General features: G+C 41.5%; 3 protein-coding genes across 25 annotated transcripts in view; 2 read left to right on the top strand and 1 right to left on the bottom strand.

Annotated features, from left to right (window-relative positions):
* Positions 1 to 53,853, top strand: part of Fyb1 (FYN binding protein 1) — a 148,526-nt gene extending 94,673 nt beyond the window's left edge. For 3 of the 11 annotated variants that reach the window (XM_006232019.5, XM_039102837.1, XM_039102835.2), the window contains 16 exons: positions 9,593 to 9,639; positions 11,735 to 11,754; positions 12,235 to 12,269; positions 14,546 to 14,666; positions 17,835 to 17,994; positions 19,366 to 19,510; positions 21,826 to 21,848; positions 23,128 to 23,197; positions 24,185 to 24,322; positions 26,228 to 26,253; positions 28,471 to 28,537; positions 31,138 to 31,237; positions 32,358 to 32,520; positions 47,063 to 47,096; positions 49,047 to 49,078; positions 51,284 to 53,853. In XM_006232019.5, the coding sequence (XP_006232081.1) occupies positions 9,593 to 9,639; positions 11,735 to 11,754; positions 12,235 to 12,269; positions 14,546 to 14,666; positions 17,835 to 17,994; positions 19,366 to 19,510; positions 21,826 to 21,848; positions 23,128 to 23,197; positions 24,185 to 24,322; positions 26,228 to 26,253; positions 28,471 to 28,537; positions 31,138 to 31,237; positions 32,358 to 32,520; positions 47,063 to 47,096; positions 49,047 to 49,078; positions 51,284 to 51,306 (1,204 nt within the window). In that variant the 3' untranslated portion in view covers positions 51,307 to 53,853. Of the gene's footprint in view, positions 1 to 9,592; positions 9,640 to 11,734; positions 11,755 to 12,234; positions 12,270 to 14,545; positions 14,667 to 17,834; positions 17,995 to 19,365; positions 19,511 to 21,825; positions 21,849 to 23,127; positions 23,198 to 24,184; positions 24,323 to 26,227; positions 26,254 to 28,470; positions 28,538 to 31,137; positions 31,238 to 32,357; positions 32,521 to 47,062; positions 47,097 to 49,046; positions 49,079 to 51,283 lie in introns of those variants that run through there. The other 8 variants (XR_005500334.2, XR_010063635.1, XR_010063636.1 and 5 more) reach the window with 8 other exon arrangements.
* A 30,669-nt stretch (positions 53,854 to 84,522) lies between these two features.
* Rictor (RPTOR independent companion of MTOR, complex 2) lies at positions 84,523 to 176,535 on the top strand. 4 transcript variants are annotated; one of them, XM_039103527.1, is made up of 39 exons: positions 84,523 to 84,637; positions 84,797 to 84,844; positions 113,962 to 114,059; positions 123,721 to 123,785; positions 124,938 to 125,069; positions 126,242 to 126,305; positions 131,847 to 131,973; positions 135,548 to 135,717; positions 139,759 to 139,826; positions 140,578 to 140,645; positions 143,457 to 143,539; positions 144,844 to 144,931; positions 145,403 to 145,493; positions 145,588 to 145,654; positions 145,781 to 145,861; positions 147,604 to 147,704; positions 149,380 to 149,545; positions 150,125 to 150,226; positions 150,322 to 150,368; positions 151,485 to 151,620; positions 152,179 to 152,378; positions 152,738 to 152,864; positions 153,350 to 153,514; positions 153,654 to 153,730; positions 154,582 to 154,660; positions 156,833 to 156,942; positions 157,332 to 157,419; positions 158,276 to 158,368; positions 158,770 to 158,876; positions 159,203 to 159,432; positions 161,216 to 162,224; positions 162,498 to 162,569; positions 164,325 to 164,502; positions 165,344 to 165,428; positions 166,374 to 166,607; positions 170,196 to 170,354; positions 170,694 to 170,817; positions 171,967 to 172,105; positions 172,248 to 176,535. In XM_039103527.1, exons 1-39 carry the CDS (start codon positions 84,589 to 84,591, stop codon positions 172,320 to 172,322), a joined length of 5,202 nt encoding a protein of 1,733 aa, XP_038959455.1. In that variant the 5' UTR covers positions 84,523 to 84,588; the 3' UTR covers positions 172,323 to 176,535. The 4 variants fall into 4 exon arrangements, with proteins under 4 accessions (XP_038959455.1, XP_063138916.1, XP_008759029.2 ...); XM_063282846.1 differs by having other exon boundaries at positions 159,203 to 159,414; XM_008760807.2 differs by lacking the exon at positions 162,498 to 162,569.
* Positions 176,536 to 179,760: 3,225 nt separating this feature from the next.
* On the bottom strand, positions 179,761 to 234,046 carry Osmr (oncostatin M receptor). Of its 10 annotated transcripts, none has more exons than XM_039102194.2 (19): positions 233,736 to 234,010; positions 233,223 to 233,332; positions 222,260 to 222,347; positions 214,287 to 214,456; positions 208,907 to 209,078; positions 206,039 to 206,317; positions 204,600 to 204,735; positions 203,782 to 203,933; positions 199,675 to 199,814; positions 198,836 to 198,989; positions 195,321 to 195,397; positions 193,825 to 194,047; positions 192,233 to 192,412; positions 191,339 to 191,443; positions 189,453 to 189,626; positions 188,403 to 188,570; positions 183,015 to 183,096; positions 182,707 to 182,779; positions 179,763 to 182,021 (listed from the first exon to the last, which is right to left on the bottom strand). In XM_039102194.2, the coding sequence occupies exons 3-19, from the start codon at positions 222,333 to 222,335 to the stop codon at positions 181,494 to 181,496; spliced, it is 2,889 nt and encodes a 962-aa protein (XP_038958122.1). In that variant the 5' UTR covers positions 222,336 to 222,347; positions 233,223 to 233,332; positions 233,736 to 234,010; the 3' UTR covers positions 179,763 to 181,493. The 10 variants fall into 10 exon arrangements, with proteins under 10 accessions (NP_001005384.2, XP_038958122.1, XP_038958120.1 ...); XM_039102192.2 differs by having other exon boundaries at positions 233,205 to 233,332; XM_039102193.2 differs by having other exon boundaries at positions 233,732 to 234,010.
* Between the last annotated feature and the right edge of the window lie 54,312 nt (positions 234,047 to 288,358).

Consider the following 288,358-nt stretch of genomic DNA (forward strand, 5'->3'; position numbering starts at 1 on the left):
TGGAACCCAGATTCTATGTGCCGACTCCCAGAAAACACTTTCCAGATTTCACCTCAGCCAAGTTTCTTAAGCACGGCTGATTTCTCAGCTCCAGCTGACCAGACACCACAGATTCTTCACCCAAAATGCCCAGAGGACTGTTTGCTTCCCTGTGAAACTTTACGAGCCAGGCCTCCGCTGTCTACAGTGCTTTGGACATTCGTTTCTTCAAAGCTCCTGTCGAATTCAGAGCTCTCAACACTCAATGAATGACCTTTCTAGCCAAAAATTCCAAAGTCCTTCCACAATCCTCCCCGCAAAATGACATGGCCGTGTGAGGCACGGCAATACTCCACTGTCCTGATACCAGCTTTTCTTGGGTAAGGTCGCTGTTGCTATGATGAAAACCATGACCAAAAGCAACTTGGGGAAGAAAGGGTTTCTTTCACCAACAGTGCCACATAACAGTTCATCATCAAAGACAGTGAGGACAGGAACTCGCTCAGGGCAGGAACCTGGATACAGGAGCTGCTGCAGAGGCCATGGAGGGTGCTGCTTACGGGCTTGCTACCCATGGCTTGCTCAGGCTGCTCTCTTGTAGAATCCAATACCAACAGCCCAGGGGTGGCATCATCCACAATGCGCTGGGCCCTCCCCCGCTGATCATTAACTATGAAAATAACCTTACAGCAGGATCTTATAAAGGCATTTCCTCAATTGAGGCTCCTTCTTCTCTGATGATCTCAGCTTGTGTCAAGTTGAAACAGAACTAGCCAATACAGTGACATTCCACTATAATAGTATAATCTGATTGCACCTTATTCCCACTATGATGTGTCAGCCTTTTGCCCATAATCCACATAATAGAATGTATTAATTACAAAATCACATTCACTCCTTCCTTAATTGCTTCACGGTTACGATTTTGAACAGTAGTTGAAAACACATTTACTATGAGTTACCCATGATTATTTTTAACCATAACTTCCATGGGCGTTTCAAATTAGGAAGTAAGTACATATGTGCAGCTTGTTGGTCTTATCTTCTATGTGGCTACTACATATGCGCATATTAACATTACAGCCTCCCAGGCATTTGAACCTAGAGATGTTTGTTTGAAGACTTGAGCACCCTGTGAACACTTTGGGAGATCCTGTTAGCAAATCAAAGTGTGAGCATCTACCTACTACTAGTATTATTAGCCTGATTAATATTAGCTATATATTTACCTAAATATATATTCTAATATATAACATTAACTAATATATATTCTCTTAAACATTTAGTTTCCATCTAATTTTTTTTCTTTTCACATAGAATCATGTTTCTTATTCCTCAGTATTTTTTTTTAAACCTCTGGTCAATTTAACTCATTAAATTTAGATCTCAGAATTTTTTCATAGATTTACTTTTATTTTACACTTTAGTTTTGTTTTTCATTTTGTATGAGACAGACCCTCACTGTATACCCTTGGCTGGCCTAGAATTATGTAGCCCAGCTGACTTTGATCTTAGAAAGATCCTGCTGCCTCTGCCCCTGCCCCTGCCCCTGCCTCTGTCTCTGCCCCTGCCCCTGCCCCTGCCCCTGCCCCTGCCTCTGCCCCTGCCTCTGTCTCTGCCCCTGCCCCTGCCCCTGCCTCTGTTTCTGCCCCTGCCCCTGCCCCTGCCCCTGCCCCGCCCCTGCCCCTGCCCCTGCCCCTGCCTCTGTCTCTGCCCCTGCCCCTGCCCCTGCCCCTGCCCCTGCCCCTGCCCCTGCCTCTGTCTCTGCCCCTGCCCCTGCCCCTGCCCCTGCCCCTGCCTCTGCCCCTGCCCCTGCCCCTGCCCCTGCCTCTCACTCTGTCTCTGCCTCTGCCTCTGCCCCTGCCCCTGCCCCTGCCCCTGCCTCTCACTCTGCCTCTGTCTCTGTCTCTGTCTCTGCCCCTGCCCCTGCCCCTGCCCCTGCCCCTGCCCCTGCCCCTGCCCCTGCCCCTGCCCCTGCCCCTGCCTCTGCCTCTGCCTCTCACTCTGCCTCTCACTCTGCCTCTCACTCTGCCTCCTTTGCCTCTGCCTCTGCCTCTACTTCGATGGCAGGCATATGCCACCACAGTGGGCTCAGGACCCTAGCACTTCTAAAGTATGTTATAAAGCCCTGCCCCCAGACAACAGCTTCAGCAAAGCTTCTGAGTATAGCAAACTTTTAGTATGAAATCTTCACAAATGCTCAAAAAAGAATTCTAAAAGTTGATAAGCTCTGGAGGTCAGTTATCATTTCGTTGAGGACATTATGAAAAGGAAGGCTATTTGACACTAGATCCTCTGCTTCAGGGCTCCTCCAGGCCACCCATAAGTGTAATGACTCATCAAAAGGACTCACGGGTCTCAGGGTTCAGTGACATGAGAGGTAAAGAAGGCAAAGAAGAAAGAACATCCAGCAGGTGGCGCTGTCTAAGCACAGGTTTCCAGGCAATTCCACAAGCATGAGAAGGGTATACAGAAACCATGGTTATGAAAACGCAGTGGATGTCTCAGGCAGCTTCCATCAGAAGCCCACCAGAGGTTGATAGAAACTAAGATTTCCACTGGGGCCAGGGGCACTGTCTCATAGATTCCTTGGGCCTGACAGCTGTCAGAAGACCTAAAACCTAGAAGGAAAGCGAACATTCATATATGTCACATGGTTGATAAGGTCTCACACAGCAAAATACTATTATCAACTAGGCCACTTTTACAGCAGCATATAGTTATAAAGAAAACGCGTTCATCTGTAGGTCATAGGCCAGCCTTGATAGCACATTCTTCTAAAGCATAGCACAGTTAGGTCTGCTGTGTTGACTCCCTGAAACCTCAGCCCTAGAATCCGTCGTGGGGAAGGCTCCTAAGAAGGCTATAGAAGGAAGAACAGATTTCAAAAGCAGTGATAGAGCACGGGATGCTAGTCAATGGGCCAGCTTTGCAAGGAATCACGAAGAAGTCAGCAGGCTTGGATCCTTGTAGGCAGCACTGTTCCACACGTTATTTACAAAGTTCGCTGGTGGTGATAAACCTTGAGTCGTTTATTACTCCAATCATATTAAGGCGTCCTCTTGTGAAGTGACTTATCTAGGATCAGCCAACTCCATAAAAATATATCCAACGTAGAAGGAACGTGGGAAGAACAGAAGAGGCTTGGGTGTTTTCCATTGCCTAGAAGATCTATACTTAGAGTACTGTAAAGTTCGTTACTATGTGAAGAAAAGGGGGAAATGTTAAGGGCATGCAGACGCTTATCCAACTCTTCAAAGCAGAAAGCTTCAACTGTTTTAGAGTTCCCAGCAGTAGATTCCACAATGAGGAAATACCTAGATGAGAAATTTCCCCCGTTGAAGGGGAAGTTAGATAAACACATAGAGGAAACGAAAGCAAAATGGGCCATAATAGTCATGCTCAAGAGCATGGAGGAAACTGATGGGTCAGGTTTGAGGCAGAAAAGTAGAAGATGAAGGTGTTTCTGCACCTCTTGCCCCGCCCTTGTGGGTCCTGTTCCCTCCTGCTACTCAAAATCCATTCTCAAGTCATAACCTATTGAGCTTTTAAAATCTGGGGCTAGAGATGGCTCAGTGGTTAAAAACACTGACTGCTCTTAAAGAGGTTGTGAGTTCAAATCCCAGCAACCGCACAGTGGCTCACAAACAAATGTAATGGAATCCGATGCCCTCTTCTAGTGTGTCTGAAGACAGCTACAGTGTATGCATACAGATTTTTTTTAAAGCTGTATAAAATATTCACTCTACAAATCTTCGAGTCACTTCTCTGCATCCTTTCAATTGAACTTCAGGGACGGTCATGCACAAAACAGAGATCTCTGCTTCTGTATAAAGCAAGGGCAGGAGAAATGGCAACAGATGGACAGATGGAAGACACTGCAGTGGGCAGTAAGGGTCAAGTGCTGAGAGGGAAAACAGGAAAGGAAAATGTGAGGGGTGTTACAGGCAGCTTGTAGTTACAGCTAAACAGAGATGGGAGGGAGCAAAGAAGCGAGGGGATGTGGGCGTGGACTTAAAGCTGCGGGGGAGGGAACTGCTCAAGGCAGAGAACAGAGAAAACAGAAGTTGAAAGAGGCCAAAGTCTAAGAAGGTGCAGGACTGCACTAAAGGCAGCAAGAGAAGCAATGGGAAGAGGGCACGCTCACTAGGGGCTCCATGTGCTGTGACAGTCTGTTACTGTCACCCTAAGTGAGATGCAAGCACAGCACCAAGGTTTTTTGACTTGCCTTTCATTAAGGTCACTTTAAGTAGATGAGTAAATATGGAGGCAGCACCAGAACCAGTTAGATGTTGCAGAAACGCAGCCAATCTACTGAAGCGTTCTGGCCAAGATGGGCTGTCCTTGTCGGGGACAGCAAGAAATGACTGTGCTATGGATACATTTTGAAGGGAACAACAGCAGAATTTGGATTTATTTATGAAACTCACAGTGAGGATCATGCGTGGCTCCAAACCCAAGGCCTTAGCAACTGGAAAGTTCCTGCCACACAAGCGTGAGTTTTGTGCCCATCACACACTAAAAAGTATGTATCTATAACCTCCAGTTCTGAAGAAGTGAGGGGGTACAGATATGGTGGAGACAGGTAGGGTCCCGAGGCTCACAGATCAGTCAGAGTAGCTACATCGAAGGCTCTAGATTCAGTGAGAAAGACCCTGTCTCAAAATATAAAGTGTAATGTGATAATTGGAGATACCCAAGTCCAACTGCTGTTCAGGCCTGCACATGCATGCACACAGGTAGAAAGATATTGGAAAAAGTCAATTTAGACTCTGTTTAAGGAGCAACAACTGGGGTGGGAAGAATGTTTGTTTGTTTCTGTTTCTGTGTTGCAAGACAAGATCTCATGTTACTATAACCTAGGCTGACCTCAAGTATACTAGGTAGCAAGGGGAAGGTGGAGCTTATACGAAAATGACCACATGTTTATATATGGTGATAAGAAATAACCAGCAAAGGTAAAAACAATACCCTAGACAGGGAAGAATTCCTGGAAGAGTCTGACTCAGCTTCAGCCTGGTGAGGGCTGGGCTAAATGGCTGACAATGTTAGAGCTCCCCTGGATGCACAGCAGAATCTCCAACTGGGAACAAGGGAGGAATTTGGGGAGCTAAGGACTTCGACCATGCAGGGCCTGCCCCGCCTGCTTCTAAAGCTATTCTGGGGAGTAATTTGTATTCATGTCCTTCGGGTCAATCTACGTTGCAACGTCTGAAGGGTTAAAGTTAAATAGGAACCAGAAATCATAAATAATTTCAAAAATCTAAGTTGTGGGAGGCAAAGTGACAAGTATTTTAAATTGCATTCTTTCCCCACCTAGTGGCCAGAATGCAGACAGCTCGTTACAGTTTCCTGTGTGTGACTCTGACCAGTGAAATGAAGTCAGAAGACGGAGCGTTTGGTTGTTGACGGTCCAGTCGACGTCGTTTGCTATAGCACATTTCTTAGAGCTGTTTTAAAAGGAATCAGAACTATATCAGTATAGCCTACTTCAGATGGAACCGAAGGTTGAGGTTGTATATACAAAACAAATTTTGTGGTTATTAATAGCAGTAAGACAGGAAAAGTGAGGTAATAAGGAATAATAATGAATGGGAAGTGACTAAGGTTAGAAGAGGAAAGAGCCAAGTGTTCTTCCTGAAGTCCCTTGTTTTAAAGAAGAATGTACCAGTGTGATCTCGTAATTAACTACAAGTGCTTCGAATTTTCCACAACCTGAGACTGGGCACATCAGATAGCCTTACCTAATTCCATTTGGCAATTTTTAGCTTTGGCCAGTTCAGAGTTTCAAATTTTCTCATAGGTTAAGTATAGAAAGACATGTTCCCGAGGGAGGGGTCCATTTCTGATAAGGACGGGTATAAAATAACTTTATGTGTCACTTAGATCTTTCTTCAAAAAGGTTTCAGCAATAAAAGGTTAAAAGCTAAACTTACAAAGAGTAAATACAGCATTAAAAAGGCAACAGTTTCACATCTTTAAATGTCAAGATCTAGGACTCCAGTAGATTTTGTTTGCTTGTTTGGTTTGGTTTTACTTTCCTGGGATTTGAACCAGGACCTCATACACACTAGGCAAGCACTCTGTCACTGAGCTGCAGCCCTCACCCCACCCTAAGAGTCCTCAGAAATGACAGGCATAATATTAAATGAACTTCATTTGGTTCTTAAGGCTGCATTGAAAACAAAGAACTATACCGAGAGCCTGCTTGAATGGACTTATCTCTGCTGATAAGCTCCCCCAGTCTCTCCTCCCTGCCCACTCCCTCCTCTCAGCCCTCTGTAGTTGGTTGTGACTGGTTCCGTTCTTCTCTCTGCAAAGCTCCTCTTTATGCCTGAGCACTGGGTGGCAATTGCACTTGGGTCTTTTCAGGACATCTGCACCTGTTTCTTATCCTCATCTTGGTCCATTTTATTCTCCACTGTCCCTGCCATTGTGGTCACTGTTTCAAGCTGACTACTTTGATACTGTATACAGCATGAACTCAGACCTATATAAAATGGCATTACATTTCATATGGCATAATATTGTGTCTATGTGTACAAATAAAAGTTTGCTTGGGTAAGAAACTCTTTGAATGAATGTGCTAATGCCATTTGCTTTATTCTTACTTACTTACTATTTATCCGGGTGTTTTAGAAAGTATACTGTTAGTCCAGTTGGAATTTATTATTATTATTATTATTATTATTATTATTTAATATCATTTTAAACAACTGGCAAAAATTCATCTTGGAGATAAAAGTTACCCTAGTCTCTGAATCACGGAGACATCACCAGTTCAATAAGAAGCACACGCAGGAGTTACTCTATAAGTATTTTCAAAATGATAAACGATCTCTTTCCTCAAGGGTTTTGTGGTCTGGTCATAAGTAGAGACTTTGTAGCACTCTAGAAGTGGACCAATGACACCCAGAAGCAGTAGAGGAGGCTTGGGAACTGGAGAATAAACTCCCAGAAGATAAAATACTTGGGTCAGCAATCTACAGCACGGGGATGACAAGAGAAAAGAATATAGAGTGAGCACCCGATTCCAATCTCCAGAATTTACAGAAAGGTGGAAGGAAGGACCCAATCCTAGAGCATGGTTCTTCTGACCTCTATTCATGTGTCCTGGCGCGCGCGCACTCACACACACACACACACACACACACACACACACACACACACACACACAATTTTTTTTATTTTTATTTTAGAGCTGGCATTAACCCAATAAAACTCCTCCAGCTAAGCATGGAGAAGGAGATTGTTAGACAGGGTGAGGATTCTGTATCTGCAGGAAATGAGAGACTGTGAGAGGCAGAGTTAGCCCAGGTGCGGTGGTACATGCCTATAATCACAGTGTTTGTGAGGACTGAGAGTTCTGAGCCACAAAGTGAGACCCCATCTCAAAGATTAGGATCAGAGGGTTCAATTGGAGGAAGGAGGGAAGAGGAAGGAGGAAGGAGGAGGAGGCAAAGGGAAGAGGAATAGAGTTCTAGAAGTAAAGCAGTGGAAGAACAGAATTCATTACTCAGCCCTGTGACCTGCTCACCATGAAAAGGACTATTCATTGGTTGAATGTCTGTGTATTTTATATCCAAAGTATTTATGTTTTCAGTAAAATGCTATTCCTTAAAGCTAAGGTGAAGGACTTACTTATGTTAAGAGGTAAGTTATTTCTCTGCCAATGAAATGAGCCAATTCAAGCCAGATTAGAATATATTAAAAGCAGGTTTATTGGGAAATTGCTCTTGGATGGGTTCACGGGCCCCAAGGATGAAGCCAGGGGAGTCACTATGGGTGGGCAGGGGTCAGGGGTGGGGGGAGAAAGAGAGAAACAGAGAGAAAGGAAAGAGGGAGATCAAAATGTCTGGATTATATAGGGAGGAGCGATTCGGGGGAAGGGCAGCCCAACCCCTAGACTAGAAAGTTCAAGGATGAGGGCAGAGTATGTGAGGTAGGGACTGAGGGATGCTGGGGAGACCTTAAGTCTAGTTCTGCTTTGATATGTAAAATATGCACTTCAGTCCCTTGTCCTTACCCCCCACCCCCACACTCAGAAACCAAACATTACTTATATTTATAAAACGTGTTCTTCAATACCCACCTAGTAATTTTATTTAAATAATTATTTCCAAAAGGATCTTTTTCTTTGCTTTGTTTTGTCATTGAAATGGAAACTTATTTATAGCCCAGGCTGGGTACTGCGATTATAAGTATGTAAGCACAAAGCTACAGTAATTGTTCATCACTGATTAGACCACTCAACTTCAGGTGGTTTCAACATGTTGTCTTGAAGGTTAAAGTGACTTAACCGTCCTTGGATGTTTCACGCTGCATATACAATGTAATATACTGGCTTTCCTTTTAAAGCATTTCAAACACCTTAAATCAATGGCTCTCAACCTTCCTAACACTACCACCCTTTGATATAGGTCCTCGTGTTGTGGTAAGCCTCGATCATAAAAGGACTTTGTTGCTACTTCATAACTGTAATTTTGCTACTTTTTCGAATCATCTGATCATGCAGGACATCTGATATGTTCTCCCAAAGGGGTCATGACCCACAGTTTAAACACCACTGCCTTAAATGGACTTCCCAATGACTTCATTACAGAACCCCTCCCATGAAAACACTGTAAAAGCTTTGGAATTAAATCAGTTCCTTTAAAGAGCCCAAGAGCTTTTGTGATTAAATTATTTCTTTTTTAGAATATAAGAATGGTAAAATATAGTTAACCATGTGGAAGGCAGAGACAGTAATATGGTGGGCCCAGTGTCCTCTACCCACTGCGGGAGCTATAAATAGATCTGGTACATCTGTCTCTTCATTACTTCCCTTTCTTGTGTTATCCTGAAAGTAATAACAAACATTGTCTTATTTCATCCATAGACTATTCAGTAGCTATGTCCCCAGATTAAACCCTGTTAGCCTAAAATGTCAAATCAGTCATGAGCAGGACACAAGCCTCTAATCCCAGCACTCAAGATTATGAAGCATAGAGGTTACTAGGTCAAGACCAACTTGACCTACTTTTAGTAAAACTCTGTCCAAAAAAAAAAAAGGCAGTTTTCAGTCATTGTATGCATGTGTGCTTTAACTAAGAGTCTTTGATGATTCATGTTCATATTTTATATGTTCATATATAAATTTATATATTCAATTTATCTCTTTAAGCATTGAAGTTTGCCTACCACCTCAGTTTTTCTTTTTTCCTTGCAATTTATTTGTTGAGGAAATCAGACTGTTTGTGGAGATTATGGTTAGCCTTGTCTGGGTTCTGCTCATTGTGTCTCTGTTAGTGCGTTATCGTATTCTCTCCCCTCCTAAAGATTGCTAGTTGAATGCAAAGCTGGCTTGATTGCATTTGTTTTTCCTTTCTTAGTGTTTTATTTTTGACTTGGGGTAAAACTTGCCTCTGGAGGACAGTGTGTTTTTTATTTTATTTATCATTATTTTATGTGTGTGAGTGTTTTGCCTGTATGTATATGTACTATATGCACGCCGGGTGTCCACTGAGGGCAAAAAGAGGTTGCAGTTTATGGGCATAAGTTTATGTATATTTTCATTTTAAGGCATGCTTCTACTTTATTCTCATGGGTTCTTTTCTTTCTTTCTTGTTTTCAGACATCCTATAAATGAAGAAAATCAAGATGGTGTCATGCATTCTGATGGTAAGGGGTAACTTTTTTTTATCTGAAGTACACGTTTCAATTAGTCAAATGTCATGGCCTCCTTAATGGCCTATACAGGACCCCTTGCTTTACTTATTTCTTAGCATTCTCATGCTTCCTTCCCTTCTCTTTCTCACTATAGAGAGACATCCTAAAATACTCAATGTGTGTTTGTACATATTCTTATTATATGATTATATGAAGTATATATGTAATTGATATAAAAAGTAGATTATTGAGTTTTCTTTCTGAGAACACTCAGCATAAGGTTTTCTCCAGCTTCCACCCCGCTACTGTGCACACATTTAGTCTGTCGTTACTAAGTACACTGTGGCATGCACCCACATTTTACTGAACTCCTGGGATTATAAGAGACACTGCAGAACTCCTCTACAGGCTCATCCCATGTGGACTTCAGAGAGGTCATTTCTTCACAGAGAAATGGCTGTGGAAAGGCTGGCTATGTGCTCCAAGATATTTACTTTGCCTAATAGGACTAGGATGCTCTTCAGAATTGATGCCCTGTCTACAGTCTCAGCAAGACACGGATGTGGCCATGCCCCACCTTTCACCAGCAGATGGGTGCTTTATTAAGCTTTCTCATCTTTCCTCAGTCTTAGGATACAAAAAGGATCTCATTTTAATTTGCACACATTTTATTTTTATTAAACTTATTCTATGGCCCCTCCATATATTTATGTAATACATTCTAATCACACTCAGCCTCCCAACCTCCCTTATCCCACTCCAACCCACTCAACACCATGTCCCCAGTATGAGTCCCCTTTCTATTTCCTGCTTTTGTTTTGTTTTGTAACTAAAATGTAACCAACATTTGTTTTGTAATTGGACTTAGCGAGCACTAGCTATGTGAGAATGAGTGTGAACCTCTCTAATGGACTGTTGGGGACCCACTACTGGCTTTATCACCGAAATCAGTGCCTCTCCTCAGCTAATTCAGATTGGTTTTCATTTCATAATTCTCTTTTCTGCTCTTGAGTTTGTATATAGTGCCAGTGTTCTTCCAACCAAACTCAAAATAATTCATGCTCTTTTTATAATTTATGGTGCACTTCTATAGTATATCAACTATAGATGAATGTGGGTATATGTATGCATGTATTATATGACCATATAGAAGTTTTCTTAGTCCCTGTCTTAGGGTTACTATTGCTGTGATCAAACACCATGACCAAAACAACTTGGGGAGGAAAGGGTTTCTTTGGCTTGCACTCTCCATTACAGTTCATCACCAAAGGAAGTCAGGACAAGAACTCAAAGAGGGCAGGAACCTGGAGGGAGGAACTGATGCAGAGGCCAAGGGGGAGTGCTGCTTAACTGGATTGCTCACCACAGCTAGCCCACTTTCTTATAGAGCCCAGAACCACCAGTCCAGGGATGACATCACCCACAATGGGCTGCGCCCTCCCCCCATCAATCACTAATTAATCTATAAGCTTGCCTACAACCTGATCTTATGGAGGCAGTTTTAAAATCGGATCTTCCCTCCTCTCTGATAACTTTAGCTTGTGACATATTGACATAAAAAAGTATCCAGTACAGTCCCTGAGCACTCTTTTCAATTCCTTTGGCCCATGTGTTTTAAAGCAATACTACATTGTTGTTTTATTATGAGCTTAGTGTTATCATCTTAGTAACATAATATCAGATTATGGCTTGAAATCTGGTAGAGCATTTTTACACTGTAGTCATTTTTAGTTTAATCACCTCAGCTTATTTGATACATGGAAGCAAATCCCCAAGAAAGAATGTGCCAAAGAGTATGAACTATTTGTGGTTTTCCCTATTTTATATCATTTCACACAAGTACACCCATCAAATGTACTATGCCTTACATAAAGCAAATAAAAGGTACCATAATTATTATTTACTTTTGCATTATCTTATGAAAATTAACAAAAGGACTTTGTAATTAAATTATGAGTGTTAAAAAATACCAAAGCACATATTTTATTTTGTGATTTAAGAGGTTAAGTTTGATTATACTTTAAATTGATATAAGTATTATTGTATCCCTTTTGAAGTGTTTCTTAGTTACAGTGTGTTGTCTTGTTTTGTTTCTCCAATCCTTTAGGTACTGGAAATCTAGAAGAGGTCAGATATTTTTATATCTCTTTTTCTATTACTAACATGGGAATGTTTAACAATTATAATTCATGTCCTATTGTTATAAACAGACAAATAAAAAGTTTTACAATTTTCAATGGTATTTTTTCTTTTTCTAACCTTACTTAACTTAAATGCTTGAAATATTGTATGCCAGTCAGTATGTTAACCCATGGTAGAGTAATGTAGTACTGAACTTATGTCTGGCCGCACAGCTAAATGACTGGGAAAAACAGAAAATGCAATTTCCTTTACATGTTCCTAATGTCTCTCACAATTAGAAAAAAGAGTGAGAGAAAAGAAAATTTCAAATAAGCCAATTTAGGCTCAAATTATATAAACTCAAACATTTTAAGGAATAATTTTTAATGAAATGTGTTAAACACTGATTTTAAGGAATAATTTGTCAATGAAGTATGTGTGTGGCCTTTTGGAATAATCACGGTAATTATCTTATTTTCTTGGCAGGAACAAGAGAGTGATGGAGAAATGTATGAAGACATGTATGCATTGCTTTTGTTACCATAACAATGTTCTTCTGGGGGTTGGGGATTTAGCTCAGTGGTAGAGCGCTTGCCCAAGGCCCTGGGTTCAGTCCCCAGCTCTGAAAAAAGAAAAAAAAACAAAAACAAAAACAAAAAAAAAAGAACAATGTTCTTCTAAAATGAATACAATGTTTTGTAAGAGAGCAGATGGGTGCTCAAAAGCACTAGGAAGGAAAAACTTTGTTTACATGGTTGGTTGACCTGTAATGGCTTCCCTTATTTCACTACAAAGGACTATAATTGGTTCACTTCTCCAACGACCCTACATGGGACTCTAATGACTGCCATGTGAAACCTGAAGCTACTTGAAAGACAGTCAGGGAATAAATCTCCCTCCCTCTCCCTCTCCCTCTCCCTCTCCCTCTCCCTCTCCCTCTCCCTCTCCCTCTCCCTCTCCCTCTCCCTCTCCCTCTCCCTCTCCCTCTCCCTCTCCCTCTCCCTCTCCCTCTCCCTCTCCCTCCCCCTTTCCCTCCCCACCCCTTCCCCCTCCCGTGTGTGTTTGAGTGTGTGTGTGTGTGTGTGAGTGTGTGTGTGTGAGTGTGAGTGTGTGTGTGTGTGTGTGTGTGTGTGTGTGTGTGTTGTATCTTCTTCACCCAGACACAGAGGCATTATGGGCTGTGGCTCAGCGCAGTACCAGATGCCTATGTTCTAGTCTACTGGGTAGATATGAAAAGTGACTCCACAGTAGAGTTTAAAATAGACTAAGATATTTCGTGGAAACTGCCTTAGTTTGGATTTCTATTGCTGTGAAGAGATGCTATGACCATGTCAACTCTTATAAAGGACAACATTTCATTGAGACCGGGTCACAGTTTCAGAAGTTCAGTCCATTATTGTAAGAATGGTAAGAAGCATGGAAGCATTCACACAGACAATGATGCTGGAGAAGGAGGTGAGAGTTCTACTGCATCAGCAGCTGCCCACCAGGCCAAGTATGAGACCGCAAAGCCAGCCCCACAATGGTACACTTCCTCTACACCTCAATGGACCACTCCCTATGGGCCAAGCATTCACACCCTTCAGTCTATGGGGTCATTCTTATTCAAACCACCACAGAAAGCGTGTGGAAATAGTAGTGATCTTTTTCTTTTTCAAAAAAAATGTATTTATTTATTCATTCACTTTGCAGTCTAATATCAGTCCTTCCTCTCCTCCCAGTACCCCCCTCATGCAAGTCCTCTCCCCATTCTACCTTCCCCTTCTATTTTGAAAAGGGGAAGCCCCCTGGCTATTATCCCCTCAACTAACACGAGTGCGTGCACGCACACACACACACACACACACACACACACACACACACACACACACACACACACACACCACACACCACACACATACAACTGCACATCACATCACTGTGGGACTAGGCACATCCTCTCCTGGGCCAGACAAGGTGGTCCATTTAGGGATACAGGATCCACAGGCAGGCAGGTAGGCAACAGGCTCGGGGACAGCCCCGATCTAGTTATTTGGGGGACCCACAGGAGGACCAAGCTGCTCATCTGCTACATACATGCAGGGGGCCTAGGTCCAGCCCATGCTCGCTCTTTGGTTGGTGATTCAGTCTCTTGGTAGCCCCCAAAGGTCCAGGTTACTTGACCTTGTTGGTTTTCCCGTGGAGCTTCTGCCCTCTTCAAGTTCCTCAATCCTTCTCCCAACTCTTCCATAAGACTCCTTGAACTCCACCTTAGGTTTGGATGTGGGTCTCTGCATCTCTTTCCATTGGCTTCTGGGTAGACCCTGTCAGAAGACAGTTATGCTGGTTTCCTGCCTGCAAGCGGAGCAGAGTATCCTTAATAGTGTTCAGGACTGGTTTGATTGAATGCTGAGCTCAGCTATCTTAATTTCCTCTGCCCAACTCTTCAACCTATTCCATGAAGTCTCTAGATTAAAATGTGTATGAGTGCCCGTGAGCGTATGTATGCTCACACATGCCCACGAAAGTGCAAGGCTAACCAAGGACAGGGGCTTTCTGAACAGTGCCTTCCTCCTCATGGTTCACGATACGGCGGGGAGGAGCTGCGCTGTCAGAGAAGGTATTTGTAGCTATGGAATCCTTCTGGCTCTACACACAGATTTTCACACAGCCAGAATTCTTACATCGTTAGCTTCTTGGCTTCATCTCTCGTCTTTGGAGACCTTCTTCTGTAGTAGGTAGACATCTCTCTGCATAGTGGTTCCTGACCTACAAACACCTGCGCACGTAGCCACAACTTAACCATTTCTATTCACAGAGAGTCATCCAAGGAACGAGACAAGAAACGGGAAAAAGAAGAAAAGAAGAGATTAGAGCTAGAACGAAAGGAGCAGAAGGAGAGAGAGAAGAAAGAGCAAGAACTGAGGAAGAAATTCAAGGTAAGAGCTTGCTTGCTGGTGAATAAAGCCATAGCATCATTTCTGTCCAAAACCCCACCTTATTCTACCATCAAAAATGAAATGGGATTAAAAAAAACAAAGTATAATTAGCTTATAATCCATGAGTACCCAGGGATTTTATGTTGACAGAGGAAATGAATGCACCATTACTGTGTGCCATGAGTCTGGAACCAACACATAAAGATGTCCCAGTGGCACATCACATGATGTGGACACAGTGTTCCTGGATGAACCACATTTCTTTGAGTTACTAGAGACCCTGGTATCTGGATCTGAACCATTTGCCTTTAAGCCCTGTACTTACTGCTATCTAAGACCCGCTGCCTCTTCTCCCTCTTTAAATGCCTCAACTTCTGACCTTTACCTTCTCTGAACTCTGGTAACTATGTCACCTTTACTGCGATCCCTACTGCACTACATGCACGAGCTGGACTCTCTGGGCTATGCCATCCATCTTTGATGACGTAAGCCATCTGGTATGTTTCTGGGACCTCAGAAGTATTTAGAATGGCGATGTGAATTACAAAACTATTCTTCACTTTTAAGGGAATTCACATGGTTTTCTTTAAATATTTATTTCTCTTTAGAGAATTTGATACATGGAATTACAAAATGTGAGTCATGTATAACTTCTCAGTACATTTGTTATGTTAAAACAAAAGTTCCACAGCGTGCTGTAAGGAAAACAACCAGCTTGGAGTTGTTTGGACAGTCTAGATTCCAGCTCCAGCTGCACATACACAATCTGTGTTCTCAGACTTATTACTCACTCCTTGAGATTCAGAGACTCAGTCTTTAAAGTGAAAATAAATGATTTTTCTATAGTCTGTTATGAGATCAAATGAAATGTTATATAAAAGCCACTCCATCTACTATGAGTTTTCATGAAATCTTGGAAAAAGTCTTCTGTGTACAAGTAACATTACGATTGCAATGGGAAAACTAAAACATCTTACTCGCACAGGATCCATGACTACCGAGACGTATGTTCTTGAAGTAAAAGTTTAATACAATGAAAATGCATTGGGCTGGAGAGATGGCTCAGTGGTTAAGATCATTGACTGCTCTTCTAGAGGTCCACAGTTCAAATTCCAGCAACCACATGATGGCTCACAACCGTCTGTAATGAGATCTGATGCCCTCTTTTGGTGGGTCTGAAGACAGCTACAGTATACTTAAAATATAATAAATAAATAAATAAATCTTTAACAAAAAGAAAATGTATGTAATATACTTTTCACAAGAGAGCATTTGTAGTTTTTAAGGATTTGAAATTAGTTTGGGGGAAAAGGTAATTCATTGTTTCACACATTCATTCAAATAATTTTGTTCATAAGAAAAACAGAGTATAGAAGTTATACCAGTCAAAAAGAAGTCAAGAGGTTGTCAAATCTGAGAACTTACAAGCTATATTTCACTCAGGTTTTAATAGACACTGGGGTTTATAAATATGAGAATCTATCAGCGTCATGACATATCATAATTAAACTTTTATTTTTCTCTTTTGCTGACATATCAATTTATTAATACTAAAATAAATTCGACTTTATTGAGAAATCGTCCTCAAAGACTCACATGACACTATGTATTTCACTGAAGTAGTAAGAAAGTGTTAACAAGTAACCAGTTATACTCTGAACACTGCATGCATTGAAATCCAATACAGCTGCAGATCTGTAATTCAAATATTCAGATTACAGAGTGTTTACAAACAGAGGCCAACTATAATAAAGCCAGCTCAGCCCAAAACCTTTCTACTTGAGTCTGCTTTTATAATAAACCCCATAATTGATACGGTAGTTAGCTACCAACCTATGTTTTTGTTTAATTAATATGTCACATAATTCACAACAACATAGGCTCAATGAAACAGTTTCTTTCCCCTCCCAAAAAATCACAATCCATACTTATTTGTCAAAAGATGAGAGATACCCTAGTGAAGACATTCATTTAGGAAGAGAAAATTAGGATCTAGGGACTCATGCCTCAAGATATATTATTCTCCTATTAATGAATCATCATGTTATTCAGAATATTAGTTATGAAAACTTTGCCTAGTATTTGTTTATTATTTTTTGAAGCTATTTATAAAATGATATCTTATTTGTAGCAGGTAGTATTTACTACAAGTTTATACTCCAACAGGCAAAAGAAAGGAAAGCAGGAACAAAGGAAGGAAGGAAGGAAGGAAGGAAAGAAGGGAGGGAGGGAGGGAGGAAGGAAGGAAGGGAGGGAGGGAGGAAGGAAGGATGAACAGAAGAAAGAAAGGGCTAGTGTACATCAGTACATATGCAGTCCCATTCATTCCATATATTTTCTGAATTCTTATGTTCATCAGACCACCACCACTCTCTGATGAATCACACACACATGTTCACCTGGTCTCTGTTGGTCTTGCTACACCTCTGTGGTTTTCTCCTCAACTCTTTCTCTTTTGTATCTTTTCTTCATTCTTCTCTCATAAATTGCATTCCGATTGTAGCTTCTCTTCCCCTCCTCCCAGCCCTCCCCTTCCCCATTCACTCCTCCTCCTCCTCCTCCTCCTCCTCCTCCTCCTCCTCCTCCTCCATTTCTCTTCAGAAATGTTCAGGCCTCCCATGAATGTCAACAAAATATGGCACATTAAGTTATAGTAAGAATAGGCACTATTCTTCGTATTAAGGCTGGATGAGGCAACCCAGGAAGGAAAAAAAAAGTCACCAGCCCCACTCCTAGGAGTCCCACAAGAAGACCACGCTACACAACTGTAATATACAAGAGGAGGGCTGAGGTCAGACCCACTAGGCTCCCTGATTGTCAGTTCAGTCTCTGTGAGTCCCTGTGAGTCCTGGGTCATTGGTTCTGTGGGGTTTCTTTGGTTCCTACAATCCTTCCTCCATTCTTCTGCAGGATTCTCCGAGCAAGCCTAATGTTTGGCTGTGGGACACTGCATCTGCCTTAATTCTTTAATAAGAGCATTCACCAGGGGGTTGGGGATTTAGCTCAGTGGTAGAGTGCTTGCCTAGCAAGCGCAAGGCCCTGGGTTCGGTCCCCAGCTCCGAAAAAAAAGAAAAAAAAAAGAGCATTCACCAGGAATGACAGTTGTAGGATTATTATATTTCAAGATTATATTTTCAGTGGTTTTCTATTATGTTTTCCACCTTGAAGCTTACTGGCCCCATTCAAGTCATCCATCATGCAAAAGCCTGCTGTGATGTCAAAGGAGGAAAGAACGAACTGAGCTTCAAGCAAGGAGAGGACATTGAAATAATCCGCATCACAGACAATCCAGAAGGGAAATGGCTGGGCAGAACTGCAAGGGGATCATGTGAGTGCACCTTTTCCAGGGGTTTCAAGGCTTCCAGGGCTAGTCGGTTTCTCTCCCTCCCTCCCTCTCTCCCTCCCTCTTTCCTTCCCTACTTTCCTCCGTCCCTCCCTCCTTCCCTCCCTCCCTCCTTCCCTCCCTCCCTATGTCTCCCTTCCTTCTTAGTTGAGAATTTCATACAACATGCTTTGATTACATTTGCCTTCCCTCCCCCAACTCTTCCCAAATCAACCCCTCTTTCCTTTTCAATCAACTGTGTATCTCTCCCCCCTCCCCGCATTTATAGCAATTTATATTACTCAAATATTTTTAGATTTTTCACTGGAGTGTGGTCTACACCAAGGGCAATACTCTGGAAACTGACTTGTCCTTTTCCAATAACAACAATTACCAGTCGCTTCTCGGTTAGGGGTGGAACTCATGCCCGATTCCCCGGTCATGCTGGGAGCTGATCTGTCTAGGTTTTGACAACAGGTCTTGTGAATAGTCACACGGCTATAAGTTTGTATGTACAGTTGCTCTGCTATGTCTGGAGGGCAGTTTCCTTCTAACTGTCCACCTTTTCCTGGTCCTTATTCTGCAATATCCCTGAGCCCTTGGAGGAAGGGATGTCATACATACCTTCCGTTTAAGGTTGGGCATTCGGGAGTCTCTTATCAGCTGCACTTTTGCTACTTGTGGACCTATGGTTGGTTAACTATGTGTATCTATGTGTAAACAGAAGCTTGTTGGATAAGAGTGGTAAGTTGCCTTAATCTATGTCATGTATGTGTAATGGTAAGTCATCAGTGGCTAGTGTAATACTGTATCTGTGAATAAGGATAATAGCAGTAGGTTCTCTGCCTAGCCATAAGTCCCTTTTGAGTGAGCATTGGATCCTTCCAGACCTCCATGGCTCATGTTAGGACTCTGCTATTGGGTAAACAAAGAGGAAAAAGTTAAAATGGAGAGTATGGTTCTTTTAGTGAAGTGCGATGTTAGCTTTTACAAAAGTCATTAAGTTCCTCATTTCTGTTGGGGGAAAAAAAGAAATGTCACGCAAACCACTTTAAATCTTCACATTGAATCTTGACTCACTTTTAAGTGCCACAGATTAAGTGTCTGACAGAGTATATAAAACCATGGAAGGTCCTTAAGTCAAGATGGCAAGCAGAGAAACCTCTTTAATGTTTAATGAAGGGTCTTTGGCTGTATCCATGTGTGCATGCATAGGTGTGCACATACTCATACATAGCCAGGAAACCAAATCCAGAGCTTTGGGCCTGCTAGGCTTCGTTCCCAGACCTAGCAATATTAAGATAGCAATCGGTACTTCAAAACAAACTCTCGGGTGTTTAAGCTCCAGTTGCCTGGACCCCTTTCACCTCTTGGTAGATGGTTATATTAAAACGACTGCCGTCAAGATTGACTATGATTCCCTGAAACGGAAGAAGAATACCATCAATGCTGTTCCACCGAGACCTGTTGAAGAGGACCAAGATGTCTATGATGATGTGGCTGAGCAGGATGCTCCTAACAGGTGTGTGACACAGAGAGACAGTAAGCAGACTATTATTCCCTTGCCAGACATCATGTATTTCAGGATACCGCAATTTTACCTAATGCCCTCCATCACCAAACTAAATCACCGTGTACAACAACCCCAGTGTGAGTGAGTGCAAGACCAAGTGAAACTCCCAACCCCAGTGTGAGTGAGTGCAAGACCAAGTGAAACTCCATTATCTTATTTTACTTGTTGGCCACCCACATCAAGTACTATTTGAAATACAGTGGGTCATATAATTGTGTTAAATTTGTTGTCTGCTACACAATACTCTTGTAATATTCATTATGAGTTGATCTTAGGGACATGCCTAAACTAGTATGATTTTGGAAACTATGAAGTAGAAGATGTAAACTACACACATACACACACACACACACACACACACACACACACACACACACACACTTTTTCATCCTTAAATCTCTGAGTCTAAATACATTTCTTGTTGTTGATTAAAAATAGAACACGAAAGAAAAGGGCTTCCACTACAACTCCAGTATACTCTGAAAAAAATCAGATCTCAAACCCCTATGATCCCTAGATATTCAGTAAAGGTCCAACTTTCCAGTGTCTAGTTACTCCACTACTCTAAAATGGCATTTTTCCTAGAAAAATAAACACCCTATTGTGCAGCAGAGGGGCAAAAACAAAGGATCCTGTTTGGAGAAGCAACCAAAGGCATCTTCTCCCACCTGCCTGGGTATTAGTTTCTCATGGCTACACTGAAACACTTGAGACCTTTGACTTATAAAGAGGAAAGGTTTATGTAACTAGTGTTTTGGAAGTTCCAATGTGAGATGAAGGAAGTGTATGTACTACATACAAATATGAATAAATTCGCCCTATAGATGAAATGAGCCTCTTGTATCTCTGGTCCTAGCATGTGACATCCCCAAGGCATTAGATGTGAGGATCTCCAAGAGGAAACATATTCACCAGGAGCACCAGCCATCTGGATGCAATTAATTCTGAGGATTGCCTCTTTTGGGGGAGTGGCAGAGAAAAGAGATGTGAAGATGACTACTAGTGACAGTGTGACGATTACTTTACAAATCAGTTTCTAGAGTATGATGTACCGTGCCTCTCTACAAAGTTCCATTGACAGCAGTGTGCCTTTGTTAATTATCCATTAATTATTAATTTATTATTAATGATCTGTATCAGGCTAGTTCCTTCCACCATAAAAGGAATGTGACTGTTGAGCACCAGGATACAGTTGTCCTGCATGGTGACACCTTCACATTTATTCCTGCTGCTGGTTCCTTACACAAAGACCAAAATGGGGTTTACATTTAGCTAGCTCCATGCAAAAGGCGTTAAACCCTTGGAATCCTGCATTCCTTCCTGCAAAATGACAAAATTGAACAAACAGACATCTTACGTCTTTCCAGAGTCCACACTTGGCTCTCATGCTTCACACAGGGAGACACAGCCCAGAGTATATACTATAAAAGGTAAAATAGGAATTTCTGACTGTTAGGAAAAAACAAAACAAAACAAAACCTTGGTTTTGAGAGGTAAAAGTCCCATCAAGAGATCAGTTTACTTTTTTTTCTCTTAAAACAGAGTGTAATGATATTATATTAAGAGTTAGATACTGGGCTGGAGAGATGGCTTAGTGGTTAAGAGCACTGTCTGCTCTTCCAGAGGTCCTGAGTTCAAATCCCAGCAACCATATGGTGGCTCACAACCATCTGTAATGAGACCTGATGTCCTCTTCTGGTGTGTCTGAAGACAGCTACAGTGTACTTATATAATATAATAAATAAATAAATCTTTTAAAAAAAAAGAGTTAGATACTGTTGATCTAAGACACTGAAAAGGGGGTTTGGTGATTTAGCTTAGTGGTAGAGCGCTTGTCTAGCAAGCGCAAGGCCCTGAGTTTGGTTCTCAGCTCTGAAAAAACAAACAAACAAACAAGACACTGAAAAAGGAGTCGAATGGTACAGTGATAATTGTCCTAATTGACTCCTAAAATAACACAAGGTAGTTTTAAAAGTAATTTTAAATATAATGTGTGATTACTGAAAAATGTCCAATGGGAAGTTTAGCGAAAGCAAGCAGCTCTTAGCTGTGGACTGTGTTGCTGGAGCTCACTGTTTCCTCCCGGGTGGTTACATTGTTGCCCTGTCACTTCCGACCTACTACATTTAACGTTCTTCCTGCTCTTCCTATATTTCATCCTAGTTTTAAGTAAAATGTTAATATTTACAGTCTGCACAGTGTTTGGATTTCTATCCCTGAAAGCCAAATAATTCGGACATTTCTTCTTTCTGTTTTGTTCCCAGCCACAGTCAGAGTGGAAGTGGAGGTGAGGCACCAGCTTTCTGTTTTCGGTCTTGAACTGTTTGAATATGTTAACGAGAAAATGCTTTAGTTTGCTAACTGCAAGAGGAGTTTTTGATATTTCTGTACATTAAATTAAGGTTATTAAATATAATTTTGTTGGTACAGCCATTGTACCACAAGAAGATTTCTGTGTAAGTATAGAATGGACTTTATCATGTTCTCCCCAACCCCGTTCTTCCTTCCTCTTGCCCCGCCCCTTACTTACATGCTCCCCTAGACATTTTCTCTTCTGCTTTCTCATATACGCATACATCATTTTATATATCTGTATAGGAACCAGAAATTAACGACTCAATGGGATCTTAAGGAGGAAAAAGTACCAGGAGTCTGTCACCCAGATTCTAGTCCTGGTCACCAAGTGACTGTGGGTCACTCACTTCTGTCTTCCAAGTTTGCTGTGGATCCTAGCGTGACTCCACTCCCAGAGTGCCTGGGATGGCCTTGCCTTCTGCAAACTGTCTGAGAACAGTTAAGAATAAGCCTCCCGTTTCACTTCCAGAACTATCTCTAGATGGCAAACTATGTGTCTACATTGACAGTGCCTCCTCAAGACCCCCTGATTTTCCAGGTAGCAAAACCGAGAGCTCAGATTCTCATGCCGAAAGTTATATTTCAAGGCCACTTTCCTGCCTGTGGAAGTTAGTCAATAAATAATTTGTTAAGCAAATACTTGCCTAGTAGCCGAGTTTCTAAGGGCACAGCATAGCAAATGAAATGGAAAGGGGGTTCAGTTTAATATGTATGCATTAAAATGTGGCTTTTCCCTTTGTGGTTTCTTTCAGTTACTATTGGTATCTAGAGTCACCGTTCATTCCGTATAACCTTCATAAATCAGCATCTTAGGCTTTTCCTAAGTGTCTACTCACTGTCAACTGAATTTGTCTCACTAGTTCATTTCTCCTTTTTCGTGATACATGTCTAATTCTAGCTCCTCTTCTGTTTTACATTTTCTCATATGTATTCTCACCCATGCGTTTTACATCAGATCCAGGGTTCCATCATCACTCATTTCTTTATAATGACTTTGTCCCTAAAATGCTTTAAAATAATCAATAAAGCAACTGATTTACAAACTATCTATGTGACAGTGAGAAATATAAAGTTTCCCACTTTAATGGCTAATATGAAAAGGGGATGCTTTCTGTGGTCAAACGGGAGAGAATTAGTATCAAAATCAGAGTAGGTTGCATGTCATCAAATTGTACAATTGACAAAAGGTTTCCTCCTTAATCCAAATGAAGGGATGTTCCCACCACCGCCAGCAGACGACGACATCTATGATGGGATAGAAGAGGAAGATGCTGATGACGGGTAATAATCATTGAATTGCTTTTTCCCCAAGATATTACATATGTGGTAATTTAGTTTACATCTCCAGATAGTATAGACAGTAGAAAATATTAGTCTATTCAGCCCTAAAATTATGGGAGGGTTTAATTGACATTAAGAGTAAGTCATGAAGGATAATTGTATCTCACTGTAAATAAAATGGTAGATAGGAAAAATCTCATTTTTGAGGAAAAAAATGAAAGGAAAAGAGGACAAATTACAAGTGATGTGAATGTTTTTATTTTTAAAAATAATCTCCCAATCATTTATCTATTAATCAATAATACTTTTACAACTATCTCTAGAGTTTGTTACATGACTGTGGTGTCTTCTGCATAACATAATTACATCAGGGTGTCGGGCTCACACCTGTAATTCTGGGACTCCAGAGGTTTAACAGAAGCATCCCTTGAACCCAGGAGTTCAAGGCCAGTCTTAGCTGCTTAATAAATCCCGGGATAACCTGAGCTACAATATGAGATCCTGCTTCAAGTAAATTGAGACCATTTGTTATCTGTGGTAATTTTATAGCAGAACTGGTATTGAATATTTATTCCTTTGCTTAATGATAAATGTCTTTATTTTTATAATAATAATTTATAAAAATCTTTTGAGTTAATAAATCTTTCCATTTTAAAATAACATATTTAAGATCTAGTGTATATTTTACATTAGTCATAAATAATACCAAGTAGACATTTTAAACTTAATTCTAGCTGACTTGACCTAGCTTTATGTTTTAGAAACTTAGATAAATCTAACTGAATAAATAAGAAATGACCAGCCTGGTGAAAGAAATACCCAACTCACCAGAAATTATGAACCTAGCAACACCACACTATTAGCTACTATGATCTATTTACTATTATTTATGGTCAGCATAGTATAATTACTTAAACTCTGAATGTGCACACAATGTCTTCATGGTTTGCTGATTATTACATTCTGTCAATGCCTGATGCTCCCAAGATCCGTGCCGCAGGTTGATGAGAAGACTAACGCGTGGTCCTGGGGGATTTTGAAGATGTTAAAGGGAAAAGATGAAAGAAAGAAAAGCATTCGAGAGAAACCTAAAGTCTCTGAGTCAGACAGTAATGAAGGTTCATCGTAAGAGTCAACTGACCGCCTTCAGTGCACAATAATACACTAATATTGGTTTAATTGAGTGCTACTAATATTCTATAACCAATAAGCAAATCCTGATGAACTCACACCACTTTTCTGTCATTTTCCATTAATCATCTTACACTCATCTCACAGTGTAATTAATTATATTGGAAAACCCCACTTATCCCGAAATTACTACACAGTAATTACACAATTCTAAGATACACTTTACTCTCCTGCAAACTTGCATGAATACCATACACACACGCACATGCACACATGCACACACTTATACGCACTCAAGCACGCACAGTCATTCATGAACATACACACCACTAGGGTCTCTCTCACCGGTACAATCATCTAAAACTTTCCTATTCTGATTGCAAGCCTAAATGTTACTGTGTGGTATTTCATGCTGACTACTTTTAAAACTCCATATTCTCTATTGAAAGTTAATTTGTTAAAATCCAGAAAATAGCTCTCTGGCCCCCTGCTTCCTCTTGCTTTCTCTTACCCCTTTGTGCCTTCTCTCCCCATCCCCTTTCCCCTTCCCTCCCCATGTGCTCATGGCCACCCTCTACTCTAGTCCTCTCCCCTCTCCTTCCCTACTCTTCTCTCTCTCTCCTTCTCTGCCTTACTACCCTCTCAACTCCCCTCCCCATACCCTGAATAAACTCTATTCTATACTAAAAAAAAAAAGCAAACTAGGACATAATTTAGAATTTTTCCTAAATATAAAATTGAAAAATTTACAATAGCAATTTATTATCTTAATTACACACAAATGCAGATTTTTCCCAGTATTTCAAATTTATCTAAATAACTAATGCATAAATAATTTTTAGTCTCAAAACAGCCCCTTAGTGTAAATTCCATGTATATAAATTTGAAGGATCTTAACCATGTGCAGATGAGCCTTTCTGTTTTTCATTTTTTAATGTGTTCGTCACATTTAACTGAAACCCTTACACGTTTTCACACAGCCTTCCTAATCTTATCCTTTTTTGTGAAACACCGAAGAGCAGTCAATAAACAGCACCCTTACTATGATGAACACGCAGAACAAGAAGTCTCCTCTTGAGCAACATTGCTCAATAGAACTTTCATGTGGTGTTAAAGAGACTTTTTGCCTTCTTTGTACACTACCAAATTCTGATTTGGAGTTATTTGAGCGAATGTCTTCATATCATACTGTGCTGTATTGACTCTTTCAGAAGCACGTCTGTGCCTGTCTGCTTGCATGTATGCATGTGTGTGTGTGTGTGTGTGTGTGTGTGTGTGTGTGTGTGTGTGTCATAGTTCAGAAAATAATAAAAGCGAACTTCCTTTTCTGCTACAACTAAACCCACCTGATCTTGGTCCCTCCCACTCCTGACCACCAGTTCTCACTGTCTGGTTAAAGAGTACATTCCTTTCTTATTCATCACTCTCCAGTTTGGGGTAAACATGGACACACTGGAGAAATGTGGTCATGTCCCAATGACTGCCGTTGATTTTGACTCTGTAATTTCAGTCCTCAATTCAAATAAACAATTTGGGCCAGACCTATGGATAGCATGAGGCTCCAAAATACTAAGTCCATTTAACTTACTCTGGTGTGTTAACATGCCCACAATTTAGAGCAAAGCTAAGATATTGGTCCAGTGACTGTGGGCAACATAAAATGACTGTCTTCACTCGTGACATTTTTTGAACAACAAAACTAGTTCAAAACCAGTCTAAAAAGATTCCAAATCGATGGCTAGAAACTAGTGGCAAATGGAGGATAAGAAAGGTATGACAATCAGGACGTTAACCCACGTCACACCTTTAGAGTATGTTCACACCTCCCTCATATAAAGCAATTGAGTCCACGGCTCATATTCCTCTGATTTTAACTATGTTCTCTCTTTTCTTTTTCAGTTTCCCTTCTCCTCATAAACAACTGGGTATGTAGTAAAAACTAATTATGTATTTTACAAATCATTTTTTACACATGTAGTAGAGGGAAGCACTGAACGTCATCCCTGTACCTGCTTAAGTCCTGAGTCCAAAGCAATTTTACCCTAGATGAGCTCAACTACCCAACCATAGAATAGTAGAACCATAAAAATAAAATTCATGCATTAGATACTTCTCTTTTGTGATAAAACACCATTAACATTCCTCCCCAAAGCAGCAGGCTCAGGCCTGTCCCAGGACTACCTACTCCTTGGTACCCTCCCCTGTATTAGTTGCTTTTCTACTGTTATAATACACTTTGATGAAGGCTTCATGGATGCGCAGGAAGCTGAGGGCTCGCACCTTGAACCTCAAACAACAGAGGGTGAACTGGTAATGGTTCATGTCTTCAACTCTCAAAGCCACCTTCAGTGACAAACATCAACAAGGCCATACCTGCAAAGGCTGCCCAAACAGCCTCACCAGCAGGGGACCAGGCTGGCCTTGAACTCAAATGCCTGAGACCATAGGGGATGTCTCATTCAAACCAGCACAAATGGCTTCAAAATTATTAATCTGAAAGCCATTGTGGCATAGAGATAGGTAGAAAGCAATGGATATCAATGTGATCTAAGACCCCACCCTAGTTCAGTTCATGTTTAACATACATGACTCATGCATAAAAAATGTGTAAAAGTATTCAGAAGGCACACGACCAGATACTCCCAGATACTGGGGGGGTTGGTATAATGCTTTTACCTTGATACAATTCCGATCGTTGTTGTAAAGCCCTGCTAGAACAGATCTTTTAACAATTTTTAAAATTTTGCTCTGACTAAAATAAAATATTGTCTCTAAAATATTGGAGGGCTTTTAAAGAGTTTATCTACTTAAATTTGTAAATATGTTTTTAAGAGTATGTCAGGCTGGAGATGTGGCTCAGTTTGTAGCATTGAGTTTGATCCCCAGAACTACATAAGCCAGGTATGGGGTTATTCTCAGTCTACCACACCAGTCATGGCCACTTTTCTCCTTTCTTTTTTTCTTTCTGCCCTTCCTTCCTTCCTTCCTTCCTTCCTTCCTTCCTTCCATCCTTCTTTCCTTCCCTCCTTCCTTCCTTCCTGCTTGATTGCCTGCTTTCATTTTTGCTTTTGGAGACAGGGTTGCTTTCTGTAGCCCCGGCTGTCCTGGATCTCACTCTATAGACCAGGAGTCCTTGAACTCATAGAGATCCACCTACCTCTGCCTCTAGAGCACTGGGATTAAAGACGGGAGCCACCACTGCCCAGTCTAGCTCACAGCTACTTTTCTATCAATGTTGTTTTGCTGTTTCTCATCATTTGGTGTATACTATTTGTAGACATGAGATTTGCTTTTGAAGGCAGTACAATTATACTATCGCTGTAGGGTATAAACTAATACCTAACAAATCAATAAAAGGAGATGGTGGATGACAGATGATACAGATACCAAGACGAATGGATGGATGGGTAGAGAGATAAATAGATAGATAGATAGATAGATAGATAGATAGATAGATAGATAGATAGATAGATAGATAGATAGATGGATGCTGGATGGGTAGATATATGATTGATAGATAAGTTAGATGATGAATACATAGATGATACATAAATACATATATACATATGGATAAATACAATAGCACCCTGTAACATGTAAGAATCTGCTTCCTACTGCCAGTACCCAAGAGTGCTGACCTCTTTGTCCACTGTTCTGAAGTCCCACTATTCATCCACTGATTACATGTGTGGAATTTTAGGCTATTCAGGTTTTTTCCCCCAAATATTGATAGTTCAAATCATATTCACTGGTTTCCACTGTTGCTTTATTCGTGTGTTGTAATTTGAAGTTGAATACTCACATTCAGAATGGTAAGAACTTTCTTTCTTCCTTCCTTCCTTCCTTCCTTTCTTCCTTCCTTCCTTCCTTCCTTTCTTCCTTCCTTCCTTCCTTCCTTTCTTCCTTCCTTCTTCCTTCCTTTCTTCCTTCCTTCCTTCCTTCCTTTCTTCCTTCCTTCCTTCCTTTCTTCCTTCCTTCCTTCCTTTGAAAAGTAGGTAATACCTTTAGTAGAAATGTATCCAGACCCTGAGAAATCTCTTACTAGCTATTAGTAGTCTTCAGTTTACAATAATATCACTGAATGTTTATATCAAAGTGTAAATGGACAATGTTTCAATACTTGATGTTCTGTCTTTTATTAGATGTGGGAGAAGAAGTTTACGATGATGTGGATGCCTCAGACTTCCCCCCTCCACCTGCAGAAATGAGGTCATTAAAATGTTTTCCTTACACTGAAATGTTGACAAGGAGATTGCTCAACATTGATCAGGAGTAAAAACCCAGTGTGGCGTATGTGTGCTGTGTGAAGTCATGTGGGCTCTGCTGTCCTTTTCTAAAGCTGTGTCTATTTCTGATCACAGCTCTCACCTCACAGCTATGTTTGTGACAAAATTGTCCTAACCTTCTCTCCTCTGCCCTTCTTCATTCCTTCCTCTGACCCCAGACACTGGTTCTGCCCCTAGTTCGCTGACTAAGGTCTGCTGGCTGCTGGTGACTCATTGCTGTCTGTATCCACTCATTTACTAGGAACAGATAACTTGAGATCTGCTCAGAAGTCACTTCAATGATTTAATCTTCTCTTGTATTTTTACCTTTATCCTTGACTTCTTTCCCCTTGAATACGCTTCTTTTCTATCTCATCCCTCAACCATCTTCTTCACTCCCCTCCACCAATGGTTTTCTTGGTGAAAAAAAAATGTATCGATTAAGAGGGCTTTAATGTATGTCCATTTTTGTTCACAAAAGTGTTAGATTCTCAAAAAAGCTTCACACAAATTTCTTTTTTAAGTTAAGAGTGTATAATTTCAGTTTATCCAAGGTTTGCATTTAACTGTCAGGTAAGGTATAGGAAAAGTAGTTAAGGTCTGTTAGGATAAAAAGAACACTTTTGAGAAGTCTTCTGAGGTAGAACGTAATGTGCTAGAATACTTGCTCATTTTTGAGTAACTCTATGAGGTGACATGCATGTATACAAAAGCTAGAGAACTCTGGCAGTGTACCCAAGAAGGATGAGTGAAAGTTGAGTTGAGAAAGTGAGAGTAGAGTTGATTAGTTAGCGAATGAAAATAGGCTAAAGATTTGAGTCGTGCCCCCTGAGCTGTACTGAAGAATGCAGGAGAAAATGTCAATTATTTACTTCTACTGCATTAAGCCAATTTGAGTGAACTACAGACAGTATCAAGATCAAAGGAGCTGAAGGCAAAATATGCCAATGTTCACAAAGGAAGATCAAGTTCTACAGGCAAAACAAGAAAGAAAAATGAAAGAAAACTCCCTCTCCGTGGTCTATGAACAGAAAGTCTACCCTTAGTAACTTATTTGTTCTAACATTACTCATTACAAGAACATTGTGCCTGGCTCTGATGGGCTTTAATACAGTTTTCTGTTTTATATTACTCTAGAAACATCCACACATCCCATTAGCTTGGCTCTCCGGGAACCCAGAGTCACATCCTGGCCTTTTCCTTGGAGCAAAACAAACACCAGCTGATTAAACTTGACCAGATAGGACCAGTTTTTTTTCCCCCTTACCCATTGTTTATTTTCAGAAATTAAAACAATTCTATGTTTTTAAACACGGTATCCTATTTTGGAATAACTTATTTTCAAACGTGGCTTGTGGTGCATATTCAGCATTCATTCACGCTCTGATCATCCCAGAGAACTAATCTGGGCCAGCAGTTCCACCAATGCCCAGATCATGAAAGGCAGGAGGTCCCGGGGATAGATACAGGACAGGAAGTGGGTAATGGTCCTCATTCTTTTCACAGTGAACAAGATAAATATTAAAAAATAAAATATAAATATAAAGAATCAAACTTTTCAAAAAGTCAAAAGCAATTTTTTCTAGATAATCAAAATGAAATTTAATACCAATATCAAATGTTCACTCTTCCCACCCATTCTAGTGCTTTCTTTAAAAACTCCCTTCTGCAGGAATTCACACTTCTTTCTAGTCATATGTATTGAGCTTTTAAATTCTAATGAGCAACTTAATGAGATGGCTAGGGTGACTTTAGAATTAACTATTAGTTGTCTGTAAGATGTTCCCTCACGATATCAAAACAGTGATTTTATGTCCGTGCTTCTCATTGACCAACACTTCCTTTCTTCCATGCCTCCTCCATTATTTATGTTCTGTTTTCCTCTCCTGGGGATCAAGTCTGTGGTGTGGTGTGTAAGTGCTCTCCTACTCAATTCTGTCTTCTCCCTCATTCCTCCATTTTAATTAGGTGTGAAAATAATAAGATAGAGACATTTTATAACTCATAAAACTAAGTTCTTTTAAAAAGCACTTTGGAGCCTTTTGTTAACATTATCTCTGTCACTCAATTGTTTAGAAGGAGCTAGAAAATGTACAGGGTTCAAATGTAGGTCTAATCACATGAAATCATGCAATGCCAGCATATTTCATCTCATTAAGTTTTATTACTGATCCACTATAACAATAGATCTTTTGGTTACAGTTTAACTCGTTTGTATTATTTTCATGAACCCCTTCTATATGTAAGAAAGCCATTATTGGTTATAAGTACTGGGTTAAAACCAACATTGGTCAAAAATGTATTATCACATTCTGGGCATGGTAGCTCATGCCTTTAAGCCCAGCACTAGGAAGGCAGAGGCTAATGGATTTTTGTGAGTGTTGAGGCCAGCCTTGTCTACATAATGAGTTCCAGTGTGTATAGTGAGACCCTGTCACAAAAAACAAACCATTTAAAATTTAATGTTAAGAATTAAGTCTCTGTTATGATCTATCTCTTTTCTATCTCTCAAAGTGTTGGCTTATGTGTGTTCTGTCACCCTAGTCAAGGTATGAGTGTTGGAAAGACAAAAGCTGAAGAGAAAGATCCTAAGAAGCTAAAAAAGCAGGAAAAGGAAGAAAAAGACCTCAGGAAAAAATTCAAGGTGTGTAATATTTAATACAATTCAGAGTTCAAGGATGAAAAAAATTCCCAAAAACTTCAAAGTGATAAAATATATACTTTTAAAGCATGTGTTTTGGGGTTTTGTTTGTTTGTTTGTTTGTTTGTTTTTTGTTTTTGTATCTCTTTTTTTTCTCTATCTTTATTAAATTGGGTATTTCTTATTTACATTTCAATTGTTATTCCCCTTCCCAGTTTCCAGGCAAACATCCCCTAGCCCCTCCCTCTCCCCTTCTATATGGGCTTCCCCTCCCCACCCTCCCCCCATTACCACCCTCCCCCCAACAATCCCGTTCACTGGGGGTTCAGTTAAATCATGGTTAACAATATCATAGTTATCTTTCATAACTTTTCTTTGTTACAAATATGTTTTAAATTGAAATGTATTCCTTAATAAATTAAGCAGGCAATAATACATGTTTATATCTTCCATCCTACGATAACCATTTAATAATCGATGTCTATAGTAAGTGATAATCTGTAAGTGCCTGTTATGAGAAGTTGGTGAGGTTTGAGTTGGCTTAGTCACTGTCATGGGCAATAAGTAGCCTAGGAGCGCGTTGAAGAGCAGGGCATGTTTCTTTTGGCTCACAGTCCTAAGCTGTTGCCCACCATGGAGAAACCACAAAGGCAGGAGCTTCATGGGGCTGGTCACATTGCATCTGCTGTCTGTCACAAAGCAGACAGAAACAAATGAATGCCTATTGATGCTTAACTTGTTTCACCATTTTATACAGCCCAGGATTCCCTGTCCAAGTAATAGTCCCAACCATAATTAACATAGTTCTTCCTGTATTGATTAACAAATTTGAGATAAACCCCCCATGCATGCATAGAACAAAACCTTTCTTAATAAAGTTGTCAATAAATTCCTATAATGGGCTGGAGAGATGACTCAGTGGTTAAAAGCACTGACTGTTCTTCCAGAGGTTCTGAGTTCAAATCCAAGCAATCACATGTTGGCTCACAACCATCTGTAATGAGATCTTCTGGTGCGTCTAAAGACAGCTACAGTGTACTTACATATAATAAATAAATAAATCTTTTTAAAAATTACTATAATAACTCATATCAGTAATGTGACTATATTTATTTTTTTTCAGTACGACGGTGAAATTCGAGTTCTATATTCAACTAAAGTTGCATCCTCCTTAACTTCTAAAAAGTGGGGAACGAGAGATCTGCAGATAAAACCTGGGGAGTCTCTTGAAGTTATACAAAGCACAGACGACACCAAAGTTCTCTGCAGGAATGAAGAGGGCAAATGTAAGTCACTGCAGACACCACCCTGTGCCTTTAACAGCCACACCGGGTACATCCACGCCGGGTACATCCACGCCGGGTACATCCACGCCGGGTACATCCACGCCGGGTACATCCACGCCGGGTACATGCACACTGGGTACAGCTATGCTGGTTACAGCCATGCCAGTTACAGCGGACCCTCCTCTCTCCTAACTCATTTTGCTCTGTGGTTTGTGAGTTGTCGGACATGTTAGGAAACTGGAGATTTCTGCTATGCTTAAATTGATGAATTCTACTTTAATGTCTTTGGGGGTCTTTTGAAGTTATAACATGATTACATCATCTCCCCTCCTATCTTTCCTGTCTCCAACTTCTCTCCCCTGTAACTCCCTTGCTCTCATTCATGGCCTCTTTTTCTCTAATTGTTGGTGTGTGTGTGTGTGTGTGTGTGTGTGTGTGTGTGTGTGTGTGTGTGTGTAGTCTGTATAATGTTACGTGTATGTAAGTTTTCAGAGATGATAACCCATTGGTGTGCTCTTCCCTGGGGAAGGCTTTCTCCCGCTCTCCATGCTCCTCCATCATTTTTTAAAATCACACTGGAGGCTGCGAGCACCATCAGTGGCAAAAACACAGGCTTGAAAATGACAGTGGAGACATTGCAGACACTTCTGTAAACTTTCTCACCCATGCATATGTGATTTCTAAGCTCACTGGTACCTGCTTCCGTTCCAGGCAGCCTGAAAGTCTTCTCTCCACAGGATGACTGCGTAAATCTCTTACCCCAACACCACCCCACCGGGTGTATTTTGTTTATCATAAAGACATTCTTTAGGTTGTATTTTATTTTAGTCTGACTTCCCGTTTTAAAGGGGATTACTGTGCAGGATAGACAATGGCTCAGCAGTTGAGAGAGCAGTCTTACTGCTCTTCTAGAAGACCCAAGCTCAGCTCCCTGCCGCCACATCTGACAGTTCACAGTAACTGTAACCCCAGCTCCAGGGGATCCAACATCCTCTTCTGGCCTCCGCAGGCATCTGCACTATTGTGCTCATAACTCCACATAGCATGCACATGCACATAGTTAAAAGTCAAATACAATAAACTTTAAGCAAGAAGGTTAGAGAGGGCAGGCAGGAAAGTATTGTTATCAAACGGTCAGCTCCTGAGTAATTAAACATGAATGCTGATGTGAACCCTGTCAGCCACTCTCCCACCAGGTAGTGAGCAAACTGGGTATGGATTCAAAAGACTACACAGAAGGTTAAAGGCCGCTCCTAGGTAGGTGTAAAGGTATTCAGGATGTTAAGCAAGATAGCAGAGTGCTCTGGAAGCCAGAGAAAAACCCTCCGAGAATAGAACAAAATGGTTAAATATTAGCAGAAATTTGGACCAATGAGTACTCAAGTGGTTGTAGAGGGAGGAGCACTAAAGAGCGTTTGAGACTGACTTTCAGAGTATTATTCCAGAATGATTGACTTACTGTGCATATTTGTAAAATAAATGATTTGTGCTGTCTTGGATAAAGTCGCCAATGCTGTGAAGAGACACCATGACAAAGACAACTCTTTATTCTAAAGGCAGACATTTAATTAGGGGCTGGCTTACAGCTTCAGAGGTTTAGTCCATTATCATCATAGCAGGGATTATGGTAGCATGCAGGCAGATATAGTGTTGGAGAAGGAGCTTAATCTGGAGTTCTGCATCTTAGTCTGAAGGCAACCAGGAGAGACTGTCTTCCGGGCAGCTAAAAGGAGGGTCTCTTCTGCAATGGGTGGGGCCTGAGCAGAGAAGGAGACCTCCAAAGCCCACCCCCATAATGACACACTCCCTTCAACAAGGTCACACCTCCAAACAGTACCACTCCCTGTGGGCCAAGCATATTCAAAGCACCACGTATGCTTATCAGTGTCTAGCTTACGAATGAATGAGCTCAGAATATGGTTTATTTATTTGGCTTTGGAAATTACTGGCGGGCTACTGCTAATCTACTTTTCTAATGGCTGGACTGGCTACTTCCCCACCTGTAGACCCCAAATACTTGCCGTTTGAATCTTTCGGGGTTGTTTCTGCTCCAGCAGTGTGGTGTCCTGGGGGTGGGGGACATTTCACTCTGACACGTGTTGGTGACCCATCACATCTAATGGAGTCCTCCTGCTTTCCCTTGGAAATGTCTTAATGATCATCAAAGCTAATGATGCTCAGGCATATAATATGTCCATTAGAATACAATGATTTTGTAGTCATTATGGAATGAAGCTGTTCCAGATGTAGTTTGCAATCCCTCAGGTCAAGCCATTGTGGAGAGATCTAACAAAGAATTAAAGGAGGGCTCTTAGAACAGAAGGGAGATAAGGAATATCCCAGGGATGGATTAAGTAATACTTTGCTGCCTTTGAATTTTTTAAAAGCCAATGTAATAGCACAGCTGATAAAAAACCGATGAAAAGATTTTACAAAGGAAGAAGAGAGAGAGTTAGACAAAATATTTTCTATTTTAAAATAAAAAAGGAGATCCAGTGTCACAAGAGATTTGGAGTATGTATATTTTGCTATATTTAGCATAGAAATAATTATCTTTTCAATAATGATTACAATTTTATATCTCCTTTTTCAGAGGATTTTTAAAAAGACAGGCTTAGATAAGGAGAAGAATGAAAAATGGACTGGTAGATTGGAGACCATAAAGCAGAGGTTGGCAGATTATTTGAATCCAAATAGAAACCTTTCAGGGGAATCCAATCTAGACTTACAATAACACCAAAAGATGAAAGAAATCTACAAAGGCTTAAGAAATTAATATGGCAGCCCATAGAGATGCTAAATTAAAAGGCTTCAGCTATAAACCAACATGGTCAGACTAGATACTATATTTAATTGTCAAGGATCAATTACTAAATAGAGTTCTAGACAGAACTAAAACAGAATTAAAACTCCAGGTTTACTTATTGAGGTTGCCTTGAAACAATGTCATACAATATATGTGTTGGTCTTTATAGAGTTTGGAGAGTTGAATGTGTACACATGTGGATACATTGTACTATTAAAACATATTCTGAACTTCAATGGGCCTTTGCCTTGAATTCTGAGAAGGATGATTCTGAAACTACATATTTGTTAGAGATGGTGACTGTCTTGGAGGTGCCATTGTATTGAGGGCCTTTCACACTTCAGCTGAAATCTTATGAACTCCTTTTGTTATTTCTTGTGGCTCAATCTCCTTCTCTTCTCTTCTCTTTCCTCTGTTTATCTGTGTCACTGTCTCTCTCTCTCTCTCTCTCTCTCTCTCTCTCTCTCTCTCTCTCTCTCTCTCTGTTTCTTTCCCCTCTGCCTTATTCACTCATCTGCCCAGCCATTGGGTGATCAGCTTTTATTGACAAGGCAGAGAATAAATGGTAAAATGGTAAGCATTGTTTACACAAACTTCAGAACTTAAGACAGGAGATTCTTCAGCAACCACATGGTGGCTCACAGACAGTCATCTGTAATGAGATCTGACGCCCTCTTCAGGTGTATCTGAAGACAGCTACAGTGTACTTATATATAATAAATAAATAAATCTTTAAAAGACAGGAGATTCTTGACCTAAGCATTACAAAGTGGTATCTAGATTGAAACAAGATGTGATGGCAGAGAAATAAGCATTTAAATAACACAGGGGTAAACTTTACACACTGCACAATAACATTATGCCTACACATGTTTAATTTCACTTTTTGCTTTTTCAAACGTCTTGCTTTTCTTAATTTTTATGAAATTTCTTCCTTGTTAATTCCTTCTTTGGCCTGGATCCTTGATCATTTTTTTTTTTTGGTTCTTTTTTTGGTTCTTTTTTTCGGAGCTGGGGACCGAACCCAGGGCCTTGCGCTTCCTAGGCAAGCGCTCTACCACTGAGCTAAATCCCCAACCCCTCCTTGATCATTCTTAATTTCCTTCATTTCTGGTCTATTCTCTACACTAGGACTTAGAATGATTACTGTAGAAATTTAACTCTCTCTCACCTAGGTCACCACAAATGGCGTTGCCAATCACTTCTCTGTTAATCTGTTAACAAAATATTTTCAAGAACACACAGTCTCTAGGCAAGCATGTAATAAATGCCCTTTATGATCCAGTAACAAATGCAGTTTGCTATGTAGAATTGCCATCCAGAAATAGAGTCCATGTCATTACATCAATAAAATATGCCCACTGTGTTACTTTATTTGACTTGGAACCCAATCACTGTGCATTGAGATAAAGCCAGTTATCCTCTTGAATTGGAAGCATCCGTACTCCCAACTCCCAGCCATCACCATCTGATGAATCCCCCCATCTCCACCATGACACTGCTTCCACTTCTGAGTGGCTTGTTTCATCAACCTGCTACTGTCCTTAGGCTCTGAGCTGTCATAGAACTTCCAAGGAAGTGCCTGACGTCAGATTGTCATCACTGGTATAGTGCCTCGCACCTTGAGCAGGGCTTGGTCAAAAGAACACTCTAGATTTCGAGTCTAAGACCAAGATAAAAGTCTGACATAAACAGACACAAAAACTCCTGCTGAATAGTTTAACTGGTTGACAGACAGTTTTCTGGCTCAGCCTGATGAAGCCTGTTAGCTTGTGTATCATTAAGGACCCTGAGTCTGTCCCTTCCTTATTTTACATCATCTCATAGCATTTTGTACTTCATCGCCAGCATGATTAATGTTTTACTCACTCCCAATTATCTTCAACCTATTACAGAAAGGACTGCAACCTAAGGTTCAGACTGAACGATTGATCGGTTAAAGCATAAAAGAGAGCCCCTTTGTCACTTTGTGGAGCAAAAGTCTCTGGTGTAGACATTGCCACATTGAATTGGGTCTCACCCACTGACTTCTGCAAGTGCGATCTGTGTAGGCACTGGCATTTAAATATATATTTCTGGCAGATTCTCAAATGTTTAAAACGCTAGCTAATATCTGCACACATGCTACAGTCTGATGCTCATACGCTCAGAGTTGTCCCACCTGCTGCCACTGGAGAAAAACTCTCTACAAAACGGATCAAAATAAAAAGGAGAGAGGAAAAGAAAAGAGAAGGAGGCATAGGAAGTCCCACACCCGCGGATCCCGGCCCGCAACAGCTCTCTGCTCCCAGACCCCGTGAGAGAAAGACCCAACCGCCTGGTCAGGTGGGCACTCCTGAGGCTGTAGAGCGGAAGAGACCACCAACAATGCCCACCCCTGCCCACATCCCTGGCCCAAGAGGAAACTGTATAAGGCCTCTGGGCTCCCGTGGGGGAGGGCCCAGGAGCGGCAGGACCCCTGCCTGAGACACCGACAGAACCAGAAGGAAACAGACCGGATAAACAGTTCTCTGCACCCAAATCCCGTGGGAGGGAGAGCTAAACCTTCAGAGAGGCAGACAAGCCTGGGAAACCAGAAGAGACTGCTCTCTGCACACACATCTCGGACGCCAGAGGAAAACACCAAAGGCCATCTGGAACGCTGGTGCACTGAAGCTCCCAGAAGGGGCGGCACAGGTCTTCCTGGTTGCTGCCGCTGCAGAGAGCCCGTGGGCAGCACCCCACGAGCGAACTTGAGCCTCGGGACCACAGGTAAGACCAACTTTTCCCCTGCAAGTGACCTGCCTGGTGAACTCAAGACACAGGCCCACAGGAACAGCTGAAGACCTGTAGAGAGGAAAACTACACGCCCGAAAGCAGAACACTCTGTCCCCATAACTGACTGAAAGAGAGGAAAACAGGTCTACAGCACTCCTGACACACAGGCTTATAGGACAGTCTAGCCACTGTCAGAAATAGCAGAACAAAGTAACTAGAGATAATCTGATGGCGAGAGGCAAGCGCAGGAACCCAAGCAACAGAAACCAAGACTACATGGCACCATCGGAGCCCAATTCTCCCATCAAAACAAACATGGAATATCCAAACACACCAGAAAAGCAAGATCTAGTTTCAAAATCATATTTGATCATGATGCTGGAGGACTTCAAGAAAGACGTGAAGAACTCCCTTAGAGAACAAGTAGAAGCCTACAGAGAGGAATCGCAAAAATGCCTGAAAGAATTCCAGGAAAACATAAATAAACAAGTAGAAGCCCATAGAGAGGAGACACAAAAATCCCTGAAAGAATTCCAGGAAAACATAAATAAACAAGTAGAAGCCCATAGAGAGGAGACACAAAAATCGCTGAAAGAATTCCAGGAAAACACAATCAAACAGTTGAAGGAATTAAAAATGGAAATAGAAGCAATCAAGAAAGAACACATGGAAACAACCCTGGATATAGAAAACCAAAAGAAGAGACAAGGAGCTGTAGATACAAGCTTCACCAACAGAATACAAGAGATGGAAGAGAGAATCTCAGGAGCAGAAGATTCCATAGAAATCATTGACTCAACTGTCAAAGATAATGTAAAGCGGAAAAAGCTACTGGTCCAAAACATACAGGAAATCCAGGACTCAATGAGAAGATCAAACCTAAGGATAATAGGTATAGAAGAGAGTGAAGACTCCCAGCTCAAAGGACCAGTAAATATCTTCAACAAAATCATAGAAGAAAACTTCCCTAACCTAAAAAAAGAGATACCCATAGACATACAAGAAGCCTACAGAACTCCAAATAGACTGGACCAGAAAAGAAACACCTCCCGTCACATAATTGTCAAAACACCAAACGCACAAAATAAAGAAAGAATATTAAAAGCAGTAAGGGAAAAAGGTCAAGTAACATATAAAGGGAGACCTATCAGAATCACACCAGACTTCTCGCCAGAAACTATGAAGGCCAGAAGATCCTGGACTGATGTCATACAGACACTAAGAGAACACAAATGCCAGCCCAGGTTACTGTATCCAGCAAAACTCTCAATTAACATAGATGGAGAAACCAAGATATTCCATGACAAAACCAAATTTACACAATATCTTTCTACAAATCCAGCACTACAAAGGATAATAAATGGTAAAGCCCAACATAAGGAGGCAAGCTATACCCTAGAAGAAGCAAGAAACTAATCATCTTGGCAACAAAACAAAGGTAATGAAAGCACACAAACATAACCTCACATCCAAATATGAATATAACAGGAAGCAATAATCACTATTCCTTAATATCTCTCAATATCAATGGCCTCAACTCCCCAATAAAAAGACATAGATTAACAAACTGGATATGCAACGAGGACCCTGCATTCTGCTGCCTACAGGAAACACACCTCAGAGACAAAGACAGACACTACCTCAGAGTGAAAGGCTGGAAAACAACTTTCCAAGCAAATGGTCAGAAGAAGCAAGCTGGAATTGCCATTCTAATATCAAATAAAATCAATTTCCAACTAAAAGTCATCAAAAAAGATAAGGAAGGACACTTCATATTCATCAAAGGAAAAATCCACCAAGATGAACTCTCAATCCTAAATATCTATGCCCCAAATACAAGGGCACCTACATACGTAAAAGAAACCTTACTAAAGCTCAAAACACACATTGCACCTCACACAATAATAGTGGGAGATTTCAACACCCCACTCTCATCAATGGACAGATCATGGAAACAGAAATTAAACAGTGATGTCGACAGACTAAGAGAAGTCATGAGCCAAATGGACTTAACGGATATTTATAGAACATTCTATCCTAAAACAAAAGGATATAACTTCTTCTCAGCTCCTCATGGTACTTTCTCCAAAATTGACCATATAATTGGTCAAAAAACGGGCCTCAACAGGTACAGAAAGATAGAAATAATCCCATGCATGCTATCGGACCACCACGGCCTAAAACTGGTCTTCAATAACAATAAGGGAAGAATGCCCACATATACGTGGAAATTGAACAATGCTCTACTCAATGATAACCTGGTCAAGGAAAAAATAAAGAAAGAAATTAAAAACTTTTTAGAATTTAATGAAAATGAAGGTACAACATACCCAAACTTATGGGACACAATGAAAGCTGTGCTAAGAGGAAAACTCATAGCGCTGAGTGCCTGCAGAAAGAAACAGGAAAGAGCATATGTCAGCAGCTTGACAGCACACCTAAAAGCTCTAGAACAAAAAGAAGCAAATACACCCAGGAGGAGTAGAAGGCAGGAAATAATCAAACTCAGAGCTGAAATCAACCAAGTAGAAACAAAAAGGACCATAGAAAGAATCAACAGAACCAAAAGTTGGTTCTTTGAGAAAATCAACAAGATAGATAAACCCTTAGCCAGACTAACGAGAGGACACAGAGAGTGCGTCCAAATTAACAAAATCAGAAATGAAAAGGGAGACATAACTACAGATTCAGAGGAAATTCAAAAAATCATCAGATCTTACTATAAAAACCTATATTCAACAAAACTTGAAAATCTTCAGGAAATGGACAATTTCCTAGACAGATACCAGGTACCGAAGTTAAATCAGGAACAGATAAACCAGTTAAACAACCCCATAACTCCTAAGGAAATAGAAGCAGTCATTAAAGGTCTCCCAACCAAAAAGAGCCCAGGTCCAGACGGGTTTAGTGCAGAATTCTATCAAACCTTCATAGAAGACCTCATACCAATATTATCCAAACTATTCCACAAAATTGAAACAGATGGAGCCCTACCGAATTCCTTCTACGAAGCCACAATTACTCTTATACCTAAACCACACAAAGACACAACAAAGAAAGAGAACTTCAGACCAATTTCCCTTATGAATATCGACGCAAAAATACTCAATAAAATTCTGGCAAACCGAATTCAAGAGCACATCAAAACAATCATCCACCATGATCAAGTAGGCTTCATCCCAGGCATGCAGGGATGGTTTAATATACGGAAAACCATCAACGTGATCCATTATATAAACAAACTGAAAGAACAGAACCACATGATCATTTCATTAGATGCTGAGAAAGCATTTGACAAAATTCAACACCCCTTCATGATAAAAGTCCTGGAAAGAATAGGAATTCAAGGCCCATACCTAAACATAGTAAAAGCCATATACAGCAAACCAGTTGCTAACATTAAACTAAATGGAGAGAAACTTGAAGCAATCCCACTAAAATCAGGGAGTAGACAAGGCTGCCCACTCTCTCCCTACTTATTCAATATAGTTCTTGAAGTTCTAGCCAGAGCAATCAGACAACAAAAGGAGATCAAGGGGATAGAGATCGGAAAAGAAGAGGTCAAAATATCACTATTTGCAGATGACATGATAGTATATTTAAGTGATCCCAAAAGTTCCACCAGAGAACTACTAAAGCTGATAAACAACTTCAGCAAAGTGACTGGGTACAAAATTAACTCAAATAAATCAGTTGCCTTCCTCTATACAAAAGAGAAACAAGCCGAGAAAGAAATTAGGGAAACGACACCCTTCATAATAGACCCAAATAATATAAAGTACCTCGGTGTGACTTTAACCAAGCAAGTAAAAGATCTGTACAATAAGAACTTCAAGACACTGAGGAAAGAAATTGAAGAAGACCTCAGAAGATGGAAAGATCTCCCATGCTCATGGATTGGCAGGATTAATATAGTTAAAAATGGCCATTTTACCAAAAGCAATCTACAGATTCAATGCAATCCCCATCAAAATACCAATCCAATTCTTCAAAGAGTTAGACAGAACAATTTGCAAATTCATCTGGAATAAAAAACCCAGGATAGCTAAAGCTATCCTCAACAATAAAAGGACTTCAGGGGGAATCACTATCCCTGAACTCAAGCAGTATTACAGAGCAATAGTGATAAAAACTGCATGGTATTGGTACAGAGACAGACAGATAGACCAATGGAATAGAATTGAAGACCCAGAAATGAACCCACACACCTATGGTCACTTGAGTTTTGACAAAGGAGCCAAAACCATCCAATGGAAAAAAGATAGCATTTTCAGCAAATGGTGCTGGTTCAACTGGAGGTCAACATGTAGAAGAATGCAGATCGATCCATGCTTATTACCCTGTACAAAGCTTAAGTCCAAGTGGATCAAGGACCTCCACATCAAAGCAGACACACTCAAACTAATAGAAGAAAAACTAGGGAAGCATCTGGAACACATGGGCACTGGAAAAAATTTCCTGAACAAAACACCAATGGCTTATGCTCTAAGATCAAGAATCGACAAATGGGATCTCATAAAACTGCAAAGCTTCTGTAAGGCAAAGGACACTGTGGTTAGGACAAAACGGCAACCAACAGATTGGGAAAAGATCTTTACCAATCCTACAACAGATAGAGGCCTTATATCCAAAATATACAAAGAACTCAAGAAGTTAGACCGCAGGGAAACAAATAACCCTATTAAAAAATGGGGTTCAGAGCTAAACAAAGAATTCACAGCTGAGGAATGCCGAATAGCTGAGAAACACCTAAAGAAATGTTCAACATCTTTAGTCATAAGGGAAATGCAAATCAAAACAACCCTGAGATTTCACCTCACACCAGTGCGATTGGCTAAGATCAAAAACTCAGGTGACAGCAGATGCTGGCGAGGATGTGGAGAAAGAGGAACACTCCTCCATTGTTGGTGGTATTGCAGACTGGTAAAACCATTCTGGAAATCAGTCTGGAGGTTCCTCAGAAAATTGGACATTGAACTGCCTGATGATCCAGCTATACCTCTCTTGGGCATATACCCAAAAGATGCCTCAACATATAAAAGAGACACGTGCTCCACTATGTTCATCACAGCCTTATTTATAATAGCCAGAAAATGGAAAGAACCCAGATGCCCTTCAACAGAGGAATGGATACAGAAAATGTGGTACATCTACACAATGGAATATTACTCAGCTATCAAAAACAATGAGTTTATGAAATTCGTAGGCAAATGGTTGGAACTGGAAAATATCATCCTGAGTGAGCTAACCCAATCACAGAAAGACATACATGGTATGCACTCATTGATAAGTGGCTATTAGCCCAAATGCTTGAATTACCCTAGATCCCTAGAACAAACGAATCTCAAGGCGGATGATCAAAATGTGAATGCTTCACTCCTTCTTTAAATGAGGAAAAAGAATACCCTTGGCAGGGAAGGGAGAGGCAAAGATTAAAACAGAGACTGAAGGAACACCCATTCAGAGCCTGCCCCACATGTGGCCCATACATATACAGCCACCCAATTAGACAAGATGGATGAAGCAAAGAAGTGCAGACCGACAGGAGCCGGATGTAGATCGCTCCTGAGAGACACAGCCAGAATACAGCAAATATAGAGGCGAATGCCAGCAGCAAACCACTGAACTGAGAATAGGTCCCCTATTGAAGGAATCAGAGAAAGAACTGGAAGAGCTTGAAGGGGCTCGAGACCCCAAAAGTACAACAATGCCAAGCAACCAGAGCTTCCAGGGACTAAGCCACTACCTAAAGACTATACATGGACTAACCCTGGACTCTGACCCCATAGGTAGCAATGAATATCCTAGTAAGAGCACCAGTGGAAGGGGAAGCCCTGGGTCCTGCTAAGACTGAACCCCCAGTGAACTAGACTATGGGGGGAGGGCGGCAATGGGGGGAGGGTTTGGAGGGGAACACCCATAAGGAAGGGGAGGGGGGCGGGGGATGTTTGCCCGGAAACCGGGAAAGGGAATAACACTTGAAATGTATATAAGAAATACTCAAGTTATTAATAAAAAAAAAGAGAGAAGGAGGCATAAATAAGGAGGTATTTATGGCTGCAGTGTTCTGGTTCCCTTGGGCATCAAAGAAAGAAACTTCAAATGTTTGGACATCATCACAAATTAGTCGATCATTTCTTTGTTGTTTGTTTTGTTTTGTTTTGTTTTTAACAATAGATGCTTACTGAAAAGAAATGTATTCAGGAACTTAAAAAGTCAATCTGGACCATCTGTGATAGCCCACACTTAAAAACTCAGTACTTGGAAGGCTGACTGAGGAACATCTCTTGAAATCAGGAGTTCAAGGCAATCTTGGGCAATACAGTGAAAACTTATCTGAAAATAGGATGGATGGATGGATGGATGGATGGATGGATGGATGGATGGATGGATTATACATAGATAGATAGATAGATAGATAGATAGATAGATAGATAGATAGATAGATATAGTTAGATTGATTGATAGATGATAGACAGACAGATTGTTCAAAGTCATTCTAATAGCAAGTCTCAGAAACAATCAGAGGAGAAAGAGAAGAAAAGGAGATAGATTAGGTCTTGTGAAAACCAGAATAATAAATCACATTTAATATTATGTACCATTCATCGTGTTTCATATCCCTTCAAGTTTGACATCAGTTCACTGGCCTGGACAAGGTCACACAATACGATTATATGTTTTTAACTGCAGGAGACCAACAGTAACTTAATTTTATTTTCTGCAAATACAACAGAGAAACAAGTGATAGACATCCATTTGGTTAAGGAAAAACTGAAAATGCAAAATAAAGATTATTTATATTTTCCCATAGCTATTGTCTATTTCATTGGTAACTCCATTCTTCCAATGCCTTCCCAAGGGTGAGTTGTTAGCCCTGAGGCAAGGGTGGCAGGCAAACATTTTAGGGAGAAAGTGACTGGCACATACAAGGGGCGGGTGTTATTTTGCTAACCACTCTACCCCACCATGTATTTCAAGACTTTTGTTCTTCTGTGAGCAGAAGGCTTCCAAATGACTGCTTAATGTGACATGTGAGAATCCCGGGAATATCAATACTCTTAATATTGTAAGGCTTTCTGCACCATGACCATGATTTTGTTTTGTTCATTGAGAGTTTTTCATATTCTCTATTAATATCTCATTCTGGTAAGTGAGCACACACCATGCGGAACACGGAGAACATTCTTCTCCCTGCATTAAAAAAAAAAGAAAGAAAGAACGTCTAGAAAGTATACTGCCAGGATTGCATAACCAATCATGGTAAGTCATTTGTTTTGACACTATCACAAAACCGTCCTGGAATAGAACGAAGTCTTAGCACTTGAAAGCGCCAGACAGCAAAGCCTATGCTACATTAAAAACCTCTCTATAAGAGGTTTTAGAGTTAGCAAGCCCTAAATTACCATCGTGGAACTACCGTAGAGTCGCAGGGCCTCCTCCCACAGGTGACCTCCTTTATCTTGGTGAGTTTTCTTCAGTATTCACAGCCATTGATCTCTCCCTCCCTCGCTTCCCACACACACAGAGAAGAGACAGCACAAGAGGCAGAGAAAAGATCAGATTTGAACAATAGCAGCTACAGAGGAATCCTCACCAGAGCAGAAAGCTGTTACCTAGAACTCTTGAGCAAGGCAAATACAGGAGGAAAGACACTAAGTTTGAGAGCAGAAGAAAATATAGCTTTTATAATTAGTTGGTGAAGTCGAGATATTTAAGCTGTGTATTATGAATTATTAACTTTAGTTATGTAAAGGACTGCTAGTGGTGGCTTAACCAGGCCTGCAACATTTTATCATAAATGAGTTTTAAGTTAAAAGTAATTTAATTGAAAAGAAAATTACCTAAAAGCTTCAGCAAATACTAATCATCTTTAATCTCTAAAACAGTGGTTTACGTTTTCCTTTCATAAACTTTATTTTTTTCATTATCTTCCAGGGATTTTTTTTTAATGGAAACATTTAATGTTAGAAAAATTTCCAGTCTTTATCAACAGTTTATAATTTTGTATATATATATTGATATATATGTATATATGTACATATATGTATAATCACACACACACACACACACACACACACACACACACACACGCATATTCTTTTTCAATCACTAGCAACCCTGTCACTCACATGGTGGCAGGAGAGACCAGATTCCTGCCAGCTGTCCTCTGACTTTGAAATGATTATATTAAACAAAATGGAGCTGATTCAGAGACACAAAGGCTGCATGTTTTCTCTCAAATGTGGAACTTCTATCTAAACTGTATGTGGGAGAGGGCAGAGGAAGGGGGTGAGAGAGGAGAGGGGGCAACCTTAGAGGTGGGGAAGGGGACGATGAAATCATGTTACGTGAAAACAGAAGGGGACCGATGGAAGGAGGGAGGGAACCATCAAGAGAAGGACAGGGGCACAGGGGATGCAGCCAGAGAAGAGAATAATTTAGACAAAAGTGTAAGGACTTATGTATAGAAACACGATCACGAAATTACCTTTCAGGCTGACTTTAATAAAAAGAAAAGAGAAGTAGAATAGAGGAGGGGAAAGAAAGTATGGGTGACAGCAGCAGAAACATGATCGAATTCCTCTGTGGGCACGTTCTATATACATATAATTAGTCCATGCTATCTTTTTAAAGATTTTCTATTTTTATTACCGTGGGTGTGTGTATCTGTGTGGGTGTACCATGTGTGGGTGCCTGCAGAAGCCAGAACATGGTGTTGGAACCCCTGGACCTGGAGCTATGGGCCATGAGTAGCTGTCTGATGTGATGGCCTCACACTGGAGCCTGAGGCTGAGAAGCGTGAGCTCTTACCCACTGAGCCATCTCTTCAGACCCTCAGTCTATTATAATTACTCGCTTGTCTTTCAGCTGATGAAACTAAATATTAAATATTTTCAATGCTGTATCTGTCGTTAATATTAAATATTTTCAAAACTGCATCTGTCATTAAAAATGCATTTCCTTTCTCCTTTATAGATGGTTACGTCCTTCGGAGTTACCTGGTGGACAAGTAAGGCCGTTTTCTTCTACTACTGTGTCTGTTAACAGAATCTCATGGCTTCCTCAAGGAAAAAGTATTAATATTGCTCCCATAATACAATGAATTCGATTTCATAATAAATTGGATACATTACCTTTGTATCAATATAATAGTGCCAATAACAAAAGTGAACGTGCCAGTCTTAATTAGGAAGGAAGCCTGGCTCACTCGTGGTGAATCGTCTTACTTATATAGGCATTGAGCTGTCTGCTGAAGACACACAAAGCAAAGCCACTACCCTTCATTAATTGCTTGCATTCTGCTCACTAATTATTGTAGTATTTGAAGTGGCCTAATTAGAGCCAACCACTGCCTGTGTGTTAGGTACTGATATCACCAGTTATTATGTCATAGTTCCGCCTCTGACTGAAGCTTTTCTACACTCACACCAGGCACGGTACTCTATCATGTTGCCCTTATTGAAAGTATGCCCATGCCCCTAAAAACAAAAAAAGATAGCCATCAATGACTCTTGTATTCTTGTGAATAAGACCTTTTCACTGCCTGTCACAGCCTAGTACTTTAAGCCCCTAGACTCCTCCAAAACACTGTAAGATTCTAACTCCAAGAAACCCAGAGCTTAAGATTAACCCCACTATCAGGCTGAGTCACACAGCAATACACATTTTTGTAAAACTGACATAATGTAAGACCCAAGGATTCACAAGCCATTAACCATGAGCAACAGGACACACACGTCTGAATAGACCACACATGTTATGAGTACTGTCAGCAAGCCAGAAGAGAGCAGACAGAAACCAACTCTAACAGCGTACTGTTCTTCAGCAGCATTCAATGGTGTTACAGTGGTGGGCGCAGGACTGCTGTCCGCCCTGTTCTAAGAAAGATGCAAATGTTATGGGAAGGGTGTGTTACAGACAGCAGCGCATCTTCATCAGTGAGGGCTGCACGGTGGTTGAGAATTCTTTGAATTCACATCAGCTTTCCATTAGGCAAACCCTCCTTCCATCTCAGAGAAAGGATCTAAACAGAAGACATAGGAAGCTCACAGTATCTGCCACACTTGGCAGCCACAAGGGGCCAGATGCTGCTGCCATAATAAAGATAGGGCAGGAACGAAGAACATGTCTACACGAAGTAACACAGCTACCTCACTGCTCTGGTGCTTGGAACTGTATCCAACACAAGACTGTGCTTACATTTATAATATATTATTTTGCAGTTTAAAGATCACTCATTAGACTATACACTTTTCCAATCAAAGCTTACATCTGACTCATATTTTATAAGTCTCCCAGTGCATAACAGCTGCTCAGTGTTTGTTAATAGAATACTTCATGAAGATTCAGGGCTAAGCAAAGCCTGAAAACACAAAAATAGCCAAAATTACTGTGGTGGATGTGACCTTCACAGTAAGTAGTATACAAAATTCCATAATGGCTATATATTCCAGGATTAGTATTTAAATACTTTAAACGATATATATACATTGTAACTAGAAACACGCAGAAATGGTATATCTGTTTTCTAGGCTAAATATTATGTTTCATTTATTTAAAACTTAGAACACCTGAAATTCAAGTAAAGGTATGAGTGTAGTATTAATACCCATTAAAATTCATTGCACTTTTGGATTGAGGCCCCTGGAGGAGGGTGGTTCTTAGGGAGTTCAGATGTCCTATGCCCGTGGCAAAGCTCACAGTAGGGCACGGTCTGTGCTCTCACAGCGTGTGCTTGTCATTCTGTTTATAGAATGAGGTAGGAGTCGACAAAGCCAGGGAAGGAAGCTGCAAAGACGAATGTAAAACCTTTGTCCCCTTCCGCATCCACGCGCACAGCCTCACCTTTCACCTCTAGATGCGTCTGTTACGTGGCAACCGTATCATCGCTGTCTTCTTCTGTATGTTAATGTTGGGAAGATATTTTCTACAAAATAAAAATGGTTTTCTGTGTTTGCAGTGATGGAGAAATCTACGACGACATCGCTGATGGTAAGTCTTCTGCGGCGCCCTCCACAGGAACAGTAAAAACCGCTTGCTGGCTTAATGAGAGTCATCAGAGCTGATCGGAATTTGAGTTTCTCAAAAATTCGAAGGAAGAGAATGATTCTGGTGTCGTGGGGAGAAGGGGATCATCTTCACGCAAGATTAAGAAGTTGAAGAAAAGCAAAGCATTTTTATTATCCAGAATAAGAAACTATAAAATAGCCGTGATGGTTCAGGCTTGTAATCCCAGCACTTGGGCAGTAGAGGCAGGAAGATCAGAAGTTTAAGGGCAGCCTTAAGCACACAATAAAAACTGGGGGCCAAGCCTAGGCTACATGAAACCCTGTGTCAAAAAAGCAACAGAACAGGGGAGAGAAGGAAGAAGGAGGAAGGAATGGAGGGAAGGGAAAAGTATTTGGTAAATTTTGTATCGTAACCTGAGTTAAGATTTTGTTTTTGTTTTTGTTTTTAATCGCTGAGAAATACATTCTCATTCAGTTAATTAGGAACCTTTTAAAACTCGTAATATTCATTCTGTAGCAACTGAAACATTCAAGTAGTTAGCAATAGACTCATTTTTTACAACCTCTAGAATATGAAATTAACAAATCCTAAATGAACAAATACTGAAATAGGACAACCGTAGAGTTGGCAAATGCTGAAATGTGAGAGCAATAAACCTTTGATCAATTAACAGGTACATATTTCATAACTAATAACATGAGTAAAAGCGTCAGGTGTTTCTAAATGATGACTTAGAGCATCAATTTCAACAAAATATGCACATTCCTCATCATGTTGTGTGCCCGCCTGTGCATGCGTGTTCATGTGTGTATGTTTTGCTGAGACCAGGTTTCACTGCGTAGCTCCTGCTGGCCTGGAAGTTACTGCCTAGACCAGTCTGGCCTTGAACTCAGAGATCCGCCTGACTCTGTTTCTCAAGTGCTGGGTTAAAAGTGTGCACTGCAGGACTTGGCGCCATCCAGGTTTTTGTCGTTTTGTTTTTACATCAGTTCTGAGATCAAACCTGTTTCTTCTGCTTGCATCCAAGTACTTCACAGGCTAAGTCACTCCCCAGACCTGATCCTTTAGTCTCTTGAGCTTGTGGTACTTGTTGATGTTTAACTAATCTCATTTCCAAACAGTGATGTAATGCCAGAATAACTAATCTTCCATCTCAACTGATGGGGAATAAATCTGTCTATGAATGTTGTTCAAATTGGATTACCAACGAAGGGGTCTTAGGATTACTGTTGCTGTGATAAAACACCATTACCAAAAGCCAGTATATGTCTACTATACCTCCTCATCGCTGTCCATCATCAAAGGAAGTCAGGACAAGAACAGGGCGGGAATGTGAAGGCAGAGCCCATGAAAGGTGCTGGTTACTGGCTTATTCCCAATGGCTTGTTCAATCTGCTTTCTTATAAAGCCCAGGGATGGCACCACCCACAATGGGCTGGACCCTCCCACATCAATCACTAAGAAAATGCCCTACAGGCTTTCCTGCAATCTTATAGAAGTGGTGATGACTCTAGCTTGTGTCAAATTGGCATAGAACACAGCTAGTACAGAAAATAAATCTATGGCATTTCACTTAGCATTTTTAATGTAAAATAAGCCAGTTTTACTTTTCTTTTCATCTTAATTCTGGATTGTCTTATTCAGACTTGTGACTTGAAACACTTAAGGTGTGTTGTAGACAATCTGTATTTAAAATTTTAAGGCCAGGTGTGGTAACTTAGGATATAAAGACGGGAGACTCGGGAGTTGAAAGTCCTGTTCAATGATTTATAGGGTTTGAGAGCATCTTGGGCTTCGGGAGGACCTGCCTTCAAAACCATAATAGGGGCTTAGAAGAATGGCTCAGGGGGTGAAGCTTATGTTGCAACCATAGGAACTGAGTCTGATCACTAGAACACACATGGAAATGGCAGGCAATGGCAAATGCTTGTAATCCCAGCCCTGGGGAAGTAGAGACGGGAGATCCCAGGGCTCTCTCTAACTGGTAAGATTAAGAGACCCTGTTTCAGAAAAAGTACATGGTTCCTGAGGAGGTCACTAGAGGTTGTCCTCCAGCCTCCACACTCATGTGCATATGCGCCTGCACACACACGAACAGACACACACACACACACACACACACACACACACACACACACACGAAAACCCATACGTGAATCAATTAAAGTTATATTTTCTTTCTTCCAGGTTGCATCTATGACAACGACTAGCACGTAGCTCTGTCCATCCCGCTGTGCCTCTGAGTGGCCAACATGAATTTTAATTGGAATGTTCTTGGGTGTTATAGGAAAAGAAATGAATGTACAAAATGAAATTTCAATCTCTTTATAAAGTTTTGAAGTTTTAAACTTGGAAAATGCCAGGAAATCAGTAATGAGATATAAGAGATATTGAAAATCTTTTCTTTAATCCTTGTTGTTGTTGTTGTTGATGATGTTGTTGTTGTTGTTATCCAGGGTTCCTTATTGTGTAGTTTAGGCCATCTTCCTGCCTCAGCCTCAGCCACTGAGACAACCAACTTGTGCAACCACACTGGCTTAAGGATCTCATTTTGCTTCAACTATGCACTTTGCCTAGACCACCAGTAGGGAATCTTCTCTGCTGCACGCTCTTTAAGGAAAGAAAGAAAAGAAGAACACAAAGAAGGACTTTTGAATCCCACAAGAAGACAGCCTTCACTTGTCATCATCCCCTCAGATTACCTACCCCACCAAAGACAGCGCTAACTCCTCGAGGGCCTGAGAGAGTAGAGCGACGGTGGAACATTTCTATCATTTGGCTCCTCTTTGTTCACTGAGAAATCATACGTTAATTATTTGATAAGCGTGCTTTACGCTCTGCATGCACGTCTAAGATTAACCTGCACACAGGAGTCTAAAGTCTTATTCTTGTGGATCCGCACACACATCGTTGAATTCTGTGTCCTGTTTAAATACCACCCTTAACTAGAGAAATGGAGGAGGCTATCTGACAATTAAGAACACTGCGAGAAAGAACCCTGAAACTCACTCTCCTTTTAGGTGCTGGTGATGCTTTACTGTGAAGTCTCTTGGAAGGGGTTTTGTGTTTTGCTGTCAGTTGCTTCTGCAGAACTTCATGATGTTTATAAACCCTTTACCAGAAAGTTGTTGAGCAGAAGAAACACAAGGCAATAAATCCCAATGGCCTGGGTGCTCCCCACTGAGACCTATTCCTCACCACCTTTTCCAGCCAAATAGCACTGGCTTTTGTCTGCTAAGAACACTACCCACCATGATCCAAAACAGAGCACTCCAGCATCCAAGACGGTAACGGCTGAGGTAATGCTTTTTGAAATTACTGAATCCTGACAACCTTGGTTCTATTACTGACCATGCTAAACCTTGGCAATATTCATTATTCTCCCAGTGTTCTTGTAAGTTTGTCCCAGCACTTTTCCTACTACCAACTTCAAGCTTTTACAGTCCCTCAGTCTCAGATGTACACCTCAGAAGTTCTTTCTTTTTTCTATTTGAAATCATTGATTAAATAACGATGGATACATTATATATGTATCAATTTACATTTTATATGTATCAATTTGCATGTATGTATGCAATTTACATTACATATGTAAATTCCAAAGTTCCATCGGAGTTTCTGGATTAATTTTTTTTAAGTAAAAATTGTATGGGATAGAGAAATAACTGAGTTGGTAAAAGTGTTTGCAGGCAAGCTTGAAAACGGAATTCTGTCCACAAATCCCAGATGAACACGGTATGTGGAGATGTGTGCTTGCAATTTCAATGCTGGAGGGGCAGAGATGGAAGGTTCCTGTGGCTCAGTGGACACCCTGTATAGCCTAATTGGTGAGTCCCACACCAATGACAGACTTGTGTCATTGATGAACAGCAACTGAGGAACAACAGCTATGGTGTCCTTCGGACCCTATACATATCTATATCCTCTCACATAGGAACATGTGCATACAGATTGAAAAATCTGTGAAATAGCACAAAGCCTTCAAATGGTTAGGGTTTTATTAAGTTTTTTGTTTTGTTTTTTATTTTGTTTTGGGTTTGCTTGTTTGTTTTTGTGGGTATTTTTTGTTTTTTGCTTTTTGGAGTTTTTTGTTTTGTTTTATTTTGTTGTTGGTTTTTTGTTTTGTTTTGTTTTGTTTTAACAGGATTTCCCTGGCTGTTCTGGAACTCGATCTGTAGGCCAGGCTGGCCTTGAATTCACAGAGATCTACCTGCCTCTCCCTCCCAAGTGCTAAGACCAAAGGCATGCTGCTACCTAGTCAAGTGTTTTTGAAACAGCAGTGCCTACAGCTAAACATATAGCATGCAGGCTGAGTCTCCAGGGTTGGGAATTACTTATCTCGACTAGCCTCCGATCAGGAAGTAGTCTAGTGGTATTAGCCATCAAGTATCCTTGTGATAAACTCTCTTTATCACTAGATAAAAATTACCTGGCTCAAAGTGGTTGTTCGGTAACTTTGCCGTCAAAGATAAATTATATGCTAACCTGCATTTCCAGTAATTCTCCCTGATTAAGAGTAGCACAATTCAATGCAAATGGAAGCTTTTTAAAATCCCAAATTAGATCAAGAGAATATTTCAGCTTTGATTTATAGTCAAAGAAATGGATAGGCACCTATGAGAGATTTGTGTAGTAATTATTTAATATATATTTGAAGTGTTAATTTTAATATACTAAATGTGATCTTTGTTACAGATTGTGTGTGGAATTTTGTCGTGTGAGAAGAGCTGCCAATAAAATACCTTTTCAGCACGTGACCCTGTCTTGTGTTTCCTCTACCCATCAAGGACATTGGCTTTCCTCTCCCTTAGCTCATGCTGTATCTACAGGAGAGGCCTGCATCACCCTCCCTGTGTCTCATTCAGCTTCCTATTCATAACCAAACTCTCCCCCTGTGCCTCTTGATTCGGTTCTTTCTATTTTGTCTTAGAAATAGCTAAGTACAGCTCTCTTCAACTCCCCGCCACCAAAACTTCACCCACATTCAGACCATTCAGAGTGTAAAACACCGAATTGAAAGCCATAACCGAGGTCCCCTATTTCCCCCAACTTCTCTCCGAGCTTCTTCCCACACAATCCATGCTCTTCATTCTCCTTCTACCTCCTCTATCCCGCCCCTCCCTCTCTCCCTCTTCCTCCTCTTCTGCCAAGGCTCTCTTTTCTCCCTCCTTTCTTCCCTTCCTTCCTTCCTCTCTATCTTTAACTTGCTTTGAGTGGCTTTTCTATGTATGTTGAATGTATACTAAAACATTTCTCAGCTGTGAGAAAACCTAACATTTTAACCCGAACACAAATACCTCTTCACCTACAATCCAATTCCTTTCTCATTCCATTGGCTGAAAATGGCTGAAGTCCATATGCCAGCTGTACAACAGCCTCAGATTCCTCCAGTTGTGTGGAATTGGATGAACGAGAGGCTCCCACTACAGTCAGTACTCTGGGAAGCATCACCAGTCTTGTACGGAGATTAGGAAGGATACCTACAGGTTGTCCTAACCAACAACTGAGGATACCAAGGGTAGAAGGCTATGTACAGACTGTTCCCGGAGCAGGTTCAGTTGAGGCCTCCCCAGGGGACTTACTAACCCCTCGCCAGAGTCCCAACCATTTTATCTCCCAACTTCACTGGGGCAGGCATGCACTTCAGACAGCCACTGGGCTCCTCCACCTTTCCTAGTTGACTCTCTTTCCCGCACCTGTTTCTCCCTGTCCCCCATTTTCAGCTCATCTTGCTGTCATTCTTCCAGGGAAACCAGAGCAAGCACAGTACAGCTTGAACCATTATTAAAGCCTGTATCTGCACCCTGGGATAATCTGAACCAAATGTGGGGAGAGTAATTTTGGAAATCCTTTGTAAGTAACCCTAAATATGAATTTGGAACCGGAGTTTGAGAATTCTTTCTCTTGAGAGTTCATCCTTTCTCAAGTTCTCAAGATACACTCAGTCTCCAGACTGCTCCAACTTGGTTTCAGCTACTGTCACTTTTTTTTTTTTTTATTAACTTGAGTATTTCTTATATACATTTCGAGTGTTATTCCCTTTCCCGGTTTCCGGGGAAACATCCCCCTCCCCCCTCCCCTTCTTTATAGGCGTTCCCCTCCCCATCCTCCCCCCCTTGCCGACCACCCCCAACAGTCTAGTTCACTGGGGGTTCAGTCTTAGCAGGACCCAGGGCTTCCCCTTCCACTGGTGCTCTTACTAGGATATTCATTGCTACCTATGAGGTCAGAGTCCAGGGTCAGTCCATGTATAGTCTTTAGGTAGTGGCTTAGTCCCTGGAAGCTCTGGTTGCTTGGCATTGTTGTACCTATGGGGTCTCGAGCCCCTTCAAGCTCTTCCAGTTCTTTCTCTGATTCCTTCAACGGGGGTCCTATTCTCAGTTCAGTGGTTTGCTGCTGGCATTCGCCTCTGTATTTGCTGTATTCTGGCTGTGTCTCTCAGGAGAGATCTACATCCGACTCCTGTCGGTCTGCACTTCTTTGCTTCATCCATCTTGTCTAATTGGGTGGCTGTATATGTATGGGCCACATGTGGGGCAGGCTCTGAATGGGTGTTCCTTCTGTGTCTGTTTTAATCTTTGCCTCTCTATTCCCTGCCAAGGGTATTCTTGTTCCCCTTTTAAAGAAGGAGTGAAGCATTCACATTTTGATCATCTGTCTTGAGTTTCATTTGTTCTAGGCATCTAGAGTAATTCAAGCATTTGGGCTAGTAGCCACTTATCAATGAGTGCATACCATGTGTGTTTTTCTGTGATTGGGTTACCTCACTCAGGATGATATTTTCCAGTTCCGACCATTTGCCTACGAATTTCATAAAGTCATTGTTTTTGATAGCTGAGTAATATTCCATTGTGTAGATGTACCACATTTTCTGTATCCATTCCTCTGTTGAAGGGCATCTGGGTTCTTTCCAGCTTCTGGCTATTATAAATAAGGCTGCGATGAACATAGTGGAGCAAGTGTCTTTTTTATATGTTGGGGCATTCTTTGGGTATATGCCCAAGAGAGGTATAGCTGGATCCTCAGGCAGTTCAATGTCCAATTTTCTGAGGAACCTCCAGACTGATTTCCAGAATGGTTGTACCAGTCTGCAATCCCACCAACAATGGAGGAGTGTTCCTCTTTCTCCACATCCTCGCCAGCATCTGCTGTCACCTGAGTTTTTGATCTTAGCCATTCTCACTGGTGTGAGGTGAAATCTCAGGGTTGTTTTGATTTGCATTTCCCTTATGACTAAAGATGTTGAACATTTCTTTAGGTGTTTCTCAGCCATTCGGCATTCCTCAGCTGTGAATTCTTTGTTTAGCTCTGAACCCCATTTTTTAATAGGATTATTTGTTTCCCTGCGGTCTAACTTCTTGAGTTCTTTGTATATTTTGGATATAAGGCCTCTATCTGTTGTAGGATTGGTAAAGATCTTTTCCCAATCTGTTGGTTGCCATTTTGTCCTAACCACAGTGTCCTTTGCCTTACAGAAGCTTTGCAGTTTTATGAGATCCCATTTGTCAATTCTTGATCTTAGAGCATAAGCCATGGGTATTTTGTTCAGGAAATTTTTTCCAGTGCCCATGTGTTCCAGATGCTTCCCTAGTTTTTCTTCTATTAGTTTGAGTGTATCTGGTTTGATGTGGAGGTCCTTGATCCACTTGGACTTAAGCTTTGTACAGGGTGATAAGCATGGATCGATCTGCATTCTTCTACATGTTGACCTCCAGTTGAACCAGCACCATTTGCTGAAAATGCTGTCTTTTTTCCATTTGATGGTTTTGTCTCCTTTGTCAAAAATCAAGTGCCCATAGGTGTGTGGGTTCATTTCTGGGTCTTCAATTCTGTTCCATTGGTCTATCTGTCTGTCTCTGTACCAATACCATGCAGTTTTTATCACTATTGCTCTGTAATACTGCTTGAGTTCAGGGATAGTGATTCCCCCTGAAGTCCTTTTATTGCTGAGGATAGTTTTAGCTATCCTGGGTTTTTTGTTATTCCAGATGAATTTGCAAATTGTTCTGTCTAACTCTTTGAAGAATTGGATTGGTATTTTGATGGGGATTGCATTGAATCTGTAGATTGCTTTTGGTAAAATGGCCATTTTTACTATATTAATCCTGCCAATCCATGAGCATGGGAGATCTTTCCATCTTCTGAAGACTTCTTCAATTTCTTTCTTCAGAGTCTTGAAGTTCTTATTGTACAGATCTTTTACTTGCTTGGTTAAAGTCACACCGAGGTACTTTATATTATTTGGGTCTATTATGAAGGGTGTCGTTTCCCTAATTTCTTTCTCGGCTTGTTTCTCTTTTGTGTAGAGGAAGGCTACTGATTTATTTGAGTTAATTTTATACCCAGCCACTTTGCTGAAGTTGTTTATCAGCTTTAGTAGTTCTCTGGTGGAACTTTTGGGATCACTTAAATATACTATCATGTCATCTGCAAATAGTGATATTTTGACTTCTTCTTTTCCGATCTGTATCCCCTTGATCTCCTTTTGTTGTCTGATTGCTCTGGCTAGAACTTCAAGAACTATATTGAATAAGTAGGGAGAGAGTGGGCAGCCTTGTCTAGTCCCTGATTTTAGTGGGATTGCTTCAAGTTTCTCTCCATTTAGTTTAATGTTAGCAACTGGTTTGCTGTATATGGCTTTTACTATGTTTAGGTATGGGCCTTGAATTCCTATTCTTTCCAGGACTTTTATCATGAAGGGGTGTTGAATTTTGTCAAATGCTTTCTCAGCATCTAATGAAATAATCATGTGGTTTTGTTCTTTCAGTTTATTTATATAATGGACCACGTTGATGGTTTTCCATATATTAAACCATCCCTGCATGCCAGGGATGAAGCCTACTTGATCATGGTGGATGATTGTTTTGGTGTGCTCTTGGATTCGGTTTGCCAGAATTTTATTGAGTATTTTTGTGTCGATATTCATAAGGGAAATTGGTCTGCAGTTCTATTTCTTTTTTGGGTTTTTGTGTGGTTTAGGTATAAGAGTAATTGTGGCTTCATAGAAGGGATTTGGTAGGGCTCCATCTGTTTCAATTTTGTGGAATAGAGTGGATAATATTGGTATGAGGTCTTCTATAAAGTTCTGATAGAATTCTGTACTAAACCCGTCTGGACCTGGGCTCTTTTTGGTTGGGAGACCTTTAATGACTGCTTCTACTTCCTTAGGAGTTATGGGGTTGTTTAACTGGTTTATCTGTTCCTGATTTAACTTTGGTACCTGGTATCTGTCTAGGAAATTGTCCATTTCCTGCAGATTTTCAAGTTTTGTTGAATATAGGCTTTTGTAGTAAGATCTGATGATTTTTTTAATTTCCTCTGAATCTGTAGTTATGTCTCCCTTTTCATTTCTGATTTTGTTAATTTGGACACACTCTCTGTGTCCTCTCGTTAGTCTGGCTAAGGGTTTAATCTATCTTGTTGATTTTCTCAAAGAACCAACTTTTGGTTCTGTTGATTCTTTCTATGGTCCTTTTTGTTTCTACTTGGTTGATTTCAGCTCTGAGTTTGATTATTTCCTGCCTTCTACTCCTCCTGGGTGTATTTGCTTCTTTTCGTTCTAGAGATTTTAGGTGTGCTGTCAAGCTGCTGACATATGCTCTTTCCTGTTTCTTTCTGCAGGCACTCAGCGCTATGAGTTTTCCTCTTAGCACAGCTTTCATTGTGTCCCATAAGTTTGGGTATGTTGTACCTTCATTTTCATTAAATTCTAAAAAGTCTTTAATTTCTTTCTTTATTTCTTCCTTGACCAGGTTATCATTGAGTAGAGCATTGTTCAATTTCCACGTATATGTGGGCATTCTTCCCTTATTGTTATTGAAGACCAGTTTTAGGCCGTGGTGGTCCGATAGCACGCATGGGATTATTTCTATCTTTCTGTACTTGTTGAGGCCCATTTTTTGACCGATTATATGGTCAATTTTGGAGAAAGTACCATGAGGAGCTGAGAAGAAGTTATATCCTTTTGCTTTAGGGTAGAATGTTCTATAAATATCTGTTAAGTCCATTTGGCTCATGACTTCTCTTAGTCTGTCTACGTCTCTGTTTAATTTCTGTTTCCCTGATCTGTCCATTGATGACAGTGGGGTATTGAAGTCTCCTACTATTATTGTATGAGGTGCAATGTGTGTTTTGAACTTTAGTAAGGTTTCTTTTACGTATGTAGGTGCCCTTGTATTTGGGGCATAGATATTTAGGATTGAGAGTTCATCTTGGTGGATTTTTCCTTCGATGAATATGAAGTGTCCTTCCTTATCTTTTTTGATGAATTTTAGTTGAAAATTGATTTTATTTGATATTAGAATGGCTACTCCAGCTTGCTTCTTCTGACCATTTGCTTGGAAAGTTGTTTTCCAGCCTTTCACTCTGAGGTAGTGTCTGTCTTTGTCTCTGAGGTGTGTTTCCTGTAGGCAGCAGAATGCAGGGTCCTCGTTGCATATCCAGTTTGTTATTTTATGTCTTTTTATTGGGGAGTTGAGGCCATTGATATTGAGAGATATTAAGGAATAGTGATTATTGCTTCCTGTTATATTCATATTTGGATGTGAGGTTATGTTTGTGTGCTTTTCTTCTCTTTGTTTTGTTGCCAAGACAATTAGTTTCTTGCTTCTTCTAGGGTATAGCTTGCCTCCTTATGTTGGGCTTTACCATTTATTATCCTTTGTAGTGCTGGATTTGTAGAAAGATATTGTGTAAATTTGGTTTTGTCATGGAATATCTTGGTTTCTCCATCAATGTTAATTGAGAGTTTTGCTGGATACAGTAACCTGGGCTGGCATTTGTGTTCTCTTAGGGTCTGTATGACATCTGTCCAGGATCTTCTGGCTTTCATAGTTTCTGGAGAAAAGTCTGGTGTAATTCTGATAGGTCTGCCTTTATATGTTACTTGACCTTTTTCCCTTACTGCTTTTAATATTCTTTCTTTATTTTGTGCGTTTGGTGTTTTGACTATTATGTGACGGGAGGTGTTTCTTTTCTGGTCCAATCTATTTGGAGTTCTGTAGGCTTCTTGTATGCCTATAGCTATCTCTTTCTTTTGTTAGGGAAGTTTTCTTCTATGATTTTGTTGAAGATATTTACTGGTCCTTTGAGCTGGGCGTCTTCACTCTCTTCTATACCTATTATCCTTAGGTTTGATCTTCTCATTGAGTCATGGATTTCCTGTATGTTTTGGACCAGTAGCTTTTTCCGCTTTACATTATCTTTGACAGTTGAGTCAATGATTTCTATGGAATCTTCTGCTCCTGAGATTCTCTCTTTCATCTTGTATTCTGTTGGTGAAGCTTGTATCTACAGCTCCTTGTCTCTTCTTTTGGTTTTCTATATCCAGGGTTGTTTCCATGTGTTCTTTCTTGATTGCTTCTATTTCCATTTTTAATTCCTTCAACTGTTTGATTGTGTTTTCCTGGAATTCTTTCAGGGATTTTTGTGTCTCCTCTCTATGGGCTTCTACTTGTTTATTTATGTTTTCCTGGAATTCTTTCAGGCATTTTTGCGATTCCTCTCTGTAGGCTTCTACTTGTTCTCTAAGGGAGTTCTTCACGTCTTTCTTGAAGTCCTCCAGCATCATGATCAAAAATGATTTTGAAACTAGATCTTGCTTTTCTGGTGTGTTTGGATATTCCATGTTTGCTTTGGTGGGAGAATTGGGCTCCGATGATGCCATGTAGTCTTGGTTTCTGTTGCTTGGGTTCCTGAGCTTGCCTCTCGCCATCAGATTATCTCTAGTGTTACTTTGTTCTGCTATTTCTGATAGTGGCTAGACTGTCCTATAAGCCTGTGTGTCAGGAGTGCTGTAGACCTGTTTTCCTGTTTTCTTTCAGCCAGTTATGGGGACAGAGTGTTCTGCTTTCGGGTGTGTAGTTTTTCCTATCTACAGGCCTTCAGCTGTTCCTGTGGGCCTGTGTCTGGTGTTCACCAAGCAGGTCACTTGCAGGGGAAAAGTTGGTCTTACCTGTGGTCCCGAGGCTCAAGTTTGCTCATGGGGTGCTGCCTATGAGCTCTGTGTGGCGGCAGCAACCAGGAAGATCTGCGCCGCCGTTTCCCGGAGCCTCCGTGCACCAGGGTTCCAGATGGCGTTTGGTGTTTTCCTCTGGCGTCAGAGATGTGTGCAGAGTGCAGTCTCTTCTGGTTTCCCAGGCGTGTCTGCCTCTCTGTAGGTTTAGCTCTCCCTCCCCAGCTACTGTCACTTTAAAGTCGTTTCTACGTGATGTCCCAAAAGAGCCTCAGCCTCATAGAAGTTAGTCTTCATTTTCAGCTTGACGGGGTTTAGAATCACCTAGAATCGGAAATATATATATCTGGATGTTTCTATAAGGGATTTTTGAGAAAAGTTTAACCATGAAGGAAAGACACACCCTGGATGTCAACCAGAGTCTCCCTGAGATCTCACACTGAGTAAAAGGGAGATAGCGAGCTGAGCTTTCATCTATGCTTCCTGACTGTGCACACAATGAGACTAGACACTCCGCTCTTCTGTGCCACGTCTCTCCCACACGATAGATGGTCGATGTCTTAGTCAATGACCTACTGCTGTGAAGCGGCACCATGATGATGGCAACTCTGATAAAGGAAGACATTTACCTGGGGCTGGCTTACAGGTTCAGAGGTCACGCTCATTATCTAGGCAGGGAGCGTGGCAGCACCTAGGCAGATGGTGCTGGAGAAGGAGCTGAGAGTTCGACATCTGGATCCACAGGCAGCAGGGAGAGAGAGGCACTGGGCCTGGCTGCCTTGTGCATTTCAAATCCTAAAGCCCAACTCACTGACACACTTCCTCCAGTAAGGCCATGCCTCCTAATGCTGCCACTCCCTATGAACAAATGGGAGCCATTCTTATTCAAACCACCAGAGTAATGCCTCAGTCTTTGAGGCTAAATAAACCCTTTCTTCCTTCAGTTTCTTTAGTTAGGTGTTTTTACAGCAATGAGAAAAATAAATATCCATATCAACCTCATAAGACTCCAAGTAGAAGTCTTCCTTCAACCTCAAACTCCTCTACCTTCCTCCTCATTGGCATCTCTATTATCCTACCACCCACGTTTGACACCGACATGTTTGTTCCTACTCTTTATCTGCTTTTTGTCTGCTGAGACACAGAGCTCCAACAAAGCAAAGACTCTTGCCTGATTTTCTTTTATATTCTTGCATAAAGTAGTATTTGAAGCTATAACTAATATATTTGATAATAAAAGAATCAGTGGGCTGGGGGCTGGAGAGATGGCTCAGCGGTTAAGAGCACCCGACTGCTCTTCCAGAGGTCATGAGTTCAATTCCCAGCAACCGCATGGTGGCTCACAACCATCTGTAAGGAGATTCGATGTGCTCTTCTGGTGTATCTGAAGACAGCTACAGTGTACTTATATATATATAATAAATAAAGTAAATCTTTAAAAAAAAAAGAATCAGTGGGTGATGGGTCTATAAGGATGTGGTAAGCCTGTACAGTTACCACTGTTCTTTTAATTGCTATTTCAAATGCCCCAAGAGCTTCAAGGATTCGGTCGCTATATCTATTATACTCCCTAAAGCATAGGTTACTGCCAACTTTACATTCACTGAAATGACTGCAGTCAAGATCATATTGATCACAGTAGTTTCCTAAACTGGGCTTTTTGAAGACAGATGATGGGAAAGAGTATAGGTTACCCCTCTGGTTGCCTTAGGGAAAAGCTGGAGGAAGCTAAGGAGGAGGGCAACCCTGTAGGAGAACCAGAACTCTCAATTAACCTAGACCCTGAGATCTCTTAAACACTGGATCAACCAGGCAGCATACACCAGCTGAGATGAGGCCCCCAACACATATATAGCAGAGGGTCTGGCTTCAGTCAGAGAAGATGAACCTAACCCTCAAGAGACTGGAGGTCCCCGGGAGTTTAGAGGTCTGGTGGGGTGGGGATATCCTTGTGGAGATGGCGGGGTGGGGGGAGAGGTAGGGAAGTGGTATGGGATGTGGAACCCTGTCAGGGTGGGAGGAAAGGTGGACGGGGAGAGGAATAAAATCTGGAGTGTAAAAAAAAAAAGAGTATAGATTACAACTTGTCTCTTAGGGATTGGTATCTGCAAAAGGAAGAGAGAGTAAAATTGAGGGGGAAAAAAGGTTGGATGTGATACAGGCATGGCAAAGTTTGGGACAGAGAGGTCTTAGTAAATGTTTCATCGGCTGACTCCCTTTTAAGAAATAGTAGACCTTTCAAAAGGACCCACACTCATCATTGCTGGGTGAGCTTCCTCATCCGATGAGAGGGAGGGCCTTGTGAAAGATGACCGCGGCCATGGCAGACGTGGCAGTGACAGATGGAAAGTTGCCAGCACACCCTGCTCACTTGTGCGAGTGAGTAAGCTAAGTAGCATAGCCTTAAACGAGATTCTCAACCTCACAGGGCCTCAAAAGCTTTTATTTATATAACATGAAAGTACACACTTAGTGGCTAAAATCAAATTGAAACAAAACTCTTGCCTTTTAAATTGTATGTGTGCAGGGTAGAGACATTTGATCCCCCTGGAGCTGGAATTATAGGCAGAATTCTAGGTACGAGCCACTCATTGTAGACATGGGAACCGAACTTGGATCCTCTGAAAGAGCAGCAAGCACTTCTAACCACTGAGCCATCTCTCCAGGCCTAAAATTACATTAAAAACGCAAAATGTTTTTGTTTACACATTAAGCTCAAACTCCTGTTTTTCCTGCATATTCTTCCTTTTTCTCAAATGGTTCCATCCTCTAGCATTCTCTGCTCACTTTTGGTAGATCCATCGATGAATAGATGATTGTGTCTGATGAAAAACATGAACTGGGGTTCATGATGAGATGGCACTTTGAGATTCAGCTTTTGATCCGACCATGGGACAGAGCAGTAAGGACTGTGGCCAACTATAGACTATAAGCTCCTGGCTTAGGAGTAAGTTGCTAATTGTGTAGATGTTTTCCATTTGGCTCTCCAGATGCGCCTTTCCTACCTTGCTACTGTCCTATGCCCTTTGAGCCTAACCTTTATCAGCTCCCTACAAAGGATCACTTGACTTCTAGCTTCCCGGTTCATGTGACCTGTTGGGGAATGGCTGCAGTCCATCAAAGACACAGAGAGAGAGGTTTCTTCAGAATCTTTCTGGAGGAATCATCATTGCCAGTACGACCTTGCTCCCCTGAAGTTGCAGCTCTCTCAGACAGAACCTTCCACAGGAATGAGCTCTCTCATTTTATTGCTTCTTCCTCATCTGGCTCCTTCAGGATGTCAGACACACCCAGTGCCAGTGGCAGGAGATTCCTCTTTATCTGGTAGTCTCCACAGACTGTCTACCCATTTGTAAACAAGCCTTTTAATGTTTCCTCAGGCTTCTCAGTTAACCATTTGTTTTCCACCTAAGCCTTAAAGATACATGACTCAATTCTCACAGCGTCTGAGTCCATGTCAACAAGTGTTTCCAGAATCTAGATGTAAACCCCGTTTCCAAACTTCAGTTCCCCGCACTCAGGGTGGGTGTAGTACAACTGCCTGTAACATCAGCTACAAGGAACCTGGCATCCTGTTCTGCCCTCCTGAGGTATCTGAACTTATTTGTACATATCCTACCTACCTACCTACACACACACACACACACACACACACACACACACACACACACACACACACACACACAATTAAAAATAAGAAAATCTGGGCTGGAGGGATAGCTCAGCGGTTAAGAGCACTGACTGCTCTTCCAGAGGTCCTGAGTTCAATTCCCAGCAACCACATGGTGGCTCACAACCATCTGTAATGGGATCCGATGCCCTCTTCTGGTGTGTCTGAAGACAGCGATGTTGTATTCATATAAATAAAATAAGTTTTTTTTTAAAAAATAAGAAAATCTATTTTTAAAAGTAAATCTAGGGGTTGGGGATTTAGCTCAGTGGTAGAGCGCTTGCCTAGCAAGCGCAATGCCCTGGGTTCGGTCCCCAGCTCCAAAAAAAAGAAAAGAAAAAAAAAAGTAAATCTATTTTCTACAAAAGCATTGCACTTCCATTCCTCAGTTTTCTAAGACACTGCAAATACAATGGCTTGAAACCAAATAGAATTCACACGCCTTTAATCCCAGCACTTAGAGGCAGAGGCAGAATTTTTATGAGTTTAGTGGTTGCCTGGTCTACATAGTGAGTTCCAGGGATACAACAGAGAGACACTGTCTGAAAAACAAGCAAAAAACAAAAAAAAAAAAAAAAAAAAGAAGAAGAAGAATTCTAAAGGGCAACTGTAGCTTAAGACATGTTCCATTGAGCACAGTACTCAGTGGCTAATGGCCAAGTTCTTGCGAGTGAAGTACAAAGGAATACCTTCTATGACACCAGTATCAACTCATTCACCTCAGTTCCTTGAAACAGGTCTTTGAGACCTTGTGATAGTTTCCAAAAACTATCTAATAAGTTACCTAATTTTACTTAGATATGTAAGCCACATCTTCCTTTTTAACTGACGATCTTAATCCATCTGTAATCAAATGCAAAAGCATTATCCTAGCTCTAAGAGCGTGTCCTAAAGCTATTGTTTCTAAAGTTAGGGTAGAGTTGAGTTATAGCACATCAGCTCATACAATGCGCTTACCGAGCCTCACCCTGAGTGGGAGAAGCTATGCTAAGTGAAGCCCTGAAATCCTATTTCCTCCCACATACCTCAGGGGACCAGCGTTTTACCGTTTTTAATATATAAAGATCTCAAAGAGATGTGCTAAACTGCAGTGGTTGCCTCACTTCCATGATATAAATAAATATGCAAGGCTAGAAAACCAGACCACACAGTACTGTAGACACATAAAGATTGTTCATTTAGAAGAGGAACAACAGGGAAATGTTTCATTTGGAGGAGTAGATGTTAGGAAGGAACCTTGGGAGATATTCATTATTTTTTCTTGTTGCTATGAAAAAATACCTAAGAGGTGGGTGGTGGTGTTACATGCCTTTAACCCCAGCACTTGGGACACAGGGGCAAGCAGAACTCTGTGAGTTCAAGGCCAGCCCAGTTTATAGCTTGAATTCCAGGACAGCCAGAGCTACACAGAGAAACCCTGTCTTGAAAAAAACAAAAAGAGAGAATGAGAGAGAGGGGGGGGGGCCTAACAAAAGTAATTTAAAGAAGAAAAGGTTTATTTGGGCTTATTGTGGGGTATTTTCCAGAGAGAACCACTCAGACATGGTTTAACCCAATAGAAAGTCCTCATTAGCAGGTCTGTGACTACATGAACTGTTTAGGATTTCTTGAGAGCGTGCTCTCAGAAACAATTTCTGAGGTTCAGAAAGTTGGGGACTTGGTGGAAGAAGTTGGACAAACACAACTGTCTCCCATCAGCCTCATCCTGGAGCAAGAACAGCACTGACTATACCACCCTGAGCTCAGGGAGCTGGTATTTGCTCCATCTCAAGTCACTGGCTGCTAGAGGTTCTCCTCTCCAGCCTCAGTCCCTAGGGATCACTTGGCTCTGGTGCTCCTTTGGGCCCAAACCACAGCTCCAGAATATCTACAGGTGCAACAGACTTAGCAGCCAAATCATATAGCCGCTGAGGGATACGTTCTCCTGCCAGGGACATCAGGAAGGGGGCAGGGATAATTATCAAGAATAAGTCTGCAAATTTCTTCAGGTAGTGGTTCACTCAGAATAAAACTAGGCATAAATATGTGTATTTTGTGGACCAGACTGGACAGCCAGCCATCCTTCTCCACATCACCTGACTTGGCTGGGTCCTCTCGGCATCCCTAGATACTAGAACATCAACTGAGAAACAAAATCAGGACTGAGTAGGTTTTCGGGCACTCTCAGTTGAACTCTTTACCCTTCCATAGGACTAAAGTCCTGTTTCTCAAATTACTTTTAGAACACGAGTCTCAGCTGTGTGTGGTATTGTAATTTCCGCACTCAGAAGGCTGAGGCAGGAGAATTAAGAGTTTGAGGCCAACGTTGGATACCTAATAAAACCCCGTCTTAAAGAAAAAAATCCTAAAGCAAACCATAAAACAACAACAACAACAACAATAATAATAATAGTAATAATCCACCCATAAACAAAAGCAAGTAAACAACAAGATGCATAAATCTTTAACTAAATGTGCAAGTGCCAGTTACTGACAAGGCAGAGGCGGTCTTCAAGCTCAGAAATTAGAAACCAGTCCTGCAAGGCAACATGGCGAGATCCTATCTCAAACCACAATTACCAAAAAAAAAAAAAAAATCAAGTGAGCAGCAACTAGCCATTCTACTTTCCAGCTTTATCACCTCTTTGACCCCTTAAAATAGCTTAAAAGAACTCTGCATAGTGTGGCGAGTGCAGAGAAAAATGGTGTCTCGCTCATGAATATTCTATCACCTCATAAATATTCATAATACATATTTAAAATCTATACCACAATACACAGTGGGCTGCAAGCTCCCTCTCTCCCCACATCTGAGTGACCCTTCTCTGATCTCCCTCCAGAGTTGAGCATACAATCCTTTGCTTTGTTAAGGGGATTTCAACTGTTTTTTGTTTTGGTTTGGTTTGGGTTTTTTTGTGAGATCAGCTATGCCTTTAAAGAAAAGCTTAGGAACTCTGGGGTGCTTTTAATGACAGTAGCCTCTACAGGCTCATAGGCTTGAATGCTTGGTCCCCAGTTTGTGGAAATGTTTGGAAAGGATTAAGGAGATTTGGTCTTATTAAAGGAGGCATATCCTGGGGGTTGGGCTTGGTGGTTTCAAAAGTCTACACTGGTCCAAGTTAATTCTCTGTCTCTTTCTTCTTCTTCCTCCTCCTCCTCTCCTTCCTCCTCCCCGACCCCCCTCTGATTCTCTGATTCATGCCTTGGGTCAGAAGCTCTCAACTACTGTTCCAGGGCCACGCCTGCTGCCGTGCTTTCTGCCATGTTTGTCATGGACTCTACTCCCCTCGGAATTGTAAGCCTCAATTAAATGCTTTCTTTCCTTTTATAAGTTGCCTTAGTCATTGTGGGCCTTCACAGCAGTAGAAATGTAACTAAGATGGTCTCCTATCTCAAATGACTAGGTTTTGGGCTTTTTGTTTGTTTGTTTGTTTGTTTGTTTCTTATAGCAGAAAGTCGTTTAGGTAACCTTCTCACCAAAGAATACAATGTGGAATCCTGACTGGCTCCTTGTCTTCTAAGAGCTCATCTCATGGGTGTTTAACATGCAACTCTGACAAGATCATGAGCGTCCATCATTTGCTAATACAAAACTCATTATTATCACATTTTAGAATACAAGGCAGGGGCTGGAGAGATGGCTCAGTGGTTAAGAGCACTGACTGCTCTTCCTGAAGTCCTGAGTTCAAATCCCAGCAACCACATGGTGGCTCACAACCATCTGTAATGATATCCGATGTCCTCATCTGGTGTGTCTGAAAAAAGCAACAGTGTACTCACATACATAGAATAAATAAATCTTTAAAAAAAAAAAAAAAAGAATACGAGGCAAGGCTGACCCTTACAGTACTGATGATACTTCTAGATCTGTTTTCATGGAATGAGTTCATTTTTGTGGATCTTTTTAAATATAGCGATGATTCTTCAATAATATTTTTAAAACCGACTTTTATTTTCCAAGGAAATAAAATAGAGGGTAATTTTTAAACAAATCAAGCCTTGTGAGAAGTAAAATTCATAAAGAAAAAATTGCCTATGAAAGACATTTTAAAAAGGCAAGTCTCTAGCACAAGAGCATAGCACATTGCCAGCTGTGAGTTTTATACTCATCAAAGAACCTGGTATTTCTCTACTCCAAGGTGATACACATTTGAAAATTTTTAAATAGCCCTCATTTAAATAAAATGTATTTTAGAGTTTATTCCAGTAGTCTTAGGTGAGATCCGTAGGCAAGGAGCTAGGGACTAAATAACTATAGAAACTGCAGATGGATCCTCCCTCCCCTGCCCCGCATGCTTCCTGATCATCAGAATGTGCTTTTGTAGTTTTAACTCCTTGAAGCAGCTTTTAGGCTCTTATTCTCAAAAAACATTGGCCGCCATTTTAATATATACATCATGGTTGATCCTCTCTACCAGCCCCACACACTTTTCAAGAAGATCGTGGGAATTAAATTACTATGGTGTGGGAAGAAAAAAGGGTCATCTTGGCTCATGAATATTCTACAGAGCTAATAAATATTCATGACATATTTAAAAAATCTATACCACAATGCACAGTGGGCTCCCTCTCTCCTTCTCTCCCCACATCCGTGTGAACCTTTTTCAATCTCCCTCCATAGCAGAGTATACGTACGATGCTTTGTTAAATAACCTTCTGCTTAAAGTGTCTGTGTCTCCTAAACTCTTTCCTTCAAAACGAGTAGAAGCAGTAAGACAAACATAAACAAAACAAGACAGAAAAAGGAACTTACCACCAAGCCTGACAACCTGAATTCAGTCAGACTCTCACTCTCCTTTTCGTCCACCTCTGACCTCCACATGCATGGTAGAGCACTTGTGATCATGTGTGTGAGTGGATACAACAGAAAATAAATAAATAAATGTAAAAAGAAAAAGAGATGAGAACCAAATAGAAACCTTCATGTAGTAAAAGCACCCATGTTGGAAGGTGGAATTGCTGCCTATAATATTTACTAGATCGAGGTTCCGCCAGACTTTTTTTGATGTCTAAGCCCCACTCTCCTATTCGGGCTGGCAGTGTGTGTCTTAGTTTGGGTGTCTATTGCTGCAAAGAGACACTATGACCACAGAAACTCTTGTAAAAGAAAACACACTGGGAGTGGCTTACAGTTCAGAGGTTAAGTCTATTAGCATCGTGGTGGGAATCATGGTAAAGTGCAGGCAGACATGGTGCTGGCGAGGGTCTAAGAGTTCTACATTTCTAGATCTGTAGGCAGCAGGGAGGATAAGTGAGCCGCGGGGCATAGGTTGAGCTTTTGAAACCTCAAAGCCTAGTCCAAGTGACATGCTTCCACCAACAGGACCACGCCTCCTAATTGTGCTATTTGCTACGAGTCTCTGGGGACCATTTTCATTTAAACCTGTAGAGTACACAAAACTCATGATGTGTGGATTACAAACCTGTTACTCGGCCTTGCAAGGGGTTGGTTTTTAGTCACAGTACACTGAGATAGGAAGGACAGCTACAGATTTTGTTGCCTCAGCCTTTCTCCCAATAACTCCAAATTCTGTCTTCAGGCCTTGTAGGCAGACAAAAAGGTACAAGAAAATATGTCTCCTCCCGAACATGACATACACGTTATAACCTTCAGAAGAAATGGTGGCATCTGAGTAGTGGTCGAAACTTAGTGAGTATATGATCACCCCTGTAAAGACTGGCGGATATGTTAGTCATCTAAGCAACCTCGATGGCTGAATCTTAATTGTCCACTTGGTGAGCTCTAGAATCAATGTACAATGGTGCTTCTGTGAAAGGTTGTGTCTACCATCCTGTGACTGTGCCTGAGAAGAAGTTTCTAGATTGGATTCCTTTAAGTGAGAATAGCCATGACAAGTGTGGGCAGTTTCATGAATTGGACCCTGGATGGCACATGACGGAGAGGGGAAACCGGACATGGAAGCAATGGTTGTTGGGTTCCTTAACTGCAGGTGAAATGTCACCCAGCGGCCCCAGCTCCTGCCGCTGTGACCTCCCCAGAATGAAGCACTGCAACTGCAAAATGTGAGGAAACAAATCCTTTCTTCTGAAGTGGCTTTTGTTGGGATCTTTTCGTCACAGCAGTTACTACAGCATTCAGTTGCCTTTTCTTAGCACCATGTCTGCTCAAAGTTTGGCAATAGATGACCAGTTAAGGCTGCGTATAGAAAAGGGTGTTACAAACAAGGCCTGATAGCATGAAGGACTCATGGGAAGGCTGGCTTGGGACTGGGGTTGGGACTTTGATTTAGAGAGACTTCTAGAACCTTTTCCAGAACGGATAGGCATCATTTACTATTCCCAAGTTCATCGTACAGACAATATGACTTATGAGCTTTTATTACCCTCTGGAAGTCTGGTACACACTAGGTACAGATAGAAACAGCCCTTAATAAAAGGCTTGGACTCCTGAGTCTCTAACAAGCTATCCTAGTGACTTCCTTTGCACATGTGTCTCTACAAATCGCTGCTCGGGGCATGGCACGTAACTCTAATTCCAAATGTACTTTATGGTACAGATTCCATCCAAAAGGTATAAACTCAGCTAGAAGGGAAATATCTATTATTGAAAGACAGAAATTGGAGTTGGAGAGAGAGCTCAGTGGTTAACAGCACCGACTGCTCTTCCAGAGGTCCTGAGTTCAATTCTCAGCAACCACATGGTGGCTCACAACCATCTGTAATGGAGATCTTATACCCTCTTCTGGTGTGTCTGAAGACAGGACAGGGTACTCACATACATGAAATAAATAAATAAATAAATCTTTTAAAAAAATGAAAGACAGAAATTGGTTACTGGGGTTTATTTGCATCTGTGATAAGAAGCTACTGTAGATTCCATTAAGATGATATAATTTGAGGACTGGGTCTGATATCTTCAAGTACAATTCATTAAGATGAGTCTTTGGACATCAGGAGACTAACAAGAAAGCCTGATTGTTGCTTCACTGGAAACAACACACCAAAGCCAGAGATGATAGTATTTATAATCTTAGCACTGGGAAGTGGAGGGGACAGGAAGCCTCAGTAGTTCAAGGCCATCCTTAGCTATGTAAGGAATTTGTGTGTAACAAACAAGGTTACAAGCAAGCCAGCTTGAGCTATGAGATCTTATCTCAAAACAATAGCAGGCCATGACTCAAGAAAGAGGACCCTGAGTGGGGAAGGAGAGATCTTAAGTGGGAGGAAGAGAGGGAAAGATAGGGGAATAGGAGTAACATGTTCCTATTGGGGTTCCTCTTCTGTTTCATGTGGAGCTTTCTGTTCAAGAGTTTTCTTTCCCTGCTCTTCGGTCTCTTTTCATGTTTTTCTGGAGATTGGTTTAGTTTTTCATTGGTGGAATTCATCCTCCCTCCCTTTACTCATAGGCAAACTTACACACTATTGCTTCTCTATTGCTGCTTAGCCTTACAGTTTTTTCTCTCCATATTTCAGGAAATCAGATAGCTAACATTTCCTTCAAAACAATGGAAGAGCTTCAGAAGAATTTAATTAAAATTACCTTTGTCTCCTAGGATTAAAAGTGTATAGCACCATGCCTGGATCTAAATTTAGCTGGGTAGGATCTTACCCCAAGATCACCACTCCCTTAATTCAACTTCATATCTTTGAACACAGGATTCAGCTCCTGGTGTCCTTTTAATATTTGAACCACATATTTTTATATTTTTCCTTTCTCAGCTTGCTATGCTTGTTTAAAATGCTCTTCATGAGACTTAGCCAGAGAACAACATCTATGATGGGTGTTTCTGAGACTTCCTTTGTCAATGCAATTAATCTGAGTCTCTTCACCTTAGCCTCAGGCAGTCTCTTCAGACAAGGGCAAAAGTAGCAACCAAATTCTTCACCAAAATACCACAAAAACAATCTTTATGCCACGTACTGAAATTCTTCTTTCCTGAAACTTCTTGGACCAGGTCAGCACAGTTCAAATGACTCTCAGCAATGAAGTCTTCCATATTTTTAGTAGGATAGTCCATTAAGCCCCATTTAAAGCATTCTACTATTTTCCAAATCTTAAGTCCCCAAATCCACATTCTTCTATACAAAAACGTGGTCAGGCCTATCACAGCAATACCCCAGTTCCTGGTGCCAGCTTCTGTCTTAGTGTTTTACTACTGTGAACAGACACCATGACCAAGGCAACTCTCATAAGGACACTTAATTGGGGCTGGCTTACTGGTTTAGAGATTCAGTCCATTATCACCAAGGTGGGAGGATGGTATCATCCAGGCAGGCATGGCGCAGGAGGAGCTGAGAGTTTCACATCTTCATCTGAAGGCTACGAGGAGAATACAGGCTTCCAGGCAGTTAGCATGAGGATCTTAAAGCCCACACCTCCAGTGACACGCCTACTCCAACCTTCTAATAGTGCCCTTCCTTAGATGGAGCTTATACAAACAGTCACAAGTACCATGGTGGTAACATCCCCACCCCACCCCCCTTTTTCTTCAAATCGTCTAGGTGTTTATTTTTCCCAGAGATGGAGTTTCTAAATGATCATTTAGTTATCATTGTGTGTGTGGGAGGTTTCCTGTGTGGACAATGTGTATGTGGGTACGTGAACCATGTGTGCATGTCGTGGTTAGAGCACATCTCTGTGGGGTTGGCTCTCTCTTCCACCCACAGGTAGGTTCTGGGAATTGAACTCAGGTCTCCTGGTTTGTACAGCAAGTCCTTTGACAATCATCTCACTGGCCTCAAAGTTGGAACCTTTTAGGTGAAGAATTTTTGATCGACAGTTGTTTTGTTTGACATTTAAAGGTATATTCCCCCCTGTGTCTTCTAGCTCTTTTTTTTTTTTATTTCTGAAGAAACTGTAATGATTCTCATTGTACATTTTTGTGGGTTCCTTATCTCTTCTTTCAACTTCTCTACCATCTCTTTGCCTCTGATGGGCTGCAGTTTGATATAAGGTACTAAGTACAGTATTTCATTAGTTATCCCGGTTGGTTTACATCACCCCTCCGATGTTTGTTAAACTGTGTCTAGCACGAGTCTAAGCGAATCCAACACAGTCTCTTAAAATGTCACCTCTGTTTGTTTTTGTCTTTTCACGCTGTAACCCAGCCTGTCTTTGAACTAAAGGCAATCCTCCTGCCTAGCGTCACAAGTCTTAGGATTTCAGGCTGAGCCGTCTCTAGGAGCTTTTTCTTCGCTCTCTCACTGCTTCCCCTGTCAGTATAAGCTCAGTGTTCTCGAGCTTCCTACCATCCCTCTTTCATTCTTTGCATTAATGACTTCTGTTGTTTCTAATTTTAATGTATACAAATTACATTTAGAGGAACCCACCTCTTCTATAAGCTCTGTAAATATAGCACAGTCATATAACCACCAAGGTGAACGAAACCAGAAGCATCTCATCCCTCGGAAAATAGGTGCTATGCTGTGCTATAGACAGTTCCTCTCCCCAGGGGCTTCCCAACCATTCTGGCCCTACCTTCCCCAGAACATAGATTAAATGAAACCATAACTGGAAGCCGATTATTTCACTTAGAAGAATGTATATAAAATTTGTTCATGTTGAGTTACGATTTGCTAATGCAGTCCTCTCTGATAATGAATGGTTTTTGACTGAATACTATCTGTTCCCCAAATAAAGGGTTATTGGCCTGCTTCTAGGTTTTGTTGGTTGGTTTGGCAATTACAAGGAAATCCGCTATAGACATCCACATTGAGAATTTTTGTTTCATGCTAAGCTATGGCTTCACTTGGGTAAACAGCTTGGCACAGTGTTTGTTTGACTTTATGTAAAAAAAACATGTAACTTCACAAGAAACTACCCAGCTGGTTCCCAACGCCACCAAATCACTTTATGTCCCTATATAACCAATAAAGTAAGATAATTCTAGTTGCTACACTCTCTCATCATTGCTTAAATCATTATATTAAGTGCACAGTGGTAACTTAGTGTGGTTTAATGGGCATGTTTCAAATAACTCATCTTATGGTGTAATTACTGGTGTGCTTATTTTCCATAGATTTCTTTCTTCCCTTTGAAGATTTATTTATTTACTTTATGTATGAGTACACTGCAGCTGTCTTCAGACACACCAGAAAGAGGGTATCAGATCCCATTACAGATGGTTGTGAGCCACTATGTGGTTGCTGGGAATTGAACTCAGGACCTCTGGAAGAGCAGTCGGTGCCCTTAACCACTGAGCCATCTCTCCAGTCCCATAGATTTCTTTCTTAAAGAAAAAAAAATAAGCATCAAGAAGTCTCTACTTAGCTTGTACACAAGTACTTTATCAAATGCATAATTAAAACTATTTTCCCAGGCTGGGGCTGCAACCAATCATTTGATATCCCAGGTTTAATCTCCAGTACAACAAAAGAGATGCAACAAACACTAATATTTTCTAGAAGTCTCAGGTTATGATCTTTATTCCAAAAGTGTGTTTCCTGGGGGATAGTCTGCCTTTGATGAAAATCCATCCAGTTCATCCTTTCTTCCTGTATTGATCACGCTTCTGATATTATGTCTGAGAAATGCTTCTCAGAGAATCATGAACATCTTCTACTGTTTTCTTCTAGGCATTTGAAATTTTCGGCTCATGGTCCATTTTGACTCAGCTTCTGTGTAAGCTTTACGGTATAGATCAATATTCATTCATTATGGATGGAAGTCCAGTTGAGCCAGCACCATTCGTTGAAAAGGCTATTCTCTTTACAATGGATTGCTTTGCCATAGTAATCAAAATTTAATTGCATATAACCTTTTTCCGAGCTTTTTATTTCTCTGCTATTAATTTATATGGATTTCCCTCCTCTAAAATGGTCTGGTAGCTTTAAATGAAGTCTTGAAATCAGAAATTGCGAGCTCTCTCTCGCTTCGTTTCTCGCCGGCCATCTTAGGACCTTTCCTTTTTATAAGTCTGAGAGTCGTTTGCTATTATCTATTAAATAACTCTCGAGAGCAAGTTTTGGCATCGTCTATCTCGGTTGACTCATTTCATTTGCGTAGTCAAAAATCACTGGCATGAAATTAATATTTCCTTCCCTGCTTTGAGTGTTAGTTATGCTATAGTAGCCCATGTTTTGATCCTGATGTTTTTAAATTAATACTTCTCCCTTTTTTCTTGGTCAGTCTGACTGGATTTATCAATTTTAGGGCTTTTTTTTTCAAAGACCTTTTTATTTTTAACAAATTATGTGTCTGTGTGGGGGGAAATAAGCATGTGAGTGAGCGTGCCCCTGGAGCCTAGAGGAGTCGGGTCCCAGTAGAGCTGGGCTTACAGTTGGCAACGAGGCACCAAGTGTGGTGTTGGGCCAATCCCTGGCACTGTGTAAGTGTAGTGATCACTCTAACAGCTGAGCCATCTCCCCAGCCTCAAGAAATCAGATTCTTAATTTCTGCATTTACATTTATTATTAACCTTCTTCCCTTTGATTTTGATTCAATTTGCTGTTCTTTCACTGACACAGAAGCAAAAACTTTGGTTTTAGAGAAAAAGTAATCATTAGATTAATTATGCAATGTTTAGAGCCATTCCAACAATTTTGGTTTGGTGTTTTTTTTTATTTATATTTAATTCCAAATATGCTGCAGTTTGCCCATTGGTTTTTACTTTATTTTATGGGTTATTTGGGTGCTGCCTGATGTTTAATTTCTACAATCTGGGAATCTGTCGAGCTTTAAAAATATCACCAATTGCTAATTTAATTTCATTATTGTAGGCATATAAACATGCTTCTTATTGTTTCAATTGGTTAGTTTGCTTTCTAGTCCAAGTTACTCCCTACCTTGGTAAATACGGTACAGTGTTTGAAAGAAAGGTGCAGTTATGATCTGCTAGATTGCTCTCTGAATATCATTTAATAACATGGTTGATAATATTGCTCATGTTTTCTATACCCTGGGTATTAGTTACTTTTCTATTGTTGCTATAGAAAACTATATAACTTATAGTACAAAGGTAACTTATAAAAGAAATCATTTACTTGGCTTTACAGTTCCAGAGGGTTAGAGCCCATAATGTACAGTGAAGGCATGGGAGGCAGTAACAGCTCAGAGCTCACATCTGGAACCTACGAGCAGGAGGAAGAGAATAGTGGTTTTTGGAACTTGATGACTGCCCCAGTGATGCCCCTCGCCCAATAGGGTCACACCTCCTGAACCTTCTCAAACAGTTCCATTAACTGGGGACCAAGTTACAAACGTGAGTCTCTAGGGGCCATTTTTTCATTCACACCACACTTTGACTGATTTGTAAAATATTTTTTGTGGATTACTGACGAAGTGGAGTTGATGATTTCCAGCATCTTGGATATTTGTCCCTACTTCCTTGAAGTTTTATTATTTTGCACTTTGGAAACTTTTATTACTGCATATACACTTAGATTGACGTTGTCTCCCTAGTGAATTGATCATCTTACTAATGAACCACTTCTCTATGTCCCTCACTAGTGTTCTTCTGAATTCTGTCTCATATCAATAGAATCATATTAGCCTCCATTCGATCAGTGTTTCTCAGTGTATCTATCCCATTCTGTTTATGCTTTAATAACATAAATGTATTGTAAATATTAATAATGCCTAGTGTAGTATTTCAACATGCACATACTACATGAATTGATCAGATCCAGCTTCTCTTTATTTACCTTCCCGTCAACCCCTTCCTAGTCTCTAGTAATCACTGTTCAGGATTTAAAACAAAATTACAGGGCTGGACATATGGTATATAGCAGCACTTGCTGCTCAATTTCTAAGTGCATCCACTCACACAGACACAGACACGCGCGTGCACACGCGAGCACGCATACACACACACACACACACACACACACACACACACACACACACACACACCTTGAAAAATTAAAAATGACAGGCAATGGCGGTGCACGCCTTTAGTCCCAGCACCCAGGAGACAGAGGATGAGTTCAAGGACATCCCGCTCTTCAGAGAGCCAGGTCCAGGACAGCCAGGGCTGCACAAAGAAACCCTGTCTTGCTTTAAACAAAAGTGAAAATGAAAAACAAGCTATATCATTTTCCATGGAGATAACAAATCATTGAATGTTGCTTCCTTAGGACAAATTCTTCTTTTTAACATGCAAATTTACCTCCTCTCCCCTTAATAAACCGTGACATTAGATATTAAAAAAAAAAACCCTCAAAAACATCGATAATAGTAAAGCTTCCCAGAGTCCTGCCCAAAGGCTGTTAATGTCAGTAAATAAGCAAGAGTCCCGTGTGCAAACTTTCTGAGTCTCTTACACAGCAGAGACCCTTCATCTCTGATACTTGTGCTCATTACACGCAGCCGAACTTCAGTCATTCAGTTCCCAGCCAGGGGTACGGCTGTTGTGTTAGTTCTCACAGCTTTGTGTTGTGTTTAAAAGGAAAGAATCCCAGGGAGAAAGCCGGAGAGAATGTGGCGCTTGCTTTCTTTTATCTCAAGGTCACCTTATTGATTACGCATCGTCCAGACCTAAAAACAGTTGCTTTGCCTTACTGTCTAGATTGACAGTTATGCACCATGGAAAGGAAAGCTCGATACTCATGTCTCCAACATGGATGGAGTCAAAAAAAATCACCCCACCGCGCAATGGGTACTTTCTATTCTGCTTCCCATGGTCACTACCTAAAGTCCCAGGATCATTCAACTTTAAGTATACATTTTCCCGGAATTGATAGAGTTCCGTCAATTTTGTCTTCTGATTCTTAGTAATGGAGACATTTCCCTGTGATTTTGGTAATATAAAGTATTCTTTATTGAATCATGATATGTCATGGTTCAATGTTCAGTACCCACCAGGTTTTTCTCCTAAAAGAACTTGTAGTTGCTGCTAATGGAGGGCAGGAGGCGCAAACCAACCTGAATTCACTTTGGTCCACCTCCTGATAATGGAAGAGTCTGGCTCTCCAACCTTGTATACTGCCTTAGCCTTCTCTCTGCTGTGCCTGTGGCATTTACTCTGGTTTCGTGTTTTGTTGTGGAAGACTTTTGAGGTAGTTTTTTTTTTTTGTCTGTTTTTTGTTTGTTTGTTTTTAAGGACTTATTTATTTTATGCATGTGAGTATACTGTCGCTGCCTTCAGACACAGCAGAACTGGGAATCCGATCCCGTCCACCATGTGGTTGCTGGGAATTGAACTCAGGACCTCTGGAAGAGCAGTCAGTGCTCTTAACCACTGAGCCATCTCTCCAGCCCTCGAGGAGGTTTGTTTTAAGCCTCCTTCTTCCAGGATCGAAAGACAGTCTATTGATATTCTGCAGATTCACAATTTATCTGGCATTTGGTCCGCAGGCTAAATCAGTAGAAGGTGATAAAGTGTCCTGAGGGAGGGAAGAATTAGGAATCACAGAGGTCCCCAGAGAAGCCTTCTGCTTTAGTGTATGCCTATAAACCAAGCTAAATGAATTTAAGGAGAATGTTATAAACTATACATCAGGAAACGGACACTCGGTCTAAACACTGTCTTACAGAACCAGAATTACAGCCGCGCCTGCAATTCCATTACTAAAGAGGCTGGGACAGAAAGACTGTACAGGCAATGCCAGCATGAGCTATATAAAACCTATCCAGAAAAAAATAATGTTGCAAAGAAACAATGTAGGTATACAACAGAGTAATGAGAGCAGAGCCATTTCCAGAGTCTGACAGAGCTCATGGTTCTGAGTTTAGCATTTTCAGGGTTTTCTTCTAAGGAAACAAAAGCAATAATGGTAAACTAGATGTTGTGTCTAAAGACGGAAATGATTACCATTATGTGACATAGGCGTTTACACACATTACCCGCTATTCCTCAGATCTGAAGTATAAACTGTCCCAGGGAACGTTGGCCATTGATGCTACAAAGTTGGCTGATTAGGAAGATACTTTTTAAAATCAACACAGTATGAGTTTAACATCTATATACTTTTAGTGATGATAAAAGTTAGACAATTTCAATTCGGTACTTTCCAAAAAGAAACATTTCTTTCCAACCATAAACAGACAGTCATATTATCTTCAGGGAATTTAGTGGTATTTCCTGCTACAGTTTAAAAAAAATGGCTGAACCAAGCACACAGACATAAGATCTGTTGATGAAGCTGAAGTTTAGCTCCATTGGTAAACCAGGGCAGAAAATATATAGCAATTATGGGAGGTTTTTTTTTTTTTTCTGTGCAGTTGGCAGGAAGCATAGGTGCTTCCAAACCTGCCATCTTACAGAATCAGCTAAATTCTCTTCAGTACCAAAATATCTAAGTAATTCCTCCTCCCAGTCCCGCGCCACCAAAGTAAAAAAAAAAATAAATAAAATAAAATCCAATAATTTGTATCCTTATCACCAAATAACTTCCTTCATAAGAGCACTGCTCCATGAAAGTCAGTAATGCACTTCCTGCAAATGAAATTTTAAAAGAACAAGATTTAAACAGAAGGATAGAGATGGTTTAACCTCTAATCATTTTCTAGAAACAAAATCTTCACTAGGGTTTAATTCCTTCAGGGTTTAAGACGAGAAGAGAGTGACTCTAAAAATACTTTGCTGTGATGGCTAGTAGCTCCCCAAAGTATGCTACCTATCAGATTCTTAAAGTGAACTCCTCTTTCCCTTCTGGGGAAAATGTAATACCAGTGACTCAGCACATGAGGACTTTCAACAGACTTGGGTTAAGGCAAGAAGGTTTGGGTTTCACAGTGCCGTGATTTTTCTTCTAGAAACAATGAAAATATAAACACGTCACACAAATTTTTATATTTTCACTTTTACCAATGTTGGAAATAGAAGTGTCCTGTCTGTGTTAAAATCTTTCAGATGAATTGTTCTGAAATCGGGTTGCTCCACTGGTAAACCAGGGCAGAAAATATATAGCAATTGTGGAAGTATTTTTCTGTGCAGTTGGAAAATTTAGAGATTTTTTAAAATGTTCTCTCTTCTAGTTTCCTGGGAAAACTGGTTTTAAAAAAGCTGGACATTTATTAGAAACATTAATTTTCCAAATCTTGGTATAGGTTTTTATGGGATTGGAAAAGGGAGGTTAGAGTTTAAAAACTGCAGGCAATAGAATGACTCTTTGCTACTAGCTTTAACTGTTGTGAGATTTTATCCATATTAAATTCCATTTTTAGAACCAGACTTTTTTTTTCTTTTTTTTTTTCAGAGCTGGGGACCGAACCCAGGGCCTTGTGCTTGCTAGGCAAGCGCTCTACCACTGAGCTAAATTCCCAACCCCCAGACTTTTGAATTGCTATATCACAAGATTCAATAAGAAATATAGGAAAGAATTAAACATATTTTGGTTCTATTACTACTATCTTTTCCATTAGCAAAGCAGCAACTTTCAATATTTTATTTCATTTTTATGTTTTATTTTTAACTTAATAAAATGGTAAATGTATGCATTGTGAAAAAAATTTGATTGTTTTTCTTTTTAGTAACTGTGATACAAAACCAATTTTGTGATATGTTCAGTGCTTACCAAATTAGTATTATATACAAGTATTTGTGATTTGACTTTAAAATAGCCAAGAAACTTTCTCTAGTTTTCCTTATAAAAGATTGTCCAAGTAAAAATTGTTTTTAAAATAAAGTGAGAAAAACACTCAGATTTCTAGCAGTCCTAAACCACAATTGAAATCATGGTGCACACGCGTCTAGATGGTGTCATGAATGTACAGGTGTTTCTCTTTCATTGAGTTTATTCTTCATTTAAAACCGCTTACGTAGGGGCCTTTCTACTTTACAGAGTTATTTAAAAGAAATCTTAAATAATTATCTTTGGACAGAATAAACTGTAAAGAAATCCTTAGAGTGCTTAAATCCTCCTTAAATCTAACTTTGTTTTAATGTGATCAAAGATGGGACTTCACAATCCACCCGGAGAAGGGTGGTAGCATTGGTCCCACTGATGGCTTTTATCTAGATAGTAAATGTGTGGCTTGACAATAAAGACAAGTTACCAAGAGACGGCCTCACCAAACTTTGTGGTTTTCAGTCTTTTTTTTTTTTTTTTTTTTTTTTTAATCTCCATGTGGCCTCTGTAGCAAAGCAGATAGGCTAAAGGGAACCAAGGCTTTGGCAAGGAGTCTTTTGTTTCTGTTCAGCATTACAACTGTGCCTTGAACTGATAGAATACAGTTTTAGGATCATAAACTGTGTGCAACAGGATAGGGGATTGAAGCAGCCTGTGGCCAGCAGTGAAGTCATGGCATCTTCAAAACCAAGTGAGCTGTCAGTCAGAGGTGTGGTCTTGGACTCCATCTTCTATAACATTTTTTATCAATGACTAATACTAGAAAAAAAAAGCATTCATTGACACAGTAAATGAAACCTAACTGGGAAATGAGAACTAAGAAGAGGAAGTCATATTCACAGTGGGTAGATTAGAGCCAAAATAAAATTACAGAAGTAGTAAACAAAGCGAGCAAGGCTTTGAGGAGGGTTAAAACAAACCAGGGGAAAACCAGGCTCAAGGGACATTTTTAACAAGCATCACAGAAAATAACCGGGCTTTCTTTCTTTCTTTTTTTCTTAATAAGTAGCTTATGTTCTGGGGCCAATTGTGATCGATAGCATTTAAAACTCAAACATAACATTGTATACTGTATTCTTTATTATAACCCGCCTAAAGCCCTCATTCCTAGATGAGTGTGATTTGTTCTTTTGATCAGAAAGCCTCCCACTTTAAGAGCAAATGTGGAGAACCCAACTCACTAAAATAGGAGCCGTAGGAAACAAATGATATGATTGGTAGGTTGAAAATGAGGGGTGTGTGTGTGTGTGTGTGTGTGTGTGTGTGTGTGTGTGTGTGTCAGAGACGGAATAAGTAAATAGTGGTCTTCAAATAAGGACACACAGTTATGAAGCTAAAAGGCTCAGAAGTCCCTCGATTAGCTTAAAGCCAACCAATTGTGCTCACTTTCGAGAAAGACTGGAACTTAAGGAACTTACAACAGGTGAGGAAACAATTTAAAACAGGCGAGAATAAACGTTAGCACTAGAGGGATCATTTGAAAATCCGCTAGCATTTTCACTGACAGATTTCTACCATTTTATTTTGTTTTTTAGTGATGGTGATGTGTGGAGGGATGAAAGATAAAACTTTTTAGTATCCTGGCCAGACCTCAAACTTTGTGGTCTTCATCTGAGACAGGAAATAGAGTAAATGACTTGAAAGCTGTAAAAAAGGAAGCAAGTATGTCATTTATCAAGGCTTGTACTGATAGTGTCAGGAAATATCTCTTTAAAGCACTGTAATTGTGTTAGATCCTTCAATCTAAGTGCAACAGAGCAGCAGATGCCAGGACGCAGACCTCGTCCTGAGGGACACGGAATGTGTAGATGTGGGGTCCTATCTCAAGAGAGCAGCAACCCAAGTTTATTTTCTTGGTGTTCTTTTAGTTTTCTTTAAAAAACTTTTGCTGCTTCTATAACTGTCATAGACCAACTATTAGTTAAAAGATGCAGGTGACCCAACAAGAACAAAAAAAATGCAGGTGAGACCAACAATTGAAAGGGGAATAGTAGTTTACATTCAGATATACATCTTGTATTTTTTTCCTACATACATGCTTGTAAAAATTATTTTATAATGGACCCTTTGAATTTTATACGTACTTCAAGCATTTATGAATACAGGAAATCTGTAATTGCTTACTTAACTTAATATCATATTGTTAATGAAATGGATCAGCGTAGTCATTTTAAATGACTACTACATTTGCATAATTTCTACCTTTGGACTTTTAAGTTTACAATTGTTCACTATTATTAACAAGGGGAGCCTTTCCAATATTTGTTTCTCTTTGTGGTTTTAGAGGGGGTTTGGTCTGCTTGTTTCTATTGAGAACATTACTATTGTTTACAACACTATTAGGGCAGAAGGAGCAGAAGGTTTACGCCAATAGATCTTTGTTTTTGACGTCTGTACTGAAAAAACGAAGTGGTTAAGGCAAGATCTCCACTTTCCACTTACTTTGAAGTCTGGAATAGAGAGGTGAGGAATTGGAGGAGACAAAATACCCTCTCACTAAAGTAATCTAGTTTAAGAGAGAAGGGCCAAATGAGTACGTAATAAACCGCTTCTAGAAACTCGTAAGCTAATCACTTTTACTTGTATGCATTAAAAACATCTATCCAACGCATCCGCATTAGTCAGTGATGTAGGAGTAACAGAAAGCCAGGACCAGGCGCTCAGCCTCCTCCCTAGGCTCCGGGTGGAGAAGAAACCCTGTCTGGGGCCTCCGGGCGCTGGCGCGCGCTGGGGAAGAGTCCCGCGCGGGCGAGTGCCCTGCACGCCCGCTTCTGCACTCCTTGCACGTCCGATGCCAGGCAGCCCGAAAGCAAACCTCCGCCCAGCCGCCCGCTCCGGCGGCGAGCAGCTTTGCCTAAGATCAAGCGCGAAGCCGCTTAGCTCAATGGTCAGAGCGTGGGTGGAAAACAAACTTTGTTACGTGTTCACTCGGAGCACCGCGGTTCTGGGAAAGGATCAAAGCCACATTCCTAACTGTGCACCGCGCGCCTCACTCCCCACCCCACCCTCTCTTTTAATAATAATAAAAAATAATGATAATTTTAGCCGATGAGTAACGAAGCGGGCTTTAAAGCCACGCGGGGAGTGCAGCGGGGCGGTCCAGCAGGTGGCCCGCCCGCATCCCGGCCTCCGCCGCGCGCGCCGAGGCCCGAGCCACATCAATGGGAATCCCCCGTGGGAACTGCGCCTCCCACCACGCCTGCGCTCCGACACCCTGCCGGTCTCAGCGCGCCGGGGTCGCAGCCCACCCCGGGTCGGCGCCTGGTTGCTCCGCGCCCGCGGGCGAGCCTCCGTGCCGAGGGGCGGGGGCGCTGTCGCGGGGGGCGGAGGTGGGGGGGGGCGGGAACCGCGCGCGGGGAGGGGAAGGGGTTCTCGCGCGATCGGGCGAGGTTTCCGGTGTTGTGACTGAAACCCGTCAATATGGCGGCGATCGGCCGCGGCCGCTCTCTGAAGAACCTCCGAATACGAGGTAAACCCGCTTGCCGCCCTCGCTCTCCGCACCCGGTGTTCGCTGTCCGCCGCGGCGCTCGGCTTTGCCCGGGGTCTGGGGTGGGGGAAGCAAACTGGGCGTCGGGCGCCGCTGGCCTGCGATGGTTCCTAACTGGGGCTGTGTGTCTGTTTCGCACAGGGCGGAATGACAGCGGCGAGGAGAACGTCCCGCTGGATCTGACCCGAGGTAACGCGGGGCACCGGGGCCGCTGTGCACCGGGGCTGGGGCGGGCAGGCACGCGACCCGCGGGGCAGCGAGGGGCCGAGCCCGCGCCCATCCCCCTGCCCCGCGCCGGTTTCCCCCCGGGTGAGCCCCTCCGGGCCTGGGGCGGCTGCCGGAGCGCGGGAGCGCGGGGCGGACCTAGGTGCACCCAAGGACCGGGGCTGCGCGTACGCCCGCGGGAGCGTGTTTGCACCCCCCGTCCGCTCCCGGGCCCCCGAATCCCGGAGGCGGCCTCGGACGAGGGGAGGTAGAGGTTGTTATTTAGGTTACTGGAGGATGTTTGTGGGAAGAGCGACCACATCCTGCCCTCCCCGTCCCCCGGAGCAGATGCTGGATCTGCCGGCTTCTTGCTGACTGCGTGACTGCTCTTCTCTGCCCGCGCGGTCCTCTGGGGGCCCCGCAGCTTTGCGAACTCGGCGGTGAAATCGAGAGCCGGTGATTACTGCTAAGTGTCTGCTTTATGCCGCGTCTCCCTGCTGCTTCCCGTTCCCGGGCCCGCTGGGGCTGTAGTTGGCTAGAGACCGCCCCCTCACTGCCGCAGGTTCATTGTGTACCTTCTGTCTGCAGTGGAGATGCGTTTGTTTACACCTTCTCTGCAGGGCAAGCCCGGCGTGCATTTTTAAGAACCGTCTCCGCCGAGTGATCGGTGTTTCTTGCTTGGGTCACCGGCCACCAGACTGGTGTTTATTCCACAGTATCTCGCCAAAGCATTAGTAGTTCTGTGCAAGGAGTTCTTTTTTCTCTTCTTCCATAAACAGGAGTTGGACTACAGATTTCGACAGTCACTTCCCACAGCGTTGTAGTTGAGTGTAACTAACTAGTTCTGCTGTGCGGAATCACTTTTCGAGTTCCGTAAAACACCTTAGGATGTGAAAAGAAAAGACACTCGTAAACATTCCACATGGCATAAATTTGTTCCCCCCCCACCTTGTATGTAGTGACCATCGTATAAAGTATAAGGATGGTGGATGTCGGTTTTGGGAGACCCATCTCTGTATTGACAGCATAATTCATTCTCAGTTCTGTTTCCGTTTTTGTAAGAGCCCGGTGTAGATTGAAAGACTATAGTTTTGATTTAGTTAGATGAGTACATGTTTGTTATTTGTTTCTGATAGTTCAGGAAGTTTTGAGTAAACTAGTCCTTTCAAAGTGAGAAACTTTTTTAAGATACAGTACAGTGGTGTGTAAGTTCTAGAAATGGCAATTAGTTAAATCGGTGATTTGGAACTTTTTTTTATTAGCTAGGTTTGAGAAACAGTATAGAAAAAGGTCAAGCTTTTGACTTTTTTTAATTTGTAAATTTAATATATATATATATGAAAAATTTCCAGCAAGCATTCTGAGTATCCTAATACAGATCTGAGACTTAGCATTGTGCTTCTCTCTCTCTTTTTAAAGATTTTTATTTATTTTATGTATGTGAGTACAGTGTTGCTATCTTCAGGCACATCAGAAGAGGGCATCAGATCTCATTACAGATGGTTGTGAGCCACCATGTGGTTGCTGGGAATTGAACTCAGGTCCTCTGGAAGAGCAGACAGTGCTCTTAACTACTGAGCCATCTCTCCAGCCCCAGAATTGTGCTTTTCTAACCATGTAGTTGGTCAGTGATTTCAAGAAATTGTGAGAAGAGACTGCAAGGTAAACCTGAGCCTGGCGTACAGTAAAAGCCTGTTCAGATATGGGGTTGGAGATAAACTGTGTAGTGTGTGATTTTGTTAATCTTTATACATTTCTGTGGTGGTGTCAGAATTTGGGATTGTAGAAAAGCTTATTTGAAACTTGCTTTGCTTAAATATTAACTCAGACAAATCTATGGGTATGATTGAAAAGAATCAGTTCTCTGAGACTGTTTACTTAAACATCTATGTAATAAATATAATATAGATAGCTGTTCCTAGGGTTATAGAAAATGCTTAGAAAATGTTTTCATTTGCCCTGATAAAATGTACTAGCGTTCCAAATACGTATTCATAGCCAGTTGACCTGATTGCAAAAGCAATGCACAACAACGAGAAGTTATTTGAGAACTGTAGGCCTCAACCATAAGGAAGTTTAGCAGAAAAAAGTTACGAGTTAGACTCGTATATAGTGAGACAGCTGATTAGAGAAAGTGTTTGTTTAACAGACACTTCATTGTTTAAAAGCTTGTGGATCACACATGAGGAAAGTTCATGAGGAATTGAACTTTAGTAATGATTTCAGACCCATGAGGCATCTGGGTTGCAGCTGCTTGTAGATTAGATTACAATACGGAAACAGATAAAAGTTTGAGCAGCTAAAGTTTTGTTTTGCTTTATGCTAAGGCAAGGTTTGCTGTCATGCAGATTGTTTTGTGACGTCTACTGTGTAGGTGGACAACCGTGGTCATAGTGATCTGTGAAAGAGACATCCAGGCATATCAGACACTGACTGCGAAGTCAGATAGTTCTGCATTGTAAGCTCAGGGACAATAGTAGCTGGGGGATTTGGGACAAGTTATTTGACCTTGCCTACCTCCTGTTTCTCCACTGAAAAAAACTAATTTTAAAATGTTAGTAAGACTGAAAGGTAAAGGAAGGTAGTTCTTAATTACTCAGTATAAATTATGTTTTATCATTTATAAGCAATATTTGGTGTTAGCTGCTCCTACATTGGGAGGTTGGGATTCTTTGTATTTTAAGAAGTATGTCAGGTGATTGTGGGTGCATGTACATGTGCACGTCCACATGTGTACATGTATGTATGGAAGCCAGAGGATAACCTAGGATGGCAGGAGCAGTACCCTATTGGCCAATACCACTCAGTGGCCCGGACCTTATCAGTTAGGTTGAACCAGCTGTCCAGTAAACTGAGGGATCTGCTTGTCCTTGGCTCCTCAAGGTTGTGATCAAAATGTGTGCCACCACACCTAGCTTTTTCCCATGGCTCTGGGTTTTGAACTCAGGGCCTTACACTTTTGGCAAGCTCTGGCAGAGCATTTCTCTGACTGAGCTATTCCCCAAGCCCCAAATTATTGTTTTGACTGTTACACACGTATTCAAGGACTCGGGCTGAAATGGAGTACTTAGTGGTAACATGTTTTTGCTAGTACCAGCACTTAGGAGGTGAGACAGGACTGGGAGTTGGAGGCCAGCCTGGGCTCCCTGAGACCTGTCTCCAAAAAAAAAAAAAAAAAAAAAAAAAAAAAATTACCAATTAAGATTAACTGAAAGCGGAAAGTAGAGTTTGTTGTATGTACTTAGGGTAAGATGTGATACTACATTTTGTGAGCCTTAGAATTGTTTGTCCTAGCACCAGAAAGTTTTTAGTTATGTTGATTTACTTGTATTCTGGTTCTCCTGGGGCCCAGAAGGGTTTGGGGCCTTTGATTTTAGTACTGGTGTTATTACTGTGGCTCATATAGAATGTTTATTGACAGATTAATTTTGACCTAGGAGCCCAATTAGTAAATCTTAGAGTTAATTTATTAGTAATTCTCGCTTTCAGTTTTGTTCAGAAGCCTACTCTACTTAATTTGCGAAGGTCCTAGTTTGCTTCTGACACCATTAAATACTCTCTATATTTCACACCAAGATGTGCTTTTTAAAAAAGTACAAACACCTAATGCTTCCTTTAGCTACTTCCATAGCAAGCATGCACCTTTTCCTTTCTTTCTTTTTTTCTTTTCTTTTTTTTTTTTAGATAGTGTATCCCTTTCTGGTTCTGTTGACTCAGGTTTGAAAGACACAATAATCTCTCAGTAAGCCCCCGTTAGTATAGTTTTCTAAGTGTCTTCCCAGAAAACGGATACTTCTGTGTACTACATATTTATTAGAATGCAGTTTGTTGGATTAGACTGAAATGTTGATGGTTCAACTTGCTGTGCAGTATTTAGAAAGGCAGGACAGTTATCTGAAATAGTGTGAATTGAACATTTTTTTTGTTTTCTAATTTCCCTTAGTTGGGAGGTTACTCATTTGTTTAATTGCTCACATCAGTTAACCAAACATTGACAGAAATCTATTATGTATCAGAAACTGAATTAGATGCTGGAAGAGTAGGAATGAGAAAGATGTTCCTTTTAAAGTTGATTGGAGCTGACAAGAGAAGTGATTGTGGTATGAAACAGTAAGTAATAGGACAGAATTACCGAGGCAGCAGCCAGAGGAGAATGTGATCGTCTGGTGCATTGGTGATCAGAGAAGCCTCTGAAAGGTCTAGCCTTCCTTAAACGCTGTGGCTCTGTGGAAGGGCTCTGCAGAATAAAGCACGGTGGAAAGGGAAAGTCAGTGGATAGAGGACCTGTGTAGAAGTTCTCTCCTATCATCAGAGAAATGATGAAGGATTAGACCAGGGGTTTAGCTACAGGAGTGGAATCAAAGATATTTTAGAAGGAGGACATCAGCTGGCTTGCTTTCTCCCACTGAAAACCAACTTTTAAGTTTTGCTAACTTCTCTGTCTGTCTCTCACTTTGGAGACAGTCTTGATGTGTTCCTAGCTGGCTGGGTAGTGACTGTAGCTCAGGTTGGAATAATCTTGCTTTGGCCTCAGTGCTGAGATTACAAGCAAGTGCTTGCACACCCAGCTTCCTTCTTTGCTTTATGAAGGAGGTGAAGGCTGAGAGATCAGAATTCTGAATTCCTTTTTTTTTTTTTTTGTTCTTTTTTTTTCGGAGCTGGGGACCGAACCCAGGGCCTTGCGCTTCCTAGGTAAGCACTCTACCACTGAGCTAAATCCCCAGCCCCCAGAATTCTGAATTCCTAATTAAGTTTCCTCTTGCTGGAGTCAGGGTGTAAAGCAGCTTCTCTCCAGGAGTGACTGCTCTCGGTGAGACTTCCTTCAAGAGTCTGTACAACTCTTTTCCTTTACTTTAGTTTCTTCCTTCCTGTTGGCTCCGTTTCCACTTGATTAGCAAATATTTGCTCTATCCTTATGGGTTACTAGAGTGGGCACAGGTCAAGACAGAGTAGAAAGAGATAAAGACTAGGAAAAAATACTTCTGAAGACTTTAGGCAGATGAGTTTATTCCACAGCTGCCTTCTCTACCTTGGCTCTCTTCCTGTAGTGAAAATGCTGTCTTAATTGATGTGAACAGCCTCTCATGAAACTCACCGCCATTTGAAGTTTTACATTCTACTTTTGCTATGATTACTATATAGCATTGTACCAGGCACTAAATTACCTCAGTTTCCACCAACTGTTTGCTATACTTATTCCTATTCAAAGAAGAAAAGCTTTGAAATTCTAAAGTGTCTATCCAGATATGTGTTTCAGTGTCATAGGGCCAGGGAATGCCAAGTATCTAATAATCATCTTAAAGTTAGAGTGTAAAACTCCACTTTCTGCTTCCTAGGTACTCTCTAGATCTTCTGTTCAAACTCCATGCCTGCTCTTCATCCTCGTCATCCGTGATAAACTGGTGACCTCTGAAGTGTGTAGTTGGTAGTCTGTTCCATCATTGTTGGTGTTCATTCAGGTTCTCATTTTCCCTGTGCAGTAACAAAAAGACTTTATTTCTGTTTTTACCTTTTTTTTCATTCCTGCTGTACTGCTCCAGGATCATTTTCTTGTAAGTCCAGATTTGATCTTACCATTCACGTGTAAACAAACAGCAGGAAAATAAGGTTTACTTTTGCTTACAGTATTAAGTCCAAATTCCTTAGCTTGGCATCCAAGGCCTTTTAGCATTTATTTATGCATTTTCTTTTGTGCTACTACAGCTGTAGTAGTCAATGCTCTTGCCTGTTTGCATAGCTTCCGTGTAGCACTCTGCTTCATACACAGAGCACTGTTCATAGATTAGGGTTAGTTTACTGGTCGAAAGCACTTACTGTCCCTTCATTTCTGTTTTTTCTCCTTGGCAACTATGTTCCTATTTGAGAGTCCTGTTTGGCTTGAGTGGGAGAAAAATGCTGTTTTGAAGTGTGGCGTGCCATTTTATGTTTCCTTAACATAGGTGTTTCCTTTACCTCGGAGTGCATTCTCAGTACTTTTTGTTAAAGAGAAAGGTGATTATTTAAGGTTGGGGTAGAGCTGAAGGTCTTGCTCATGCCCACCAAGAAGTCTGTTTTTGAGCTTCTTCCCAACCCCTCCAGCAGTGTTTTGAATGAAATAATGGAGAAAGAAGTGAGCAAAAAAGTAGTATAGTATTAAAGAGATAGAATAAAAGAATGCTTTGAAGTTTGCAGTTCTGCGGGACAACCAATGTGATAGTGCTATCAGATAGAGAAGACAGGGCTGCAGTGTAGGCTTTACATTTCGTGTGGTTGATGGCACCAGCTATGTGGGAAAATTACTACCTACCAAACTGAGTGGATGTTTAGTGGTTGTTACTCTGACTCAAGTACTTTTTGGGGAGAGAGAGGTGGGGGGGAATATGAATATGAATGAATGTGTGTGTGTGTATTGGGAGTGAGTCTAGGACTTTACACACGATAAACCTGTTTGATGCTGAACCATGTCCTTAGCTCCTCCATAGACAGTTAAAGATATGAGCATTCCTAGATAGGAGAGTGCACATCGTGGGTAGGATCCTTAAGAAGAAAGGCCAACAGAGGAAAGTCGGGAAGGTTATACTCTGAGAATCTGTCAGTTGGAGGGACTGAGAGCTGGAGCGCTACTCTTAGTGTGAGATGACTTTGGCAGTGCTTACCCTCTGGACTTCAGCTGCCTTACCTCCAGGATGCATAATGCTTTATGAACCCAGCACTTTCACCTTCTGCTTTGTGATTCTCAGATAATCACCACTGGCTGTTGAAAGGTTAAAGAAAGCATTTGGAACCTTGTTAAAATCATGGTGAGAAGTATTCCCATAAATAATAAGCGTATGTGTTGGAGTGGTGGTGTTTCATAGCACTTTAAATGTAAGTTACAGTCAAGTGCTCCAGCTGCTGTGACTGCTACCTTGGTCTCCTGCTTCAGAAAATAGGGCTGTGCAAAGCACAGTGCATGCGGCAAGGCCAAGAGAGTGCTCTGTGTGCCTGTGACTCTGACACTGGCTCATCAGCCTGCTCTCCCCTGCGCTTAGAAAGGAGGGTGATGATGTGGAATCCTAATATTTAGTCTATGTGTCACTTGGGCAGGGCACATGTTCTTCTCTTCTCCTTTAGTAGATTTTTTTTGTTTGTTTTTTGTATTTTGATTTTCTAAGCAAATAATATCAGAATAGTGGAGGGGAGCGAACAGGTTAAAATGTTTAGTAGATAACCGATATCTGAGTGATTGTGAGGTAACTGTTTTGGATCACCCATTGTTTTGATATCACTGAACTTTTTGTTAGTGTGGCCATGTTAAACAGAATTTCACCCCTCCCCTGTATAGTGAATGGCATATAGAATTATGCATATGCCAAAGTAAATGGGAAATAATTACATGTACCAGCTAAAAATAATATTCATATTCAAATAATGGGGTTGACAAAGAATCCAAGAATGAGTGCATTCTTCCTGCCCCTGTTAGAGTCTTCCATCTAGACTCATGCACTGTGCTCTGTACCTAGTAATGAGATGGATATAAAATAACACTGAGAATATGCTAGTGCCTTAAGCATACACTGGTTAAAGAGTCGGGTAAATTTCATAGCAAATATGTTTAAAAAAACCTTTTAAACCCAAATTAACTGGGATTTTAAAGACTTATAGTAAATAAGTTCCATATTTTACTCCCGATACTAAAGAATTTGGATGTATAGGGTTTTTTTTTCTTGATGTCAGCACGAGTCACCATATGAGACTTGAGGCAGTTTTAACAATCAAAACCTAAATTTGAGAACAAGCATCTTACTAATAAGTCACTCAGTGTTTAAGATAGTATTGTAGGAAGTTGGTGGCAAGTGTTTTCCCTCTGAAATGCTGAAGACATTATATTTTAGGTTTGGGTTTGTTTGACCTTTGCTAGGAAGTGATGCTGGACTGAATTGTGAGATTTGAATTATACTGTGAAATAATTGAACACTTGTGTCGAGAATGTAATTGCTCACATTGCAAGCTCAGCCATAAATGATGCTCCTATTACTACTGTGTAGGGCATGTGACCTTCCTCTTCATTAATATGTCATTGACAGAGGGTACTGTGCAAGTTCAAGGGGTTCTGTAAGTTTAATAAACTTAATTCTAAATAGATGAAACCTGGAAGTAAGAGACTAAAGTGGGGAGACTAATACTTTTGCTATTTTCTACTCTGAAACGACTATTTTCTGAGCTCAAAATTTAAGCTCATGACCTCCTGAGGAGATAGATAACTTGAAGTGGATATCCTGAAGGGCTGGTGAGACAGCTGAGTGAATGAAAGGGACATGACTTGCCGACAAGCCTGATGGCACAGGAAGCCAGGAGAGGCTGGCTTCAGCAATCTGTCCTTCAGTATGCATGCTTGCTGTAGCACACATGATGTAACATGTGCATGTGTACACACCCCCAACACACAGAATAAGTAAGTGAGTACATGTAAGAAACCTTTATCTTGAAAACTCAGTGTTTCATCAAATCCAGAGTCGCCGCCCAGCCCTGTGGAGTGGTGGATGGCCACTGTGTCAGGGTGGCAGAGCCAGACTTGGGCTGTCACTTGCAGAGATGTTAGCAATCTCGCTCTGAATTCAGTGCGACTTCATGTGTTTCTCATAATGAATAAAGAATGAAGAGGCACAGGAGCTGTAAACAGAGGGGGTTGCCAAGTCACTTAGTTACTTAAAAGGAGCAGTTTGCCAGAAAAAGGATATTTAACTGCTTTAAATGTGGGCATGTATGTATTTTTTCAGCAGTTACATAGATCTCAAAAATCACATCTTGAAATAGTAGTGCTAATTGTTTCCGCACTTGGTTCATCCCTGGTGTATTAAAACTTTTAATGGCCCTGTTTTTTTTTCCACTCACAGTTCTCTAACGTACTCCCTAACATTGTACAAGCCCCACCACCTGCCTCCTGCTAGTGGTGGTGCTGGGGAGTCAGAGTTGAATGGAGAGAAACTTAAGTTGGGGAAACGTATTTTGGGTGATGTGAGCTTCAACATTGTACTGTGTTTCTGTGTGTGACCAAGGAACAATGGAATAGTGTGGTCCTTAGTATTTCATATATGTGTTGTAAGAGGTGGTTTTGTTTCATTTAATCACAATGTCTCCTGTGTTACTGACTTAATCAGTGGTAATGGAGTGTCTGAATACTGAAACTGTTTGATACTCTGTTTGCTTTAGAATGGCCTGTAGTTTTATTACTAGACTGGTGGTGTTTTTAAATGACACAGGCTGGTACAGAGCAAGTCAGGTGCATACTTAAGAAGTTTCATTTATTGTATGGAGTTCCTATGTATAATTTTAGTTATTGTTGATGAATTAAATTTAACCTCATGTTAGCATTAAAATGGTGGTAACTGTATATACTTTGCTCCCCCTTTCCTCCTTTGCCTTTTTATAGGAGAATTTGGAGTTAGCTGTTAATTAGGTTTCAGCCTTCTTCTTTCCCTAACAAAAAGAGAGAAATTACTTGAAAAAAGGAATAGCTTTTGGATTTTGAGAAGAAAACAAAAGATGTTGAGAGCCTGCGTTTAAAAGTTTATTTTGTTATTGTTTCTCTTCCTAGTTTCATTTTTCAAAATCTATTTTCATACTAGAAAAATGTAACACACAAAAGGTATAATTGCTTTTTATTATTTTGAGATAGGAGCTAACTTCAAACTTGAGTCTTCTACCTTAAGTCTCTGAAGTGCTGGAATACAGGTGTGTGCCACCACCCAGCTTTATATTGTAAGCAAATGCACATGTTACCATGAAATGTGTATTTGCGGTATTGGCATATGCCTGGATTGGAGGAAGGAATGTTTTAATATATGAATTAATGTTCATTTGGTTTTATTGTATTAGAACTTGAACCCAGAGCCTTGAGCTACACGCCCAATCTGTTTTTCTTTTCTTTCTTTCTTTCTTTCTTTCTTTCTTTCTTTCTTTCTTTCTTTCTTTCTTTCTTTCTTTCTTTTTTTTTCTTTTTTTCGGAGCTGGGGACCGAACCCAGGGCCTTGCACTTGCTAGGCAAGCGCTCTACCACTGAGCCAAATCCCCAACCCCTCAATCTGTTTTTCTTAAGCGTGCATTTGTTAATAGTAGACACATGCTCATACATATTAACTTCACCTCACCATTTTCTAAGGTATACATTTCTTATAGAATGTCATCTAGTCATTATATGTAGGTAAAATGCTAGAACCATTATGCACTGATGAGAGGGAACTTACATCAGAAAACTAAAGCACAGAAAAGGAATTGCAAAACAAGGAAGAGAGGGGTTTAGTGGTGAGGAGCACTGGCTGCTCTTGCAAAGGACCCCAGGCTCAGTTCTTCACCCCCACACAATAGCTCACTGCTCTCTATAACCTGAGTTCCAGGGGATGTGACACTCTTTTCTTGCCTGTGCAGGCACCAGGCATCCACACGGTGCATGTACATACATGTAGGCAAAACACTCATATACATAAATAAATCAGCAAATCTTTAAAAAGATGAAACTTTAACCCATGAATTCATGAATAAATATGAAGGTTTTACTATGCTTCCTAGGTATTTCCCTAGGTAGGCATTTCCAGTTGTGGTTTTACACACACACACTCTATTTCTTTCTCTCCCTCTCCCTCTCCCTCTCCCTCTCCCTCTCCCTCTCCCTCTCCCTCTCCCTCCCTCCCTCTCCCTATCTATCTATCTATCTATCTATCTATCTATCTATCTATCTATCTCTGTGTTTGTGTGTGTGTGTGTGTGTGTGTGTGTGTGTGTGTGTCTTTCTATCTCTCTGTCTCTGTCTCTTTCCCTTCAGGCTTTGTGACAGTCAGTATATGAGAGAAACATTTACAGAAAAGCCATGTAACTATAAGAAGCTCTGATGAGACAAGGTCACTGAGTATTTGAATGGCACTAGAAAAACAGAGGTTGTTAAAAGTGTGTAGATTTTCCAGATATTCCCCCTTTTCACAGCAGTGAAAGCTGTCAAATCATGCAGACCTTCACACTTGAAGGAGAGGACTTGTCTACATGATGGAGCCTGGAGATCACTGGAGGAAAGAAGGCTTAGAGTGTGGTAAACAGGCTTTCCTATGGCTGGAGAAGAGAACAAACCAGATTTGTAAACAGTCATGTCCAGAGACAGAGCTGCTTCCTTCTTGACCTTTGCTGTGTCCTCCGCTTCATTCCTGCAGCTTGGATAGAAGGTCATTGTCTTATTTTCTTGTCCCAGGGCATAAGTGGCTGAAAGGTCATATGGGTATTGAGAGAAAATGATATTCAAGCACCTTTATTGTTTCTTATGCCAAATCGAATGAATTTAACTCCTTACTGTCTTTCCAAAATTAATACCAAGTGCAATAGAAGGTGGGTTCTAACACCATAAGAGCATGGATTTGAGGAAGTAAAGTATAGTTCAGCTTTCATCCTTCCCCTTAACTGTTCCATCATTATGAATCTCACTTGATAATAAAGACAGTTCATTCCAGCGCTGTGAAGCACCTGCTGCTCCTCTGACTTCCTGCGTGTCGCTTCATTTCCTTGGTCACTCTACACTACAGCTGTTTTAGGTAGTTAGCTGCTTAAGTTTTTCCAACTCTCAGTCTGAATGGTAAGCTTATAAAACTGGAATTTTGATGTTATATGTAATGTAAGAAAATAATTACAAAGAATAAAGGGGGCCTGATGTTGTGATGATTTGAATGAGAATGGCCCTGATAGGCTCGTATTGAATGCTTAGTCACTAAGAAGTGACCTTGTTTGAAAGGATTAGAAGGATTGGAAGGTGTGGCTTTGTTGGACAAAGTGTGTCACTGGGAATGGGCTCTGAGATTGCAGAAGCTCCATGCCACTTCCAGTGTGTCTGGTGTCACCACCCCCTCCACCCTCCCACCCCTCCACCCCTACCTATGGAGGTAATAATGTGATAATGGATTAAACCTCTGAAATTATAAGCAAGTTACCAATTAAATTAGTTACTTTGGCCACGGTGTCTCTTCACAGCATTAAAACAGAGACTAAGACAGATGTTAAGAACACATGGTCTGGGCTGGAGAGATGGCTCAGCAGTTAAGAGCACTGACTGCTCTTCCAGAGACCCTGAGTTCAATTCCCAGCAACCACATGGTGGCTCACAACCATCTGTCATGGGATCCGATGCCCTCTTCTAGTGTGTCTGAAGACAGTGACAGTGTACCCACATACACAAAATAAATAAATAAATCTTAAAAAAAAAAGAACACATGGTCTGTAGTAAATAAGTATACTTGCTGATGGTATTTATTTTGAGTATGTAGGGACAAAGAACCTTTACCCCCCTTTGAGCTGTTTAATAAATAAATACACAGTCTGAAATTTTTAATCCCAGCACTTGAGAGGCAGAGACGGGCAGATGGATATGTGAGCTCTCAGCTAGCCTAATTCATATAGCAGATTCTAGGTTAGCCTGTAGACCCTGTCTGAAAAGTTCAAAAACAAACTGACAATAGGCAGATTACCAGGGAGAAAAGCATACACATTCTTAACAAGAACAGTATTACTAGAGAGTAGTACCTAGTACGGTATTGTAGTTTATGTACTCTATCCAAGATGGACAGGAGTTGGAGGGTAGTGGTGCCCTTTTAGAATAGAGTCCCTCCTTACAGTGGAGGGAGGCAGTGGTCCTGAAGGACAGAAAGAACTTGATGCCAAGTTTTTCTGGGCTCTGAGTGGGGTGGTATCAGTGTTGGTTTTCTTTCCTGCTTGTAATTTACTCCACCACTCCAGTCCTCCATGAGCTATCTGAGTGTGGCTACATGTGTTCTCTGTCTTAAAGGCAAACAACAGAGAAAATCCTGCACTGATTTGCTGCCTGTCATATATTCTCAACCAAGTCTAAAATGGCATATTTTAGAGTATCATTTCCTGATCCTCCACAGATTTTATTTAAGATTTTTTGAGTTCTTTTACATCCTGATTGCGTTTCACTTATTGCCTCACAGCAGAGTTTGAAATAGGTGAAGTTGCCATGTCTGTGTGACTGTGAAGCATAGGTATATATGTAAACAGTGAGTAAAATAAGAATATGACTCACAGACAGAGTGATATCTCCTGTGCTGATAGCACGATTTGGGGATAGTGTCTTTAGTGGGTACAATTGGAACCAGGCAGGTGAAGGTTTGATTCGACCTCTAATAAAGTTTAACTTTAAGCAAGTTATCTTTTCTAAACATTTTTCTTGGTTAATATTAGAGACAGATTTTTTTTTGAGGAATAAACTGTGTTTGTAAGATACTATAGTTTTTGGCACATAAATATTAATAAGTAGAGTAAATTTTCTTATTGCATAGTCAGCAAAAGAGATGATCACTTCTGAAAAAAATCAAATGGCATCATTTCAATTTTGGATAGGTTGAATTAATTAAATCAAGAGAAACCAGGCTGTGAATAAAGTCATGAAACACAACTGAAAGAGGAACCGAATAGAGAAGTGGCCTCCTGCCCCAGTGGACGTTTAATTTAATAGACTTTTCATAGGCTTAGCCAGTTAACCTGTCTCAGTAGACGAGCCTGTGTATGTGCACATGGGCACACAGACACACACACTTCTTTTTAAATGACCATAAAGAAAAAGAGGATCAGATTGCCTACAGCGTTGAACAGTTAGTTCTTCACATCCTAGTAAAACTGGTGCTGACCACAGAAGTCACTACAGGATTTCCATAGAAGATTAGAAAGAATCTCTCCTAATAAAATTGGTGGCTAACTACAAAAATCACTCCAGTATTTGTACAGAGGAAAAGGAAAATACGAAGCATCATTTGGTCCTCATGTCAGTAGTACACTAATGTGGCACTGGTTGTGGTACATTCCTGTCATGAAACTAGAAGATTTCATACAACGCCAACCTGGGCTACATAGTAGTCCTGTCTCTTTCAAACTGTATATTTCTTTGGAAATACCAATATTGCTAACATGATAGATTTACAACATGTAGTTGCAATTGCTCATTAGAATTGAGAAGTTGTTAAGAGTACAAAAAAGTGGCTGGAGAGATGGCTCAACAGTTAAGAGCACTGGCTGCTTGCTCTCCCACGGGTCCTGAGTTCAATTCCCAGCAACCACATGGTGGCTCACAACCATCTGTAATGAGATCTGATGCCCTCTTCTGGTGTGTTTGAAGACAGCGATGGTGTACTCATATAAATGAAATAAATAAAATAATTTTTAAAAAGTTCAAAAAAGGACGCTTCCCTTAAAAGCTCAGACATGATTAAATGTCTTATCTGATTCTCTGTTTTAAAAACTCAGAGAAGTCCCATGCTCATTCCAAGAAACCATGAAGTAATGTCAAGTGATTTTTCACACATAGCCTTATCCCTGTTTGATTTTTCAAGACCATTTTATCCTGTAGTCTGGGTTGGCTTCAGACTGGGATTACAGGTGAATCAAGTCTGGTGGGGTTTTGTTCTGTTTCCCATGATTTCTGATAGACATGATAGAATTTTACGAAAATGAAAGTCACATTGGTAGCTAACAGATCTCATATTCTATTCATTTATTCTCTTGTTTCTGTCTTCCATTGGTTTCTGTTTCTCTTTTCCTACTTTTCAGTGTTCTGGTGTCTCTAATAGTATATTCTACGGGGATGGATTGCATTTTTCTTAACTATATTTGATAGTATTTGTTGCCACTGATTTACAATAAACTTAAATTGTTAAAGTCCTTTTAAATTTGGTTTATGCAGTTCTTCATTAATTCCTCCCAAGTTGGTGAAAGTTAGTGGTTAAAATTTTGCTGTTTAGCATTTGATACCTGTCTCTCAAATTAGAGCCAATAATTTCATAGATCAATTTGGCAAGGCATGATTAACAGTTTTCTAGACTAAAGAAAAATTCAGTAGCAATTCAAAAGCAATAGATGAAATGTGCAAATGAAGTAAACATAAACTATACTATAGTTACGTTTTTAATTGAGTGCATTTCTGAACGCTGTTAATTCTGCCTGTCTGCCTGCCTGTCTGTCTTTGTCTCTGTGTCTGTCTCTGCCTCTGTCTGTCTCTGTTCTTTCTCTCTCTCTTCTCTTTCCCCTAAACAGAGTCTCTCTATGTAGCCCTGACTGTTCTGGAACTCTTTCTGTAGACCAGGTGGGTCTCAAACTTAGAGATCTGCCTGCCTCTGCCTCCTGTGTTATGAAATTAAAGGCATGCAGCACCATGGGAACTGAGGTATTGCAAATATTGATACTTGCACTTTCCTGATGGTGTGAAGGGGAAGCTTGAAAGGTTCCTGCTGCTCCTCCCTGCCTGCTGTTTGGGAGTCTGTGGTACATGGAACAGTATAAACGCAGAGGGCAGTCGCTTTTAGAAACGAGGTTTAAATGATGCTTGCTTTTAGGAATGATACAGTGCAGTATGTCTGTTTTTAACCGGCGTGGCATGTTTTAAGAGAATGGTACTATTTGTTTTGGGGTGTAGCTGGCACATTTGCACAGCTGTTGTCAGTGACTTCTTAGAGCTTATTGTCCAACGTAATCACAACAGTACAGTGTCACACCTTATCCCAAGTACATACAACAAACTGTATTTTTGGTTAAACTCAGTTGATATGTATACATATATCAACTGTCACCACCTCCTAGGTGCTGGTGCTAGCGACATGGACCACCACGCTCAGCTGGTAATCTCTTTTTATACTGTTGATCCTTTTCTCCTCCCCTTTCCTCCTTCTCTTTCCTTCTCTCTTCTACCTTTTTTCATCTATATTTTTTCCTTCATTTCTTTTTGTCTTGCTGAGATTGAACCTAAGACATCACTTACACTAGGCCAGTGTTCTGTCACTGAACCATAGCACATCTTTTTCATAGCCCTTGCTATTGGTGACATTATATATTGTTTGTCTTCCTGCAATGTAAATGTTGTAAGTAAACATATTTTGCCTTGCTCATTATTGTATTGATGAGTGGAATAGCTCTGGCATGCTCTATATGTCTAATATTTATTGAATAAGTGACTATCAGATTTACATTAAAGTTTGAGAGCTTCAGACCAGTTTTGTATTGCTTACAATATCTTAACTATGCAGGCAAGTACATCTTTTAACGGTTTAAAATTACTAATTCTCTTATTCTAAGAAAGCTTTCCTATCTCTCACCTGGGTAGAGCAGTGCTTTCATTGGGCCAGATCCGATGCCCTAGAGCAAGCCTGACCTTTTTCTTGTCCTCATTCCACAGACCAAGTCTTCAGTGGGGATGGAGGTGCAGTTTGTGCTTCTGACATACATATAAACTCCGCTGTTTCATGTCTGCTGTCGAAGCCTTACTTGGGACCTTGTTCTCATTTCCTGATTGGAATGCTTTATATCCATGCCTTCAGAAGTTCCGCCTTTCCCTAGTCTGTTCTTTCTTCTGGAGCCAGCACATTTTCTGAAAAGTTAGTGGTAATTACCAAACAGGTTGAATTCTTGCTTTGGGATTTCGTAGTATATGTTACCTTATAATTATGTCTATCTTACTCAATCAAAATAAGCATATATTTATTGACATTTTACTATATATTGGATAAGGCCTTGTGCTGTGCTGGATTCAGTGATGACGAATGAGTCCCTGTTCTTGAGGGACACAAACTATCAGTATGTGAACATGGAATTTCAGATAGTGTTAAATACTGTTGGTCATATAGAATTGGGTATGTGAAGGAATGGTGACTCATGGCTGGGGGAAGGGGATTCAGAGAAATGTTCTCTGGGATGTAGTATTTAGGAGATACTGTAAGTGCTAGGATGGAAATGTTCCAAATAGAAGAAATGGCGAATACACATGCCCAGAGATAGGGAAGATCTGGAATGGCTAGTGCATGATAACCAAGAGGGAGAGCAGAGGAATGTGAGATCAGAGGAGAGAGGCAGACAAGTATTAACTTGAATAAAATGATACACTGAGGTAGTCATATGATCTGACTATGTTTGGAGAAATGCATGTGTCCTCGGAACAGACTCTGGATAACACATATCACTAAACCAATACCGATTGAATGAATTAATCCTTTCATTTTAGTCACAAGATAGATAAGATTTTTTGGTTTGAATCACATGTTACATATTGTCTCTTGGTGGAATGATGATTGCATTAGTAAGCTATGGATGTGTAAACCCTGTATTTTAATATTTTTAGTTATCAAAGAAGACCTGAAATATTAATTTCAGTGAATTTTCTGTTGTAGGTAGAACATCTAACTAGGTATATACTACAGGAGATTAACAGTAATAATAAAATTCCAGTCAGGCTCAAAACACATAAATTCAAGCCAGGTGGGTTTATCAGGTTATTATTGACAGGGGAAAAGATAATTTTCAGAAGTCTGGGGTTTCCAAGGTGGTAAAGTGATCGTGAGCCTATATAATTAATATTACACACATTTTAGACCTGGAACTCTACCACAGAATACATAAATAAAAGCTGTAAAACAAAAGACAAGGGTTCCCTCAAACTTTGTGTAGGAACCATTCTGTTAGGGCTCCAAGTAAACAGCTGTATTCTAAGTACACGAGTGTACAGTGGGTACAGGACAAGTCCGAGGTGGGCCAGAACTATGTGACCAAGACTTCCAGGAGCAAGATAAAATTACCCTGGGGTTTTATTCAAAATAAAAAAAAATTATAAGAATAAAAGTACTAATTTCACTGACCTCTATGTGGCCCATTTTACCATATTCCCAAGGCTAATTACAACATCTAAATGAAAGCACCTAGCAGCAGCAGCAGCATAGCAAAGGAATCACGCATTTGTACAGAGCAGAGGGTAAGAGAGAGAGCCAGCCAATGCCCTTCACAGGCCTGCTTTGTCAGGCTAATCTAACTAGCCTCTCAAAATTACTTCTATAGAAAACAATAGACAACTAACTGAATCCTCTAAGACTGTGGTCAGCACCATGTTACAGTCTCCCTCACAAGCTGGCAGTGTACTCTCACCTACTTCACAGTCTCTGCCTGTGTACATGAGTGCATGAGTAAATGAATGCAGCACTGCTGCCTACAACAGGAAATTCACTGGAATTAATAGTTCAGGTCTTCCTTGATAACTAAAAAAAAAAAAAATCCCAGGGTTTACAAATCCATAGCTTCCTAATGCAATCATCATTCTACCAATTCCATTTTGGTTTGTTTCCATGAGAGACAATATGTAACATGGGATTCAAACTGAAAAATCTTGCCTGTCTTGTGACTAAAATGAAAGGATTAATTCATTCAATTGGTATTGGTTTAGTGATATGTGTTATCCAGAGTGTTCCAAGGACAAGTGCATTTCTTCAAACATAGTCAGATCGTATGACTGCCTCAGTGTATCATTTTAGATAAAATGATAAATGGGGACTGGTGAGATGGCCCAGCCTTTTTTTTTTTTTACTCCCCACCCCCTGGCCCAGCCTTTAAGAACACTGACTGACTGTTCTTCCAGAAGCCTTGAGTTCAATTTCTAGCAAACCATGGTGGTTTACAACCATCTAAGGGATCTGATGCCCTCTTCTGGCATGCAGGTGTACATGCAGACAGAGCAATCCTGTGTGTGTGTGTGTGTGTGTGTGTGTGTGTGTGTGTGTGTGTGTGTGTGTGTAAAATACAGAAATTAAAAAACAATGAATTTTTAACCTGTCTAATCACTAAAATTTAGATGGGAGATTATAGTCACCAGTAAGTATGAGAAACGTGGCAAAAGCAGTTAGAATGTATTATGCAGACATGTTAACAGTGCTTCCTAGTTACTTTTCTATGGCTGTGATAAAATACTGAGACCAAAGCAACTTAGAGAAAGAAGGATTTTTTTTTTTTTGAGTTTATGGTTCCAGAGGTGTCAGGGTCTGTCACCACCATGGGCAGGAAGTGTAGCAGCAAGTAGACCCTCAGGGGTGCTGGGGCAGCAGCTGAGAGCTCACATCTTCATTCACACACAGGAAGCATCGAGCCAGATGGGAATTCAGGTGGCCTTTGTGACCTCAATGCCTGCCCTGGTGAGACAAACTTACTCAGCAAGGCCTGTCTCCTATGACTGTTCATGTAATGCCACCAACTGGGGACCAAGTGTTCACGTGCCAAGATTATGGGTTTAACCCGTTTAAACCACCACACAGTATATCATGTTCTGAACCTTTTATTCTTGGGAATTATCTGTAGAAATGGAGTGTAGTGATTTTGTTTGCAATAGCCCAAAGCTTTTGGATTGTTAAAAGTTTAGATTTTTGACTCCTAATGTCATGAGGTTTTTAGGAATGTCCAAGTGAAATGTAGGAAAGAAAAATGGTCATTTTAAAATAAGTGGAACAACTTTTGTTTATACTATACAAATTAATTTTGAATTATATATATGTATATATATATATATATATATATTTTCACCTGACTTAAGACTTCCATGGAAAGGCTTATTAACATGTTTCTCTTAAATGCGTGGGGCTTGAGACTAGCCAGTATGGTTCTTTTGGGTGATAATTTTGAGCATGCTATGTCTTCTTTGATATATATTAATGATTATATCTAACCAAAAATAGGAAAATATTGACAAGGCATTGGTCAAAACTTAGAATATAAAGGCAAGACATAATTATGATAAAGGCTGACTTAACTACATTAAGACATGTAAGGTATGTCAGTGATATTTACAGACTGCATGCATAGATGCAAGTAGGCTCTGGAGTCTTAATTTCCGTTATTCATATTACATAAGGAAAGAAATTTTTGGGAAGCTTTTTTTCATTTTAAGATGAATTATTTTGATCATAGGGTTTTTATTTAAGTTGACTGACCCCGCAACTTAAATACCTGAGATAATTTTTTTTTAATTGAAGATACAGTTTAAAGTTTCAAGGCATTGTTCTCCTCTGTGTTAGAATCAGACTTGCAATTAAAATTGCTGGAGACAATTGAAGAGAACTCTGAAGGCAGAGGGTAGGACCTGAGACTGTGTTAAAGAGAATGGGCTATGAGGAAGGAAGACAGTCTTTTAAGAGAGGAACACTGGGAGCAGAGAAAAAAATCAGTGTGAAGGAAAGATGTGTATCCTAACATGACCAGGATAGTAAAGTCTCGGTCTTTAAGGCTAAAGCAGAAAGCAGTCAGGCAGGCAGCCTCTGAGCTGGGTAGACATTGACCCGAGGATCCTTCAGTAGACGGGCAGAGAGTAGGTTGGTGACATTAGGAGCTGAGAAGAAGCCATTCACTTGTGTCTGAGGGGTGCAGCAAAGAGCAATGTTTCAAAAACAAAAACAAAACATTTTTAAAGGAGATTAACATGTCAAAGAGACTGAAGATAGTTGACAAAATAATAATGAGAAGTGTTAAGAATGAAATTAGGAATTAAGAATATAGGGGCTGGGGATTTAGCTCAGTGGTAGAGCGCTTACCTAGGAAGCGCAAGGCCCTGGGTTCGGTCCCCAGCTCCGAAAAAAAAGAACCAAAAAAAAAAAAAAAAGAATATATGGAAATGACAGATTGTAGCAGGGTAGTATTTTCTCAGGTTTCAGATCATACTCATGAAGTACACTGCATAGCTGAGGTGTATTTGTATCTCTAGCCTATTACTAGTTTCTGAGTATTGTCCACCTCCCTGCATTCCTAGATGACACTTGTTAGACCCATGGTCTGAACTGCAGCCTTATTTATAGAGAAAACCAAACGTGAAAGTAGGTGTGTATATGCAAGGTGTGCATACAGCTCTTCGGCAGTTCTAGAGGACTTGGAATTGATTTCACTAGGTGTAGAGATTATCTCATTATTGGGGTGTTCTCACAGTTAATTGTTTTGCATTTAAACACAGATGTTCTATTCTTTCATGGGGTTCATTTAAATAGTGAGTTATTTCAAAGGCAAACAATTTTTCTCTTATAATAAAGAGCTAATTAGAGGACCGTGGATGCCTAATTGCCTTGCAATTATCATTGTAAGTAAGATATGATAGGTTGACACAGAAATGATAGCAGGACATGTGGTATTGTAATCTTTAAGCAAAATTGCTGTGTTTTTTTTCCTCAAGAAAAAATATCATTAAAATCATTGTGTTACCAACATTTCTTTGAATGACAGAAATTTTTGTATCCTGAAAATTGGCCTTTGTAAATTTTTTAGTACATACTTGTGCACAAAATAAAAGTGCTTTGTGTGTTTGATTCAATCCTCTGTTACAACTGTCAGTGTTTTGTTCTAAAACTGGGTCTTATGTAGCCCAAGATGGTTGGAACTTACTGTGTCCAAGGCTGTTTTTTAACACCTGTACCTTCATCTCCCAAGTACTGGGATTACAGGCATGTGCCACCAAACCTGGGACAAGTAATCCTTTTTCTTGAACATTTCTTTACTACTCAGGTGTACAATAGTCCCCTTAGCTTTTATTATGAAGAAAAAGAGACAAAATTTAAGAAAGGACTTGATTTTTCTTTTTCTTCTTCTTTTTTTCTTTTTTCTTTTCTTTTTTTTATTCAGTAGCTCTTTCTACCTAGTTCTTAGATAATTCTTAGCTTGAGAGGCTGAGGTAAAGAATTTGATGTGTGTGTGTGTGTGTGTGTGTGTGTGTGTGTGTGTGCGCGCGCACACATGCGTGTGACTCACAAGGTAAACATTAGGTGTCTTCTACTCTTAGATTTTTGAAACAAGGTCTTTAATCTATTCTACTAGGTCACTGTGCTCAGGGATTTATCCATCCTTTTCCTGCCCTCAAGCTCTGGGAATACAGACACATGCCATCACACCTGGCTCTTAGGGAGGTGTGCACCAGAGATAGAAAGTAGAGCCTACACGCTTACACGGCAGATACTGGTTCAGCCATCTCTTCAAGCCCAGGAGTGAGGCGTTCTGATGGTAGATAGCAGGCAAGAAGTTTTAGTCTTTTTTGTTCCTTTTGTATTCCTAGGAATTGCTACTATGTTTTTTTTTAAATTACATTTGACAAAGCCCGTTATGTTTTAATTATACTAAATAGGTTTGCTCTTATTTAAAGATGTGGAACTTTTTGAGTTCAATAAAGTGCAGTTAGATATGGGGGAATTTTATTTTATTTTATCTTTTTTTTTTTTTTTGGCTCTACATTTAGAAAATTGATGAACTTTGAAATAGCATTACTTTCATTTGTTCCTTTGTACACACACACACACACACACACACACACACACACACACTACAGCTGTCATAACTAGTCATAAGATGAATTTGAAGTTCTACTATAAATTTATATTTTAACATTTTCAGTGCTGACCTTGAGTCCTTTTTTGTCTTTGTTGTTATTATATAAATGTAGCAAATTCCTGTGTTCTGTAAATGGAGACTAGTAGTCTCTAGCATCTGAATCTGTAACAAAACATTCTTCTATTCTTGTTTTTAAACACTTGCTTATTATCAGCGGTCAGATCTCTGAATCTTCTTATATTGTCCCTCCTACCTCTGAAACCAGTTGCAAATGCAGGAAACAACTTGGTGGGTTTTAATTTGTTTGACTTTATTTATAGTAATATATAGTTATTCATTAAAATTTTGAGTGGCTAGTGATGCTACTCCATTATATTTTTAGATATTTGTTTTTATTTCCTGTTTTGTTGCTTGTTTTGCCCAGGCTGCTTCTTTGTGCATAACTCAAGTGAGCCCTGAATCCACTGTGCAGCTTACACTGGCTTCTTGATGGTGATCAGGCAGTCTTCCTCCCTGACTCCCACGTACTGGGAGGCACTAAAGCTTTCTTAGGTATCTGCCACCTTTGCACTGTTATGTGTTACTGTTCTTTATAAACCGCTTCCCACATCCCTGCACTTTTACTGGCTTGCTTCACAGGGCTCCCGGAGAAGTAAAACATGCAGTACTTACTAAAATTAATATATGAACAGACATAAATACTGGTTAACCTCCCCACCGCCACAAGAACTTTTATCGCAACAACCTGGTTTTATTAAAAAAATAATTTATTCCTATTTCCTCCGCCCTTTCCTCCTTCCATGTGTCCCCCCTTCTGCTATTCCTTCCCTGTCTCTTAGCCATGCTCTTTGGGCAGGGGATCTGCAGCCCAGCATTTTCATTCTTGTGGTAGTCCTGCTTTAGCCTACTGAGGATTGCTGTGAGAGGGACCATCCCTGAGAAGCTCTGCTGCAATACAGAAACTAGTTCTTGAAAACTCATTATGTGGTCGAGACTGTATTTGGCCCTTGTAGTTGTAAGTAAGTTATTATTGACCTTGTGAGGCTTGAAAGGCTTTCTAAACTCTTGTCATGTGTAAATGCTCACCTGATTTTTTTACTCTTATTTTACATTGAAAACATTTCAACAGAATATATACAGATAATGCTCTAGTGCATGTAGAAACTCATCCAAAATAGTGAGATAAAAGATAGTTTAGATAAAAAGAATGTTGAGAAATTAAAGACAAGCTAAACTGTAGGCTAGTAGATTAAAAACTGAGTCTTGCAAGTATTCTTGATACTGCTGAATGTAGTTGAGAGTACATTAGCGACCATTAAGCCCATGTTAGTTTATTATCATTTCCTTTTCTAACACATAGTTTCTTTAAAGGTTTGCTTGAGATTTTATTTTATAATAATTATTTTAGATAGATTTATTACTATAATTAATTCAGGTATTCCTTGTCTGTCTAAATAATGATTTCAAGCCATTCATACTAAATAGAAAAGGAACATAATAATTTTCTAATATTCATATAGCATTGTAACTTTACTGTTTCTGTATGGGCTGTATAATTATAGTTCTGAAAGGTAATTGTTACTACTTTAAATATGATCAAATCTTAGATCATGAAAGTAATGCATCAGAGTACTCTATAATATCTATTAATTTAAACACACATATATGAAACATTTGCTTGGGCTAACCACATAATTTTCACATGATTGGCCCATAAAAACTGTTATTATTGCTAAGCAAATAACTTTTAATTATAGTTAGTATTTATTGAGTAATCATTACTGTTTTCACTGTAGATAGAAAAATGGATCCCTCTGAAGTTAAGTGATTTAACCAGACTACATAGTTTGTGAGTACATAATCTGGGTTTGAGTATAGCTAATTTCTATCTCAAAGTTCACTTTAAATAAGATTATGTTGTTTATTTATTTGCAGATAGAATAGTAGCATGGTTAATTGCAGCAAGTTATAATGGAGTGTAAAACAATTTAAAATTAAATGTTTACTCATCTACAAACATTTACAGGTGTTTGAGACTGTGGAGAATTGAGCAAATACGTGAATGTATAAATGGGAAATGAGTGACTGGTTTTATTACAGTTTTCTCGTAGTGGTTTTGTGAATCTATTCATAGGGTGTGTGTGTGTGTGTGTGTGTGTGTGTGTGTGTGTGTGTGCGTGTGCGCGCGCGCGTGTTTACAGAACTAATAATAACTGAATTATTATTTTTCTTTAGTTATCCTTGTTTTTGTCGTTTTGTTAATTTAATTCAGTTATCCTCTTTTAAGGTTTAGATTGAGCTTTCCTAATCTGAAAATTTGAAATGGAAATTATATCTGACCTCATATGACAGGTTCTAGTTAAGACACAGGGAGTGGTATATGATTATCTTTACATTGTATGAATAAGGTGTGTATGACATAAGTGAATGTCTTGTTTACCTTTAGAGCTCACCTCCCAAAGAGATTTCATTTTATTATGCAAATATGCTAGAACCTGAAAACATCTGAAATGCAGGCCACTTCAGGTCTCAGGTACTTTAAATGAGGATATTCAATCTGGGATATATTTATAGTACAGAAAGAACTTTGTACCACAGTTAACACAGAGCAGATGTACCACACCACGACCAAATGTAACTTGGGGTAGAAAGTGTTTATTTCAGCTTATGTATCCACATCACAGCCATCAAGGAAGTCAGGGCAGAAGTCAGGGCAGTAGCCTGGAGGCAGATACTGATGCAGAGGCCATAGAGAAATGCCGCTTAAGGCTTTCTTTTCATGGCTTGCTCAGCCTGCTCTCTCATATAAACAAGGACCACCTGCCTAGAGGTAGCCCCATCCACAGTGAGCTGGGCTCTCCCATGTTAACCACCAGTCAAGAAAATACTCCCAAGAGGCTTGTCCACAGGCCAGCCTAGTGGAAGGTTCCCTGTTCTCAGATGGCTCTAGATGTTGTCAAACCTAGCCAGCACCGTACTTATTTCATGCATAGCCTTAATTAAATTTGACAGGTTTATGCACCACCACTTTAGGTAAAAAATCTTTATCCTTCCCACCTGTTTTCTGTTGGTTACTTCAATTTCCAACAGCCTCTATCTAATTCCTCCCACCGTTACATTACTTTAATCTGTGTTTTAACTACTTGTAACTGGAACGACACAGTGCATGCTTCGTCTGCTGGCTTCTAGTAAGGTTCTGAGACTGATCTGTAGTATCCTAGGGGTCTTGTTTTGTTATTAATCTGATAGACCACGATTTAGTAGTACAACTTCTGGACCCTAGTTATAGTAATTATACCAGTGGCTTTCTATCAGGGTAAAAGTTTATATTCACACAGCACTGTGTAAGGGCTTTAACGCCCCCTCTCTCCAGCATTTGGTAGTGCCAGACTTTTTTTTATTTTGCCCTTCTTGTAAGTGAATCCTCTGTGATTTTAATTTGATGTTTCCTCAGGTTTTGTTTTAGCTCAGTGTTTGGCCAAATGGATGTGGCTCCTGCCCATACTGAGAGCAGATCTTTCCAGTTAGTCTCCTCAGACTCACATGCCAGTTCATGGATATGTATTGTGTATGGGTGTCACATTTGAACAATCAAGTTTTGCTACTCCTCTGGGTCTTTAATCTAGTCAAATTGGCAACTAAAAATGGTTACCATGGCAACTGTTAGTATGTTTTTGTATCCTCTTTTTTTATTCTCATATTTCATTTTTACCTAAAGTTACTTTTGTATTCAGAAGTACTCTACAAAATAAACATCAACATAAAGAATATAATATATGGTGACAAAAATATGTGATACTTTGGCAGAAGGGGTGGGTGTGTGTGTGTGTGTGTGTGTAGACTGTCATTCCTATATAGCACAGTAAAATATATGATACATATTTATTATATTTAGTTCTTTGAAACTACCCTTTCCCATATTTACTTACAAAAACAATATGGAAAAGCTGGGCATGTCTAGAAAATGCTTGTAGTCCCAGTACCTGGAAGCTGAGATTGGAGGATTGCTAATTTGTGGCCGGCTTGTAGTGATACTCCGAAAAAACAAACAAGACAGAAGTAGGAGGATTACCTTGAGTTCAAGGCCATCCACGGCTGCCTTGTAAGACTGTTTCAAAAAACAAAACAGTTAGTCATGTCATTCTTTTCATTGCCGTGGAACGTGCATTTTTTTTTTTTTAAGTCATTAATATCCTCTGACTTTCTGTCCCAATGTGTCCTGGCAGGCTTTGATTTCCTGATTCTTTTGATATACGCCTGGGATTACAGGTGTAGACCATCAAGATGGCAGACTGAAACCCTGCCTTTACCCCAAGTCTGTCTGTTGAATCCAGTGAATGAAATGTTTGTATCTTTCCCCAGTTTGTATTTTGAAATCCTAGTCCCTGGTATGCTGCTGTTAGGAGGTTGAATTCTGGGAAGATACTTACATTATGAGGATGGCCTCATGAACAGATAGTGAGAGTGTCTTTTGTTTAGTTCCCTTTCTCCACCATGTGAGGAAATTATGAGAAATCAAAGGGAAGAGGACTTCTTTCATAGTCCACCAAACTTACTCTGGCCTTATGCCTGAGGCCATGAGAATAAATTTCTGTTCATATGATACCTAGTCATTGTTCCTGTTTCATAGCAGTCTGCACTAAAACAGAAAGCTGTTTGTGTTTGTACATGCTTTCTTCAGTTTCTTAGTATAACAGCAGTCACGTGTATACAAGAGACTTTATGATCTACAAAGTCTAAGATACTTTTACAGAAAAAGTTTACCAAATCCAGTCTAACAGGGAAAGAAAAAATAAGCAATTTCTCATTTCATTACCAGGGGAACCTTGACCCAATATAAATTAAAAGAGTTCCCTGATTGCAACATTGTAGCATGTGAGTATTAGATCGCATCTCAGTGTCAGAAGAGGGCTTCTTACTGTTTTGAGTTGTCCTGGGAAGTAACATGCAGTTTAGGGGAAATGTGTTTTTCAACAACTGTTTACAAAGAAACTGAACTTCTCATAGTTGGAGGCCCTGGTTCAGTCTCTTATGTGGGCAGTATGTGTTTGAGAGACCTGCCTTCCATACAGGGCCTGGGACAGAACCTGAGGAGAATGAGCGCACACTTGATCCTTGAAGGAATGAACCCAGAGAAGATTGCACTTTTAACAGCAGATTGTACTTTTGAAATGTCAACAGTTCCAGGCTAGAAAGTCTGTGCCGACTCTCTAAGGCAGTTCTGCTAAGTTTTAACTTTGTGAGTTATGCAGATAGGAGTAATGTCACTTAAGGAATTCTTTGGTTCCTGAGGTTTTTAATGGACTTTCCTCTTTGATTCTGGAAAATGCATAGGTTCTACATTACATTGTCCTAAAGTGTTGTAAGGAATTTTGTGAATTTCCCACACATTGTTCAATCATCAATATGTTTTCCTTTCTTATTTTGTATTGTATAGATAAAATAAACAACAACAGTCTTACAAAGTACCAGCAAAGACCATCCTCAGGCCTTCAGAAGTTTTTTCTAAACTGCTCTTTCTTATTGCTAGGCAGATCTTTAAGTCATTAGTGTAGACCTTTGTTACCACACTGAAAACTAAAGTGATTTTGTTTTATACGAAATTTGTAATTTACAAAAGATGAAGGTAGAAATGAAGGGGATGAATGAAGCCAGAAATGAAGTAGCAGGTGTCAGCTTCAAAGCAGAGGGGGGTTAGCAGTTTTTGGTGCTGTGCTTGCTGGGGTATCAGCATTGTCATGGCCGTCACCAAGTATTGTGAAGGGAGGTAGAAGAGATGCTAAATGCAGAACAGGACAGTTTCATCTGTTAGTAAGGAAAACAATTAAAAGTATTGAAGTTACAATGTTTCTTAAACTATTACCTATATTAGTATATAATTTTAATGATTCTGCTTTTGTTTTATTTAAAACAAGATGTTGAAAATAATAGCTTGAGATAGTTTTTGAGGGATTGATAACCTGCTGCAGTGCCCTGTCTGGCTGTTGTCCTGCTCTTACAAAGCAGTGAGCTGTGGTAGGTTTTTCTACTTTTAGACTTTCAGTGGAGTTTATCATTGTGTCTGTACTTGGGTGTGCGTGCTGCAGCTCATGCAGATCAGAAGACAGGTTTGTGAGGTTCGTTTTCTCCCACATTTACATGTGGGTAATTTCACATGTCTACTCACCATGCCTGCATGAGTTACCAGCTGACCCATCTTGCTGGCCTCTTTGAGGGATGCTGAGCGGTTTAATTATAATATGCCTTTGTATAGTTTTCTTCATGTTCCCTTTGCTTGGAATCTTGAATTTATTGACTTACTCTTTTCATTACCTTGATAATGCTCACTTGGCGTCACACTGCTTTTTAACCTGGCTGTAAGGAAGGGAATCCTTCCCTCTAATCACACCCATCTGTTCGCTCCCTATCTCCTCACACTCCCGCACTGACCTTGCTCTGCTGAAGCCGTCACAAGCTGCTTGGCCAGATCTTCAGAGTACTTTTTCTGAGCAGTGTCCAACTTCTCTAGTAACCCGTGGTCTCTTTTGTACTCTTAGCTCGCTGTCTTCACCTTCCCTTTAACAGTGCCTGGAACTGTCTCCAGGCAGTGGATCAGAGCGTGGAGAGGGCGTGCATGCGCACTTCTCATTTCCAGGGATCATGGCCATGGTGGGAAAATATACCCAACAAATGTTCTAAGTTTTGGTTACTTCGATTCCAGCAGTATGTTTGGTCCCTGTTGCCACCCAATAACAAAAAATGAAAGTTGTGATGTTAAGATTTATGGTTTCCTAGTTGATTAATCCTGAGTGATACACAGTGTTGGACGATGGGCATACGTGAGTGCAGTGGCAGTGTATGGGGATAAACTTAAGTCAGCCAGCTGTGCATTTGGGGAGCAGGCTTACACTGTAAACGGAGAACCAACACTGTGGAGGTTTTACACAGCATACTTTGTTTGATTATGGTACTACTCTAAAGCTTATGTTAAATTGTTTTGTATTTTCTACCAGAACCTTCTGATAACTTGAGGGAGATTCTCCAAAATGTGGCCAAATTACAAGGAGTATCAAATATGAGAAAGCTGGGCCATCTGAATAACTTCACAAAGGCAAGTAGCTTAAAACTATACTGACATGTTCTTTTATTTGACTCAGCAAACATTTCCTAATCATTAAGTTTTTTGAATATTTTCTGATTTCCTCATTGATTTCATCCTGTTTTAAGTTTCTGAGGAGTCTTGCTCTGTTGTGTAGGCTGGTCCCAGACCCCCTGAGTACCTGCCATTTCCCTGAAGAATTGGAGCTACAGGTACACATCACCATGCCCAGCTCTCAAATGACTTTAAATAATAGGAATATGTTTGTATTGTAGAAAATGCAGTAGGCTCAGAAAGAAAATAGAAGCAAGCCATCGAAAAGCTTGTAATCCAGTGTCTTACTGGTTTATTTATCTTGTTAACATCTGATTATTTATCTTAGAAACAAACATAATTCCCAGAGACCCGTTGTATTTCTTTTCCCTTATACCAATTGTTTATTCCTGTCATTGACATCGAAATTAGAGCTCAAGTGAGTGCATTTTCTAGTTTTATTTCCTTTTATTAAATATCAATTTTATCTTGTTGATCTTTATGTAACCCAAATAAGCCACTGCCTGACTGTTAAAAACAAGTTCATTAGGCTCAGGAATGCTGTCCAAACTGGCTTTGCATACCTCAGCGAGTGGCCCTCCTTGTGTCGTTTGAAAGCTAGGGGTAGTTATAAGGATGTCTCTGACTGCCATGGTGGATGCTGTGGCGCCAGCCTCAGTCCTAAAGCATTCCAGAGCAGTGTTGTCTAATAGAAACACATGTGAGTGCAGCGAAAGAAGCACATGAGTTTAATTTTTCTAGATTTCACGAAACTATCGTAAAATTGCTATTTGTTATATGAAGCATAAAACATTAAATATCACTTAACTTTCATACTAAATCTTCCCAATTGAGTATTTACACTGAGGATAGATGCCTCAGTTCATGCTAGATATATTTCCATATGAATAACCAGCTGTGGCTGGCACTGCCAGGCATTGGATGGTACCAGGATAGACTTTTGGGTCGGGGTTGGTTTAAACCTTCACTACTAGAACAGCACTGTTCTCCTTTCTCTGTTCTTCTTTGTGTTCTCTGTCTGTGTCCAGGCTGTGGAGTGAGGGGATCAGTTTCTTGATTCTCCAGCCTGTCTTTTCTCTCCCAGCTTTATCTAAATGTTTTTGCTAGCACTTCACTGAGTTTTCTCTACCTGGTCTGCATTCTGGGATGGTGTCCCCTTCTCTTCTCTGCCCCCTCTCCTTCCCCTCTGTGAACTTTGCCTTCCCCCACCTCCCACTCCATAGTCCTCCCTCTCTACCCCATTGTTCCTTTCTCTCTTCCTTGCTTTGTTTTCTCCCCTCTTCCTGTATGAAGACTGTGCAGTAACTTCTGTAGACTCTTTGTATTTTGTAATTTTAAAATTAACTTTTGCCTTCTCTGCTGGTCTTGGTGTTAGCTTCGTGTTCGTTGTCTTCAGGTACTTGTGGCTTGGGAAACCAGATAGTCAGACTTGGTAGAAAATGCCTAAGTAAGAGGGATTAAGTCCAAGTTAGGGTCTAAAGAGCTGCCCCATAAATAAATGCATTAACTTTAGACTTGGTAAAATTTACTTTGGCTAATGATAAAGGAGAAGCCTGAAGCTTCAGTTAAGTTTAACCCCAACTAATAGAAATCAATCTCGAGGGCTGGAGAGATGGCTCAGTGGTTAAGAGCACTGGCTGCTCTTCCAGAGGTCCTGAGTTCAATTCCCAGCAACCACATGGTGGCTCACAGTGGTCTATAATGAGATCTGGTGCCCTCTTCTGGTGTGTCTGAAGACAGCGACAGTGCACTCACATATATTTAAGAAGAAAGAAAGAAAGGAAGAGAAAAGAAGCGAAGCCAATCTTGGGGAAATCTCTCAGTACTCTTCATACCATTAGATGTAGGATGATGCAGGATAGTGCTGGTTTGTAAGGTAACTCCATAGCAGACTGCATGGCAGTTTGGAGCTTGTTTTATTTTGATTTATGCTTTTGACCTGTTTCCTAGTTTTTCACTAACTCTTAAGAAGATAAGCCTGCTTAATTGTTGAGCTGTAGATAGTAGATCAGGTAATTGTTCTAGAAGAAGGCTGAGCCTTGTTTCTGGCTCTACCCATTAGGTAGGGCAGGAACATTTACTTAACACACAACAATTGTGATAAGCAAAAACATCCTCAAGAATAGCCACATGTTCCCTACGAGATAAAATGCCTCTATTTAATAATTGGTGCTGCTGCAAGTAAATGTGTGCAGATTTTGTCCTAAAGTTCACTCATTTACCACACACAAACACATATGACTTTGACTGTAAAGTAAGCCTCTGAAATCCATATCGTTAGAACTGGGTATAAAAAATACTTACTGAGGTGGCATACCTATAAAATCTGCATGCACATGTTCCTACTTAGTACAATGTAGAGATTCTTTTTTTTTTTTTTTTTTTTTTTTTGGTTCTTTTTTTTGGAGCTGGGGACCGAACCCAGGGCCTTGCGCTTCCTAGGCAAGCGCTCTACCACTGAGCTAAATCCCCAACCCCCAATGTTGAGATTCTTAAAAACTCTCAAGAGTAGGTAAGAAAATGGAAAGGTAATAATTACAACGCTAGAAGACAAAGAGCTAGTTGGGAATTCTCTTCTGTTTGCACTAGAACACACACTCTTTCTGAATCTTAGCTACTGGCTGTAAGCTAGAGAGTTCTATCCCTTTAAACTAAGCTTCTCAGACCCATGAGTACTTAGTGGCTTTCTACTCTTCTGCTTCTCTTTATCCCAGATCTATCCTATTCCAGACATTTGATTGTAATAGATTAGATTGATAGTATTTTTTACTTTAAGTATGGGCTTTAGTTGTAACTAGCATTTGCTTTACTGTTAAGTGTAACTGTAGCCATTGCTGTTAATTGTACTATTGTATAGGGTGAACTTCTTTCCTTCAACTTCCTGATAAGCCACAAAGCAAGCAAACTAGTGATGTGATCATTTAATCACTTGACTGCCACATCCCATGCTTGTCCTCTGACATCATCTCACTGGATATGGCAGTGTGTATGGCAGACTGCTGATGAATATAATTTTGCTGTACTATTTTTACAACAGACAACATGTTCACAGTCTGATGACCTGCTTTCTAAAGATAAAGATAGTTTAGGCTCTTTTCATTCTAAAATTTAAAGCTTTGAAAGCTTCTTTATTTGCTATTTTATTTTTTTAAGGGGATATATGTATATGTGAGGTAATTAGGAAATGTGAAAATGGTATAGATGATTTTACAGGAAAAAATGAAATTCTTCTCATTTCCTACCCTGCCCCCTCCAAAGCACCCACTCTACCATAATCCAGAGGATATTGACTAGAAGGTATTTAGTTTTTGTGGTAACAAACATTGGGTAAATATGTTTATATGAGTGTCTTTTGTTTTGTTTACATTATAAGAATTAAATGAACTAAATACAGTGTTTTAGAAAGTGTTGAGTTTTACTTGTAATTTATTATGTATATACAAGGTATTTTTGATGAGTTTATGATATCAATGCATATAAATACAGGTTTGTATGTGCCTATATCCATCTATGTATATATTGATTTGCAGCTTGCATTTTTTCACATTGCAGTATACCATAGAATGCTTTCCTTTTCTAAATATATCATTCAGTTTGTTTTTTTTTAATGTTTACATCAGTGTTTTATATGTATGCGTGAATTACCTTTTAAGAATTAGGCTTTATTGTGTAGTCTCTAACCCCAGCTACTTTAAAGGCTGAGGCAAAAGGATCTTGAGTTCAAGTACTTGGATCTAGTGAGATGACTCAGTGGGAAAAGAGTTGCTGCCAAGCCTAATGGCCTGAGTTTAACTCCAGGGACCCCCGTGATGGAAGGAGAGAACTGACTTCTGTAGTTGTTCTCTGACCTACACACTTACTGGTGGTGCACATGTGTACACACACACATACACACACACAAATAAATAAGACATATGCATGTAGTTCAAATGGGGGGGGGGGGCTTCTGTGCTCTTTAGTCAGACCTGTCTCACAAAGTTAAAGAGTGGGAAGCAGTGACGAAGGACGGCTCATGCCTTGCATGACTAGGCTCTAGGTCCAGTTCTGCAAAACAGTAAGTAAGGTCTGGAAGATGCTCTGAGTTACCACCTATTGCTCTGATAAAACACCGTGACCATGGCAGCTTACAGAAGGAAGGGCTTAGAGTTACAGAGGGATATGAATTCATCCTCTGTAAGGTAGAGTGTGTCTCTGGCCGGGCAGCACAGCAGCATGGCAGCAAACAGCAGACCTGTTGACTGAAGCTCAGAGCCCACAGGCATTTGAAACCTCAAAGTCCACCCACAGTGACACAGTTCCTCTAGCAAGGCTCCTGATCCTCCCAAACAACCACCAATTGGGGACCAAGTATTTAAATGCCCAAGATTTATGGGGGACAGCTCATTCAAACTACCACAGATGGCTCAATGGTTAAAAGCACTGGCTGCTGTTGTTTTCGAGGACTCAAATTTGACTTCCAGCAACCCCGTGTAAACATACAACCTCCTGTAACTCCATTTTCAGTGGATTAAATACCATCTTCTGGCCTCTGCAGGCACTAGACATGCACGTGGGGCGTACATTATATGTAGGCAAACACTCTCCTACAGAAAGCAAACAAATATCTTTTTAGACTATGCTGTAGAAGTCTATGTGTGACTTTTTTAAAATTTTGGGTTTTTCTGTGTTATAAATAAGGCAAATATTTATTTAACCCTAGTTCTAATTTATTATTACACATTTTAAAATTGGCTGTGTTAATAAGAAAATTTAGGCCTGGAGAAATGCCTATGTTAGGAACATGTGCTGCTCTTCCAGGGGACCAGGGTTTAGTTCCCAACAGTGACACAACATGTACCTACACATAATTAGAAGTAATAAAAAATAAAATCTTAAATAAAAACATTTTTAAAGGAAAAATATTTTTTAGAGATGATTTGCAAATTTGTTTTGACTTTTTAAGAAGTAGCTCTTATGTGAGGAAGTCATTTTATCTGACATGGTGGTGTACCAGTGATGAATGTGGAGTTTTGTAAGCAGGTGAACCAGTGATGTGTGACCCTTAGCCTATTTGAAGATTTCTGTCTTCAACATTTACTTTGTTTATACAATTGACATGTTTATGACAGGACTATAACTTTCTAATGATATTGATTGATACTAACTTTCTTATAAGTAGGTAGCAAATTTAACAAACCTAAAGTAACTTGAATAAAATTTTAAAAAGTTAGTTTCTTACATAGTTATAGCAATGAAATATTGGGTCCTAATTTCAAGCAAACAATTCATGTTGACAGTGCATCACTGGGTCTCTCTTTTCCCCTTTTTTGTTTTAGATTTACTTATGTGCATAAGTTGGCATGAATGTATGTCTGTGTACCATGTGTGCACTGTGTGCCTGCAAATAACAGGAAGGGGGCACCAGACCTCCTGAAACTGGAGTTACAGTTATGAGCTGCATGGTGCTGGGATTTGAACCCAGGCCCGCAGCTGTACCAACCTAGTGCTCTAAACTGCGCAGTCACCTCTCCAACCCTAAGTCACCGCCCCATCCAACGTTCAGGAATGGCCGACCATTTGTTACTGGATAAACAGTTGTGCTTTTCCTAGTGCAGACTATTTTTCTACCATTTTTGCATTCCTTAGTTGCACAGTTCTTTGTCTGGGGATGAGGCCTCCTGAGCTTCTGTTTTTTTTCCATAGCATATCTGTGGCTGTCTTCCTTGTTCAGGTCATGTTTAGCCAGCCATTTTCGTGAGACATCCTGGGTATAATTTCTCTGGTGTTGCTAGGAGAGCAGTCTTAACAGCAACTACCTGTTCTTGTAGCTCTTATAACCCTGCAGCCTCTGGGCCTCGGGTGCGTCAGCTGGGCAGGCTCTAGAACTGCATTTGACCCACTGTAGTTTTCCGTATCTGCATTTGTTGCAGAGAGAAGTCCTTGATGAAAGAAGAGCAGTCATTTAGTATTGTAAACTAATAGTGTATGTGCGATGCTTATAAACCTATAAATCAAAGAAGTAGATTTTGTTTCTGATGCTTTTTCCAAATTTTGTGAAGTATTTTTAGTTTATATCCTCTTCAACAATAAATCTTATATGGTACTTCAGTTTTAAGTGGAATTTTTTTAGGTCTATTTTTCAGGTTTTAGGAAACATGGTTTTATGTTGTATTTATTTTTCAATTTTATTTATTTCCTCAGTAAATTTCTTGTATATTTTCTTTGCCTTAGAAGGGGAGGGGGGAGGGGGATGTTTGCCCGGATACCGGGAAAGGGAATAACACTTGAAATGTATATAAGAAATACTCAAGTTAATAAAAAAAAAAAATTTGTTTTTACTTTACAGTTTTTCTTCATTTTATATTATAAGCATCTGCATTAGCTTGCTGGCTGAAGTTAGAGTTCTCAATTTTGTCTTCCCTAAATGTTTGAAGTTCTAGCGCTGAGGAACTTAAAATAGACGTATATTTGGGGATTAGGGCTATTAGAAAAGATATGGGCGGGCCTAATGCAGTATGACTGCTGTCCTTGGAAGAGACGAAGACAGATGTGTGCAGAGGAAAGACCATTTGAAGATACAAGCACAGCCATCTGCAAGCCCAAGGGAAAAAACCCTTTCCAAGGTGGCATTTCTGCCTACATCACCTGAACGTTAGGCCTGCAAATCATGAGAAAGTAAATTTCTGCTGTCTATGTTCTGATACCTTGGCAAACTATAAAGTAGTCTTAGTTTTTCTATCTAATATGCTGTACGGTTTTTTTTCTTTCTTGAAAATAGAGTCTTATATAACCCAAGCCAGCCTCTGGGACTTAACTCTGTAGCGTGTATGTAGAATTCCCGCCTCTGCCTCCCTGTGACTGGGATTGCACATGTCCTACTACACTGTAGTACTTGTGACTGACACGTTACTTTCACTTTTAGGTATATCTCACACAGACTCACTCTCTCTCTCTCTCTCTCTCACACACTCACACACACACACACACACACACACTCATAAAAACATTCATACACATGCATTTCACTTTTTAACATACAGAATATTTTCCTATGATCTTAAAACTTAGAAAAATCTTACTGTTTTAAGTATATATGTATGTACGTGCACATATGTTACAGAAAGGATAGGAAACTTGTGAGTTTGCTCTTGAGAGTCTATTCTTTTCACAGTGACAAATACCAATGTCACCTAGGATTTTACTGTGCTCCTATAATGTGACAGATTAATAAAACTTTGGAGACCTTTTTGAGTTGTTAGTATTAAAGAATTTACTTCCTCCTTAATCTATTTCAGTTAGTCCTAATGTGTGAGAAAGTTTTATTCAACTTTTGAATAGAAACTAGTTTTCAAATTTTATACCTAAATCAGAACCACATGTAGCCACCTGTGTAGTAAACAGTCCTCTCTATAAAAATAACTAGAACCAAAAAACAAAACCTGGGTGGTTGTGCATGTGCTTTTAATCCCACTACTTAGGAGACAGAGTTCCAGGACACCCAGGACTACACAGAGAACAGCCCCCAAAACAGACAAACAAAAAAACCCAGAGTTAGAAACAGCTAGAGAGTGTTATTTGAAGGCAGCAAACTACTTGGCCATCAAGAAATACAGAGGCCAGAGGTGCAGAGAAAGAGTCCTGTAGAAGTAGGCTTTCTTTCCTGTACGCAAGGAATACGCGCTCATTTGACCAAGCATAGAAAGAAACAGGCCATGTGGTGCCCTGAAGAGTAAGTGTTGTAGTTGGAGGATAAAGGACAGGTGCAGATTCCCCTCAAGGGATTTGTTGACTCCTGGGCTAACTAGGATGGGACACTTGATGCCTAAGCTAGGCAGAAAATTTGACATAGAACGTCATAGTATTTTTATAGAACCAACATTAAATTTATTGTCCTGGAGACCAGGGCTCTTAATAACAAGCTTTCATATAGCCTTAGAGGTGAGGACGATGCAGAGGGTGACAGCTCAGGGAGCAGCCCTCTAACCTTTACTGAGTACCATCAGTGGCCAGAGAGAGGGCTGACCTCACTAAGGAGAAATGCCAGTCTGAGAGAGCACAGGAGCCAGCAAAGCACAGGGTCGACTGCACGGTCAGATCAGAGAAACACATGTCCTCCTCACAAGAGCCCTAGAGGTGCTAGCATCCATGTCAGTTTGCACTTTGAATAACCATGTAAGTATCAAACAAAAAGAACTGTGGAGAAAATGGGTGAAAAAGGAAGACTTTTTTTTTTTTACTAGAATATTGGATTAGATTTAAGAAGAGAAAAGTAGTTTATCTAAAATTTAAAAATCCCTAGGCGTATTAGTGCAGTGGTTCTCAGCCTTCCTAGTGCCTCAACCCTTTACTATAGTTCCTCATGTTGTGTTGACCCCTCCCCCAATCATAACATTATTTTTCTTGCTACTTCATTGTAGTTTTGTTGTTTCAAATCCTACTATAAATATCTGATATGCAGGACTTCTGATATGCAACCTGTGAAAGGGGCATTCAGGGCCCAGATTGAGAACCACTGGTGTAGTAGAGAGGGTGCAGACGTTAGAAAATCAATAGACAATAAGCAGCAATTGAAATAAGAGAAAATGGGGAGAAAAGACAAGACGATTTAACGAAAATGCATATACCTTTTTGCCAGCAGAAGAGAAGAGAGATTTGGATAGAGTGGTTTTGAAGAGATAATGTATGGAATGTTAAAAAATTGATAAAATATTCAAAACCAGAGATTTTCAAAGTGTTATTTATTATCATAAGTAAAGTGGATACAAAGGAAAGCACAGCTGAACAATCCAAAGACTGATGAAGACCAATGATGGTTGAAAGAGTCTGAGAAAAAAAGACATGTTTTAAAAGCGCAGATTTATGCTAGCAAGATTTATGCTAGACTTTGAGCAACCAAGTGCCCCAAAAGTTTTGGAAGAAAATAGCAACTAAACTAAAAGTCAGTGTATTCACCAACGTTGCCTCTAAAAATGAAAATAAAATCATTTCCAGACAAAAGCAAACATGGAAAATTGTTAACTACAAACCTAGGCAAAAATAAGATCAGAACATCAGCAAACAATGTCACCACTAACAACAACAGAGCTTTTGAGCAATGGGGGAACTGTGACATTAGGGAAGAACAATAAAGGGAAAATGGATGAGAGTATAAGCTATTATTGATTATGTGTGGAGTGAAAAATAACCAGCTAACAGCAGTGGCATCTTAAGCATCCTGAAAGATAAAAAGGAAAACATAGGGAAGTGAGGTTAAGAGTAAATGGGGTCAAGGTACTGAAAGCCTCCCATCATGGAGGCCATGGGGAAGAAATGTCACCTGTTAGATGAATCAGCAGTGTTGTCAACACAGTAGTGACCACTGGGAATGATGAATAAGACATTAACACCGTAGGAGGGAAATACAGCAAAAGACCAAAGACAGCAATTCAAAAAGTGTGTGTGGGAGAGGTCAGTCTAAAGTTATGGTTAAGTAAAAGTTAAGATGATAGAAACAATGCATTGTATATTTATTACAGAATTACAGACTTTTTTTAGAAATTTATTAAAGAAAAATGTCCTATTTTTTGAGCCTAAAATTGTGCATAGACAAACATATAAATCTAAACTCATATGCAAGGTATTATTGTGTTTCTTCCAACAGCTGCTTTGTGATATTGGCCATAGTGAAGAAAAGCTGGGCTTTAATTATGAAGACATCATAATTTGGTAAGTTTAGTTCAGTCTTTTCTTCCATCCCTTATCGTAGTAATTTCCATTGTAACAATTTAAATTAGAGCTAGGATGACAGCAGCACTCGCTCAGTTCTATAGAGATGGGGATTGGATGAAAGAAAAACTCAGGCACAAGCAGTGACTTTGTTGTTCATGAGCCTTAGTTGAAGTTTTGTACTGCTGGGTACAAAGACATAAACCTAAGTATTCAAAGGTACCGGAACTTTTTCAAAGATTATAGTTAAATAGTAAATTTACAGACTGAATTTCTCATTCTTTACAGGAAAAGTAGGAACCAAAACCACCTAGATTTTACTTAAGAAAGTATATACCTATTCCATCAAGCAGTTCCCCCTCCCCATGTGGAAAGGTTTAATGAAAGAAGAAGGGTAGGAGAGGAGAGGAATAGAGGCAGGCCATGAGCACGCGGAGGGAAGTGGGGGAAGGGAATGGGGAGAGACGGGACAGAGGGGAAGAGCAAGAGAGCAAGGAGCAAAGAGAAGAGCCATCAGCAATTTCATTACCACTTTCTGACGTTCTGGGGAGCTGACATGAATATGGTAGTATGTGTTTGCTGCTGTTAAATATCTTGTTATTGATTTAAAGTAATTATCCTTTGGGACATGTGGAAGCACAGATGCAAATAAAAGATACATTGTAGAAACATCTAAAGACAGAGTTGAAAGAGTCTATGATTTCTTCTTGGATTTATACAATATGCCAGGTGAATAAAACTACCAGGTGGCTGGATTAGCTGACTATTTGGAGGAAGCACAGAATAAAACGTCACCAAGTAAACTTACTTTGTAGTGTTTTTTTGTTTGTTTGGTTGGTTGTGTTTTCTTAAATAGAATTGTTTATAACAAAAAGTTTGGGAAATCTCAGCAAAGCAAGAGCTTGATATGGGAGAATATCCTGAAGTATGAAAAGTCTGAGGCTTTGTTAGAGTCATCTCAACTGTTCAAAAAGTTTGGGGTTCTAGATTTTCAGATAAGAGATACTCAGTTTGAAATAGTCTTGAAAGCAGTCCCAGTCTGAAAATACAAGGAGTCAGGAATACTTTCCTCCCAAGCCTTCAGATGAGGGCTAGGTAATGGAGATGTTGTGTTTTTGAAACTCATGTAACAATGCTTTTGTTTTCCTACAGTTTACGCTTAGCTTTATTAAATGAGGCGAAAGAAGTGAGAGCAGCAGGGTTGCGAGCGCTGCGCTATCTCATCCAAGATTCCAGTATTCTGCAGAAGGTGCTAAAACTGAAGGTGGATTATTTAATAGCTAGGTAATGTTTCAAGACATGCCTGTGTTTCTTATGCCTTTAAAGTTTTGAGTTGAATTTAGTATCCAGCCAAACCTGTTCAGATTTTTGGTGCGAAGCTCGATAGTTTTTGCAAAGGTGCATGGTGGAGTCAGGCTAAGACTAAGGGGGTTTAGCACACCAGGGACTCCCACCACACTTTCAAGCAACTGGAAATAGTTTTCTCCTTAGAGACTAGTTTTCCTGTCCTTGCATTTCACATTATATGCTAATATATATAATAGACATATAAGTATACATTATTTTCTTAGTATCTGTAAGGTTCTCCCACGTTGATCCTATCTCTTTGTTTTTACATTTATTTTTGCTATGAAGTATTTGGTTTTATGATTAGGACAAATTTTAATCTTCATTCAGGATAGTTTTTAGTAGTGTTGAGCTATTTTAAATAAATCTGCCCTGCAATTTTGTGTAAGTCTGTGAGCTACTCATTTCTTCCATGCATGTATACAAGTAGAAATACAAGAACATGTTGCATATGTGGTTAACTCTATGATTGTGGTTTCTTAAGAAATAGCACTGATAACCTTAGATATCTTGGCTGGTCCGTGAGGTTTATTCATCTTTACATATTTGGGGCTTTTGCTCTTGTTTGTCATGGGTTAATTTATTTATTCATGTTGTTGCTGTATTACTTTGACGGGGTCTTACTACAAACTCAGGATGGCTTCAAACTTAATGACTGTCCGCTGCCCCCTCTTTAGTGCTAGGGTTGCAGACACACACCATAGGATCTTACACTGAATAAGACAAGTCATTGTAAAATACAGTTCACCCTGTGATTAAAATCACAAATGAAAAGTGGAAGTGGTTTCTTTAGAGTTTATGTACACTGCTGTGACTCTCAGGTCGGAGAAGTCTTTCCACACATCTGATCCTTAGCTTCATTTGTGTGGTGTGACTCTTTCTTTATAGGTGTGTCGCCGCCTTCCACCTTGAGATTTCAGCTGATATTCCTGGCATTATTTATCACTAGAGACACATAATTAAATATTTGCTGTTAACTGTAAAAGCACACACTATAGTTTTTTGGTTTTAATACACTATACTGGATTATGAAGATAAATCTGATTAATATTCTGTGAGGCATTGCTACAGAGGATTTCCTGATGACTAATGCATTGTTCGTTACGTAGGTGCATTGACATTCAGCAGAGCAATGAGGTGGAGAGGACACAAGCCCTTCGCTTAGTCAGAAAGGTATGCTCTGTGTGTGGGGAGAAGGGCAAGCGTGCTTTCTGTGCCATGCTTCTGTGTTTACATTGCTGTAGATAAAATTTAAAAGAACACATTTTCATTAAACATTAAACAAAAATTTTGTTAGGAAATTTTTTGAAGTAGAGCTGTTAAACATGTGATGCATGAATATTTATTATATATAATATAATTAGTATATGTGATTGGGGAGAGCTAGAACAGTATTCTTAGAAAATGATGGTGTAGAATATTTGTCTGTAGGGGACATATAAATGTAGTTACAGCTTAGTTATTAGCGAATAGATTGTTTGCTCCCAACTGTCTTCATCTGTGTATAATGTGTGACTCTTCCTACCTAATAGTATGAAATGGATGGCATCGCTTTCAAGATGAATTTGGCCACAGCCCATGGGCACCCATGATAAAGAATCCAGCTGACAGCTTTACATTATGAGATGCTACAGTTTAAGCTGAGGAAAGGAGTTGATTAAAGGCAGTTCACAAAGCTTCCGAGATTCTACCCCCACAATCCACTGTCTGTTGTTGTTGTGATAGCCTCATAACCCACCAGGAAAGGCAACAGAAAGTAAAGTTGGTTGGGACACATCTAAGGCAAAATACCCTATCTTTCCTTTGGAGGGAAGCTCATTTATGAAACGAATGCAGTGTACGTTTGTGGATGTGAAAATGTCCACTATTACTACTAATGTTTTAAAGCTGGGTCTTACTGAGTGGCTTAGCTGGGTGAAATACACTATAAAGCCCAGGCTGGCCTCCTTACACTCTTGATCCTCTTGCCCCAGCCTCCCTAATGCTGGAATTGCAGCCATGTATCACTGAATTCAGCTTAAAATTATTTAATGATTGAATTGATTAGCTGTTTCTTCTTTCCTTTTTGCTATCTTTAAATCCATTGCATGTTTCAGATAAGGGACTGCAGGGATCAGTATACTGACTTGTTTTCTTCTTTTCCTGTTAGCCTTAATGGTTTAGTAATGGTCCACAAGTATACCATAGTAAAGAGTAAGGAAAGGATGAGTTTCTTTAGAGAAGATTGAATTTCTACAAAAGCGATATTGAGAATAGGTTTTCAAACTTGTTTTCAGAAAACTGTTAGCTCAGAACTGTGATTTGGCTTCTCATAGTTACATTTTAAAATGACATTTTTGTTTGTTCATAAATTCCTCCTAATGCTACAAGTACTCATGACAAGGAAAAAAAATTTCCTGTAGAACAAGTTTGGAGGTCGGAGCTCTATTTTCAGCATAGTTATCATTAAAAATAATTTATGTGTTAAAAATAATAAACTTAACATCTTTTTTTAAAAGTATATTTTCCAAGAGAGAAAATTAGTGAGAAGAGTGCTCTTCTTTTACATTTGTTTTTTTGTAAATCTCTAAAGGGCAGCTCTTGATAAAAGACAGCTAGGTTGTTATGTTTGCTTCTGCGTCACTCTCATTTACTGTCACATACAGAGGGACCGCTAGACAGCTTGACTGTATACTAAATAAATAAAAGCAAGGGGAGAGAGAATAGGTGTTATAAAAACAATCTATCTTTTTGTTACTATCGAGATAGTTATTGGCTTGCAGAACCTTTAAAAATATTTTAAGGACCCTTCATAATTGTTGACCTATATATTGCTTTCAGAAGAAAAGAATAGTATCTAATAGATTCAAGCAGTTAACTCCCACGTCTTTGGATTATTTAGTAAATATTCTGACCCTCACCCCCTGTCTCGGTCCATCCGTCCATCCATCTGTCTGTGTTGGAGTGTTTGTGTGAATTTGTGTGTGTGTGTGTAGGTGGTGGGGGTTTTTCAGAAGGGTCTCACTCTGTAAGCTAGGCTGGGCTTAAGCTGCTGTGATCCTCTAGCTACCTTCTGCATACTAGGATTATACTTGTGAGCCATCGTGCTTATCTTTGTATATATTCAAATTTAATTTGTTGTATAGTTTCATAAGACTATACTCTTAAAATTAATTTAATAGCAACATGACACAGAGATAGTTTAATTAATTCCATTGTCTCCTGAGCTACAAGTCATTGGTATGTTATTTCTTGAAAAAGCAATAGCCATATAATATACATATATAATGTATAATATATATTACATATTTATTTACTTGGTAGTAACTACAATCTAAGATAAAAATTATAAGAGAAAACTATAAAGTAAGATAAAACTATAGGCTAAAAGAAAATGTATGTATGTATATAAAGTATATATATTTATTCACTAGGGAGTAACTGTAAGTTAAGAAATAGAGCTACAGTGTTTGGTTTCTCTTTCATTTAGCTAAGTGTTAAAAATTTGTTGAGTACATGTTGTCCTTTATAGGCCATAAAAACTATTTCTTTTATAAGTATTTTAGCACTAGAGGTACATGTTTTTTTTTCTCAGCAATACCTGGCCACTGAAACCAATAACATGCAGGTGGGTCTGGAGGCCAGATCTCTGTGTCTGGTGTTTTCTTCAGTTGTATTCAATCTTGTCTTTTCAGGATCTATCCTTAAACCTAGGGTCTATATATCCAGGTAGACTGGCTTGCCAATGAACTCCAGAAAGCTGCCTTTCTCTGAACCCAGAATTGGATTTAAAGATGGTCGATATGATATGATATGATATGATATGATATGATATGATATGAAACAATATACCAGGGCACATTATAACATGGCTGTTGGGGATCCAAACTCAGGGCTTCATACTTGCACAGTAGCCTTTTTACTGATTGAACGATCTCGTCGGTTTACCCCGAAGTTGTGCTGTGTTTTTTTTTAAATTCATTTTGCGCATATGTGCGTCTGTGTGTGTGTGTGTGTGTGTGTGTGTGTGTGTGTGTGTGTGTGTGTGTGTGTGTGTTTGCCAGGCCACACAGGTGGATGTCAGAGTACAGCTTGCAAGAGTGAGTTTTCTGCATTCAGTATCTGGGTCCCAGGGTGGGAATTGGGGTATTCAGGCCTAGCTACAGTCATCTTTACCCACTGATCCATCTTACCACTTCATTAATTCCTTTTATTCAAACATTTGTTTATTAATACTTTGATTCCTAACATAATTGCTCAGGCTTTTTAAATGCATTCAAAAATGTTTGAAAACCTAGCTTCTTTAGTTTAGGATCAATTAAGGAATACTTAAGATACTTTCCCTTCTGTTTTACCTGTCTCACTTATTTGAAGAGATTCTTTTTGGCATTTTTTTTTTCAGTGTCTTTGATCTCCTTCTTTTTTCTTCCTTCCAGTATTCCTTCCTGGTTTTGTCTTACGCGATCTCTACATTTCGATCTCTACATTTCGCTGCTGGTTAACTGCTCTTCCTCTTTTCTTTTTCTCATTTAAATTCTACCAGGGCTCAAGAAATAAAGTACGTGCTGCACAAGCATTAGGACCAGACTTCAGTAAAAAGCTGGATCTGTTGACTTGCGTGCGGAATCCCCGTTGTGGGGAGGGGTAAGGGAGACAGACAGGCAGACCCCTGGAGTTCTTGACTAGCCAGTTTAGCTGTGTCTTGAGCTCCAGGTTCAGGGAGAGACCCAGACTCAAACATAAAGTGGAGAGTATTGAGGAAAACAGCCAACATTGGCCTCTGGTTTCCACACATTGGGACATGTACACACGTACATGCTCCTCCACACACACAATGGAATATATTTTACTTGGTATCATACTAATTTAACATTTTATTCATGTGGAATTTTTTATTCATAAAATAAATGATAGGGCTGTTTTCTTTGTACCTGTAAAAATTTCATTTCGTGGAGTCACATGCTTTTGATATACCACACCACTAGATAGTGGGAAAGCCAGAGTGAGAACCCAGTGTCCAGATTTCCAGAGCCAAATTGGCTAATGGGTGTTAAATACTTGGTTCTGCCAACCAATTCTATCCAAGCTGTCATCTTATCGCGTCGTCCATGTAGGCAGAGAACCACCATTACCTCAGTTATCACCTGCTTCTCATTCATCCCTCTTTCTCTCTGCGATCCCCCTTCAGTCACTGCACAGATTGCATTGCCTGTCTTAGAGCACTGTTGTCTAACCTCTTTGTGCCTGTTGTGCAGACTTACTGCCTAGTCCTGAACTTGACTTTATATGTCTATTCCTGCCATAAAAAATGATTGTAACAGTGGTCACAGAGCATGAAGCACGTCATGGATTTTCCTTAATTGAGTGTTCAGAGGTAAAAGAGGAGAGCGTCCTTTGATCTCATTGACTTTTAACACTTTCTCTGCATGCATCTATCTCCCTGGAAAATAACAATTATGATTTCATTTTTAAAAATTTAATTTTTTCTGTATTTGGGCCATGGCATATATAATCTATTGAATAAAAAAGTATTTGTTTAATATATATACAATTTATAGAATTGAATTTCTTACTGTACTTGAAATTACCGGAAGTCTTAGGGAATGGGTTTGTGTTTTCCGGGAGAGTAGTTACACTCCTAACTGATCCATCTTCCAGCCCTTTGGTGGGAGTTTTCTATGATCACAAGAACTGCGACTAGCATACTAGTGCACTAGTGAAGATTAGCATATGGACCGGGAGAGGCTAGACTCCTGCTCCCCTCCCCAGGAAGGCCATTTTCTTCTCCTCTGCTGTCTTCATCCTCCTTTCTTTGCTTAGTGGAAAGAATTGGAAACCTTTCCTAGTCTTGTGATCGGAAATAAATTTATTTTATGATTATGAAGTTGTATTCTTTAAATTCAGTTGAACCATGTATTATTACTTATTGGTGCTTAAATGACATAAACTGCCTGTGTATATAGCCAGGGTGACCAGCCCAGATTGTTCCTTCGGTCCTCATAGAACTTACCTGACTGCCTTTCTTTAGTCAATTCTATCCTGTGTCTGACTACAAATTTTAGCTCTTCAGTAATATCCAGGAGAGGTTACTTTTCTCCCTATCAAAATAAAACCATTTCCTCTTTTTCTGCTCTAGGGTGCTAGTTTGAAAAAGTTGTCTCTGAAATAGTCTTAAGCAGTCTGCCACTGCGTTATTTTCTTCCTGCTTTCTAAATCACATGTAGACGCTCTTGACCTGTTTCCAGAACTGCAGTTATGTTATTGCCAATTTGACCTTTGACAAGAAGTTCACCCAGTGTTTTATCACACGGTTTCTATATAATCTACCTCACAAATTTTCACTTCAAGAGATTTGGGCTAGTCAGTCTTCCTTCAGCACAGCAACAAGTCCTGATAGCTGAGGAGGAGCAGAGGTAAGCATGAGGGACATGGAGAGGGAACAACTCTGTTGGAGGTCACCATGTTCATGTCACTGAGCAGCACTGTGAACACTGAGGAGCTGTGTAAGGTGCCGTTCCTGTTCTGGAGGGACTTAAATCTTAGAGATAGGAAGTCTTGTTTAGCAATTAGTTTAGTCTTAAATCATTGGGGGGAAAACCTGCTAGTTATAATAAGAGCAGTTCATACAGACCTGAGTGTAAAGACTTATGCCTTTAACTCTCTCCCACTCAATAAAAGGAATGTTGAAATATACTAAACCTAAATTACTTATTTTCTGATTCTTCTTTGTTACAGATGATTACTGTGAATGCTTCCTTGTTTCCGAGTTCTGTGGCCAACTCATTAATTGCAGTTGGCAATGATGGCCTTCAGGAGCGAGACAGAATGGTCCGGGCGTGCATTGCTATTATCTGTGAACTAGGTCAGGATTTTCCTAAGTAATGAAGAGATGTTTTATAAAGTACATGTAACATCCCTAATGTCTTTAAAGGAAAAGTGCTTTATTTAGTGCTACAAAAATATGAAAATGTACATTTGTGATAGAGTATTAGTTGTTATCCATCAGACAATTCAGGAATTATGTTGTCATAAATTTTCAAATTTATTCATTATGAAACTTGATTGTTTATAATCCAATAATAGCAATAATATCTACTAAAGTCTAGCCTTCTTATATTGATGATACTGTATCCTGATAGAGTTTAAAAGTAGTAGTCTGTAGTGCACAAAGTGAATCCTAATGACACTGTTTTATTAGGGTCAGAGATTAGAGTAGAAACAGAGAGCGTGAAGACATAAGTGCATTACTTCTTTGGGCTTTGAGGGGAGAGCAAATTCTCAGTTCTCAAGTAAACCAAGTAGAGATCTCAACAGCCAGAGTCTGTTGTGTGGCACCAAACAAGTGAGTGTCTCAGAGCAGGCAAGCAGATTAACAAGCGTAAGCAAATAGTAGAAGCAAATGACCCCAGTACCCATCATGGCTAGTCACCATATTTCAAAAGTTTAACCTAGTTATTATCAGTGGAATATAATTTTAAGTAAAAAGAAAACAATGGGGTCTGTGTGTTTGTTTTTGGTACTACCAAAAAGTAGAAATTGTGGAGATCATATTTCGTCTTAAGATAATAAATTAATAAAGTGTAAGTTAAAAAAAGAAGAGCCACTCTACTACTACTACTACTAGTTACTGTCCATAATCTGTCCTGGTGTAGAAACAAGATCAGAAATATAGTTATAACCATTATGAACATTATAAAAATTTTACAATATGCCAACATATGGGATGTCTAGAAAGCTATATTGATTGGTACGTATAATAAAGTGAAGCAAAATGTAAATGGGTGAGGAACTGGAATAGGAAAGACAGGAAATGCCTAATCCCATGATAATCAGGGTGAAAACATGGTGAAATTCGTTTATTATTAGGATGAAAGACAGATGACTCATCCTTTATTTATAGTAGGTAGAAGAAAACATCGAAATACACACTTAAACTTTGGAAAACTCTGAGATGAGAAATTTCTTAATAAAGGAGAAAAATCTTATAGGAGTTCTTTAAATTAGAAGATTTTTAAAATTCACTGAAATAAATGGGTTTAAAAATAAATGCTACTGGGCTGGAGAAATGGCTCAGCGGTTAAGAGCACCCGACTGCTCTTCCAGAGGTCCTGAGTTCAATTCCCAGCAACCACATGGTGGCTCACAACCATCTGTAAAGAGATCCAATGCCCTCTTCTGGTGTATCTGAAGACAGCTACAGTGTACTTATATATAATAAATGAATAAATCTTTTAAAAAAATAAAAAATAAATGCTACTATCCAGGTGGACAAAAGTAGAACTACATTATAGACCAGAAGCCGTAGAAGTGATTGCAAAGACTGAGGAGTGACAGCTCTAAAAGGCTCACCAGTGGGGTTGGGGATTTAGCTCAGTGGTAGAGCGCTTGCCTAGCAAGCACAAGGCCCTGGGTTCGGTCCCCAGCTCCGGGGGGGGGGGGGGAGTCTCACCAGTGTACCTTTGTACAGTAATATACAGGTAACTCTATCCAGAAGCATACTTAGATCATTAGAAGGTGCTTCACTGATATTCTAGAAGTAATAAACATTTTACAAAAAAAATTTTGAATATCTATACTTAGAGTAATGTAGTAAAGTAATGTAATAGGGTAGTTATAAAGTGCTACTGAAAATATAGAGGGTAACCATACACAACAAATAAACCATGAGAACACTTACGAGAAAGTAACACAAGAGAAAGAATTTTGTATGGGTATGCCTGGTGTGTGTGGTGTGCACACATGTAAAGGTCAGAGGTTAACATTCTGTATCTTCTTTAGTCCCTTTGCACCTTATGTTTTGGGACAACAGCCTTAATAAGTGTTTTTTACATTTTGACCTTATAAATGAAGTTCAAGAATTAGAAAGCCGTTAGTTGTCACTGTAAAGATCTATAGAGAAACCAGATTGAAGTGAAGAGATGACTCACACGATTACTACTGTGGGACTGTGAAAATTCAATTCTGTTTCAGCACTAATAATCAGAAAATACTTAAGAATATATAAGAAATTGGTAAGAAATACAGATGATGTGGGGTGGGTGTGCACTTTTTAGTGAGTCAAATTGAGTTTTGTGAAGACACAAATAGCCCGCCATACAGAATGAGCACAGTGACTGCAGTGGAGGGAGTGATGGGCGCTCAGACCTGAGCTGACTGACAGAGCGATGGCCTGGATTGTTCAGATCTGTGCTGCCATGCCATGCAGCAGCTCCACCTCAGTCCAGACAACAGGAGAATCCAGTTCCGAAATCATCCAGGAGAGTGAACATGACAGAAGAAACCAGAGAAACAGTTTTGGAAATAAAAATAAATGGAGGAGAAATGAAACTTCCTCCTTGCCAGATGTCATAGGCAGCTTGCAAATACAGCAACCCTGTCTCTAAAAAGGAAAAAAAAAGTAAAGTATAAAAATCAAATTGAGGGGCTGGGGATTTGGCTCAGTGGTAGAGCGCTTACCTAGGAAGCGCAAGGCCCTGGGTTCGGTCCCCAGCTCCGGAAAAAAAAAAAAAAAAAAAAGAACCAAAAAAAAAAAAAAATCAAATTGAGAAACGTGCCGGGATAATAAAATACTCATGAGGGAAAATTGAGATTATTATTTCAATAATGTCATTTATCTCAATAAACCTTAACTTCATGATGGAGTGAAACAAATGGAACTTAAGTCATTAAGACGAATACATGTCAGGCATAGTGATGGACAGCTGTGATCCCAGCCCTCTGGACAGACGGAATCATGCGTGAGAGGCCTGCCTGAGCTCAGTGCTGACTTTCAGGTCCCATTTTCAAAACAGAAATCCCACAGCAAACAAGCACAGACTACATGCAAGGACAGTCTGGGTCTTCAGAGGAAGATAAAGAGAGGAGTTTTTCATCTTAAAATTACAAGTGTGTGTGTGCGTGCGTGCGTGTGTGCGTGCATCTTTTGCTTGCGTGCATGTATGCATTTTTATGAAAGTAAATAATACACACTGTTTAGAGCAAGATTAAAAACAAAAGTTCTATAAAGTGTTTGAAAAAAAACTATGGGACTGATGTCTCCACAGTAAAATGAACTCTGAAATTGAAAAGTATTCAATAAACTATGTCTAGGGGCTGGGGATTTAGCTCAGTGGTAGAGCGCTTACCTAGGAAGCGCAAGGCCCTGGGTTCGGTCCCCAGCTCCGAAAAAAAGAACCAAAAAAAAAAAATAAATAAACTATGTCTAAAGAATATGACAAAATTGTTCAAAGACATTCTTAAAGTCAGGCTTGTGGAAAGATATTAAATGATTTTAAATTACATAAAGCTATTGAATCAGTAAGAACCTGATATCTTTTACTTGTAAATGTAGTTAATTAGAAAGTTTTCAAATCCAAAAGGAAACTTAAGACTTAAGTAAAAGGGTAGGGTTTAAATACTCAGTACTATGAATATAATTAGTCTCTCTTTCATTTTAGCACTTCAGAACCCAGAGGTGGTAGCCCTTCGAGGCGGACTAAACACCATACTGAAAAATGTGATTGATTGCCAATTAAGTCGAATAAATGAGGCTCTCATTACAACAATTTTGCACCTTCTTAATCATCCAAAGACCCGGCAGTATGTGCGAGCTGATGTAGAATTAGAGGTATGCCCTTTTTAGTATGCTTCTAATATAGAATATAATTTAAAATTTCTTACGTTTATTTAATGTTTATGGTGTTTATGTATGTCTGTGCACCATATGTGTACAGTGCCCACAGAGGCTAGGAGAGGGCATTGGAGGACCAAGAACTAGAGTTAAAAGATGATTGTAAGTTCTTGTGTGGGTGCTGGGAATTGAATTTTGGGCCTCTGGAAGAACAGCCAATGCTTTTAACATTTGAACTATCTCTCTAGCCCTAAAATATAAGTTTAAATACATAACTTTGCTTTGAAATTTTGAAATAGTAGACTCAGGTGCTACATTAATTGTCTAACCTATGTTAGTTTAGTTTATTCCCATTCTTTATTATAGTTATTTGACTAGGAATGAGTTAAAAATGTTATTCTCAAGAGTATTTTAGCAACATTTTCCTGAGCCAGCTAAAGGATGAGTAAGATTACATACACTAAGACATGTGCCTCTATAAGAAATGCACTGTGTTGGGCGGGGGAAAAAAAAAAAAAAAAAAAAAAAGAAATGCACTGTGTTAATACTGTTTTCCTTCAGCTAAGTGGGTTCTTTTCATTCATAAACAATACTAAAGTTCTCTCGAGAACCACTTTGAGGGCTGAAGAGATGGTTCAGAAGGTAAAGCCGTTACTGTGTACTTGACTACCTGAGTTTGATTCTGGGACTCTCATAAAAGCTGGGTGTAGTTCAATTCTGTGATCTCAGCATTTCTGGAAAAGCCTAAGAGTTGGCTACAAGCTCTTATAGATACTTCAGGGGCAGAAACCGTGAGAAGAATTCTGCCTCAGATATATGGTGGGAGAGAACAGACTCCCCAGAAGGTGTCCTTCAATTTCTGCACCTATACTCACCAACATCACACACATACATATATTGAAAATTAATAACAAGTAACAGTAACAGTGAAGAAACAATACACTTTGGCACTGTCTGTATTTGAACATGCATGTATCATTTAAAAAGTATGTCACATGTAAAATTATTTTACTACTTCAGGTAGTGTTTTATAGTTAAAGTAGTAAGGTAACTGTATTCTCCTCCTTATAGGTGGTGCTAGCTGAGGATGGCAGCACATGACTGTAATCCTAGCATTCATGAGGCAGAAGAGGGGTAATGGGAGAGGAGGCCAGCCAGGGCTACTAGTGAGACTGCGGCAGGCAGGCAGACCGAGCAGGGTGTTTTGGAGAGTGCACTACATTATTGTCTATTGAAGACAGCATCCAAAATAAGTTTCAATCAAGGATTTAAATATTAGATTTAAATTATCTAGGACTTAAGTGGTTTATTTTCTAATTTCTTTACTATTTTAGGGAAGTAGCTTTAAATGTAGTAGTTCTGATCATATTAGGATCCCTCCCACCCCATGATGAGGTCTTGCTGTGTCCCTGGGCTGGCTCCAGATTGTAGGCTCCTAGGTCAGCTTAATAAATCTGGCTTCCCTGGCTGTTTATCACTGTCCTCTGTCTTCATCCCCAGGTCTTCATGGTGGGATCAATTAGAGAATACATTCTCTATTATTCAAGTCAATTTTGTTTTTATTCTAAAGCAGTACATCTTCTTTTCTATGAAGAGCTATTTGCTGTGCCCTTGACATCACCTTTGCTGTTGTTGTTGTTATTAAAAATAAGTGGGTGATTAACTTAAAATTGTCTCAATTTTTAGTTTACCCTGATAATTCATTTGTAGTGAGTTTATACAGTTAATTATTGTGTAATTGCTTACTTTTGCTGGATAATTTGCTACTAGGGGTGTGTTGTAGGCGATATTCAGTAAGCTCTTTCTGTGATATCAGAAAAATCAAGAACTTATGTATATGTATAGTGCTAAAATAACAAACTGGATACTTTGTAACTAATCTCTTGTTCTTAATATTTACCAAATTCTCAGTTGTTTAAATGGATGAAAGGTCTCAGTTTAAACATACAAAATACATTCTTGAAAATTCTTGGCATGGTGCATGCCTTTAATCCTAGCACTTGGGAAGCAGAGGCAGGCAGATCTCTCTTGAGTTCAAAACCATGCCAATCTACAGAGTGAATCCCACATCAACCAAGGCTACATGGTGAGAATTTGTCTTTTAAAAAACAAAAAGGACTCTAATTGGGACTGGAAAGATGGTTCCGTGGTAAAGACCAGTCTCTGTTCCTCCAGAGGACAGCAGTTAGAGTCCCAGCCTTGTCTGTGTCAAACCGCTCACAGTCGCTGTAACTCCAGCTTCAGGGAGACCTGCCTCTTCTAGCCTCTGTGTCATGTACATGTACTTACATAAACCTTTTAAAAATCTCATGCTGACTGGTAAGGGGGGAAAAGACTCACCCAAGTTGTATTGAAACTACTGGAAGGGCACACTGAGATCACGAGCAGATAGGTGTACTTAGTGTACTAGATCCGGGTGTAACGTCTGTATAACACTGCCACTGGGATTCAGTGAGTAGCTGCTTTCACTTATCTGCATAAGAGAAGATTAACTGCCTCTGGTGGAAGAGGAACATCAAGTCATTTTTTTTTTTAAATAAAATGACTGTGTTGAACGTTCAGTCAGAAATTTCTAGTCATGGCCTTCCTGGTTGGCTCAGTGTAAAGTGCTTGGTTCGAGCACACGGACCAGAGTTGGCATCTCCAACATAGACAAACTGGGTGTGGTGGAGTGTGCAGACACAGAGCTAGAAGAACCCGATGTGTCCGGGGCCTTCTGAGGTAGCCTACAGTGTTCTGTAGGTTCATTGAGACTGTCTTGGGAAGTAAGGGGGACAGTGCTTGTACAGACAAGTGCACATACATAGGATTTCTACTCATACACAAAGATATGATCACATTACTGAAAACTGGAAAGAAAATTTTTTTCTTAGGAGACCGTTATCAGGAGGAGGTGTTGGATTTAGTCAAAGGTCTTTTATTATGTGCTTTTGTTTTTCCTTTTTGCTTATATAGTGTATTATATAAACAGATTTTTTTTAAATTTATTTCATTTATGAGTGCTCTATCTGCATATACATTTGCATACCAGAAGAGGTCATCTGATCCCATTATAGATGGTTGTGAGCCACCATGTGGTTGCTGGGATTTGAACTCAGGACCTCTGGAAGAGCAGTCAGTGCTCTTAACCTCTGAGCCATCTCTCCAGCCCCTAGACAGATTTTCATATGTTGATCTATCCCAGCATTTCTAGATAAAGCCTACTTGATCACGCTGGATGATATCTTTCAATGTTTTGTTGGAATAATTTAGACAAAAAAAACCACTTCAGATAAACCACAGTTAATTTGTTCTGGAAGATAAGTATAAGTGAAAATATGAAGAATTTTATCATATAATTAGACATACAAAATGAATCAAAAGCATAAAAAATATATATCTAGAATTTAGAATTCTATAGAGTTAAAATCTCATTGTGCACAAGGCGGTATCAATAGGAAATCTCAATAGGACACAGGACACAGCCCATGCAAACAGCAGCTCCCGTCCTTGGGAAGGAGAGAGGAGACTGGCAGAAGCAAGGATCCTAAGAAACAGCTAACATTTCGTTTCTAGCTTTAAGTACATTTTGCAGTAGTAAGAACATAAGAGAAAATAAGTTGTCAGGCACGCCATTCTAAGACTACTAAATCCAGACCACAAGCAACTCGAAAAGCAGAAACTGACAGAAAGACACACTGCTTTCAAAAGCAACAACAAAAACAGTCTGCCATCTGCCTTCTCAGCAGAAGAAACCGAATCAAGGTGTGTTGTAGGGATCATAATGAATACTGAAGGATAATGGCTGCCAACCCAATCCAGAAGTATCTTTATGCCCTTGTCTGTTTTGTTTTAGATGCACATTATACCTTAGTTTATGAATTAAAAAATCAGTTTGTACTTAAAATTATGCTACATTTTAAAAAATGAATTTGAAGAACAAATGTCTTAAATGGTTACTCACTTAAAGATACAGAGAAATGGAATTAATTTTGTGTTATAAAACGAAAGTCTTTTTAAATAAAAATTCTTTGTGTTTCTCTTTCCTTTTCTAATTAGCGAATTTTAGCACCCTACACTGATTTCCACTACAGACACAGTCCAGACACAGCTGAAGGACAGCTCAAGTAAGTGCCATAGCATCTGCTGGAGCGTGGGGCGTTGGTGCTTACAGTAAGCACTGATCGGTACAGGGCCAGTAGTGGGAGGAGGTGTCCTTGTTCACGGCTGTGTTGGTCCTCTCTCACAGTCACACAGCACAAATTAAAAAGCATCGAGAAATTTAGAGTTAGTTTGTAGTATTCAGACCAGTACACCATTGGACTCCTCGTGTTATTAGTGCAGGAGTTGACCAAAGCTTCCGGTGTGCTCTTAGTTACGGCCACCACTGCAATGATGCTTATGTAGCTCACTGCTTTGGTGCTCACATGAGGGACATCTAAGAATAAGTTTTCAGAAGGGTCAAGGTTTATAACTTAACTGTAAATCATGCTGTGGATTTTATTTTTAGTCATTGATTTATTTAGTTTTGGCCTTGCCATGTTATCCTTGGCTAGCCAGACACCTAGTGTGTAGTCCAGCCTGACCTGGAACCCACAGCAGCTCTCCTTCCTCTGTCTCCCGAGTGCTGAGATTGTAGGTGTGCACTACCACCACACCTTGTTTATACTGTCTTTTTAAAATTGAAGATCAGTTTATACTAAAAGTTGAGTAATTGGCCTTACAGTAGATCTGGTCTTTTTTAGAACATCTTGTTTTGATTTCAAATATAAATAATTAACATTAATGATAGAGTTTTCTCTGATATATTATCAGCAAAAACTCATTTCGGCTTAAATTTTGTGTCTTTGATACTTTACCACCCACACCCTGCAACAGAGAAGACAGAGAAGCACGGTTTCTAGCCAGCAAAATGGGAATCATTGCGACATTCCGCTCATGGGCAGGTATGTTCGGCGTAATGCTCAGGAACATAAATTAAAAGACAGTAGAAAATTTGTAGTAAGTAGGATGCTGCTTTCTGTATTCTGCGTCTCTCTCTCTCTCACACACACACACACACACACACACACACACACACACACACACACTACTTTTTCAGCTCTGTGCTAAAATGATTAGCTGAACATTTTAAGAAAATCCAGCATTATCTACCCCTCTTCCCCCAAGACTCCCAAACTAAAGGACAGAAGGGGGGGGTGTTTCTGAAGCCTGTTACTTAAAAATGGTGTAGTGATGTCATAATTAAGTAGGTGTAAGGAGTCTCAAACTTCTTTGTTATTTATTTTTACAGTTTATTTGTTCTGAACCCAGGGCTTTATGTATGATGAGCAAGACTTCTACTCTCGAGCTTATTTCCAGGTCCCCAGATTTCTTTAGTGTAAAGATGATACATGCTTCGTTTTTCTATGGAGTAAATACTTAGTTTAGTAGTATTTCTACAGAGAGTTTAGAAAGGAACATGAGCCACAAGCCAAACAAAGAAACTTACATAAACACTGCTGTATACTTACCTTACGACTTTATAGATAACTTTTCCATATAGATACTTACCTCAGCCGGTAGGCTAGTGTGTCTCCCATGCACTTCCTCTGCTCTCTTGGTGTCCCACTGAGAACCCTGCCTACCTATTTCACCTTCACTGATAACTGAGAGGTTATATGTGGACCGAAGAGTAAACATAATGTCTCTCATACTTGTTTTCATTCATTTTCCAGTGTCAAAACAAAGTACCAAAAAATAGGTGATTCATTTTAAAATACAGAATTATGTGGTTCCCACGTCTATAGGCTGAATGAATATTCGGGAACGTGGCATCAGCATGGTATGGCAAGAAAGCTAGTCCACTAGCACCAGTCTTCCCTCTCCTAGGTTTAGCTTGGGGCTTTGTTATGATGCCTCAGCTTTTCTAATATCCCGCTGCCCCAAGACCATCATCTTGCATATGGGACAGTTTCTGCCATGTGATCACCGAGGTCCCCCAAAGCTGAGAGTGGAAAGCAGTGAATCACTAAGCCCATGTCCTCTTTTGGTCACCTTGGCTAGCTTACCTTTGCCCTTACTTCTGTCACTAGGTGTCCTCTGCTGTTCCTCAGCTAACTGCTGCTATAGCAACTCTACTTTACCCACATGCTGCACTGTGCTTTAACCACCAAGGTCACCCAGCTGTTCCTCAGCCTTCCTTCTTCTAGACTCTGCTCCCATCACCGTGTCCCTCATCTTGGTCAGCCTCTTTTAAAGTCCATCTCATACAGTCTTTCTAAATGACTTTCTCCTAGTGCCTTATATAGTGATCTATGACTAGGTAGATGCTTTCTACCCTCCATTGAACTAAGAAAAATAATAGCATTTCAATTACAACCTTGAAAATACTCTTCTAACAGAAGTAGTTTTCTAAATTGTGTTTAGATTCTGTGGCCCTATTTATAAAGTAAATACAGTTTTGCAGTGTTGATTCTATAAGTTTTAAAATTACAAATCCTTCTGGAGGGATAACTTCAGCAGCACAGATTTTCCGTAAGTGTCAAATAGCTTTTTTACTATGTTAGCACAGGGTAAGATTTATGTTTCTTGTCGTAATCTCTGGTGTCTCATACTGCTGTCAGATGCGAAGTTGGGAAAGTGCACTTCAAGGGCTATAGCACTTAATTTTGTTTACTGTGCTTAACTTGGACTTTGATTCTAAGTTCAGAGAGAAATTATAGATATTCATGCACACAATCGTACAGCTTGATCGTCCTTAATGTGAAACCCAAATGCTCCAATAGCTGAGGCTTTTGAGCAGTGACGTCATGGGGCTGGTTGCACTTAGAACACAAGAACATTGGGTTTAGTCTCCAGGGGATGTATATAATGTGTACTTGAAACTTAAATGAATTTATGCTATGCCTACACGTGAATTTTCTCATAGCATAAATGCAGGAATTCTGAAATTTGAAAAAAAAATCAGGATCTGAAGCACTTTTGGTTCTAAGGATGTTTGGTAATGGATTCTCAGCCATTGTAGTGGTGAGAGGGAGATGCAGTCCTATGTGACTTTCAAAACATTTTATTATATGTCCACTGTCTGTGTGTCACTCTGTCTCTGTGTCTTCATCATTCTAAGTCTCTCTAACATAGCATGGAGAAGCTTGCAGATGCGACATTCTTTAGTCCTGAAGAAGTGCACATGCACACCGTTGGCTGTTGCAGGCTTTGCTTCTGTCCACGTGCTGGTCTCACTTAAGTAGTTCACATTTCATGATAGTTAATGACCTGAGTATCTGTGCTTGCTTACCACCTACATATGTATGCTTTGTAACCCGGAAGTGTAGTATCTCAGAAGTTCTGTCACTTAAACTCATTGATCTGCAAATTTTCTATGGAATCTGTTCCCATTCGTGCATTTAAGAGATGTTAGAACTAGATTTGACAAGTGCCATGGAGCTTTTCAGTGAAGTTTCAGGAGTACTAGGGAAAATAACGCTTTTTTTTTTTTCCCTCTCATGTTCTTACTCCCAGAGAAGCATTCTTTTGTAGCCTCCTCTGTGTTCATCAGTTTCTATGTGTGAAATGGAAATTGATGAGGGATTTAGGTGGAGAGAATAATGGCAATATCCAGTTAGTAGGAAAATTCTGAGAATACTTGGTATCCATTACTTTATTTGATATCAAGTATAGTAACCAAATAGTATTTAACTTGGAAAAATCACAGATTTTTATATTTTGACTCGTTGTAGAGTTTCTTAGTTTAATTTTTTAACTTTTATCCTCTTTAGGTATTATTAATTTATGTAAACCTGGAAATTCTGGGATACAATCTCTAATTGGAGTACTTTGCATACCAAATATGGAAATAAGGGTAGGTAACAGTTACTGTCATTCTGACATGCCTGCACCTTTAAAGTTATGTTAGGGGCTGGAGAGAGGGCTCCTCAGTGCGAGATCTGCTGCTCTGGCAGAGGACTCAGGCCGGGTTTCAGCTCACATGTCATAGCACCTGTCACTGCAGTTCCAGGGGAATGCAGTGCCTCGGGTCACCTAGTCATCCGCACACACACACAGAGGTACATTCTTCAGAAGTCATTTTAGATGAAGTTTGTCTCCAAGTTGGTAATTTTTAGAGCATTTTTCAGTATATGGATACTTCAGAGTAATATATAAATAACTTAAAATACTGTTTTGAGTGACAGTTTTATTAAAACTTGAGTTAAAATATAAATTATAGTTTATTAAAACAATGCAAGTAAAACAGGTTATTCTTATTTTATGAGTCAAGCATAGAAATACGTTTACCGAAAGAGTATATTCTATTTATGTAGTCATGCTTTGTAGTTCATATGCTTTTCACACCATGTTACCATGTTTTTATCTTGAAGATGGTGGTTTTTCACTAAAACTACTAGGTGTTGATTTATTACCTATATTTCTGTTATTATAATTAGTAAGTATATATTAAATCGTTAAACCAAATTGAATGTGGAAGAAAACATATATTAGCTCTTAAGCTATCTTTTCCCTTAAATGTTTTTAATTTTGTTTCTCCATTTTGCTGAAGCCTGTTACTTAAAAATGGTGTAGTGATGTCATAATTGAGTAGGTGTTAGGAGTCTCAAACTTGTTTGTTATTTGTTTTTACAGTTTATTTGTTCTGAACCCAGGGCTTTATGTATGACGAGCAAGACTTCTATTCTCGAGCTTTCTTTGAGGGAACCGTACCTGTAGGAGGGAAAACTGTTAGAAAGCACTGGCTGGGAGTGCGTGCTTAAGATGGGAAATAAAACCACCAGGCCTTTGGGAGTGGTAGGGCTTGCTGATAAACTGTCAGATCTCTGGTCAAGGAATAAAGGAGCAGTTTTGTTCACCATTTTTTGATTTGCTGAGAATCAAGCCTTGGAGTGTCTGAGGCAAGTTTGCTAGTGAGCCACCCCTCTCACTGTCAGCTGACTTGTGCACCTGTACATGGAAAGAACAACTGCACTCTGTGTCCAGATGTGTACAGTGGTGATAAGGAAAGATTAAAAAATTAAGTCACATATATGTTAAATATTTAGTAATTACCCCTTAGGTATGTTTTGATTACTTTGTTATTCTGTAAACATGATCTTTTGAAAATCATTAAGGACTTTTTCTGTAGAAATAAGTGGATTGTGTTTGTTGTTCCAGCGAGGACTCCTCGAAGTGCTCTATGATATTTTTCGTCTCCCTCTGCCTGTTGTGACAGACGAGTTCATAGAAGCCCTGCTCAGTGTAGGTAAGCTTTGAAGGGCACTGGGTCTGCTGCTTACATTTCCAGGTAACTGATGCAAAACACTTAATAAATCTGAACGTTTCCTTTTCTTTCTGGTAATTAGAGAATTGTCTAATTCATAAGATGCCTAAGTCTCCAAATGAAAAAAGTTGCAATTGTCTACATTCCCATAAGTAGGTGTGTGTGTGTGTGTGTGTGTGTGTGTGTGTGTGTGCGCGCGCGCGCGTGTGTATGTGTGTGTGTGTATATGTGTGTGTGTGCGTGTGTGTGCGTGCGCACGCGCAGGTTTTTGTACTTCCTTACGCTGCTGTTACAGGCACACACCTCTTGACAAGCCCAGGTAGCCAAACCCTGCCAGCCATGACACAATATCCAAGTGTTAGTTGACGTTTTTGTAGCCTGCGTAGCCAGTAGTCCCGCACTCATTTGTTTCAGCATTGCCTAATCTGCTAATTACCTGATTTTAACTCTTAGATCCAGGAAGATTCCAGGACAGTTGGAGGCTTTCAGATGGCTTTGTGGCAGCTGAGGCAAAAACTATTCTTCCCCATCGTGCTAGATCCAGGTAGACATCAGATATAGAAATGTCGGCCACTGATTGCCTCACTGCTTGCATGTTAAGTGAGACGTGAACACTGTCGCTGTGCTTTTGCTTCCAGGCCAGACCTCATGGACAATTACTTGGCACTGATACTCTCTGCATTTATTCGCAATGGACTCTTAGAGGTAAGTTTTACAAACCTGCGGTTTATATTGTTGTGTAAACATTGTTAGGATTGAACACCAGGTCTTGTGCAGAAATGTGTTGCCCTGCACTGCTGTGTAACACTGGTGCTCCCTTCTGCTCCCTAGGGCTTGGTGGAGGTGATAACGAACAGTGACGACCACATCTCAGTGAGGGCAACCATCCTGTTAGGAGAGCTCTTACATATGGTGAGCACAGGGACTTCTGCCTTGCGGTTGGACTTTTAGGATTTTAAATGATAAAACGGGTTCGTTGAATGGTGTTACTTTCTGATAGCTCATAGAATACATTTTTATTTTGCCAAAGCCTTTGGTTCCTATTCCTGATAGATTTCTTTGTGTCTATGTTAATGGGTTTTGTAAATGTGACAAGTGTAGAAAATACAAAATACTGGATGTTGATTTTTTTTTTTTTGAAAAATTTCTAAATATAATGTTTTACCTGAGTGTCAGTGATTTCCATGAACTAATAGTTTAGGTTCACAGAGTGAGACTTTTTGGGGCGAGTCTCAGGAAGCTCCATGATTTCATGACCTTTCTAACAATAGAAACTAGTGGCTGTGAAAGTACTTTAACCTTTCTGTACTCGATACACTAAGGAGGGGATTGTATACTATAGACATTCTTACTTTCACTACTAAGTTAAAAATCATTTTAAACTTGTTTAGAAGGAAGTGATTTTTTTTTATACATTTTCTTCATACACATCAGTAGCTTACTTTTATTGGCAAGAGTTAACATTACCCCTTAACCCCTGCCCTGCTCTGAAGTGTTTTTGACTGGGCGTGATAGTACCCTTTTGATCTTAGTCTCAGTACTCAGGAAGCAAAGCAAGAGGATCTCTGAGTTCGAATCCAGCCTGGTCTACATAATGAGTGTCAAAACAGCCAGGGCTACATAGATACTCTCTCAAAAATCAAAGCCAAACAAGTGTGTTTCCTCCTTTCTTCCCATCTCTTTTCTCCTTATGTGGCAGTCGAGCTGTGTGTGAAATAAAGGATTCAGCGATATACAAAGTCCGTCCTTTTAATCAGTGACTTAGCCACTTGCTCTGATCTCATTGAGCCTATTGGTAGAAGCACTAAACAGCACTGCTGACTCTCAGGTCAGATGAGCTGGATGTTAGCTCTCAGACACCATTTCCTGTAAAAACCACTGGTATTCATTTCTTTTATAGGAAGGAGTCTTTTGATAGAAATTTAATCTAAAAGCAGGCTGGATTAAAGGATAGCAATATTAATTCAATGCTTTTTATCATATCTTCTCTTCTTTACATTTAATAAATGTACTTATTGGTAGAAAGCTGGTTGAGTAGTGAAATTTTGCCTGACACCAGGAGATCATGTTTCTATTTAAGGATTGCTGCTATCTGGGACCAGTGTGTTCTGAGGTGGATACAGCACAGCCTCTGCACTTTCCTCAGATACAAACCTTTGCTACGTAATTCTCCAGGTCATTTAAGAAATGTGATTGGCAACTTTTAGAAGCCACATTTAATAATAATGGATGTATGGCAATTAGTAGCTTTATTAATTTTTATTTTTATTCTTTAAGTTTTTTTTAGTCTGTGTGTGCCTGTTTGTGTGTGTACACATATGTGTAAGTACAATTGTGCCGTGGTACATTGGGGGTCAGAGGACAACTTTGGAAGAGTTGGTTCTCTCTTTCTGCCATGTAGATCCTGGGATAAAACTCAGGTCCTCATATTTAGTGGCAAATATCTGTCCTGCAGAGCTATCTCATTGGCTCTGACCTGTAGTTCTTATTGAAAATTGATGGGATTAAAAATTATAAGTACGTGTGGGCAGAAATAATTATTTTCATGGAAGCCCTGTGTTTCATTAGTCTTACAATACTATATTATACTATATTATGTCTGTAAATAACTGTATTTGTTTCTGAAATTTCATGAAGCATCATGTTCCCTATAGGCAAACACCATCCTTCCTCACTCGCATAGCCATCATTTACACTGCTTGCCGACCCTTATGAATATGGCTGCGTCCTTCGATATTCCCAAGGAAAAGAGGCTGTAAGTATTAGAGTCTCAGCAAAGTGTGCTCAATAGCCTTAGCGTCTGCCTCAGTAGTCTTTCCTTTAAACAGGGAGAGAGAACAAGTAGTGTTGATAGATGTGCTTGGCAGCTCCCTTTGGAAACCTCAAGAAGGGAAAAGGTACAATTCTCAAAGTAATAGTAATTTGTACTTGAGGCTGTAAAGTGTTAGTCAGTGGCAGATCGACATTTTCCCTCTCATGTTTCTAAACAGGGCTTTACTGAATGACTGAGATAGAGCGTTTCTCTGTTGTGGTTTTAATTTGTTTGTTTAGGAGCTGGGAAAAGTTGTCTATGTCAACTGCATTCTCCTCTCTCACTCCCCTCCTAAGTGAAATGCAGTTCACTACCTCTTTGGAATTGTGAACTTTTTTTAAAATTTACACATTCTTCAAAAGTTTAATTTGCTATAGTAATGCATATATTTACATGTGGGTATACTATCAATAAGAAATAATTACTCATTTTAATTTTTCCAATGAATAGACTAGAGACATATTTTACAACTGAGGCATTAGCAGAACACCATGGTTCTAACTAGAAGCTTATAACAAAATATAGAAGTTTTATCTTAGTAGCTCATGATTGAGGCGAATGCTTTCTCAATACCTGGTGGTAGTTCTAAACTCTGTCAAACTAAGGTCACAAATCTCAGGGATCATTAGAATTAAAAAGTGTTGTTACAATAACTGAAATAGTAGTTGTCTTGAACTTTCTCTTTCTTTAGCTCCCTAAGTTGTCTTTACTGACAAATCACATACTCACCAGCCTAACTGTATCCTAAGGGTTTTAGACTCTACTTACCATATGTTCTAAAGCTGAGACTTGGTTGCTGCCAAATTCTTGGAAACTATACTTTTGCATATAACAAATAAAAACTTGAGTAAGTTTAAAAGATTCTCATTAGGATTATCAGTCAGTGAAGAAAATAGAGAAAAGTCAGGTGATACTAGGATCATGGATTATATTAATGGACAATAAAATGGTTTTGCAGCTTCCTGTAAACAAAAATCAGTTTCAAGTAGAATAAAGACTACATGTGAAAGACAAAGCTTTAGAGCTTCAGTAAGAAAACTGGTTTCTTGACTTAAACACTTGTGTATTCCTGCGAGTATGTGGAGTGGGAAGGGAGACACGCTGGCCATCTATGCAGGAGTCAGAGGTTGAAGTCAGGTGTCTCCTATTCATTTCTACCTCACTTGATGAGACAGAGTCTCTCCCTGAAGCAGGAGCTCACCTCGCCCTCTGACTAGGCTGGCTGATTAGCCAGGGATCCTCAGGACTTAGGATTTGTTAGCCTTCCCCTCCGAGTCCTGAGGCTACAGGTACAGCCTGTAGGGCCTGCCTTTTGTGGGTCCTAGGGTTCCTGCAAATGAACCCCGTAACCTATCTTGCCAGTACTCCGTGAATTTTTAAAACCATATACAAAATGGGCCTACCACCTTTGAAGAAAAAACGAGTACATGAAAGTATGACCCCACAGTAGGTTTCCTTATGTAAATTAGCAATGCTGACCCGTTGTCCTTATGATCCTAGGCTCCACCTAATACTGCTTGGTAATCTATTGAGATTATGTAAGCTTAAGTACCTTAGCAACCATGGCTTGAAAAGTATGCTAGCTCTGCTTCAGTATTGATTTTTCCTTCCTCATTAGGCGAGCCAGTGCAGCCCTGAACTGTTTAAAACGCTTCCATGAAATGAAGAAACGAGGACCTAAGCCTTACAGCCTTCATTTGGATCACATCATTCAGAAAGCAATTGCAACACACCAAAAACGGGATCAATATCTTCGAGTTCAGAAAGATATATTTGTTCTTAAGGTACTGACATGAAAAATGAACATGCAGCAACTGAATTGTCTGGATTTACAACTTTATGCAAGCAGATTGGTTTTCAGCTGACTAGTTTTACCATGAATAGGAATCTTTGAGCTGTGCATATGTGTGTGTGAGGGTGGAATGTGTTGCAGGAGTGTGTGTGGATGTGTACATAGGTGTATGGAGACCACAGAACAGCATCGTGCTGTTCCTCAGAGACCGTGTGCTTTGGGGTTTTCATTTTTGTTTGGTTTTGAGACAGGTCTCTTACTGACAGAAAACTCACTCCCTAGGCTAGGCCCAGCTCCAGCACTCTCCTTCCATTTCTGCCACCATGCTGGGATGGATAGCCTGTGTGTGTCACCAGTCTCAGCATGTGCAGGTTCTGGGGCTTGAACTTAGTCTCTCATGCTTGTAAGGCAAGTCTCACACCCTCGTTGTTTTAGTAACCTTTTGAAAATAATCACTGAGGGTCTAACTATAAATACCACTCCCTTTTTTTTCCTCATTTTTAAAATTAGTGATTAGTTTTCTGATGCTCTAGACTGCCTAATTGTTCTTCTTACTATCTGGTGATTTTAGGATACCGAGGAAGCTCTTTTAATAAACCTTAGGGATAGTCAAGTCCTCCAACATAAAGAGAATCTTGAATGGAATTGGAATCTGATTGGGACCATTCTTAAGGTATGGTAGAGAAACTGTGTGGAGACTTAACGAATCACCTTCATTTCATTACTGTTATTGGTTATAGTTATATGCTTTATGTTGTGTTTTTCTAGTGGCCAAATGTAAATCTAAGAAACTATAAAGATGAGCAGTTGCACAGGTATGTAAAATCTATTGAAGAACTTAAATTTGTATTAACTTTAAAAGTAATCATTGATTTTTTTTTTTTTAAAGATACTTCATTTGCAGTCTTATACTCAGAGTGCATCAGCTAAATTTCTCAATACTTATTCTGCTTCTAACTTTGGTCTTTATGGTCTAAGTCACTTACTTTGGGATAGTGTTATCTTAGGTTGTGGTCCTAACCCCAACACAAAGATGGCATTAAGAAGGTGTGTGTTTAATTAGGCCTCTTGTGCTTATACTCAAATCATCTTCTGAGAGTGGTCTCTTCTTCCTAACTACTTAACTCCACTGTCTGTAAAGCATGCTGACCTCCCAACACACAGCACATGAAGCATCTGCTCTAGACTGTACCTGTGTGCTTTTTTACTTCTGAGTTACTGAACAACCTCTGTCATCAGTCTCCTTGGATAAAAAGGCCTTCCCTGTATCCTAGAGCAGTTCCTATCATTAATATTTCTTATGTTGTAATCATATGTAATGATATGCAACTATGTTAATATCAGCTTTTAAGAAATATACAGAACCAACAAGATACAGTGAAATTAAGAAGCATTGTACTCTTGAGAACCTTTAAGAAGAAAGAATGATATCTTAATAAATTTGGTTTGTAATTCCTGCCACCTTTCTGTAGTGCATGAAATTAAGCTGAACTATATATAGTAAGGGAGCACAGCATTGAGAGTTGTTGAAATACGTACATAAATTCAGTTAAATCAGTGTCTTGAGAGTCTTCCTTTTGTCTCCCTAGCCTTACATTCTATGTCTTCTCTCTGCTTTTTGGAGCTTTATGTTGCTCCTCCGGTGTTTTTGAGGCCAGAGCTTGCTTTGTAGCCCAGGCTAACCTGAAACCCATTATGTGGTTTTAAGCTACTGCTCTTTCTGCCTTTACCTCCTGAGTGCTGAGGGCTTAAAGTGTGTGTCCCATGCCTGATCATATCTGAATGCAACATTTTTACTCAACCAACAAAGGTTTCCACTGATTCCTTTTTAAAATGTATGAAATGTACTAAGGTGTTTAGCAGGTTTACTAACCTGTTCTTTAATAATGGTTTGTTTTCCTACTTTGTTGCTAATTGCACCTTAATTTTAGGTTTGTGCGCAGACTTCTTTACTTTTACAAGCCCAGCAGTAAACTGTATGCCAGTCTAGATCTGGACTTCGCCAAGTCCAAGCAGCTCACAGTTGTTGGTTGTCAGTTTACAGAATTTCTTCTGGAGTCTGAAGAGGTAAGCCTTCCAGACACTCCAGCAGGTATTTTCTGTTGACTCCACCCTCTTCTTCCCCCCTCTGTTACTCTTTCCCCAATTTTTTTTTACCTACCTTCCTTCCTTCCTTCCTTCCTTCCTTCCTTCCTTCCTTCCTTCCTTCCTTCCAGACAGGTCATACGGTGTAGTGCTGGCTGGCACTTTCCTGGAATTTACTATGTAGGCCATGTTTACCTTCTACACAATGATCTGCTTGCTGGATTACTGGAATTAATGTGTATCCCCACCATATCTGCCCTTCTGGTTTACTTTTATTTCCTAGTTTGTATAAACTCCGTTTGAAATATAAGATTAGACATGTATCTTAATCCTGATGTAGTCCCTACCTAGAGTTATAAGACCTTAGGGAATTATCTGCCCTCTAGGTGGATCAATTTACCCGCAGGTAAGATGGAGAGATGGGAAATAAAGACTATCTCCAGATAACATTGTTTTTCATTGAAAGGATTATAATTCACACTCCGTGATCCACCATCACTAAAATTTTTATGGCTATTAAAGATAATTTTCTAATTACAGGACGGACAAGGATACTTAGAAGATCTTGTGAAAGATATTGTTCAGTGGCTCAATGCTTCATCTGGAATGAAACCCGAAAGAAGCCTTCAGAATAATGGCTTACTGACCACCCTTAGTCAACACTACTTCTTATTTATCGGAACACTCTCTTGTCATCCTCATGGAGTCAAAATGCTGGAAAAATGCAGTGTCTTTCAGTGGTGAGCCTTGTCAGATTTGCTGCATTATGAAACCTTAGTTTCAGTGAGTCAGACACACAGTGTGCCTTTTAGTCTTCTGCATGTGTGTTTGGTAAATAATTTTTATCAAAAATATTTATTTCTGTAGGATTTAAAAAAATGTATGTGGAATTGTCTTCACATGCCTTAAAATAGTAATTATCTGTGCTAATGGATTTGTTAATGAATTTATCACCTGATAGGCTAAATTTATATCTAACTAGGTTTTCTGCTTTGAATATACATAATTTTATTTGTCAATCATATTTTAATAAAGCTAGTGAAAAAATTACTAAGTTAACGAATCAATACAGTAATTTATAATAATTCTTCTCTTTTAGTCTCCTTAATCTTTGTTCCTTGAAAAACCAAGATCACCTGCTAAAACTCACCGTTTCCAGCCTGGACTATAGCAGAGATGGGCTAGCTAGAGTCATTCTTTCCAAAGTCCTCACAGCAGCTACGGATGTGAGTATAACACACGAGGGGGGCTGTGCTCTGCTGGCCAGCTAGTGCCAGGACTTAATAACCTAAGACTGGGGAGAGAAACTGAGTCACCTAACCTTTAGTCTCTGTACTTACCTGACAGGACATTCTGTGATCACAAAGATTTTATTTCAGGGTACCTTGTTCTTCACATATGATGACCTCTGTGGCTTCCCCAAAGACAAAAAAATGATATCTAATTTATAATAGCTGGGGATTGCATTTGCATATTCTTTTTAAAAACAAACAAACAAACAAAAACCCAACTAGTTCTGAGGAACTCCCTCCATGTAGAACTTTTTTAGGTTAAAAGGAGATCTGTAAGTTAGAAGGGATGGATATATTCATATCAGATAGTAACTATGCCCTCGCTCCCAGTTCTTTCCAAGCAGAAGAGCTTTTTTGTGGCCTTCAGAATGATAGCAGTAGTCCATGATGACTTTTAATGTGTTCCTTTATCTCTCTAGGCCTGCAGACTGTATGCAACAAAACATTTAAGGGTTTTATTGAGAGCTAATGTTGAATTCTTCAACAATTGGGGAATCGAGTTGCTAGTAACTCAGCTACATGATAAAAACAAAACAATTTCTTCGGAAGCTCTGGATATTCTTGATGAAGCTTGTGAAGACAAGGTAAAGTTGTTTTAGGCAAAATTTTATTAAAATATTCCATTTTAATTGGCAGTGTTACAAAAGCTCAGTATGCATAAGCGTTTTGGAACAGAAAATATGCTACGTTGCGTAATTACTAACTTGGCGATCATCTCTTTAGGCCAATCTTCATGCTCTTATTCAGATGAAGCCAGCCTTATCACACCTTGGAGACAAGGGCTTACTTCTCCTCCTGAGGTAAGTATGATGTACATTGTTGCACCCTCTTGGTCTTGTGTATTAATGTTAGATACAAATTTGACTAGGAAATACTCTGAATTTACTTTGAACATCTGCACCATGCTTACTTTAGAATTGAGCTATTTCTTCTTGTTTGCTTGTATTGTGCTCATGTTTGTCATGACGTTTCCCTTATTCTTATTGCATTCAGTCCTTTTGCATATATTGTGACTTCATCTGCAAATCGGAATGTCAAGGACAACTTTATTAGAGTTTTAAGGATAAAAATTCCAGAGCAGACAAACTATAAAACCTTAGCTACCTGGGGGAAGGCAGTAGAGGAGAGGAGGACAGAAAGCCATGCCCTGAGAAGCATGGAGGTCAGACACAGCAGGCAAGCAGCCACATGGTGGAGAGGGATGCTTCAGAGGAAGAAAGCCCAAGATGCTGGAGAATAGCCCAACGTTTTAAGGAAGGCATGTCTAGAAAACAGGAACAAGAGAGACAAAGTTGGGCTTTTCTGAATCAGGTAGACAGGTAAGGTACATGGTTGGGAGATCAGTAACGTAGTTGGGGGTGGCTGATCTGACTTCTGGCAGTTGCACGGCCAAGTCAGGTGTGGCGGTCAAGGTGTCCTTCCAGTAGATCCATCTAAAAAAGATTGCAAAAGTACATCATGCTTTTATTTGTGTAACTGTCAGATGTAGGGAGAAATGGAAGTCAGTGTGTTTGAATTTTAATAAATTATAGGTGAATTTTATTTTATACAGGACATATTCCAAGGTCTTTGTTTCTGAAGCATATTCTTTGTGCTAGTTTAGATAATTTTTTTGAATTCAGTGTTCAACTATGGTTGTCCTAATTTACAGATTTCTCTCCATTCCGAAAGGATTTTCCTACCTGAATGAAAGGGGTTATGTTGCAAAACAGTTGGAAAAATGGCACAAGGTAATTTCTTACAAAATAATAAGGTACACGTTTTGTCTTTGGAAATTCAGACCACCCTTCACTACATGAGACCCTATCTACAAAACAAAACAAAACAAAAAAATTAAGTAAACATTCATATGTTAATGTTAAATTATATTAGTCTTATATTTATGTCTATTATCTACTTCCATTTTTAATGTTAGATTTATTTATTTTGTGTGTGTTGTATGATCATGCATGTCATGACAGGCACATGAACATAAAAGTACAACTTGTGGAAATTAGCCCTTTCCTTTCGTCATGTAGATTGTCGACTCAAGCTCAGATCATAGGCTTGGTAGCAAGCGTGTTTACTTGAGCCATTTGTTCTCCTGTTTATTTTGGCCACATGTGCCTGGTACCTGTGGAGGTACCTGAAGTAGGCACCAGATCCCATGAAACTGAAGTCATAAAGGCTGTGAGCCACCATGTAGATGCTGACAATGCAGTCTTGGTCCAGACAGTAGCCATTGCTTTTACCCAGCGAGCCATCTCTCCAGCCCTTTCCTCTATTTTTGAATTATAATTCACATACCACTCTAGCTGTGAAGCAGGAAGAAGGAGCAGTCTCTCTTGGTAAACTCACATGGGTTTGCTGGCTCTACACCAGCTGATTTGTGTTGAGTCTTTCTTGGGGGCTACTTTCACGGCCTCCACTTACAGCTCTGGACAAGGGCAGTGTTTCCCATTCTCTAGCTGAATCTTGGAGTAGCTACAGGTCCACACTTGACATCCCTTCCCTCTCCCCTCGGCCTGTTCATATCACCTTCTAGTAGTAGACATCTACTCTTGGGATGGAGGTCTCTGTCTCCTTGATCTTCCAAGTCAATATTTTTGGACCAGAGCTTCAGAAATTTAATCCATTTCATAACTTTCGGCACTGGTACAGAGGTGGTTCTAGTTAAGATCATTGAGTATAGAGACCCCGTGGATGGTAACTAATCATGAAGCAAGTGTAAGTGCTTATCTTAATCGAGGTTTTTGTACTGACGTTTTTATTTTTATTAGAGGCAAGTACAGTGGTAGTATTTCATTAAACCCTTGTTACTATTGTACAGTAAATATAAAACCCAATGACTAGGAAAAGCTTTCAGTGGACCCAGCAGGGTACTAAGTTAAAGTGCCTGATGGCATAGTCTTTGTGGTTTAAAATGCAGACAGGCTTCTCTGTACTGTCTTCTCTGATGCTATTCCTTCACAGTTTGTTTTTTATGCACTTGAATGTTGTGTGCAGCTGTAAGCATACATGTGTGCGCGCACTTGTGCGTGTGCCCATGTATGTGCGTCAGAGAACAGTTTGCAGGAGTCAGTCATTTATCTTCTTCTATGGAATCTCTAGGGATTGAAATGGTTATCAGGCTTGGCAGCAAGTGTCTCACTGGCCACTCCTTTTTTTTTCTTCTTTTTTAAGGACTCTATAATTTTACCAACCCTGGTACTAAAATATATTTAGATTACCTGACACACCTAATTTTTTAAGTAAATGGTATTTGCTTACTATTTTTACATATAGATATATAAAGATATATATTTCATGGTTCTGAAAGTATATAAATTAGATTATGTTTTAAAAATATAACTATTAATACAAATAAATTTGAATTTAATTTCTAATAAATGCTGCTAAGTTGCCTTCCAATTGGGTTTACTGACTTTTACTGACAGTGTGAAATGAAAATCTTTTGTAACAGAGATAGTAGTATGGTACACTCACCCTAAAACATTGAGCTACAATTTTTTCCAATGGTGTGTATGAAATTAATTTTGTTTTTGACCTGACTTAAATTAGTAAGGTAAACAATTTTACTTAAAAGTACTGAAATTATATAATTCAGTTACTTTTCTTTTTAAACTTTCTACTGAATGTCTTTAGAGTTTAATGTTAGAAGACAACTTCATAATGAAAATGAGAATTCGAACGTGACAGAGGCCATTATTTGCTCTCTTATTTGGAAGGAGGAGAAGCTAAACAGAACTCTTAGATGGGATAGAGCATTTGCCTTCATAACTTACTCTTTTCCTTTTCTAAAACCTGTGAACATACTTTTTTATTTTTCTCATATTTATGCTTCTAAGGTTTGCTAAATATCTTGCATGATGTAGTAAAGGTCATTATGAAAACAGAAGAATTAAAACAATATTATCTTCTAGGAATATAATTCAAAGTATGTTGACTTGATTGAGGAGCAGCTTAACGAAGCCCTCACTACATACAGGAAGCCTATTGATGGCGATAACTATGTCCGTCGCAGCAATCAAAGGTTGGTCCAGCCCGTGGCCCGTGTATCACTGTCTCTCAATGCACATGTAAAAGCAGCTTTATAGGTTATTTAAAACGCTCCTGAGGGCTCCTATACACCGACACAGGAGAACTCTGGCTTGTCCAGGGCTCCAAGTTTCTAATGGAATATAGTGCATGCTAAACGTGCTTTGTGTCGCCCACTTAGGCACACTAAATGTCCTCATCTCAGTCTGCTTTTCTAGCTCCAGATTTGTTACTGTTAAACTTTGAGACCTGAAAAACTTACTCTCTTCAGGGAAATTTTTACCATTTCATACCTTTATAGTTTTGTTAGGAATTCTATCAGGTTTATTCACTTAGCATATTTAAGTATAATAGTGACTTTCTCAGTCATCTTTCCTCACACAGACTACAACGACCTCATGTCTATTTGCCCATACACCTTTATGGACAACTGGTACACCACAAAACAGGCTGCCATTTACTGGAAGTACAGGTAAAAATGTAATTTGCATTTTAAATTGTAAAAAGAGTAAAAGGAAAATCTTAATAGTGCAAAAATATTATTTTTGCCAAGATTTCTCAAAAGCTGTTTTGTAACTGACTTAACCAGTATTCAAATTGCTTGGTGTCATAATCATATAATATGATAAAATCTAAATATTAATTTTAAGGAGATGCTATTTTCTAACTAAAAGAAACAGACATATAGGATGGCTCAGTGGGTACAAAGACACCTGTTGTCTAGCTTGATAATCTTGACCTTGCTCCCACGGAGCCATGTAGTAGAAGGAAAGATCCAACTTGTATGGGGTTTCCTCTAATATCAACAAGTGATATTGGTGTGTATGCTGTGGCATACACACACAAACACAGTATTTTTCAGACATTATTATTTATGATTTCTATTACTAGGTACCACGTACTTCAGGAAGTTCTTCATATGTATTATTTATTAGCTTGCAGGACATTGGAAGACAGACTCTGTTATTGCTTACAGATTAGGAATTCAAGCCATAGGAGTGCTCAGTAACTTGAATAACTATTTTCTTGTGTAGCATTAGCCTCAGCTAAGGTCTGTGGTCTTCATGATTTACTGAAGAAATTACAATCACATACACAGAAAGTTAAGTTTCTTCCTTGCATTGGAAGCTGAGCTGAATTTAGCTTGGGTTAGTGAGGAGTGTAGAATAAGAACTCAGAGCCTGAGCCTCCTGCAAAGGCAGTTTGTAACGTTCCTTTTGGAGTCGTAAGTGTGCAGGAATGACGGGAGCATGCCTTTGCTGTCTTGTGCCAGGGTGTAGTACTTTAGATGCATAAGATGCCTACATGCTACTTCTTTCTCTCTCCAGAGTATCATCACAGAGCTCTGTCAAAATGTTCGCACTCCAGACTTGGATAAATGGGAAGAGATTAAAAAGCTGAAAGCTTCTCTTTGGGCCTTGGTTTGTAGTAAACATTTCTGGTATTTGCAGTGTTTCTGGGTTTTATTTTTTAGGTTTCTCTCACTAATGCTAAATAAATTAAAAATTACTTTACCTTGAACTTGTTCTTAGATTAATAATTAAAGACAAGGATTGTTCCTACCAATTTAAAGATTGCCTGTATACTGAAGAAATAGATGTTTAGGGGATTACTCTATTAGTGCTTGTGCTTATGCCTTTTTTCTTCTAAAATATAGATTGTTTGCTTATTCCTAGCACACCTTATTTAATGTTTTCTTTTTTTCTCTCTCTTTTTTTTGCATGGACTTTTTTTCCTCATAGTTAGATTTAAATATATTTCTTAGTAGATTTTAAAGTTTCTTCAAAATATTAGTCTTAGAAATATTTGACATTTCTTTTAGGGAAATATTGGCTCATCGAATTGGGGGCTCAATTTGCTACAGGAAGAAAATGTGATTCCAGATATACTAAAACTTGCAAAACAGTGTGAGGTCCTTTCCATCAGAGGGTATGTTATATTTCTGAAGTCTTTCTAGTGAATATATTCATACTCAGAAATAAATGTGAGGCATTCTTCCATGGTTTATAGTTGTTGATTTAAATGTGCTGTTCTAGGGCCTTGCTACACGGCCTTCTTTTTATTTTAATCATTTTTACCGGGAGACACGGCTTCCTTCATGGTTCACATATTCCTACTAGAGTTAGTCACAGACTGAACAATTTTTAAAGTTTTTAAGGAAACTGTAGATACCCATACAGTAGATTGTTTTATGACTATTTAAGAAATCTCTCCTTGGAGTTATAAACGTATTTGGTGCATATTTTTCCATGTAGGACCTGTGTGTATGTTCTTGGGCTGATAGCTAAAACCAAGCAAGGCTGTGATATTCTAAAGTGTCACAGCTGGGATTCTGTGAGGCACAGTCGCAAGCATCTGTGGCCCGTGGTTCCAGATGATGTGGAACAGCTATGCAATGAGCTCTCATCTGTTCCAAGCACCCTCAGCCTGAACTCTGAGTCGACCAGCTCTAGACATAACAGTGAAAGTGAGTCTGCACCGTCAAGTGAGTACCATGATGGGTTCACATCAAACCAACCCCAGAGTCAGTCTTGGAGTTTTTCTTTCTGATTTCAAAACTTAAATGTATTCATTATATTCTGAGTTTACTTTTCTTTTCTAATTAGTTTTTGGGCTGTTGGGGAGCAAGCATCTTGAATGACCAGGAACTTGCTAAGTAGCAGGGATGGTTTTGAATCCCTGGTCTTCCTGCCTCCGTCTCTTGAGTGCTGGGATACAGGCGTATAGACAGACCCAGATCCAGTGCTTCCCTTCGCAGACATAGCATCTGGCTGCTTAGAGCCTATTGGAGGCTGCTTTCCTTTTCCCAACAGTAACCACTACCTAACCTGTTCACTCCCTTTTTTTTAAGGTAGCTTTTAGGAATTACATAATCAGAAATGATCATAAATCATGTATCAGGAAACCAGCTCCTTTTTCAGAACAGATAGGTCTAGCAGGTTTTTACCTACCTTCATAACTTAATTTTTTCCTACATGTACATAATTGAACTAGAATATATTTGCTGAGAGAGTCACATGTCTTGTTATGCCTTTGTTTCCCTTCTAAAACAAATACATTATTTGGTTACTCCCAGACATCTTATTTAGGTTTTGGTTTTTTTCTTGCATAGACTTTTTATTTCTTTTCTTATAGTTAGGTTTAAATTTGTTTCACCAGTACCAGCGAAAAAAGAAAGGAAAGGAGAGAGTTTAGGTCTGCATGCACACCATACTGATTAATTATACTTATTAATTATTGAAAATATACTAATTAATCTAAAAATTAAAGTAATACTACTCATTAGATGTTAAAATAGTGTGGGAAGCCACTGATGTCACTGAGTTATAAAGCCCCTGACCCTTTCCTGTAAAGTTCTGGGTTTATGTCTCAGAACTAGAGAGAAAAAAAGGAAATAGGCGCATTGCTAAAAGATAGAATGTCAGAGAGAAATGATGTGAGAAGCAGGTGATGGATTCAGTCTGTGTTGGTGCTATGAGTTACAGAAGTGAAGGCATATTTCTTTGCTTTACAATCATAACACAGGTAAGCAAGGTAGCACACACTTTAATCCCAGCAATTGGGGTGGGTGGGGGGCAGAGGCAGGTGTATCTTCATGTTTTACATGCCAGCCTAGTTTACAGAGCAGGTTCCAGGACAGCCAGAGCTGTCACAGAGAAATCCTGTCTCAAACAGCAGCAGCAACAACAAACTAGATAACAAACTAGGCCTGGTCACACAGGCCTCAGGGTGCTCGTGCTAGAGATCACAGAGCCTGTCTAGGCTACAGATATCAAGAAAGGTACAGGTTTATAATAAGCACCTTTCTATGCGTATTTTTGGTCTCTAGTTGAACCCATATGTGCATAACTCAGATGTGGAGGGCTGCAGTATATGTCAAGTTTAGGGAATCCACTTCTTCTAAGGTGGTATCTCCTGCCACTGTAATGTAAAGAAGAAGCCTTGCCACTGGTCTTCCTTCACTTAACAGAATGAGCGGCCATGCTCCAGAGTCCTTTCACTTTATCTTGAATGTTTTGAAAAATCAGTAGAAACTTCATATACTCTGTACCAGCATGAGCCTTGTAGTTTTTCTTCATAGATCCTCACCATGATACAAATACAATCTTCTATTTTTTTTTAAAATTGGTATCCTAACTTTGAGCTTCAGGGAGGCAGTATTATTAATTAATCCCCTTCCCCATGACTGGTTAAAAAGATACGGTAGCACTTAGCATTGTGCCAAATTCTTCGTGTTTGCATTCTTTGAGCTGACGGTTCAATTACAGGCATGTTCATACTGGAGGATGACCGGTTTGGCAGCAGCTCTACCAGTACATTTTTCCTTGACATCAATGAAGACGCCGAGCCAGCATTTTATGACCGACCTGGACCCATAAAGGATAAAAATTCATTCCCCTTTTTTGCCTCTAGCAAACTTGTAAAAAATCGTATCTTAAATTCACTTACTTTGCCTACTAAAAAACACCGAAGTAGCAGTGATCCGAAAGGAGGGAAACTGTCATCTGAAAATAAGACAAGCAACCGGCGAATCAGAACATTTACAGAGCCCAGTGTTGACTTTAATCACAGCGATGACTTCACGAACATCTCCCCAGCACAGAAAACATTGCAGCTAGAAACTTCCTTTGTTGGGAATAAGCACCTTGAAGACACTGGCAGCACTCCAAGTATTGGAGATAATGACTTAAAATTCCCCAAGAGTTTTGGTCCAGAGAATCACAGAGAAAACACAAGCCGAGAAAGGCTGGTTGTAGAAAGCTCAGCAGGCTCACATATGAAGATCCGCAGCCAAAGCTTTAACACAGACACTACAACGAGTGGCATCAGTTCCATGAGTTCGAGTCCCTCCCGAGAGACAGTTGCTGTAGACTCTACAACTATGGACACAGACTGTGGAAGTCTGAGTACTGTGGTAAGTACTAAAACTGTTAAGACGAGCCACTATCTGACACCACAGGCTAACCATCTGTCTCTCTCCAAATCGAACTCAGTGTCCCTGGTGCCACCAGGTTCTTCTCATACCCTTCCTAGAAGAGCACAGTCCCTTAAAGCGCCCTCCATTGCAACAATAAAAAGCCTAGCAGATTGCAACTTTAGCTACACAAGTTCTAGAGATGCCTTTGGCTATGCTACATTGAAAAGATTACAGCAGCAAAGAATGCACCCATCCTTGTCTCACTCTGAAGCTTTGGCATCACCAGCAAAAGATGTGCTCTTTACCGACACCATCACCATGAAGGCCAACAGCTTTGAGTCCAGACTGACGCCAAGCAGGTGAGCAGTAAACACTGAAAGACGAGTCAGAATGGTTTGACTGTAACAGATGGAAATGTAAGACATGAGTCAGCTTGAGCACCACAGAGACTAAGTCTCAGAACTGACCCAGTTGCCAATGTAGGCTGTGAGCTCCTCGTTACCTGATAGGATTTTGAAATGGATTCTTGCAGCCGCGAGGGGGGAAATAAACTCCATTAGGCCCTGAAAATAAGCGTGTTTGCAAGGTTACAGAAGTCACAAGCGTTTTTATTTATTTCTCGCTTCTGCAAGGATCGATTTTAAAAAGAAGCATGTCGGGGGAATCAGGAGCTTAAGACCTACAATAGCAAACAACCTTTTCAGGTAGGTCAATTTAAAGCTCCAAAAGGTGACCTCTTACTATTTTTTTAAAATAACTGAAAGCCTCAGTTAAATTATTTTAATTTGTTTTAAGTACACATAATTAAATAGGAACCTAATAAACACTAAATGAATTCCAGGGCCCTCAAGACTAAGGGAGAGATTCTAATTTTATATTAAATAATCCAAATTTAGGGTGTATCAAGTATAGTTTAGGTTTGTTTTTTTACAATGATACACTTTGAAATTTGATTGTTGTAAAAAGTTCCGAACCTGTGCTTGTTGAATTATATCCACTTATGATTTATACTTTTTTAAGCAGACTGCTAGGTGTCAAGTAGTTACTTCACCGTGGGAAAGAGAAAATAAGCCCTCATTTACAGGATAGTCTCACTATCAGAATTGGGAGTTAACTTATGTAATGGTCACTCATTTCTGAGTGTTAGTAACATTTTTAAAAAAGAAGGTCCTGTTAGCAGATAGGAAATTTTGTCCCCTCTTTAAAAAAAGATTACAATAATGGTTGTTGTAGCTGGAAGTCTGTGGCTCTGCAGTCTTCATGAATGGAGGACACAGACGTGAGACATAGGTAGAGGGCCACAGCTGAGCAGCAGAGCTGGTGCAGTAGTTGTCTGGGCCTCTGTAAGCTTGGCTACTAGAGACGAGGCTAGACCATTGGTTTTAAACTTTTAAGTAAGATGCTGCTTTCTAAGCAGAAACTTTTTTTCTCCCTGAGGGATGTCTATACAAACCCAACAATCAATGCATTTCAAGATGGAGCTATGGTTCCTTAAAATAGAATTGGAAAGTAAAATATTCCCTTAATTCTCCCAATTCCAGTAGTCCCTGAAGAGCTTTGTAGAATCAGAGATCTAACCTTGAAAAACTTTACCTTTCACAAAATTCATAAAGATAAGAAGCGGTTTTTTTGGAAATTAGAAATTGTTTTTGCTTCTATAATCTTAATGGCTACTATTTCAAACACATATTTCTTTTGTGTGTTTTGTGTGAAATAATCCTTTGATTTACATTTGTATTTTTTTTAAGACTTGGTTTTCCAGTTAGTAATGTGAGACATCGAATAGCGTTTCCTGTATTTAACAAGGCACACACAGAGTGCACAGTGTCTTGCATGTAGTAATGAGTATGACAGATTACACTTACAGAGACGTCCATATGCCATGGCTGTAGAATCTTGTGAAGAGTGTCCAGAAAAAGACTAGTGTTCAGTGAGATGTCCTTGTAATATTTACAAATGATAGGATTTTACTCCTGTGTGCACCTTGTGTGTTACAGAAAGCTCATGTGATAATGATAGCATTATAGCACACAAGATTGATAACTAATCCTACTCTTCAGAACTGCATTGCTTGGTGTTAGTGGATATCTCTTTAGCTGTACAGTCTAGCAAGTCTAGCATCTCTGCTGCGTGCAAAGGCAGACTTGGAGCTGCACTTAGCGGTAGGTTAGTTTCCTTTTCTCTGAGTATTAACATTATTCTCTTTGCCTACCTTCTCATCTTTCCCTGGGGACGAAAGAGTTGTTCTTTGGGCGACATTGACAGTACTGCCGACCTGGTCTCTGATACCTAGCAGCTAATGTTAAAGTGCTTCTGTACTCACAGGAGACGGAGGTGCTGCTGCCTGCTGGTTGACTACCTGCTCGGATGGTAGTACAAATTGGGAGTTCTTGCTGTTTTTAACCTACTTACCAGTGCAAATAAAGACGCTAATGCAAGGTGTTTTTGTCATGTTACAGGTTTATGAAAGCTTTAAGTTATGCATCATTAGATAAAGAAGATTTATTAAGTCCTATTAATCAAAATACCCTGCAGCGATCCTCCTCAGTTAGGTCTATGGTATCCAGTGCTACATATGGAGGTTCTGATGACTACATTGGACTTGCTCTTCCAGTAGACATCAATGACATATTCCAGGTATTCAGAGTGCTTCTGTTTTCTATGAGATGGCTTCGTGTTTTGTTTTTAAATGTTCTGTAGCTCCTTATTAGGAATTGTAGTTTATAGAGGGTATACTCTGAGCTGCTCTGTATAGTCTGCTCTTGTGTGCTCCTCTTCAGAGGCTGCAGTCTCTAGCCAGTTTCCTTTGTTTGACTGGCGTTAGCCCCTTGTGGTATCCATATGCAGTAGCCCTGCTCCCATGAGATATACACAGTTCCTAGTTGCATGTGATAGTTCTGAAGAATACATATTTTCTTAGATGACTGTTGTAGCATTTCTTCACTCTGTTTTTCTTTGTGTGTACAGTAGAAGTGTGGGTGCGTGTGTGTGTGTAGGTCCATATGCCTGTAGTAGACAGAGGAAGTTGTAAGTCATCCTGCTTAGTACTTTGCCTTTCTCCCTTGACACGGGATTGCTCCTAGAATCTGAACCCAGGCTGGCAGGCAGCAAGCGTACGTCACTGTCTCCATGCTTCATGGCCATGTCTGACGTGCAGATAGCCATGTGAACACATCCAGCATCTTATGTGCATGGTGGGGATTATCATACATGTACAGCAAGCACCTGAACCCACTGAGACCATCCCCAGCCTTACATAAACAGTACCCACTCAGTTCACCAGGAACATGGTTAAAGAGGAGACTAGTATTTGGGTATATTTTGGTAATTTTAATCTTCTTTAGTAAGCTTTGCCTTCTAGATTTGTATGCTACAGTAATTCTATTTCTGTAACATTTCCTTTAGTTCTTAATTTCTTAATATTCATAAGGTGAATTTCTTTGTATGGTGAAACTGACATGATTTGTGTGCATTGCAGGTAAAGGATATTCCTTATTTTCAGTCAAAGCATGTGCCTCCACCAGATGACCGAGGTGCAAGAACGTTCTCCCATGACGGAGGAGGTAATGTGCTCCCTGTTCTCTGAGACGTTTAACTTTAAAATGAAAGTCTCTTTTTAGTGAGATAACACTAAAAATTAGGTACACTAAACTCAGGGGTTTATTTAAACACTAAGACAAAATAATTTATTCAACTAAAAATTAAAGCATATTTAAAAAATTTTTTTATTTTATTTCTTACTTACCCACTTTACTTATACACTTTATTGGCCCCCTCCCGGTGACCCCCTCCTACAACCATTCCCCATCCCTTCTCTGAAGGAGGAGACCTGGGGGCTTCCCCAGGTATCATCTCCCATCCCCACCCCCTGCGCCTACCTCCTGCTCTGGCGCTTCAGGTGTCTGCCAGGCTAGACCTTCCTCTCACTGAGTCTAGTAGAGCATATCCCGTATACAGATAACAGTAAAGCACATTTGTTAAGAAAATGTTTTTGCAGTGAAGATCCCAGCCTCTTAAGTTGATAAAATCCAGTTCTTTCATTTTTTTTAAAGTGTAAGAGAAATGTTCAAACTGGCTTTTTATAGGTCAGAGACACAGCTGTTGAGAAAGAAAGACGATGAGGATTTGCTTATTAGTCACACATTTATTCTGTGCTATGAATTGTAGGGAATGTGTGCATGTGAAGCATAAACTCAATGCTTTATAATCTCATTTAACTTACACTTCTTAGAAGTACTGATTTTGTTTAAGCAATTATGGGAGTTAATTGAAATACTATGATAATCTGTTTTTCAGTTGTATTTAAAAAACCTTATATTGAAACAATAAAGGAATATGTGCTGTTCTAATTTTCATAATTTAAAATACAGTATTCTCTTTCCTTCCTAATAAAAATTAGATGTTGGGTCACAGAGAGTTCTAACTATTTATCTTTAAACAGTACTATTTTAAGACATGAGAGATACCACAGTGTCTTTATCGGACTGTGTTCTTACTTGAACATGCAGGCCTTCCCTCTGGAACCGGTAGTCTCGTGAAGAACTCTTTCCACTTGCTGCGCCAGCAGATGAGTCTCACAGAGATAATGAACTCTGTCCACTCGGACGCATCTCTGTTCTTAGAGAGCACAGAAGACACTGGACTGCAGGAACACACAGATGACAATTGCCTTTACTGTGTCTGCATTGAAATCCTGGGTTTCCAGCCCAGTAACCAGCTGAGTTCGATCTGTAGTCACTCTGGTGAGTGGTGCCTTTGATTTTCCTCCGCTCTGTTCACAAGCCAGCCAGCAGCCCTGCTACTGCTGTGATGGCCTTTGTACTCCATCTCCCCACCTCAGACATGGCTGCCCTTCAGCGTCTGCCTAGTGTACTGTTAGCCTCTAATTTTGATTCCCTCCATTTTCTTTTAATATATTGTTTAAGATTACTCTATTTATGTAAACGAAGGGTCCAGGGGTACCTGGAAGAGAATGGGGGACAAGAGATGTGAAGAAGGATGCCAAGACCAGAGTCTGATCAAGGTGACAATTTTATTTTTCCCCAGGCTGAATTTATACCATAACATGGGTAACAGAGGGAGGGGGGAAGTGTGAAACATTTACGCAGGCCAAGGACACAGTATTCGTGTGGTCAGGGAATCGGCTGATGTTGACAGGATGTCAGAAAGATCACAGGTTTGTCATATTATTAGTCAGCAGGAGAACTTTATCATATTATTATTTATCTTGACCACAGATTTGTATTAGTCTCCTGCAGCTGATTTTCCATGAACCCAGTCATACTTAATTCTAACCATAATAATAACATCAACAATGGAGGGCTTCAAGGGCATCGCTCCCAACATATTTAATTCTTTACTGAGTCTTTAGCCCCACAGATAATCAGACTGTGTTCTGTGGGTCATTCTCATTTCTTATCATTGGTAGAACATGTCTAAGTTCTCAACAACTGCTGCATGAAGACTGTTTTCCCAGCTACCCTCACACACACACTCACACTCGCATATGCTCTTACATAAACACACGTAGTTTGTCTGGAAAATCTGCTTCATCATTAGTGTCATGTTGAGAGTGTCCAGATTCCTGAGCCAGGTGTAGAAGCTGTTCCTCGTTGCTCTCCCCGCCCCTTGTGGACAGATCCCTTATAACTATGGTTCTTACCACTTACTTCCTAACCTCCTCAGGGTGAGAGCTGTCAGGTCTTCATTTTCATGTGTCTGACTAAGTAGCAGCTGCCTTGACACCAGGCTTTCCGTATACGTTTACTAGAAAAGGAATAAGGTGGATACCATGACTCACCTACATGTGTGTTCACTCACACACACACTTTCAGTCAGTTTTAAAGTTTTCCTGCAGATGGCTTTGCTTGTATCACCTATCTACTCTCAGAAGTCGAGTGGTGCAGAGCTCTCTGGAGGACTGCTGAAGTTGTCCCAGGATTTCATTACCTCCCAGCTTGTGACTGTGTCAGCTGATGGTACTAGGGAGACACGAGTCAGCAATGTGCTCGCTGTAATTTGCCACAAATAGTTTGAGAGTGTGCTTAGAAACCGATCCCTCCTTTCAGTGGTTCCCAGTCCCAGTATAAGGCTGAATTGGAGAGATTCCTAACACTCCAGACCTTCAGGACCTCTGTATACTGTGATGGTTTTTTGTTTTTTACAAACGTGTTTATGATTATCTTTTGATAATTTGTCAAGTGTTAAATGCACTACACACGTTAGGGAAGAAGGCAGTGCCAGCACACGCCCGTGACTGCAGCACTCAGGACAAATAAAGATACACAAGAAAGCACATGGAGAGAGGGAGGGGAAAAAGGAAAGAGAAAGGAAGGCAGGCAGGCATCTCATGTCATTTGGCAGTGTTTCACGGTTCTTCCCTTTTAAGCACTCATCTGTGTGTGGAGCTCACCAGCCACCGAGACTCAGTCAGAGAGCACAACCCGAATGACAAACCCGACTACAAAACCACACAAAGCTCTAGTAACCGAGCATCACGAGATCAGCATTAAACACAGACAGACAGACAGACTGATGGCACAGATAGAGAAACTAGAGGTAAAGCTGTGCATCTGCAGCACTGACATTCAGCAGAGAGGCTAAGGATACCTGTTGGAGGGAGGACAATAATTTCGATAAAAGGAAAACTGGATCTCCTGGAAATAAATGAGACTAGAGGTCTCTAACTCTGAATAAAAGTCAATGTGGACTAAAGCCTTAGCTGTGAGCCTGAAACTGAACGCGCTGACGAGGCGCTCCGTGGTTCTCAGCTAGGTGAGGACTTTTAGAATCCCACTGCATGCACTACCGAAAAATCCTATAGGAAGCAAGAGTGAGAATGTCTAGAGCTATAATAAGATATTTTTATGGAGTAAACTAAGTGTATGAAAGAACCTATAGAAATTAAACAAATACTTGCAAACTCCATGTCTGTTAAGACATTAATATACAAGTTTGGCATAATGGCACACACCTTTAATGCCGGCTAGGGAGGCAGAGGGCAGGTGGATCTCCACATCATTGTTCATCATCAGAGTAAGGCAGGACAGGGACTCGAGCACAGCAGGCACCAGGAGGCAGGAGCCCATGCACAGGACATAGAGGGCTGCTGCTTACTGGCTTGCTTCTGATGGCTTGCTCAGCTTGCTTTCTTAGAGAACCCAGGGCCACCCACAATGGGCTGGCCCTTCTTCCATCAATTACTAGTTTAAAAAATGCTTCCCAGACTTGCCTACAGCCCAATCTTTTAGAAGAATTATTTAGTTGCGATTCTCTTCTCTCAGATGACTTGAGCTTTTATCAAGTTGACATAAAACTAGAGTAGACTTAATGGCATTAGTAACCTCAGACGTTCTTGGAGGCGGAGTAAAATGTAGTGCAGTGTTTATCTTGTAGGAACCAAGATTGAATGCAGTTGAACCTCCTTTTTCCCATTGGTATTATAAAGAAAGACTAACAGGCCAGCTTTGCTAAGGTCTTTACTTCTAGCTCAGTGTCCCTGTCTGGGTCCCTCTTCTCCCTAGTGAAATGCTTAGTTCATTGTGTTGTGTAGTACCAAGCTTGTGTGATTTTTTTTTTTTTTTGTAGGATGTCTAATATGAAGGGATGGTCATCAATTTTGTTTTCCATTGATTTTAGTTCATAGAAATTTTTATTTAATTTATTACATTTTTTATTTGTTCTTGAGTGTGTTTGTGTACCACACTTGCACATGTGTGCCAGTGTACAGGTGCCACAGGGCCCACTTGAAGCCCAGGGCAAGTGAGGGCAGTCAGTTCTCTCCTTTCCCTCTCTGGGTCCTGGAGTCGGACTCAGGTGAGAAGCGAAGCAGCAGTACCCTTTACCCATTGAACCATCCAGCCGCTCCGTGCCCTCAGCATTCGTAAACCGAAAAAGAATTTTAGCTTACAAGTTTGCTTGACCTCAGATGCCAATGGGGACCTTAGCAGTGCTTGGAGAGAAGAACAAAAAAGAAAAATTACACTGGGAAGAGATCTGAAATCACTTTCTACTTGTAATTATGTTTACTGCCAGGCAAAGCGTTCAGATACAGGTAGAAAGGATGGGTCAAGAGAGAACAGTAGGCTTGTTCCCCCACATATAACTGCTTGAGTTTCAATCATGTGCTCAGTCCTGCAGTGTTTGTTACTAAGAAAACCAACTTTCTAGAACAAGCAGGTTCCCTTGTTTGAATGCTCGTCCCTGAGCAATCTAGATTTACTTCGACAATCTTCCTGAAGAGAAATCACCGAGAATGGGAAAGGAGTTATCTCAATGTATGCAGTGCTATTGCAAGAGTAAAGCTTTAATCTAAATGCTTTTTTCTTCAGACCTTCAAGATATTCCGTATTCTGATTGGTGTGAGCAGCCGATCCACAATCCCTTGGAAGTGGTTCCCTCTAAGTTCTCGGGGATTTCTGGGTGCAGCGATGGTGCTTCTCAAGAAGAAGGCTCAGCGAGCAGCACCAAAAGCACTGAACTGTTACTGGGTGAGTCTTGGGGTTCAGTTTCCTGCTCCTTAATAAAACAGTCTTCAATTGGTTTTGCTTATTAGCATATGCACTGTAAATCAGAGTCATCTCAGGCTGTGCAGGTCAGCGCTAGTGAAAGCGTTTAGCAGACTCTTAAAGAGTGCACCTGTGCCGTCCATTCGCAGGTTCCCTGTCCGTGATCTGCTCTGCTAGAGCTTTGCTCTGAGGTCATTAGCAGGGTGTGTGCAGCCCGTGCCAGTTTTAGTTGCTTATGTAGTCTGAAAATAGATCCCGTGGCCTGTAATCATTCTGTATTGTGATGTGCTCAGGGGCCTCACTCTGGCGTCTTCATTTCAGGTGTTAAAACCATCCCAGATGACACACCCATGTGCCGCATCCTGCTCCGTAAAGAAGTGCTGAGATTGGTTGTCAATTTGAGTAGTTCAGTCTCCACCAAGTGTCACGAAACCGGGCTGTTGACGTGAGTAACTGTGTGAAGAGTGTCAGCTTGCTTTGCTTTGCAAGTTGTGACAGAGACACTTGTGCTCCATCGCTGTGGACATCACAGGCTGCCTTCCTGCTGTGGGCTCCCCCCCTGAGTGGGTCTTACAGGGGATGCGCTGGGGGCCTCAGTCTGTAGAGAAGATTGCAGGCCAGAGTGAGTGAGGATCCAGCCAGACTTTTAAACAGATCTGCACAACTGGGAAACTAACTCTAAAAGCAGGGCCATCCTTGCACACCCCCCTCTTTTTGTTTTGCTAAAATTTGGGGGTTTTAATTAAATAACTTACTATTTAACCTATACAATGTTTTTAAAATTTCTAAATTCCAGTTTCTGAAGTTGGTGGCTATAACTCATACCAAAAATAAATAAATAAATAAATAAATAAATAAATAAATAAATAAAGCTTTTTAGATTTTTTCAAGAAAGTTGAGGAAGACCAAAAGACTATATGCTTGAGAAGCAAGTTTAGGTAATAAACTGGTGGGATTTCCTGGCTAAATTGTGTTTCTAAGTCAAAGCCTGATAATGAAAATGTATTTGCATGGCTTGAAGCAGCGATTGTCTGAAGAAGTATACATGCTATTGGTGTTGGCTGTGTGGTCCGGGGCTGCAGAAGCGAGCCTTCAGCCCAGCCTCCCACCCACGCGGCTGGCTCTGAGGTGCTGTTCTCATAATAACTTGAAATGAACTTTACTTAAATGCCTTACAGTGTGAGCATGTTATGTAGTCATGTGAGTCTGATAAGATTCATGATTTTCTTACGTTACTAGAAAATAACTACAAGAAGCATTCAGCTTTTGATAATCATCGAAAAGCAGAAACTTAAACTGTCTAAAGTGTGAAGTAGAGAGGCTTCACGTTAAGTGGATGCGCATGTGATCATGGCAGACAGAGGCAGGAGGGTTGGAGGGAATGAATGAGGCATGGAGGCATTGGTCACGGCTGGAAGAAAAAAAGAGACAGACAAACCGATTGACTTTCTTATACTGTTAAGCCACCATTCCTAACATTTCATCTAATCAGTATCTGGAGAGAGAAAAAAATGAGCAGAAACTGCCATTTTGAGGGGTAAAATGAACAAATCATGTTAGAGTTTTATTACCACGTGGTCTCTCTTCATCTTAGCATTAAAGAGAAGTACCCGCAAACATTTGATGACATCTGCCTTTACTCTGAAGTCTCTCACCTGCTGTCACACTGCACATTCAGACTTCCCTGCCGGAGGTTCATACAGGAGTTGTTCCAGGATGTACAGTTCTTACAGGTAAGTAAGACTGCGTTCTGAAGTTTGTCTCCCTGAATTATTCTGTATTTGAAGTAAGTTGAAAGATTATATCTATATTATGTGCCATTTTTGGTTTTTTTTGTTTTTTTTTTTAAATTAACAATGTATTACTTTTTCCTAGATGCATGAAGAAGCAGAGGCTGTGTTGGCAATTCCACCAAATCAACCTATAGTTGACGAATCTGCCGAATCCTGACCTCATATTTATGATGTTTATAGCTAGAAACTATATATGTATTCAAACTTGTGGATTTCCTAAAAGCCTCACAGAGTACTGACTGGCTGACAGCGAGGCAGGAGAGTCTTCTGACTGTGGCCAGCAGTGATTGGTACAGAACTGCTAGAGCTGCTGGCATCCCCAGCCAGGCCACCTTCTCTCCCGTGTCGGGCCCTTCTTGGGGTTCGTGATTCATTACCACGGTTTTAATTCAGTTATCATCTTATGCAAGAGCTAAGCACTGAATACCTACATAGGTTTTCTATTTTTTTATTTTAAAAGCATAAGGGCAGTGGAACAAAACAGGACATGAAGAAGCATCCTTCACACAGTTGTTTCTGAATGCTTTTTAATCAAGGGTAAATGCAAAAGATGCCTTGTTTGTTAACTAGTGTGTGGAAACCAGGAGTCACTGACTGTAAGGCTGCATCCTGCTACCCACGGCTGTAACTGCTGGTATCAGGAGCACGCTGGCCTCTCCACACTCCCTCATGTCTGTGACACTACTTCAGAGGCTGATAACTCCAGAGCAAAGGGAGCCCAACACTTGCAACGTGGGAGTTATTTGATGATGCTAGACTGCATACGGATGCCTGTTCGTTCTCCTCTGCAGCTTTGTTGCAATGTGTTCTTAAAGGCTGTTCTTACTAATTAAGGGTTTTCACTACAATGTGATCAAAAGAAATAGTAAATTTGAAATACTTCTCATGTCCAGAACACATTATAGCCAGTGGCCTTCCGACCTCATCAACTCTTCTCACCACTGAATACAAATTGGACAAGCATTAGTGGTCTGGACCCAAAGCAAAGGAAAGCATTAAGTGATACTGCAATCTCTCAAGGAAAAGACAAGTTTGCCTGCAATTCACACATTCCATGGAAAAAAGGAAGAGCCATATGTCCTATTAAAAAGTCATTGAGACTCGTTTTTAAGAGGAAAAATTGTGGTGAAAGCCTTAATTACTAAATTTTAAAGAGGGATAATTTAATTGTTGTTAGTGTTCCTGTTTTGCATAAATTGCAGTTATAGGTGAGTTATGAGTACAGTCATTGCCTTTATCACATTTGTGAAGTCGATGAGGGCAAGGCTTGTCTGTCTGTCTAATTTGTATATGTATAAAGACACTTGGAAATCTTCACGGGAATTAAACATATATGCAAATCTGTACATAACATAGCATGAGCATCATGACTAGAATGCTTATCTGTGAGAGGCTGTCTTTTGAAACCATCTATAGAACAGACCATCCAGCTGGACTGACTGGGACCCTCTAATTCCTTTCTGTAGCCCATTTTACAATGCACATCAGCTTTACCACGTCATAGACGTTGCTCCATATTTCCCCACGTTGTACACCCTTCTCATAATGCTCTTGTTTGCAGGGTCGCTGTAAAGTGCCCTGTGAACTAGGAAGCATAACTCACAGAGATTTTTCTTATAATTTGCTGGCACTGAAAGTTCGCACTGGGATGAAGATTTCATCTCCCTCCCTAACTTCTTCGACTGCACTTCAGCGAGTTGTTCTCATGTGCACTGTGTAGCAACCTCCATGGCAACAAAGCAGACAAGGGCTCTAAGCTGCTGCTCGTGGTACAACACCGTTCTCGTTCTCGGAAAATCAGTGAGGAGAAAACTTCGATTTAAATGTCAGCAGTGCTTCTCAGAGCATGCCTGTCACTTTGGTCTTTGGTCTTGGATAATAAAACTGCCTTTCCAGAGAACCAAATGTCAGAGATACTAGACCAAATAGTGGTTACAATTCCAAAGGAAGTAATGTAGTCTTATTCATAAATGGGATTAACATTTTAGACATTCATTTTAAACACTACCTCAGTTAACAGAGTATAAAATCTGTGGTTTCGTCCCTCGAAAGTTAACAATAACTCTTCTTGTTTGTTTCTCTTCACACAAAACTATGCCCAGCCTTGCGCACCTGAGTCAGCCATCCTGAAATTGAGGCTGTGCCCTAGTGTCCTACGCATCTGTTTTGTTTTGACTTTTGACTGTTACTTTGAAAGAGGAGAGAGAGAGAGAGAGAGAGAGAGAGAGAGAGAGTGTGTGTGTGTGTGTGTGTGTGTGTGTGTGTGTGTGTGTGTGTGTGTGTTGTCATGTCTGCCTATAGCACTTACTTTGGGAAGGTATCAGAGCTTTGTGATTATCGGTAAATTGGGGGATATTGTCTATGCTTACATTTATAGTGCAATTTGGTTTAACCATGGTTTCACCAACAGGTGTAATACATTTCCTTTAAGTACGTGTATAAAAGTAGACTTTTATGACAAAAACTACATGCAGTGCCAAGTGATTAGCATAGGTGTTTACGACTATTAAATTATAGCAGGTTATAAATGATGTCAATGATAAAAGAAATCATTGAGAAAATTGTCTATAAATATTAGATATTACCAAAATATCAATACTGTAGTTTTTCAAGAGTTTAGAATTACTCTTAGTCATATAAATTTGTACTATTGATAATTAATAATTTGGAGGAGTTTGAACAGTTAAGCTGGTTGTAAACTGTGAATTTCTAATTGTAAATTGTCATTTCTAATTGAAGTTTTTTTCAAGAACAGATTTCAGCTTCACATACTAAGTAAATACTGACAAATTTAAAAAAATGAGTAATTTAGTATTTATAAGAAAATAGGCTCTAAAATTTCTTTTACTTTTCTGTTTCTGCTTAGAGTACATTGGAGGAAGAAAGTGTTCTCTCTAACTTAAGTGTTTCTGATAAAGAGTAAGAGTAGAGACATCCCATAAGACAGTGGCATTACAAGGCTGTTAGAAGTGCATGCACTGCGGCTGTGGTGATGTGTCCAAGTGACCAGGAGCCAGACTTCAGTAGCGTTTCTCTCTTATCCAGAGCTTGAGACAGTTGAAACTGAAGTCATCCCGTGGCCAAGAGTGTATAGTGGGATGCCAGTTCGTGTGGGTAGACTGTCGAGTGCTGTTTCCATGCACCTTCAGTCTCTTCAGAGGATGCCGCTGATGCCCCACTCAAAGCACACATCATTAAGCAATAAGAAGCAAAATTGTCATTCAGATTATAATTGCGATTATTCTCCTGTGATAAGAGTTAGGTGCTAATTTTGTGTGAGAAGAATGTGTGACGATACATTTTGGAAGTGAAGTTTCTCCCCCTCCTTTTACTTCCATTTGGTCCCAGATTCACAATTCATGAAAGAAAAGTAGAATTGTTTGGGAGACTTCTAAGAAGAGCTGCTTACAGTGAACATTTCAGATTTTCTTGAGTGTGGGCTGGGAAAGTCTCCATTCTCTCCATACTGACAAAGCCTGTTGTTCCCATCCTAACTTCTCTGAACTTGAAGAGTGTCACTACACTGAGTCTCACTCCCAGGCCCGCCAGTGACCCGGAAGGCAGTGCTTAGGAAGACACAGAAGTCTGCGCAAGTCTTTCCAAGAGCCGTTTTCTTTTAATTTCAGGTCCCCAGGAGGGGTTCATTATAGTACATTTATACGACTCACAGAATGTGGGATTCCTCCCCTTTGAGTATTTTTATAGTTAGGTGGATAACTCTGCCACAGATGCATGGATTGCACATTTTGACTCTGTAATACTTAGTATGAAAAATTAATTTATGCCAAAAAGGAAACATATCTTATCATTTTCCCACTTAACTAGGTTGATCTAGCACAAAATGCAGTCTTGGGGCAGAGCGGGAGTGGTAAAAATTTTTAATGTATGATTGTTGAAAAATGTTCCATTGCTGGCCTGTCAGAAACCCTAAGGATGCATTGTGAGACAAATGATGTAAGTTCAGTTAGCTTTGAAGAGTGGTAAGGGATCATAGAGAGGATCTCAGCTAATGCTCTCCGACCACATAACGTGTTTTTATTTAGTAATACGCTGCTACATTTTTGGAGGTTCTGGTATTTGTAGGTCACTGAACAGACATTGAAATCTGATTTATATTGTATAACTGTAACATAGAAAGAAAAAGTATTTATATATTTTCCTTAAGAATATTTCATTGAGTTGTGTATAATTTAAATAAGATTTGTCCCCAAATGGTTTTGCTCACTTTGATTTTTGTTGTTGTTACTGTTATTGTGGTTGTAATGTTTTTGTATAATGTGTACAGTTTATGTTAAGGGCATTAAAGCCTCCTGAAGCATAATCTTATCAAAGGGATTCATTGTTAATAAAATGTACTTAAAATTCTTAAACTTGTGGTGGTGTTGGCGTTATTGGAAGATTTAATGTGTCTCATTGGGCATTATGGGAAGCACATGATGCTGATGTTGACAGGTGTGATTTTTCAGGAAATCCGTCTTTTTGAATCTAAAGATGGGGATGGTCTTGTACCAGGAAAAGAGACCCCAATTGTACTTCCTTGGCATTCTTCCAAATTTAGTGTGACATACTTACTCCTCAGTTTCAAATCATTATCGTGAAGGATTTGGACATAGAGATACCTTGAACTAGAAGAGCTCTGGACTTGCTGAGGTCCTACGACAATGCTGTGTAAATGGTGAGATGCTCAGCAGTCTGCACACGCTGCCTGAGCAGATAGGCCAGCCCCCTGCCGCCCTGGGCAGAGTATCACACCACAGGAAAAGAGCCAGCTGAGACACTCAGCCTGCAAGCCAGGCTCTCCCGACAGTTGCTAAAGTCTGTTCCCCACCTTGAGCCAACTCAAGGCAGGTGTTTGGACTATGGACCCCTGTGTGTTCCTATCATTGCTCTCACCCTGTACTGTGTTTACCAGGAGTGTAGTTAGCACCCAGATGAAGAGGAAATGGTAGGTTTATTTTTAAAACTTCTCCAGATAAAAGCAAGTAGCTGGAGACATTAACTCGGTGGTTTTGAGCACCGGCTCTTCTTTCAGAGGACCTGAGTTCAATTCCCAGCACCCACCTTGTGGTTTCTATCCATCTGTAATGTAGTTTCCTCTTCTGGTCTCCATAGGCATCCAGCACACAGGTACACAGGCACAGGTGGAGTCAAACATACACAAATTGTTAAAAATACTCAAACCACTGTGCTAACATTTTTAATGAACATGAACTATTTCAAAGCTTTGTGGTTTTCTTAGTGCTTATTCGGAGCACTAGGCCAACTTCATACACTTAGAGAACTCACGGTCTTGTTTGATGACTGATTCTGAAGACTTCATCTCTGTTTTACCCTTTGGGGTTTTAGAAATACTTCAGTGTTTTCTAAGCTTTTGAGACAAAGCCAGCTTAGTCAACAGAGTTCATTGGTGTGACCTTTAATCTAATTCAACTTAGTCTCCTTATAAATACATACTTTGTAAATGAGATCAACCATGAGGCTGACACATGCGGTCTGACCATACAGGGACGTCTGTGCACATAGTGTCCAAAGTCAAGTGTGTACATCTTTCTATCTCTCTAAGACTCTTTTGATGAACTTGGATCCTGACTAGGCTATGCCTGTGACTTGCAGGAACCTTATCTTACAGTCCATAGGCTCTTTATTTCGCTGATTGTTTGCTGTGCAGGAGCATTTAATTCATGTAGTCCCACCTATTGGTTGTCAACGTTGTCTCATGTGCTGATAAAAGCCCTTTTCAGAAAGTGCTTGCCTATGCCCATATCTTAAAAGTGTTTTTGTTGATGTTTCTTTCTAGTAGTTTCAGGTCTACACCACAGTCTGATCCATCTGATTTTTGTACAGAAAACTGGGTTGAAAGAAATTGGATGTAATTTCAACCACAAGGATGGGAAATTTCAGTTCTCCTAGCTCTTTTTCATGTGTATTTCTGCACCTCTGTCAAGTGTTAGGTGGTCGTATCTGGGTCTGTTTCTGAGTCTTGTGCTGTATGCCGTTAATCTATGTGTCTCTTTTTGAACCCATTTTATATGGTTTTGTTTCTATGACCTGGAGGATATAATAATTTATGGTCAGGTATTACAATGTCTTCAGCATTTGCTCTTTGTGCTAAGAATTGCTTTTGGTTATTCAGGGTCTTTTGTACTTCTGTGTCAATTTGAAGATTATGAAGAATGCAATTTGAATTTTTATAGAAGTTCCATTGGATGCGTAATCATACTAACAGTCGTTTGTTTTTGCAGCATTCTACTAATCCAGGCCCATGGCAGTATTTCCATTTTTCTAATGTGTAACTGTAATGTATTTGCCAGATATATTTGTCTCGGAGGCTTACTGCTGAATAAGCTCACCCTTTCAAGTTCTTTCTGAACTCTGGCTGGCAAACTCAAGTCAGCTCTTCAGGCTCAGACTTCCCAAGCCGACTGATTCAAACTGACTTCTCTCAGTGTCTGACTGAATTGCTCTGCTTTGCCTCTAACTCTAGCAGTGTTTTCTAATCTTCTGGCTCCTGTCTTCACCTGCAACCTGTCCCTGTAACACTGTCCCTGTAAAACTGCTTCCTCCCCATCTTTTCCACTACTCTGAAGTCACCTCTCTTTCCTGTCGTGAGAGTCGGACATATCCTATCTGACTCATTCTGTCAGATCTTTCTCTGATTCATCCCTTTATTTCAGTAGTTGTCACTTTCAAAGATGGCTGCTTCCTTCTACAAACTAACTTTACATACATTGAGATTGAAGATGTGTATCCTGTAACTTGCTGAATGTGTTTGTCATATCTAATAATTTTCTCATGGAGTCTTTAAGGATTGATACCTAGAATATATAAGGAACTTCAGAAGATTAAATTAATGGGCTGAGTGGACATTTTTAAAAGTGGAAAAAATCCAAAAAAGTGTACAACTTTAGCCATCAGTACAGGGCAAATTAGGAGCTTTGGGATGCCGGGTCAAGGAGATTCCTGCTATGGAGAAAGAACGTGTTGATGAGGATGTGACGTAGAGGAACCCCTTTGCAGTGTAGACAGCTACAGCCACAATGGATGTCAGTGTGCTGGTTCCTAAAACTGCACATACACCCAACTATACCATTTCTGCATGTACACCTACCCAGCAGATACTTAAATCAGCATAGCATAGAAATGGTTGCATATCTGTGTTTATCACTACTCTGTTTACAATGGCTAGCTAGGGAACTAGCCTAAAGAGCCATCAACAGATGGATAAAGAAATTGGAACATGTTCACATTGGATTTTATTCAGCTCTAAATTGTGTGACACTTGTAGGGAAATGGGTGGAATTAGAGATCATTGTGTTATATGAGATAAGCCAGAGACTAAAATAACCTTTGGTCTCAAAGTCTATTACTCCTGTTGCTGATGGGGTGAGGACTGTAACACAAACACAAGAAGTGGACCATAAGAGGAGAGGAAAAAAACTTGAGCGTGATATGCTTCTGAACACATGTGTGCTGAACAGGCCTTCTTTAGGTTGAAGGGGTCAATTTACATGTTAAGTTTGTGAGGTGATGTTTTTGGCTATATTCAATTGTTGAATTCATATTCTGTTAAGGAAATTAAAAGAATGTGATCGTGACATGTTTTAATTTGGACTTTATTGAAACAGCAAAAAAAATAACTAATGTTTTGTGGATTGTTTTTTAAACAAAATTGAAATGAAAAACATCACAAATAAATGTCATTAACATTTCTGGTGAGAAATCCAGTGACAGGAAAACATAAACAATACTGAGCAAAGTCTTCTCCCACCTAGACTATTCAAGATACTGCCTGGTCCTGGGTTGGGTTTAGCCATGTTTTCTAACAAAGGCTTCTATTCTGTAAAGAGAAGATTGGACAGCTTGTGTAGAACATTCATGGTTACTATTACTATATGTTCTGTGGCCACATGCACTTAACAGCCACACATGTGCACAAAGTCATCATTCCTATTAGGCTTAGCTAACAACAAGAAAAAAGAATACCTTTCCACCTTGTTCTGCAATGTGACAAGCGTTAAGAAGAGGGAACCAATGTATGTGTTCAGCCATTACATATAGTCATTCCTTTATGGCACTTTCCAGGAGTTAATTAAAGGAGCGCCAAGATCTGCAGGAATTCAAGCCTTACCTAAAAATAGCATTGTAATATAGTGGGTGTTCTTCATACTGTGCCACAATGCCTGATGCGTGCAAATGCCGTGGAAATTATTAATACCTTAAGGAATAACAAGAAAAATACATGAGTTTAGTACAGGCTATTTTTCCTGAATATCTTCTTTCTGAGGTTGGTTGAGTCTGGATGTGGAACCCGTAGATAGGACCAAGTGTATTTTGTCAAAAGACATGAATTCGGAGCCAACACAACTGACTTCTACATTTAAAGTTCTAGCTAAATTGCACCCGGTACTAGGGCTTTTGTATTTTAGCACAAGAATGTGAGACGGAATTCTCGTGAACCAGACAACCGAGCGTCCAAAGAGCAGAGGTTAGTTTGTGAAGTGGGTCCTCTAGTTACAGCGTGTGGGGGGGGGTATATTATGTGTAAAAGGCATCACTCTGTGAAATGTCCTTTTCTTCTCTTCTGAGGTAGTCAACAACTAAAGAAGAATGAAGTCTGTTGAACAGGGTAGAGTCACCTGGACAGTAAGCGTGGAGCTCTTTGCTCTCCTGGTTTACTGCCATAAGCTAGACAGTGGGAGACCTGTGAAGAGCCTCCTCTCCATTTCTACATCTCTGGTTAGGTTTAGTGTAGACACGAAGAGAGTTCTTTGTACTTTATCAGTGACTACAAGTTCTCATTTCAAGGTATGGCCAAAGTCTAGTTTGTAACCTCTCCATTAAATGTGATAAATCTATACAATAAAAGCAATCAGTCTCTTGTGGCATTCATCACACATCTGATCCACTTGTTTTCACCCTTAAACTATTAAGCGTGAGGTCAAGTTTACACGAAGATGTTTTCTTCTCACTGCAAACCAAAATCCCAGGACCAGAGCCGTGTTGTGCAGTTCTGAGTAGGTGGGCTCTGTGAAATGACTGGCGTCTACCCTAGGGCAAGCTCAGGGGTACTACAATCAGGGCGAGCCTGACTAATAAGGTCAGCATGCTCCAGGATCCTGCCAGTTCTAAGGAACCCTTCGGGGTGAATGGAGACCACATTGTAAACTTCTGGTCTTCAGTCTGCCAGTCTGTAGTGGTGCGGATAATGAGCACCCCAGGGCCAAAGGCCAGGGCACGTGGTGTTTGTATGGTGCCAGCTACATCCCCCAAAGTGCCTGTAGTGTGTGAAGTGCATTGGTGCAGCTTGGTGTTTACTGTTCACCTTGGCCTAAGAAGTCAAGTTGTTCTCCTTCAGAGAAGCTGATGTGAGGCTCCCCGGAAGTGCCATTTGCTTTTTATACTCTGAACCGTACACTGGCATGGGTGGGTTCGTGACAAGACTGTCCTTGTCTCCGCATATAGGTGAAGCCAGCTGGGACACATAAATCAAACTAGTTTCTTCAGTTGGACTTTCGACCAGGGACTTCATGTAATCATTTTCTAATACATTCTGTAACTTGTTAGGCGGAGCCAATAGTCCGAGTTGGTGCGGTGTGTTTTTTAGGGGTCCTGGAATGAAGCCATGAGAACCAGAATCAAAAGCTGACTGATCGTAAGTAAAATTCTCAAGGAAGACGAAGGGCATGGGGCCAGAGGAATCCTTTTCTGTTGGCACCAATGGAGGCTTAGTGGGTACATCTTCAGTGTGAAGTTTCCCAGAGCCTACACACTGTGTCTTGCTGCCTTCTGCTTTGTTTATAACTTCAAGGACATCTGGAATGCAGTCTTTGACATTCATTATTAAGTGAGGATTCTTCTGCAAAGGAATCAAGCATATGCAAGATAAAAGCACAAGAGGGAATATCCAAGTGTATCGTGTATACAGCGTGTGTGTGTTGTGTATACAGTGTGTGTGTGCACTGAGAGTTTCACACTCCTTCCTGGCCATACGTTAGCTTGAAGGTTGTGACAAAAGTCCGATGACTCGCCAAGACAGAACAAGTCATTTTCTGTCTTAGGAGTTTGTGTCTGACTCCCAGGTGGATGAAGCCTTCCTTTCTCACCACTGACTTGTCTGGTAGCCCACAACGAGTAAGATGCAATTATATTTGATCTGCGCTGGGATCAAAACCAGGGCTTCACTCATGCTAGGCAAAGCCATTCTGCCACTGAGCTGTACCCTAGTCCAGCCTGCTTCACCGCTGTGTTTGTACTTCTAATTTCTTATCTTTTCCTGAAGAGGTATGAGAATGCTTAATCAATAAAGCCCCAAACCAAGATGCATTCTTTTCACACGCATGCATGCATCCACGCACACACACATGCATGCAGGCACACTTTCAGATTTTTGAAACAGAGTCTCACTGCATAGTCTTAGAACTAACTTTATAGACCAGACTGGACTCGCGCTCACATAGGTAGGGACCTCAGGCATGAGCCACCATGCCTGGCTAGATTAGTCCTTCATGGGCATTGTACACATAGAACACCCCCACATTTACCTTGGATTTTATGAGTGATAGGATGCTGCTCTTGTATGGATTGGGAATGTCAGGATAGCACTTCTCCTTCACCCTGAAGAATAGTAAAAACAAGACTGATGGGGCCGGTAAGAGCGAACCCTCAAGTATCCTCAGAAATGGGTCTGCTTTTCCCTCTCTACTGACCCAGAAGGCAAACCTGTCAACTAGATATCCTGTGCTCACCTACATATCTTTGATCTTTTCATTCCATCCCCCATATTATTCCATATCACTCCTGTCTTAGGGGCTGTTTCTAGCTCTTGACTAATGGCTTCCTCTCCACTTACCACTGACTTTTCCAGTAACACACAATGATGCTGAGGAAGACGCCGAGGGTCATGGGTAATATGATCTGCAGCAGCATGTGGGCTAAAGAAGAAAAGAGAAAGGAATCTTTTTCATGTATGCATTAGTCTCCTTAATGGAAGAAAAGATTATGGGGGTGAAGAATTTTCCATGTTTACTGATCCTCAACTACGTGTACTTATCCAAGACTCACTATGAGATTTCTTTTAAATGATTTTAATTCTAAAAAAAAAATCACTTCTCACACATGAATAGTTCTTATTTATTAGATTTAGAGAAATTCGACCGGGTGGAACTTATAGGGAAAATTCAATCTGAGTCTTGCCTAACTAGAAGAGAGAAGACCAAAAAGGCTAGGTATGGTGGTGCATACCTGCAGCACTCTTAACACGCAGGAGGTAAAGCAGAAGTAGCAGGAGTTCAAAGCCAACAGGGGCCATCTGAGACACCAACCAATGCAGGGAGCCCTTTGCTGTGAGTCAACAAACACTCCACAGTTCAAACTCATTAAGTCTGATAGAAAACACCATGAACGCCCAGTCTCTCACTCCCTACCTGAGGTGCTTTAAATATGCTTGGTCCATGGGAAGTGGCCTTGTTGGAATAGGTGTCGCCTTGTTGGAGAAAGTGTGTCACTGTGTCTAGAACCAGGTCTGCCCGCATGATGTCTTGTTTCCCACTATGACGATAATGAACTGAACCTCTGAAACTGTAAGCCAGCCCCAATTAAATGTTTGCCTTTATAAGGGTTGTCTTGGTCACGGTGTCTCTTCACAGCAAACTAAGACACCACCCTGTGTCTGTAGCAGGTGGGAGTATTTTCCTGCCTCTTGCCTTGGGGCTTAACCATATGCCTTATTTTGGTCAGTATGATGATCAACAGGTCATAGCTATAGTCTAAGGAGGGGCTTCAAATATGCTTGCATAGTCACTGTCTTCTTTCACACACCATGTGGTGAGTGTGGAGAGGTCAGTGTGGCCCAGTCAGCAAGCCGTGTTGACATGGAGTCTCTGACTAGAAGACAAATACCTGTTTGTCACTGAGATTCTAAGGTTGCTTGTCATATATTAACAGTTGGCTAGGTATGGGAATATCTGGCCTTCTGGTATTGTATAGCATTGTCCCCCTATAAAGTTCACACTCAGGAATTATACAATAGAGTTACAAAAAAATCACATAAATCATAATATTTTAACCAAGTTGGGTCACTGTCTCAGGGTACATGTGACTAGTGGACTGTAGGCTGGAGAAGGAGACAAACCTTGTCTTACTTCCTTTACCCTCGTGTACCTTAACCTCCTTTAATAATTCTGCTTTATTTCTCAAACGTGTCAAACACTACTATTTTTAATTGCATTTTTTATTTACGTGTTAAGTAAATGTTATCCCATTTCCTGGTTTCCCCTCCAGAAACTTGCTATCCTACCCACCCCCTGCTTCTATGAGGATGCTCCCATTCCCTCCCACCTCCCCGCCCTGACATTCCCCTACACTGGGGCATCAACCCTTGGCAGGACCAAGGGGCTTTCCTCCCACTGATGCCCGACAAGGCCATCCTCTTCTACATAGCAGCTGATATCATGGGTCCATCCCTGTGTACTCGTGGGATGGTGGTTTAGTCCCCTGGGAGCCCCCAGCGGGAGAAGGGGTCTGGTTGGTTGATATTGGAACACTACTATTTTTTAGATAGTAGTTCAACTAATCAATCACTTAGCTTGTGTGTAAGGAACGTCCTGGGCAAATGACTAGGAGGGCTCCGAGGACAGTGTGATGAACATACGGTCCTGTTCAATCAGTTTGTTTGAACTTACTCTCCCCACTCTCACCCAGTGCCAGCCTAGACTAGAAAACAAACAAACAAATGAACAAACAAACACCGCCTTGTTTGGCTCCCCAGCTGGGTGTTGGGTAGTTCCGTAAGGGAGCCTTCCCTGGGCAGAGGCTGTGTGGTGAGAATAGTTGCTCTCAAGACCTTCAAGTGCTATGACCAGTTTTAAAATTTGGTAAAAATATGGATTTACATACTCTACTGAAATTGAGGGTGGGTACCCATTACCAGAAACTCCTGGAAGCCAGAGGTTTAGGAGTTCACATTATTTTGATTTGGGGAATATTTGCCTATTCGTGGTGAGATGTATGAAGAGAGTCTAATTACAAAATTCATACCAGATTCATCTGCTTTATATAGACTGGAGATCATTTTATGCAGTGGGTGCCGTGTGCCCTTTATACACAGCCAGAAGTTGAATCTTCCGCTGTGGCATGAAAGCCCTCAGAATGTTTTGGTTTGGCATTGGGACTTTCAAATTTAGCATATTCAACCTGTGTGTGTGGGAGAGAGAGAGAAAGAGGAAGATGGAGAGAGACAGAGATTGCATACAGCTCAGTGGATTTCCTACTTCCTTGACACATCCATCTAACCTGTGTACAGGTCAAGAGCAGCATTACCCGGGGACCCCAGACACTGTGCATTCCCAAGCACACCACAGGCTGACCCTTTCGGAGTGTGGTGGCCGTCTCTTCCTGCACTCTGACATCAACCTCACAGCAGAACTCCTCCCTGCCTCCCTTCACTCCTTCTTGCACTTGAAAGTGTCACCATACTAGTTTATAACTGCAGGAACGTTGTTTTCATTACTTTATGACACTCCACTGTGTGACCACAGCAGAGCTGTTTATCCTTCTCAGGGGATGGATGCTTGTGAGCCTCAGGAATTGTACAGATGTGGGTATTTTAATGCTTGTCTGTAGGTGTTTGCGGTGTCTATGAGTGTACGCCCATATGCAGACATTTCTTTAAGCTGTATATCAAGGACTGAGGGTCTAAGCCCCACACCGAGCACACACTTTCTTTAGGAGACACCGAAACTACCAGTTTCCCTACGTTACTTTTGTGTCACCTTTTTCCTACCTACACTCAAGGTTTAAGAGTTCCAGTTTTCCTCCATCTTTGCCAACATTGAGTTTTGTTTTGTTTTTCCATCTGTTTGACTTCAACAACCGTCAGGCGAGTTTTGAAAACAAACTTTCGGAGTATAACCTGCTGCTGAAAAGTTAACCCCAGGTGGCCCTTGGCTGGCAAGGGACTACATCCTGACAAACTGTTAAGTTCTAAGCGCTGCAGGAAAATACATCCCCCACACCCAGCCCGCCAACAGCCCGGCTTCACAGCAGCCGCTGCATGCTGCTGCAGACTTCTCTGACAATGGCCTGGCTGTTGGAGCTGCGGCTTGGGCCACACCAGCCTGCATTCCACCAGCCTGGGAAAAGATCACACTGCAAAGAGCATCTTCTTCTGAGCGTGTCCTGCTTTTACACCCCAGCAATGCAAAGGAGTCCTAAGTTGAGCATCATTAGGTGGGGAACCACCTGGCCCCAGTGTGCTAGTTAAATTCCATGGAAACACAGGTCCAACTGTGCAGAAAGCAGAGGCAGGGACGATCATGAGGGTGAGCACCTGAGAGACCTCTGAACGGGCTCGCCGACCTCTCGGCCTCACGGTCTCTATTCACTAAGCCAGTCTCTGTTCAAAGAAAAAGTACCAACTCACAAAGAAAGGGGCCTGTTGTTAAGAATTCCCGCTATTGGCAGCAAAATGTCTACATGCTTTGGCATGTCGCATTGCATTTTGGATCCTTTTGTTTGGTTTCATTTAATCACGCCTTCTAGCAAATGCAAGCATTTCTTATTCCTAGTCAGCAGGGCACAGACGGAGTTAACAGAGTCCTATAACATTCTATTTTAAGTGTACAAAGTGTGTTGTGGGTTGTCCTGAGGCTGTTTGTGTTCTGATGTTAATTCTGCTTCCTCAAGAGGGGCTGCCCCAACACAGGTGATCCCTTGTGAACCTTCTCCCCATTTTAACTGGTCAATAAAGGCTAGAGTCTGTGATTAGGCTGTGAAGGGGAAAGGTGGGATGGGAGGTTGTTTGAGAGTAGGGGTAGGTGGAGAGAGGAAAACCAGAAGGGAAGGAGAGGATAAAAGAGGAGAAGGAGAATGAGAAGGAGGAGAAGGAGGAGGAGGAGAAGAAGGGAGAGGAGAAGGAGGGAGAGGAGGAAGGGGAGGGAGAGGAAGAGGAGGAGGAGTGAGGGGAAGAAGGGGAAGGAGAGGAAGAAGAGGAGAGGGAGGAGGAGGAGGGGGAGGGGGAGGAGGGGGAGGGGGAGGAGGGGGAGGGGGAGGAGGGGAAGGAGGAGGAGGAGGAGGAGGAGGAGGAGGAGGAGGAGGAGGAGGAGGAGGAAGCCATAATGGAGCAGAACCACATAGCCAGGAGAAACCACAAGTAGCAAAGTGTCTCATAGCCGGGAAGTGAGCACAGTGCTAGATCTGCCTAATTTAGGTGTATAGCTCATAATAACTGGATAGTGTGGTTTTTATATGGGCTTATTGGGGTTGGAAATTCCAGCAACAAAAGTGTCTGTCAGGGAAGTAGTGAATAACTGAAATACTTTCTTATCAATAACATCATTACCACCAAGATTAATGAAATCTTGAAAATATGAAATCATCCTTTTGTGTATGTGTATGTGCACGCTCACACAGAACAAAGTCAAAATGTGGAAGAAAAAATACAGAGTTGGTCGTGGGAATGCATGCCTGCTGTGCCAGCATGGGGAAGGTGGAGGAAGGAAGACCATGAGTTCAAGTTCATCCTTAGCAATGTAGCCTGGGCTATGTGACACCCCATCTCAAACACACCCGCTGCATCCAGTGAAATGACTTAAAGTGACAAGCATGCTCAAATAATCAAAACCTCTGACTCAAATCTTAATGTGACTTGAACCCTGGACATCGACTCGGCGGCATCAGACAATGTTTCAGTCATCGCTAACACCTGCTGTTGCAGCTGTATGCATCTGTGACACCCACTATGGCACCCCAGGACTAGCACCCTAACTCCCAACAGCTGAGATTTCAGCGAATGGATGCTGCACGGAGGAAGCCGGGAACTTGCAGCTTAAGCCTCTTGCTTTTTCAAAACTGAGTGTCTCTGAGGTTTCGTCAGCCTAGCCCTCCTGAGGCAGGAAGCTACCCACCATCATCCACGGCCTGCTAGAGTGAGAAGATGGGAGCTCTTCTGGTGCCAACTCTAAACTGTGCTGTGACTTTCAAGTCACCCAGAGACTGACTCCCAGAGACAGACACCGAGTATCAGTGAGAAAGACAAGAAGTCTCTAGTTCATAGGTCAGGTAACTGCCGATTCAACCTGGGGTCTGGAACGGGATTCTGAATAACATTTATGTGTGGAAGGGAGAAAAAGAAGTGGGGGCTGGGGAAAGGGAGAAGACATTATTGAAGTGTCCTGATCTGTCGAAAGTCTAGGAACTCAAATTTTGCTTTGAGGGAAACGTTTGCTTTGGAGAAACTCACAGCGTACATCTGGAGTCGTGACCTTTGTGTATGTTTCATTGGGTCCCTGGCCAGCGCTGGTATATGGAGTGACGAGAAACTCATAGAGGGACTCTGGCCGAAGGTTTTCCACAGTGAGTGTCTTTGTCTCTGGGTCATCGACGTCATATTTACAGAGCACTGACTTATCTGTGATTGAAAAGCAACGTTGTCAAGAAAATCATATTCAGGGTACGGCAGAGGCCTGCTTGTGGCCAGTTAGCAGAATGCTCGCCTAGCATGCACAGGCCGTGGGCCTAATTCCCAACACGACAGACCCTGGACATGATGTCACATGCGTGTAATCCCAGTGGGAAGAGCTGAAGCTCGAGGCCATCTTTAGCTACATAATGAGTTCAGGCCAGCCTGGGATGCACAGCTCCATGACTTATTAAGAAAGAAAGGAAAGAGTGTGGCAGAGAGCTTGTGTGGGAGCCAAGCATTGATGCCCCAGCTGCCTCAGTACCATCAGCATCCTTGAGGCAACCTCAAATCAAATAATAGTTTCACAGCTTTCAAGGTGTGCCACAATAAACAAAATATCCACTAAGCAGGGAGTGCCAATAACACAGGTAGAGACTTCTGCCGCCATAATAAGCACACACAGGGAAATAAGCGGGTGCCAGAGATGTGGCTTACAGACAGACTTCGTGCTCATAGTATGTCGGAGGCTGTGTATTTGGTCCTCAGCACCACAAACATATACCTTTATATGTAAAAGTAAGTCTAAGACCTTCTGATGAAGTGGGAGAGCAAGCAGGTTTTCTAAATGGAAGGATTTCTGTAGGGGCTGATGGTCAGGCCCACATCAGTTTTGAACTGAATTCAAATTCCTCTCCCTCCGCTCACAGCCCTTTTCGTTTTGCTATTGGTTATACAACGGCACGGGAAGAGCTCAGCCTGGTCCCCAGCCTGGCCCTGTCTTTTCTGGCCTTTTCTAAACTTTCCCCTAGCTCAGCCTCGCTTTCATGACTCCCAAGCTGTGAGGAGGTCTTTTGAGTCTAAGCAAACAGCCGAGAGGGTGAGCATCACCTGACAGAACAGTCCTCTCCCAGTTTGGGTTGCACTGCAGCTCCTTGGATTTCAAATATACGAGGTACCCTTTTATAAAGCCAGACTGGAAGTCGCTGGCATAATCCTGCCATTTTAGACTGAAGGAGTTTGGGGTCAAGTTATGAATCGTCACTCCTGGATTCACCGACGGAGCTAGGGAAGGAAGATAAAGCAAGAACAAGTCATGGTTTGGGAATGGTCTCACAACACTTATGCAAACTAACCACACGTCACAGGCAGCTCTGGACGCTGAGCGCCTGTCAAGGTAAGGGCTTTGATCTCTTTCCCTGGATATTGTGTACCAACACACAGTTCTGAGTTCTCATATAAGCCTTTCATAAATGAAGACATACATTGATTAAGTAATTTGTGCAAAAGCCACAGGGGGAAAAGTGAAAAATAAAAGGTCCATCTTAGACTTGGCCCTGTCCTTGAAGTCCCAACAGCACTTTGTGAACTAGAGAATTGACAGGCATGAAGAGGGAGGGACAGAGAAGGCAAGATATGTTTAAAGATACGAGAGGGGGATTTGGAGAATTCTGTCCCCAGAACAGGGCGATGTGTGTTATGAAACATGCCGGGAATGTACCCGGGAAATCCTTCCCCCACCCCAGCACACACATTTGTGCAGGTCTGCACACAGAGATGCATTCACAAGTGACACGCCCCTTCCTGTCCCCTCTGTCCACCATGAATACTGGATCAGCTTTTCTAAAGGAAGAATGTTAGAGTCAGTCTGATTGGTAAGATAACCAGGAGCCTGCTTCCAGAGTCCAGTGACCCTAATGACAAACACTCCATTGGGAAGAGCTAGCATCCCATTCTGGTGCTGAGACAGGGATAAATGTTTACAGGAGGCAATTTCCTGACAATTCGAAAAGAAATGAGGATATTTTTTTGAAGCTGAAACCCTTTGACCCAAGGATTCTATGTCTCGGAGTCCATGGAACACCGTCATCGTAGGCATAGATGATAGCTTGCTTGGTAAGGTCTTGCTTTCTAAGCATGAGAGCCTGAATCTTGTCTTCAGAACACATGCCAAAAAGCTGAGAGTGGTGGTGCTTTTCTTGAAAGCACAGTGTATGTGGAGTGGAGAGACACACACACACACACACACACAGAGAGAGAGAGAGAGAGAGAGAGAGATATTTCTGGGGTTCACTGGCCAGTCAGCATAGCCTACTTGGTGAGCTCCAGGCCAGTGAGAGACAGACTCAAAAAGCATGGTACATGCTACTTGATGAAACACACACACACACACACACACACACACACACACACACACACACACACACAATTATGAATAAAGATAAAGAGTTAGCTAAATTGAAAATAATTCAGATCAGAACAAGAGAGTGGACAGCAAAAGAGAGATGTACAACTTAGAGCTACAAGATACCTGAAGATATATTTTTCAGTTTCTGAAAGAAAATCATTGCACTCATTCTAAATTGTCCAACAATAGGTGGCTTGGCACATGCAGAGGGGCTCCTTTTTTATCACAGAAGTAGCACAGTGGTTAAATAATATTTTGTGGCATTAATCAAGAAAGAAGTCAAAGAACTTCGTTGACCATCTCGTTTTTATTTAAGAGTTTAACGCTATAGAGAAGTGGGTAACTGCAATAGTTGCTGGACATTGCCCTTTGGGTGTTAAAATTAGCAAAGATTTCATCCTCTTTCATGCAATAATTTATACATATCCTATAGTGAAGATGTTTCATTTATATGACTTTAAAAACGTAATGCAAATTGTTTTTAAGTTAATGGAACCATAAAATTGAGTATGGGAATGCAATCTTTCTAAACACAAAACTATGGTGCAGCACAAGCCTTCCTGAGTTGTGCCAAGTGCCTTCTACTTACCCAATTCCTGGGTGTATCCTCTTTGTTTCTCTACTAACCGAACATTCTCTTCCACAGATCTTTCAAAAATTCTGAAGTTGTAACGGACCCCTGGCTCAAAAGCGTCTAGAGAAGAGAAGCCAAAGGTTTTTAGGACGATGCAATGACATCATTTGAGCTGAGCAGGAAAGGATGAACGGGGAGCAAGCATCCCCCGGTAGTTTCTCTCTCAAGATCTTTCCACTCTTCCCTCTAGTGTGTCCTTCCTTCTGCTAGGCCTTGGAGCTTTCTGTATTGCAAACATTGTGCTGTCTCCAGTCAGTGGAAAGTGGCATGTGCTCTGGAGCCAGGACCCTCAGCCCGCCTCATCTGTGCTCTCAGGCCCCTGAATCTGCAGGGGTCTCCATCCCTTTCTGGAGCTAGATGATTCCCAAATCAGTCCTTTAGCCTGTATGTCCTACTTAAAGCACTCCCTTGAGCCCCCTTGACCTCTCTAAACCAGCAGGCATTGTCAACTTGTAGATTCACTGCAGGAGGGGAGTGTTCATGCCTAAAAGTTCATTGAGACTGAAAGCTGATTCTGTTTCCATCAACTCTATGCCCTAAATGTCCAAGTTTTTGTTGTTCTCTCCATCTGCAAAAGCTTTCTGCAAGCGGTCCAGATGTCCCTCTAATTTAGAGGAGACATTTATTAAAATCTACACTATGGGACTACATTTACATACTCTGCTACAGTAGATTTTTAAGTCCAAAGGCCATAATCCATCCCCAGAAAGTCTGATCTCCAAGCAACCTCGCTGGACTTGTCACTTCAAAATCACTAGCCTGACACAAAATATCTGTAGGTCAGAACTGAAGTCTGTGTTAGACTTCCTGCAAGAGGGCTAGGCAAGGAGGAGTGCAGATAGCTCTCACCTGAGGTGATGATGGTGCTTGTGATATTGGGACCTACGTTCTTCCACTGCAAATCACAGCGTTGGGTCTGAGAATGTGCACACCAGTCCACAACATAGCCTATCGCGTCTCCAGATACCGGCTCCCAGGAAATATTGAATCCATTCTTTATACCTTTAATTGTTTTTTCATGGACCTCTTCTGTGCAGAAAGAAATAGAATAATACTTCTGATTCAGTTCATTGTGTGTGTGTGTACTTTATTATGTTTAAAATTTCCAAGGAAAGAAGCTAACACTTGCAATGTTTGCTTCTCAAGGGCTTCTGTACCCAAAGCCTTGGCCCCCAGATTGTGGCACTCTTTGGAAGCAGTGACTTCTTTCAGTTGTTGACACTGGGAGACTGAAGTTATATTCCTGGGAACACTATGAAAGAAGATATTGGGACCCTGGCTCTGTCCTCTCTTTGCTTCACAAGCACCATGAGGTAAGTAGCTTTTGCTCTATCATAAGTTACCCTCAATGATATTCACCCCCCACAGCTCCCAAGGCAACAAACTAACCAACCCCACCATGTCAGTGTCTACCACCTTATAATTTGTTCCCCTCCAGTACTTTGTCATAACAATGAGAAGTTGACTAACACAGTCTCTCACAGGAAAGAACCTCTAATTGCTATAGAGGATTGAGTTCCTCACTATCTCTGTTCTTCAAATCATGTTTCAAACCAGCTGCAGCAGCTTGCTAAGTGGTAGGACCCTAAGTTTGGGATGTCTAGTGTACATGGTTCACTTGTAATGTATTTGTAATGATTCACTTTCAAGAGTGCCTCCAACGAGTTTAGATGCAGCTATGAATGAACAGAAAATGCTAGAACCCTGATGAGAAGCTTGCTAAGGACACCTCCCATCACCACCAGTCAAACTAAAAGGGTAGAGTAGCAAATTACTAGCAGACAAGCTTTCCTGATAGGCTGTCAACCTATGTTCTTGATTTCTCACCCCGAGTGGAAAGGGATGGGGGAGACTTGTGTGTTAGGGTGACAAAAGGTATCTTCCATGCTCCATCGATGGCCTTTCCAGGTTCATACTCAGCTTTGTAAAGTCATGAGATGAACCTCCTTGTCCCCATTACTCTGAGCCTCCAGTGCTCTTACGGAGTGAGGTCCACATTCCTGACATCTCTGAACAAGTAAAGAGGAAATGTCCGTTTTGGTGTGAGACAGATTTCTTTCTTTGATGGAGGAAGGGGAGGAAGCTGTGTGGGTCAACTTCAGCTGCGAACCTGCACACTGAAGAAACCACCTCAACAACTTTTACTGTGTGTCTAGTCCTGTGCTCCTGCTGTGTGACAGTTTCAAGGTCCAGAAAGATGAGCAGCATCTTACTTCCGTGCAGTGATTAACTAACTAGTAATTAAGACTTTCAGGTGAAACAGGACGCCCAGAAAAACCTGAAGTGTGGGTCTTAGTGAACATTTATGGAAATGGGTGAAGCTCTTCAGTGTCAAGGTTCACTGTTGCCTCAAGTTATGGCTTTATTTGTCTGTCACTATTTAGAAATATCATCAAAGTTTCCCTCAAGAACGGAAGCCAAATGGGCTAACGCTGACTTACCATGTCCAGAATGACTAGAAAGGACCACCAAGGACTCAGGAGATGCCCCCGCGCTGTTGTTGGCTGAGATGTGAATCTTGTAGGGATGCAGGTCCAGGCTCAGGTTTGTGCCAAGGGCTGGCGCCCGAACAGAGTACTGTTCTGACTCCGTTGGATTGGCTTCATTTTCTACAACTATATTATAGGATATGATTTTGCCATTGGCCTGTGATTTTAATAGTGGCTGAAAAAGATGATAATCCTTTCAAAATGGGCTTTACTCTAAAATTACTTTTTTTATTTCTTCCATCCCTTAGCTGCCCAATCCACATATACATAAGACCATATATACCCACTCATATATATGCACACACCTATGTGCACATACACATATACTACATTCACACATGAACACATATATACATATTAGAATAAATATGTCTCTCTGTGTACACATTTGTACACACACAGCAGCACATTCATCAAATTAAATAGAGAAATCATCTCAACAGCAAGCTTAGAGTCAGGGATATCGATCTAACTGAAGAGAACAGAGACAAAAATCATTTAGAGACTATATGAAAGACTTATAGTATATCTAGAGAGCAGGGACTGAGTCAAAAGTCAAGAGGAATATGGACTCCTTAGCTCTGGGGGAAATAAGATTTGGGAGGCACCTGGAAGAAGACACAAGAGTGGAACTAGCACCCAGAAGTTTGTAGAAGAAGAGTCTGTGTCCTGGCCTCCCTTTACCTAGTCTTCTCTCACCCTGACCTCTGCCCCTTAGTTCATATTCCCTCTTCTAGAAGATGCTCGTGGTTACAGAGAAGTCCTGACTCTCACAGTCCCAGGTCAGCATCCATCAGAGCTTCCTGAGGTCTGCTCTTCTGGGAGCAGGCTATGTCTTGCTCTGTGGACCCCTGTATCCCAAATTAAGCTGTAGCTGTCCTTTCAAGGAGTGGACAGAACTCAGACATCCTAGCAGAGCCACACATGTATATGCAGAGACCCAGAAGACCATGCCAAACCCAAGGGGAGAAGAAAAGCTGGGTGAGGCTGCGACAATGGGCCAACAATCGCCTATTGACTACCATGCTTTGGTGTGAGACACTGAGGAATCTCAGAGCCCTGAATACAGAGCTGGCCTTTCAGGTTGTCACGAAGTGGATTGGGCCAGGCAGCCGGAAAAGGTTGATCTTCTATTATAAAGTAATAGCTTGATTCGAAACTTTTGTATTTGCATATCCATAATTCAGAAGCAGATAATGTGACTCTAGACAGAGCTCTTTGTCTTGAGCCTTGCAAAGGTTGCAGTGGACCTAAGTAGAACACTCAGAAAAGATTCTAACAATCACAATCAACCATCAGCCATCAGTTGGGCTCAGGGACGTTGTAGCCCAAACACTGGGACTGGGTATGGAGTGGGTCTTTTTCCCTGATAATCAGCCCTGTGAGGCTGACACCATGGTTTCTCCCAGCTGAGGAGGGCACTGCTGTCCAGAAGCCGCAAGTCTTACCTTCCAGAATAAAGTCACAACATGTCTTCCATTCTCTGTCCGCACGTCTCTCCACACATCAAGAGCTTCTGAGGGGGCTGAAATGAACCAAAGACAAGTCCCAAGGTCATTTTGTCTGCAAAGAAGGTCATACATTCCATGTTCTTCTAAGCCAGTGGTTCCAACCTTTCCTAATGCTTCAACCCTTTAATACAGCTCATGTCATGGTGACCGCCCCCCCCCCCAGCTATAAAATTATTTTGTTGTTACTTCATATTGTAGTTTTGCCACTGCTATGAATCACAATGTAAATATCTGATGTGCGACCCCTGCAAGGGTCATGACCCACAGGTTGAGAACTGCTGTTCCAAGCCATGGTTGTTCCTGTCCTCCCAGGGGCTTGTAGGCCAAGCTGTCTCTTTCTGTGACGTCTAGCCATGGGTCCACAGCCACACTGTTTACTCAGCACTCGCAGCGTGGGTTTTAAATGCTTTCACTGTCTATATTTATTGGTCATGATACATTACATTAAGAACATGTTCATAGAAGTTTACAGTAGGTGCTTTCAAAACAAAGTTAATCTGTCCCGAACACAATACCAAACTTGAAACCCACCAATCAGCCCTAGAGCCTCTGGAGGTCACTAATAATAATTTTTTTTTTTTGGTCAGAACAATTGTCAGAGGATATAGGTCAGTTTCCCAACAATCGTCATGTACAAAGCTAAGAGAGACACACTAACCTAGGCCTTTGGGCCAGCAAGCCCAGGGACCCTGCCTGGCATTCATGATTTTTCTCTGCTGATTCCTCACTGGAGTGCAACCTGGAAAGACTTCCCTATCCCTTCGGCTTCCTGATCCTGTCAGCTGTCTCCTATTGGCACTCAGAGAGCTGGCTGACTGGTCCCCAAATGATGGCACTACAACTGCTTCCAAGAGTCCAAGAGGAACTGCTGCTGGCTTTGGCTCGTCTGACTTTGAAACCCTAGCTTCTGGCTCTGGGCCTGCGTCTTTGGACGAGCTCCAGGAACACCGTCCAAAGAGTGAAAAGTGAAATGAAAGCCCAGAAAGCAACCTGCTGACATGTCCCAGTCTTTTCTCTCTACCTTTGCTCATTTATGTGAACTGAGAGTTGATTATACTGTATCTGAACTTACTCCATTGATATATTACAAAGGGGAATCACTCTCTTCCCTGTCTACTGTCTGTCAATTTCTATCAATCATCTACCTTTCTATATCTGTCTGTCTGTCTGTCTGTCTGTCTGTCATCTATCTCTATGATCTCGTATGTATCTAATCTACCTTTAATCTGTCATCTATCAATCTTATCATTGATCTGTATTTTTTTTCAGTGTTTAGAGTTGAATCCAGGTCCTTGAACCCCTAGCCAGCTGGACCACTCTATTAAGCCAAGACTACTCTGGGTAACTCCCTATAAAGTTGTTTGGGGGCAGATCTAATGTATATAAAACAGTAGGTGAAATTTAGAAAAGGATACTTGGGAACCATGCCTGTTGTAGCTATTTTATAGACGTTTCCTCCTTTGCTTTTCTGCAGTGTACGCATCCTTATTTACCCCATTCTCTCAACAAGGAAAATAAGGCTCAGAGAGACTGAGACGATTGCTCAAAACATGCAGAAGGGAGAATGAAGCCACCGAAACTCATGATTGACAGCTTCCCAGCTATGACATTATTCAGGAAACCGATGGTCACTTTCAGGCCTAATGCTCATAAGCATGTCTCTGTGATGGAGAAATAATAATATTAATGTGTTTCCTTTTAAACTTCTAAAAAGGGTGGATGCAAATGCTGCTAAGATGAGTATGTAGTTTCCGGTTTGCAGTTCACTTTGCTTCATACTTGTGTAATACTGTGTATTCTGCATAGAACCAAATTTTCCATTGTGTTCTTTTATGGCCATACTTTGACAGGAATGCGAGAACAATCATCAAAAGGGAAGGTACGGGCTTCCTTGGCTAAGGTGAGGGGTGGCTGCTGAGAGCGCAGACTGTGTCCCTTTAGCTCATGGAGAGTCACAGGTGTGGCTTCTCGCTGCAGCAAGGCCCTATGGATGCAACTCACACTCACACGTATTCTCAAAAACTCTATGCTTGGCCGTAAATCCGACCTCAGCTGAGCCGGGAAGTAAAACTCCAGCTTCTTTCGTTGGTCTTCAACCTTTGCATGGGCATTCTTCTTCAAAACTGTCTATTTGTAACATGGACATGTTACATCAACGAGCATGCATGTATAATATTTAACAAAATGAAGCTGTTCCACTTTTTTCCTACCTTCTGTTCTGGTTTGGTTTTGAGAGGACAGTAATGTGATATGAGGTGAAGGGCCATGAGGGGGCAGTGCACAAAAGTCGATCTCTGTGTTAGAAAACTATGGTCAACTGCTTCAATAACCAGCTCGTTGTTCCCTCTAATTCCTGATATCAAAAGTGCAATGATACAAACGAGAGAGAGAGAGAGACAGAGACAGAGACACAGAGAGAAAGGGAGGGAGAGACAGAGGGAGAGAGAGAGAGGAAGAGAGATAGAAAGAAAGAGAGAGATAGAAACAGAGAGACAGAGAGACAGAGACAGAGACACAGAGAGAAAGGGAGGGAGAGACAGAGAGACAGAGAGAGAGAGAAAGAGAGAGAGAGGAAGAGAGATAGAAAGAGAGATAGAAACAGAGAGACAGAGAGACAGAGAGAGACAGAGGAAGAATGCAGAGCCTCACTGCAGCCCTGGAGGGCCAGAGCCAGGCTGCTACAAGCGAGCCCCAGTGCAGTCCCAGTCTTTGCCTCTCTGCCTTAGTGGTCTCCTATGTAAGTGGGGAATAGGAACAGTTGCTGCATTCATGACAAGGAACACAGAGCATTGGAAAGCATCGGAGATGAGCTTCAATTGCTTTATCGTGTGTCTGCTGTTCACCATCCGAGCAAACGCAGCGAGTCCCTTCAACACTTGGGCACAAGTTGCCTCATCTAGGAAATAGATAGTAGGCATGATTTTATCTTGAACTGGAAAGGTTTGAGAGTTGGGCCATCTCACCGTGTGACACCCATCTAAGTCCTGGGACATAATTTGGAAAACAGTCATGTATTCACAGGACTGAAGGAAATCTACAAAGACAATTGGAGAGGACCCTGGTGGACCAGCACTGAGAAGAACCACTTACTAATCAAGGTGACTGTCCCAAAGACTATGACATCCCCAAGGACAGTCTGCTCCTGTGTGGAATGAGGCCAGTGCTTCCCAAGGCACTGACGTATCTTTGGTCCTCAGTCACCAGTTAAAGATCCACACCTACATCCAAAGCCAACCCAGCAATAGCGAAGAAACTACTTGAGAGAACATACAGAAGTAACACTGTCATCAAAGGCCTTTGCTCACTAGCCATGCCATCCAGCTTTAAAGTATGACATCCGCTTTGTTTTAACACTTTCCTCTCAGAATTTGGCACAAATGAAATCTCTGAAGGAACTCAGCCCGTAGCCTGTGGCTTAGACCTGTGAGATCAATACCAGGGAGTCCACATACCAGCCTCGGGTGTTCTGAACTTTTTTTGCATCCAGTCACTCCATTTCCAGAAGTGGTGGGCACTCGCACAGCGCACACAAGCCTTGTACTCTGTGTCTGGCTCCAGATCACTGAAGAGGTAGTTGGCGCTCGTGTGGACAGAAACGTTGTGCTCCTGGGTCAAGAAAGTGAAGACAAAAATGAAGACTACACTTGCATTTGTGTTGCAAGGCCAAATCAGAATACTGCAGTCTCCGGTTTGGATGAAGACTAGGTCTTTCAAGAGAATTTTTTTCCCTTAGGTTTTGTTTGTTTGCTTGCTTTTTTCATGCCAAATATTTAGATCAATTGCAGGGCCCCCTTTCAACGCATCATCCATACTACGAACCAATGCTGAAGTAAGGGCCCGACTGATTGATTTATCTTATTGTGGGGTTGGTTTTGTTTTTTGTTTTTTGTGTTTTTTTTTTGTTTTTGGTTGTTGTTTTGTTGTTGTTGTTGTTGTTGTTTTGTTTTGTTTGGGGCAAAGTTTTTCAATGTAGCCCTGGCTGGCTTGTGCATCAGGCTGACCTCTAACTTGTAGGAATCCTCCTGCCTGTGCCTCTCCAATTTCAGGTGTGCACCAGAATGCTTGGTTTGAAATAGGCATTTTTTTCTTGTTAGTATTTTGGTTGGTTTTGCAGATAGAGTCAAATTATGTATCTAAAGATCTCTTTAAACTTGTGATCTCCTAAGTAAGCCCCCTGGGCGGTAGGATTATGAGTGTGTGCCACCCGAGCTGATAAAAAGCTCGGTCTGCCATTTCTCTGCTTAGGTACATCAAAGATTTTCAAACGTAGGAGATGAACAGATGTTCTTACATGTATCACTTCTCCTTCACACTGGAGTTCAACCTGACACAAAAGTGTGTAGTCTCCACGGGAGGGAACCTTCCAAGTCATGTGGGCTTTTGTAGCACCTACAGTTTTAAGAGTGACATCATGGGGAGCCTTTGGATGAACTGTCAATAAAAGAAAGAGGAACAAAAGGAGACGTCAAGCAGCTCAGGTAACAGGTAATTCATCTCACCATTTCTTTATTCACCAATGCTTTTTGCTTATGTTTAGGAAAATGCGGACAATGTGACTTGTTGACAATATATATTGTGTCAAGTACATGATCTCTTTCACTCACTAATTGCCTTATGTATTAATACTAAGTATATTAATCACTGAAATAAAACACAGACTCTTAAAATTAAATATAATCAGTCAGCTTGTGGAGGAGGGTCAAACTTTGAAGAAGGCAGTCAATAGAGAAAGGTTATAATACAACCTAAATCTAACTAAAAGAATAATCACAACAAGGAAATAACCCTAAACAATCCAATATCTAAAACATTCAATAATAATGTCACCAATTGTCAAGGGAAAAGATCATTAACAAATGCCAGCCTCCAAATGACCCAGGTGACAGAACTGCCACACGAGAGTTTAAAATAGGTCCATGAGCCAAAACCACACAGTTGAAATGGATCTAAGGAAACTAATAAAAGGCAAAAAGAAAGGAGGACTAATGCAGAGGTGAGTTACATAAGAAGAGGGATGCTGAGGTATGGCAGAGGAGGGGAGGAGGCATTCATATTAAGGATGTTTGAAAAGTCATAGAGAAAACAAGTATTTTAGAAGCATCATATACGTAATTTTGATTTAATAGAGTACACTACACATGGGACTATGTTTATCCCAGGCACCATACATTGGCAAATAAAAAACTCAGCACATTCCCTTAAATTGTTGATCATAGGCATCCCAGAGACTCTTAAAATAGTCCAAGTTACTCCCAGTACTCTTGGCTGCCCACTAGAACTTGATGGTAAGACATTATTGCTGAAGCTGCAACACACATTAGTCACAGGACATGGAGAAATCAAGTCAGTAGTGACCAGAGGGCTTCCTGCTGCTAGGTGTCTTTCTGGAAGGGGCTATACAGACTGTTGTGGGAGGACAGGAAATCCAACAACAATCTAACCAACTGTGAGCCTGGTGAAGTGTAATAATGACCAGTGAGGTAAAGATGCTTTGAGGTACAATAGTGGGATGAATGCTATAGGGGTAACCAGCACCTTTATGCTTGGATTCATGGCCCACCACAGAGAAACACATGTGTGGTACCACAAGTTTGGCCAAGAACAGTTCTGTGTTATGAACACAGCACCAAACTGCACTCTAAATGTCCACCTCTCTCCCTGTGGAGTGGTGTGCAAAATGAAGGGTAAACCAAAAAATAACAGAAGAAAGGGGAGAAAAAAAGAACCAATAGACAATTTTAGAACCGGAAAGTACAGTATGGGAGATGAGAGTCAGCTGGGAAAGATGGAGGATGGCTATGGGCTCTAAACATCAGTTTCGGATAGTAGAGAACACAACACATTTCTTAGTTGCCCAAAGAAAAAACCCAATAAATTAGAAAGCCGATGACCTCAAGCAGTTAAAGGACAAAGAGTGGCCCTTGGTACTCATCTGCTTACCTGCTTCTAGGTTAGGCTCTTTTGTTTTTGGCTGCATTCTAGACAGAGGAATGTGGATCAGATACTATTACCTGTCTGAGCAATGTTCCTGTCACAGATGAAACTTTGAACCACACAGTGCCTATGTCCATTCAGGCCTGTCATCTGAGTTATAGATTACTAAAGGAACGCTCTCCTGCTGAGGGGGTGGAGAACAGGACATGGCCTCATTTATATGGGACTTAACATAGATTTTAAAAAAATGTTTCAAATAACCCTGTCACCTTGTGATATCCAAGCTGACTATTCCTAAAGCTCTTCTGAGCATGAAAACAAGCAGCAGAATTCTTATATCATGCCAAATGCCATGCCAAATGCCAAAAGAATATTCCAGAAAGAAAAATGGTAGGTTGGCCTGACTAACTCAGAAACAGGTAGGAGGTAAGGAATGAGTGAGTTTCTCTCCAAACAGCACACACACAACCGCCATGTCATTTTGGTTCTTTACATCAAGGAGATGAATAGCATCTCTGTCTTTAAATGGAGCTTCCTGTAACAGGATGCCTTGCAAGTCATTCAGTAAGTCATGGTCCAACCCTCACACCCTCACCCTCAGAACCTTTAGGGTCTGCTAGCCTAATGCCATCATAAATGTTCAGGACCTCCAAGTGTGCTTGACTCCAGAGTAGACAACAGAAAACTGCCGCCAGGTGTATCTAACTCTCAGATTTGGAGCATAGGCATTGACCTCCACCTCCGGTCCCAACTATTTCTTCTTTGTTTCATTCCAGGGTTTCATTACATTACAAAGGATCGGTTCAAACTCATAATTGGCCTTGGCTTCCCAAGTTGTTGGGACTTGCTGACACTGGGGTCCCTTGCTTGTTGTTAAGCACCACTCTCAGACCAGGCATCAGATAGTCAGAGCTTTGCATGTGCCACCATGGCATGAACTACCAGCTCTTACTTGGTTAAATACAAATTCTACCAGTGAAATGGAACAGAGTTAACAGAGCTTAATTATTCAATGAAGTTGTGCATTTAAGACCAATTACCAATGAACCCCATGGGGTTCATGCGGACCAATTACCCCATGGAAGGGTCAAGACACCTATAAGTGATGCTTAAGCTCTTACCAGGTGTATGTGGAGAATTAAAAACCTACTGGCAAGGTTTTACTGACAGCCTTGTCAAACCAAAACCAGAATGAGCTGTGGTGGCTGCCGTCTGACCAGTAGATGGCAACCTTTCGACTAAAATTGGGCATGGGTGGGGTTGGGGGGATTTAGCTCAGTGGTAGAGCGCTTGCCTAGCAAGCGCAAAGCCCTGGGTTCGGTCCCTAGCTCTGAAAAAAAGAAAAAGAAAAAGAAAAAAAAAATTGGGCAGTTCAATCTGGCCTTAGGCCAAACTGCATGCTGTGGTGTCAGTCACACTTCTGTCCCTGCCATTCTCTCTACCTCCACTCCCCACATAGGGATAGAGGTAGGAAGTGGGGCTAAGGCTTGAACCAAGCGTGATGGGCTGCTTGTAATAGAGTGGTTAATTACAGTCTCACCATGGAGAAACCATGACAACCCAGAAAGGAACGATTGAATAGCATGACCCAGCACATCATAAAAGAGAAAACGGATGTGTTTCCAATATAAGACGAGATATTTAAACCCGTAACCATCAAGAAATGCCATCTTATGCTCAATTCAGTTGGCGAAAATAAAAAGTGATCCTTCGACCTTAGGGAGAGTAAGTAAGCCCACAGAGTGAGCATGTAACTGGGAAATTACCTCGGAATATGATTTGAGAGGTAAGCATTGAGGAAGACTATGTCTTGACCAACCCCATTCTTAGATACATATAAAAGGTGGGTATGAGTACAGGCACACGTAAAATCCCAGTATTAATCAAAACTCTACATCAAGGAAAACGTGACACAAGTTTCGAGCCATTGAAAGAACAAAATGAACGAACAAAATCGTGTACGCTCACAGGAAGTACTATGTAGTAGTACAAAGAAGAGATTACAGCAATGTTCCCAGGGCAAACACACCATGCCAACTTAATTTTATATAAAAATTACTAGATTACTATAGATGCCTTGATATACAATAAGGCCTGAACTTTCCAGATCCTTAGAACGAATAGGAAATGAGAATACAAATCCATATTCCTACATACAGCTGAAAGCAGTAGGCGATCTGGGTAGAAGAGTAGAGAGAGAGGTTCTGGGGTAGGCCATGCCATAGGTACATGTCTCATTGCCAGTTTTAAAGTTTGTTAGAGAGCTCACTGATACTTGAGATGTGATCAAAACAAGTGCTTCAGAATGTACACATCCATGAGGGTAAGAGTGAGCAGATAGAAGAACAAAGACCAGCTTCACTCGGGGTGTGGACTAGGCCAGTATCTACAGCACATTCACTGGGTTGCATTGTATATAATGGTATGCTAGTGGCCATCATGGGCTGTGGCATTGCTGTCTCACCTCTGTGGGTCAGGTTAAAACTGATGCTGACACTTCTTTTCCTTAGGTTGTTTTCAGCTGTGAGAGTGAAGTTATATGTTTCCTGTGAGTCTTCAGTGATTTGCCAGGTATGCGAGTTTCTGTGGTTAGAAACCTCACGTCTCCCAGAGAACCTTAAAAAACGGAAAGAAAAAAAACAAGACAGCAAAGACAGGGTTTAAATACTTCCATCAAAGCAGATGTATCCTGATTCCTTGGGACATTAAAAACCATAAATTCATTGATCTGTCACCGATGGATACCAACAATGAAACTGTCTCAATGAGTTTCTGTATATGATGACATTTCCTTATGGGTGGTAAAGACATCAATTAATCTAGTTGTACATTCTTAAATCTTTAGAAAAGTTGGGAAAAGTCATATCAACAGATAAAACTATTTTAATATAAATATACACAATCTATTATTCTCATTTTTATTGTACATGTTCTTTCAGAGCACATCAGGTAAAAGGTTCTATCCTCCAGTAGAAAAGATTTTCTCGTGATCCCGTGTACATTTAGAAGGTGGTTCTAAAACATTTTCTGAAATGTCTACGTATAGCTCTCCTTCTACTCCATGACTTTTTTATGAGGAGAGTTGAAGACTTTCTAAAGACACACTAATATAGGCTTAACTCTAAAGGGTAGGAGGAAAAGATGTATCCAGAAGAAAGGAAGACACACCCAAGAGTACGTGTATCTTCTCTAAGGGTGTGTGCTTCTCTAAGAGAGAGTCGCTTGTCATGTGACCATTGAACAAGGAAAATCCTGTAGATGATGTAACCAGAGCAGACTCACGATTCATATAAAGTGTAGTGTTGGGAACGTTGTTTATGCCAACTCAAAGTCGTGTCTATCCCAGGTTCCCACAAACAGTTCAAAGTCTTAAAGTCTCGGGTTTCACAGGAAAAATTCTTAGGTTCCTCAAGCACTTCTGTCCGTACAAAGGAAAAGATGAGAGATCTAATTAACCCCTTTCATTGAAAAACAAGTCAAAAGGAAAGTTCTGCCTGGAGTCTGAAATCACAGTCCCCCAAACAACGAAGGGATCAAAAGATGGAAGTCATGAGATCAGTAGCCCCAGAGAGGTTCTTTAGGGGCTTCTCCGTGTTAATCTCTCCTCACTCTTGGAGATCTTGGGGATAAATAGTCTATATTGTGCATGAGGTTGACACCGTGTCTATCTGAAAGAGGGTTGGTGTCCCATGTTGGCTCTGGGGCTTCCATTAAAGCCCAGGTATGTCAGCGAGACTGAACTGGTTCACTTCTACAGCAGGGAGCAGAGAGTCCTGGGAAGAGTGAAGCTCCTCAAAAAGGTAGCGTTCCCAGAGCCTAGAGTAGAGGTGGTAGAAGCATCTGGGGCTGGAATTCCCTCCTACAGCAAGAGTGAGACACGTCTCAGATATGTCCTATGGTCTAGGTATCTGATGGAAACTTGAAAGCACACACTGAAGACCACGTAGCAAGGCATATTGTGACCTACAGAAAAGTCAGCATGCCCTCACTTCCACAGGCCACTCAGTTAAGAGCACTATTGGCCAAGCTGGTAAACTAATACACTGCATCTACAAGTCTCTCATGTTCATGAATTCTCTAAATCATTACTGTGGCCACTTACAGAAATGACCAAGAGGATAGGCCAAGCTAGGACATAAGGTCATCATAGCTTTGGACACTGTGCACCCTCTTTCTGTAGTTGGCTGGCTGACAGCAGCCTCCTTCTCTCCATGATTTGGAGAGGATTCCAGGTCAGTTGAGTGGAGGCAAAGAAGAATATTTTTCAGTGGTTCAGGTCATAAACTGAAACCTCTTTCTTTAATACTGTAAGTTCTCTGAATAAAACTGATACCAAAGGTCTTGGATAAATAGGATATCCTGGGAGTATTGCTGCTGCGTATTATTTTCAGAACCTTCTTTCAGAAAACTTGTGAAGTCAAAGAAAACTAAAACCAAGTTGGAAAATGTTTCTTTGCCTTCTGGTAAATAAGAGGGAAGGAGACCTAACATTCTAATGCAGTGGTTCTCAACCTGTGGGGTCATGACACCCACAGGGGTCGCATATTAGATATCCTGCATATCAGATATTTACATTATGGTTTATGGTTTTGACAGTAGAAAATTACAGTTGTGAAGAAGCATCGATAATAATTTCATGGTTGGGGGTCACTAGAGCATGAGGGATGGTATTAAATAGTCACAGCATTAGGAAGGTCGAGAGCCACTACTCTAATACTTACTTGAGACAAAGAGAACAGTACCAAATGTATTTTTAGTACCATTCATGGCTTTACAATTGATGTTTGTCCCTGCGTTGTTAAGGAACACTACATTATTCAATTTTATTAGTGACAGGTGTGAATCAAGTTGCTCTCCACGGATTGGCTCTTCTTGCAACTTACAGGATACATTATATAGATTCTGCCCAATCATCAAACAGATGGTGACATTGGAACCTTCTTCCAACAGTCTGTCTTCAGGAAATATTAATAATGTATCAGGTGGAACTGAAACTTGTGCTGCAAGACAGAAGGGCCTTGGTTAGAATATTACTCAGGTTTCAAGACACATCCCTTCCCCCTCCCTGTAGATAATGTGGTTTTATTCTACCTTCTGGGAAAAACAGCAGCCTAAACTTCCATGTGATTCCTGGACCTTTCGGTAGGAGGAAACCAACTTCTCCACTGAGGTACCTTTTTTTTTTCTTTTCTTTTCTTTTTTCCGGAGCTGGGGACCGAACCCAGGGCCTTGCGCTTCCTAGGTAAGCGCTCTACCACTGAGCTAAATCCCCAACCCCCTGAGGTACCTTTTGTCATACAGTCCCAGCTAAAACAGCATCACTATCATCACTTCTGGTCACTGTGATGTTGCTGTTGTTTGTAGCTGCTCTCTGTGGGGCTCCCACCATGCAGGAAACCTTCATGAAGTGTTTGGGTTCCTTATCTCAAGTCATCCTCAAGACCTCTCACCAGCGAGATAGGCAGGGACTCGGAGCTAAGTTTGCTTAACTTGTCAGTAGTACAAAAGCCTGTTCGGTTCTCCTGGGTCTCTGTGAGTGTCAATTTGAGGCTCAGAACCCCTGGGAGATCCTCTATTGTCAATGTCAGTGTCTGGGAGACCTATGCGTGGTCATATAGATTAGGTTAATCAAGATGGGAAGACTTTGTCACTGTGGTCGGCACCAGTCCCTGACTGGGATCCTGGACTGTAGGAAATGGAGGATGCGAGCGGAGCACTGGCATTTCTGTTTCCTCATGCTGGGTGAGATGTGATCAGCTGTTGCAAGCCCAAACCCGACCTGACTGTCCCTGCCATCATGAACTGTGTGCCTGAAATAAGAGCCAAAACGAACTCTCCCTTAAATCACTCAAACATGACGAAAACTGCCCAGCTCCAAAACCCTGTCTCTCCCCACCCACTCCACTGCATCACATCCTTCCCGTTTCCCAGAGATGCTACTCACCCAACTCCCATCTCCTGCTCCAGTCTTTCCTTCTGTATGACCTTTGACATATCAAAGTCCTAAGGAATCTCCCTCTCAGAGGAACTTCCTCATTCTTGCCACCTTCTCTAGTGTCTCCCTCTAGGTGGCCTTCTGGAAGAATCTTCCCCTCCCACCCCCCACTCAGGCTTCACCACCTCACCTCTCTCTTGAGCCTGATGTAGCAGGCCCCTAGGTATTGTTATCACTGACCTCAGCCAAGCCGAGTGGAGTGCATAGCTCTTCTGAAGGTTGTTGAGATCTCTAAATGATTCTACTGAACACTCACAGTGGAGAAACCGCCCTGTGAGACTCAGGATTGATTCCCATTTGTACTTGCATAAATTTTACAGTTACAGCTCTGAGAAGTCTAGTCAATTTTACCAAAGTTGTTTATGGAGTGCTTATTTCTTTCTCCCACTGTCGTTTGAGTGTTCAGAGATGGAATCTCACTATTCATTCTTGGCCAGCCTTGAATTCTCTATATAATCCATCCAAGATGACCTTGAATTTATCTTACTCCCTGACTCAGACCTCCTGAGCACTGATGTCATGTGCCAACATTCTTGGGTTCCTTACTATCTTTCTGCATTTATATTTTCTTTCTGCATATTTCAGCAGTAGATATGGTTGTGAACTGCATAACCTATGTATGTTCTTTACTTTCCCTGGACATCATTTTATGTATCTATGAAGTGAGGGTAAAAATAAAGCCTATTTTTCAGTGTCAGTGTGATAGCTAGACCAATGTCTAGTGTTTAGAACTGTAGAATGTAATTTTATTATAATCAATGTATGCACTAAACTAGTCCTGGGTTAATAGGTTGCCACCTATTTGCATCAGTGCTTGGCAAAGGAATGATTATATTGGTAGAATTTCATGTAACACAATGAAGAATAGAAATGCTATTGCTATAGGTCTGGCCTGTAGCCAAATGGAACATGTGAAGCTATAGTAAAGTCCACAACAGTGTTCAATGATCAAAATTAAGGGACAATTAAAGTTATTTGTCCACAATTCTCTCACTATAATGAAAAGCTGCTTTATTCTCCCCACATTACTCCCTGTTTCTAAAGTGAGGATTCTCCAATAGCTATAGCCCATGAGCTAAGGCAAGCCTGCCATTTGTTTTTATAAATAAAGTTTTATTGACACAGGGCTGCCCTCATTTGTTTATATGTTGTCTAAGCCTGCTTTCTGAAGACCAAATTGCTACAATCATAAAAGTGTATGTATGTATGTATGTATGTATGTATGTATGTATGTATGTATATATATACACACACATATATATATATATATATCACATGTGCTGCTTTAAGGAAAACACATATAACTTTAAGGTAAACATGTTTTGCATATTTGGAAAACGAATACAGAATTATCTGAATTACATAATTACCTCAATGAAGATATTCAGAGGTAAAATTTCAGACATCTAGAGCTCCATGGGGAATTTCAAAACCACTTTTTAAGTTCTATTTTGACCAAAGAAAAATAATGCTAGTGTCAATTCAGTGTCTTTAAAAGGGAATGGGATATCCTCCAGTTGATTACTGATCTCTGAGTTATATTAAATCTGATTATTCTTGGGGCAACTTCCCTTGTAACAACTTCACTTCTTACCATTAACTTCTTTCCAGGAACTCCAGTTGCTCCAGGAACTCTGTGGAGGGTACTGGGTGTCATCTACCATAGCCCTTATTCTTATGAAATGTGTGGCACATTCCAAGGGGATATCAGATGTCCATTTCCAATGCACAGTTTCTTCATGCTTCACAGTGGTGCTGTAATTCCCCTAAAAAATAAAGGAAATATTTGAAAATAAACAGTCATTACAATCCTGCAATGTAGGTCAACCTGAATTACTCCAAACAAACTTCTACCATGCTTTAACTCCATTGTCTATCTAAATTAAGACCGTTTCCAACCATCACTCCCTTGGTCTGATGTCTTGGCAGTGGCAGCTATGGTCTCCTATCTGCTCAGTCCCCATGACTGTCACATTCTCTAGGGGACTCATACAGGTCAAGAGAGAGAAGAGAGAAATCATTCAAGTCTCGCATCAAAGATCTGAGATAGACATTCAACCATGCTGGTCACATACAACCCACTAAGAAAATTCTAAAAATCTAGTTAATTGAGTACTTACTTTTAGAAGTAGGCAATATTTGTTGGTATTTTTAAAATTTCATTTTAGCTAAGGTTAGTTCAGACCACTTAATCCTCCCTGGTACCCCAGGAACACCAACATCTCTGAAAGTGTCCCCTGTTTTTTCTCTCCTATCTTTTTAGATGTGGTGTCGAGATGGACCACGTCCCTCCTTTAAGCTCCAGCTGTCAGAAGGGTAGGCCCTACAGACACCAATCAAACAGCACCTTCATACTTCTCTTTGATATTACTCAGGGCGAGCTGGGTCTTAATTGTTCTAAGACGTTGGAATCTCACATTGCAAATTTGATCAACTGCAGTTTGACATCTTTCTCTACTTTTCAAGGCCCCCTCAGTCTGGTTTCCACTAACTTGAAGTTATCTTCTCTCTACCCAACATTTTTTGAGGGCTTTGGAACATCTTGGTATCTGCTCATGAGGCATTTCTGGCTTATGTCCTCCACCTCCCTCTACATTAGGAATTAGCTGGATTATTGGAGCCCAGAGCATTCTCCATCTCTTTCATGAAGTCTTCTTAAAATATCTCAGTGTCAAAGATAGAACCCAGTGCCGCACACTCTCCTACAGAGCTGCACCTCACATTCCTAAAGAATCTCCTGCTCTCTCCTTTAAATGTTTCCCATCTCTACCCACCACAAAGCCCTCTTGGAATTTATCTATGATGCTGGCAGCGACCAAAGGGAGCTGAGACTACTATTTCTTCTTTGAATCCCCCATAGCTCCAGGAATTCATTTTCTTGAGTGTGCCCCTCCACAATCCTTGCCCTACCCCCCCAAATCTGTGCTGGATAGTGTTATGTCAACTCGACACAGGTTAGAGACATCTGAAAAGAGGGAACCTCAATTGAGAAACTGTAATATCAGACTGTAGGCAAGCTTGTAGAACATTTTCTTAGTTAGTGACTAATGGGGAAGGGCCCAGCCCATCGTGGGTGGCTCCATCCCTGGGCTGGTGGTCCTGGGTTCTATACTAAAGTAAGCTGAGCCAGGCATGGGGAACAAGCCAGTAAGCTGAACTCCTCTGTGGACATCAGCTCCTGACTTCCTGCTCTTCTTGAGTTCCTGCCCTGACTCCCTTCGATGATGAAGGGTAGGCAAACAAAATAAAAAACAAACAGCAATGATTCCCCCACCCAATAACAAAACAAAATATATAAACAGACAATCAAAAAGCCCAAAAAGCCAAACACTTTCTTCCCCAAGTTGCTTTTGGTCCCAGTGTTTGATCACAGCCATAGTGACTCTAAGGCACATTCCCTACAGCTGGAGAATGGAGATGCCAATCACCTTGAATCTCCTGGGGAAGCTACTGGCAGTCTGTACTCATATACCTCGGTGCAAATGACAGGTCCTCAGTTCAGTAACCACATGGCACATTTGTAAGCAACAACTCTAACATCTTTGCCCTGCTGAGATCACCAATCTTAAAGCACGTACACTACAGAATTCACTCAGCTGTGGGATGAGAACACTGTGGTCCACCCAGGTACGTTCAATTGTGTGCCTCCTTTCTACTCTACATAAAACAGAATTTTTAAAATGGTTAATATTTTATATCAGCTCATTATTTTGCTTTATTCTTAGATCACAAAATATGTTTCTGTCTGCCTGTTTTGGGTATCCTGATTCATGAAACTTTCATAACTTAATGAACAGCCTTTAGGTGTTACATTTAAGTATTCTTAAAATACTAGACAACAAAAAAATAGTAGAAAACATCTCAATTCTCTTATTCTTATTGCCCTTGGTATGAGCACAATCTGAGTGTTCTGTCATGTGCTTGGGTGGTCTTGCCCTGCACCTGCCTGCCCCAACCTGTCTCCATAGTCTCTGAGCCCACACACTGCATCCTGCCTTCAAACCTGGCAGTTCCCCTATACCTCTCTCTCAAGGCCTCTGATGGTTCCCATTGGGTTTTCCCAGAGATCTTGTTCCCACATTTCACATTAAACTAACTTCAACTTCTCTTTCCTATCTTGGCTCAAAGAATCTTCCATGTAAACCGTGGGAGAAAATTAGGCCTAACTCCAGCATTCACTAGTGAGTCGTCCACCCCATACTAATTTTGAACATCCCATTTGTGTGCTCGGCTCCTTGCACAACGCCAGATGCAGGCCCACAAATCCAACACTCTGAGCTGAGTAATTTAATCACTTGATTAATATGCAGTGGGTCATGTTTCCCTATAAGCTGTGTGGATTTTATCTAACCTCAATTTACACTCTGTGGTCTTTATAGCCTTGTCAATGAAGAAGATAAACTTTGGCTGTGTCAGTCAAATTAGTGATTTAAAAAAAATTGTGGCAAATTTTCTTTGTTTTGTTTTCAGTCATTGAAGGGGCAAGTTGAATACATCCCTTGTAGACATTAGTAGGTCACAAAAATTGGCATACGCACAGACATAGAAATATATCTGAGGTCACTGACTCATTGCTGAGGCATGAGTCCTACCCCTCCATGATTCACACCACAGGCCTCTTTCCAAGTTTGAGCTGTTACTCTGCCTTCCCTTGCTATTGAATAAGAATATAGAAACCGTCCTAGAGGGAGGAACAGAAGTTTGGCGCAGTGCCAAGTACTGTGCCTGTCAGTAGGGCTCTGTGTGACTAGCACTGTCAGGGAGATGGCATATTCTAACTTTGAGCACCTAGGTCAATGTGCTTTTACTCTAGTGTGTTGGAAGTGCAGTGAAGGATGAGACTCTATGTTGCCCTCTCAGCCTAGGTTGTGATGGGATTCCTGGCTTGTACAACAAAGAACTGCTTAAGCAAACAAGACTTCCCAGAAGGAAGCGTGTTCTCTCCCTTAGCTGAAGGAAGATCTCATGTCTTTCCCCAACTTCAGGTATAAGAGCAGTCATACGAGAGCATCACCTAGCCATAGCACGTGACTGTTTTCCCTGTCTGACCATGGGGAAGAGGAATGGGGACACCTCCCTGTCATTCTCAACTGAAGTGCACACAAAATATCTGTGCACTGGTTTTTGGTCACTGTTGTACTAGAGCTGTGGCTGCATGCTCTTGAGTTCAACAAAAATAAATAGATGGTGTAATAGTCCACCCTTTGAGATCTTAACTCCTCATAAATTACAGAATAATGTTTGCTGCTTTCTTGTTCAAAGAGACATTTCATGAAGCTAATAGGAAATCAGATTTAAGAAAACAAAGAATGCGGTCCACTTGTCCTATGACTAAAGTTCCTTGCCTTTCCTAATATGAGAACTGGTATGAACTCCCTTTTAGAGAAATAGAGGATTCCCTTGTTGCTACACCAATGCTGTTCTGTTATAGTGATTCGTGTTAATGCTCCAAAATCCCTCCAGCACTTCTCTCAACCTTCTGTTTTTGGAGGAGCACTCTTTGTTCAATATTCAACATTTGTTGAATGTTTCCCTAGGCCCAGGTCACCAACCAAGGCTCATCAGAACCACACACTCAGGTTTCATAGTACAAGGTAGCATAGTGGGAAGATCTGAGACAATGGCAAGTGGACAGCTCGTTACTAGACATATGTGTTACTAAGGTGACGTTGTCTGTTCAACAGCTACCATTGTGGGAAAAGGCAGCCAAGTAACAGACCTGCTATAAATCCTAACGAACTGAGTCAGATTTTATTTATCTTCAACTAGTTTCTTAGACTTCATATGTAGTAATGGATATAAGGAAAAGCTGAAGACATTAATCTTCGTGAAAGGCTTAACTGAAAGGGTAGACATTCTTGATCCCTAGATGCCCAGCATCTGCTGCCCAAGAAAAGGGAGACTTTGATGGCACTGATGGGGCTTCGTCTCAGCTCTCTGTGTCGTTTACCTCCAGAAGATTTCTAAGGCACCTTGACAAACTGTCCTTAGACATCTCATAACAATATCTAATGCCTGGGACCAATGTGCTCTTAGATGAGACCGTGTTAAGGCCCAATAGACACTTCTGTTATCTGAATCAAGATGAGTGAAAATATACCCCAAATAACTCAAAGCAGAAAAAAAGTTGGAAGATTTTCTTTCACTGAGTTTGATGCAAGGGCTCATGTAGTCCAAGTTGGCCCCGAGCTTACTCTGTAGCACAGGGTGTCTTGAACTCCTGATCCGTTGGCCTTCACCTCTCAAGAAAGATTTAATCAATTAGCTTATTTATTAGCAAACTCAATTTTCAGGAAACAGAGGACACTTAGTCACTATCCAATGTTACTAGAACCTCTGCATTGGCCACACACTAAGTGCTGGATGTTGCTCTTCTGGGCACTGACCACAGGGCAAGCAAACGGTTCCCCAGGAAGGCTCACTGTGAGAAAAGTGTTGGTAAGTATTTATGTCTTATGCAGGATAACCCAAGCTTCCTGGGTAATCCTGAGTGGATAGAGAAGAGAGGAGGAAGGGTGAGGCAATGGATCTTCACGGAACATGTAGATCCAGTATTTACAAGGCCAGATCCAGCAACTGTTACGAGCACAGAAGAATGGACCGTTCAAATCCAGGAGGCCATATTAGTTTGTCTTAATTCAGTGAATTTCAAAATGTGTGTTGTGACCCCTTTGGGAGATTAAACAACTCTTTCACTGGGGTCATCTGAGACCCTCAGCAAGTAGAGATATTTATATTATGATTGATAACAGTAGTAGGATTTAAGATATGAAATAGCAACAAAAATAATTTTATGGTTGGAGATCACATGAAGGGTGACAGCGTTAGGAAGGTTGAGAACCATCGTCTTAACTAAAAACACGGGATGCAATTGTTTGGGAAGCCTGAATTGAGAGAGAAATGTTCTTGAATGGTCTAAAAGACAAATCATAACCCAGGAAAAGAATTTTTAAGACAGGTCACAAAGTACTTACCACCCAGATGGTGTTGGATGTTCTCATCCGACTGATCTCTATCTGAAATACAATGTTTAATTCTTGATGACTAAAGGTTGGGACAGTCCATTCTAAATTCGCTTCTTGAAGTGCAGATTGAAGAGAAACTGTGTGTATCTCAGGAGTCAACTGTAAAGGCTCCCCCAAGACTGAAAGACCAAAAACAGATATAAAACAACTCTCAGTGGGGGCATGATTTGATAGCCACACGTCAAACAGAGACACTAGGGAGCCTTGGAAAGTTCATTTGCATAAGCATCCTAGCATCAGATTCTGGAGTAAGCCAGGAAGGAATTAGAAGTTATATCAGCCGAGGAAGAAATTAAGACCCAGATTATGCAAAGAACTTGCTGGATAATGCACAACATAATAATAATCTGGGAAAAAGCACAAAAGTGTCTTTTCTGGGTGGCCAGATTTTAATTCGTAATAGAAACAAAGAGATTTTTTTTCTAAAAATCTCATATTTTAAAATTAAAAAAATAAATTTAGATTTTGGAAATTCAGGGTTCCATGACTTATTAGAAGCCTAGAAAACGGCAACATTGTATATCTAGACCAAGGTTCCATGTATTTCAATGCACTGAGCTCAATTACCTCCAGAAAGAATTCACTGAACTTTTTGGATGGGGCAGCAATAACTATAGGCACTAAATGTGACTCAAAACACTGGTGACATGGTTCCTCAGTCAAAGAAAGAGTCTCACTGGAGAGACAACGTCATAGAAATAATCGAGACCATAAACTTAGAGCAGTGAGTGGTGCAATGAGTCTGTAAAAGAACAGGAATTCAGACATGAACAGATTTGTGCAGGCCATTGACTCTGAGAGGTGACCAGTGTCTCTCAGACTGCAAATCCTAAATGGCACCACAGCCATAGCTTGCCCACAGCCATAGCTCGCACACAGCCATAGCTCGCCCACAGCCATAGCTCGCCCACAGCCATAGCTCGCACACAGCCATAGCTCGCACACAGCCATAGCTCGCACACAGCCATAGCTCGCACACAGCCATAGCTCGCACACAGCCATAGCTCGCACACAGCCATAGCTTGCCCACAGCCATAGCTTGCACACAGCCATAGCTTTCACACAGCCATAGCTTGCTCACAGCCATAGCTTGCTCACAGCTATAGCTTGCACACAGAAGCAACAGCTGATACAGTCCACTGTGAGTGAAAGGGTGGGCCTGGATCACCTTGGGTTACTGACAATAATAAGAGTAAGAAAGAGCATATAGAATTGGGGGAAAAAACCCCACATTTCATGTGTTGCTAATTCATTCCCTACTGAAGGGGTCTGAAGTAAACGTTACAAAGGTTTTGAAAAGTTATGAAAGACTCCTTTCATAAAATCAGCTGGTGTCTGCTTTCCCGGATGTAACTTGGCATTTGTTTTCCTAGTTTCTTAGACACTGGTGGTCTGAAAGCCCCTTGTACCACACTTAAAGGCAAGAAATTGTCTAGAAAAAGAGTGGCTTGGTGGCAAAATACATATTTAGCATGCTTAAAGCCCTGGGTTCAATCTCCTGCGGTTATCCCCTGCACAAAGGCAAAGGAGTATGTTCCTAATAAAAATGTTAGCAATCTGCAAAACGTGAAGGGTCCCGGAATGGCCAGTGCACTTGTGTTGTTTTTCTCATGGAGGACAGCAGGAACAATCCTGAACATATGTTATTTACCCAGCATGGCGGTGGCTGCTTTACTTAATGGTGTGTCTTGTAAACGCTGTAAAACCACAAGACAGTTTCTATTATAGATAAGGAAGTCAGAGCTCTGTGGGATTAAACAATTTACGAAAGCTCTGTGAAACTTAATAGTAATCTCCCTAATGTCCAGACACCAGCTCCCTTCGTTAGACTGTTTCACAACTGGGAAGATAGGATCCACGGTCTATCCATGGTCTTCTGGGATGGAATGCCGGAGGTGTGCTTATGGCCTCAGCAGCCTCCAGGGTACGGCTGACAGGATGACAGGATGAGATTTTGGAGGTGAGGTGAGAATGAAGAGCTCTCAGTCTCTGGCTTCCACAGCAGAGGACTTTGCATGCAGGCAAGGCATTACGCTAGGATGGCAGAAGGTTTCAGATATTGACATAAGAATACGCATAAAAGGAAAGAGCTATTTATAGGTCACCCATCCTGTGGGACATTTTTTTTCATATGCGGAGAGGGAAGGAAGAAAGTGGTCAACATGGGCACCACTTTGGAGTCGGCAGTGGGTCCTGTCATAGGACATGAAAGACACAAGCAGCAGTGGAAAAGAACAAACGGCTTGAACTTCATCAAAATTAAAATCTGTCCGCTGGAGACAAATTGTTACCATTGCCCGGTGTTACCAGGAAAGCAAAGACTGCAAAATGGGAGAAGGTAACTGTCAGTCACGTGTTAGATAAGTTTCTCATATTCGTACTTTATAAAGAACTCTTGCAAATCCACAACAGAAAAGCAACGCTCACTTTACAAATGGGTCTAAGACTCCGACATTTCTCCAGGTAAAATAAACAAACGGCCCAAGGGCAACATGAAAAGGTGCTCATCGTCGCTTGTCATCAAGTGACAAAACGCAGATCAAATCCATGACAGCATCTCAAGTGAGATGCCACCTCGAGCTCTCGAGGAAGACTCCAGTAACAATTTAAAACATGGATATCACATATGCAGACAAGGGTGTAGAGAACTTTGCAGTCCTTGTACACTGCGGGTGGAATGTAAAACGCCCCATCGCTGTGGAAAACATCTTGATACTTGTTTAGAAAGTTACCATAGAATTACAGTCAGACCCAGCAATTATATTCCTGGGTCTATATCACATCCACTTCCCAAATGAAGCCAGGATTCAAGCAAAAGTCTTCCCATGACTGTTTGGAGTACAAACATCAAAGGGTGGAAAAACTTCACACGTCATCCGTGGGTGGCATTCAGATTAAAAGTTGTGATTTCCATAGAAAGTGTCTCTACTGCTCAGTAGTAAAAAAAAGGACAGAGTGGTGATCCATGCTACAGATTGGATGGAGCTCAAAACATTATGATAAGTAAAGGAATCCAGAGTTGTATATTCTATGGTTTCACTTATGTAGAATATCTAGAAGAGGTAAATCCGTAGAAACAGTAAGAGGTCTGGTGGTTGCCAGCACTGGGGAGAGAAGAATCAGAAACCATCGCTTAATAGATATTAGTGTTTCAAGCAGCTGGAGACTGTGTCTCTGGAGTTGTTAGGTTGCCTGGGCTCTGGCAGCATTAAGGAGCACGGGTCCAGCATTCATCTTCAAGAGGCCAACACAAGACATGAGTAATGACATCCAGCAGAGAAAGCAGGCTTACTCAATTGTCTGCCTTGGGAAGAGAAACACTCTAGGTCTGGTTTGAAATGAGGTGTAAGTTTCAAGAGAAGGCAAGAGGTGTGCATCACAATAGCTAAACAAATCCCACTCAAGGTGTGGTCCTGCTCATCACTGGCTCAGCTCTGGTCTTCCTGTAAGGCGGACTAACGAGTCCTTAGAACTGGGAAATCTCTTCTTGGGAAACAAGCACAAAATCAGATTATCTTCACTCCCACCAAGATGGTTACAGTAATATTATGAAATATTAAATGCCACTGATGATTGGCTCGCTGTAACCATAAAAAAAATACCTTAATCTTATGTTATGTGACTGTTACCTCAATAAGGAATGTCAAGATACATGATTACGATAAAACAAAACTAAACAAAATGTTGGACTTCTGGACTCCTGCCAACTCCACTCTCATCCCCTCATCGAGCTTGAGTCATGCGTTTTGACTTTACTTTTCCATATTTTTCTGGTTTGTATATGGTCTGAGTGTCCACCAGAGGTTCTTGGAAGCTTGGTTCCCATGTGGTCAAAGGTGACAGAAGCATTAAGAGACAAAGCCAGTGGAAACCAACAGCTCTCTGACACAAGGCCCACTCAAAAGGATGGAATTCACATCTGGTACCGGAAACCCAGCCAGACTCCCAAGGCCAGTAAGGTCATAGACCTTAAAAAAAGAATCTATTACAGCCACATTGCTGGGCCAGCACAATTCTTTACTACATGTTAAATCGTACCCTTAAGCCCACAGATAAGTGTAGCTACCACCCTAGATCTAAGAAGCCTTTCTTTACAGCAGAGACCATCACAGAAAAACACATCCTGGGGAGCCCAGCCCTGATGAATCTCTCTATATCACAGCTCCTGCATCTATGGCTCCAAGGACAACATCTCAGAAGAAAGGATGGACTGATTATAAGAGGCAGAAAGTCGGTGGTGAAACGCTCTCTCCTAGGTATGGCCACATAAACAAGACTAAACTAACAGCAATAACAATGGATATAGTAATGTGGAATGGGAAACTTTACAGGATTCTACTCCTACCAAGAACTACAGGTAACTAAGGATTGCTGGGAGAGGGAGAATTAGTATTTCCTAGGGAATTAGTCTTTCCCAGGAATGAGCACCCTTATTGGTGGTCAGTCCTGAAAGCATAGATACGAACAACAAAGGTGGACTCAGCACATTATATTTATATGTTTGTGCACACACACATGTATATACGTATGTAAGTAAGTAAGTAAGTAAGAAGTATGTGTGTAGCAATAATAAAAAGAAGCTATCAACTTGAGAACATGAGAGGGAGGAAAAGAACAGGCTAGTGGAAATATAATTCTATTTCAATTAAAACATTTTTTATGAATGACTGAATAGATAGATAGACAGAGGGATAGATAGAAGATAGATGATAGATAGATAGATAGATAGATAGATAGATAGATAGATAGATAGATGTAGGGTCTTAGTGAAAGGTGGTCATTGCCTAGGCTGCCCTTAGGATCAATGGGGCTCTTTAGAACCCTGGTTCATTTTGTCAGTTTGACTGGATTTAGAATGAACATGGAGACACAGCTTTGGGTGTGTCGATGAGGGTGTTGCCATAAAAGTTGAACTGAAGAGGAAAACCCACCCTGAATGTGGGCAGCAATATCAATGGGTTTGTAGCACAGACTGAATAAAAGGGACGAAGCCAGATGGCTACTGTGGCACTGTGACCATCTACACCACAGTCCAGCCTCTAGGCCCTCTCCACTAGGGCAGATTGTGTCTCAAACGAGGAGACAAAACAAACTCTTCCTTAATCTGCTTCTTTCAAATATTTTGTCCCAGGAACTTGAAGGTAAAGAATGTCCACGTGCTCTCTCCGTCTCCTGACCCGTGGCTTCTCTCACCCTCGATCCTAGCAGGTGGTCACAGGCTGCTGCTCTGAGGTAGGGTGTGACGGAATCAAGAGTTCGACTAAGTCTTGCTTAGCTCAGGGAAGCCGAGATGGATAGCACAGAGTGAGTATAAACATTCCACAATTGCTCGACAAATGAGTCAGCTCCAGGTCTGACCTTGTTTCTGGAAGCTCTAGCCACTTGTCCTATGTTGCTTCAGCAGAAGGGAAGTTCCTTAAATTGACTATGTTATCAACAAGTGTGGAATGACTCAGGGATTTGAGTAACATTAGTTACTCAGATGTGTGTGTGGCGGGGAACGGGGAGCAGGGAGATAAAATTCCAAGGTGGAGTCAGAGAGATCACCAGGGACCATAGAGATTGACAAATCCAATCCTACTGGTTTGTTTCAGAGAAGCTAGTTGTACTTTAACGTGGGGATGAAGGACTGTGCCAAAGCTATGTACTGGGGCAGACCTAGGCCTTCTGGTTCCCAAGCCAGCTCTCATAGCATGAAACTAAACTAGTGTGGCTAAAGAGGCCATCCGGGGACTCAAACATGGGCTTAGTCACAGACACCCTCCTACTTTTCCCACAATGTTTCTCTGACCAGCCCTAATACTGCTGAAGGAAATAATACGTGGTTAATTCCCAGAAAGAGATACCATGTAGCAGTAGTGGAAACAGTATGATTCCAAGAATTTCCATCATCAGAAGGAAACATTTATCTTAATTGCTTAAATTAAAAAAAAGTTTCCTGGAAGAGAGATACAGATTATAGTGTTTACTCACACACACACACACACACACACACACACACACACACACACACACACACACACTTGCAATTATGTTTTTCTCTACATATCATGATTTAACCTTTATTAGAATCTGTGTTAGAGGCAAGCAAGATGGCTTTATGTTTAAGGAACTTGCTGCTAGCCCTAACTAGGTTGAGTTCCATCCCTGAAACCCATATGATGGGCGAGGAAAAGAGAACCAACTCCCACCGTCTGTCTCCTGACCTCCACACATTTATTGTGACATGTGTATGCACGCTAAATGAATGTAAAAAAAATAATTTAAAAATCACCACATGTTTGCCACTGTTTTTATACATTCCCAAAGACAGAAAAATGCATCACCTCCTTCAGCTGATAGAAACATGGCCAGGGGTGACTGAAGGCTCTCACATATGTTCTATTGCTTAGAAGTTAAGTCAGGTTATCTGAAATACAGTCTCTGACCGGAGCCTAGCTAGCTGGGTAAGTGGTAAGCCCACTAGTTTGAGTGGAGGTGGAGTAGGCAGCAGAAATTGAAAGGAGTTCCCACAGTTCAGGGGAAGACAAAGACCTACCATAAAGGTGGAAGCAGAAACGGAAAACTGGTTGCCAGGAAATTAGGGAAACGTGTTTGATCTAGATAGCCATCAGAAACAGAGCCATGGAGACTGAGCTGAGAGCAGTATGTTTCACGTGGAGAAGATACGCCATGAACACTCAGGTCACATCATGAGATTCTGCTGGGGGAGCAAGCTGTGGCAAAGCTTTGTGGAAGCCTGGGAGTCCCTCAGCGCGAGGAAGTTGTGTCTCAGAACCAGGGGCTCTGATCTGGGCTGGAACATCTCCATGCTTAGCTTCTGGTCGGTTGCCGTGAACTTAGACTCCAGCAGGCAAGACAGACTGAGGAAGCTACGCATGTCACCAGGGTGAGACGCAGACACCTTGTAGCCCCAGCTTATAGAAGAACTCAATTAACTGATATTTATAAAGCCAGGAAAAATAGTATATTGCCACTCTGGGAGACCAAATCTAGATGTAGAAGACATGAGGCAGAACTTGAGCTATGAGCAGAACTAATTTCTCTCTTTCCCACATATCCTGTCTTACAAAATGAGTGATTCTACGCTTATTCTTTACAAAATGTCATTTTCATAAATCCATGCATGGAACTTGGGTGGGTCATTCTGAAAGGCAGATTATCTGTATTCTTTGTTTAAAAGCAAATACAGCAAAGAATAAGTACAAGAGGAAAAAAAAACTGTAAACTTTTTTATAATATGGACGAATGCAGGGAAAGTTTACAACCCAACAGAAACTCTTTCGAGTCCAAAAAAAAATCTGTTTAACAAAGTTCAAAGTAGTCAAGTAGGCATACACATTTGATAGCGTTCCCACTCACATGTGCGTTTACAAAGTTGGTTTATTCCAAACTACTGTCTGCTGGGGAGAGCTACGAGACAAACATCACTGCTGTCAACAGATTTCAGCATTGAAGACCGTACCTTGTCTGTACTCAAGAGTTTCTACTGCCTTACAGAGTGGTTGCTTTCAGCCATCTTGTGCAAGCCTAACAGCTTTCACAAGTGTGGCTAAGCGGCATCGGAACTTGTTCTAACTCAGCAGCCAGACTAGGCTGGGCTGTTCCATCCTGCCCAGCAGGGTTCAGAAGGAAATACCTTGGCAGAGATCTAGATCAAACAGAGCAGTCATGAAGCTCTGTGGTCTCAGGTTTTCTCACAACCACACCAATGAGCGGAGCACGGAGCAGGAAGCCAGGGCTAAGGAGTGGGCTTATTAAACATGCTACCAATTGAGAGAGGACACACCCTCTGTGGCTTCCAGAAATCCACCGCCATCTCATGGGATTTAATCACCAGCTCCGAGGAAAGATTGCTTAACTCTTCTCCGAAGCATCTGTTGGAGTATCTTTATAGTCTCCCTTCTGACTTTGCCTCTTACCTTTACTTCGGGAAGTCCTCAGGGACAGCACTGCCAGAAGGAAGGTCACTTGATGAAGGACCACAGAGAAAGCCATTGGTCTGATTATCTGAAAAAGATAAATGACAAGAAAGGGCCTTTCATAGAGCTTTAACTCCTGGTACACGTCTGGGGGGGCAGCTGTGGTCAGAGGTGTGACTAAAGTCTCCCATTCTCCTCCCGGGTACCCGTGTCTCTTGTCATCTGCCTTTGGAGGAAGAATATACCCTGTCCCATGAAGTGTTCCTTGGGTCATCAGAGAGGTACAGCTGACAGTGTGCAAGTCAGAAGCCTAGGTTTCAAGGGACCTTGAGCCAGCTGTGAAGATGTCCTGCTATGGATTACTGAGGCTTGGTAGGAAGAACTTAACAACTAGACGGTTTGTTTGAATGCTCCAAACAAAGCTGGTAAAGAAAAAAAAAACTTAAAAATGAAACAAAACAAGCAAAAGCTGATTGGAAAATGGACAAATATAGTCTCAAGGGGGCTTAGTTTAAATTAATCCCACAGAGGGATGGAAAGACGCCTCCCAGGTTGGGAGCCCTGGGTGCTCTTGCAGAGAACCTGGGTTCCATTCCCAGCATCCACCCAGTGGCTCAAAACCATCTGTAACTACAGTTCTGGGATCTGACACCCTGTGCTGACCTTTGTGGGTACTGGGCACAAATATGGTACACAGACATACATGTGGGCAAGATAACTGCACAAACGGTAAAATCAATAAATTATTTGAATTTTTAAAATAATTAAAAAAAAAACCATCTGGGTCATCTGTTCTCTCCCCTTTCCCTCTCACCAAAAGTGAAGCCTGGGAAAAGTTAACATATTCCGGGAACCAGTTGTTTTCATTATTCAATACCATTTTTATTTTCTTTTGTTTTCTGTCCTAAGAGAATTGCGAATTGCACTTTTAAAAGAAAGCCACTGATTCATCAGGTGCTTCAATCAGAGAACAATCTGAGGGCAGAGAGAAGAAGGCTGGATGACCTCAAAAAGACCAGGTTGTCCTTAGTTTAATAGTTTAAAGCCCATTAGTCAGGGGAAGTCCTGGTCTTCACTCTTCTACTTAGGACTCTGAGTCAGCAGAGATTCATAGAAAGCCGAGTTCTTGCCTTTGCCCCAATGCCCAGAGTTCATCCGGAGTTAGAATTTCCCGGAGCCTGTTTATGAGTCCCAATGCCACACTTGTTTATTTTCAAACTGTTGTACAGGTAAATTAGAACCACAGCAAAGACAAGAACTGGATAAAGCAAATGCCTACGACTGTAACCTGTGCCCGAGCGCTGAGTCACCGATGCCCGAGCGCTGAAGTGGTAGCCAGCCTTTCTTCACATTTCTGTCAGCACTGCATGCTACTCTTGGCAAACACGTCATGCCATTCATAACAGATCTCTACTTACAACTGCACACGCTGACTGAATGCCAGAACCCAGGGTTGGGGGAGAGCCAATTCAAGGAGAAACAGGGTGTGTATGTGCACAGAACCCAAGGAGCAAAGGAAGAGGCCTATGGGACTGATGTGTGTGCCACTCTGCTGAGAGTGACTTCAGTCACTGTCCCCTCCCACTCACTCTGGGGCCATGAAGGGGCCACCATGGGCCCTCTCACATCAGAAAGTTGAAACAGACGACTCTGGAGCTGGTATGCACCTCAAATGGTTTCTCTACGACAAGGCTATTTCAAACATTTCTAAACACATGGCATTCCATCAAGAAGTTAAAGTCATAGGCACAGAGATACTCAGCTGAGAAATTCAGAAGTAATGGTAAGCAGATATCAGAGGTGAAAGGTCACCAGGCAATGCAACCGGAAAACACGTATTCACAAAGACCACCATATAGGTCTCACAGGCATCTCCAGAAACCATAAAGACAGAGTTTCTTCGGATTTCTTGTCATCTACAAACTGCCTTCCTACTGTTTTACTGTCCTCACACCTGGTTCTCCTCAGCCAGCCACAGTCTGACAATACAGTCGGGAAACTTCCAGAAATAATAGGTAAGCTTACATATTTTTTCATTTATTTATTTAGTGTGTGAGTGTGTGTGTGTATGTATGTCTCTATATGTGCACGTATGCATATGTGTGTATATGTTTGTGTGTATGTGTGTATATGTATGTTTATGTCTGTATATGTGTGTGTAAGTGTGTATGTGTGTGTCTGTTTGAGTGTGATGTGTTTATGTGTATCTGTATATGGGTATGTATGTTTATGTGTGTGTAAATGTGAAAATGTGCATCAGAATCTGAGGATGCAGCTACTAGCCAGAAAACATCTGGGAAATGAAGAAAAATGGATACCAGTTTTCCCCCAATCTCTCCTCTCTGCTTTCAACTTATTTTAATGAAAGCACCAATTAATTTCTTTTTAGGTCTTTTTTTTCTGTCACTAAATATTACTCAGGTCATAACCTTTGACCCACATGGGGTTGGAGAGCTGGAGAGAAAAACTGTTACCTATGTTTCAGTTTACACTCTGTCCTCCATTCACTCCTGCCTCCCATGTCTATCCTCATCCCGGGGTTCTGTTCAGTTTATATCAACCAAATACTCCTCTGGGAAAATCTTGCTTGCTTCACTGTGTTCTTTGACGGTCATAGCTGCTCTTTAACTCTTATCTGAAAACTCCTTTTCTCGCCACAGATCCTCCGAGTCTCCTTCCGTGTGCATTTTACTCACGTACTAAAGTGCACTGCTAAGGGACACGTAGTTCGCCTTGTCTTACCAGAACGTCTGGCTCAGCCACAACTAAGATATTTATTCCCGGGAAGTTTCTCTACCACAGATAACCCCCATGAGACATAGCAGTATAACAGTCCTTTGCTTCCCAAAACCGGGGTGTGTTGCCAAATTCTTAAAAACTGGCTGGGTGAGCCACTGTTAGCATATGCAAATGCCATTTTAAAGAAGGAAGCAGCTTGTAAAGGAGTCCTCTCTCTCTCTCTCTCTCTCTCTCTCTCTCTCTCTCTCTCTCTCTCACTCTCTCTCTCTCTCTGTGTGTGTGTGTGTGTGTGTGTGTGTGTTCGCGCAAGCGCGAGGGCTAGAAGGTTGTTTTTAGAATTAAAGTTTCCGAGAGAGGTTATATGGTAGACCACATGTCTCAACAAATTTCTAAAAATTGAAATCATAGCAAGAATCGGTTTCAACCTCAATGAGGAAAAACTGGAACTGAACAGAGTGAGTTCTGTGCTGCAGTGTGGAGTGATGCGTTTGGAGGTAATTCTGCATCGTCTCCTTTTTTCAAGGGCACCGCCATTAGGATCAAGGAGCCCCTTTGAAGGGTTTTCATTATTTCTCTCTAAGACTGAGGGCTCACCCCCAACCCAATCCAGTTTCCCTTCTGCTCAGGCTCCACCCCCAGGACAAATGCCCCCAGGAGGCTCCAGAATTTCTTCCCCATCCCCACTTTGCATCTCTCCAGTGGATAGCATCTGTCCACCAAGTTCGTAAAGCTAATCCTGGCTTAAGGAATTGAGTTAGTTTTAAATCAATGCTCCGTTAACCGTTTCTAGGATGTGTGACCTCAGCTTCAGTTAAAGCTTAATCTCTAAGCTCTGACCTGGTGAAGCCAAAAGAAGAAACGGAAAACCCCAATCCACGGAATATTCTTGATTAAAAGAGATGCAGAAATTTAGTATATGCTAAATGCGTCCTCAAAATCATTTGAGAAGAGCTATACTGTTCTCATAAATGATACTAGAACAATAACCTAAATCATAGGAAAGGAGTGTCTACTGTGTCCTGGGCTGTGATGGGAGACTAATAGGGTCAAGCACCACTTAGCCCCTGCATGACCAAGTGGGTTACTTCTTGCCTCTTCTGTGAATGAGAACAGAAAAGGCTGTATTACTATGTAGACAGGCGGATTAATTGAGAGTATGTAGACAGGCGCACTAATTGAGACTAAGGGCAATTTCACACAGTAAGTCCAGTGAGATCATAACTGCTACTGCTTTACTCCTTCCAGCAAAATACATCCCAGATAGTCATAAATACAAGGTATAAACCAGTAAAAGTGGCTTAATGAAACATAGATGCTTTTTCCCCCTTTTTTCTTTTTGTAATCTCGTGGGCATCGTATGACCGAAAAGCAATAAAGATGAATGTTACTTTCCTGACTACACACACATTTTTAAGATTTAGTACCAACTTGAAATATATACAAATCATACAAAGAGTTATGATTCCCAGTATGCAAAAATCTGCTAAAATAAGATTTAAGGACGAACAGCTATAGAAAATATAGAAAAACATGAATATATAATTCAAGGAAAGAAGAAAAAGCACATACTAAGAAAGAAGAAGAAATTAAGAAAGTTTACTAGGAATTAATAAAAGTCGACTTCAAACAGTTTTATGGTGTGTGACTGTTATGCCAGCACTTGGGGGGCAGAGGCAGGAGGATCATTGCAAGTTTGAGGCCAGACTGATGTGCAAACGTTGCTCTACGACTGCCCATGGCTATGCAGTGAGACCTCAAAACAGTTACAGTAAACAAGGAAAGCCATAATTGTGTGTGCAAATGTCTATGCAACGTCAAATTGTCAGAGATAGAAATGCCCTAAACACCACCAATGCCGTTCACCAGTAAGTGTTCACGGCATACACACTGCTGCTCACTGAGAGTCACGGAGGGAAACCTTGTGGTCTGCTTGGCTCTTTTAACTTACAGTGTGTGTTTGACTTGATTCAGAACTCATTATAACTGTACCGTTAGGATTTTAGCCTACAGATAAGACAAACATATCAAATGCCCATTCAAAGGAACCAGAGATTTTAATTACCATGCATCCCCACAAGGGGAAACAACACATTATTTGAGGAGGTTAAGGCAGACATATGTGTTGACATGAAGGAATCTTTCAAAATACTCAGTGGAAAAGTAAGTTTCAGAGCAGCATTTGCGCTGGAGCATCTCTGCAGAAAAAGCACAGCATCTGTGCCACATAGTTGCTCAGAGCTCAGTCTTAAAGGGCCTCACTATTGGACATCATGATTGACTGCATCCACTGACGAGTGACGAAGCTAAGCGTCTCACAATGGCCTCTTCCGATGAGCAGCTTCAACACGGCTCCCCTGTTCTAGCTAAAGCTTGCTCCATGGCTGGAAGCAGTCTTCCACACTGGTCCTCTTCCTTCTGCCCAGGTGTCAGGCGAGCATTGGCCTGACAAGCCCTCTCCACTCTGCCCTGTCTCCTATAAGCACCTCGGTACACTTTTTACTGTCCTCGGTCTTCTGGTTAAACAATTCAAACTAATCCAGAAGGAAACACCCATCTACTCACACTGACAAACACAGAGCTTGAACGGAAGGAAGGAGACAGGGGATGAAGGAAAAGCTCGTTTTCTCAGACACATGGTCCTGTAAAGCATTCTTTAAAGTGTGTGTGTGTGTGTGTGTGTGTGTGTGTGTGTGTGTGTGTGTGTGTGTCTTTGCGCGCGCACCTGTGCACATGGGCCTACATGCTTGCACACTGACACTCATGTATTCATACTTGCAAAAGCAGTATGAATTCTATTATTTTTATATTTGCACCATATATGCCAGGTTGACTAGCTAACATTGTTTTCTGATTTTATTCTAACCCATGGGAACTGAGCAGATCAGCAAAAAGGTTAACAATTTTTAGGACCTGAATAAGCCTAGGGAGTGTCATTTGTTGTGTTTAAAACTTGTGAGCTCCTAGGCCCTCGGTGCAGGCACTAAAATAATACCTTCCAATTGCAAGAAGTGACCAGTGTCCTGAGTGGAAAAACATTGCGACCCTTCTGACCAATAGATGTTAAATGTGTAGGTGAGGTTAAATCAATCCAAATGATTTTAATTTAGTTCTTTAGCATGTAAGACTCTGTGTGTGTGTGTGTGTGTGTGTGTGTGTGTGTGTGTTTTCATGGTTACATGTGTAAACGTGGGGGGGCAGTGGTCAACCTTAGGTGTCGATCCTTAGGATCTGTCTACCTTGCATTTTGAGACAGGGTCTCTCATTAGGCCCAGATATTAGATGATTAGGCTGGGATGGCTGACCAGTGAGTCCCAGGGATCTATCTACCCCTTTCTACTTCCACAGTACCAGAGTTAGAAGCCACGGCCGCCATGCCTGGGTTTTTTCTTCTTTGTTTGTTTTATATCACATGGGCGTTGAAGATCAAACTCTGGGGCTCATGCTTTCTCAGCGAACACTTTACTGACTGAGCTATGTCCTCAGCACCTCCCATGTAATAGTCAAAGAAAACAGCTTATACGTCACGTCAGCCACACATATTACAAATAGGAGGTACAATTACTCGCAGTGTGATTTTAGACATCATTGAAAGACCGTACGCTCAAAAGTATGGACCAGGGGCTGACAGCAGCTAGTCGCTTGTTAGAGATCATGGAAGCCACGTGATTGCTTGTGAGGAGTGGAAAACCCAAGCCACGATTCAGGCTTGGTAGAAAAATTTGCAAATAAACCACATCCTCAGGAGATTGAACAGCACGTGGATGCTTGAGGTGCCGTATTACTGCCAGCACTTATTACATATTTATGTTTTCTAGAATACTATTGATAATTAAAGGTGAGGGTTGGTTAGTTCCCACTATCAGCAAGACACTCAGTCCAATGTAGGCTATACAATGAAATGTGCAAGTGCTCTCAGGTACTGTGCACTGGAGGTTAATGTACTGCCTGGTGCTTTGTTAACTGAGGTAAAGCAGAGGACGAGTTTTCCAGAAGCCCTATGGTGGCGAGTCTACTGCTCTACCCAGAGGCAGACGAGGATGCTGAGGGTAACAAATAGGTCAAGGGTAAGTTGCCCCGTGACACAGTTAGCCACCTATCAAGTCAGTACCTGAAACCAGGTGAGTCACTTGCTAAAGACCAACCCCTTCCCGTATACCGTAGCTTCCTCTCTTCTTGGTGTTCAGGTTAGAATGAACAGGGAGGAAAACGCCATTGCTGGTAACTTCAGACTCGGTAAAAATTTCCCACAGAACTTTATTAAACCAAACAGATTAGAAACTTTACAAGAACAGTAAAAATGTAGGAGAGGCACTTCTGAAATCTGTTTTGAAAAAAAATATAAATATATATTTTAGATCTAAAAATATACTAGTAAAGTTCCAGTACTTAACATCCTGTTATTGACAGGAAAGGCCCAGGGATCACTGGCAAGAACACAGGCCAGAAACAGGCCCGGTATGAAGAGCTAATTGGTTTTATGATGAAAACCAAATTTCAACTTGGTACAAGCATCCTAACATTCAGGAGGGCGGGGCTAGTCTTGGTACAGAGTAAGCCCTGGTGTTATATACCCCTCCCCAAACGGCATAAACCGAGTTTCAAATGATAGCCCGTTAAATAAACGCATGAGATGAACCATTTAAAATTTTACAAAATAATTAAGTCCCATCGTTACATTCAGTTTATTTTTCTTAGAAATGTGAGGTGTAATCTTATGATAAAAAAACTGAAATAGTAAAAGTATTAGCAGAAATAAGATCGCTGAAGTTTTCATTGACCAAGACTTCCCCAAATTAGGCAAAGCCCAGAAATCATGAAAGCCCGCTGGTGACTCAAGTTAAAGTTTCTGTGCAACAAGACAATCACACCAGCAGCACACGAGTAAGGAAATAGACAGCCAGACAGCGGAGTGCTGCCAGCCTCAAAAACACAGGGATGACCTGTAGCTACTACAGCCGGGCTTTAAAAGTATTCCTGGAAATAAGACAGACGCAGAAACTCAAAAACCCTGTGACTCCACACCTACGAGAGCCTTTCATCGGTTCAGTTGAAAAAGACAGAGTAGACTGAGGCAGAGAACAGGAGGGAAACAGGTGACCACTGTTTCATGCTTCAGACTTGCAGTTCTGCAAAGTGGAAAGGACCCCAAGCCAGCTTGCTGGAAAGCTGTGGACACCCTCGATGGCGCCGAGCTTTAGACGTGAGTAACTTACTGTGATTATGTGAACAGTGGTTAAGATGATCTCATCCGACGATCAAAGACAAATGAGAAGAGGCAGCATTTTGGTAGAAATCGTTGCATTATCTGCCGCCCACAGTGTATTATGATTTGAGACAGGGCAGACTTTCTACGATGCACAAAAATAAGAAAAACCCTGAGCCAGAGAGAGAGTTCAGTGACTACAGGCGCCTACTTAGGACCCACATGCTGGAAAGAGAGCACCAATTCCCCAAAGTTTCCCTTTGACCTCTACCTGCCCGCTGTGGCAACCTCCCCCCGTAAGTCAACAAATAAATGTAATCAGCTTTTTAGAGACTAAGACAAAACAACTCAATATAAGAACGAGTAACGGCGTGACCTAGCATTATAGGACATAGACGATTCGAAGATATGTAGAAATAGTAAACTGGAGTAGTAAGCAACAAAATGTAAATTAAAATGTTGTCCTGGATCTTATCCACTTACAAGTTTGAAAATACATATATTTGTGTTAGTCATGGTAAGGAGTTTCAGAACTTCACACATTGACTTGCACACTTATCTATGAAGTAGAGGTGTCAGGTAAGACTTTAGTCCTTAAAACAGCTCTCCTGGGGTTCTACTCCACAGCCATATTTACATTTGAGAGCAAAGACCAATGCAATATCTCTCCTGAGGCATTGTTGCTAATCTTTAAATATTTCTTCAAAGCACAATAGCCATCAATAAGGGAAAAGGTAAATAAACTCTATCCTGCTTTAGGTTCGCAGGAAACCCTTGATCAAATAGCTATGTACAGATAGGGAAAAAAAAAAGCTCTCCAACTTGGATCGTAGAAGGAAGTGTTACACTACAGGTAGGAAATTTACATATTTAAACATACTTGAAAAACTTGTAGCTATGTCCTTCAAATCATTATAAACAATAGTATCTTAGAGTGATATGTATCACTTAGAAGTGATGTTGGGGTGTCAAGTTGGTAAGTAGAAAAGTCATGATAGTTAAATTGCGTGGCCAATTTGACCGAGTTCAGAATCACTTAGGAGATGCACCTCTGGATGAGTCTTTCAGGGTGTCACAGAAAGGGATAACTGATGAGAGACGACCTACCTTTTCTGTGGATAATGCTATCCCAAGGGCTGCATCTCCACAGAATGGAAATGGGGGAGGGGAGAGAAGCTGAGGGCAAAGCATTCGCCTCTCTCTCCTTCCTAACTGCCAACGCAAGGTGACCAGAGGTGACCAGCTGTCTCAGGGTGGACTATAATCTCTCAAACCATGAGCCAAAAACATTTTTTCTCATGCTTCTGCTTCTCCAGCATTTGTCACAACAAAGAGAACAATAATACACTCTACTGCATGTCCACTCCAGACTGGTAACAGCTGATGAGGAAAAGCTCTCGCTGTATCCACTTCCCTGCAGTCAACAGCCAGTTGTTTGTTTTACCTCAAAGCAACCCAAATCAAATGTAATGTGAGGTAAGCAAAACCTGGGAAGCCAGAGAAGAAAGTGTGGGGGAAGGAAGATCATGAAGCCAGGGTCAGTCACAGGAAAGAAACTCTCAGGTAGGGACAAGGAAGTTTACTTTGGGGAGAGAGTTTCTTTAGAAAGATGCTAAAATGCTGTGTGCTTTGCTTCCATTTTACCTCATGCTGTTTGTTTTGTTCTTTATTCTTCCCTCTCTAAGAAAGGTTTCCTGCCCAGAGAAGAGGGCCAAAACCTACTGTTCCCATAAACGAGCATGAGAGTGCACACTGCTTTCCTTTCAGAATCTGCAAACATTCAGCCCACTTCCCACAGGCAAAGCACAAACTTTGTCAAAGGTAGAATGGTCAACAGCACTCTTTCAGAACTGTACCAGTGTGCCAGACTAAAGAAAACAAAACATCAACCCCCACTGACTTTCTGTGCACTGGAGATGGGATCCGGGGGCAGGTGATGATGGGGTGGGGGTGGGGGTATAGGAACGGGTAGACTCTGGACTGTGCAGAAGAAGCGAAGAAGACAGGGAAAGCCATCCCCAGTGAGTGTTGTGGCTCAACTCTGGACACTCAGCACCAGACCCATTCTCTCATAGCTGCCTTTGATGAAAAATTTAGACAAGAGACAGAACTGGACTCAAAAGCCCCAAAGAGACTGGTAGTGGTGCAGACCTAGCTCTTCCTAGCGGTGAAAGTAGCTGACCTTCCCAACCTGGGAGTGTTCTGAGATATCCCCAGGAGGTGTCAGATGTAGGTGTGGTTGAAAAATGGCACGGATGATTCTCAAACACAGGTCAACTGGGGAACTCCGATGACTCATACCAGGTAGTACAGAGACCAGGCAGGATCATCTACCTCAGCTCTATTCCAAAAAACCCTAGCATTGGAAGTACAGCAGAGAGGCTATGAGACGAGACTCGGAAGTGAAATCTCCACTCTGTCATCTAACTATCTGACTGCCATCCAGTCACTTTATCTTTTGGCTTTTCCTTATTGATAAAAAGGAAGCTCACAGTTCCAGGTCAAAAGTTATAGGAAACCTTATTATTATGTAAACAAGAAAACTGAAACTAAGATAAAAAAGTACCCTGACTCTGGTTCCAAGTCTGTTTACATCATGGTTTGGACCTATTGAGGCTCTTGTTTCCCTGTCCCCCCATCCCCACCCCCGCTACTCCTCCCCCTCGCCACCCCCCCCCCCGGCCTGCCACCCCTCCCCCACCCCCCGAACTCTAGCGTCTAAAAGCAGAATGCCCTGGTCTGCATCTAGCTTGCACTTTCCATTCTCACGTCCAGGTTGTCCTGAACTGGAAACAGCACTTTCACAGTGTCCTGCAGGCAGGCAGCCTGTCTGAGAGCAATCTCTGTCTCTGTGTCTCTGGTCCCTCATAGGGCAGGCAGGGTAGAAGGAAGCACAGAAGAAGAGTGTGTGGACAAGCAGCCAATCAAGAACTGTGAAAGGAATCTCTGTATCCATGCTCTGATCTCAGCATCCCACTGCTACCTAGTCTCAGAGACACTGACCGTTATGGGCTTCCTTGCCTGTTAATGGTGCCACTTCCATTCAAGCATCTTGAGAAGAGGTACCCGCTCTCTCCACCTTGTGCATCCCTCTGGTGCAGGCGCTCTCCTCTGAGTGGAGAGGGAAGCACCTATTCCCGGAGAAATGGCAGGGATGGGTGAGAGTTAAGGATTGGGAAGCAAAAGACTGAGGAAAGCCATCAACTCCCACTCCCACTGGGACTAGGAGAGAAATCAAACTGGCCCAAACTGGAATCCTAACTTAGCCAGTGTTTTCCCAACCACTGGAGTGAGAGGCCAGGAGGTGGTGAACCTCAAAGCAGGCCTGAACTTCACACTGAGAGCATCTAGTCTTTTAGAGTTGCCCATCAAGTGGGCGGCACTTGTCTGGCACACATCTTGCGGCCCCGGAGAGAGGGGAGGCAAAACCAACGCAGGGCAGAGCAGAGGCTGCGGGACACCAAAGCTCAGGGCTCGCCCCGTCTGGGGAAGCGGATGGTCAGCGCTGGGCGCATAGGTTCTATACTCACCGACCTGGCGACCTGCTCCGAGCCCGTCCGGTCCTCGGCCTCAGGGGCGCGGGTGCGGACGTCTGTCCGGGCGTGTGGAGGCGGCCCCGCGCCCCGGCTATGAATCAGCTGCGGGGCAAGTGTCCAGGGGCGGGAGTTACGGGAAGGCGCCGGGGGAGGGCCGAGGGGCCAGTACTGTTGCAATTTCCCGTCTCGCTGAGCACTTTTGGCACTCCTGGGACCCACAGGAATTTGCCTCCTGGTCCCAAAGGGGATGTAGTGGGGAACGATCGGGACCCTGCGACCGACGCGGTTCCCGGGACCGGGAGGGCCGGACCGGTGAGAAGGGAAGTGGGAGCGGCCTGGGAAGGAAAAGCTGCACCCTGAACATCCCGTTGTTCCTGGAGGGATAGGGGACCAGTTGGGACCCAGTGTCCCGTGCCAGGTGTCCTGCACGGAGCCACCTGTGATGCCTGGGAGACCCAACCCCAAGCGCTCTGTCTGAAAGTTACCCGAAATGACAAACTCTTGGGTCAAACTTGTGATCCTGTTAACTTTCAGCCTTCAGAGCAAGACAAACGTGTTAGAACAGAGGTCCATGGACCGTGCTTCTTCTGCACCACCTGGAAACGCCCTGTCTGACCACGCCTCCTGCAGACCTGAGTTCTTTGTCCAGGAAAAGTGCATTTCTTTTTATTTCCCTTAGAATGCCATCAGATCTTTATTGCCCGGGCACTTGAAAGACATTTTTGACTTCTCTTTATGGTTTTATGGTAAAATGTCCACAGCCACGTTGGCTTTGGGAACTGTCGTGAAAAGATCGCCACAAGTGTGGCAACAAGTTCCCACCGGTCACCAGACCCAGAAGCCAGGAGAACCGCCCACCTACACATTACGCCTTGCTCCAAGGCACAGTTCGGTTCACATTTGGAAATCACCTAAAAGTCACAAATGGAAGGGAACTGAGGGAAATCCTGATAGATCAGGACTTCCACAAGTCAATCTTAGAATCAGTAACTGGGTTGTTGGGAGGCCTCAAAACAATGTTAGAAACAACATTAGTTATTACAAAGCCTTACTTTCATGTCCGTGCATGTTTTTCTTCCTTCCTAATGACATTTCAGGACAGGATCTTTTTTTTTTTTTTAAAGATATTAATCCTCTCAAACCTAATACCTAATGGTGCCTCAAAGACTGGAGTGCACAGTAAATATTTGAAGAGAAGTAGGAAAAGGTACATCGAGTCTAGTAAATGAATGTGTGTTCCTTTGCCACACCTTTTATCACTTAGTTTGAATGAGTCCATTAGTGTGGCCGTGAACGGCCTCAGGAACATTGTGGAGCCAAGTTCTCACTCACTAAAAAGGCCTTTTGATTCTATTTAAGTAAGAAAATAATGTGTGGGTGGGTCAGGATCTCCTTTATGGGAACATTTGAGCGAGGGGTTTCCCTAGCAGATGCACATATTAAACAAAAGTCATCAATGTCGATAATGCTTTTGGTTTCCATGCGTGTGTGTGAAGTGTATTCTCCCTCTGATCTCCCCTTTTTTCTTCATCCACCAGTGTCCCCCAAGCCAGTTTTAATTCCACTTCAGTGCCATATATGGATGCATAAGTTTACGTATGTATGTAAAATCTAGGAACTACAAGTAAGAAAAAAATCTGGTGACATTGTCTCCCTGAAATTGGCTTGATTTGCTTAGTATTATCATCTCCGTTTGCACTCATTTTCCTATAAGTAATATGATTCTCTCTGTGAGTCAGGAAAAAGTCTGATTGCATGTGCATACATGTTTCCCTCACCCAACCCTCTACAGTTGGGCATCTGTCTTGGCTCCGTAGCTCAGCTCCTGTGAACAGTGCTGGTGCTGCAATAAACACAGAGGTACAAGGATTTCTGTGGTTGAGTTCTGTGGATAAATAGCCACTCAATTTGGGCTCCTATTAATAGTGTTGTTGAAAGAGACTCTGTCAAAATGGAGTAGTGGGGCATGCTTTTAATCCCAATACTTGAGAGACAGGCAGATCTCTGTGATCTCCAGGTCAACCTGGTCTACATAATAGTCTGTCCAAAAAAAAAAAATCATTAGTTCATTTACTTTTGTCCCATTGTAACCTCTTAAATATGTTCCTTTTTTCAACATTCTAGTTGATATACGCATTGTAATCTCAGGATTAATTGAATTAAGACAAGGTCACTGTGGATTAGCACAGTGATGGCCATGTTAATAAGAAGATGGAAATCTGGACCCAAATCCCCAGGATGAACACGGTATGCCTGGGAAGACAGACTCTGAACCTATTTTGTCTCATGCCAAAGTCAGGCAGGGCAAGGACTGCTGATACCCACCGGAAGCTGGGAGAGAGGCACGTAGGAGAATCTCTTGTGAGCCTCAGAGAAGCAACCTACACCAGTAACAGCTTGGTGCCACGCTCCTGGCCTCCAGAGATGAGGGAAGAAGTTAAATTGACTGCAGTTAAATGCTGTCAAGTTTGTGCTGCTCTAGCCACCTAGGAAACTCTATCATACATTCCATGCCGAAGGCTAGTTTTTAAAAGTGGCCTGAAAATAGCCCCAACAAAAAAGACAAAAAGCTGAAGGCTTAAATCTCCATCCTTGCTTAGCACTGATACAGCTGGACTGCAGGAATACAGATTTATTCTTCTCTTAGGGACAGGGAGGGACTCGCCTGTGTAGCCATGGCTGTAGTGGAACTCGCTTGGTAGATGAAGTTGGCCTTGAACTCAGATATCCACCTGCCTCTGAGGAGACTAAAGACATGCGTACCACCATCCCCAATTCTCATCTCTCTGTTACCTTGTCGGGCTGCTTAGTCTCATTTGTCCCCAAGAACTTGATGGGTCATAGGATCCTTCCCTCCACTGACAATTGCCTCTTCCTTCCGGGATAAGCACCTTCCTATAAGACACCAGTGGTCACTTGTGTACAAATGAGCAGGTAATACTTGTTTCCGTGTGAGTCCTTCGTCTGTACTTCAGACCAATTTGTTCCTAATTCAAAATCAGTTCAAGATGGAGGGAGAGGGCTTCCAAAAATTGTCATGTGACATCCACACGTCCATCATGACAATCATATCTGGGTATTCTCTGTCTCTCTCTCTCTCTGTCTCTCTCTCTCTGTCTCTCTCTCTGTCTCTCTCTCTCTCTCACACACACACACACACACACACACACACACACACACACACACATAACATGGAACCAGGTCACCTCTGAAGAGTCAGTGACTGCTTGGAGTGTGAGTAGTGAATGGTGTAGAGATGTGTATCAATATTCTCCCTGGCCTCGCCATTATGAGGTGCACTTGATCATCCTTGAGGGGGTCCATTACATATATCCACATGGTCACCAATGGGGGGAGGAGGAGGAGGAAAAAGAGTTGCTTGAAGTCAGAACCAGTGGTATTTGATGGAACGGATAAGCTCGTCTCCAGAGTCAATAGCTACTGTGTGCCCAGGGCCTGGAGAACTAAGGACACATTTTCCTGGCTGATGAAGAAAATTACTCAGCTATGGCCATCTGTTCCTGCTCGAAGGCTACACAGGGTATTAGACACTATGCGCATGTTACGAAATGCTTAAAACAATTTTTTTAAAAAAGAAAGAAAATGTGTCCTGGTTTTCCCTGATTACTTTGACTATTTTCTTCACATCTTTGGTTGTCATTCGCTTGTCACTGGTGTAGTAAAGGTTTAAAGAGTATTGCTTTTATTCATCCTGACTGACATTTACTGATCTTAAGTTTAATAGTTTATGTATTCTTTTAAAATCAAACTCGAGGAATTTTCAGTCAGTGCTTTTTGAGCTCACTTGTCTTTCTTGTCTCTTTCTGACACTCCCATTATACATGGGAGTTGGCTCCTTGATAAAGATTCAAGTGACCATAAAGTACCCCCTGCCCCTCTTTTACTCTGTGCTCTTCATCCTGCATAGTTTCTATTGAAATTAACTATTGTCAGTAAGTCTACTCATTTCTCCAGAACTTTATAACCCCACCCACATGAGTTTGGGCATTGAATGTGAGAAACTCATTCTGATCTTTCCTTTGGCCAGACATAGCCTTCTGTTCACAATCTGAGGCCAGCTCCTCACTCTGCTGTGCCTTTAAAGTGTCCTTATTTTACGTAAACACAATCCTTTGTGCTCTGTGTTAGGATGGTCAGTTTAATAGAGCTGTTCAGCTGTGACCAGGGGTATGTCTTTACATTTTTACCTTCTAGCTCCTTTCTCTCCTAGGTTAGCTTTCCCTCTAAAACAATGCTGTGGTCCCCAAGCCTGGAGGCAGATGGTACGTCTCAGCTCAGTGGAAGTTGATGTTGAACAGGCTGTCTGGAATCACAGAAGACCTGGAGAATCCTCTTATTTCTTGACTTAGTGTTAATCAGTTTCCTGTAACTGCAACAAAAATCTGAGATGGTCAACTTACAAAGAAAATAATCTGGATGTTTTAACTGAGTATCATCAATTGATGATGGCCGGTGTGAAAATCACATTTGGATGGGATGGTGACTAGCAAAACCTCTCATATCTGGGAAGCAAAAGTGTGAGACTGGGGAGGGAGTCCCACTCTCCCCTTCCAAGTCATGTCCCCAGTGAACGAAAGGCTTCCCATGAGGCACTTCCTTCTTCTTGATCAAAAGAAAAAAACATCTGAATTCTCTCTCTGGCCCTGGGTTGAGAAAGGACATTCTGACCTCTGTCAACATGACATATTTTATTCCTGTCTCTTAAGAGTTAATACAGCTGAGGCTGCCAATCACTCAACCAGGAGAGAACCCAGAGGGAAGCTCATTAACCCGTCAACTAGGGAATGACTTTCAACCCCTTTAGCCCACCTCAATGCAACTGCTTACAAATCCTCACTAAGCTTGCCTTCTTTTCTGAGTTCTAACTCCCAAAGGGCAAATCTTCATTTTTCTCTTTTCTCCCACATGGTCACAAGACAAGATCCTGAGCTCTGATGTGCAAGGCTCACTCTCTAAAGTCCACCCACCTACTTCCTACAGCAGCTTGCTGATCCCCATCAATGAACCTGTCTGCTTTTCTTGGATCTTAAGAGAAAAGAGTGTGACTTTTTCTCTTCTTATCCTCACCCCTTCCAGCAGTTGTAGAGAATTATAGCTTGCCTGCTCTGTGGTTTCTCTCTCAAATGCTAATAAAATGGCCCTCAAGCTTCCTTTTGAGTCTGCTTTTTTAAAATCCTTTGATTCATGAGACTATGCATCCACACACTGGAACACTAATGCCCTGTTAACAGTAACAACTTGTCTTCCTAGAAATTATTGGAGCATGAGCCTAAAGATCAAGACATAAATGTTTGAAAAAGGGCATTATTTTCTTATGAAAAGTTTTCCTGTTCTCAGAAACAAATATAAGGAGTCGTTTAGTTGACTGGTGATTTAGGCTTAGAAGCATTCATGCTTCCAAAATCACAGAGTTCACCTGCACACAGGTGCCTATCACAATAATATTGTTTATGATAGAAGCTCAAAACAGAGTCCCTGAGCTTTGGAGGTGAGGGGAGGGCCCATAGCATCCCAGCATAGACAATGCTGTGGTCCCCAAGCCTGGAGGCAGATGGTACTTCTGAGCTCAGTGGAAGTTGATGTTCAATGGGCTGTAGGGAACCACAGAAGACCTGGAGAATCCTCTGTAGCTCTTGGGCAGAGGAGGAACTATTCCAGGTCCAGAGAAAGACTCTAACACAAGAAAACAAAGCAGGCCCATTCCCTGCTGAGTGTTTGTTAAAAATAATATGAATATATGAATAAGAAACTTCCTTTACAAACAATGTTTTGATTGTATTTTTTTAAAGCCATCAATTATGTATTAAAGACTTAAACATTTTATTTACGTTTGCCTATGACCACATGGAGGGGGGTGGTGTGCTGGTACTTATGGAAGCCAGAAGAGGGCATTGGGTCCCCTGACGCTGGAGTAGGTCATGAGTTAGACCACAGAAATGGAGACTGGGAACCAAAATCAGGTCTGCTTGAAGACAGTAACACTCTGAACGGCAGAGCCATCTCTCCACCCCCAGAGACAGCAACTTTTAATTTAAGAGATTTTGTGGGCAGTTCTGTCACTGCCCGTGGAAGTCACCTCAGTCTCTCCAAAGAGGAAGTTCAAGATTCCTCTTCAAGACAGGCCATATTGAGAAACGATGCTTAATCTAGCTCAATGTGCCATCAGCCTAAAATGGTCTTATCTGAGCCTTTATCTCTGATTGGACTAAGGACTTAAGAAGGATAACATCCAGTGCAGAGTTATCCAGGGTGGATTTCACCTGCCTCTGGTGCATTCTTGGGTCCCTATTGGCTGAGAAATTGCTGGGTACCAGGTTCTTTAGCAGAGGGTTGGTGTCCTGGGCTGAGCTGATGGTGCAAAGTTCCAGTTCTGGGAGACCAAGAGCATTGAGCTCCTGGGTGGATGGAAAGGAAAGTCTTGTGTCACAGAGGATAATCAGCAGAACCTCTCCAACCTAGTGGCACCCTCTTATATCCTATGCTTTCAGGGCAAGGACCACCAGCACAAAGCAGATCCAGGGAGAACCGAGCCATTCATTCTTTGCCAAGGGCTACATAGACTGCCCCAGTTGTCCTGAATGAAACTGTTTACTAGGGATACAGATGAAACGGTGACTGTGAAGACAAATGCTAGATAGTTTTGTTTTTGTTTTTGTTTTTGTTTTTCATGAACATCCTCTTCTTCCACTGACTGCTAGGGTCCTGGGATGGGTACTAGGGGCTGTTAATTTAATTAGATCTTGATTAAACTGGAGACATGCCTCTGCTCAGGTCTTCGAGGCCTTTTCTATGAAGGCTTGACTGAAGGGGACCAGACTTCTGGGGCTGGGGCACCTTCCTGAGAGCGGCTCTAACACCGAAAAGTCTGAAAGAAGGGCAGCATTCCCCGATAGCCTGCAGTAGCGTCTGGTGGCTCAGTGCTTCTGTACTGTGCTGTAGCTGTCCTTTGTTGCCGTCAGAATCCAGCATCTCTGGCCAGCCTTCCCTGCATTTGTGTGGAGACGAAGTTAATTCCTAGCCACAGGTTCTATTTAAACATCCTTCACAGAAAGTCAAATAAAAATAATTAACCAAGGGTGAGTCCTCTTGTCTCCCTGACACATTTTAGTGGGGGCATTAAAGTGAACTGCCTGCAGGATATGAACAGCCACAGCCACTTAGTGACGGAGGGCACTGGCAAGAAGCAGAATTTAGGCAATTGGTTGCCATCTTACGGGCACCAGATTCATTCGCTCTGTTTTCTCCCCCCCGCAACGGCAAGAATGCAATGTTAAAAAGGTCTGTGCTGGGTAAGCATCACTCCACGAATTCCAAGTCCCCAGGCTGCGGTTGTTTATTAACTTCCAGCGACATTTTATTTTGATGTAACTCAGTTGCTGTAACATTAGTCTCCAGGGGATAGGTATGCTATTCTTATTTTTACTAGGAGTGGAAACATGTATCTTATCTTCTATCTTTTTGTATCTGGGCTGCCCTCAGGAAGATGCTTCAGGCTGGGGAGAAGTCTGGTCCCCTTCAGTCAAGCTGCAGTCACAGACCTGCACAGAGGCAGCCTCATCTTTATCTTCATTTCATATGCAGAGAGAGAGAGAGAGGAGGGAGGAGAGGGAAAGGGGGAGGAGAGAGGCAGAGACACACACAGAGAGACAGACAGAGAGAGACAGAGAGATATACACAGTCACAGAGACAGACAGAGGGGGGAGGGAGATGGAGAGGGGGGAAAGAGAGAAGAGGGAAGAGATAGAGACAGAGACAGAGAGAGGCTGATTTTATTTATTTATTTATTTTGTTGTTGGTTTTTAATGTGGGTTCTGAAGAGTGAACTTAGTGTCTCACTGAGTTTCTTGAGACCCTTCTACCATTTCAAATTGCTGCCCCCATCCTTTTAATTGAGTCAGGAAATTAGTTCTGAAATTGTTTATAAGCTCCTTCTCCTGTCAGCATATAGGGAGGTAGACATCTGACCCTTGGTAAAACCATCACGCCATTTTCAGTGTATGTGCTTTAGCCTTTCTAGAAGGCTTTTTAAAAAAAAACAAAAACAAAAACAAAAACAAAAAACAAAAAACATAGGGCTTTGTACTGAAGCTGCAAATAACTTTAGTTATTTAGTTTCCCTTTCTGAAGTTTCTTAGGACTTTGTGTGTTACACAAAAATGCCTCCAATCATTTCTTTTTCTTACCTTAAAAAATAGTTTTCTCAGTATTTCCAGGAGTTTTGAAGAGCAGCCCAGCTCTTTCAGATCAGCAGAAGACAGAGTGAGCTGAGGTGACCAGCATCACAGCCGAGCCCACTGATAGGATCAAGCTGTGTTGTCTATGAAAATTCACTGGGGTTTTATTTCTGTCTGGTTCACTTGGCTCCTATTTTCAATATATCCATGTGCAGGTAGTAGAGAGAACTATTTCTCATTACTGTTTATCCAAAAATTCCCTTCAGTGGCACACTGGGAACGAAGTTAAAACAAGATACCCCAACTCCCTCAGAGGACAATTATCCCACAGGTCATTTCCTTCCATTGACCCAGTGATCTTCAGAGGTGCCGCACCTTACAAAGGGTGAGCTGCTGTGTTTGCTTTAATTGCAGTTGTCTTAGCTCAGCCATGGATCAGCTTATGATGGAGGGGGATGGCAGAGGTGGCTGCGCTGTTTCTGTTCCCCTCTGTGGCATTTGCGATCTTGCCATTTCTATGGTATTGTGGTGACTCGTTTGTGGTGTGGTGGTGATTTGTTTGAGGCTCCTTTTAAATTTTAACCTGGCTGGAACGTTAGTCCACTCCATATTTAGATATCTCCTGTCAGAATCCTGAGCCTTCAACTCACGTTTGCCGTTTAAAGGGTCAACAATGGTGAATATTCCATCCGAGGACCAAAGGCATTGTTATCGCTATACGCTCACCTCTCGACTTTACCTTCAAATCCTTTTGAACACCTCCTTGTTACGTGCTGTCTAGACAGGGTCTTACAGTGCCTGCTGTGTCCACAGGCTGTAGCATGATCAGTGTATGAGAGTAACAGCCGCCGTCCTCAATACCGCTTCACATACTCGGAATCTATTTGGGGAGATTTTTTAAGAACTTGATAAGCACATCTTAGTTCCTCTTTTTATTTTAGACTCTGTGTGTATTCTTAGAATTCATTCTTTTAATTATTAGTTATAGGGTTTTTTATTTATTTTTTATTTTTTAGGTTTGGGGCCAGCTAGTCATACTGACAGCTCCGGGATGCCATCTGAAACACCATTAAATCCTGTAGGAAATGCATAAAAGGCTGCTGTGTCACAAGGCATGTTACTACTCCTGTAGGAAAGAAAGACAGAGTGCATGAAAAGATAAGTGGTCACTAAGGATGGAATGAAAGCAGTTGGGTTTTCTTTGGAGAAGATTGTGAATGGCTAAATGGCCGGGGGGGAGGGGGAAGCTTTAAGTCCCACTTTTCTTTCTATTGAGTTTCGGTTCATGTGAAAGACAATTTTAACTTATAATATACTTTTGGGGATGTAGCTTGGTCTGAGCACAGACAAACCCCTGCACTGGGGTTTCCAACACTGCATAAACCATGTGTGCTACATGCTTGCAATCCCAGCATGCAACACTCAGGAGGCGGAGGCAGCGGGATATGAAGTTCACGGTCATCTTTTGCTATGTAGGGAGTTTGAGGCCAGCCTGAGGTATTATACATGAGCCCCACCGCCCAACCCCCAGCTGTTATAAAAAATATTGTTCCAGTCCTTCTGTTGACCGAAGTGGGAGAATTGTTAGTGTGAGGCCAGTGTGGGCTATATGGTGATATTCTGTCTGAAAAACAAAAGAAAACAAATCAAACCAAACGAGGAGCAAGTGCGATGATTACCAAAGGACAGGTCTGACTCACAGTGCTGTGTACTGCATAGGCTAAGATTCCTGTGGTGGGTTGGCCTAATGCTGCTTCTCTTCTAATGCCATTGTGGTTGCCCCAAAGACCGAGGGTCTGCTCACAGACGCTAGTTAAGTGGCCCGGCGCCAAGTTAATTATGATTGGTAAATAAAGATGCCAACAGCCAATAGCTGGGCAGAAGAAACATAGGCGGAGTTTTAGGTTTGGTGGGCGTGGAGAGAGGAGAACCAGGCGAAGAGGAGGAAGGAACAAGGAGAAGCCGCCATGTGTTAGCTGAGTCAGGAGAACTTGGCCCTGTGTGCTGGCCAATTGGAGTTAAGAACAGCCCAGATGGAACCTAGGAAGTAGTAAGTAATAATTTGGGGTTATCAATAGGAGAGTAGATTCTAGCAGCGTGGAGGGTAGGTAGCTGTCCAGCTCTTGTGCTGCTTCAGGTACATTGTAAGTATAAAAGCTGTGAGTATGTTTTTTATCTGGGAACTCAATAACCTAAGGTCGGGGTAGAAACCCAGGGCAGGGATTTTTAAATACGTTCTGCTACAGATTACTGATAAGTGGGTTCTGTGGTCCACATAAAGATCTTGGGTGCCAGTAAGGCTAAAGTCACCTGTGAGCTGTGAAGTAGCTGTCTGGGGATCCTGGCTCCTAAGTCCTGGTCACAGTTCTAGAAACTGTGTTCACAGCGAGCGCTGCACCATGAAGGATGTGCTGCTAGAAGCTTCGGAGGCTACTTGGGAGGTCACTCTCCACTTCATTAACTGCTTTATTTTCATTTTTTAAGGAACTGATCTCTGTAGAAAATGATAAGAGTTTATGAAAATGGAAAGAAGAAAACAGTAATGTTTAGGTCAAAGCAAAAAGGATAACCCAATTACTTCTTATTTATACTAGCAATGTAATTGAAAATAAACAATGTAGTACATTTCATCCATGAAAGGAAGGGTTGGAAACTTGCAGACCTTCCATGAAGGAGATTCACATCTGGACTCTGTCAGCAACACACAGCCTTCTGTCTCTGCCTGAGGCTGAAGTCTGGCACCACTCTGGCGGATGGTAGTTGTTTCTAGTTGTTTCTCTATTTGTAGTCATGTGATCCAGAACGGGGTGGGGAACTTCTGAGTCAGCAGTAGTAGGTGAGAGGGTTGGAGGGCAGCAGGAGACATCTGAAGGCTTGGGCCAGTCATTGTCATTCATATTGGCTGGAGCGCAGACACATTGCTCCAACTGAGCTGCAAGGGAGTCTGGGAAAAGATGGAGCTTTGCTAGTAACTAGCAATACATTTTTAGCCGTGTAATATACTTGAGTTATAAAATTATGTTTCTGAAGTGTAGCTGTTGACAGGAAAATGTCAAGTTCAATTGAAAAGAGCAAGAAATAGACTCCCATCATTCTAATTCTGGGAAAGAATAATGTTTTACCCACCTATGCTTGCTTATTAATAAAAACTAAAAGAATATAAAACATATAATTTATGCTTCTTTAGAAGTAAGGTTATATGCTTGTTGTGTACTTTATCCTAGCAAAGAAATTGCTACATTTTTCTTTTCTTAGACGTGTGTGTGTGTGTGTGTGTGTGTGTGTGTGTGTGAGAGAGAGAGAGAGAGAGAGAGAGAGAGAGAGAGAGACACGTATGTGGAGGCAAGAGGAGAAGTTGCAGATGCCTGTTCTCTGCTTTCACTGTGTGGGATCATGGGATTGAATCAAGCTTTGGGTTCACTGCCTTATCTTGGTGACATCCAATCTTTGATTCTGTTGTTTTTAAAAATGTCTGTTTTTGTTTTTTAATCAAATACACATCAGGGCAGACCCTATGCTTAGGAACAGTTGGCTCACACAAAACAAACTCGATATTTTTGTGGAATTTTTGTCTCATTTTCTTTTGTTTATTTGCTTGCTTGCTTTTCTTAAACTGAAGAATAAATCCTCCGAGGTCCTGGAAGGGGAGCTGACATTTAAACCCCTGTAAGCAGGAGGTAGGAATTTAGCCAGCGGAGGAATTTCTAGGCATGCGTTCAGTCAGCAGAGGGCAGTGCTCAGCTCCTGTGCACCTCTTTCTCTGGACATCACTGAGCCAACTTGTACACTAGCTGTGCTAAGAATCACAGATTACATTCATTCCTGAAGCTGACGCCGGACCCACACAGGACACCATTAACAGCAAGGCTCTCTGGATTGTGTATGTTTTTCTGAACAAAGTAAATAAACAAGCAGGTCTGGCCTTAAGGAACTTCAGCCTCAGCGCTGCTGCCACCGATTTGCTTGTTTCCTTTTTAACTTTGTATCGATTCTTTGTGGGTTTCACATTGTGCTATCCCTAGTCCCATTCACCCCCCTCATATCCACCCTTAGCCCTTGCAACCCTCCCCCCCCAAAAAAACCTTGCACACAAGCAAACAAATACAAAACAAAACAAAGCATAGGAAACATCTTGTGGAGGAAGCTGTAGTGTGTCATGGTGTGTCCCACAGTATACCCCTCTAATGTCACAGTGTGTCCCACAGTATATATCTCTAACGTCTTCACTTGTGAGTGTTCACTGCAATGAGTCATTGGTCTGGTTTGAGGTCCGGATTCTATGATACTGTCAATATTGGCTCCTTACCAGGACTCCTTTTGGACGTCCTGTTGTTGCCCTGTGTCAAGTAGATCCTGTAGCTTTGGATCTCTAGGACCCGCCCCTCAATGTGCCCCAGCAGTTCATAAATGGGGTAGATGTTAGGGTTTGGGTGGGCCAGTTCAAAGCCCTGGATCTGGGTCTGGCTGCTATCTGAGCTGGTCAGGCTGCCTCCTCCCCTGAACCTATGCCACAGGGCAAGGTCTCCAGCCCTGTCAGGGCTTGGCTAACCAATGCTGCCACTGGCAGGAGGCAAGGTCAGCTCTCCAGCTCCCACACCCTCCGACCTCCAGAACCAGCTCCATTGTGCTGCCCAGTAGTGGGAGAGGAAGTGCTGCAGCTTGAGAGGAGCCAGCAGTCTGTCAGCTCTCATGCCCTTGAGCAGTCTCACCCACCTCTGCTCTACCAGGGCCAACTCTACTGTGCTGCCCAGGTGAGACGCAGGACCCGCTCTCCTGCCAGTGAGGGACAGGGCTGGCTCTCCTGCCTTTGATTGCAAGAGATCTGAGGACCAGGCCAAAGGGTCTGGGCATTGCAGTAGGGAAGTGCTTTCCAGAAACCACATTTATTTATAAATCAAGACTGCTGATTAAAAATCATTATTCACATGTTCTATGCAGGAGAAAGAATTGTGACGGATTCTCAACAGGCAAAATATAGTCAGCTGATTAAAAACAAGAAAATAAAAAAAAAACAAGAAACTTTGCTAAAAATGGATTTCTAATCTACTGTACTGGAACGATTTATAGAGATGACCATGTCTGATGTGGATAAGCTCCTGTGTTGACAGTTAATACTCAAATGCATCAAGTAGGAAAATAAATTAGCTGGTCTTTAATCAGCTTATATTTGTAATGGAGAAATTGTTACTCTGAGAATCTCCTTGCTCCCAGGGCAACTCTCTCAGCAAAGATACTGGGGGCAGGATGGTGACACCCCTGCTGTCCACCTTGACACCTGCTTCAGAACTTATCTCACCACAGCGAGAGCTGGGCAAAGGAAAAGAGGAGAAAGCTGCCCCCTAGTGGCTGTCTTTTAGAGAGCAGTCTATGGAAGGAATTTGCCTGATTATAGAGAACAATGAGGTTTAGCCTCCTATCGCAACCTCCCTACTCCCAGGTGTTAGGGTTTAAATCTCGGCCCAGGGCTCGGACAGAACACACCAAGCCAAAATGGTTCCACGTGGAGACGTTTAATGAGAGAAGAAGAGTAGAAGAAGGGAGGAACAAAGGAGGCCGGCTATGGGCACGTGGAGGGAAGGGGGTGGTGTATGGGAAGAGAAAGGACAGGGACAGAGGGGAAGCAAGCAGTGAAGCAAGAGCAAGAGGGAGAGGAGGGGGCAAGCAACTCCTTATATAGTCAGGCACGGCTGGCTGTTGCTAGGCAACTGTGGGGCGGAGCTTACCTGGCTGGTCCCAGTAACTGAGGGGGTGGAGCTTAGAATACCAACACCAGGCTCAACCTCTGACTAGATTTTGTCCCACATAAAGCATTCCTCTGAGAATAGACTTCAATTCTATTTTGGTTGATTGTGAAAGAAGTACATAGTCATTGACGTTTGCTGAAGAGTAAAGACAACAGTTCAGAACCACCAAGACAGGAATAGGGAGCTGAGCAATGGGCGTGTGCCCTGCAGAAGACAGACCAGACTCGACTCCTAGTACAGCGTGGAGAAATAGGACTTCATAGCTATGAATAGGGTCAGCTGAGGGGAACTGCTGAGGGAAATACCGTGGAGTTCTGCTTAGACTGACCCAACAGTTGTTCTTTCTGAAGTCAAGCCTGGGGGATCAGTGTTACCTGGCATGAAAGAGGGTATTTGATAAGGGTATTTATCGAATTGTGTGGAGTCAAGGACTCTGGCAAAATCCTCACAGATGATGTAATATGTGAACTCTCTTCCCTGTGAAGAACAGGGGACTCAAAGTTAACCTCTCTCTCTCTCTCTCTCTCTCTCTCTCTCTCTCCCTCTCTCTCTCTCTCTCTCTCATTCTTTCTTTCTTTCTTTCTTTCTTTCTGGAGGAGTGGATTTAAGACAGGGTTTCCCTGTGTATCCCAGACTGTCCCAGAAGTTCACGTTCTATACCAGGCTGACCTTAACTTGGAGATTCTCTGCCTTTGCCTACCAGGTGCTAGGATTAGAAGCATGTGTCACTATGCCCTGCCAAAATTAAATTTTAAAAATGACCTTAAGTTATAGAAGAATGAACAAACGGGGGGGTCACATAGATCAGAGAGAACTAGGGTCCCCAAAGGAACCTCTATACCTGTGAAGTGTTTACTGTGTGCCAGGGATGCCTACTAAACAAACCAGTGACAAATCCTGGGCCACTCAACTCCAAGGTATCTCCATTCATCTTAGTAGCTCTTGGGTGCAGGGCTCAGGGCTCAGCAGAAAGACAGAGGCATCATAGTCCAGAAATCCTGTTTTCTTAAGCGTACAGCTGCAGAGACACACTATGAACTAACCGGGATCCTTGATAGAGTACGCTCAACCACACAGCATGAGTTCCTTCTCACGTACCTACCTAGCAAGGAGGAGGGATGCAGGCAGAGGTCCAGCCTTTGCTCCCCTGGCAGTCTTGAGCCTGGGCTGCTCTGGAGGTCCAGTCTTGGTGTGACAGGCACAAAGGTACGTGGGATGGTTAATTCCGATGGCCAACTAAAGGTCCAGAATCACCTAGGAGATGAATCTTTAGGTGTGCCTGGCAGGGACTATCCTGATTGAGTTAGCTGAAATCAGAAGTGATAGTGACACCAGACAGGAGAGTGGGCTGGGCACACATGTTCGTCACTTTCTGCTCTGTAATTGTGGATGCACTGTGACTGGTTGCCTCAAGCTCCTGCTACAGAACTTTCCTTCCGTGATGGACTGTGTCTACTATTTCATCGAAACATCAAGGTTGCTTTAGGGTACCTTAAGTGCTGGTGGCCTTGTGTGTGCAGTGCGCCACCCCTTAATGGAAGTAGGCACGCTGGGGTTTACTGTGGAACTGACGACAAATATTTCCCCACAGTCCAGGAGAGTCCTGAGGTATGTTTCACATGCTTATATTTGCCCTAAAATTGTGACATTTGGGTAATTAAGATAATACGAATGTTCCACTTCAGGTTATTGTGGTAGCCGCTTATAGGGACAAGTGCAGTTATTCTCACCACTGTGTGATGGAGCCACAGGACGATTCGAAGCAGCAGAGCTGGGATCAACTATAAACTCCCTCACTCTAATGGCAGATCATGGAGAATAGGCATATTGTTTCTTTTTTCCATTTTTTACTCATTCTTTGTGAATTTCATATCAGGTATCCCATTCCCACCCATTTGCTAACCCTTCCTTTCATATCTGACCTAATCTGAAAAAAAATCTTGCCATGAAAGCCGTGGTGTGTCGTGGTGTGTCTTGGTGTGTCACACAGTACACCCTGTAGCCCAAACTGCTTTACTTGTGAATGCTGACTGCAGTGGTGGCTGGTCTCCTTTACAGCTTTTGTCTTCTGTTACATCATGAATACTGGATCCTCACAGGGACTCCGCTCGGATATCCTGCTGCTTGCTTGGAGCCTTGGGGATCCTGCAGCTTTGGTTCTGGAGGACCAGCCCCTTCATGAGCTCCAGCAGCTCATAGGTCAGGTAGACGTTTCAGAGGGCTAGCTCTGCTCAGGCATTCTTCTTTGCCCACCTCACCACTAGTAGTGACTGATGAGGGGCGGGTCCAGCTCAGTGTAGCCCACAAACATCCACATGACCTTTGATGGTAAAATGGAGCACCGACATCATCACAGACCCCTGCTACTGCCATGAACCCAGACATGCCCGTCAGTGCAGCACAGACTCAGAGCTCAACTTGGCCTCAGACCTCACCATGGCCTCAGGTGGCAATGCAAGCCTCTCACATCAAGATATTCCTTACCAATGTGAGGTCTCCAGTTCTGCCTCTCTTCATGGTGGACAAACCATTCTCTTTCTTTTCCATCTCTCCACTACCTACTTACTCATCTTCGTGGTGCCTACCTGCCTGCCGGCCTGTGCCATGAGGTAACTAACGGCTGGGCCCCTAGGCACACTGTTTCAAGGGACAAAGATCCCAGGGACATTGCCAGTCACTGCGTTGCCCTGGTCCAGAGTCTCCAAATGTCAAGAGACACCAATAATAACTGCTTTTAGATAGGATTCTAGCCAGAGGAGACTGGTAAGGGGCAGAGAACAAATTGTGAAGGCCACACTAGAAGGTAGAAGGACACTGTGGTTACTGTGAAGCCAGCCTGGGCTGTGTGGCAGCCATAAAGGACAGGAGGGTGTTTTTTTTTTTTTTTTTTTCCTGGAGCCGAGGACCGAACCCAGGGCCTCTGAGCTAAATCCCCAACCAGGAGGGTGTTTTATGCCCATTATATTCTTTAAGTCTTCATGTGTTGGGGAAAGAAAGCTTTTCTGTCACGCCCTCAAGTTTAACTGAAGGGTAGATCGACAGAAGAAAAAGCACGCAGATTTTAGATGAATACAGACAATATAATATATGTGTATGTATTATATATGTATGTATGTATGTATACACACATATTGAAATATAATATGGACAAAGGAGTTATAGAAAAGAAGCAAAACTCACAGAGTGTGTTAGACAGCCATTGTTTTATCACCTCACAAGGTCAGGTCATGAGGAAAAGATCAGGAAAACCATGGTGGGAACTGGTGGAAGATGAAGGCGATTTTTCTAAGGTTCATTTGTAGAGATTCCTGTTGGCACCACATCTCCATATCTGGTGGTAGGGAGAGGGCACCTTCACAAAAGCATTTCTGCTTTGCTTCTAAGCAGAGAGAGAGGGCGGGCGCAGACCTCTTCCTGCTCCTGTTTGTTGACTTGTCATTACTTTCAGCTCTAAATAACTGCTTAACTTCACATGTGCAAGAAAAGCAAGCAAGCAGACAAAGACCCACAAACTGTCAGCGTAGCATATCCTGCTCCCCTTCAAGCCTAAAACAAGACTCCCTGGATTACATAAAACCCACACTAATGCGCATGCGCATTGTACATGTACTAGGCTTCATAAAAACTCTTCCCTATAAGTATACAAAGCATTTGACTGACTGTTCTCCCTAGCACGCCCCTGCTCTCTCTTTTCCACTTCTCCTGCTAGCCAACTAGATCCTCTCTTCAGTTTTGCTCCTCTCTTTACGTAATATACACATATACGATGTTATGTTTTACATAAAATCTAGGATCTACAAGTAGTGGAAAAAGTGTGGTAGTCATCTTTCTGGGTCCAACTTAAATCTTCTTAAGATGATAATTTCCAGCGGCATCCACTTTTGTATGAGAATCTGCTCCGTATACGTGCATTTTGAATTTGTCTACCAGGGTTTTAATTTTTTTTTTTGTTATGGAAACTTGGTGCCCAGTGAGGTAATGTTGAGAAGTGGCAGAACCTTTGAAAGGTAGGGTCTGTTACAGGATAAGAGTTATGGGGTGCCGCCCATAGAACAGTGCTTTTTTAAAAAAAATGTTTTTATTAGTTTTTTGTGAATTTTACATCATGCACCCCAATCCCACTTGTCTCTGCCTTCCCTCATACCCCCTCTCCACCCTTGCAACCTCTCCCCAACAGAGAAAAAATAATCTCATTGTGGGAGCTGTGCCCTACATTATACCCCTTTGTCCACACTTCTTTGCTTGCAAATGTTCATTGCAATGAGTCTGTTTTGAGGCTTCTGGCTTCTGCTACTATATCAGTACTGGATCCTCACTGGGACTCCTCTTCGATGTCCTGTCGTTGCCCTGTGTGATGGAGATCCTCTAGTTTTGAATCTGTAGCATGGGCCCCTTCATGCACTCCAGCAGTTCGTTGATGGGATAGATGTTGGGTGAGTCCATTCAAAGCCATAGATCTGGGTCTTGAGCGGTATCTGAGTTGGTCAGCCAGCTGGCTCTTCTGCTCTCACACCCTCAGGCTGGCTCACCAGCAGTCCCCACAACCAGAGCCAGCTCTACTCTGCTGCATGGGTGAGGTACAGGGCCTGCTCTCCCAGGTGCTGCAACAGGTGAGGGGCAGGGCCAGATCTCCTGCTCTTATAACCCCAGGGCCAGGTCTCCTGCCTACTGCAGGTGGTGACAGGCGATGAGGGAGAACAGTATCTCTACCTCAGCCATACCACAAGAGAGGTGAGTGGTAGGGCTAGCTCTCCCACCTTCATATCCTTGGGTCTGGCTCACCTGCAACTCCCACAATGTACGGCACCCCCTTTCCAGAGTACTGCAGCTGGCTAGGGGTGGGGTCAACTCTTCTTCTTTCAGGCCCCCAGGGTCAGGTGTCCCAAGGTGTCCAGGTGAAGGGTGGGGCCAGTTCTGCACAGACCTCAGACACCAACATGTCCGTGTGTGGCAGCCTGGCCTTTGGTGGGGACAGACTCCTGCTGCTTCAGGGCCACCGGTCCAGATGTGGACCCTAGGAAGACTTGGGAGGCCACTGAAGAAGATCGTTTGGCTCAGGAAATAATAAAACAGTGTGAAGACGTGTCAGAGAAGAAAGACTGGCAGTCTGGTTAGTCTAGACAGACAGCTCACTGAGGGGTCACGTACTATTATTACACAAGGGTGCACGGGTGGTGACCTCGCCCTTGGACTCTTCGTGTATATCTTCTTATCACCCCCGTACTATAATGAGGCAGTTCCTGCTCTTCCAGACACATCATCAGTGCCAAGTACGCATACATTTTACACTATTATACAACACCCATCTGCATCACCTGACTTGACATTTTAATTGGAGCCTAGACTTTACCCCTGAGCTGGTTCTTCAGCTATGCACCATTTCACTTAAATGACCATTTGATTCTTTCTCACACACCTCTTTCTATCTGCAGCTTCTCCAAGTTCTCTGTGGTTTCCTCAGTCTCCTCTCCAGCCATCTCTTCTTCTGCTTACACATGGACGTGTCAGGAAGAGTAGAGTGACCCACTCAAGTCCAGGGCAACGTCTTCCTGGATTTCTGAGGCTGGAAAAGTAAATCTGCGTGTGCCAACTTCCCTTGTGACTAGGGTTCCAGATGCGTTATTTTTAAATCTTATTATCATATGTTAACCAACGATGTACTAAATATGTTCCATTATATTCTCAAATACGTATATATTGTGTTTTTGTCCTGTTCATTGTACTCGGGCTTCTCTTCCTTCTGCTCGTCCCTAATGGTTCCCCTACATGAACCTTCATGTCTGTTTTCTTAAGCTGACTCATATTCGTGTGTGTGTGTGTGTGTGTGTGTTCTCACATTGTAGAAGAAAGAAAATCACTACCACAAGCCCTTTCCATAGGGGTATTAATCCTAAACAAACCCCCAAACTGTCTTCCTCCCAAAAGTGTTGGGGGATTGTTTCGAAAACATGGGAGGGGACACATTAATGACACTGTAGTCAGTGGCTTGAAACTGGTTTTGTATGTGTGTGTGTATGTGCATGTGTGTGTGTGTGTGTGTGTGTGTGTGTGTGTGTGTGTGTGTTTCTGAGCATGTGTGTATGTGTATGTGTGTACATTCTTTTTCCTCAGAGATACTGAGCTAGCTCTACCTTAGGCTATAGGTCCCTGGCTGATGACCAGGGATAGGTCCGCTCACTGTTACTTCACACTCTCCTGAATTGAATGTTCTGTGTGATGTGATGTGAATGTGTTCTGCGTGAATGTCCTGTGATGTATTCTTCCCACGGCAGAGGAAGAAGTCAGCAGGGAGCCAAACCACAGACATCTAAAGCTTCTACCTTTCTCGAGGGTGCTTAGCTTCTCTTGGTCAAAGTTAGCCATCTGGCCATGTCTGATCAATGCAGTGGGGAAGCATGAGCCTGGAGACGATAGGGAGGGTGCTTCATATATATCCTTCAAATTAAAAAAACCGTGGTCTGAGAATGTCACTCTGTTGATAGACCATTTGCCTAGCCTACGCAAGACCCTGGGCTGGATCCTCATAACCACATAAAACAAGTATGGTGACACATGCTTGTTGTAATAGATATTTAATCTCAATTGAGGTTTCTACCCTGCCTTTGATAATGTAGTTCCAAGATAAAAGACACAAAACCTTTATATTTATATATTTATGCTAATCCTTAATAGCACTAGAGTTGGGTAGTATCAACCCTCTAAGGTATTTTGCATACTTCTCTGTCAATATCCCTGAGATATGAGTGGGCAAGTTCTGCCTGGGCCACTCCTACTCTGACTGTTCAGTCCTCATGTGGCCAGTACCCCATGGTGTCTTCCTCTCTCTACTTTCTCTCTTTTCCTATGGTTCCTCTCTCCAACCTCAAGCTCAGGAACCGAAACCCCACCTACCTCTCTTCTGCCCAGCTATGGCTGTAGGCATCTTATTCAACCAATAGTTTTATAATTAAGAAGCAAGGTTACATAGCATCTCTTGGTGTATGTGAGGATCTCCTCCTTTCTGGGGGCAACCAGACCTTGGGGGTCAGTATTTAGCATTACAATACACAGCAACAGACCAAAGGTCAACATATGCCTGTAATCCCAGCTCTTGGAAGACAGGCAGAAACATTAGTAGTTCAAGGTCATCCTTAGTTACGTAGTGAGTTTGGGCTATATGAGACCGTATCACAAAAATTTAATAACATCAATTTTAACATCTACTGTAGATGCCAAGAATGCCCCTCTGCATGAGGGACACAGGCTTCTCCCCCTGTGCTTGTGCTGCTTTGCAGGCCACCTGCAGAGATGACCTCTGACCTGCCTGCAGCAGGTGGTAGGGGACAATTAATAATTAATAATTGCCAAATCACCAAACAAATTGGGAAAGGTTATCATGGAGTGAGCCGGCTTCTGCAGAGCGAGAGAGAACATTCTAGGAACACGCTGGACACCCATCTGTCTAGAGGGCCGAGAAGGCCTTTCCAGATGGGTGGGAATGTCCCAGCTAAAACGTTTAGTGTACTAAAGTGCATGTGAGTGTGGTGAGGTAAGGGTCACTCTGCAAACAGCACACCCACTTAGCCAGAAGCCCTGACGGCTCGAGCACTGCTTACTCTTAAGTCTTGCCATAGGGGACTTGGATTTTCTTTCCCTCTGAAATGATTTGACTCCTTCTTCTTGCCACCTTTGGTACTTGTTAACTAGTCAATGTGGGTGTGGTCATCTCAACATGATTCTGCTTACATCTAATGAGTGCTGATTGACAGCTACACACTGTGTATTTGAGACTCGAAATGCGGTGAGGATTGCATCTATCTATCCATTATTAAAATTTACTCAAGGCCAATTAGCCTATCATTCATAGACTTATTTTCCTTTCCAGTTATTTACTCCTGCAGCAAATTTTGTTTCATTTTATTAGTTTTTAATAAAGTAAAAGTCACTGCTAAATCATTGTGCTGACATTACATTTCTGGAACGTATGGATATTATTAAAGTGATAGATTAGGACCTTTCATAATTGACACCACGCACGCGCGCGCGCACACACACACACACACACACACACACACACACACACACACACGCAAATGCTGCCATGGCACTGGTGTAGAGGTCCAAGAACAACTTAGTGGAGTGTCTCTCTTACCCTGGGGTCCTGAGGATGGACCTCATGTTGTCAGACTTGCACAGCAAGTGCTTCACACACTGAGGAGTCTTGCTGACCCCAACATTTTTAACTTTGGGATAACAAAGTCCACTCCTTATCTCACAGTGACTTTCTCTTACATTTCTCTGATAGCTGGTGATGTTGAATGAACATCTTTCCATATAACGTTGCCCACTGTTTATGTCTGCCTTGTAAACAAATGTCATTTGGGGTCACTGTACATAATCATGCCATGTGTGGATAAGAGATTCTTACTTTCCCCTTTCTCACTCAGACACCTTTAGGTCTTTCTCTCAACCATTTGTCCAGCTAAGATTTCTAGGGTGTTTACTTTTATTTATATTAAAAAAAACACAAAAATTAAAAGCAACCCTATGCAGAACAGAAGTGATGAGAGTGGACACTCTTGCCCCCTCCTGATCATGGAGGAAAGGGTTCAGCTTTCTCTCTATAAGCTCGTCTTGCTTTTGCTGTGGTGAGGTACATACCTTCTACCTTAATTTGTTGAGACTTCTGTTTATATCACGGCAGGATGCTGAATTTTGCTGAGTTTTTCCTATGTCTTTTGTGATGATCATATTTTTGTCCTCTGTTTTGTGGTATACTGCAGCTACTGAGTGCGAGCACTCCTGGGACCCGGGGACTATTCCTTCCCACTCCATCATACTATACGGCCAATTTCATATGTTGTTGAATGTGGATTGCTTGGGGTCTCAAGCAAGAGTTTTTTTCTCATTTATATTTTCCACTACTATTGCTCTGTGGCATTTTTTTTCTTGTAGTATCTCTTGGCTTTGATATCGTGGAAATTAAGCTTTAGGACGATGTAACTTTTGTGTTTTGAAAGAGCCTGAGAAGAACCGCCATGGGTTCCTTTAACACCCTTGGAAGACTACAACAGGAAAGTTGTCTGCTCCTGGGTTTTTCTTTCTTAGGAGATTTTTAGTTACAGATTCAGGCTCATTACTACTCTGTTTGGATTTTGCCTTTTCTTCCAGGTTCGGTCCTCATGGGTGTTTCTAGGGCTTTTCCATTTCTTCTAGGTTGCCCAACTTTTCACGAAGCTTTGCACCTCTGCAGGGTGGGCGCTAACATTTCCCCTTTCCTTCCTAATTTTGTGTAATTCTGGCTGCTGCAGCTCAAGGTTTGCCACTTGTTTATGTTCAAAGTCCATTCTCTGTTGATCCTTTCTATTGCTTTTCCCAGTATTTATTCAACTGCTCCTACTCTGAACTTTACTTCCCTTCTTCTGTTTAGTTTTTACTTTTAATGGTTCATCGACTTGTGAAGCTAGTTTATATATTTCTCAATATAGGCAAAATTCATTTATGCAAACTTTTCATCCTTTTTGCCTTTTTGTAGTTTACACATTTTGGTATAGCTCCCCCCCCCCAGCTTCTATCATTTACCTGTCTGTCTGTCTATCTATCTATCTATCTATCTATCTATCTATCTATCTATCTATCTATCTATCTATCTATCTGCCTACCTACCTGTGGGAATGTATGCGCACAGGTGTATTGGTGCATATGCTGGAAGCCAGAGGGGTGTGTGTTGTCTTCTATTATTTCTCCTATTTAGGTTTTCTCCCTGGACCTGGGGGCTACTTTCCCTTAGACTGGAAGACAGTGCACCCCAGAAATCCTCTTGTCTCCGTCTTTCTTGGAACTGGAATCAGAAGGACTTTCCAGGATACCCAGTTCGTCTTGTGGGTGCAGAGAGCCAGAGTCCAGCTCTTATAATCTCACAGTGAGCACTGTCAACTGTTGAGTCAGGAGAGCATCTTTAAAAATATTGACATCATGAAAATCAAGGGGAAATTCAGAAACTGTTCCAGGTACTGAGGTGACAAGAGCTACAGTAGGGCAGCACAGGATGCTGGGGCAGCTCCCTCCTTAATTTTTGCAGAAAGTACATATAAAGAATTGCATTAGCCATATGATAATAGTTTAGTTTATAAACTGAACTGGCAACTGGCAATTTATTCTTAAAATGGCTCATGATAAAAATGCGTGTTACTCTCTATGTCAGAAAATGTTGTTTGTGATTATATCAGTCATTCTAACAGTTAAGAACATTCGTCCTTGTGTTACCTTCAAACTAGAGTGCATGTGACTCGAGCCTGCGATTATCCTTCTGTAAATACTAGACTTGATTTTCCCACTTTCTTGACTGCATCCATTTCTCCCATTTTCCAGAATTTAGGAGAAAAATAGAGGGAAGGAGGAGGAAGCTTTTAACTAAATATTCAATTTGTTTCTGGGGCTCCGGTCCCCCAGGATGCCAGAATTCAGGAACTGGCATCACTTCTGGGAGTGTATCCAAGGGCCACTTGGATATCTTGGTGGCTGAAACGAAATTTAGGACAACCTCCAATAATGTCTCGGAAGAGCTTCTGGAAGCTACAGTACACAATCAAATCAAATTGCAACTCTATTGAGGCAAGAGAGAACAAGAAGGTCATACCTGAAACAGAAACCCAAGAAGACATGCCCAGCTTTCTAGGAGGACCAGCCTCACTGCCAAGTACTAGAAGCACAGAGAGGCCTCTCTGCTCACAGAGGCAGAGAGGATGTGCTTTGGTAGCAGCAAGGAGTGGTAGTGTTGCGGGTAGATGGCTTCAGAGTGCACAGGCAACTTCCAGTCTAGTCTCAATGACTCCTTTGACAGTACCCATGTGGTTTCCCAAAGCAATAGATTCCCACACAATCAGATAAATGACTGTAAATGTGTGTTCAGTTTCTTGGTAGTACAAACTGATGTGTTCAAAACTATCATTTGCACACCTAGCTTCCAATTTCTTAGTCTGTGAAACAAAGTATTTTTAGATTCTTGGCTTTATTCCTTATGGATATTCTCTCTCTCTCTCTCTCTCTCTCTCTCTCTCTCTCTCTTTCTCTCTCTCTCTCTCTCTCTCTCTCTCTCTCTGTGTGTGTGTGTGTGTGTGTGTGTGTGTGTGTGTCCCTTTCTCTAAGAAAAGAACTACTTTTATAACTAAATATTACGGGACCATCCAATGTGTGTGACAAGGGACTGCTGCTCTTTCTAATCTGAAGAACTATGGAGGCAGAAGAAGAAACCATGGTATTCACTGGGAAGATAGGAGTCTGAAGGAGTTGCAAAACCCACCAGAGCTACAGAATCACAAAGCTGTGGCTGTTCACAGAGCAGGGGGAATGCAAAGAAAACGTCCTGTGATAGATTCTCTAGGTCAGACAGACCTCTGCTCCTTTTCACAAGCAGATGAGGTAGGGTTCATGCTGACCATAGTTAGATCCTGAAAGGCATCCCTGGGATCCAGACAGAATGGCTCTACACACATATGTGAAGAAGCTGCTACAGAAAAGTCATGCCATTCATTGGTAAGAAATTGTCTTCTGTCAAGTCCTGTAGAGCTTCGGTCAGTTAGGGATGGTCACATTCTTACACAGCTTTGGTTTTGATTCTCTTAGGCAAGGGGTACTTATTGTAAATGGTGAAAGTCCCTATACAGTGGGCGTGCGAGGGCAGCAGGCCACATCCTCCCATGGAGAGAGCTGCTGAATGTGGTGCAGGAGAGGACAGTTGCTTCAAACCCACTTTGAAGTGTAAATAGACGCAAAGAAGCGGCGTAAGAAGCGGCTCTCTGTCCTGGACACTTGGAATGTGCAGACAGGAAGCATATGCAGGAAGTCCCGTTTCCCAGAAGAATCAAGGCCCCACCAGCCAAGAGCATTTTCAAGATAACCCCATCAACCCACCCAACTCCACCCCGACCTGAGATCAGGAGGATTCTCGTGCTGCACGTGGCGGTATGGAAGTCCGGGATGGCTCTGCGAGTTGGCCTCTGCTTTGTTTCAAAGACAATGAGCAATCGGGAATGCCGAATGCCGGTCAGATTTTACTTCCTGAGAGACAGGAGCCCAAACAACGGTTGGCACTCAGACGCACTTCTTATTGCATTTAACTCTACACACATTTTATTGTATATTATTTTGTTTATATGAGAAATTCGGACACATTCCCTTAAACACTCTTACTACTTTATACATGTTTGTGAAGGGTGAATCTGGCAGTATTTAATTCTTTTGGCTATCAAATATCTAAATGACTAAGAACTACTAGACATTCACTGTGTTGGAAGTGCTAAGCAGTTTTCATGCAAAAAATCTCTGAAAATTTCCTAAGATCTGCCTTTGCAGATAAGTAGTGCAAACCCTTTTACTGTAAGCTGCTTGAGGCAGCAAGTTCATGCTCTGCTTCATACAATGGGACAATACCATCCGATTAACAGAGATCCAGCAGTTTGGTACTGTATAATTATATTGCCCAAGTTTTGTGTGTGTGTGTGTGTGTGTGTGTGTGTGTGTGTGTGTGTGGTGTTTCTAGGTGCAGTTTTGGTGAGGTGTGCAGATTGGTAGGACCCTCTAGGGTAGGTAATTTGACAATCCACACATGCTCAGTTCCTCAGCAACTATACTTTGGGGGGGAATTCACCATCTGTCCATGGATGTAAATTCTCTTTGTTGAGTAATTGTAATCATAACAGCATCATTTGTGGTTGCAAATGACTGGAGAGAAGCTTGGATGTTTATAAGTAATGCACAGATTAAATAAATCATTGTCAAATAAATCATTGCAACAACGAAATGGGAAAAAGAATGAGGGCTGCGTCTACTAACATGAGATTATCTCTCAGACACAAAACATGAATAAAGCAAGTTATAAAATGCTGTGATGTGCTGTCTGCCACTGGAAAAATAAAAGGTTGTACAAACTCACCCCTCTCTGACAACTGCCCATTCTGGGAGGACAAATTCTGTACACCATACCTGATGGGTATTTAAGTATCAGGGAGGCTAAGTCAAACTAGCCTAGATGCTGCTGTAAAGTTATTTAAAGGTATGATTAACATTTGAATCATATACTTTGAGAAAAGGAAGACTACTACCCATCCTGTGAGTGGGCCTCCTCCAATCACTTGAAGGCCTTAGAATAACAATAAAGAAACAACTGTGTTTCCAGTTAGGTTCAGCAGAGAGCGACACCTTTGCAGCTTGGATTGGGTGTTCATTTACTGATGATCCTCCTGGCCCTGGGTTGGAGTGGCTTTGGCTCACCAAGGGTCATTGCTCACATAGTTATGTAGGACAGCCTTTCCTCACATCTTGCCTTTTCTTTTAGACACATCCTTATTGTCATTCTCAATCCAGATCTTCCTCTGACCTTCTACCCTATTGTCTTTCAGACCTAGAAAATGCTCCCTGCTGCCAGTTCCTACAATTTACTCTTCCATTTGTCCTGCTCACTCCTTTTTGAATCAGGTATTCATTACTTTCCCTTGAAATTACCAACAGATTTCCTGGTTGGCTTAATGGCCATTAGAAATCTAAGAAGAAACACAGAATGAAATAGTTTGACATTTCTTTAACCTACTTGTTCTTTATAGGTTTGCTAAGTCTTCTGAATGTCAAGCAGGAATTTAAGATTCCTCCCTAATATCTATATAAGGTAGTATGTTATTTTTGAGGATGACCAGTGAAACAAAACAACCACACTTAATCGTGAAATGAGCTTGTGTTCAGCGCTAAAAAAAAAAAAATGCCCTTCATCTTACTGATGCTGGTGTCTAGTGTGGCGGTGGGCTGTGAACACTGAGGATATGTTTAACACAGAAGTTAAGTCTCTATTAAGGGATTGCTTGCAATTATGGAGGCCTAAGGAGATTAAACGGAGGATGAGATCTCTCCAGAGGACATGTGCTTAAAGGGGGAGGACGTAAACATCCATTACTCCTCTAAGTCAACAGGCGACAAAGAGAGACTACTACGGTACTTGGTACTTTTCAAACAGGCAAGGTCTCCAAAAGAGTTTATCTCCTGTGCATTTTCCCTCAGAGGAAACTGAATTTAAAAAAAAAAAAAGGAAAAGGAAAGAAAAGGACACGACTGCTTCTAGGTATGGTAATAGAGAAAGTTTATTGTAGATACGAGGGAGAGTGGGGGTAAAGGCATACACATCTGGGAGATGCCAGAGTGGACTGGGCCATGTGGGGGGAGTGGGAACAGAGAGCAAGAGGGGATGGGGGGGGGGACAAAATGGGTGGTGGGTGTCCAAAATGTCTTGAAAATATAGGGAAGATCTTCTGGGGGAAGGTATGAATCACCAGAATAGGAAGATAGGAAGCAGAAGATCTCTTGCAAGAAAGGCATACAGGAAGTCCTTGAGTTAATGGGAAGGGAGGGTCCCTGCAAACAGGAAGCAGGCCTCTAAACAATTCCTGCCCAGAAGGCTCTAGAAGAATCTATTTCAAGATAATGAGATTGGCAGAGCAATACATTTCCTTCACTCTATCCAAAGAGGAGTCACAGGGAACATACACAGACTGATGGTAAATATGTTAAGGATTAAACAAAGGAAAAAGGAAGACAAATATTAATTTTGAGGAAAGCAAACGTGAGGGGAAGAAGGCAACCACATAGATGACATTTCGGAGCCTTATAGTTTATGTGTTTGCTAAATGACTCCACATCTGCTGGGTTGACAGGTGGGTGACATGTGTACTCATGTATGAGCAAGTGCTATCTTCAGTCTTCACAGAGAAAGGGCCATGGTTCATGCCTAGAACAGAATAATAGGAAGCAAGCAATATAAGCACCCCTCTGCCCCAGAAATCCAGAAAAAATGACACTGGTTCCTCCTAGGACATTGCAAGTAGAAGGGCAAGGGAGGAGGCTGCTACTTCTCCCAACATCTGTAGAGTTTTGGATTCTCATAGGAAGAGTTCTATGTAAAGTAGAGGGTCACATGGATGTAGAAGGTTGATTGGGGTCAGCACATGGAGAAAGCCAAAGGGGGCCATGCCTGGAGGTCCACCATGGGGTGGTTTGGGGGGTGTCTTGGTGAAGTAGATCTAAGAGCAAACAAATGTCCGATCATGAGCGTGCTTGTGTTTTGTTGTGGGAGTTGGATATGAGTACACTGTAGCTGTCTTCGGACACTCCAGAAGAGGGCATCGGATCCCATCACAGGTGGTTGTGAGCCACCAAGTGGTTGCTGGGAATTAAACTCAGGAAGAGCGGTCAGTGCTCTTAACCCCTGAGCCATCTCTCCAGCCCTGCGGGAGTTGGAGAATGATGCCTTTTGCCCTTCTAGTTTGTGTGGTAATGTGACACACTGCCACCCTGGTATTGCCATTATTCATTGATTGCTCTGTCCAAGATGGCTGCTTGTAGGAACATTCCTTCTCTAAACAAGAGAAGACCTGAAGGTTCTTGCAAAGGCAAGGCTAAAGGTTACCTGTTATATCCACTTCCACCCAGATGCATTTGCCCAATATCCTTTTCCAAGTCTGTCTTAAGGAGCACACTTTAATAGGCTCAGCTAATTAAGAGTCGTTAAACTTTCTTAGGAATGTAACCTCTAATTTGAGCATTGTTCTTGGGAGGAAATATCATATCCCTGATGAGGGAGAGTCCAAAAACTCATTGGTTAGCCGACCAATTTGCTTCTACCTACCTGGTTGTCACTGCCAAATTGAAGCAAAACTAAACTGAGCACAGTTCAGCTCCGGTTAGAGAAGGGTTTCAGGTAAAGGAGGCGAAGGCTTCAAGACTAACTGGCTTGAGTCAACTGGGTGAGACAGAAACAGCTTCAAAGGGCCTACTGGGGAAACAGATTTGTTTGTTTTTAGATAAAAAGGCATACGGAAGGAAAGGGCTTCATTCCCCAGGAGGCTGGATAGAGGAAAAGGAGCTCACTAAGGACCAAATGGAGTGGACTCTGAGTGAGGCAGACACTTAAACTGGCATTAGGGTGGATTAGATTGTTCTGTGCTGGAAGCAGTCAGATACCAGGAGTCAGATCTGCCAGGACTTTGCATGTTCATGAACTGACACATTTGAGGAAGAGGTGGGTAAAGGACATGGCAGGACTTATGTGTCTGACTTGGATAGCCAGATCTAGTGCTACTCAACGACTCTGTTACATTTCTACTCATGTCTGCTTGTCACTCATTGCCAAGCTCATAGACACGTGAATCGCTCAACCCTCATCAGAGACACATCAATCGCTCAACCCTCATCAGAGACACTTCTGTCTGTCCTGGATGATGATTAACACGGGGCCACACCTGGTTAAGAGAATATAAGACTGGAATGCCTGTCTCTAATGGGACATTTATATCACACACCCCCTCTGGCTCAGGGACCATTGTGGAAGAGGGGTGGGAAGACGGTAAGAGTAAGACGTGTAGATAACTGCTGTACTGCATTCTGCCTCTCTGCCCGGGTGTCCGGGGTGCCAATGGTGTGCCACTTGGAGGATGCAGAACAAAGTCTGTAATGGGGTCCACAGCCCTTGTCTTCCTTCTCTGACTGGGAAGGGGAAATAGCAGAGTCTGGGATGAATGCTATAGTTTCCTGTCTCCTCTCTAGGTACTTGGGTGCCACAGGTCTATCACCAAGTCAGGAACAGGTCCGAGGTCTGCCTTTCCCCTCCCAGTCTACGCACTGGGAGAAAGGAGGCAGAGACCCGGACAAGCAGAATCAGGTCTGATTGAGAGCGAGGGCGGAGTATGCAGGAGGTGCTGGAGGGGAGAAAACCTTTTTCAGGAGTCTTAGGACTCTTTAGTCCCCATGCATCTGTATGTCTACTTCTGTACTCTGTAGTCTCTTGTAAGAGTCCGTTGGACTATTTTCTACGATATAGCATACCTTCCTAAGTGTGTTAGCTATTAGAAGGATCTCTGGAAAGAGTTTTCCCATATTCTTCTTTAAAGTGTCCATTTTTGGTCCTCTGATATTTTATTTGCCTGTTGGGATTAACTTATGAGTTTCCTCCAAACCAATGGGAACTCTGGAATTTTACTGAATACATGAAGTCCTGCATCTCCAGGCACATGCACTCCCAGAACTGGCGATTTGTAGAGCACTGCATTTCACAAGGTCTTCTTGGCTCTTCACCAGCTCTTATCAGTCACAGTCTCACAATACCATGGATGGGGAGGCTGTGCTCAAGCAGCCATGAAAGGCCTTGTTTATAAAAAGCTGTGATAAAGTGAGACTATCTCAGAGTTTGATATTGTTTTTGCCAGAATAGATTAATATAAACCCACAACTAGACATGGAAGCAACTGCTGTGTATTACAGTAGTAAAAACAAACCAGAAGCAGCAGCAAAACGCTGCTCTCTGCGTTTAGTACAATTCATCTGTGTCCTTACAGGGATTTGGAAGAATTTTTCTCAGACTAAGGATTGTCAATCCAATTCGCATAAGAATGGTAAGTGTTTGTGATAACATAGGTGCTAGTGAAATGGAACCGTCAGTAAAATGCTTGCGGACCTGAGTTCAAGCTTCAGAAACATGGTTTTAAAAGAGCTGGGCCTTGTCATTCCCATGTTGGGGATGAGACATGCAGATGCTAGGAGCTCACTGGCCAGCCTAGCCTATCTGATGAGCTCCATGTTGGTAAGAGATCTTATCTCAGTCAATCAGTTAATAGCATACGTAAGGTGGATCTCTGGCCCCGTGCCAGTGAGCGTGTGCGTGCGAGAACACACACGCATGTGCACACGCACACACACACACACACACACACACACACACACACTGGTTTTATGTAGACTACTCTGCTCTTAAAATCAATCTTAATCATTTGTTTTGACGTTTAATTAGGTATAACTAAAGTTGTGGTGGGAACTTATGGTAATATGACACAGATGCAATGCGTCATTTTCTGCAGCCACTCTCTTGGTCATGGAAGCCTGCTTGGGATTGAGCTGTTTCACACGTCGGTGTGTGCCGATGTCATCTAGAGATTAAGTGGGCTTTTCCCCCTACCATTGTTTACATCGCCAACGTCTTTCTCGTAAAATCCTTCAGGCATCTGCTATATGAGAAAGGAATCAGTTTGACAGTGTATTCCTAATATTTCATTTGAGTTATATTCATGTGAGACATTGATTGGAAACGTGGGACCACGGTCAATGGCAGTGACCAGAGGCAGGCCTACATATGCACAGATTAAAGCCTGTGTTTTTATTTGACTGCGCAGTCAGTTCGATGGGCCACTAATAGCTGACCCTTAATCGTTAGCATGATTCAGAAAAAAAAAAGCATCATTTTTCAAATTGGGTGTTAATTCCAAATTACTTAACAGTTTTTAGTTGCTAGTGTTCATGGGATGATAGGCTCTTTGCTCTCAAGTTAGACAAAAGAAAAATATCTTGTTCCTGTGAGACCATTCTAGGAAGTTCACGGACATGAATCAGGGGTGGGGTGGGGCTTTGAAAATGATCACAATGGAAATAGCTTCGATTGTCATTACCAGCTGGTCAGCTATCCCTGATTGATGGTTGATCCATTGGTTATCCCGAATTATCATTTGATTAGTCAGCTATTCCTGATTGTCTATTGTTTAGCCTGATTCCCAGTCAGCTTCAGGAGCTGAGTGTCAAAAACATAGGCTTCAAATACGTTCATCTTTTACCCTTGTCTTTTAGCTGCTGTGACAAGTAGCTGGGGGTGGGGATGGTCAATATGAGGGAGTGTGGGTTGTTTTGGCCTATGTTTTCAGTTCCTGGTGGGCCCCCTTCAGTGTTTCTGGGTCCGTGACTGGTATAGCTTCTTGACAGAAGGGTATGGTAGAACAGGATTGGCACAGCATGGCAGTCAGGCTGAGGATGAGGGACTCCTCCTAATTTCAGTCCCTCGGGGCTCCCAGCCTACATACAGTGCTACACACACTTAGTTTTCCCCATTAGTCAATCCTATCTGAAAACGCCTTCACAGAAGTAAAACAAAATGCTTTACTGGTCTCCTCGGCAATTCATCCTAATCAAGAGAGCCATCAAGGCTAGCCATCCCCATGAGCCTCTGAGAGCTCCTTGCATGAAGACTGGCTCGTCATTGACTTCATGGTCTCTCACAAAGTGGAGTCGAGTTCTCCACTGCCACAGAGGTGACCAAAAATGAGAGTGAAGTTTGGAGAAACAAATGCTTGTCTCCCTAAGTTTGGATTAGACTTGCCTTTGGGCAAAATTCCCTCATTAGCTTCAAATAAATGTTTTTCCACGCTGAGCAAAAAAGATTTTATACAAATCCCATTTCCCAGAACTCCCGTTGAAGAAATGGAAACTCCCTTTTGCGATGTTACAAAACAACTTCCCCAACTAAACCTGCTTTCTCCTTATTTCCCAAGTTCACTCTGCGTCTGCTAGGTGGCGCTGCAGGCTAATGCATGGGTCCCTTAGCGCCTCGCCGGAGTCTGTGAGGCTAACCCTGAGAGAAGGAAGCTGCTGCCACTGTTTCGGTCCAGGAAGGATATCAGCACTGTGAGAGGGAGGAGACATACTCTTGCCAAGACTTGACTTCTGTCAACTTAAGAATCGCTCCTCTTCTTCCGGATGGATCGTAGCTGGCATTGAAGGGGCTTCTGGATCACGTGCTTTGTAATTCTTTAGGGAAATTCTGGGGGGTCCAAGCTTGGTGAGAAAAGCTGTGGTTTTCTTTGTCCGAATTTCCAAAAGGTGTTCAGTAACTTTGGAAGAAAGATTCAAGAATGAAAGGAAGTCATCATAATTCAAAGGTTTGGGGAGGGAGAACCTCGTTGTGCCCTGCTTAAGTGATTCTGAACTGTGTAAAACAGTGGCTTTCAGACTATAATTTGCCCTGATTGGTTGTATTTTATAAAGAGCATTCTGCACCATTTTGAGAGCACTTGTCTCTGCCTCTCCTTGTGCACATAGGTACCACAACTTGTCCACTACTGCCTACAAAAGACAGACTGATAAACTTAGGTTTTAAAGTAAGAAGAGAGACCACTTACAAACTTAACGTAGTGGATTGGCACATGGGTACACTCAAACCACCTCAGAAAACTTGGTCCCAAGAGCTTATCAGACACAGCAGACAATGGAAGCATGCAACACCTTCCCCTGGATCCCACAAATGGACACCTGACTCTGGTCTCCTACTTCTCACTCAACCCTGTAGCCCAGGCTCAGCCCTACAGCAGTCGTGTAAGCTCTGCACAGGGTTCTTTAACATTTCTTCTAACAACCAGCAGTGACTCTCTTTGTATCTGTCTCCAGTAGGGTTTCTTTGAACTGCAGAACCCTGACTTGGCCTTTTGGACTCCTTTGTTGCCATTCTGTTCTCTGCATATATACGGATAGATACAATTGCTAACACTGTGTAAGGTGTGATCAAGAGTTAATATTAGTGATTAAGACTGGAATAAAGTCATTCATGTTTGCCCATGGGCAGCCACCAAAGGACATCAGGACTATTTGGCAAACTGCACCCAACTACAACAGCACGACCTATGAATTTATGGTCACTCAATAAACTGTGACACTGCAAAAAGACATGAACCTGTCTGTCTGTGTTTCTGACTTAGTGTTCTCAAGTGTACCAAGGCCCAATCTTCTGAACAAGGTCTGAGTTGGGAGGTGGAGGGTGCAGGGTGGAGGTTGGAGGGTGGAGGTTGGAGGGTGGAGGGTGGAGAGTAGAGGGTAGAGGGCAGAGATTCCAACTTTGGTCTTTTCCTAAGCAACTGATGCTACCCTGCTGCAGCAGGACGAGGGACACCCTTTCTTACCCTCTGCAGCTTTCAGAGCCCGCTACTGTTGGCTTCTGGTAAAGCATAGAGGTATAGGTCCCAGGAGCCCTGTGTGGTCTGGAGGACCCTAGGGTACCTAGTGACTTAAAAGAACTCCTTTCCCACATTGATGAGGCCTGAGATTACTGACCTTTATGGATTAAAGACTTCTTTAAATATATATTATGAAATATACAATATAAATATAATAAATGTAAAACGAGAAGGTTTAACTGGAGAAGCTGGAGAAAGAATCTATGGCCAGATGGCAGTGGTCAGGAAAAAACATGGGAGAAACAGGGTTTTGGTGAGGCTAGGGAGGCAGGGTGCTCACTCAAGAGGAGACCACAAAGACATTTGTTGCCTAGGCAGCAGGGTGCCCCAAAATGCTTGTGTGTCGTCTGTGCATGTGTCCAGGGGTTCGTGCTCAGGCCTTTTCCTGCCCCCTTTCACTCACCCTTCCGGTCACACCTGGGGAAGTCATGAGGTCTATGGGTTGGATTTGAAAACTCAGAACTGAGGAGTAGCCTTAGGCAAAAGGAAGCTCAGCATACATTTCAGGACAGAGACTTCCTTAAGACACAAAGGTCCCCACCCAGAGGCAGAATGCACACTCCTGCCCACTGTAGAGCAGAGAAAATAGACCAGGAGACACAGGAGGAAGGAAACTCTGCACAGCAGTGTATCAAAGGTCAAAGCAAGGAGGAGGATAAAGGTTGGGGAAAACTTACCAACAGGAGCGCGCGCGCACACACACATACACACAAACACACACAAACACACACACACAAACACGCGCACACACACACACATACACATACACACAAACACACACGAACACGCACACACACACATAACACATACACACACACACACACACAGCACACACAGAGAGAGAGAGAGAGAGAGATTGATTTGTTGCCACAAGAAAATAAAAAGAAATACTAAAGTCCAAAAGTAGAAGCCAGGAAAATGAACGTAAAAATGGATGTGTGTGGGTTTCTGTGAGTCAGTGTGTGCCTTTCTTCTGACACTGTCCTCAAGATCCTACTTTCAGTCAGGCTAGTCACTGCTGCATGTAATATCCATCCCAGCAATCTATCTGTTTCAACCTCAGGGACCTACTGCCCTCCCCACATTCATCTCTGCCACAGCAGTGATCCTTCCTTTGGCAGTAAACACCAGTAACCTTAAGTGCCATGAGTCATATTTTCAATTTTTTTAATTAAATTATGGTCTGGCTACAGTTTGATTTATTTCAGCCCAAATTAATTTGGAGTTGAGTCCACATTAATTTCCATAGTGTATTTAACGCAGCATGTGATTGATCAGATTGTAACGTCTTGTAGATGGATACAGTCTTCTCGCAGGCAGAGTGGTAGTAATTGCGATTAAAGGAGAGGTTTATTTACCTTACTCCTGAAACTATTATCATAGAGGAAATCTGCTCTATTCCTAGTAAAGACAGTGGGGAGAGCCTAGGAATAACCCCGTGTTCCGTATGTCTACCCTTTAAAAGTTGTAGCAATATGGTAAAGCTGCACTAAAACTAGCAGTGATGTGTTTCTTTCCCAGAATGTTAGAGATCGTAAATTTATACAGTAAGCATCCAAGAAAAAAAAAAAAAACTATCTGCCTCATGAAAATCTACTAAATCCTATTTTAAACAGCGCGAGTGTGAGTCATGCCAATGTAGCGTTCCTAGAATTCTGATAAAAGAAAAAAAAAGTCACATTAATTAATGTTCCTGAGAAAGGGTCACAGCTTACAGGAAATGAATTGGAAGGCAACAGGAAGAAAGGGTGGGACACAGAGTGCTTTGGCTAAAGACAAGTGACAGCAGCTATCAGAAAGATCTGATTTGATGGGAAATGCAGGGGCGCAGGGGTAGGGCAGGAGAGGCAGGGGGCTGAGAAGGGGATAGGAGTGAATGATGCGGGGAGAGGCTGGTTGGAGGGTTGGATCTGGCAGTGAGAGAAGCTGAGACCGGAAGCAGGGACTGGGGAAGAGCGACGAAGCCCTTTCTCCTGCTTGTCTGTGAGCCAGGTGATTCGCAGGATGGAATTTTCTTGAGCCAGGTGATTTACAGGATGGAATTTTCTAGACCCTGTGAATGTTAAAGGGGACTTAATGGAGCTAGCAATTCAGGTAGCTCATTTGACTTTGCAGCCCATGACGGTCAGTCAGAGTTCAGTTCTGCAGGAGGCAGAAGAAGCAGCTTGAGTGTATACGGGCTGGAGTTCAGATGTTCACTCTTCTAATGCCTCGGGGACCAGGGTGGAGAGTAGAAAGAGATCACAATTAGACTGTATGTGCCACTCAGCTGCTTTGTCCTTTTTCTCTCCAGGTGACGTCATGCTGGATTACAGTCCCTTCATTTCACAGAGACCAGACCCAAAGCGCAATACAGAATGATTTGTTTTCTGTTTGTTTGCTTCTTTCAAAGAAAGAAAATATTACATCGATGTATTTGTGTGTGTGTGTGTGTGTGTGTGTGTGTGTGTGTGTGTGTGTGTGTGTGAGTGTCAGTGCCACAGCTGGCCTGCAGGAGTCAGAGGACAACTCGAAAAAGTTGGGTTCTCTCCCCCATGTAGATCCTGAGTGCTAACCTCAGGTTTCCAGGCTCGGCACCAATGCCCTTCTCCACTAAGCAGTCTCTTCCCAGCTTACTCTTTATTTTCTCACAAACAGTTTGATGAATGGGAAACATTTGCAAAGCTCTAAAAACGCAAACAAACAAACCTTTCTTCTCTGTCTAATGAGCTTATTAGTCAGAAAGAAATCAGTGCTCTTCAAGGAAATGTAGGCGTGGGTATCCTGCTTCTAGCAATTCCTGAAAATCCTCATAGATTATTAATTTTCCTGGGAGTGGGAGGGCTGCGAGGATGCTTGTGGGTTGGCAATTCCAGGAACACCAGTAACTCCATCTCCAGAAGGTAGAGCTGGCGGCTGCTGTGGAAGTGCTTTTGCCGTGCCTATTGCACTGTCCTGGGGAACTGGTGTGCAGACCCTAAAGGTTGGGCCAATATGTGCTGACCCCAAGGTAGTGGGGAGAATCAGCAGAATCCTCTTCCCTGCCTGCCTGGCCAGGGTGCTGAGGACGCCATGGTACGTGCGATGGAGAGCAATGGAGGGCATCTCAGCACCTCTGCCAGACCATCAGGAAACACTGGAAAGTCCCATTTGCATGTGATGCTGTTTTTGTAAGCTGAGCGGGTTTACTGAATGAACGTGGGGTGCCAAGAAAGCTTGAGTAATACTTAGGAGGTGTCATCATGGGAGTCAGGACTTCTGCGCCACGACTGACTAGCTGTCAGGGCTTGGACAAATCATGTTATTTCTCTGAGTCTTGGATTTGCAGAGACTGGACCTCTTTTATTTATTTTCATAATCGGTGCAAGGCTGCTTGGCTCTCAACTATCAGCCAAGACTTCTAAGTTTCATTTCTTGTGTTTTGGGTCCACCCTAACAAGGAAATACAAAAGTAATTGACACCCCTCCCCCTACACACACACACACACACACACAGACACACACACACACACACACACACACACACACACACACACTGATACTGCTATTTATACTTTCTTGATGGAGAACTTATTGTAACTTATTACCACTGTGCCCTCTACTAGAATCTGTATTTCCAATGATGTAATCTTGGTCTTGACATTTTTATATCTAAGTTGACTGTAGAGCCATGGTTGACTCTGGTCAGTGTATATTAAAAATGGAAATGTGGTCTCTGTTCCCCTAAACCAAGTCCTCAGGGTCATTAGTAGCTTTCCAACAGAACACTACTTATAACCTCCCTTCCCCTGTCTCCATGCTTCCTGTGGATCTCACAGACCATTTCCCACTCCAACTCCCGCTACCACACTTTAGTGTCCCAGCCCCCAAATTGGGCTGACATTCCCTGTTCAACCACAGGTCAGGCCAGAATGCCAGGTAAGCCGCCCAACAGACAGCCTTCTCCATCCACTCTGTTCCCCAGATCCAATCCTCAGGGTTGCCCCTAGTGCTGCCAGAACACCAGCTGCAGCCACCCCTCCCCCTTCCCATGCACTCTGTGTATCCCACAGATAATCTACTGCTGGCCTCCCCTCCCCCAGCCTCCAACACCAGCAAGCATTTCTTGTGACTACAGCAGCTGAGCAGGTCAGTAAAACAGGCAACACACAACCAACACACTCGATGGAAATCCAGAGAGGAAACAGAAACCAAAGAACCCAAAAACCCAAGAAAGACAAGCCCAGAAATGAGAACCTATACCTATAGTCAATCACCTCAGATTGATTATACCAAACCCAGATGCCTAGATGACAACATAAGAACACAGTTAATAACAGGGCAATGTGTCTCCACTGGAGCCTGGCTGTCCTACCACAACAGGTCTTGAATATTCCTGCAAAACTCAAGCAAAAGACCTTAAAATCAACTAAATGAAGATGATAGAGGTCCCTAAAGAAGATATGGATAAGTCTCTTAAAGAAATTTAGGAGAACACAAGCAAACAACTGGAAGAATAAGTCCCTTAAAGAAAGCCAATGGACAGTTGAAGAAAACGAATAAAGCTGTTCCAGACCTGAAAATGGGAATAGAAATGATAAAGAAAACACAAAGTCATTCTGGAAGTAGCAAATGTAAGAATGTGAACAGTGACTGCAGAGGCTACACTAATGAAAACTAGCGATGGGGAATCTCAGGCAGACAATACTATAGAAGAAAACATTCAGGAAAACTCAGACTCTATAAAAAGACCAAACCTAAGAATGACAGGGATAAAGGAAGGAGAAGAGTTCTAGACAAAGGCTGAGAAAATATTTTCAACAAAATTATAGATAAAAATGTTCCTAACCTAAAGAAGGAGATGCCTATAAAGGTATAAGAGTCTTATAGAACACCAAACAAAACAAAACAAGCCCCCCCCAAAAACCAACACCAACTAACCTCTCTCTCTCTCTCTCTCTCTCTCTCTCTCTCTCTCTCTCTCTCTCTCTCAACCTAAAAGAAACAAAGAAACAAAAGAGCGGATGTTTAAGAGTAGGCGTTGTCACTGAAGGTGGATTGCCAGTATCTAGCAGGGAAGGCAAAGGTGGGAATAGCTCTCATCCTGAAGGTAGGAAGGAGAGCCATAAACAAGCAGATATTCAGAGAATAGACAATTAGGTGAGGAAACCTGATAGAAGGGGCCAAGCCCTGAACCTGGAGAATATGCTTTTTGTCAAATCCCACCATTGGTCTCTTCTCTTGATGGGTATAGAGAAAGAAAACACGTCACTTTTTCTGGTCTAGTTACTACTGCTCGCATGCAGATGCTCCATGGCCCAGGAACCTAACGAAGAGCTGTGCCATGCCCCGTTCTGATGGGAGATGCTTCCTACTTTTGATCTGAATCCTGAACTCATAAGCAGTGCTCAAATAATGCCAAAGATAAAGTACTCCATGGAGTTTCAGATTCACAAGTTGTGGTAAGGGAGGAGGCAACAGGGCAGCATCCTATCTCTACCACATACCGGGGAAGAATGTGTGTACATGCCATGTGTGTATGTGTTTTATGGGGATCCCACAAGGAATTTCCTGGGAATTGAGATATCTCAGTGATGGTTGTTCTTCCTGCCAACTTGAAAAGATGTTCAGATGAGATTATCATTAATATTGGTGAACTCTGAGTAAAACCTTGCTCTCCGCATTAGTCAGGGCTTGGAGAGGGTAGAGGGCAGACTAGAACAAAAAGACAAGATTACTGGGCAGCCTGCTTCCAGGTTGTCCCTGACCCAGTATCTTTTCTGATCTCGAGTCAGTGGCTTACACTGAATTAGAGAGACACGTGGCTGTCTCACTCCTGTGGACTACATCTTTTGAATTTCTCCATTTCTGTGTGTCTCCATGTTTTGCTGCCCATCCCTGATTGGTTGGCATTCTCTATCTGACTCTGTTTCTCACTGTCCCACTTCTCTGAAGTACCCTAGGATCTTTCTATTTTCATTCCTCTATCTCTCTACTTTTTATCATGTGGCTGCTTCCAAGGGTTCACTTTTTTCATTATTGTAGGTTCAATTTTTTTTTCAGTGAGTTTTCTGAGACAGTTTAGACATGGGACGATGACTATTAACTAGTATTCCTGTGCGCAATACCTGGCAAGGTGATGGATTAGAAGAACAACTGAGACAAAGAGTAAGCAATATGATATCATCCAGTATTTGGCTCAACCCATGTTGGAGCTTAAGTAGCCTATCAGAGTTCTTCATGGAACTCAATACTCTCTGTATCCCATGGGCCATGTGCTTCTCTGCAGCTGAAGCGGGGTTAGAACTCATGTCTACTGCCAGTGCTTGCCCAGGGAAGGTAATGAGCCCTTCCTTGAGGTAGAAGCTGGCTGGTGAATGTTCACATCTACTAAACCTGTCCTCTGGAAGTCATTTTACTCTGTATATTGGCAATTTTAATTTAGATGCTTAACTGAAAGTAGGACTACTTTCAGATTCTCTTGCAGTTAGGTGTAGCACTGTTCCTTTATTCTCCCACATAGGATGTTGGCACAAGTGTGTGTAACTTCCATATCATGTTCTTAGATAGAAAGGGAGGGGCTCCCTTTTTCCCCTGCTGAAAGCATGCATACTGATTGGGTACCAGCATCACTCAGGTCATGAGGTTTCCTTGAGAGTGGCTGGGAAGATCAAAAACAGAAATGTCTCCCTTCTGTGAATTATTTGACCATTCTGAGCTGGCTACTTCCAGGCCTCTTGTACATGAGGGAGAAATATTCTCCTTGCCTGTTTATGTCACCTCTATTCAGAAATTGTTTCTTACCAGATGAAATGTATTCTGGCAGTCTTTTTTTCTTTCCTAAGGTAAAACTCAGCACTGTACACACCACAATCAAGCCCCACTCTACCCTATTTCTCCTCTTTTGAAGCCTCCAGGCGTCTTCATAGCGCCTCTTATTTTCCTTCTAATTAATGGCAGTTGATTAGCATGAAAAACTCATATTCCCCGTAGTCAGATACATTTGATTATTTCATGCAACTTAGTGCTGGATCCCTTTCAAGGGGACTCAACCCTTCCTTGCCCTGGGAAGTATTGCCAAACCTTAATTGACAGATGCTGGATTTCTTGTCCAGTTGCCTTTCCCAAACCTTTGAGCACATATAGAGGCTAGCCTACCTTTCACTTCTGTTTGTATTTAAAATTCGAGACAACTGGAACAAAGACTGAAAGGTGAATGGGAAAGGCCCACCTCAAGGCTTCTTCAGCCTGTAGTGGATAAGCTCTCAGGTAACCTTGTGTTCTTTGCTTCTTGAAATTATACCCAGATCTTCTTCCTCGAGAAGGTAACAGATATGTGTTGATAAGGCATTAGGAGACATGCTGTCCACACAGTGTGGGTGGGTGGTGGGAAGGACATCATTTGAGACAGGCTAACAAGTAGTAGAATAGTTAAATGAGCTCACGGTCTGGTTCCATTGTCCTGTGTTTGACTCCTAAGTCTCACATATATTAACTCTGTCACTTGGGACAAATGGCTTCATCTCTTTAGGACTTAGGTTCCATATCTATAATATGGGGCCCATTATAATGCTGGCTAATACTTTTATTGTGTTGGTAAATGAGGTAAGAGGTGAAAAGTGACCCGGCTGTCATACAATAAACACTTAATCAATGACAGCTTAAAAACAAAACAACAAAACCACGGAATAAGAAAGCCGAAAATGTACCAAGCTGTGGCTTACCAAAGTATTTGTAATGCTTACGAGACAAATCTGCTCACTTGTTTAGAGTTGAAATTTCCCATCAAGGTGGACAACCTTGGACTGATATATCTGAGTTGATAGGATGCTTGAAGTCCTAGGTTTGATCCCTAGTACCTGATAAAACTGAGTGTGGTAGCACATGCATGTAATCTCAGAATGCTGGGCATCGGAGTAGAGATAAAAGACTCAAAAATTGAACAGTCTGGGCTATTAGGCTATGGGAGACCTGTCATAAAATAAAACTAAAACCAAAACCAAGCAAACAAACAACCAAACAAACAACCAAACGAAAGGATGGGCTAATGCGCATGAGGCTTTGACTCTACACGAAGATGGGCAACTAAGGAATAGTGAGATGGAGAAAAGTAGTCTTCTCTGGGGAAAAGCACCACACCAATTGGTTATCCAATATCATTGGTCAGCCCTGAAAACGTACATACAAGTCAGTAGTGACAGTATACAACAACAGGTTGTATTTGCATATTTAGGAACACAGACCCTTTGGGCTGGAAGAACATGAGTTATGGGGAATCAAAGCCACAAGATATGAGCTCACTGTTTGCTTTCACCAAAAGACTCTGAGATGCTGGGCCATGATAAGACTGAGCATGTGCTGTGCACTGTTTCCAACTACTCCACATATATTAGTTGTTGGCTATTTTTTTCTACAAGCCTAGGGAAACAGGCTCCATGATTCCTCCTCAGGGCTAATATCACAGAGAAGCCAAGTAACAGAGCTAAGGTCATATTACTGTGCCATTAGATGAGAACCTAGGAGACCTGAGCTTCTGCCAGGAGCCATTCTACTCTCCTGGCTAATATGAGGCTGGTTTTAATTTTATTCATTACTAAGTGGAGCATGGCAATCTTCCAGTTCTGCTGGCCCATCAGCATCTAGTGGACACACTAAATGGTAGGTGGTGTCGATATGGATTTGATTGTAAAAATTTAAACCAAGGAACATATCAGAGTAGATTGGAAACAGCAAGGCAGAGAGAACAGGCAGGTGGCAGCCAGGACTGAGAAGCACGACTCGGCTTGCAAAGGTTATCGTGTTAAATGGACAATGTAACCTTCATCATCAACCCATTCCCCTCTGTTCTTTTGGTCTTCTGTTTAGCCAAGCAAAGGAACACATAGATGTGTTAAAAGTCAGTCAAAAAAAAAAGGTAGCACAGTCTTAGAAGGGAGACATGAATTTTGCATGACACAATCAGAATTTGGTGGAGCAGATTGGCTATAACCACAAAATGAAATAGTAATTCCATCTTGCTGGAATTTTCTATGGTTGCTGAACTTCAGGATTGTGATGTCTACTTTAGATCTGAACTTGATGTCTGGGTTGGCCCATAATTCTCAAGTAACACAAAACTATCTATCAAAAGCTATGGCATGTACAAACATAGGGCAGATGTTCTCAGGGCACCAGAAGAGGGAGAAATAACTTTATGTTAAACACCATCACGAATGAACACATTTCAACTCACAAGTCCCTCCCTCCCATTGTCATCTTCCCAAGCCTCTGCAGCTGTGAGGAAGCCCCCAAAGGCTGAGTCCCTTGAGTGAGACTGAATCCCAATACCAAGAAGCTCTCACTGTTCTTGCTTCACACAAAGAGGTTTCCAGCTACCTTCAGATTAACAGGAAATTAATTAGCAAGTACAAAACTGAAAGAAGATCTGCATCCCACTGTAGGAGTCATTACAATAAAAGCAGAGTTGGCAAAATGGCTGTTATTTTAATCTTTCTTCTAGCTGTTACTTAATACGTTGAAGAGTCCAAAGCTAAAAGCCCAATGAACAGAAGGTCCTTGGAGGACAAGTACACACTGTACCAGACCTGTACCCCTTTACCATCTGAACAGCTCCCCCCTTTGCCTAGTTGAAAAGCCCCTAGAAAGCCCAGCATGCTCTGGCACAGTCTATTTAGAACTTCCTGAACTCATCTCAAACCACGACCTCTCCATCTCGAATAGTTTCATGTGCCCCCACCCTAGTTTTGAAACGATATTATTTGTCATTATAAGTCAGGGTGGAGAGTACACTTCTTATCACACAGTGATGTAAAAATATTGAATTATAAAGCCTGGATAGAGCAGAGAATATAAAACGGCTTATCATGTAACCTATGCTCTGCTATGATCGATATCTGGTGAAGCAGGTTCTTGCTGTCTTCCTTATTATAAACCCCGAAAACCAGAGAGTCTGAATTAGAGAAGTAATCTGTAGGGTGAGAGTGAGAAGTGTTTCCCCATTCTCTGTCTGTAACTTCTGCGCATGCGTATTCCCCCCACCCCCCAGATTCTTCCTGTCTCCTCCATCCAGCCCTGGAGCTGCAGGTGCTGTGTTTGTATGGGTGTTGGGCATCCAGACTCATGTCTTCATGCTTGTATAGCAACCAGGGTATTCAGAGAGCCATGTCCCTAGCTCTGGTTTCTTTCTCTTAAAAAGGATCTCTTCTTTTTCATCTCAAAATGTTGCTGAAGAGTCAGTGCTCCTCAGGTAGAATTGTACTTCAGACCCTTAGAGCTGCAAGTAACAGAAGCTGATGACAGCAGACATTCGCAAGCAAGGGCTGATGGAAGCTACTATTCTCTCTCTCTCTCTCTCTCTCTCTCTCTCTCTCTCTCTCTCTCTCTCTAATGTTTTTCCCTGGCACTTGCTTAACATTAGGTTCATGTACTCAGGGGTTGTGTCTGCTTTGTTTTCTCATGGTTTACCCATGCTTACAACTATGACTGTCATATACATGTTCAAATTATTGATTACTGATTACTTGTCCTAGATTGCTTTGAGGTTGCTGTGAGAAAACATTGAGCAAAAGTAACTGAGAAGAGGAAAGAGTTCATTACAGTTTATACTTCATCCCTGTAGGAAGCCATGACAGGTGCTTGAGATAAAAAACTTGTAGGAGACACAGAGGTCTTTGTGCTCACAGAGGACTGGAGGAACCTGGAATGATAAGTATACAAGGTTGTCATCTGCCCAGAAGCTGGGCAAGGACTGATTTCTAACCTGGTGACATTTGTGCTTTCGGTGTAGCCCGAGGTGACACTGAACCCTCCCCCAGGTCCTTATCATAAGCTTGTACTTCTCAGTCAATCTATAGAGCCCGTCTTTCTGGGGAGGTGTTGTGTGTACTTTATACAGAGTTTTGTTGTAGTCACACTTGGTCTTTAGCTTACTTTGCTCCTCAAGGAGGTTTGTGTGTGCTTTATTGTGCACATGAGTTGAGCTGATTATCAGCAGGAAAGTTTTTTGGCAAATTGTGCTGAGCTTAAGCCTAAAATAAACCATTCAGAGTCAGCCTCCTGAAGTTTGAACCAACACTGGGTACTAAGTTGGGTTGAACATAACTTCCTTCTTGTCTCCTCAGATCTTCTCTGTGCAGGCATGTGAGTGTCACAGAGAACTCCACAGAACCTGAAGGCAGCAACTGAAGCAGAGACATGGAAGAATGCTACTTACTGGCCTGTTTACCCCGGTTTCTCAGATATCTTTCTTATACATCCTAAGACCGTATGCCAGGAAGGGCACTGCCCACAGTGGGCTAGGCATTCCCACATCAATCAGGAATCAAGATATTACCCAAAGGATATGACCAAAAAAAATTACTCTGACGGAATCAATCCATTAAATGAGATTTCCTACTTCCAGGTGACTCTAATTTGTGTCAGTTTAAGAAAACGAACCATAATATGATTGTTATTTCTTTACAGAACAATTCCCTACCAATACAAAGAAAGACACAACCCTGCATTATCTAAATTTTCATCTTTGAATTTAAGTCTGATATCAAGCAGGCGCCCACCCCAAGTCAGTCAACGACAGGTGGTGATGGGGATTCTAGATTGGGAACTGCTTTTTGTATGAAGGAAGAGTCTTCAGAGTTGGCAGACATCAGCAAATAAGTTTATAATTGGGCAGGTAGTTGTGATTGGGCTGGCAGCTGGAGGGAAGTGGTACATAGAAATGTCTAAACACATTCATGTTTTTATGAATTGCAAACTCACTGAGAGGTTTATCCTTATAAAATGAGACATTCTTATAAATTTGATATTTTTACAGCCAATCCCTGTTTGGACATCTCCAAGAACAAAAGGAGGGACTGTCTTTGAAGAGTTGTTTAGTTCATTATGAAAAACACCTCAGGGAATCCTCACACATCTGCCTTAAGTCTTGATGCTGTTGTCCTGAGTTCTACTTTTTGATACTAACTAGAACAAAGTTCTGTTATACATGACAATCCTTCAAAAAACAAAGAATACTGTTGGATTGCTCTGGGTCCTTAGCTGTAGGTGTGTGGTGGTTTGAATAAGAATGGTCCCCATAGGATTGTATGATTGAATACTTAGTCCCCAGTTCGTGGAACTGTTTAAGAAGAATTAGGAGGTGTGGCCCTTTAGGAGTAGGCTTGGCCTTGTTACAGGAGGTGTATCTCTGGGGGTGGGTTTTGAGATATCAAAAGCCCATATCAGGCCCAGTGTTTCTCTCTGCCTATTACAGATGTGAGGCCTCAACAACGTTTCTAGCACCATGCCTGTCTTCCTGCTGCCAAGCTTCCACCATGATGATAATGAACTCACTTCTGAAACTATAAGCAAGTCGTGCTTATAATGTAAGACGTGCTTTTGTATACTCACTGTACTGCAGATCTAGTCTCTGTTAGTCTTCAAAAATAATATCAGTACCCTGTTTGAATGAGATGTCTCCCATAAATCTTAAGAATTTGAATACTTGGTCTCCAGTTCGTAGTTCTTCCAGGAGGATTAGAAGGTGTGGATAGGCTGAAGGAAATATGTCACTGGAAGAGGGCCTTTGGGTTTCAAAGACCAGTTCAAGTTTGCTCTCTCTGCTTTCTGCTTGCAGTTGGAGTGTGAGCTCTCAGCTTTTGCCCCTGCCATCATGTCTTTTCTTTACCATCTTGATCTTAAATCTTTGGAATGATAAGTCCAGTTAAGCACTTTCTTTTATAAGTTACTTGGTCATGGTGTTTTGTTACAGTAATAATAAGAAACTAAGACAATCAGTAAGATAGCTGTGGATGGGAAGTGGGCCCAGACTTTATACTTTCTGATCTTGGTTCCTACCCAAAAAGAAACATATAATAACGTTTTCTCAAGGTATCTTCTTTAAAAATATTTTTATTTGTCTTATTTTTATTGAGATAGGGTCTTCCTAGGTAGTCTAGGCTGTCATTGAACTTCAGACCATTCTGCTTCATCCTCCTAAGTGCTGGGATTCTAGGTGTATGTCACAAAGCCAAGTTCAGAGTATCTTCCTTATCACCCTTTATAGATATAATTATAGGCTTATGTTTTTTTTTAAAAACCTATTTTAATAAGTGTACTTAAATGCATTAACCTCTGTTCTAGCTCACCACGAACCAAAGGTAGTGAAAAGGAAAGGTTAATAGGGCAAAGGAGGACGTAGACTTGTTTAGAAATAGTTCTTTGGGTTATATCCAATCTGCATTGCCAGGATATCAGCAGTTTGCATGCATCAGCAGCAGTAACTCTAGACACTTGCAAATACCATTCATGAATCAGCAATGGCTCTTCAATCCAGAAGAAACTGAGAGGCTCTGCTAATTGGCCAGAGTCCACAGAAGTGGCAAGAAGCCACCAGAACAACACCAGAAACTCTTTGCACATTTCTCTCTATGAAGTCATGACAAATGATGATCAGCAAAGAGTGGCAAGGCGAACCAATACCATAGAGTATCATCTACTGTTGGGTTGTATTTATATCCTTTCTAAACATCATATGTTCTCTCAAGTGTCTGATCTAGCAAAGCATCACATACCCTTTTTCTAGGCAGCTTCCAGAAAAAACACCATGTGTCTGTTCTCAGCAAAACATCCCCTCACATGTCTGCTTCAGCAAAAACACCTTCTCATAAGACAGTTTCCAGAAAAACATCACATGACATAATTGAGTCTCCAAAGAAACTAAACATTTCCAGCTCATACAATGGTCTTCTTCAGTCACCAAGGAAAGTGGCCAAGGAAGAGATGCATCAGATGGTTACTCTGGACCAAACAGTGAGGTCAAATTGGAAGCCCATGGCTTGTTGGCCACATAATAGCATGTAAATGGTCAGATTTTTCAAAATTAAGTGTATTGTTATTTTTAAAATCTTTCATTTATAGCACTTAAAAACATGTGGCACAGGATAATTGCCATCTAAATACTCAGACAGTTGAGGACCTTCTGTCTACTCAGGTGGAGATGTTCTGAGCACGGGATGGTGTGAGCTATGGGCCATGTGATTCAGGCAATGACTGAGATGAAGGATGAACAGGAATTAGTCAGCTTAATGCTGGAGGAGTGAGAGTAGACCCTACATTTATTTCTTTGCATTTTTGGAGGCTATGCAGGATTGACATATGATTTGCTCAAAGGGTAGCCAAAGTGTGGAATAGGAACACCAGAATAGCAAGACAAAAGGCATCCTGTCAGGATGTGTGTGGCTATAACAATGGCTTTCTCTTTGTAGCAAACCATCTCCAAAACTCAGTAATCTCAGACAGAAGTTCTCTGTTAATGTACACGAGTCAATCAGTCATCTGTAGGACTCCGCCCAACTGGCACAGGCCTGTTTGATCACTGCTTATGTGTCAAACATAGGGCTAGTCTTGGATAGTCTTATTCACAGGCTGACAATTGGCTGGCTAACAGTTAGGTGTGGAAGTAATGTGCTTCTCATCAAACAGTGGGGCTAGTCTGAGCTTGTTCATATAATACTTTCAGAGAGGCAAAGAAGTGGAACACACGTTAAAATCTGAAGTTGCCATACTCTTGTTTCTGTCATAGCAGGTTGGTCAGAGTGAACGGCATGGCCACTTGACATTTAAAGAACAGAGATATAGACTATCTTGTCATCAGGGATGCTGTTGTGGTCTTGTTTCAAAGATGTGGGTGCAACCAGTCTTGTACAAGGACCATAGATAATTTTATTTTGACAAGGATGTGGACAGATCAACAATCTATCACATTTTAAAAGTTATTTTTATTTACACACTAGGATAAGGTCTCCTGAAAAGCCATGCCTCATTAAATGGGATGAGATAATGGGACGCCCTATCCAAATCTCACTAGAAATTGCTGTTGGCCATTTCTTAATATGCTGAGCCTCTGCTGACTCAACTATCAGAAGTCTACACAAATCTTTGCTTCTTAGACCATGTACTCCTCTTCCTCACAGGGAGATCAAAAGGAGCATTGTCAATACCTTATAAAACCTAGAATCATGTGCTCTACTGACTCTAGCCTTAGAAAGCCTGCCAGAAAAGATAATAGAATTAGGCCAGTCCATCTGTCTCTCTCCCTCTCCCCTCTCCTGTCTTGCACATCTTCTTTAGTAGCCCAATCCAGAAACGTCTTGCAGCTTCATTCTGTAGTGATTTTATTTGGGGAGAGGGGTACCTTCACATTGACTCCATTTTGAAAACTGGACTCTGCTTTCTCTCTGTACTGGCTGGTTTTATGTGTCAGTTGAGGAAATGACTCCATGAGACCCAGCTGTAAGGTGTTTTCTCAACTAGTGATCAAGGGGGGAGGACCCAGTCCACTGTGGGTGGTAGTCCTGGGTTTATAAGAAAGCAAGCTGAGCAAGCCAGGGGAAGCAAGCCAGTAAGCAGCACCCCTCCATGGCCTCTGCATTAGCTCCTGTCTCCAGGTTCCGGCCCTGTGTGAGTTCCTGTCCTAACTTCCTTTGGTGAGGAACAGCAATGTGTAAGTATAAGCAGAAAACCCTTTCCTCCCCAACTAGCTTCTTGGTCATGATGTTTGTGCAGGAATAGAAACCCTGACTAAGACACTGCCAAATGCCTATGTCTTAATAGCCCTCCTCTTGGCCAAATCTTCAGTTTTTCGGGCTATAAGATTTAGCTTTCCTTCTTTATAGGAAGCAAGAAAAGAGTAAAAGAAGAAGGGAGAAAGGGAGAAAGGAAGAGAGGAGGAAAGGGAAAGATGATGAATAGATAGCTAGATGATAGATAGATAGATAGATAGATAGATAGATAGATAGATAGACAGATTTATAGACAGACAGATTTATAGATAGATAAATACATTTATAGATAGACAGATAGACAGTCAGATAGACAGAAGGAGTCAGAGAACACCTTCAGCTGTTGGTCCTCACCTTCTACCTTGTTTGGGATAGGATCTTTCAGGTTCATAGCTGTGTTTGCCAGGCTGACTGTCTTGTGAATTAGCAATTCTCTGTCTCTAATTCCCATCTGCCCAGAGTGGCATACTGTGGTGGTCTATATATGCTCAGCCCAGGGAATGGCACTATTAGAAGGTGTAGCCGTGTTTGAGTAGGTGTCCTCTTGTTTGAGTAGGTGTGTCGCTGTGTATGTGGGTTTTAAGACCCTCATTCTAGCTGCCTGGAAGTCAGTATTCTGCTAGCAGCCTTCAGATGAAGATGTAGAACTCTCAGCTCCTCCTGCACCATGCCTGCCTGGATGCTGTCATGCTCCCCCCTTGATGCTAATGGACTGATTCTTTGAACGTGTAAGCCAGCCCCAATTAAATGTTATCCTTATAAGACTTGCCTTGATCGTGGTGTCTGTCCACAGCAGTAAAACACCTACTTAGATCGCAGTGTCTACTGTGTCTGGCTTCACGTGGGCTCTGGAAATTTGAACTCAGGTTCAGCAAACACTTTATCAATAGAGTTATTTTTTCTGCCATATGTTGCTATTTTTGCACAGCATCTTGAACTACCACCTAACTCTTTCCGAATCCCTCTTACAGTGTTGGGTCAGCAGTATATAATGAAAGCTCCCACCTAACTCTGATACTTCTCAAATCCCTTAAGTGAACCCTGCCCCCACTCCAAGCTGCTGTTTTCTTAGCTCTCCTTATCACTCTTTCAAACTTCTGTGTGAAGGAGTGGTGGGAGCCACATGGACTTACTGCATAGGTTGTTCTTAGCTGACCTTACCCTTTCTTACCACATAACAAAATGCTCCAAGCCCTGCATTCTGCTGGTTTCTTTGAGTTTCCTTTGTTTGTTCACTGCTAGCCACAACTGAACTCTAAATCTGGGAATGGTTTCCAAGTTTCTGGAAATAGAAACTAAATGGTTTCCCATCTTTCTGTCATTACAGTGCATCGATTTAGAAAAGAAATTCAACCTCAAAGCTTTAAGTCCTCCCTTTCACCCAGCTCCTGTCCCCCATATCCAATTAATAACTATTATACTCTCAAAATGTCTTTTATAGTCTACTTTCAGAACTATTTTTGCCATGGTCAAGACAAGAAGTTCATGCTTTGAAGCCTCTTAATTGAACTTTTAATTTGGACTAATATCCCTACAACTCTGTCTCTCCAGGAACTGGCTTGGGAGTGGGCGTGTCACTCAGTTGTGGACAATAACTTTTGATGAGGCGTTTACTGTGTGTCAGACTCTAAGAATTATTTCCTGATCCTAAGAGTCAGAATTGTCTCCCTAACACTGAGAATGTGTGGTATCTGCATATGACAGCACTGGGCATGACAGGAGTGGTGTGAGAGAGGTAGGGGTGAGGGCTCGGGGCATGAGAGCTGTGTAAGCTGTGAGTATGAGAGATGTAGATGCAGGGCCTCAGGAGGTGAGAGCTCTGTGCACTGTGGATGTGAAAGGTCTGAGAGCACTGGGTGGGAGATATCTGGTTATGAAATGTTTGCTGAATCCATTCATTCTACATTTATTGAGTATTTGTTGTAGTGTGTCATGTTATCCTCTGGATGTTTAAGAGGAAAATGAGTAAGAATTAGGTTCTGCCATGAAAGCATTTTTAGTCAGATAGAGAATGGCAGGAACAAATCTGCCTTCTCAGTAGATGCCTGCCTTTCTTATTAATGGAGCCTGTTTTATTCAGTGATATGTCCAGACTGGGTGGTCTATAATTTCTCAGGAGTAAACACACATATAAAACTAAACTAGACATCTATGGGACGTGAGAAAGGTTTTTCCTTAAACCTGTATTTCCTGGGCTCCTGTTACATGAGACCATGATGATTGAAGCTATGGCAACCTTGAGATGGAGGGAAAGCACTGTTATTGAAGTGACTATAAAGATCATCATCATTGGACTATTGACCCAACATTATGATTGTCTGCTTGCAGATTTAACATTCTATAGAAGAACCAAGACGCCCTTCTTCCTAAGTTAAGCCATGGTTTGTTTTTCTAACAAAAGCAAAGCAAGAGAGAAAACCAGGCGACTAGCTAATGTGATCACAGAGTCATGCTGGGAAGGCGTTATATATTAGCGGTAAGTAACATATTTTCCCCCTTATAAGCACAGACAGGTGGAAGCAAACCCATACGTGGATAGTTATAATTCACTTAATAAAGAGTAGAAATGTCCTCACAGCAAATTAGGTGGGCATACAAGCAAGGAGGCCTCAAGGTTCTATGGTGTTTGCTCATACAGTGTAAGCAGGGACATCTCTCAGCAGCATCAAATGTGTCCTTCTCAAATGCCTCTCATCAGTCGGTATACGGTGTCAGTTTGTTCTGTTATTGGTGACATTAAATTGGGCTGTAAGTATCAAAAGGCATTGTTGAAGCTTCTTTCCTTCTAAGTTTACCATTTGCATTTGTTGTTTAAGTACTCTACAAGAAGACATTTTGTAATGTTATTTGTTTGTATGTGTATAGATGTTTTTGCATGCATGCCTGGCTATATACCACATGTGTGCAGACAGATATTTTAAGCCTACAGCTACAGTGTACTCATATGTACATAAAATAAATAAATAAATCTTTAGAAAAAATTTATGTTTATGTAAGTATAGTGTTAGTCATGAGTTCATATCAATGCCTCCATTTCTAAATGCAGCATGCCCTTCTTTGCCAGTGAGAAATCCAGTACTGTTTTCCTCCATGGGCTTACCCATCTAATCCTAGGATACATGACAATATGCCTAATCTTAGGGTAATAGATTTATAGTCCTGCCCCATGTGATTGTGATAGCTTATATATTTATGCATAGCTCTTGCTATGTTCACTATTAAGTGATGCCTTTACCATAGTGCTTTCCAGCGATGTTTGCAGATAGTTCCAGGCTAGAATGTACGTGTATATTCTAGAATGTGCAAGGGCACATTCTTATTTTTCTTAAATCTCCAAGTCCTAGCAATGGGGCAGGCATGTAAGGTACTCCATCAGCAATTGTTAAGTGAATTGATAAGTGAACGAATGAAGCAGAGAGCAGACTTCCTTTGGATACCCAAGTCTCCTAAGTATTTTAACAGAGAGGTAGTTTTTGTCTGTGGTGGGCTAAGGAGATAAACATGGTCTACTCTGTCAGCTGGTGTCTGTAAGTCTGTCACCAGGCAGCCACATCTATTGTGTTATTTCTGCTTCCATCTATTTATGTGACAGCAGTGGTTTTCAACCTGTGGGGTGCGACCTCTTTAGGAGGGTCAAACAGTCCTTTCCCAGGAGTCACCTAAGACCACTCAAAACCACAGATATTTACATTATGATTCACAACAGTTACAAAGTTACAATTATGAAGTAGCGATGAAACTTATTTTATGGTTGAGGGGGTCATCACAACATGAGGAACTGTACGAAAGGGCTGAAGAATCAGGAAGGTTGAGAGCTATTGTCCTACAGAATTGTCCTTTGACCCATCTTACCTGGAAAGTGTTCTAAACACCAAGTAAATGCTACCTATCTTATGAGTTAGATGTCAACTCAAGAACAATTTTTACTTTCCCAGGCCACTTGAAATTCCCTTCATGATTCAACATGATCTACAAGCTGAACTTTTATAGGTTTTATCAGAAGCCTCACCTTCAAGACCAATCTGCCCTACCAAAATATTGTAAATATAGACCTCAGCTCTGAAGTCAACATTCCTGGGACACATCTTCATCCCCTTCCCCAACTCAAAGGCAGTGTTAACTGTAAACTTCCCAGAAGGATAAGATCCAAAAGCAGCCATTTTCAGTCTACAGAGCTCAGGCACACCGGCCCAATATAAACTCCCTCCCCTTCAGAGAGAAGGGAATGGCTTGCTCCACGATGACCTTCACCTCATCTCTCTATCAAGAGAACTAATTCAGCCCTGGTCTAGTAACTAGGAAGACATGAAGTGCTTCGGAGCATGTCCTCTGCTAGGCAAGGAGCAGGGCATCTTCCTGAAGGCAGGATCCATTTTACTGAGAGGTGTGCTTCTTTTGA

This window comes from Rattus norvegicus, chromosome 2 (assembly GCF_036323735.1).
Source record: "Rattus norvegicus strain BN/NHsdMcwi chromosome 2, GRCr8, whole genome shotgun sequence".
NCBI lineage: Eukaryota > Metazoa > Chordata > Mammalia > Rodentia > Muridae > Rattus > Rattus norvegicus.

Excerpts from the sequence above, each read along its gene's own strand:
- Rictor (XM_039103527.1), top strand. The coding sequence starts at position 84,589 with ATGGCGGCGATCGGCCGCGGCCGCTCTCTGAAGAACCTCCGAATACGA. Across the intron at positions 153,515-153,653 it reads ATGAAGCTTGTGAAGACAAG|GCCAATCTTCATGCTCTTAT; the intron begins GTAAAGTTGTTT and ends TCATCTCTTTAG. Across the intron at positions 153,731-154,581 it reads GGCTTACTTCTCCTCCTGAG|ATTTCTCTCCATTCCGAAAG; the intron begins GTAAGTATGATG and ends CCTAATTTACAG.
- Osmr (NM_001005384.2), bottom strand. The coding sequence starts at position 222,335 with ATGGCTTTCTCTGTGGTCCTTCATCAAGTGACCTTCCTTCTGGCAGTG. Across the intron at positions 206,318-208,906 it reads TTCCTGGAAAGAAGTTAATG|CACAAGTTTCAGTTCCACCT; the intron begins GTAAGAAGTGAA and ends TCTGTCTTGCAG. Across the intron at positions 198,990-199,674 it reads GTGAAGGAGAAGTGATACAT|GAGCACAACGTTTCTGTCCA; the intron begins GTAAGAACATCT and ends TTCTTGACCCAG.